The sequence below is a fragment of the Pinus tabuliformis genome, chromosome J (assembly GCF_031772625.1).
Source record: "Pinus tabuliformis cultivar Carrire ecotype Pingquan chromosome J, CPIR1, whole genome shotgun sequence".
In the NCBI taxonomy this organism is placed as follows: Eukaryota; Viridiplantae; Streptophyta; class Pinopsida; order Pinales; family Pinaceae; genus Pinus; species Pinus tabuliformis.
Genome location: NC_142295.1, coordinates 1,474,884,501 through 1,475,172,858, shown reverse-complemented (window position 1 = coordinate 1,475,172,858; position 288,358 = coordinate 1,474,884,501).

Genomic DNA, 288,358 nt, shown 5'->3' with positions numbered 1-288,358 from the left:
ATCCAAGAGGGACTTTCCGTGAAAGTAAAAAGGGTACTTAGTTACTATGAGTACTATTGTTCAATCTGAGCCATGTACATTCGAAGGCGCCATAAATCACCAAGTTTGGAAGGATGCGATGAATGAGGAGTAGAAATCTATCATGAAGAATGATGTCTAGCATGTGGTTCCTAGATCCCTTGGTCACTTCTAAATGGCTTTACAAAATCAAACATGGAGCTGATGGGAGTGCTGAAAAATACAAGGCCAGGTTCATTGCTCGAGGCTTCTCTCAAAAGGAAGGAGTGGACTATGATGAGATATTTGCACCGGTTGCGCGATATACCACTATCTGATCCATTATTTCCCTTGCTACCTCTCAAGGATAGAGCCTACACCAAATGGATGTTACGATTTCTTTCTTGCATGGCTTGCTTAAGGAGGAAGTGTAAATGGAACAAATGAGGGGTTTGAAGTTCAAGATCTACGGACACACGTGTGTAGGTTGAAGGAATCCATCTATGGGTTGAAGCAAGCCCCTAGGGCTTGGTTTGAGAGGATTGATAGCTATGTTATGAAGCTGGGATTTACAAGGAGTGATGTTGATCTTAACCTATACTTCAAGTTTGAAAATGACATGCCTCTCATTTTGGTTCTTTATGTGGATGATCTCTTTCTAACAGGTGCAAACCCTCTCATGTATCAATGCAAGAGGGAGTTGGGTTCCGAGTTCGAGATGAAAAACCTAGGTATGATGCTCTACTTCCTAGGCTTGGAGGTCTGGCAAAAGGCAGGTAAGATTTTCCTTTTTAAAGGAAAATACATTGTGAAGTTGTTTGAGAGATGTGGGATGGTGGATTGCAAGTCTATGTTTACTACGATGGAACTCAACTTGAAGAAGCTATGTGAAAGCGCTGCTGGGCCTGAATTGGCAAATCCTTTCGAATATAGACAACTTGTCAGGGCCCTGATGTTCTTGGTAAACTCCCGTATTGACATATGCTTCGCTGTGAATATGTTGAGTCAATTTATGGTCGAGCCTCATCAAATACATTGGGTTGCTGCTAAGAATCTCTTGATATATCTCTGTGGCACAATCCACTATGGACTGAGATACAATGACGAGAATTTGAGGCTACATGATACACTAATGCTTACTAGGCTGACGATGTGGTGGATCGTAAGAGCACATCTAGATGTTGCTTCTCATTAGGGTCTACTTCAATTTCTTGGATGACCAAGAAGAAGAAATCGGTTGCTCTAAGCACTACCGAGGCCGAATACATTGCAGCTAGTATGGCCTATTGTGACGCTGTTTGGTTGAGGAAGCTCTTTAGTGAGCTATTTGAGCATGTGTTGGATATCACTGTGATCTTCTGTGACAACCAAAGTGGGATTTTCCTTTTAGAGAATCCCGTGTTCCACGTATGCTTCAAGCACATTGATATCGGGTACAAATTTATCTGGGATATGGTACAACAGGGAGCAATAAGGCTCCAACACATAAGGACTGATGAGCAGGGTGCATACATCTTCATGAAGCCCTTAGGGAAGGTCAAATTATTAGCATTCCGAGAGAGACTTGGAGTCGTGGAAAGACCCTTCTATGAGGGTCTCGTTTGAGTTAGACACTGAGATTTGGGAGCTCTTGGGGGCTTGGGGTTCTTCTTGGAGCTATGAGCAACCATAGGGTGAGTGGTTCACCTTCCCCTATTGGTGCGTTGTGTACAGAGTGAGTGGTTCACCTCTCCCTGTGATACCCCATGATGGTAGACGTGTGTAGGGTGAGTGGTTCACCTTCCCCTACGATTACAGACACATGTATGTAGGGTGATTGGTTCACCTTCTCCTATGATTGACACATGCATAGGATGAGTGGTTCACCTTCTCCTGCTAATGCTCGAACATACATCCTACCCATGTAGTCCGTGACTGATGGGAAGTACCTCTCATCTAGCCAATGAGTTGGGAAACATGGATAGAGACCATAGAACTATCGATGGATGCATCGTGTACTCTCGTACTCCCGATGCTAGGATGCATGGTGTTCAACAACTTGATCTAGGATCAATTGAGGTTCTACCTCTAGACTGACTTTTGTTAGTGGAAAGTGGTAAGGTCTTGTGACTCACTCTCGATCAATTCTTCTTCGTTATTATATCATGGTTCAACAAAGAAGATATGAGATGACATGGATAGTACATGACGACAAGATGGCATGATGGTCGATGATGATGATAGATGGATTGGCAGGTGGAATTCTCCCTAGTTGACAAGGAGTGTTAAAATTGGCAACTAGGGCAAAATTCCACCTTAGGACAACTCATTTGATGAGGATGATGATCGCATTAAATTCCTCTTTTCGAGAAGACCAAAATTGATATAAAAATCATCTTATTTGGATAAGCAGAAGTGTGATTTTGAATTTATGCCCACATGTGTACAAATTGTCAAGGTTGGCCACATCATCATGTAAGCTCTAAAAGCCCAATGGATGTGCCATTTCACCCTCAACGACTTGTTGACCCGAGAGACTCATTTTACAACCCAATATGATGTGTAACGCTGTTCGTCTGTAATCAAAGTTGAAATTTTGGTTATGTGGGCAAAAATAAAAATTTAAAAAAATCTAAAAATTAAAAAATTAAATAACTATACAAAACATTTAAATAATGTTGGGCTCATAAAAAAAATTTGCACATGAAGAAATTGGATCCCTCTCGGCTCATGTTAGATCCATATTTAAGATGGATCTATGCTGGTATAAATACAAGTGATCTTTCACCTCATTTGGCATCTTCTTCACTCACACATTCTCTCCCTTTCTCTCATTGGTTCGTACTACATTGGGCATTCTTCTCTCTCACACGTGTGGATCAAGAAGGACGAATTTCAGAGGCTGAATTATAGGGCCGAAATTATAGAGTTCACTGCAGTTTAACCAACACCTTCTGGGCATTATTTGACTTCAATCCTTTGGGGATATTTTTGTCTCAGCAGGCCACAACTTTTGGCACAAAAACCAAGGTTTTTTGAGCACTTTGACCACATACCAAGTTGCAGGTTGACCGCAAATTTGAAGACAACAATTTGACTGAGTTTGATTATTGACTTTGTCATTTTTTTGGGTTGACTTTGACCTCTTGATTAGGCCGAGTTTGACTGGGGAAGACTGAGCTTTTTTGAGGACATTCTATTGTTGCTTTGACCAGCGTTGACTTTCTGATTAGGGTTGATGTTTCACTGCAAAAATTGACAAGGCTATTTTGACTTTGAATTGGGCAAGTCAATTTGACTTTTGTACTCTCTCTCTATGTTGAACATTTTGATATAATAATAAGAAGAATTGATCAAAGGGTTTTCCCCATCTTGGTGTTTTTCTTTGGCATCTGCCAAATCTGGTGTTCTCTTGTCTTGATTTGTTTTCTGCATTTTGTTTTATGTTCTATATAATTTTACTGTTAATGTGATTAATGATTAATATGATTGCTATTAGAAATCTAAATTGGAAATTGCTATTGGGCTACTTAAGGAACATTGAAGTAATTGTGCTAAGCATGGAACATACCATTGTTAACTAAATTTAACATTACCAGTGAGAGTAGTTTATAGACATGGTTTGTAAACATAGAAAGCAAAGTGCCACCATAAGTGTAGAAGGAAAATGATTGCATTTAACCAAAAGACTAAGCCAAATAGGATTGCATAACAAACATAAAAAATGAAAGTGACACACAGAGGTTGCAGAGAGAAAAGGGTTAGACTCCACCAAAGAGAAAGTTGAAAACATAGTATAGAAATGGCTTGCAAACACAGAGGTAAAAGTCACAGACGAAAGTGCATAGAGTGACTTGCAAATCTGAAAAACAAAGCAACACAGAGATTGCAAAAGCAAAATGGTGGAACTCCTCGAAAGATAAAATTATAGGATAGGGTAGAAATGACTAGCAAACATGGAAAGAAAAGTAGCGACAAAGAGTTGCAGACGTAGAATACTTGAACTTTACCAAAGGGTTAGCCAAAGAGAGGAACTAGTGGAAATGACTTGCAACCATCGAAAGAAAAGTGACAATTTGTAGGTGCAGAATGTTAGCTCCAAAAGTAAACCGATAGAGAGAAATGGCAGGTTGTAGAAGCAGAATGATTGAACTCCATCAAAGGGTTAAAGCAAAGAGAAAAGTTCATAAAAATGGTTTACAGACACGAAAAGGGAATGACACAGAGGGTGTGTAGGCAGAATGGACCCCAATCAAAGAGTAAACTGAAGAGGATGGTGCTTATAAATGGCCTGTAGGGACAAAAAGCAAAGTAGCACAGAGCTAAAATGATATGGCTCCCACTAGAATGTAAACTCAATAGAGTAAATCATAGACAATTGTAAGCACAAAAAGTAAAGCAACACATAGGTCAAAAAATCAGATTGATCGAACTACCAAAAGTGGTAACAATACGCGTGTTAGACTTTCTGAACCCAACACTTTGTATCTGTTTTTTAGTAGTGATTAACGAAACAAATACATGGCCATATTCGTAACACGAAAATATAATGAAAGTAAAAAAAATTATTTGATCTGAATCACACACACTTCAACATATTTATGTTCAATCAACAATTCTTCATTAATAAATTAATGAGAGAACCTACTTGGGTTCCCGTGGCAAGATAATGGTCCAGAGGAGAAAATACAATATTGATCACCAGCCTCACTGCACTCTCTCAGACCGAACACACAATAATTAAGAAGTGTTGGGTCCCTATAATACTAGTGATTACCCCATTACTATTGTAGTTATACCCCTTATTTATATTGTTGTGCCCCTATTACCCCCATATTGTTATTTCTGTGCCCCATAGAATCCCTCTATTGTTATTTTTGTGGCTTTATATTATTATTGTTAGGTCGGCTGGATTATATTGTGACTCCCTAGACTCCTATATATAGAAAGGAGGTTTTGTCATTTGTATCATCCAAGAATTGTTCATTTATGTAATGTAAAGGAGGTTGCCCCCTCGAAGAGGCTGAATTCTAAGGCGTTGATCTATCTTTTCTATCTTTTCTTGAGCTGGTTTCATAACATTTGGTATCAGAGCTTTGGATTCTAGGGTTTCGCTGCTCCAAACAGGTCATCGTGGCATTTTCGCTATAAATTTTTTTCTATGACGTTTCAGAAGTCGCAAAAAAAACCCATTTGAAAAGAAATCGCGTTGAACCTTGGGTCCGAATTTCAGAGATTTTCGCACGATATTTTCGGAGATATGATCTGAGGAAGTTGGTCTTTTTGCAGACTCCTGAATTACATTCAAAACAGGTGACCTGGGGAAAATTGTCATAACTTTCTCTCTGGGAATTAGATTGAAATTTCGTAAGAAGGTACAGAAAGAGGACGGACTGTAGTTTTTTGTATATCATTTTCAGAACCAAATATCGAAAATTGTACACGTGGCACTTCATACAACTTCGCTCTTCTGAAAAGGTCTATAATCAGGTCATCTTGAAAGATTGTGCATAACTCTTTCTTGGAGAATCCAATTTGGATCAGACTGGTGGCATTGGAAAGAGGACACAGAGAGCTACTACAAATCACAAATTCAGAACTAGATGATTGGAAAGTACAGAGATACATCAGAGGCAATATCGAGCTTCTACAAAGTGAAAAAAGGTGTGTAGATTTTTTAAATTTTTGCTTAAGCTTGGTTTGAAAATTTATTTTGAAGGAATTCAAAGGGCATAGTAGAGCATTATTATCGGTAACTGATGCCCCGAGGAAAGAAAATGCAAACACCTAGTAAGGAACCTGAAAGCTCTAGCATGACTCATGAAGAAGAGGAAGAAATGCTACATGATATATCAAAATTACAAGAACAAGTGCAACAAATGTCACGCTCACAAAAGCTAACAGAAGCTAAGATAAGTGGCGTGGAATCTAAGGTAAATGGCGTGGAATCTAAGATAAAGGGCATGGAAGCTAAGATGGATGATTCGAAGACAGATTTGAAGAGAGACATGGCAGATTTGAAGATAGATATGAAGACAGACATGGAAGAATTGAAGAAGTTGCTACAAGAAAGGGTCACTAATGGTGAAAAGGTAGTAAAGGAAACTCATGATGAGAACAAAAGAAATGTTAATCATGATTCCATAGATGCTAATGTTGGATCGAAGAATCACCATATTCCAAAAATCGATATGAGGAAGTTTGATGGCAAGGATCCCGCCACATGGATATTACAGATGGAGCAATTCTTCGATCTCAATAATGTGCAAAATGCACAAAAGGTACGTATGGCAACTGTTTATTTGGAACCAAATCAGTTTGTATGGTATCAATGGCTTTGCTCTCGTAAACAATTTATCACTTGGGCAATTTTTACGGAAGAATTGATAGCACATTATGAAGATACAAAAAGCAACACTTTTTTTAGCCAATTGATAAGTCTCAAACAAAAGGGTTCAGTAATGGAGCACATTGAGGAGTTCCAAAAATTGAACATAAGGGTAAAAGATATTCCAGAGGAGCATAGGATTGATGTGTTCATAGGGTCTTTAAAGGATAATATCCAACATGATGTTCGCCTTTGGGAACCTGATTCATTAGAGAAGGCATTCAGGTTAGCAAGAAAAATGGAAAGCAAAATTATGGCAACCAGGAAGCATACCACTCACAACTATAAAGACGGAAGTGTTGTTGCCCCTAGTCTTCCACAACCTATAAGGTTGACACCACAACAATTGGAAGAAAAAAGAGCAAAAGGGCTTTGTTACAATTGTGATAGCAAATACACAAAAGGTCATAAGTGTGCTGAGAAGAAATTATTCTACATAGATTGTGAAGAGGAAGAAGAAAAGGAGCAAGAAAGGTCAAAAGAAGAAGATATACTTCAGGAACAAAGCCTAGATGAAGAACAAATAAATCCAACCATATCTTGTAATGCATTGGCGGGAATTACCACTCCTCAAACCATCAAGATAGAAGGACAAATCAAGAAGAAAAAGGTAATAGTGTTGATTGATTCAGGAAGCACCCACAATTTTATTCATTGTAGGGTAGCAAAAGAATTGAATTGCTTCCTATATCCAGCACCAGAGTGTCAAGTGATGATTGCAAATGGAGGAACAATAAATTGCTCTGGAAAGTGCCATAATATCAAGCTATCCATGGGAGAATATGTATTGACTAGCCCAATGCTTTCCATTCCAATGGGAGGTGCTGATGTTGTACTAGGAGTCCAATGGCTACAATCCTTGGGTACAATAGCTTTTAATTTTCAAGAACTTTTCATCAAATTTTCTACGGAAGGAAAGGAAGTTGAATTAAGGGGTATTGCAGGGAAACCAGGAAAGATAATCAGCTCTAATGGTATGACAAAGCTTCTAAAAAAGGAGCAAAGAGGTGTAATTGCACAATTATGTTCGCTAGATGTTTCCACATTGGAATCATCTATTTCTCCAGATCTCCAAAAAGTCCTGGACAATCATTCCAAGGTATTTGAGACTCCCAAGGGTCTCCCACCTATGCGTGATCATGATCATGCTATTCATCTGATTCCAGGAAGTGTTCCTCCAAACATCAGGCCGTACAGATATCCCTATGTCCAAAAAAGTGAAATTGAACGTATGGTTGCAGAAATGCTAGAGGCTGGTATAATTCAACCGAGTCAAAGTTCTTTCTCAGCTCCAGTAGTATTGGTGCACAAGAAGGATGGATCATGGCGCATGTGTCCGGATTATAGGGAGCTCAACAAGCTCACTATTAAAGATAAGTTCCCCATTCCTGTTATTGATGAATTACTGGATGAATTGCATGGATCAATTTACTTCACCAAGTTGGATCTTCGTTCGGGATATCATCAAATCAGAATGAAGATTGAAGACATTCCGAAAACGGCATTTAGAACTCATGAGGGTCATTATGAATTTTTGGTCATGCCTTTTGGCCTTACCAATGCACCTTCAACATTTCAAGGTTTGATGAATTCAATTTTCAAACCATTCCTTAGAAAATTTGTGTTAGTATTTTTTGATGATATACTAATCTACAACAAGTCTTGGAAGGATCATGTTGAACATGTTGACAGGGTGCTACAACTATTGGAGGAGAAACAATTATATGCAAAAAGATCCAAATGTTTCTTTGGAGTCCAGGAGGTGGAATATTTGGGTCATATTGTATCTCATGAAGGAGTTAAGGTAGACCCTAGCAAAATTAAAGCCATTAAGGAATGGAAAATCCCCACATCCATAAAGCATCTGCGAGGATTTCTTGGGTTGACAGGGTATTATCGCAAGTTTGTTAAGAATTATGGGAGAATAGCAGCACCTCTAACAACATTATTGAAGAAAGATTCATTTTCATGGACTCCGGAAGCAACAAAGGCCTTTGAACATCTTAAAGAGGCAATGTGCCAAGCACCGGTCTTAGCTACACCAGACTTCACAAAAACCTTTATTGTGGAATGTGATGCTTCAGGAAATGGAATTGGTGCTGTTCTAATGCAAGATGAAAGACCCATTGCTTTTGAAAGTCGTCCAATCAAGGGAAAGTTTTTAAGCAAAGCTATTTATGAGAAGGAAATGTTGGCAATACTCCATGCACTTAAGAAATGGCGACCCTACCTAATGGGAAGACACTTCAAGGTAAAAACAGATCATGATAGCCTTAAATACTTTTTAGAACAAAGATTATCCTCTGAAGAGCAACAAAAGTGGGTCACAAAGATGTTGGGTTATGACTTTGAAATCATCTACAAAAAAGGGAAGCAAAATGTGGTGGCAGATGCACTCTCAAGAAAGGATGAGGATGTGGAAGCATTGTTGTGTGCCATTTCTATTATCCAACCAGATTGGATAAACGAAGCAAGGGAGGAATGGAAGAATGACGAAGAAGTGTGGGCACTTATTCGAAAGCTACAACAAGATTCCAGTACTTCTGATACATTTAGCTGGAAAATTGATTCGTTATGGTACAAAGATCGCTTATACCTCTGTAAGAATTCCCAGCTAAAACAAAAGATTCTTATGGAATTGCACACTTCTCCCTTAGGAGGGCACTCAGGATTTTTAAAAACTTACCACAGGGTTAAGAAGGAATTTTTTTGGGATGGCCTTAAATCAGATATTCAAAAGTTTGTGGCAAAATGTTTGGTTTGCCAGCAAAATAAAGTTGAAACAATTAAGACACCGGGTCTATTACAACCTTTATCCATTCCAAGCCAACGTTGGGAGGAGGTTTCAATGGATTTTATCACAGGTTTACCCAAGTCTGAGGGAAAGAGTGTCATCATGGTGGTAGTTGACAGACTTACCAAGTATGCACACTTTTGTGCATTATCACATCCATTTAAAGCCAGTACAGTTTCTACTGCATTTATGGAAACAGTTCAAAAGCTACATGGAAACCCAAAGATTATTGTAAGTGACAGAGATCCCATTTTCACTGGAAATTTTTGGACATAATTATTTTCTTGTCTTGGTACTCAGTTAGCTCATAGCTCATCTTATCATCCTCAATCTGATGGGCAAACTGAGATAGTAAACAAATGTTTGGAAGGATATCTTCGTTGCTTTGTATCTGATAAACAGACACAATGGGTCAAATGGTTGCCTCTGGCTGAATGGTGGTATAACACTTCCTTCCATACAACAACAAAAATGACCCCATTTATGGCACTTTATGGGTATCAACCACCATCCATCACATCATATTTAAGAGAAAATTCTAAGGTTCAGGCAGTGGAACATCACATCGAACATCAACAACAAGTCCTCCAACTCTTAAAGGATAACCTCGTGTTGGCACAAAATAGAATGAAACAACAGGCAGATCAACATCGCAGTGAAAGAAGTTTTGATGTAGGTGATTGGGTATTCTTACGGCTACAACCATATAAGCAAATGTCCCTAAAGCAAGCTAAGAAGGATAATAAATTATCACCAAAGTATTATGGTCCGTACAAGGTGTTGCAAAAGATTGGTACTATGGCATACAAATTGGAGCTTCCTGCAGCTTCTCGATTGCACCCAGTTTTCCATGTTTCATGTTTAAAGAAGGTTATAGGTGACAAGCTCCCAATTCAAACAATATTGCCAGAACTTGACGAGGAAGGAAAAATTATATTGGAACCGGAAGCAGTCACCTAAACAAGAACTCGACAGCTACGAAATCGATCAATTTCAGAGTATCTTATCAAGTGGAAGAACTTATCCGCTGAAGATTCCACATGGGAGGATGAGAATTTTATGCAGAAGTATCCAGAACTACTCAAGCGTTGAGGACAACACTTTTTTGAAGGAGAGGGGCATGTTGGGTCCCTATAATACTAGTGATTACCCCATTACTATTGTAGTTATACCCCTTATTTATATTGTTGTGCCCCTATTACCCCCATATTGTTATTTCTGTGCCCCATAGAATCCCTCTATTGTTATTTTTGTGGCTTTATCTTATTATTGTTAGGTCGGCTGGATTATATTGTGACTCCCTAAACTCCTATATATAGAAAGGAGGTTTTGTCATTTGTATCATCCAAGAATTGTTCATTTATGTAATGTAAAGGAGGTTGCCCCCTCGAAGAGGCTGAATTCTAAGGCGTTGATCTATCTTTTCTTGAACTGGTTTCATAACAAGAAGTCTTTCTCAAACTTGTGTTGTTGTTATGTCTTAGCGTCGCCTGCCTCACTGCACTCTCTTAGACTGAACAAACACTCACTGAGAAGTCTTTATCAAACTTGTGTTGTTGTTATGTCTTCGGCTCGCCTTTATAACTTTACATTGATCCAAAACCCTAATTTTAACCCTAACCCTATTTTCAAAGTGATGGACGACCTCACTTGACTCTCAAACTTGTGTTGCTATTATGTCTTAGCCTCGCCTTTATAACATTACATTGAGCCAAAACTCTAATTTTAACCCTAACCCTATTTTCAAAGTGATGGATGGCCTCACTTGAGATTGAGCGAAGCCGCTTGTCCCTCCGGGGGCAAGGTTGCGTTGAAGAAGCAAATTCTACAATTTATCAAAACCTTATCATTTGCCATTTCAACGTGTTATATTGCCACTTATAGTCCACCCGTGACTTGTACCCTACGGTTCACCCTCTAGCTTATTTTCAATAAAGAAAAGAATTGCTCTTTAGGTCTCAACCTATTTTAACCCTAACCCTATTTTCAAAGTGATGGACGACCTCACTTGAGATTGACCACTAAAATTAAAACTTAATCATTAAAATAAATAATTTACTTTATCTATTCTGCTTAATAAGCCAATATGCAATTATATGTTTTTTCTTAAATTAAACTTAAGCTAAATTACATCACCAAATATTTTAAGGTGATATGTGAACCACGAAATGCGGATTTCTCATGATGGATGCAACTGTACATTTTCATAAGAGATTCCCATCACATAGCATTGATTAACAACGACACCATCATTATTAAAGGCTCGTTTAATATCATTACTTTAAACTATATGTAAAATTTTACTATCATTGACAGAATCTTCTATAAATCCAGAGTGAGTACAATTTTATCCCAGAGAGGCCTAGCCTTGTTGTTCATGCTCTTGTGTCTCCAACACAAAGGTTAACTAGGTGGTTTAATTATTTTGATGGAGCATAAAGTTGATGCTGTCAAAAAAAAAGTTAGATCGAGAAAGGTTATGAAGTCCCTCGAAGTGAACATCTCATGCTTATTATTTAAATTTTTAACAAACTATTAACTACGCGATTTATTTTAATGCAGCGTGAAGTTGATATTCTCAAAAAAGTTTTTATATCATATTAAGAAAGGTGGTTAAGTTTTTATACTATACTAAGAAAGGTGGTTGTTAGTTTAGAGGAGATGTGGGATGGAGTATAGTTTAAAAGGGTATATGTAGTAACTCATAATCTATATAAAATTTATATTGAGTAGGTGTATTTTTTTATTATTTAAATTTAGGAACACATTAAATTGAGTAGGTAATTTAATTGTGTTAGAGGTATTTTATAATAGTAATTATAAATTAAGATTTATTTTACCATACAAATTAAAATAAGTGGTGCAAGTATTGTTTTGGAAGGAGCTAATAAATTGATACGTGAAGTGGATAAATTAATTGATTGTTGAAGCATAAAGACTTGCGTAAATTTTGGTGACAGTAGCCACTAGTAAGTCTACACTTTTACATTTTTACTCCTACAAAAGTGCTTTGGAAAATATAAATAATGGCGGGAAGTGTTAGTCTCACTCTCTTAAAAATCAATAATAATTCCAATTATTAAATTAAATAAATAAAATCACGAGAATTTCTCAAACTAAGGAATCTAGTTTGGATGAGAGATTCTCTCCAACTAGCTCTCCTAAATTAGTGTGTAAGTTGATAAATTGTCTCAACCAAGTGAGTCTAAGATAGACGCACTATCTTAAGACCACTTACTCATGTATTTAAATGTATTATTAAATTTTTTGAATAATGTGAATTACATGAGCATGAGAGACCACATGATGGCTCTCTGCTTTTTCCGCTAGTTTAATTTTTGTGTGTTAATTTGCTGTGCATATGGTTATATGGCTTTGTGATTCTTCTTCATGTGGTATCAGAGCAAGGGAATAAAATGTGTCTGCTTGTGGAGCTGTACTTTCAGTAGTCACATTATCATCCTTAATATTTCCAGCAGATGTAGAACCTCGATTTTGTTGTTTGGCTTCAGGGTCATAAAAAAAACCAGCAGGAAGAGTTGATGACAACCGAGTCCCAGAAGCGAGGGAGGGTATTGGCTAAGTCTCAACGCATTCCTACTTTGGGCATCCATTGTTTGGTCTTTGGCCACCAAACACCTTCAATTGAAAACTTGGCACGCTGTCATTCACTTTCAAAAATATCGCACTCAACCTTCAAAAATCTATCTCGCATGAGCGTCTTTTGCTTTTATATTTTTCAATAAACAACTGATGTGTCATGCACCAGACTGGAGGGCATTGGGATGGTTTTGCAGATGGAGAGGGCACACAAAGAGGATCAGCAAGGACTCAGGCAAGCACAAAGGACTTAGCGAATCACATCAGCTATGGCTCTTGGATATCAGCGCCAGTTGTTTTGTCAGATATCCCTCAAATTCTTCATCAGGAACCAAGTGCACACCAAAAGGATTTTGCAACTCCAGCCAACGAAACATCTGAATGAATAGGTCTAAAGCCGCCAAAGATAAACACCATGTCACTAACTTGAATTTGTTGTACTCCTGCTTTCAGGTACATGAATGCTTCCAATTGAAGTATATCCTTGATCATAAAGCGTGCAATATGGAACTTTGCATGCAAGAATAAAAGCCCATACATCTCTGTATGACCAATCCAAGATGGGATTCACTCTCATGAACGGTGGCCATCCTTCTGAGCTTGGGAAAATTTTTTCTTGACCAACCACATTAGGGTCGCCTATACGAGTACCAAGGAAGATTTATTTGGCAGACTTTTCCTTTAGCAATGCCTCTAGACCAGACTTAAAATCAAGCCCAATAATCTCCATCTGCAAGTCATAGGTTTTTGCCATCTCGTATGTGAATGCATTGATTTCTTGGAATGCCCCCGGATTCTCAAAATAGATTGTCCTTATTGGATGCTTCAATTTAGAGCATACATGTTCCCTACCTTCATGTTCTCCCATTTCAACAGAAGCATATCCTGCCCATAGAAGATGTAACGTTGGTTTTGTTTTTGAGATGGTACGATGAGATAATCGCCATAGATGAGTGAGTAGGAAATCACTCTTTACGTAGCAGATCAAGGAGGATATCCACATCAAATTCCTGCCATCAATTCCACTCGAAATAGGAATAAGGACATGTTTTAATATTTTGGAGTGATAAGTTTTGGAGAGATAAAGAGTATTTGTATTTTTTTGTGTAATGGATTCATAAGTGATTTTTTTGTTTTTGGAGTGATAAGGTAAATTTATTTTTGTATTTGGAGAGATAAGTGAATATTTTTATTTCTAGATGGTTGAGTCAGTTTTTTGAAGACAATTTACCTCCAAGGAGTTCTCAGTTTCTGCTTGAGACGCCTCACTGAAGACATTGTCATGATGATGTATCCTGAAGGTTAATAAAGCATATCTTTTGTGGTGATCGTCTCCTAGATCCGCCTTGAATAAGGGGATCATAGGTACACTCTGTGTCGTGAATGTGCTTGCATGATTTGAGTCGAAATTGTAAAACACTCTCTTTATTATGCTTAAACAAAACAACTACACGCACATAAGAAAGTTTACATGTACAAGTCATCGATCAAGCTCCTAAAATCAAAGCTCCCATAATCAATTAAGTTCATAAGCACAAAGCGTCACATCATCGACTTGATAAAAGTAATATTCTGCAACAACATTTCACAACAGCCAATTCACGCCATCAAGTTAAGGACGCTACAAAAATCAAGCATTTCAAGCCAAGACAACATTTCTCCATCAACATCCAATCAAGTTGTCATCTACATCAACAAATTTTTTGCAGCAATTCAGCAACAATTTTTTGGCAATTGCATTTGCACCATTTTTTTAATAAGCTCAATACAAAATTATAACTTGCAAATCATAATTTGTAAGTTGGATTGTAATAAAAAACAAATTGAGTTGTAAGGGTGCATTCTTGGTTGTAACCGACACCCTAATTTGACTTGTTAAGGTGAATACATTAAGTCAAGTAAGTCTTCAACTGAGTCATCAAGATTGAACTTGTCATTTTTATCTTGGGTGCATTTTCGACAGTGTTCGACATCTTTTCCTTTTCTTACAAATAATCACATTTAGTGAGTACATTCAAGAAATTACAAGTGTCAGTAATCAATCAAGCAAGTTCAAGTGAGCATCAAATCAAGCCAGTGTTTAAAGCGAGTGTCATTCAAACAATCTAAGATCAAGCGAGCGTGTCAAGTAGCCACATCAAGTATAACAGTTCAACGCACAACAAGCGAGCCTGTGTAAAGTTCATTAAAGCATTCATAACGTTTCATTCAAGCAAAGCGATCGTCATCAAGCGAGCGTACAATCAGCGGTTCAAGCAAGTGTTTAAAAGCATCAACGCTCAACAACTAGTACAAGCGAGCGTGTCATTTCAGTAATCGATTCAAGTGAGCAATTTTTTCAAGAACAACTTCTAGGACAAGTGAGCCTGACTTCAATGTAAGCAAGGCAATATGGCGACACACATTCAGTTGACCCAAATTATTACCAATTTGATTTTATCATCAGTTGGCGACATGGTGCACATCAACAGAACCACTCTTGCTGACATTCAAGTGCATATTCAACATGCACATGAAACGATTGAGTTCCTTCAACTGGAGTCGCAACTGCAGAGAAATGAGTTGCAAGAGAAGCGTGTTGCTTCCAAGTCTTTGACCAATTCAAAGACAACTGATCATTCGACTTCATTCATCCAACCAGCTTCAAGTGTTGAAGTTGTTCTAGTTCAACTTTTTTCCAAACCCATCATCAAGCCATGGGAAGAACTTCAAAGTAATCGAAATCGACGCGGCTTAGGATATGTCAAAGATAACAACAACTTACATATCCTTGATTATTCAAAGCCCATTCAGTTCATCAGTGTCGGATTACTTGAACAAATCACCTTAGCAAGTTCTCAAAAACTTGCAGACCAATATCAATGCACACAAACTGAAGTTACAGACAAACAAAAATTCACACAAACTCAAGTTGCAAACAAACCGAAATGTTCTCATTGTCAAATAACCAGTCATCTGGAAAATCAATGTTTTGATCTCCATCCTTGTAGCCATTGCGGCAAGTGAAATCATACATTAGAGAAATGCTGCAACCAAAGACAGTGAGCGAAATTGAAGATAATTTTTCATGGATTGATCCATGGGAATGGTGATCCACAACTAGAAGATTGTACAAGTTTTACAATCGGATTCACTCACACATATTACAGCCAACAGTCAAACGAAGATAGTACTCTCGTGTAGTTGAACGGAGGAGTACACTAGTGAAATACTCCTCCACCTACGGGGGGGAGTTCAGATATAATTTGGAGAAGATTGCCTCTCCTTTCAGCTGACAAAGTGGGGAAATGTCAATAAAATTGACAAGTGGTTGTCAGACTGAAAGTCTCGACAACATCAGCGAAGCAACCAGTGGGCATCTCCATCAGCGAGTGGGTGATCATCATCAGCAAATACGCTAGTGGGCATTCATCAAATTGTGTTAGTGGACACTGGATGTTGTTTTCAAGCAAAGGACAGTTGGAGCATTTTGTGGCTTGGCACATGATGGAGTTGTCAAGCGACATTCAAAGATGAATCAGTCATGTAGCTGATTCATGTTCTCTTCAGATTTGAGTTTTTTCAGCATCCAGCTTTGGCGGTTTTTCAGGCAAATTTTTTTTGAGGATCAACTTGAGAACTTGGAAGATGGTTCCTTGTTCGTTTTGGATTTATCATTGGGGGGGGGGAATGTTAGCCTCACTCTCTTAAAAATTAATAATAAATTCAATTATTAAATTAAAGAAATAAAATCATGAGAATTCCCCAAACTAAGGAATCTAGTTTGGATGAGAGATTCTCTCCAACTAGCTCTCCTAAATTAGTGTGTAAGTTGAGAAATTGTCTCAACCAAGTGAGTTTAAGATAGACGCACTATCTTAAGACCACTTACTCATGTATTTAAATGTATTATTAATTTTTTTGAACAATGTGAATTACATGAGCATGAGAGACCACATGATGGCTCTCTGCCTTTTCTGCCAGTTTAATTTTTGTGTGTTAATTTGCCATGCATATGGTTATATGGATTTGTGATTCTTTTTCAGGAAGTGACTCTTGATAAGTATATTTATTTATATCTTATTTTTCTCCATTTTTTATCGTGGGAAATAAATTTTGGTAAATATGTTATTTATATCAGTATGAACTATTTTTCGATTAAAAGATCACCACACAAATATCTACAAATCATGCATGAATATTGGAACCATATCCATAAATTATGGCATATAATATGTCATGCAGTTATCCACATGACATTATATTATGCAAAGGTTATGCAAAAACTACAATATGACCTTCAAGTTGTCGTTCAATCAAATATTTGAAAATGTTTTTTAGTAATATTGAAAAATAAATATTTATTTTTAAAGTTAAACATTATAAGTTTTATTGGTCAATGCTAAATTAATAATGGTTAAATGGGAAAATATATTATTAGAGTCCTCCCTTGGAAGGGACTATTAATGATTTGTAACCATATTTAAATTTAATTAATAAGCACATAAAAACTTAATACATACAATAAGTTTACAATATAACAAGATTCTTAATCATGGATATCATGGATAAACTTTATGGTAAATAAGCTTTGTTACAATGACATTGCTTACCAATATGACATGCCCAAAAACTATAACCCATTTCACAATATTACACTCAATTAATCAATAATAAAAGGTTAAAAATAATGTAGAGCAAAATATGGGGAGATAGTGTTTGTAAAAGGTCAAAAGTAAAAAAATAAAATAAAATTCAATTTGTTTTTTTTGTAAGCAAACATTTCTATATTATATTAATTGAATAAAATTTACATAGTGTACATTCATGAGATCTGTCTCTTCCTCAGAGCGAGGAAACCAAAGTGTTGTAAAAAATTCTCTGGTCCTAGGTGGGGAGACCAGAGTTTACATTTTTCAGAGAGTTTAGCATATGGAAAATAGTGTTATTCAAGTCATAAAGGACTGAGCCTCGTGGTGCCTTGACAGAAGACTAAAGGACAAGGGCAGTGGCAAACTGCTTCGCAACTATAAGCTTGTCAGTGTCAAACTGGGCACACTTAGGTTGAGCATAAAAGGTGTGGTCACACTAGTGTTCATTAGCCAAAACAAGGTCGCTTTGATAGCTGTTAACCAAAATGAGAGCATAGTTACCAACCTTTTTCTCGTCATGTTGTCGGTGGATAGTGTGCGCTGCAATGGAGCCACATCGTTGTTGAGTTGGAGCCTCCCCGAGCCTGGGTGTTTCCTTGTACCTGAACTGTGCTGGGGTCCTTAGGTGCCTCATCCAAAATGTAACACCCGAATGGGCTGCGCTAAGGGAGGAGGAGGATCTCTGCAAGGGGACGGAAGGGACGAGATGACAGGAGGGGAGCACGAGGGAGATATAACAAGGGATGGGAGGTTTGGGGGGTAGGGAATGCTGATATCTCTAGCCAGTTTTTTTAAGCGAGGAGGAAGAATGAGTGAAATGCGTGGAGAGCTCCGCAAACCAATTGGTTGCCTTGGCCTTTCTTGCTCTTTATTCTTTCACTATCGAGCCATGATATTGCGGAGAGCCCAAAGGAACGTGCACCCTCTGCGAGTCTCCTCTTCCTCTATTGTGACAACTTTCCTTCAGATGCGTTCAGGGATGTTATGGTCGAAGGAGGTGGCGATGGAGGCATCGTCTAGAGTGGTTGGGGGTAGCTCGTGCTCTTTGCCTTGGCTAGGGTGGTATCCCCTACTTCTGTCACTACTCATGATTGAAATACCGAGGTTAGGTGTCACAAAATTGAGGTAAGAAGGAGCAACGTGGAGCGCAGAGGAAGGAAACTAGGGGAGAAATAACCGAGAGGCCAGGCTATTGCAGAATATAATGCCGAAGTTGACAAGTTCAGTTGTGCATTCCAAGGTAGAGGGATGAATGGAGATGTGTGATTAGAGGTCTACCATTCGTTGAGGGTCAGTCTCCACATGATGGACGTCGTTGAGAGGACAAGTTGATTTTCCTTTGGGCACCCGGATCTGGGGGAATAAAATTCAATTTGTTTTTTTTTCTGGGTAAAAGTAACTTCTATATTAAGCAAGAAAAATATTTACATAATTTACAGCAACCAAGGGGGACGAGGCCACCCTCTAATAGAGACAACTGGGACAGACTAGTAGACCTCTGAGACAACATTACAATGATTGTCCAAATGAGCCCCTTGGACAACATGACAGTTCTGGATGGCCAAAAAAACAGACTCTATTACCTTGCTGACTCGAACTTTTAACAAGCTGCCACTATAGGGCTGAGAACAGGAACTGAGCGAGATTGAGGATTTGACCAACAAAGACATGAGCAAAAATACAAAAATGCAAAAACCTGGAGAAACGCCTTCGAACATATTCAGGTAGGGTGACTTGGCGAAGTTGGCGGTTGCCTTTGCATCGGGCTGGGCGGATCAAGCCATATGACAGACTCCTCACCCACCTGAAGATGCCCCTCCGAACCCGGATGAGCTGAATTCTGTTCCGCATTCCTATTCTGGACACAGTTTATTAATGGCTGAATTTCTTGCATTGATTCATCACAAATTGAGTTCGCCTGGTTCTGAGCCTGCTGAGGCTGGTCGACTTGTTCTATGGGTGCCCGCGGACGGGGCATCCTATGCACTCTTCCTTGCATATCCCCCAGAAGAATTTCGCTGCTCTGGAGACTGTCGGAAGCAGGGGAGGACCATGAGGGGTTAATTGGAGGCGCTTCTGAAAGATACACAGAGAAATTGACCATAACATCCGACTGAAGGATCCCTCTGGGAATGCGGAGGCGGAAAGACTGATAGGAATCCGGCAATAGCAAAAATTCCTCCTCAGAGCTGGATGATGAGGGGGAAATGGCTGCGATAGGTGCTATTGGGTGCGGTTCCTCCCCTTCAATCCCATAATGAACCCCTGAACGACCACCGCGGTGAGGCACGCCCCTTCGACGCATAACTGTTTCCAACCTGAGCGCCTTGAGACTCTGCTCAGTTTCCTTGAGACAATATTGCAGAGCAATATTTTGCCCGCCTCCCACTTCAAACAACATTCCCTGAACATTGCAGGTCTGAGCGGTGTTGGTATATAACCAGGACTTCGCCCTCACCAAATGCCGCGTACCAGACTCCATTACACCAGATCTCCTCGAGACCGGAGCAGGCTTGCTCGACTTAAATGCAACCTCGACCGTGCTCTGCCATTCCTTAATGTCGTTTGCCTGAAGCATTGAATAGTTTTTTATCGTCATCGCTGTCTCGTACCTGCTCGCTGCCTCGCCTTGAGACAGGTATAGAGGCGCGGGAAAGCCTTAATGGCCACCTGCCATTCATGCATGATGGACACCCGCATCCGGGGAATAAAATTCAATTTGTTATATTGTATTTTTTTATTAATAAAATGATGAATAACTTTTTAGATTAAAGAAAATTAGAATATACATATCACAGTGAAATATGTTATATATAACATATAAGTACCTATAAGTTAAGATCCATTTTACTTTATAAATTAATAATGATTCTGTAACCATATTTAAATTTTAATTAATAAGAATATAAAAGCTTTAATACTTACAATAAAACAATATTTTTAACCATGGATATTCAAGTCCACTTTATTATAGATATTATTAATTTGTAAATAAGTTTTGTTACAATACCATGGCCAATATCATGGCTCAACAATACCACTTGTTCAAAAACCATCTCTCATTCACAATCAAAATATTTTATAAATATTTTATTTGAATTTAATTTTATAACAAATTTTTAATTAAATAATAAAAAAAATATTATAATAACTTTGGAGAGATATCTAAACCTTGTATCACATTAAATATATACTAGCAATTGCCTCGAAAGGTAAATATTTTATTTGAATTTAATTTTATAAGAATTTTTTTAATTAAATAATAAAAAATTTATTATAATAACTTTTGAGAGATATAAACCTTGTATCACATTAAATATATATCCTAGCAATTGCTCTGAAAGGTGCAAAAATACACCGAAGGAATAGAAGATTTGAGAAAATCATCTTTAGTTTAAAATATCCAACTATAAAAATTCATGACTTGTGTTTTGCTATCATGTTAGCTTTACAATTAAATCTATTTTTAAGTATGCTGGATGTAGATTTTTACTTGTAGATTCAACAACTTATGTGATATGCTAAGACATAAAACAAGAATCTACTCTATGCATCAGCGGAAACAAAAATTGATCGATGAAAACACTAAATAGAAAAGGAAGAATTTCAACCGCACATAACCCAATATCTTTATGGGGAAAACAACTGCTCAAAACCCCGACTATCTGTATTGCATTAACTAGAAGATCTGAGAAGAAAATACAAAGTTTTTTCAACCCAAACAATTCTCGCACAAGTACAATCTATCTTTCTGCTTCACAAACCAGCTCAAGCTAACACTTAGCCAATTTTGCTGCCTGCCAAGCCCCTACTTCCTTGCGCTATTTGTCAAAGAATCTGGATGAATACAATATGCTCTGCTCAACCTTGTTCAACCTACACAAGTACTTTCTATCCTCTGCTTGATTGACTTCCTTTAGCCCATACTTAGCCAAATAGCTAAGCATCCAAGCTCCTAATTCCTTGCACACTCCCTAAGGGAATTAACCTATATTTAATTGGGAAAATCCCTCACCAAAACTGTGCAATCCATCATAGGCCTTCTACTGATTGCATGCAACATCTGTACAAATCAAAAAATTATACAACTAATAGCTGTCCCTGAACTCTAATCTCAACTAGGTTTTCCTCATAACTGACATGCATGCGTTATTTATGAGTGAATCTTCAATTAACTAGTGGAGTAGTGACGCTGCAAAGGTGCTTGTCCCCACTACTAGACCTCCTACTAGTTCTTCCAACTGTTTGAACTAGTTTAACTCACTTTAACTCAGTTAGATTGAGTTAATTAATTACAAATCAAAAGAACTCAACCTGGACCCCTAAAATTTAGGAATCACTCTACATGACTTTAGATAGACTTCCAACTCGAATTTACTGAGCCAACTAAGTCAAATTAACTTAGTTAACTATTACAAATTATTATGAGAATATAATTTCGATTTAATTCAAAAACAAATTAAATTAGGATTTTTTTAGATGCTATTTTTAACATTTCTTGTTGCAATTTTCAAAAATAGATAATAAAGCATTGAAGCTTTTAGAGGTATCTTCTCTCACAATCTTTCTTCCCATGTCACTCTGAAATTTATGGCGAGTCCATTTGACGTGAAAAATAGTAAAATACCTTTATTTAATTGGTTTTAAATTATAAATTTAGTAAAGACGCCATGCTTTTTTTTTTTTGTTTCTTTTCTATTGTGTATATACTGAGGAGTCTTCAGAGGTTAGAGTTCTAGGATAGGACGAGGAGGAGACGGTGAGCAACGGGGCTGAGTACAGAGAGCTTTTTCTACCCGTATGTTGCATGCAAAATGGTCGAAGGTCTCGTTAACTAGAATGATCAGTATAATGTGTGAAATGCAACCAGAGAAGACCCAGGTTGAGGAGTTTCTGAATAAAGTTTTTAGCCGTTTGAAGGGAGCAGACCCTCAAGATCTTCCATCGCTTTTTTACCAGCTTCTGCTTTTTGCCTCCAAGGGTTTTCACAAGAAGGTCATTGTGGAAGGGATTGTTAAATTATTTGAAGTTTTGTCTAGAGTTTTAGATGAAAACGGGGTTAGACAGAGGTTTGGCACTAAGAATTATGTAGAGATAATGATGTCGGTGAAAATTATAAAGGGAGATGAAAATGGTAGACAAATGTTTCTAGTGACAAATTTTAAAAAGAGACATTTTCAGTGTAAAGATACAATTAGTAGCTATAAATTAAGATCTATTTTAGTTTATAAATTAAAATATTAATTTTGTAGTTATATTTAAATTTCATTAATAAGAACATAAAAATTTAATACTTTTTTTTTTCAGAAGAAAAAAGCGATATATGATATATTGAGAAAATATAATGGTCAGAAATACATGAAGGCATGAACCATAGCCGCATGTCCAGAACAGGGACTGCAATAAGGCATAAAGTGGCAAGCAGAGCCACAAACCAAAGAGCCTAAAAAAAGCCGTAGATGGAGGAGAGGCCAGAAGGAGGCCGCGGTGATGACTGTATTACATGTACAGGAATTACAATGAGACAAAAAGAGTCTTGTTCTGAATAGTTAGAGGCAAAGAAGCCGCAAACAGAAAACCATATAGCCGCGTATCAGTAAGGATTAAATGAAGGAAAGTTGCCAGGTGTGTCCAGAAGGGACAGCAGAAGAATCTGTAGCCGCTGGAAACGTCGAACCAGGAAGAAACATTCTTTGAGAATGAGATGGAAAGCCCATCAAGAAGAGCACAGAAAGAAAAGTATTTAATACTTACAATATAACAAGATTTTTAACTATGAATATTCACCCCACTTTACTATATATATTATTAACTTGGAAATATGTTTTGTTACAATAACATGGGCTAATATCATGGCTTATCAATACCACATGCCTATAAACCATCTCTCATTTCATAATCAAAATATTTTATAAACATTATTTTTAATTTAATCTTATTACATTTTTATGGCTAAAGACACACTCCAGCTAATGTTATGTTATCCGATCTAAACATTTTGACTTGGTCAAACTATATAAAAGTAAAAATAAATAAAATGATCAATTATATTGTATTGGTCAATTTACATATATATTTTTTTGATAATTATAATCATTAATCATTAATAATTAAACCATTGCAGATCTATTTTAACTCCAAATTTATCGACCTCCAAGAGAGATCAAATCTCTCAGTTAAGATGGATCTAGGTCTGTTTTAACTTATTTTTAATTAAATCTAAATGAAAAAAGTTATACTTTTGAGATATATGTAAACCCTCTAACTTTACTACTAATTCCATACAGATTAAATCAAGATTTTAATTAAATAGGTTATAGATAAGGTTTATTTAACATTTTAGATATTTTCAAAAGTGAACTTAGAGATTTGCTTATAGTTATGAACATAAAGCTAACAAAAATTCAAATGGGTAATTATAAAGAGTGTAACACCCCATTTGATATTATGGTGTTATCAATTGATCAACTAACTTTTGAACTAATTTTTGTTTTGTTTACTTTAGAATTTGTATGTGAATATCTATATTCTTCCTAATTTTATGTTTATGATTTTTCCTAACAATGTAATTTGATCTAAAATTTGATTTATAATTTATTTATTTGAATAATAAATTCAATCATTTAGGTGAAGCAATTTAGTTAATACGGAAAACCAATTAGTAAAATACTAGCAACGTTGTCTAATGTAGTATTCTAGCCTTAAAGTGGTTCTCAAGCAATTCAACTCCTTAGCTCCTTAGTAATGTTGAATTTTTGTAGTTATGGTTGATATTCATAATCGTTATTTTAGCCCTCAAAATAAATGTATTAATATATTCAAGGCATGTTCTTCATGTTGAAAATATCATTAAGAAAAATCGTGATTTAATTTTGCCTTTGAATTAAATTAGGAATTAAATTGTAATTCTAATTTTCATAGCGACTTGTAATAGCTAACTAAGTTAATTTGACTTAGTTGGCTCAGTTAATTCGAGTTGGGAGTCTATCTAGATTCATGTAGAGTGGTTCCTCAATTTTAGGGGCCTAGGTTGAGTTCTTTTGAGTTGTAATTATTTAATTCAATTTAACTGAGTTAAATTCAGTTAAACTAGTTTCCACTGATGGAGGAATTAGTGAGAGATCCAGTAGTGGGGTGTAACTAGCACTGCTCAACTTGTAAACTGAAGATTCACTCATAATTAACTCATACATGTCAGATCAGAGAAAGACCTAGTTGAGATTGGAGTTCAGGGACAGTGTACTATCAATTGTAAAATCATCTAAATTAAATAGATGGTGCATGTAATTAGAAGAAGGCCTAAAATAAATCATTCATTAATTATAAAACTCACTAATTTTAGCCATTCAATTTTCCTTTAAAAGGAGGAATGAAGGCACAAGTTTAATCATTGTTTTGATGAGCACGAGTTGGTGAGACCAAGAAATAGGAAGCACAAGTTAACGCAGATTTGAATACATAAGAAAACGCTCAGGTCGGAGCTGAAAAACGACACAGTGGGGGGATAATGGAGAATGAGAATGCATGTCATAGATTACAGGGGAGCGGTTGGGTGAGTGGAAAAATGCAAACCTTGAATGAATTCTCCCCAAGGAGGTAGGCGAGTTCAGGTAGTCATCCCCTAAGCCCCATTCGATGTCTCTTAAACAACGGGAAGGACTGGCTCTCATCACATTGCTCTCACTGTAAGGGAAGGCATCTGCTCAAGGTGCTTCACAACTGGAATAAATATATGGAATTTTAGGAATGCGCGTGGAGATTATGAGTGCAAGGAATAAGGAGATTGGAGGCTTGGAAATTTGGCTAAGTATTGGCCAAAGGAAGTCAGTTAGGCAAATGATAGAACATACTTGTGCAGGTTGAGCAGAGTATATTGTATTCATCCAGATTCTTTGACTAATGCAATATACAGATAGCAGGGGTTTTTCGCTGTGGCTTTCCCCAGAAAATCATTGTGTTATGTGTGATTGAATTCTTTCTCTTATATGTTTCGTGATTTCATCGATAATTTATTATTTCCGTTGATGAGTAGAGTACATTCAAGTCAATTGTTTTAACACATTACAATATGCAGTTTGAATCTACAAGGAATCTCTACGCTTCATGTCTGCTTCAGAAAGAGGGAAATTTGAATTTTCAAATTATGTTTTTTTGCCTCCAAAAGTAAGTTCAACTTCAAGTCAGCCCAACCTTAGAGTCATGTTTATTCGGGTTCATTTAAATTCTATATAAAGATCATTCGACCTCCTTCAAAGGGAAATTTAGATCATTTCTTGTTGTTGACGGGGCTGGACCCGCCAACATGTTAAGGGATCTCCCCAATAAGAAGTACCAACTAGACCTCAGACCATTTGGAGTAGGAGTCCAGTAGTGGATAGTACAATATCGACTTGACTGCGGTTACGCGCAGAGATAAGTAAGATGTCCTTGTTGGTAGCAAGGGTGTGACCTTGCAACAAGTCAATGAAGGTGCATGAAAGGGTCTAACACATGGAAGGGAAGAAGAGTGCGCCCCTTAGAATCTTGTGATAGCAAGAAGCTTGAAAGGGAACACACGAGCATAAAGACATCAAGATATGGAAAGAAGGATAACCGACGATCCAAAGTGATGGGTTATACCAACAACACCCTTCTATAAGATTCATACAAACACATATGGAATAGTCCATACATACATGTGTAAATTACAACTACATACATCATTAGAGTACCAGGATAACCGAACTACAATAACAACATATGCATGAAACATTCTGGCTCTTCTATATTAAAAGAGTGAAAGATCCAATCATACATACAACCATGAAAACCACTAGCCTCGATAGCGGAACATTACAGTCACTGCCGCCTGCTCCTCCAAAGAGATGTACTAGCTCTGCACTGTGGAGAAGCCAAGGCTCGTTACAATACACTCCAAGATTTCTCTAAGTTATACCTATAGGAAGATTGGCTCCCAAAATCTTGTACAATGAGTTATGAGGTTCTATAAATAGCAAAGGGTGGGGTGACTCTTGACATTCCCCTTTGTGACTCTTCAACTTACACATGGCTGTTATATTCTACTATAGACACTTGGTCTTCACTTTACAACATTACAATACAATTTGCACATGTACCCATGTGAGACAAAAATGGGCTTGAGTAAGCCATACAAGACATCACTAAGACTCAGACAGCTGTGGGAAGACTAACTCTTTGACATCCTCTCGATGATCAACGGTGGCGAATTGATGCCAAGCTTGGTAGTTTGTTACGGTCTTTGCATACTCTGTGGTGACATCCTTCTAAAAGCGAACTCTTGCCTCCATTGCATCTGGGTACATTGATTTGGCACCTCTTTCCAACTCGTTCGATAGAATGCGCATCATGGTCTTGAGTGCAGCCAGACGAGCGACATGCTGATACATAGTGTCTATGCTCATCTGCAAGTTTGTGCTGGTGGCTATGTGCATCAACTGATCAAAGTACATGTCCAACTCCAGTCAGAGTTAGTTCTTTCTCTTTGCCTTGGTGAGTGTGCCAATGGATGGGATCGCATGCGTGTGCACAATGACATCCATGCTCCTGAACAGTCGTGCATGTGAAGCCTGCAAGGTGGTGATGAGTTGCAGGAGTTCCTCATAGTTCCAGATTTGACTCTGGATGCATGCCTTCAACTCCACTTCCTTTGGCTTCATCATCTTTGGCAAGTGAAATGGGGCTCCCTTGTACCTAATTTTCCATATCTACATGTGATTGACAACAGTGTGTTTGTCTGAAAATATGCGTGCTCTCCTAGCACAACGCTTCTGCCAACCGTCAAGATAGAAAACTGACTTATGCACGGTGACGAACCTGAAGTATAGCTTCCACATGACTGTCTCGAGAGACGAGACTTCATCAAGTATCGCTTTCTTCAAATTTGCTCTAGTGGATGCTGTAACTTTCTCTTCTCCCTGCTTGGACGCTTGTAACTCCTTAGCCATATGTTCGTTCTTAGCTATCAAGAATCTAACACTCGAGATGGTGGCTTCGACATATGCCTTGGTAGAATTAGCCAATGCAGTTGGATGTCTGCGCACATCAGACATGATCACTCGTTCTTCAAACTGCACAGGAGATACGTGAACACTCGGGGTGAGCACTTTGTGCAATTGCACACCTTTGTGTTGTGATTTGTCGAAAGATATGTTGTGCACATCCGCTTTCAGATTGTCCTCAAGGATTTAAGTGTCTCCTTGATCGCTTGGGAATTTCTCTGTTCTCGGATCTGGTGAAGCCGATGGAGAGACCTCTTGGTTCTAAGGCATGAGGTCAATTTCCTAATATAACTCTGGCTGAACCACATCTGTATCCATCTGCTCTAGCATCCATTCAATTTCCTGAGCAAAGTCATGCTCCTGCGACTGCTCACCCTGTTTGCTACATGCCAGCTGCTCAGACGAACCAATAACCTGTATGGGAACAGTTTCATCAATATGTTCATACTGTGCCTCCTGCTGTTCTTGTTCTTGCTGCGCTTCCTTCTCTCTTATGCGCAACTCTTGTTCTTCCCTGAGTTTTTGCTTCAACTCCTGCAACTCCTTTTCTGCTTCCCCCAGTTTCTGCTTTTCCCTCTGCCTTTGCATGTTCCTCCTGTCGCGTTTCCACCTCTTCGCCTCAATATCCAAAGCTACTCTTAATACAAGTGGATCTTCTTTGAACTTGCAACTTTGCTCTACCTCTGTGCTGTCCACAACCTTCCTCTTGCCTTCGTCAAGCACAAGTCTGCTGCCATATGCTGTTGCTGATATTGCTGCTCTCTGAGATGCTGTTGCCTTCTGCACTGCTAAACAATCTACAACTATTCTGACTGGTTCATTGAGCCTTCAAGAGCTATATCAGTATCTCCATGGGTCTTCCTTAGGCCAATGACACGCCCCGTGGATCCAAGGATGACACACTCTCACACAGTGTTCCTTCACTAAGAAATGTAGGCCATATGGATTGAAACTTCTAGTGCCGAAGTTGAACCACTTGAATTCCTCTATCTCGGCCTCAACATGCTTGAGATTTTGGATCTCATACAACCCAATCCGCAAAGGAAGTGCAAGCCAAGGTGCCTTCTTCTTCCTATGCAGTCTCGCTGACAAACTTATTGAGATGTGATGTGCAACCTCTTGCATGACCAACTTGTCCATGGCAAACTTCGGTAAAACATGCTGAGCCTTCTTCATGCTGTACATTCGGATGAAGGTGCCAAGGGGTGAGGCATACTAATCTTCTATGTCGATCAATGCCTACATCACTGCCTGTGACATGCAAGGTGGATCCTACTTAAAGATCATCGTGTACCCCAGAGTGACGAAATGGTTTGATATCTGTATTATAACTCCATGAAAACTGCATTAGGAGAACAACCTACAATAAGTGTGCACAAAAGTTTTTGAAGGTGTCCATGCCCAACCCAAGCATGAGAACTGCTGACGGGCATAGATTGCATCAAGTATGTAAGAGGACATGAAAATATTTGCTTGCTGACCCTTGGGCAGATGTCGAGCTTCTGTTACTTGTTCCTTCAACTTGAGAGCTAACATGTTAGGCCAATTGAAAGGTCTTCCTTTGTTCGCCAGCTGATCCAACACAATCACCTAACTCTTCAGGAATGTTTCTGTGCTCTCTTAGCCGTATAAGCGGTATGAAAAGATGACCAAGAGTTGATACGCCTTCCGCAATATCCTCGTCTTGTAAAATTGGTTGGGTGTTGTCCTGAACTTAGATGGATCTCTCACCCAGCTCTTCAAGAGTCTCTTGAGTTTTTAGTGTTGCTGGGCCTAGTGAAGGGCACAGCCATTGTGACCACGTGCTGCGGAAAGTGATACATCTCCTGAAAGTCCTTTTACCTGAAGGTAGCAAGTTTTGTTCCACTGGCACTTCTCAACACCATTGCCTCTGGATTAGTATGCGAGACAATCTAGTGGCTCATGTCCATGCATGGAAATGCGGGATACCTGCATGCAATCTGGTACAATCCAAAGTTGTGTATGTTGACATAGACTCTGCGATCCTCCAGATTCTCTTTGAAGGTGCGTGAAAAGATGTCATTGATGTCTTACCATTTCATCTTGATCTCTTGGTCTATGAACAACTTTGTGTCTTCATAGATGGACAAGCTCATAGACACTTGCTCGACCACATCTCCAGTTGCACTCTCAACGGTGTCCTTTGACCCTGCTCTCTTGGAAGCCATTGTACCTGCACTGCTAAGAGATGTATGAACAACTGTGATACTTGGAGACAGAGAAACACTCATGGAAATCACAATGTCAGTTGAAAATGAATACAACTTGAGGACTGACATGCAACACACTTGGGTGATTCATAGGAAGATTTGCGCACTTTTCACTGGGAGGTTGGGAGACTGACTGCCAGATTTGTTGTTATGCTCTTAACCTGCAAAATGATACCCAAATACAGAATATGCGAAGAAAAGATACCCAAAACACAGAATAGCAATGATTTTATTATTCAGGAGTAATGTTCACTTGCCTCTTCAAGGGGGCAACCTCCAATAGAGCAGAGCTCGACTACAAAATAAGACACAATCCTCCTCACAGGGAGTCTCTATCCTTTATATATGACTCATACATGCAATACCACGGGCCAATACCGTGGGTTTTATTAATACCATCTATCTAATACTACGGCCCATTTGCAACTAACTGTGGTCCCGTCATTAATTGCGGGTTAACCACTTACAAATATATATGGGCTTTATTGACTCTTGACTATGACGTGATCCCATGACATAAATAAGGGAGTTAGGGTGGGACCCTAAGATGCCCTCCCCCTTAAGAATAGCCTTGTCCTCAAGGCTGAAGCTGCGGAAACTGCTGAAGAATAGTGGTTGGTTCCCAAGTTGCATCTTCCGGAGAGGTGTCTTTCCATTTGACGAGAACTTCCTTAATCATGCGGCCGCGCAGGTGCTTGTCTCGTGTGTCTAGAACCTGTTCGGGTTGAAGCCAGATTGACCCTTCTTCGTCCAATTCAGGTAGACTGGTTTGAACTCGGCAATTGTTCCCAATCACTTTCTTGAGGCACGATACATGGAAAACTGGATGGATTTTTGCCGTAGGTGGCAAAGCCAACTTGTAAGCCACTTCTCCAATGCGCTAAAGTACTTGGTATGGTCCGTAGAATTTTGGAGAGAGCTTTTGACAACCCTTGTCTTTGAGTGATGTTTGCTTATATGGTTGCAGCCTCAAAAAGACCTGATCCCCTTCTTGAAATTGGCGCTCTGAGCGATGTTGGTCGACCTGTTGCTTCATGCGGTTCTAAGCTTGATGAAGATTCTCTCTAAGATGGGCGAGCATGGTTGCGCGGTGTTGTAGGAGTTGATCCACTGCTTGTACTTTGGAGCACCCCTTGAGATAAGAAGTAGGGGAAGGCGAAAGTTGACCATATACTGCTTCATAGGGAGTCATTTTGGTGGTGGCATGATAGTTGGTGTTATACCACCATTCAGCGAGAGGTAACCACTGTACCCAAAGGTGTTGCTTTTCTGAAGTGAAGCACCTAAGGTAGGTTTCTAGACATTTGTTGACGGCTTCGTTTTGACCATCTGTTTTCGGATGATATGAAGTACTGAGTTTGAGTTGAGTGCCTTGTATTCTAAAGAGTTCCTGCCAAAAATTACTGGTGAAGATCGGGTCGTGGTCAGACACAATAGAAGTGGGCATGCCATCCAATTTGAAGATCTGATCCATGAAAGATTGAGCAACCAAAGTTGGTGTAAACGGGTGGGGTAGGGCGCAGAAATGAGCATACTTCGACAGTCGGTCCACAACCACCATGATGACTGACTTGTTCCCTGACTTTGGAAGACCTGTAATGAAATCCATAGAAACCTCCGTCCAAATTGATGCTGGAATGGGCAATGGTTGTAATGTGCCTGGTGTGTTGACATCACATTCTGCTACGAAGGTAAGGATGTCCTTTTTCATGCCTGTCCAAAAAAATGATCTTCTGGTGCGAGCATACGTCTTCTGAAAGCCCAAATGTCCTGCAATGGGAGATGAGTGCAATTCTGCCAGAATGCGACTTTTGAGGGTGGATGTTGGTGAGATTACGACTCTGTCCTTGTAGCGAAGAATATCATTCTGCCACGAGTAGCCCTTGGTGGAATTAGGATCTACCTGCAATTGAGAAATGAGTTGGGAGAGCCCGGGGTGTGAAAACCATTCCTTGTGAGGCTCTTCAATCCAGTCTGGAATGGGGATGGAAATTGCGAGCAGAGTACTTTCCTCCTCAAATTGGCGAGATAATGCATCTGCTACACTATTGTCTTTCCCTTTCTTGTAAATGATCTCATAATCATATCCCAACATTTTGGCTAACCATTTATTTTGTTGTGGGGAGGATAGGCGTTGCTCCAAAAAATATTTAAGACTGTGATGATCTGTGCGGATTTGGAAATGTCGCCCCAATAAGTAAGGTCGCCAGGTCTTGACTGCATGTAAGATGGCCATCATTTCCTTCTCGTAGGTAGATTGGCCCAGATTCCTCCCACTGAGTTGTTGGCTTGTGAAGGCCAACGGTCGCCCTTCCTGCATTAAGACCGCCCCAATACCTGTACCCGAAGCATCACATTCAATGACAAAGGATTTGGTGAAGTCAGGTAGTGCTAAGACTGGAGTGGAACACATGACGTTTTTGAGAGCGGTAAATGCCTGTTGTGCTTCCTCGTTCCAGAAGAAGGAATTTTTCTTTAGGAGTTGAGTGAGGGGCTTCGCTATGCGGCCATAATTGCAGACAAATTTACGATAATAGCCTGTGAGACCCAAAAATCCTCTCAAGCTCTTCAAGGTCTTAGGTTGAGGCCATTCTTGCATTGCCTGGATCTTTTTGGGGTCCACCTTGACACCTTCACGCCCCACAATGTGTCCCAAATACTCAACTTCTTCCATGCCAAACGAACACTTGGACATCTTGACAAATAATTTATGCTTGCGGAGCAGTTGCAAGAGTAGATCTACATGCTGAAGATGTGCAGCCCAAGTGCCACTATAGATGAGGATGTCATCGAAGAAGACAAGGACAAATTTTCTGAGATATGGTTTGAGAATGTGATTCATAAGGCTCTGAAAAGTAGAGGGGGCATTACAAAGACCAAATGGCATGACCAGGAACTCATAATGGCCTTCATGAGTTCTAAAAGCTGTCTTGGGAATGTTGACTTCCTTCATGCGAATTTGGTGGTAGCCTGAGCGAAGATCCAACTTAGTGAAGAATTGAGCCCCATTGAGTTCGTCCAGCAAATCGTCAACCACCGGGATGGGAAATTTATCTTTGACTGTCAACTTATTGAGGGCCCTGAAGTCGGGACACATCCGCCACTCCCCATTTTTCTTGAGCACCATGACCACTGGGGATGAATAAGGACTAATGCTGGGACGAATGACACCTGCTTCCAAGAGTTCCTTGATGATTTTTTCTATTTCATTCTTTTGGGGGAACGGATATCTGTATGGCCGCACATTTGGGGGTTGGGCCCCTGGAACCAAGGTGATGCTATGATCATGTTCCCCTCGCGAGGGTGGAAGCTCATGAGGCTTGTCAAAGACCGTCCAATGGTTAGTTAAAATCTGTTGCATCTCATGATGAATTGGCAGAGACATGGTTTCGACTACCTGGATGGCATTAAATTGAGCTACTACTCCATGATGGCCCTTTTTTAACAATTTTTCCATCCTATGCGAGCTGATGATAGAGGGGGCTCCTGCCTGGAGTCCACGGAGGGTATGTGTGGAGTTGTTCTGCTTAAAACTCATATATAACTCCTGGAAATCCATTGTGATTGGCCCAAGAGTGCGGAGCCATTCAGCGCTGAGGACAATGTCGCAACCCCCCATGTGTATGGCAAACATGTGGGTTTTCAACTGATAATCCCCCATTTGAAGTTTGACATTCTCACTGCGGCCTTCACATTTCATTGTGCCCCCATCCGCAATTTGGACTTGGAAGTTGGAAACTGCTCGTACAAAACAATGCGCTGCTTCTGCGATTTTTTGATGGATGAAATTATGGGTACTTCCACTATCAATCAAGACTACTACTGGGCGATGTTTAAGGAAACCCTGGATTTTGAGAGTTTAAGGGGAAGAAATCCTTGCCAACGCATGCAGCGAAATAACTGGTTCATCAAAGACATTCTCCTTTGGGTTGTCTTCTTCTAGCGCCTCATGTTCCTCAAGTGGTGGATCTTCCTCTGTTGAGCTGTAGTCAGTGGCATCTATTTGAAAAAATTTGGGCTCCTTGCATTTATGACCTGGGGAGTATTTTTCATCACAGTAGTAACATAGTCCTTGCTTCCTTCTTTCGGCCATTTCTGCAGGTGACACCTTTTGGACCCTAAGTGTTTGAGTCGTGTTGTGAGCCTGTGGGGGAAGACCTTTAGCGGGGAAATTTGGGCGACTGTATTGGGCTGCTAAGTCACGTTCCACCTTACGAGCTACCTGGCAAGCCTTCGTCCACGTGGGAGGGTGGTGAAGTAGAACTTGAGCTTTGATGGATTCTTTAAGACCACTGATAAAACATTCCGTGTAGAACTCATTTGTGAGACCCCTAGTGCAGAAGGTTAAGGCTTCAAAAGCGGTAATATATTCATCCACTGTACCAGTCTGTCGGAGCTTAGTGAGACGACCCAAAAAAGAGTCTTCCTGTTCAAAGCGATCTCGAAGAGCTTTGGTAAATTGAGTCCAAGTCCTAAAAGGTCCATTGCAACGCTGATGCCATAACCACCATTGCCACCGTTCATTGTCCAAGTACATGCTCCCCAACATAAGCTTAGTCGCATCATCTGGGATATGATTCAATTTGAAATACTGCTCCATTTGTGCTAGCAATGCGGACGGGTGAGAACCGTCAAATTTATGCGCATCCAACTTGGGAGGTCGCTGACTGGGTGGTGGATGGGTGTGCCAGACGTGAGGAGAGTGGCTAGACTCACCCTCATTGTATTCATTTCCATTATACGCCTCCTCGTGGGCTTGCTCCTTGCCCTTCGGAAGTAATTGCTGCATCTGGATACTTAGTCTGTGAAGCTCATGTTTGAGGGATTGCACGGAGTCTTCCAGTTTGTCCATCCTTTCATTTGCCATCGCTTGAGCTCTAGTCTCTACCATACACCAACCTGATGAAAAATTAGGACCGCCGAAAAAATTTGACTAATAAATTGAATGGTACCACCTTCCTCAGCTCGTCGTCCTGATTCTGATGGGCTAGATCACCAATAAGCGCCCTGGAAGATCTCAGACTCTTTTTTTTTTGAAAACTCCTAACGGAGTTTTACTCCTTCTTGATCAATACTGCAGTCGCCAAATCCTCAAAATGTCAATGCTGCCAAAAGTCCTGCGAAAAGTATACCTCGGTATAGGAACCCTTCACAACAACTCCGATTTGGTGGGTCTGAGAGATCTGAATGGCGGAACAACTGCTGCGGCGGATCTGATGGATCTGCGGGACTGATGTCTGCTGCTGCTGCACTTCTTTGCACACGCGGATCGGGAATAGATGATGTGTGATCCCCCGATAGAAAAGGAAACTATGGTTGTGAGGAGTGTCAGGTGCTATAGATAGCAATATACATAAGGGTCTAGCAGTAGTACTCGGCCCAATGTTTCAGGGCTCTAACTAAGGAGGATCGACCGTACCCTTAGCCGTACAACCCGACTTCCCTATCGTACGGGCGAGTAATCTCTCCGAGTGCTGTTCTCGGTGTACTGTAGCCACAAGACGACCGACGGTTTATCTATGGCGAGGTTTCAAGGGAGCCTAGGGGGCTTCCGATATACCCAGAGGGTACGTGGAAGACAGTCCGTGCGCGGTTCTGTCTAATGCGCTACTACTCGAAGGGGTACCCACAGGGGTTACAAGGGAGTCCAACAGACGTAACCACCTCTTGTATTTCCTGTGTGCATGTCTCCCCAAATCCGTAGGTTTATGCGCTCAACGACAGATCCCGTGGTTTAAAGACGCCAGAACACGTCTCTAGCCAAATTTTTTTTTTGCTAAGAATTGGAGATCCCACCGGCCCTGGAAAGTGCTCTGATACCACTTGTTATGCTCTTAACCTGCAAAATGATACCCAAATACAGAATATGCGAAGAAAAGATACCTAGAACACAAAATAGCAATGATTTTATTATTCAGGAGTAATGTTCACTTGCCTCTTCGAGGGGGCAACCTCCAATAGAGCAGAGCTCGACTACAAAATAAGACACAATCCTCCTTGCAGGGAGTCTCTATCCTTTATATATGACTCATACATGCAATACCACGGGCCAATACCATGGGTTTTATTAATACCATCTATCTAATACTACGGCCCATTTGCAACTAACTGTGGTCCCGTCATTAATTGCGGGTTAACCACTTACAAATATTAATATGGGCTTTATTGACTCTTGACTATGACGTGATCCCATGACATAAATAAGGGGGTTAGGGTGGGACCCTAACATCTGTGCAAAACACAGTCTACATTGTCAGTGAGGTGACTGACTGCTGAAACTGCGTAGAGCGCAATCCAGCTTGGCCTGCTGGGGACTGAAACCACATAATGTGTAGTTTAAGTCTGCTTGAATACAACCCGGTCAAACTGCATCTGCACAATTACGGGGGCCAACAGGGCACTACCTCTCAGAATTGCATAGATAAATCCTAGGAGGCTAGTGTGGGGCAAGCTCTATGAAATTACTGGGAGGATGATCCTAGGAGGCTAGTGTGGGGCAAGCTCTATGCAATTACTAGGAGGGTGGCATGGCCTTCCATCCCAAGAATGCGCAGTGAAAGCCGGGTAGGGCAAGGTCTGTGCCAAGGCAGCCCAGTCCCGCCGACGGGTGACTAAAAACATGTAAAGGCTAAATGCATGTGCGAAGACGAGTGCAAACATGATTGAATGAACATGCATGCAAACAATGAGTGTAAGATTTAGTAAAGGAGAAAACATGTAAGTGTGTGAAGTGAGTCGCTGCAACGGTGGCCGTCAGTGCAGAAACATTGTCATGCATGAGAAATAAGGAGATGCAATGGAAAACTTGAAACATTGCTTCTACAAGCTAACATGCATTAAAATGATAGCAAGCATTCAATGAAACCAAGAAAACAACACTCACACAAATCGAAATACAAAAAGCGACAGAAAAGCAACAAAAGACATGAAAAGCAGACTTACCCGGAAAAAGCTGAGCTGAGTGTGCCGAATGCTCCTAGATGCGATGGGGAATGCCAGAGCTCCAAGATCGAAGTGAAGAATGAGCTCTGAAGTGTCGAATAAATAGTTTTGATAAGATCGAGGCTTATGACGTGCATGCCACAAATCTAAGAAAAATTACACTTGGTGGGATGTTTCTAAAACAACTTTTGCATGTAACCCCAGCTGCTAAAAATGGATCCCTAAAATCTAGGGATGATTTTTTCTTTTTTTGCTTTTTTCTTTTTCGAGAAAAAACAACCCATGCATGCAAATCAAGATTTCTTAGTCCCGAAGGGAACATGTCAACTTGGGAGCACATGTGACAGACTACAAGCCTCTCGATGAATTCTACGTAGTTTCTGGGTTGAGTGGCTCTCGTTGCCCATCAAGCTCTAGCAATTTTTGGACTGAAGCCAAGGTTGTCAGTGAGATCTGCGCAAATTCTGAGAGAAAGCCCAATGATGGGTTGCTTTGCGCAATTTTCAGATGGAAGGAAGCCTGCTTTCTCTGTGCATTTCTGGAGAGCAACTGGCTGACTTGATGCTCTGCGCAATTATGGAAAGCAAGGCTAGTTTCCCTCCAGTTATATGCAATTTTCCAAGTGAGCACAAGATCTAGTTAATGAACAAGTCACGAAATGTCAGCTTGTGGGTGAAAGGAAAACAAGCTAGAAAACACAAGCTCATAAGTCACAGAAACTCAACTGAAGCATAAGTATATGTCAGTGCAAGACATGCTGCTAAGGATGGCTGGTAGGGAAGCTCCAAAACGAAGGTAAGACAAAATTTTGGAGGATGGTTGTAGCCGCTACAACATTGGCGTCACACTGGTAGAACTCCAGCTCTCAGAATGGATCTTGTTTTGTGGGAAGCAAGTCTAACTCCTTCGAAAGTATTGTTCGGTTCTTTTATCGTTTTGGTTTCCACACTAGCTTAATTGAAAGATGTAGCACCTGACATGCTCTTGATCGGTCAACACACATTTCAAGCCAATTCAACTCAGTTGTTTCGATTGGGGATGAGGGGTATATTGGTGCATAAGTAGTATGGCTGTCAGAGTTTAAGTTTCATCTTTAGTGTTTCTCCGTTGCCAGCAGGCCTGGACAGTACCCTGACGAAGTTACTTGCATCACCTCTCTGCATAGTGTTGAAATATGGCAACAAGAATATTCCAATTCAATTTTTCCTTGAATTAAATTGTGAATTAAAATTGAATTTAGTCTTAACAACTACTTGGAATTAATTAATTAATTAATTTTAAATTAATTAGTTGGAGAAATTCAAGTTAGAAGTCTTTCTGAAGTCATGCAAGAGTTATCCCTTAAATTAAGGAGATAAGATTGAGTTATATTTGAGTTGTAATCAGTTAACTTAGCTTACTGAGTTAAGTCCAGTTAAATTAGTTCCAAACTGTTTAAGGAACTAATAATAAGTTAACAGTCAATTGATGCATGCATGCACTCAACTAGTGCTACTCCAATTAACCGAAGATTCCCTCATCAAAAACTCATGCATGTCTATTCTGAGAAAGACCCAGTTGAGATTAAAGTCAAGGACAATGTACTATCATCTGCATGTGTTTTCTTCATGGAGAAAACTCATGCATGCAGTCAAGGATTTAATCCTTGAGGATTGCGAAGGTTTGGAAAGAGATCATCCACTTGGTAAAGAGGTTTTCCACTTGGTTGAAGGAGAATCATCCACAAGGAACAACACAAGGAAATAGGAGCTTGGAGGGCAGAGAGGAAGGCTGGAGAGAAGCCAAGATTTCCTGTGAGCATCTGTGAGGATTGTACTGAGAGCTGGCTAGCTGTGAGAGCTAAGGCTTTGTATAATTCCTATGTATTTCCACCATGTATGATAATACAGATAGTGGGGTTTTTAGCTGAGGCTTTCCCCAAAGTATTTTCATGTGTATTGTGTGATTGATTCTTCTTCTTCTGGTTATATTGTTTAGCTCGATCTTTAAGCTTCCGCAAATTGATAATAGAAGTAGGTTATAGTATTCTGCTTTGATTTATATTGCATTATCGGGTTAACCTACATCATATTTTCTACATGGTATCAGAGTTGTGAACAGTATACTGAGAAGGTAATTTGAAGTTTGAAGTTCGGGGTTGCAGGTGCAAATTGAATTCATATCATACTTCAAGGCTGGCCAATGGCGTTCTATGTCTTGAGACTCGAGTATGCCTTGGAAGGTAGCTCGAATTACATAGCATGGAAAGATAAAATAGAGGTTGTATTAGAAGACAATGGATTGAAGGAATTCATTGATCAAGAAATCCCAAAGCCAACTTCAACTAATGCACAATAATTGACTGAGTGGAAGAAGTGTGTGGTGAAGGTGAGATGGATCATCCTCGAGGGAGTTCGAGATCATATTATCTCGAGTCTCCATGGGAAGGATTCTCCATTTTCAATGTGGAAGACATTGAAGGACCTCTACCAAATAGTAGCGACCAAAGGAAATTGGTGCTCAAGGATAAGCTTCGAAGAATCAAGATGGAGAAGGGTGATACTATTTCCACATATCTGAACAAGCTCACCACCTGCAGAGATGAGCTTGGCAGTGTGGGAATAACTACTGCCGATGATGATATTGTGAGCCTCGCTCTCCTTGGCCTTCCAAAGAGTTGGAATAACTACCAAGACTCTGTGAATGGAAGGGAGAAAATACTAGATTGGGAACGAATGTGGTCAGATCTTATGCAGGAGGAGATTAGGAGGAGCACACGAGATGGTTCTTCATCCAAGAATGATGATGAATAAAATCTGGTCTTAGCAAGTAAGGCAAGGAAAGGGAAGGGGAAGGCTTCCCAATTCAAATTGAATTCTTCTCATGGAGGGAAGAAGGGTGACATGTAGAAAGTAAGATGCTTTAATTGTCACAAGATGGGACATTATGTGACTAATTGCCCATCGAAGAAGTCCAAGAAGGGATCCTCAGAAGGATTGGAAGGTGAGGCATTAGCCTCTCAGTTCGAAATGGACTTTACCCTCATCGTATGCATGGTGTCATCGATGATGGGTTGTGTCTGGTATCTTGACAGTGGAGCCTCATTCCACATGACCAGTGATAAAAATTTATTCAGTGCCTTCAAGGAGAAAGACCTCAAGATGTGCATAGAGATGGGTGACGACGAAAGGTATAGTGTTTTAGGAGTGGGAATGGTTGCTTTTTAGAGGAAGCATGGAGTTCCTCTCACCTTAACAGATGTGATGTATGTGCTTGGACTGAAGAAGAACTTGGTATCGGTCACGATGTTGGAGGACAAAGGCTACGATGTTGTCTTCAGTAAAGGAAAGGCGTTCCTAAGACACATAGCCACGGGTCAGACCAAGAGGATAGGGATTTGGGTGAAGAATATTTATAAACTAGAGGTAGATAATTGTGCAACATTGAGTACGAAAGAATAATTGATGCAAAGCCAAGACATTGGTGAGTTGTGGCATGGGCGGTTGGTCCATTTGCATCATGGGGCTTTGAAGATAATGTAGCAGATATCTACATGACTTCCTAAAGGTAAACTTGAGCAAGTTGACACATGCAAAGGTTGTACCTTGGGAAAGTACACCAAGTCTTCCTTTCATGATCGAGACAGTCGAGCAAAGGCTATCTTAGAGAGAGTTCATATTGATGTGTGTGGACCATTCTCAATGACATCCACAAAGAAATAAAGGTATTATGCGATTTTCATTGATGACTATTCTCGTAAATGCTGGATTTATTTCATGCAGAAGAAGGACTAAACTTTCACAAAGTTTTGTGAGTTCAAAGCTTTGGTCGAGAAAGAGTCAGGGAAGAAAATCAAGGCCTTGAGAAGCGACAACGGTGGAGAATATGTCTCTCAAGAGTTTAAGGTCTTCTGTGTAGCGGAAGGAATTAAACAAGAGTTGGCGACACCTCATAACCCACAGCAGAATGGGGTGGCCGAGAGGAAGAACAGAATTGTAGGGACAACACGGGCAATGATGCATGACCAAGGCCTACCAATTCACTTGTGGGTTGAGGCATGCAACACAACAGTCTATTTGCAGAATAGAAGCTCACATTGCATACTTGGGATGAAGACATCAGAGGAAGCTTTCTCTGGTAAGAGACCAAATGTGGGTCACTTCAGGATCTTTGGCTCATAGGTATATTTCCATGTGACAAAGGATGCACGGAAGAAGGTTGAGCCGACAATAGAGTTGGGTATACTTGTGGGGTACACTAATACACCTCACAACTATCATGTGTACTTTCCTACCAGTCGGAGGACAGTGGTTCGCATAGATCTCAAGTTTGATGAGCAAAAGGCCATGCAAGTTTCCCTTGAGGGGAGCTCCAACTACAGGCTCTGGAGGAAATGTTGGTTCCTAAGGAGGAGGAGCCTCAGACTAATGCAGAGCAGCCACATGCAGAGGTTCCAAGAGTGGAGACATCCACTCAAGCAGAGTCTTCCAGAGATGGACAGAAGCGCACAAGAGAAGCTGACAGATTGTTGGAGGATGCGAGAGAGAATGTGGGAGCACCATCTTCTCAGTGCAGACAGAGGAGGTCACCTAAGAGGTACACTGGATACATGGCCCTTGCTGGGGAATGTGTTGAGACCGAGCCATCTTCCTTTGAGGAAGTAGTGCAGCAGCCAATTTGGGTTGATGCTATGGTGGAGGAGTATCAATCCATAGTTCGTAACAGTGTTTGGGACGTGGTTCCGAGGCCAGAAAACAAGTCAGTTGTGAGTTCCCGTTGGCTTTACAAGGTAAAGCAAGCTGCTGATGGTAGTGTGGAGAAGCATAAGGCAAGATTTGTTGCCCGTGGCTTTTCACAGGTCGAGAGGATCATGTTGCTGCAGTATATTTCGATAGAGGAGCAAGATGCTGACATTTTGACAAAGGCATTGTCAAAGTGTAAATTCAAGTTCCATAGAGACAGGATCGGGGTGGCAGATAATCCATTTCTTGTTGAGAGGGAGTGTTGAAATATGGCAACAAGAATATTCCAATTTAATTTGTCCTTGAATTAAATTGTGAATTAAAATCGAATTTAGTCTTAACAGCTACTTGGAAATAGTTAATTAATTAATTTTAAATAAATTAGTTGGAGAAATTCAAGTTAGAAGTCTTTCTGAAGTCATGCAAGAGTTATCCCTTAAATTAACGAGATAAGATTGAGTTATATTTGAGTTGTAATTAGTTAACTCAGTTTACTGAGTTAAGTCCAGTTAAATTAGTTCCAAACTGTTTGAGGAACTAATAATGAGTTAACAGTCAGTTGATGCATGCATGCACTCAACTAGTGCTACTACAGTTAACTGAATATTCTCTCATGAGAAACTCTTGCATGTCTATTCTGAGAAAGACCCATTGGAAATTAAAGTCAAGGACAATGTACTATCAGTTGCATGTGTTTTTTCATGGAGAAAACTCATGCATGCAGTCAAGGATTTAATCCTTGAGGATTGCGCAGTTTTGGAAAGAGATCATCCACTTGGTAAAGAGGTTTTCCACTTGGTTGAAGGAGAATCATCCACAAGGAACAATGCAAGGAAACAGGAGCTTGGAGGGTAGAGAGGAAGGATGGAGAGAAACCAAGATTTCCTGTGAGCATCTGTGAGGATTGTACTGAGAGCTGGCTAGCTGTGAGAGATAAGGCTTTGTATAATTCCTATGTATTTCCACTGTGTATGATAATACAGATAGTGGGGTTTTTAGCTGAGGCTTTCCCCAAAGTATTTTAATGTGTATTGTGCGATTGATTCTTCTTCTTCTGGTTATATTGTTCAGCTCGATCTTTAAGCTTCCGCAAATTAATAGTATAAGTAGGTTATAATATTCTACTTTGATTTATATTGCATTATTGGGTTAACCTACATTTAGATTTTCTACACATAGGAAACCTTTCTCTCATTTCTCCTTATTCAATTTTTCAAAATTTTCATATCTTCATTTTTCAAAGAACTGTGCCTAGGGACTTATTTATTTCAGAGGTGGAAGAGGGATCCCAACTTATTGAGAGCAGAAGAGGTTGTTCCTTCAGAGATGCATTTTATATATACCATTGACATACTTTTTAAGGTTTTCCCCCTCACCTTACTCTACTTGACTGAGATGACAAGGGTTAACCCAAAAAAAATCGTCTAGAGTAGGTGGTACTAGTTAGAGCACAAGCGTTGTGTTTTCACCAAGATTCACTTCGAACAAAATGTATTTTCCATTGGTTTATCATTGACTGAAGACAAGTTTTGCATAAAGAGAGAGGACAACAAATAACCAAGTGTTGGTAGTTGTACAAGTCCTCTTGTACTTTACCCTACTTGTTTTAAGAGTCGCACACGGTTTCATTCAAAACTAACCTACGGGCATAAACAAATATTTTTTTTTATAGCAAAGAGCAGAAGCAAATGTGAAAGCAAAGCAAGCAAGCAAAGTAGTTAAGAAATCAAGCAAACAAACAACGCAACAAAGAAAATATGCATGCAAGCAAACAAGACACAAAGAAAACACTACTCCTACTCCTAAGCTAACGGTGCATGGGCTGTTGGAAATACTGAGAGGGGGGGCGAATCAGTGTTTCTTTTCAATTATTAATTTTATCAGTTAAAATTTTCATATTTGGAACACAGAAGTAGATAACAGAAATAGATGCTTTTATTAATGTGGTATTTGAAATAAATCAAATACAATATATATACATATATATGGTTTCAATTAGTTGCCAAGCACCAACTTGGACTCTTTGTGAGGCTCCAACTTCCAGAGCACCAACTCTGTCTTGTCAAGGCACCAACCTTGAATTTAAGAGCACCAACTCCCAGGACACCAATCCTTTTAGTTCTAAGGCACCAACCTCAAGGGCTCCAACCCTCTGCTGTAGACTGTCTGGATATGTTTGGTTGTAATTCTCCTCTCCTAACCCTGCTGGACCTGTGACTACTTCTGCCTTCCTGCTTCTTCCTCCTCTGCCAGTTTTTCGGCTTCCTCTATTTCTTACGGTTTTTCTAGTCATCCTCATCATTCCTTTTTCTCTGTTTTATATTCCTGACACCCCTGTCCTTTGGCTTCCTTTCTCTTCTGGCTCTTCGTCTTCCTCAACATTCGCTTGACCTTTTAGCTTCCTCTGCACTCACTCTTCGACTTCCTCTGTCTCTTCAAGTCCATCAATACATATAAGACACGTTAATGTGGAAAAGAGGCCGAGTAATAATAATGTTTCATATTAAAGAAATGACTATATTAGAGAAGCCCCCTTTTTTTTTTCAATATACAATAGTAATCCCACAATCGCAATCGCAACAGTTCAGGCCCACTAAACTATCAGAAGCATTTATTTATGCATTTGGCCTTAGAAAACCCCGGGAAACACATTTATTTGAATACACAGAAAAAACTTGACCGAACGCTTAAGACCGGACTTCAAATGCATTACGCCCGCATCTATAACTTCATCAGGTCCGCTCCTCCACAACTTTATCGTAATCGGAAGATTTTCACATAACATAGACAATTCCCTGATACCTGGATGTGATATTATTATAAGCTTTTTTTATTAACTCCGTCGGGTCCATATATATATATATATATAATAATCGGTGGTTCAGAGGCGACATCCATTTATACATTGCGATTACTGTGGATGTGACATTTGATTAAGCCATGCTATAATGGTGTAGTCGGGTTCGCAATTATATCGCAATCGGTATTTTAATGTGGCAAGGCTTTAAAGAGGCTTGCGATATTGCGACGGACGCAATATTATATTACATCATATTGTAATGGTCCGATGGGGCCATATATATATATATATATATATATATATATATATATATCACAATCACATTTTTTAATGTGGCAAGGCTTAAAGTTGGAATACAAGGATACACATGAAATACACCGAAATCCCCGCTTCAAAACACTTAGCCAGATTTCAACTATTTATACACCCGGACATATATATTGTCGGGTCCGCACATGCACATTTTCCAATGTTTGCCTTTTTTGGATCAATCCTCCATCGTAGATCTTACCTTCCCATCTGACGGTTGATATTACACCCGACCAACAAAGCTGCTCGGTGATCTTGCACCGTAGATCAAAATGCATTTGATCCAACGCTTGACAATGATATCAGGTGAGTTACATGCATGAGGATTACCCACCCAATAAGGTGGTTTCCTCTCTCCTCTTGCCACACGTCTTGGATGAATGGTATCAGGTGAGTTCGCCCGAAAACCACTTACAGCCTTGCGTCCACCCGAAAACCACTGTCACTATTTCAAACCTGCTTTTTATGCTTCTCTGCTATGTGTTCCTCTTTGTTTCTTCCATTGAACTTCTTCCTCTGGCTTTTCTTTGACTGCTCCTGTTCTGATATTCTGCATTGTCTTTATTTCTGCCGCTCCTTTGTTAACTCCTATGTTAGCTCCTCTGATGTTCTGTTGCTCTTTGTTCTTCCGATAGCGATTTCCCTTGGACATATCTCTCCGTGATTCCCGAAGACTCTGTTTATGTACCTTCGCCGCTGCGATCCTCTTTCCACTGGCTTTGCTCCTGTTCTTCACAAGTCTGCTCTGCTTCTCCTTGGCTTCATATTGACATTAATGACAATCTAGATCAACAATCTCCCCCTTTGTCATTGATGGCAATATTATTCTTCTCTCCCCCTTTGACATCAGTGGAAAAGGAGTGCACAAGGACTCCCCCTGTCGAACTGCTCCCCCTCTCTTGCAACCACTTTATGAATAAACTTAAGTGATGCTAAAGAGGTAACCCCCATCTTTTGACGAAGATGTTCAAATGCTTCTCGAGGAAGAGGTTTTGTGAAAATATCAACTATCTGCTCCTTAGTATTGATATATTCCAAGATGATGTTTTGTTCAGCTACTTGTTCACAAAGGAAATGCTACTTGATTGGTATATGTTTGGTATTTGAGTGCATCAATGGATTTTTGCTGAGACTAATCGCACTTGTGTTATCACAATAGATGGTAATTGGTTGATTTGTACCTATGTTGACATATTTTAGAGCTTCCTTCATCCATAGTATTTGAGTACAACAATCTGCGGTGGCTATATACTCGGCTTCAACTGTAGATAGTGATATGGATGTCTATTTTTTGCTGAGCCAAGATACTAAACAGTCTCCCAAGAATAATGCATTTCCACTAGTACTTTCCTGATCATCGACACTTCTGGCCCAATCAACATCAGTGTATGCAGTCAAAGTAAGAGTTGAGCTCTTAGGGTACTAAAGACCGAAATCAGGAGTTCCTTTCAGGTATCTGAGAATTCTTTTTACAGCCAACAAATGGGATTGTTTAGGAGCTGATTGAAATCTTCCCACCATTCCTACTGCTTGCATAATGTCAGGTCTTGTAGCAGTTAAGTACAGAAGGGCTCCAATTATTAACCTGTAATGAGCTGCATCTACCGGAAGGGAGTCATCTTTTTGCTCAATTTGAAATTTGTGGTCATAGGTGTGCTCATGGGTGCATAGTCTTCCATTCCATATCTTTGTAGCATGTCTTTAAGATATTTGGCTTGAGATATAAACAGGCCTGCCATGGTTTGAGATACTTGTAGTCCAAGGAAGTGAGATAACTCTCCTATCATCGACATCTCGAACTCTTTTGACATGTTTTGAGAAAATTCATGGCTCATCTCATCATTATTACTAGAAAAAATCAGATCATCAACATAAACAAGTGTGACTCATAACTTATCCTCATCTGTATTTTTGTAGAGATTACTTCCTGCCACCCCCTTATTGAAGCCTTGTTGTTGTATATAGTGATCCAATCTTGTGTACCAAGCTCTAGAAGCTTGTTTCAACCCATATAATGTCTTTTTCAACTTACAGACAAAGTCTTTTCCTTCTGTTAGATTAAACCCTTCTGGTTGTTGCACATAGACTTCTTCCTTGAGTTCCCCATTCAGAAATGCTGATTTTACGTCCATTTGATATATTTTGAATCCTTTTGAGCAAGAAAATTCCAAGAACACCCTGATAGCTTCCATACGAGCTACTGGTGCAAATGTTTCTTCAAAGTCAATTCCTTCAACTTGTGAATATCCTTTACAGACAAGCCTTGCCTTGTTTGTGATGATTTTTCCATCTTCATTCATTTTGTTTTTGAATACCCACTTGGTTCTTATTATGTTTTTGTCCTTTGGACGAGGTACCAACTCCCATGTCTCATTATTCTCAATTTGAGACATTTCTTCTTCCGTGGCTTTTACCCAATGAGGATCCTTACTTGCTTGAGTAAATGTTTATGGTACTATCATGGATAGAAGAGCAACATCATTTTTCCTTGGTGTGTTTGTCATTCTTCTTCGTGTCTGAATACCTTCATCTATATTGCCAATAGTCTTCTCTTCTGGGTGATATTTTTGGAGAAAATTCATCTTTTAAGGGGTTTGAGATGGTTCTTTTTCCCTGGGTTTTTCTTGATCTATTTCTTCTTTTTCAGGTTCTTCTTCTTCAATGAGAGGATCAGCTTCATGTTCTTCAATTTCGTTTTCTAGAAGGTCTTCGTCAATCTTTACGTCAATGCTTTCCACTATTTTCCGTAGTTGATTATTATAGCACTTGTAGGCTTTGCTTCTTATAGAATATCCAAGAAAGATCCCTTCGTCAACTCGAGAATCAAACTTTCCTAGTGAGCCATCATTGATTTTAATGAAGCACTTGCTTCCAAAAATCTTGAAGTATTTTACTAAAGTAGGTCTTCCTTTCCATGATACATAAGGAGTATTTTCACTATTTTGTCTTAATTGAGTTCAATTCAACGTATAGACAACTGTCCCGACTGCTTATTTCCAGAATTTTGTCTGCAAGTTAGCTGCTATTAACATTGTTCTTGCCATTTCTTGAACTGTTTGGTTTCTTCTTTCGACTACCCCATTTTTCTTTGGTGTTCTGGAAGCAAATAGTTCTCTTTTGATTCCATGTATTTTACAGAATTCATCAAATTCTTTTGATGTGAATTCTCCCCCTCTATCTGTTCTGAGACACTTAATCTTAGAGTCCTTTTCGTTTTCCACAAGAGATTTAAGATTCTTAAAACACTCAAATGCTTCAGATTTATATTTTGTAAAATATACCCACATCATTCTAATATAATCATCAACAAATAAAGCAAAGTACCTTTCTCCTTGGAGTGCTGGAGTTCTAGTTGGTCCACATAAATCAACATGAATGATCTCCAAAGGCTTTGATGTAGAAAACTCCTTAGTCTTGTGACTTGTTCTAGTTTTCTTTCCATGTTGACATGGGCTACATACTACTTGATTTGGTTTGAATAACTTTGGGATGTCTCGTACTGCATTTATCTTGCTGATATTGATCAAATTACTGAAGCTTGTATGTCCAAGTTGCTTGTGCCACAACCAAATTTCATCTGTTTCACTTAAGTAGCACTTGTCTTCTTGAATCTTGTTTAGAATGTAGATGTTGTCTTGTGTTCTAACCCCTTTCGCCACAAGTTCCCCTGAGGAAGAGTTCCTTATTTCACGGTCTTTGGTGCTAAAGACAACATTATGTCCTTGATCACAGATTTGGCTAACACTCAGGAGGTTGTGTTTGAACCCGTCTACCAGAAAATCATTTTGAGCTTTTACTTTTCCATTAATAAGAGTAACAGTTCCTTTTCCAACAATTTTGGCAGATCCACTTCCAAAGGATACATTTCCTTCCTTTTTGTTCAATGAAACAAACTTCCTTCTGTCCCCTATCATGTGTCTGGAGCACCCACTATCCACAAACCAATGATTTTCATTATTTTGAGCACATAGAGCTAGGTCACATTTATCCGTGTTTGGATTCTCACTTCTTGCTTTTCCTCTTTTGAGTGGGTAATTTTGTTCATTGTGTCCATTATTATTACATACTAAGCAAATCAGATCAAATTTGGCCAAGGGATCAAAAGAATTGTAGGTCTTGATTTGTCCTTGCCCTTTGGGGCCATATAGTTTGTTTATTTGATCCTTCAGTTTTGGTGTGTCATTCTGACGAGCCATGCAATGTCTAGCTTGATGACCAAATTTTTTACAATGGAAACAATGCCCAAGAAAGATAGTTTTGTACCTATTGTAATAGCCACAATTTGAATCAACATTCTTCCTTGGAGTTACTCCCGCTTCATTCTTTGCATTTGAGATGGGCCTTTGATGAAACACTGTTTTGTATCTGTTGTAGCATCCATGATTCGAATCAACATTCTTCCTTGGAGTTATTCTCTCTTCATTCTTTGGATCTGTTATGAGACTTTGATGAAATAATCTTTCTTCCTTTGGGTTGCTGGAAAGTTACGTCAGCATAGCTTTCGCATTATTCTTAGTGCTTGATGATTCTCCTTTAAAACCTATTCCAGATTTATCATATTGAGGTTTTTGATTATTTAGGATAGTTTCAAGTATTTGAGAGCTTTTCCAACCCTTTTTAGCTTGCTCCAATTCCTTCCTCAGAGATAATATTTCGGCTTCACGTTCTTCGCGAGCTTCTTCTTTTTCTTTTAGCTTGTTTTTCAAGAGATCTTCCCTTCTTTTTGTTTCCTCGTTTTATACCTTGAGAGAAATGATTTTATTCCGTAATTTCTCATTTTCTTCAATGGCACTTATTAATAATTCATCTACATTTCCTTCTAGCCCTGAGTCATCATCACTTGTGAATGCCATGAATAATACTTCTTGGCTTCCAGCATGGTCATTTTCTTCATCTGTTTCTTCATTACTTCCTTTGTTGTGAGGGAACTGGTTGGTTGATTTATTTTGAATGACTACAAATTCATTTTCATTAGACTCATCTTTCTTAGAGAGGAAATTCTTCTTATTGAACCCTTTCCTTTTGCATACCATCCTTTTAGAATTTTCTTCATCATCACTATCATGCTTATGAGGACATTTTGCAGCATAATGACCTATTTTTCCACATTTGAAACAAATAAGAGGGTATTTACCTTTTAGCTTAGATCATTTCTTCAGCCTTCGTACAAATTGCGCCAATTCGGATTCAACATCGGAGTCATCACTACTGACATTCCTTTCTTTCCCCTTTTTTGATTTTGAGGCCTTGAATGTTGCATATTTGGAACTTTGGCAACCTTTTCTCATCTCATAGGAAATGAGGATTCCATGGAGTTCATCCATCTTGAGAGTATCTGGATCCTTCACTTCTTCTATGGCACTTACTTTGGAGTCAAATCTGTCTGGGAGAGATCTTAAGACCTTTTGAACAATGGTGCTTTCTGCAATGTCTTTGTCCAATCCTTTAAGAGAGTTGACCACTTCAGCTACTCAGAGAAAGTATGATGCAATATCTTCTTCATCATCCATTTTCAGACTTTCAAATTTCCTTCTATGTGTTTGAAGCTTTGCCTTCTTGACTTTGGAGTCCCCGTCGTATAGGCTAATTAGCTTATCCCATACTCCTTTGGTAGAGTTACAAACCATGACTTTTGTAAATTCAGAATCAATGATTGCATTAGTGATGGAGTTTCAGGCTTTTGCATTTGCAACATAGACTTTCCTCTCGTCGTGATCTGTTGGAAGAGTGAAAGGAGTTATGTACTCAATTAAGACCGAATGCCAAACCTCAGGTCCAAGGGACATTAAGTAATAGGACATTCTCTTTTTCCACAAACCAAAATTTGTGCCATCGAAAAGAGGAGGTCTTCCTGACACTTCTTGATTTCTCGTCATGACTAAGAATCCTTCTTCAAGCTGTTAGGCTGTGTTGAGGCCTCGAAAATCGCTGCAACAACATTGGGGATAACCACCCGGTCCGGACCTTAGTACAACTCCTTTTCCGTTTGGAATAGTGGCTCCGACTGGGGATAATGGGACCAGTTTCCCAAAAGTGGATAAACGGGATGAATGGATGATTTATAAACTAAACTAGCGGTGAGCGAATAACTAAAACTATTAACAAGAATACAATAACTATGACCTATCCCGAGAACTTATTAAACTTTAAAGTGCAGCGCTTGATGATCCGTGTCTATAAACAGGCATATAGATGACTCTATTTAACAGACATGGACATTATTTCATTCATGATTACTATGCTTAAATAGTTAAGCAAAGCGATTAAAACGATATTACCACACTTATCATTTATATCATTGACATATACATGATTAAAAAGAAAGGCACATCATAAAACATCCAATAGTGGAATGAATATAGATTTGCTGTTACAGCGCATGCATATAATCAATAATAGTAAGAATAATCACATAACAATTCATATGAAAGGAATGAATTCAGACATAGATAGAAATACCATATGAGCTGCTTGACACTCCCAATATCAATCGCTACTTGTAATTCTTCCTTCAACGCAGAAACATTCTCAACAAAGACAATAGTGCACAATTGCATAAAAACTTCCTTGTTGAATTAAGAACAACTGGTCCAGTTTCATAAAAGAATATTGACTGAAGCACAATAGTGCAAACTTCAGTCTTTAAGTATGGTAAAAAACTTTACGACCCTTTCCAAAACAATGAAAGGGTCTATAAATACTAAATTAATCTAAATATCTAATAAACTGAAATCCTACTAAATTGGTATCAAAAAATTTTGATCCTATTTTTCTCAGCGATCTGGCACTCGGTGGCATGATTCATCAAGTAGGTTGCTTGCATTTATATCTGAGATGACTTATCGCAAGCATTGGCTCTACTTCAGGAGGTTTGTTGAGGCGCGAACTGAGCTGGGCGACATAGGTGGCATCCTGAATATCGGGAATCATATACCCGATTGCATCTGTTAGGCACTTAAGGGCAGCTCTCTGTGTATGCGGCTTTACCAGGAAGAACCAATATGTGTCCCAGGTTAAACTGTTAATCCCAGCGATTAATCTCCCCTTTTCCTCTAAATCAGGATAACATGATTGCTCCAATGTGTTCGTTGTTGTCAACTTTCCTGGTGTGCATTGGGAGATCATGTTTGATAAATAGAGAGTGTTATTAACCAGTTCAACTAGATTGCTGGAAGTTGATTTACATCTTGAAGCTGCCCTCTCTGCTTTCATTAACTGGGACTACCATTCCGTAAAGAGTATATCTTTATGTGTCTCTAGGATCCTGGGCAAATTCGCCGCTTGTCCTTGATCAGAATCTTGCCAGTCAAGAAATGCAGCTATGGTTTCTTCGGCTTGATCCAATTCAGTTCTGGCCTTCTCTACCTGCTTATTAATGGATGCCGTTAATTCACACAGTGGCTCTGCCTGGGCGATTTGTTGACACAGAAGCTTAATTTGGGATATTAATGCAGTGTTTATTTGTAATGCTTCTGCTCTAAATTCAGCCACTTGTGGAACGCCCTTTATTTTCTCGAGCTGTGATGATAATTGAGCGATTTGCTCATCTTTTGTATTCACCATTTGCTCGTTCGCTGCCTTCAATTGTGCCAATGCCTCTGCTAATTCTTTTTGTTTCTGGATCGCGTTTTGGTCGATCCTTTGCTTTTCTACCTGCAATTGTTGAGTTAGTTGATTGTTCACTTGCTGTTGTGTCAACAATTGCTGCTCTGCCTGCTCTGCCTTCTGCTTTGTCTCAGCTAACTCTGCCTGTAATGAAAAAATCTCTTGATCCTTGGTTTTCAGTAGAAGACTTACCTCCGATGCCTTATCAATTGTCGCTGCTGAATAGGCTCCCGCATACTGCGACAGTTTTGTTAGGTCGTCAGAGCGGTCAAATTCCTCCTTCCAAACCACATTGCCCGTAACAGTTTGCTCTGGGAAAAGGGAAGGTTGATCAGTCCTTCTTCTTTTCCTTTTTCGTTTCAGCACTGCTTTATGCCTCGGGCTGTAGAAAACATCCAGGGGAGGAATATATTCTACCTGGAGAATGATTTGGTCGGAGGGGTCCTTTGGTATTATCTCAACGTCTTTAGAAATGGGTGGGCCGCTGGTTCCACTCAGAACCTGTGATGAAGTGATTTCCGGTGTGTCCGTTGTCTTGGAAGTGTCTGTATCTTTTGAACATTCCAACCCACTGATGATGGAATCAAATTGCTTCCATTCCTGGAGCAATTTAGGGTCAATACGAGTATCTATATTGACATCAATGGTGGTTTGTTTTTGCTTTTCGTCTTGGGACTCCTTCCGCACTTTTTCCTGTTCTCTCTTCTGCTGTTCCTCTTGTTCTTTCTTTTGTCTTTCCTCTTTCTCTCTTCTCTGTTTTTCCTCCTGCGCTCTCTTCTGCTTTTCTTCTTTTTCTTTTCTCTGCCTTTCTTCTTGTTCTCTCCTCTGCTTTTCCTCCTGTTCTTTCTTATGATCCTTTGTTATAACCGGAGGTTCCTTTGACTGTTGCCGACCAGGCTCGCTTGATGATGTCGCTGGGGTTGTCGCTAGTAAATCTAGAGGCAGAGTTTGCAACCTCTGTTCTCTAAGTTTATTAAATTCAGTCAACCCTTCATCATTATATTTCACTTTGGCGAATGCTTTAACCTGATTTATTGTCTCAGCTGAAGAGAACAGGTCGTCAAACATATCTTCTTTATGGTCAAATCTTGTCAATTTGGCCTGTTCTAGTGCATTACAGGCAACTTTATTTGGATCAAACTGCCTATTTGGGAGAGTCGCCAGAGTTAAGGATTGAATCTTTGTGGCTTCCTTTTCTGCATGTTTGAGATCATGTAGAGTATAGACACCACACCTCAAGGGAAAAGAGGGCCAGCCCTTCTTCTTTTCCTTCTTGAGAGTCTGTGTAACACTCTCAGCCATAATCTGGTAAGCGATTTCCCTTGCCAGCAGTTTATCAGGTATGTATAAAGGGAGGACATGGGGGTCAGCTTGGCTACCGAAAACTCTTATGTAGGTAAATCTCTCCTCTCCAAACCATCTACCTATTGCGGTTAAATCAAATCCGGCTTGATAGGAAATCTTGGGAGCAGGTTTATCGAAAATGGAATAATAAATAGGCAACATAAAGCCATTATAGACTTGGTATAGATGATGTTTATAAGAAGATTTCCACAATTTCTGATGATATATATGAATAGGCGTGGGGTCTTGTGCAGTCCACCTCCAGCCGAGTACGGGGAATTCAGAGTTAAAACACAGGGTATCTAGAATATAGGCACTGTAGTAGAATGGGGGAATTACCCTTTCAGAAATACGGGTCTTGCTTCTAAACTCAAGCACAGCTGTTGCTAATTTGTCTAAGAGGATAGTGGCCCAATCCATAATTACACTGTTGCATGCTGCTTCCATTAGGGGAACCATTTCTATGGTAAAATTAGCAGAGTCATGCAATCCCCATAATCTACACATCATTATTCCAGCATAGCAATAAGGAGAAGCCAGAGAATCAACCGAGTACTTACCGGAAGATTCATGTTTGTGCTTTGCCGAATTTTGTCTCCAATCCCTGATGGGTTCGGATTTAACTTCATTTTCGTTTGCGAATTTCTCCAGGAACGCCTTATTATATATCTTCTCTGGCTCGGGTAAATGATACATTTGCCTTAGATCATCCGCCCTGAATGACCCAAAAATTCTCCCGTCTCTGGTGCTGAAGGTTCTATCCAGGATTGAGATTTCTTCAATCGCCCACCGCACTACGTCTGTGTATGGGAGAATTTTCTCCCTGGCTGCTATCCTGTGAAGGAAAGAGTCGGCTAAGTCCTTGAGAGTACCCTCAGATTTCCGAGTTAAATCCACAGTAGCTTCTACTGTTGTCACTGCTGGTTCTTCGGCTTCAATCAAGTTGTAGGTACCTTGCCAAGTAACTCTGACGAGACCCGTACATGTAGTATCATATATCAATCCCTTCTTTTTGTCCACGACAGCTTGTCCTGCAGCTGGTGTAGCGGAAGCGCCTGTGGTCTTCTTGGATTTCTTCCCCATTTTGCTTGAGCTTTCTCCTTTGGATGAATTCTGCACAGAGGCGAAAATAAACGTAACACAGAGATATGCCAATGAAAATCCAATATGGGAAAGATATATTGATCAAAGCGTGCTGAGAGATTAACTTTAAAAATGGCCGCGGATACAATCCATGGGAAGATCTTACAATTACATTAAATGGCCGTTTAAGACCTGCCACCCCTTAAATGCCCATTATACCATTATTCGGCCGAATGACCTGTTTAAGCGTGCTATGGATGTTTTGGCGGTTGGGCGCAGGTGCATCATTGCTTAGCAGATTAAGCTTTAAATATGATTTGATCATAATATCCCTCCATTTAACGGCTTTTTTGAAATCCGCGCTATATCATAATCGGGCGTCGGGAACACTTAAATCCTTATGTTGACAATTTTGAAACACCGATCGCCGATAGCGAAATCGCATCGCATCGGGGTGAATGGGCATAACAATGTGCATAGATAGTGTATCGCTGATTGCCGATTGCGATATCGCATCGCATCGGGGGTATGACCTGGGCGCCTTATTATTGTGCATAGGATATTGCCGATTGCCGATTGCGATATCCCATCGCATCGGGGTGAAAGGCTTGGGGTGCTTTTAAGACTGCGTATAGAGTATCGCCGATAATCGATAGCGATATCGCATCGGCGGGAACCCATATGTCACTTATTTGTGTTTTCTATGTCATTGCGATATGCGATCTTGCGATCGCTTTATCGCAATGATAACAGATTGTTTTATTTGATCAAAAATGGGTTTTTCAAAAGGTTTTATATAATGTCTTCATTTGGTTTGCGGACCTTTTTCAAATAATGCAATATTGATACCAATTAACTTCTAAAGGGACCCATTTCATATGATAATTTTTTAAATATAAATGATATGAAATGGGGGGTTGTTGTAGGGCACAACAATTGGCGATTCGCTGGAAGAACCAGTTATCTCTGAAAAGCATAGAAATACTTAAACTTTTGCAAAATAGAGTTCTAATCAAAGGGGAAAATTCTAATATAACTAGGTATGTATGCATTCCAAGTAAAATGAATCTATTTTTGCTAATTTCCTCTCTTTTTTAAGAAAATAGATACATTCTAAGTTTTAAATAGGCCTCTATTGGTTTATAATGATAAAACATAAAACTTTTCCAAATAAGCTTTTGTAGTGAACTCTTCTGTCATAGGTAGAGCCTCTGCTGCCAGCAAACGTTTATGGTTTCGACAGGGATACCTTTTAACCATGCTATTGTCCATTGTTCCATCCAATTAAGAGTGTGATTAACAGAATGAATTCAAAACATGTTTTCATATTTTGTATTTCATTTCCTTTTTCTGTTATTGATAAGATAAAAAGCCATTGTCCTGGTTTGGTGGCCAGCTATTGACAATGCCATTCACTGGTAGTAATCTAACCGAACAAGCTGGCTCGTGATGAGACCCCTTGTCTTATAATTTTAAGCCATTACCCTGTTTTGGTATGTAGTATTGGTAATGTCGGTTAAACTATTTCCCTATGAACATGGTAAGCAGGCTTGTAATAAGACCCCTTATCTTTAATATCAGATATTTTAGAATTACACTCTGAGTAATCATAAACTTTAATGAATGGGATGAACAATCTTCTCCTTAAGAGTAAATGGATGACAGGGTAAGAGTTGAAGATGCTGAAATTGGATTAGCTTCTATCTTGATATTGATAACCTTTTGAGACCAATTCGAAAACAGAAAATGATTTACAATACTTTTAATCTTTGAGAGGAGTTCACAAAACTTGAAATGTGGTTTCAGAATACAATGATACCTAATTTCCTAGAAATTATCCCTTTTTGGTTAAGAGTTCTATTATTTTAAAAGCAAATATCACACTACTTCTGTAGATCAAATTTTCAAACACAACAAAGGTCAATAGAAGATACCTTACAACATTATTTTCCAAACAGAATCCTACAAACTACAAAAATCTATCAAACTAAAAGGAGAAGGGGTTACCTCCTCAATTAAAGAATTTCTTCAAGATAAGGCCATTAACAGGGAGAGAATCTCTCAACCCTGATAAGTCTTGCAAAATAAAGGCCACATCTTCTGGAACTTGGTGTGTTTTCCCTTGTCCTCATGGGCTTTGTCCCATTTCAGAACTAAATCACCGACTTGAAATTGTTTTGAACCGGATGAGACTGAATCAAAAGCTGCCTTGATGACTTGCTGATGTTTGGCATGAATAACCTTGGCTTTTTCCCTTTCCTCTTCTAATTTTAGAATTTGATCATGTCTAAGCTGAATAGAAGAAGAAGGAGCTTCCTCAATGAACTGTACTAGGGCTAAAGAAGGAAGAACAAGATTTGTGGGCAGTACTGCTTCTTTTCCATACACGAGATTGAATGGGGAAGATCCTATAGAAGCTTTCTGTGTTATCCTATCAGCCCATAATGCAAACATTAAGGATTTGTGCCAGTTTTTATGATTTTGTTCTATAGTTTGCTTAATGATCTTGATCAGATTTTTATTAGTAGACTCTGCTAAACCATTACCCTGGGGATAGTAATTAGCAGAATACTTTAATTTAAATCCTCTTTTAATAGCGAAATCAAACATAGCATTGCCTGAGAAATAAGATGCATTATCAAAAACAAGAGCATTTGGGACACCAAACCTGGTAATGATGAATTGATCTATGAATTCAATGATTGCTTCAGAATTTGCTGTCTTCAAAGGGATTGCCTCAACCCACTTAGTAAAATAATCGGTAGCAGTAAGGATATACTTATGCTGTTTGGAAGAAGGTGGAGTAATCTCCCCAATGATGTCCAATCCCCATTGCTCAAATGGTTGTTCAATGTTGACTGGTTGCAGAGGGAAAGCTGATTTGCGTTGTCTTCCACTAGAAGTTTGACAATTGAGGCATTTCCTTACATACTCGTGGGCATCTTTAAACAGAGTGGGCCAATAATATCCAGCATGAATAATTTTGTGAGCTGTTGTGTCAGCTCCAAAATGTCCTCCTGCTGGTCCATCATGTAACTCCTGCAAAACCTTTTGTGCTTCAGGTTTCTCAAGACATCTTAATAAAATAGAATCATAATTCTGCTTAAAAAGCACATCATCAATAATTGTAAAATTATTTGCTTTTAGCCTAATGGCCCTTTTGTTCTTGTAAGACAGGTTTGGAGGTGCATAACCATTCTTTAAATAAAAGATTAAATCTGCATATTGAGATTCAGAATCAGTAACACTTATCTGATTGATTTCTTCAGTTTGATCTGTATCGATTGATTCTGGAATGTCGGATGCTCCTGCCAATATCCTGCAAAAACCTTGGCCCCTAACAATCTTTGCTGGCCTAATTTCTAAGTCATACTCTTGAAGCGCTGTGACCCAATTTTCCCTTTTTTCACCCAGTTCTGTTTGGATTAATAGTTTCCTAACTGCAGGGAAAGGAACTATAACTTTTGTGTGGGTTTTCAAAAGGAAGGGTCTATAATGCTTGACTGCTTTAAATACAGCAAAGGCTTGTTTTTCTACATCGGAGTAATTCAATTCAGCACCCTGAAGATTTGAGCTAAAAAATGAAATGGGTGCTTCCAGATTGTGATCATTTTGTTGCGTGAGTACTGCAACATACGACGAGTTGGATGCGATGGTATACAATGTAAAATGATCAGAAAAATTTGGAGTATTTAAGGCTGTGGCATTGATTATTGATTGCTTGATTAGATCAAAAGCTTCTTTTTCTGCTGATCCCCACTTAAAGACTGAATTTTTCTTAATCATTGTTTGAAGTGGCAAAATAATTTGAGGAAAATCTGGAACAAATCTTTTAACAAAATTGATCTGGCCTAAAAATGACTGCATCGATTTTTTATTGTGCGGGAAAGGGATTTCAGAGATTTCTTTGATCCGATCAGGATCAATATAAATGCCATCTTTAGACACAATAAAGCCTAAGAGCTTTCCTTGATCAAGAGCAAAGAAAGACTTTTTAGGGTTAAGGGAAATACCATATCTTTTGCAACGTTGAAAAATTTGATTTAGATCATGCAAATGATTATACCTCTCCTTAGAGAATACAGTAATATCGTCTAGATAGACGACTACTGTTCTATTAATCAACCCTCTAAAAGCTATATCCATAGCTCTTTGGAATGTCGCTCCTGCATTTATAAGTCCGAAAGGCATTTTCTGATATGCATATGTTCCCCATTTTGTTCTGAATGTAGTTTTAAGCTGGTCATCAAGATGAACCAGGACTTGGTTATATCCTGAGAAACCATCTAGAAAGGACATCAATTCAGAGCCTGCTACTGATTGAAGTATTTGCTCCATAGTAGGTAATGGGAAATTGTCTTTCAAGCTCGCTTTGTTCAAATTTCTGAAATCAATACAAATCCGAATGTCGCCATTTTTCTTTCTGACTGACACCATATTAGAGACCCAGTTTGAGTGTCGGACAGGAAAAATAATCTTGGCTTTCAAGAGTTTGTTAAGTTCCGATTTTATCTGGCTCTCTAAGTTTGGATGTATTTTTCTTAACTTCTGCTGAATGGGTTTCTGATCGAGAAGTACCGGAATGGTATGCTGGATAATAGATGTATCATATGTCTTCAAATCATCATATTTCCAAGCAAAAACCTGTTTATTTTTCCTTAACAGTTTAATGAATGCCTCTTTCTCTTCAAAGGAAAGTCCTAATCCTAAATTAATATTTTGAGGAGCTTGCTCAGTACCTAGATTTATCAATTCAAACCTTAGGGTAGAGCTTTGGAGCTTTGCATTAGTCACAGGTTTAAACCTGTCTTTAATATCATAAAGATCCTCCAGCTTTACGACAACCTTAGGAATTGCATTTTCCTGAGGTGTTTCTCTCATTTGGGAGTCATGCTCATTTTCCTCAATAATTTGATTATCATAGGACTTTTCAGAAGTTAAGAATTGTAAAATATCCTCATCATGGTTGAATACTCTCCAATTAGTGACATTGTCAGGAACTGAAGGCCTAAAAAGCAATTCTACAGAAAATCTATCTGGGCTGTAGTCTTCAGAAGGTAGGAGCTTGGAAGCTACATTAGCTAGGAGATCGGCTGCCAAGTTTTGAGACCTAGGGATGGAGGAAATGTTGAATGCGGAGAAGTGCGAGGTAAGTTCTTGTACTAGCGATTGATAATGCTTGAGGTGATTTGAAAGACAATGGATTGCATTCCTCACCTGTTTAACAATAATTTCAGAATCACCGAATACTTTTAGATATTGCACTTTAAGGCCGATTGCTTTATATAATCCCTGGACTAAGGCTTCATATTCGGCTGTATTGTTAGTGCATTCAAATTCTAGCCTACAGGTCAGCATTGTCTTTTCTCCTTGTGGGATAACCAAAATACATCCTGCTCCTGAGCCCTCGCTAGACTTGGACCCATCGAAATATAATGACCAAAATAAAGAAGTATTAACAATTGTATTTACAGTTTTCTCAGTATCATTGAAACATCTAGACCTATCTGTTTGTGAAAAATTCTCAATCTGAGATGTAAAATGATTGACTGAGAAAGGGGATGGTTGGGCAACAAAGTTGCCAAAGAATGACTCTGATGAATAATTCCCCAAAATGTTTTTGTTGAACGCTATGGTTTGGTTTTCTTGCTCAAATTCAGTAACTGTATGGGTCATATGTTTCTCTCGATCGATCCTTATTTGATTTGGCTTTCCCTTATAGGGAAGCCACATATGTGACCAATCAGTGGAAATATACCCATGCAATTTTTCGGACCAATCCCTACTCAAAATTAAACCGTAAAATTCAGGTATATCGGCTATTAGGATGTCAATCCTTTGTACTACTCTGGGATCTGCAGACAACTTGATAGTTACGGAATTAATCTCTCCCAGAACCTGTACTTTGGTCCTGTCCAACTGTACAATATGAATAGCAGACTTCTGGGGTTCAATGTTCAGTTTAGAACAAACTGAAGCTGGCATTATGTTAGACGATGCCCCTGAGTCAATTAAACAGTTGTGCAGGTTTCTGTTATAGATCTCATAGGTTAGAAGGAAGGGTGGAGTATGAGAATTTGATCTATCTCCAATCAGAACTGAATCGGTAGCTTCAACCATACCTGGAGGAGGTTGGCCTGAATCATTAGCAGCTTTTGCACTGGGAAGGGGTGTAGAAGGAACAACATTCAATTCTTTAAGAAGTAATTTCTGCTGATGCTTTAATTTACTAAGTTCAAACATAGTAATGTTTGCTTTAGTTTTCTTCATGTCATCAACAATGTTATACTCCATTGAATCGGATACCACTAATGTTTTAGATGTTGAAGGAGCATTAGAAGTTGAAGGCTGGTTTTGAGGAACTGCTGCAGGTGGTTTCTTTGCAGGTATTTTTTCTTTGGTTGTAGCGGCACCAGCACTCCTTTTCTTCGATGTTACCTGAACAAGTTCGGAAGTACCTTTACTCCTTGTAGTGACCGGGAATGCTTCCTCTTCATTATCGGTATCAGAGTTGGGGAGTATAAAATCCCACATTCCATGACATTCCACTATTTCTTCTTCATCATCAGTTGGTAAGATTGTTTCTTCTTCCTCTTCTTCTTCTTGCTCTGAATCTGCATTAGATATGACATTTGGTGGCTTTGATTCATTTCTCTTATAAGTCCTAAAGGGTCTCTTGGTTGAGGTTTCGGCTACCTGTTTCTTTATCTCAACCATTTCATTTGATAAAGTTTTTAGGACTTTTTGCAAACCTTCCATGTCATATGGGTCTTTTGGGGTCTTCTTTCTTGAGTCATCTTTAAAAGAGACTTTTTTGGCTTTTCTGTCTTCCAGAGCAGCTTTCTTCTCTAGAGCATTGATGCGTTTTTCCACAGCAAGTGCTTCTCTCATGTTTTCAGCTAAGGTAGGTTTCCCAGCCCTGTCTACAAAAATGGCTATATTGGCAGGTAGGGCGGTGATATACCATTCGCTTCGAATTTGTTCACTTGGTTTGGAGGCTGTAGGGATTTTATTCAGGAGTTTATTGAAGCGAGCATTAAATTCCTTAATTGGTTCCCTATGCTCTATTCTCAGATTGGAGAGATCGTTTATTAGGGTAGCCAAAGACCTATCATCTCCATATTTGGTAAGAAACTGCTCTTGGCAAGTGTTCCAACTGGTAATGGAACCAGAGGGTAAAGAGAAATACCAAGATCCTGCTGATCCTTGCAAGGTGTAAGGGAAAAGTCTAACAACAACATCTTGTTCTGTTACTCCTTTCAAGTTGACTGCTAACATGAAATTATTAATGTGTTCCTCAGCCTGGGTCCCATCATCTGGATTAAACTTGGGTATCCATTTTTTAGGATAATCTGGTAATGGATGCAATGGTGTAGGCATATTGACTGCACCAGGTCTGGTCCATGGATCTGCCATTATAATAGCAGTAGTGGTTGATACTACTACTGGAACTCCAGATGTCTGGGAAGGAAATAATGTTGAGGAATGAGCAGGTTGGGATGCTGAAGCTTCTAATCCCTGGTGAACAACAATATGTAATGGGGGAGTGGATGGTTGACTTTGCAGATGAGAAGTTGAAATGGAGGATGTGGATGAAAGCTCTTCACTGTCAGATCCTTCAGTATTTTTCTTCGCCTTTTTCCTTTTGGGTAAAGGGAACTCAGTGGGTTCAATACCGAGCTTTTCGCTCTGAAGTCTGGTGAGAGGGTGAGGTAAATTGAACTGCGAAGTCGCACTGCTTTGTGATACCTCAGATTTCTGTGGTGAAATCGAGAAGCTCTGAAGTTTGTGGATAAGAGACTGGACTTCAGGTGATTCAAGACTTAATTGTTCTGGAGTATGATGGGTTTGAGCAGTGGTAGTTGATTCCTCTTCTTCTTGTTTGGATACTGGAGAACCAGCATGCGAATGAGAAGTTCGAGGGGATTCGGAGGGAGAATTACTCTTAGAATGGCTTGCAGATTTGGGTTTGTTTGCCATTCACAGTCAGGCCCTCCTTCTAGTGCCAAAAATGTTGAGGCCTCGAAAATCGCTGCAACAACATTGGGGATAACCACCCGGTCCGGACCTTAGTACAACTCCTTTTCCGTTTGGAATAGTGGCTCCGACTGGGGATAATGGGACCAGTTTCCCAAAAGTGGATAAACGGGGTGAATGGATGATTTATAAACTAAACTAGCGGTGAGCGAATAACTAAAACTATTAACAAGAATACAATAACTATGACCTATCCCGAGAACTTATTAAACTTTAAAGTGCAGCGCTTGATGATCCGTGTCTATAAACAGGCATATAGATGACTCTATTTAACAGACATGGACATTATTTCATTCATGATTACTATGCTTAAATAGTTAAGAAAAGCGATTAAATCGATATTACCACACTTATCATTTATATCATTGACATATACATGATTAAAAAGAAAGGCACATCATAAAACATCCAATAGTGGAATGAATATAGATCTGCTGTTACAGCGCATGCATATAATCAATAATAGCAAGAATAATCACATAACAATTCATATGAAAGGAATGAATTCAGACATAGATAGAAATACCATATGAGCTGCTTTACACTCCCAATATCAATCGCTACTTGTAATTCTTCCTTCAACACAGAAACATTCTCAACAAAGACAATAGTGCACAATTGCATAAAAACTTCCTTGTTGAATTAAGAACAACTGGTCCAGTTTCATAAAATAATATTGACTGAAGCACAATAGTGCAAACTTCAGTCTTTAAGTCTGGTACAAAACTTTACGACCCTTTCCAAAACAATGAAAGGGTCTATAAATACTAAATTAATCTAAATATCTAATAAACTGAAATCCTACTAAATTGGTATCAATAAATTTTGATCCTATTTTTCTCAGCGATCTGGCACTCGGCGGCATGATTCATCAAGTAGGTTGCTTGCCTTTATATCTGAGCTGACTTATCGCAAGCATTGGCTCTACTTCAGGAGGTTTGTTGAGGCGCGAACTGAGCTGGGCGGCATAGGTGGCATCCTGAATATCGGGAATCATATACCCGATTGCATCTGTTAGGCACTTAAGGGCGGCTCTCTGTGTATGCGGCTTTACCAGGAAGAACCAATATGTGTCCCAGGTTAAACTGTTAATCCCAGCGATTAATCTCCCCTTTTCCTCTAAATCAGGATAACATGATTGCTCCAATGTGTTCGTTGTTGCCAACTTTCCTAGTGTGCATTGGGAGATCATGTTTGATAAATAGAGAGTGTTATTAACCAGTTCAACTAGATTGCTGGAAGTTGATTTACATCTTGAAGCTGCCCTCTCTGCTTTCATTAACTGGGACTGCCATTCCGTAAAGAGTATATCTTTATGTGTATCTAGGATCCTGGGCAAATTCGCCGCTTGTCCTTGATCAGAATCTTGCCAGTCAAGAAATGCAGCTATGGTTTCTTCGGCTTGATCCAATTCAGTTCTAGCCTTCTCTACCTGCTTATTAATGGATGCCGTTAATTCACACAGTGGCTCTGCCTGGGCGATTTGTTGACACAGAAGCTTAATTTGGGATATTAATGTAGTGTTTATTTGTAATGCTTCTGCTCTAAATTCAGCCACTTGTGGAACGCCCTTTATTTTCTCGAGCTGTGATGATAATTGAGCGATTTGCTCATCTTTTGTCTTCACCATTTGCTCGTTCGCTGCCTTCAATTGTGCCAATGCCTCTGCTAATTCTTTTTGTTTCTGGATCGCGTTTTGGTCGATCCTTTGCTTTTCTGCCTGTAATTGTTGAGTTAGTTGACTGTTCACTTGCTGTTGTGTCAACAATTGTTTCTCTGCCTGCTCTGCCTTCTGCTTTGTCTCAGCTAACTCTGCCTGTAATGAGAAAATCTCTTGATCCTTGGTTTTCAGTAGAAGACTTACCTCCGATGCCTTATCAATTGTCGCTGCCGAATAGGCTCCCGCATACTGCGACAGTTTTGTTAGGTCGTCGGAGCGGTCAAATTCCTCCTTCCAAACCACATTGCCCGTAACAGTTTGCTCTGGGAAAAGGGAAGGTTGATCAATCCTTCTTCTTTTCCTTTGTCGTTTCACCACTGCTTTATGCCTCGGGCTTTAGAAAACATCTAGGGGAGGAATATCTTCTACCTGGAGAATTATTTGGTCGGAGGGGTCCTTTGGTATTATCTCAACGTCTTTAGAAATGGGTGGGCCGCTGGTTCCACTCAGAACCTGTGATGAAGTGATTTCCGGTGTGTCCGTTGTCTTGGAAGTGTCTGTATCTTTTGAACATTCCAACCCGCTGATGATGGAATCAAATTGCTTCCATTCCTGGAGCAATTTAGGGTCAATACGAGTATCTATATTGACATCAATGGTGGTTTGTTTTTGCTTTTCGGCTTGGGACTCCTTCCGCACTTTTTCCTGTTCTCTCTTCTGCTGTTCCTCTTGTTCTTTCTTTTGCCTTTCCTCTTTCTCTCTTCTCTGTTTTTCCTCCTGCGCTCTCTTCTGCTTTTCTTCTTTTTCTTTTCTTTGCCTTTCTTCTTGTTCTCTCCTCTGCTTTTCCTCCTGTTCTTTCTTATGATCCTTTGTTATAACCGGAGGTTCCTTTGACTGTTGCCGACCAGGCTCGCTTGATGATGTCGCTGGGGTTGTCGCTAGTAAATCTAGAGGCAGAGTTTGCAACCTCTGTTCTCTAAGTTTATTAAATTCAGTCAACCCTTCATCATTATATTTCGCTTTGGCGAATGCTTTAACCTGATTTATTGTCTCAGCTGAAGAGAACAGGTCGTCAAACATATCTTCTTTATGGTCAAATCTTGTCAATTTGGCCTGTTCTAGTGCATTATAGGCAACTTTATTTGGATCAAACTGCCTATTTGGGAGAGTCGCCAGAGTTAAGGATTGAATCTTTGTGGCTTCCTTTTCTGCATGTTTGAGATCATGCAGAGTATAGACACCACACCTCAAGGGAAAAGAGGGCCATCCATTCTTCTTTTCCTTCTTGAGAGTCTGTGTAACACTCTCAGCCATAATCTGGTAAGCGATTTCCCTTGCCAGCAGTTTATCAGGTATGTATAAAGGGAGGACATGGGGGTCGGCTTGGCTACCGAAAACTCTTATGTAGGTAAATCTCTCCTCTCCAAACCATCTACCTATTGCGGTTAAATCAAATCCGGCTTGATGGGAAATCTTGGGAGCAGGTTTATCGAAAATGGAATAATAAATAGGCAACATAAAGCCATTACAGACTTGGTATAGATGATGTTTATAAGAAGATTTCCACAATTTCTGATGATATATATGAATAGGCGTGGGGTCTTGTGCAGTCCACCTCCAGCCGAGTACGGGGAATTCAGAGTTAAAACACAGGGTATCTAGAATATAGGCACTGTAGTAGAATGGGGGAATTACCCTTTCAGAAATACGGGTCTTGCTTCTAAACTCAAGCACAGCTGTTGCTAATTTGTCTGAGAGGATAGTGGCCCAATCCATAATTACACTGTTGCATGCTGCTTCCATTAGGGGAACCATTTCTATGGTAAAATTAGCAGAGTCATGCAATCCCCATAATCTACACATCATTATTCCAGCATAGCAATAAGGAGAAGCCAGAGAATCAACCGAGTACTTACCAAAAGATTCATGTTTGTGCTTTGCCGGATTTTGTCTCCAATCCCGGATGGGTTCGGATTCAACTTCATTTTCGTTTGCGAATTTCTCCAGGAACGCCTTATTATATATCTTCTCTGGCTCGGGCAAATGATACATTTGCCTTAGATCATCCGCCCTGAATGACCCGAAAATTCTCCCGTCTCTGGTGCTGAAGGTTCTATCCAGGATTGGGATTTCTTCAATCGCCCACCGCACTACGTCTGTGTATGGGAGAATTTGCTCCCTGGCTGCTATCCTGTGAAGGAAAGAGTCGGCTAAGTCCTTGAGAGTACCCTTAGATTTCCGAGTTAAATCCACAATAGCTTCTACTGTTGTCACTGGTTCTTCGGCTTCAATCAGGTTGTAGGTACCTTGCCAAGTAACTTTGACGAGACCCGTACATGTAGTATCAGATATCAATCCCTTCTTTTTGTCCACGACAGCTTGTCCTGCAGCTGGTGTAGCGGAAGCGCCTGTGGTCTTCTTGGATTTCTTCCCCATTTTGCTTGAGCTTTCTCCTTTGGATGAATTCTGCACAGAGGCGAAAATAAATGTAACATAGAGATATGCCAATGAAAATCCAATATGGGAAAGATATATTGATCAAAGCGTGCTGAGAGATTAACTCTAAAAATGGCCGCGGATACAATCCATGGGAAGATCTTACAATTACATTAAATGGCCGTTTAAGACCTCCCACCCCTTAAATGCCCATTATACCATTATTCGGCCGAATGACCTGTTTAAGCGTGCTATGGATGTTTTGGTGGTTGGGCGCAGGTGCATCATTGCTTAGCAGATTAAGCTTTAAATATGATTTGATCATAATATCCCTCCATTTAACGGCTTTTTTGAAATCCGCGCTATATCATAATCGGGCATTGGGAACACTTAAATCCTTATGTTGACAATTTTGAAACACCGATCGCCGATAGCGAAATCGCATCGCATCGGGGTGAATGGGCATAACAATGTGCATAGATAGTGTATCGCCGATTGCCGATTGCGATATCGCATCGCATCGGGGGTATGACCTGGGCGCCTTATTATTGTGCATAGGATATTGCCGATTGCCGATTGCGATATCCCATCGCATTGGGGTGAAAGGCTTGGGGTGCTTTTAAGACTGCGTATAGAGTATCGCCGATAGCCGATAGCGATATCGCATCGGCGGGAACCCATATGTCACTTATTTGTGTTTTCTATGTCATTGCGATATGCGATCTTGCGATCGCTTTATCGCAATGATAAAAGATTGTTTTATTTGATCAAAAATGGGTTTTTCAAAAGGTTTTATATAATGTCTTCATTTGGTTTGCGGACCTTTTTCAAATAATGCAATATTGATACCAATTAACTTCTAAAGGGACCCATTTCATATGATAATTTTGTAAATATAAATGATATGAAATGGGGGGTTGTTGTAGGGCACAACAGGCTGATATGAAGAAGCCCGCTCTGGTACCAATTGTTGGAAATACTGAGAGGGGGGGGGGGTGAATCAATATTTCTTTTCAATTATTAATTTTATCAATTAAAACATTCATATTTGGAACATACAAGTAGATAACAGAAATAGATGCTTTTATTAATGTGGTCTTTGCAATAAACAAAATACAATTTATATACATATATATGGTTTCAATCAGTTGCCAAGCACCAACTTGGACTCTTTGTGAGGCTCCAACCTCCAGAGCACCAACTCTGTCTTGTCAAGGCACCAACCTTGAATTTAGGAGCACCAACTCCCAGGACACCAATTCTTTTAGTTTTGAGGCACCAACCTCAAGGGCTCCAACCCTCTGCTGTAGACTGTCTGGATATGTTTGGTTGTAATTCTCCACTCCCAACCCTGCTGGACCTGTGACTACTTCTGTCTTCCTGCTTCTTCCTCCTCTGCCAAAACTTCAACTTCCTCTGTTTCTTACGGTTTTGCCAGTCACCCTCATCATTCCTTGTTCTCTATTTTATATTCCTGACACCCCTAGCCTTTGGCTTCCTTTCTCCGCTGGCTCTTCGGCTTCCTCAATGCTCGCTTGACCTTTCAGCTTCCTCTGCGCTCACTTTTTGGCTTCCTCTGTCTCTTCAAATCCATCAATACATACAGGACACGTTAATGTGGAAAAGAGGTCGAGTAATAATAATGTTGCATATTAAAGAAATGACTATATCAGAGAAGCCCCCCTTTTTTAAATATACAATAGTAATCCTGCAATTGCAATCGCAACGGTTTAGGCCCACTAAACTATCAGAAGCATTTATTTATGCATTTGGCCTTAAAAAACCCCGGGCAACACATTTATTTGAATACACAGGAATACACAGAAAAAACCCGACCGAACGCTTGAGACCTGTTATAGACATTTTTGTGCCTTACAGCTCCAAGCATGAAATGTCCATAAACCAAGGGCTCCTAAGTCCCTAAAAGTGTTGTTCCAACCCCTAAAGGAACAAGGTCAACAAATTATAGCTTCTCCCAGAAGTTCTCCACTAGAAACTGCTCAGAATAAGTCAAAACAGGATCATTTCAGCTGCTCCACTGGCTAGCTGCGTTGCATAGCACCTAAACACACTAGCTAGGTGCATTGCAACGCACCTAAATGCACTATGAGGGTGCGTTGAGCGGGAAATGACAAATGGCAGTGCCATTCTGCGAGATGGAAAGACAATGGAAGCTTCCAGAATCTTCTCCTATGACACTTGCCTCACTGAATTCAACCAAGGATGAGTAAGAGGCTTTCAGTCTCCAAGTGGAAGCAAGAACTGACAGAGAGAAGACACTAATCAAATCACAAGCTGACTCATCCTCCTTGCATACATCTATATATGGATCCATCATCCCAGAGATCCAGAGGCTGAAATTTTGCACATTGTAAGGAATTGCTGTTGATTTTGAGATAGATATCAGAGTATTGGGTGATTTATGCTTTGTTGGAGGTGAAGAGGGGTTTCTTTGCTGGGAGGTTGATGCTGGGTCAGGAATCATCGGTTGTAACTCCTCCTGGATCTTCTTGTATATCAATAAAAACTATTTGAGTTTCTCCTCCATGCTTTTGTATCATTGATGCTTGTTACATTTGTATGGTTAGCTTAAATCTGATCCTAAGTTGTTTATGAATATAGATCCATGTCTTTGTATAGTTTTCTTCTTCTGTGATCTTACAGGTACTTGGTGAAGCTGGGCAAGTAAGGGAGCAAGTAGTTAGAAGCTGTAAAAGAAGAGAGGGATTGGATCAAAGGACTAGCGCAAGACACAGGTCGGTTCTTTCTATCCCCCTCTATCTTTAATTCATAAAGGAAATACAAAAGTAGTTTTTCTCTGTTTGTTTCTAAGGCCGCTGTCACACCTTAGTGGGATAGAGCAGTTCTAAATAGACACTTTTCCCGGTAACAAAATGGCGACTCCGCTGGGGACGATTGTCTAATTAGTTTGTTTGTGTATCTCTTTGTTGTTTGTTTCATAAACTTATAAGTAGCATTCGAACTGCATTTTCCATAACAAATGCAAAGTAGACATCTGCTGCTTCAATCCATTCACTGGATCTGTTTATGATTTGAACAACTGATCCACAAATGATCTGATTGCCCTTGTGATAGCTCTTAGACCCTCCTTAGATCTACCCCTGATTGTGCATTACTGATTGCTTTTACTCAACCAAAAACCAAAGACTAAACTGCAAACCGTGACCCAGAACCTGGACAGATTCTCGTTTCTGGCCCAGCGCAGGTACTGTTAAGAGTTCCTGCATTTCAGCGCACTTCCCGAAAGGGCAACCTGCGCTGCAATCCAGTTTCTCTGTTCTACAGGTGCGCTGATCAGACTAGCCCTGTGCAGCTGAGGTTCTTGTGCTTCATTCTTTCCAGTTTTGTCTCTGAATTTTGCAGCCTGTGATCAGTATATGTCTATTTAAAAACCCCTTTTCCTTGCTGTTATTCCGCCTCCTTTGTACAAAAGAACTGTAGATGTTTTTGTGTGTTTTTTGATTCGTTTACAGTTTTCCATTGCAAAAGTAGAATAGTCGTGCTGTCGTCCTTTGATTTAGATCTGTCGCAAGTGTCGATTTCGATCATAGGAGAAAGTTTGATTACTGTTGATAGTCGATTATACTTTTACTATTGCCTTTGGTCTGAATTTGTGTTTTTCTAGTGTCAAAAACGAGTGTTCATTTCAAATTCGTAAAGTGTCGTAATCGTCTTTATCTTTTGATTTCGAAAAGAAGCTTGTTTGTGTTTGTCGCTTGAAAGAAAATTCAGATTTGTACATCAACTTTATTTTTAGCATCAATACTAAGAAAGTCGAAAACAAATACATGCATGTGCATTTGCATATTGACAGTCTGTTTGGCTTGATTTAGGAAAGTGCATTTACAGTGTGCTCTTTGCTCTTTGTGAAAATATTGTGTCTTTCTTTTCCCCTAGTAGCTAGGATTTTCATTGCAGAAAAGAGATAAAAGTTTGTTTATCATCTTTAGATTGCATTTTAGGAATTACATCTACATCTCGTGGTGAACCCAAAAGGCAAACTTCATAAGAAAGATCAACTTAAAATAAATTCAATAAATCTAACAACGCTTTGGAACTTAACGCACAACATTTAGAGGTCTAGGCTAGAGACGTATTCTGGCGTCGTAAAGCCTGGTAACTGTTGTCCTCACTGATGGTTGGGTGATTCCTCCACTTTGAGACGATAAGTGCCAGTACGAACTTGTGCTCCCACGTACCGTCGAGTATATTTTGGGAGACCCCTATAGGCTTAAATCCTTTATCCATAGGAAGCCGTGTCTGCCGCCCTATCGATCGCAATGCACTGAACACAGCATTCGGGAAGATTGACTGCCGTACCGTAAAAAGTATTCTGCAGTTTTGCGATTGGTTTGGTACTCCCTCTACCTAGATCTCCAGAGCAGTCCCTTTCGTTCCTTTTCAGACTCCTTAACGGAAAAGGTCCATCTGAGCACTTGTCACTTCAGGCTCATTAAAAATCGAAGGAGACTAGAGTCATCTTTTGTTTTTTCTCGACTCTTAAAAACTGAAAAAACAAGTTGTGTCAAAGCGTGTTAAAATTTATTTTAAACGGAATATTCATTACCCCTTTCCTACGTTGATCTTGGGTTGAGAAAATGGAGTCCACCAACCAAGGAATTTCCCTTGGAGGAAATCCTAGTCCCTTCTCCTCTTGGGGAGATGTTGGTGCACCTCATATGGCCACATTGTCGCTTCCAGGACTGACAATTGGTTTGCCTGTATGGCTCTTCTCAACCTCTGTCGTTCAGAACACCAATATTCCTGAACAATCGAATCAACAATTAGACGAGTCCAGAGTTGCCCACCAGCCCTCTACTTCCTCTAATTCTTCCTCTCCTCCTTCCTCTTTGCTTGATGGGGCTGGTAAAGCCAAAAGTCAAGTTCCTAAGGAGAAGAAGGAAAAGAAGAAGAAAGAGAAGAAGAAGAAGGAGCCAAAGGTGAATGGGGGAAAACGAGTGTCGTCTAACGAAAATCCACACACTACACCGGCCAGGCCTAAATCGCCATGTGTCATTTGCAAAGGAGACCACTTTCACAGAGATTGTCCTTGCATCCCTCAGATATTAAGGGATTGGTCTCCTAGATTACACAACCCGGTGTCGTCAACCTCTAATGATCATGTTGAAAGCACACCGTCGACTAGTGAAAGTGAAGTCCCAGGACAAAAAGGAAAATATAGATTTCCTTGTAAACTGTGTGAAGGTGATCATGCCGTTCACCGTTGTCCCTTCTTAGACGAAGCTAAAAGAGTTTTGGATGATCGTCCGGTTTCACCGTTACGACTTCCTCCTGGATATAAAAAACTCTTTCCGAGTCCGTCACTAGTTGATAATCCGGCTGGCCCGCTCAGGTGGTCGGCTGAAGCACCTATCATTGAAGATAAACCATCTGGATCCATACCAGACGAAAGTCAAAAGGTCGAGGCGGCAGTTGACCCGGTCTTGCCTCCAGAGGTTTCATCTTCAGATGATACAATCACTGAAGAGAACAAGGATGACACCATCCAAATTCTTTTCATAAGCACAGACTTCGACGAACATGGGGGCAATATACCCATTCCTTTACCGCAGGAAGGAAGTTCGTCAGAGTCATACCCGGCCGTCTATTCGGTCCCACCTCCAAGCAACCTAGTTGTCTCCTTCGACTGGAATCAACTAGGCAGACCCCGTTTACCAGCAAGCATACCATTCCGAATTATCGTCCAAATATATAGAATGGTTATGGCTGGTACCATCATAGATGAGGGGGCTTCTGTGAGTATCCTTTCCTCAACTGCTTGGAAAGTGCTTGGTTCGCCATCGCTTCTGCCTGAGATGAGAAATCTGACAGGCTTTGATAAAGGAACCAGTTGACCTTTAGGGATCCTTCCCGATGTGCCCATAACATTGAGAGGGAAAACCGTTCACCTGAACGTAATGGTAGTTCAAGGACCCCTAGATTACAATCTACTCCTTGGACGAGACTATATTTATTGCATGGGAGCCATTGTCTCCTCACTCTTTAGAGTAATGTGTTTTCCGCACGAAGGAAGAGTGGTCAAGCTCGTGGACTAGCTTTCATTCCCCGGATCATACAGAGCAAATAGTCATATACCATCCCTGAATGGACTTTTCACGCAAGAAATGTCTCAATCTCCAGTCCGTCCTCCCGATGAGCGCGAGTGATTCGGAGGGATATGACTGAAACCCAGGGGGCATGCATCCTGGTCTGCTTCGGCAGGACAACTTCAGGTATAGAGTAGGTTTCCGCGGGAGAATATGCCTAGTCTGTACCCCCGTCCGTGAGTGGAAGAGGGGGTTATTCTAGTACAGGATTCTCTTGTCAAATTTGTGTGAGTTGGCGAGCGCCGCCACTCACCTTTGTTTATCTCGGTAGACATCGCCGAAGAAGTGTTTTGTTTGCGCCGCGAATAGAACAATATTTGGGTAACCTGTAAGAGGTAGGCCTCTCTCGGTAAAACAAATGTTTTGGCGGATAGAAGTAGAGGTAACCTTGAAACTCTGTTTTATACCTGGGGGAATGCAAGCCTTTTGGCATGCAAGCGAAGAACGACTATTTATTTTTTTAAATTTTTAGGACCTCTAACCCTTTAAACCCATAGGATTAGTCGTTTCCTAACTTGCATAAAGAAAGGATGTGGGGCAAAACTCTAAAAATTGCCGTTTTATATGAGACATTCTTATCATACGACTGGATTAATCGAGCAGTGTTACCGCAAGGTTCAAGCTCGTTAAAAAATAAACTCGCACCGAGCAAATGTTTCCACCCGCGTTTAAGCTCGTTAAAAAATGAACTATTCCCCGGTAAATAACCACCGTGAATGTAGTACTTCAGCCATTAAAGCCTTGGTCGTGTTTGCACCATCACCTCCACTTTTTCATTGGCCGATCATTCACCTCCATTTGATTGTTTACCCATTTTGAGGAACAGCTGCGAAGAGTGATTTCACTAGCCATCCTTGTGACACTGCCGTGATTGGAGAATTCCAAACCTTACCTGGAATCAGCTGCTACCCGTTTTATCACTCGTTCCTCAAAAGACGAGTCTCCTTTAAGCTCTTTTCAACTGACTCGTAAAATATGAAAAGATTGCCGAGCCATTGGCCTCTCCAGCTCGTTAAAGGGACAGGAAGTGCTATCCCTCCTCTAGATTTTAATCTTTTTGGACCTGAGGGATTATTACACAAAAAGATCGAGCGCTTGTTTTGTTCGGCTCGTTAAAACTATCGAAAATTCATCCCTTCTGTATTATTTTATACTTTTTCGGACTTAAGGGATTAGATGACGAAAAAAGAATCTTGGAGTTACCTTTACGTACCTTTTCAGACTCTCTAAAAATGAAAAGGACCGAGTTATCTTTGTCGTTAAACTCGTTAAAAAGATTAATAGCGACAAACTTGTCTTTAGACGAGAACGAGTTTCACTATCGCTAGGCTCGTTAAAACATAGCGATGGGTTTGCCCGAAGGGAAAATTATAGAACAAGCATATGTTATCCTCCTCAAGCTTGACAAAAATAAAGAGGTACTGGTCAGCAATGACTGGGGAAAAATTGGGAAGAAAACTCAAAGAATCTTTATTGGTAGCAAGTCGCTCTTGAACATGACACTTCCACTCCGTGTCCGAGTCGGGTTGGGTTGTTTCATTCACCGGTAACATCGCCATGGTCACGTCATACCATCCACATTTGGGGTTAATGCTACCAATCCATCACATAAGTGTCGCCGACATGTTCAAGAGAAGTCATCCAGAGAAGTCACCTGTGTCCCACCCACTACCATACATTATACTCCATTTTTCATGACCGCCACCCTGAACCGTATATCATCAGATCGTTTTCACCTCCATCAAAATCATTTGCTCCGTTCCGTGTCATTGATGTGGGATTCATTAAGGCCCTCCTGTGACGGATCACTTCTTGTCGACATTAGCTCATTATCCAAGAAGTTGGTCTAGGAACACCCCATTCAGTACTTTGAAGCTTGCATGCCTCAATGGCAAGTTTCTCACTTCCGGCGACAGGTTTACATCAATGACCTTCGACCGAAAGATTTTGCGTGGTGTTCGACACCAAGTCTTTTATTCACACCATGTGAATTGTACTGCAGTACCTTGAGGGTCATTATCATTATCGATGATTCCTCTCACGCTTGTTAACAGTTTACATCATTGACTGGTAATCAAGCGATGTCTTTCCATGTTCGACTTCAGGACATTTCTCACATGGATCGACTTGTACTTCGAGTGAAGATCGGACGAGATTGAAGACCCCAGATCTAGTTTCATCCATCCGGGCTGCGATATATATTCAGGGAAATAAAGACATTAAATGTACAGCATTGCAGCACAGATAATCATCCTACCAAAAGGATGATGGCTCTATCAGAATCATCAGTCTACAATCAGACGATTGTCTGTCCTATGTACATGAAAATGAATTTATAAAGCTGAGCATGGGAATGCCCGCCTCAGCTAGATCATGAAAAACAGTATGAAGATAATGTATTGTATTGTATCTCATTACAGGTCTCCTCCCACATTGAAAGAACTTCGGATCCTCATAATAAAGCATTTCACCCGATCAATGGCCTCATACTTTAGGGGGCAACTGTTATAGACATTTTTGTGCCTTACAACTCCAAGCATGAAATGTCCATAAACCAAGGGCTCCTAAGTCCCTAAAAGTGTTGTTCCAACCCCTAAAGGAACAAGGTCAACAAATTACAGCTTCTCCCAGAAGTTCTCCACCAGAAACTGCTCAGAATAAGTCAAAACAGGATCATTTCGGCTGCTCCACTGGCTAGCTTCGTTGCATAGCACCTAAACACACTAGCTAGGTGCGTTGCAACGCACCTAAATGCACTATGAGGGTGCGTTGAGCGGGAAATGACAAATGGCAGTGCCATTCCGCGAGGTGGAAAGACAATGGAAGCTTCCAGAATCTTCTCCTATGACACTTGCCTCACTGAATTCGACCAAGGATGAGTAAGAGGCTTTCAGTCTCCAAGTGGAAGCAAGAACTGACAGAGAGAAGACACTAATCAAATCACAAGCTGACTCATCCTCCTTGCATATATCTATATATGGATCCCTCATCCCAGAGAGCCAGAGGCTGGAATTTTGCACATTGTAAGGAATTGCTGTTGATTTTGAGATAGATATCAGAGTATTGGGTGATTTATGCTTTGTTGGAGGTGAAGAGGGGCTTCTTTGCTGGGAGGTTGATGCTGGGTCAGGAATCATCAATTGTAACTCCTCCTGGATCTTCTTGTATATCAATAAAAACTATCTGAGTTTCTCCTCCATGCTTTTGTATCATTGATGCTTGTTACATTTGTATGGTTAGCTTAAATCTGATCCTAAGTTGTTTATGAATATAGATCCATGTCTTTGTATAGTTTTCTTCTTCTGTGATCTTACAGGTACTTGGTGAAGCTGGGCAAGTAAGGGAGCAAGTAGCTGGAAGCTGTCAAAGAAGAGAGGGATTGGATCAAAGGACTAGCGCAAGACACAGGTCGGTTCTTTCTATCCCCCTCTATCTTTAATTCATAAAGGAAATACAAAAGTAGTTTTTCTCTGTTTGTTTCTAAGGCAGCTGTCACACCTTAGTGGGATAGAGCAGTTCTAAATAGACACTTTTCTCGGTAACAAGGCCGGACTTCAAATGCATTACGCCCGCATCTATAACTTCATCGGGTCTCCTTGACAACTTTATCACAATCGACCAATTTGCACATAACATAGCCAATTCCCCGATACCTGGACGCGATATTATTATAAGCTGTTTTTAATAACTCCATCGGGTCCATATATATATATCGCAATCGGTGGTTCGGGGGCGACAACCCTTTATACATTGCGATTATCGCGGATGCGAAATTTGATTAAGCCATGCTATAATGGTGTAGTCGGGTCTGCAATTATATTGCAATTGGAATTTTAATGTGGCAAGGCTTTAAAGAGGCTTGCGATATTGCGACGGACGCGATATTATATTACATCATATTGTAATGGTCCCGTGGGTCCATATATATATATATATATATATATATATATATCGCAATCACATTTTTTAATGTGGCAAGGCTTAAAGCTGGAATACAATGATACATATGAAATACACTGAAAACCCCGCTCCGAAACACTTAGCCGAACTTCAACTATTTATACACCCAGACATATATATTGTCGGGTCTGCACATGCACATTTTCTGATGTTTTCTTTTTTCGGATCAATCCTCCACCATAGATCTTACCTTCCCATCTGACAGTTGATATTACATCCGACCAACAAAGCTACTTGGTCGTCTTGCACCGTACATCAAAATGAATTTGATCCAACGCTCGACAATGATATCGAGTGAGTTACATGCACGAGGATTACCCGCCCGATAAGGCGGTTTCCTCTCTCCTTCTCCTACCACGCGTCAGTCGATGAATGGTATCGGGTGAGTCCGCCCGAAAACCACTGTCACTATTTCAAACCTGCTTTTTATTCTTCTTTGCTACGTGTTCCTCTTTGTTTCTTCCCTTGAACTTCTTCCTCTGGATTTTCTTTGACTGCTCCTGTTCTGATATTCTGCATTGTCTTGATTTCTGCCACTCCTTTGTTAACTCCTATGTTAGCTCCTCTGATGCTCTGTTGCTCTTTTTTCTTCCGTTAGCGATTTCCCTTGGACATAACTCTCTATGATTTCCGATGCCTCCGTTTATGTACCTTCGCTGATGTGATCCTCATTCTAGTGGCTTTGCTCCTGTTCTTCACAAGTCTGCTCTGCTTCTCCTTGGCTTCATATTGACATTAATGACAATCTAGATCAACATGGGCTTGATCATGTGAAGTGATATTTCCAATGCAGCCACCGGCGCATTGGTTGATCCATGTTGGTGAAGGCATGGTTCACGAAAAGCATAGTCACGCAAACGAGAAAACATTAAATATATAACAATAAAGACAAGCACACTCTGAGTTTAAATGCGTCCATAACAAAGAAAAAAGTGAAAGTACATGGAAAACACTTTGTGGACTTACCATGGTGCTGTGATACACTGCGTGTAGATGATAAGCATATGCACTCCCTTGACTGTGACAGGCAAGCAAAAACGAGCAAGAGAGATAAATTACGTCTTGCAAGTTTGCTTGCTGTGTAATATTCCTCCATTTCATGAGCGATGGGATCATGTGATTCAAGTGGAGGAAGAAAAATCTGTGTGTTGGATTGATCTTCAATGCATGCAGATGAGTGATGAGGAGCCTTGGGCGTTCCAAAATTTTATGATCGGAAGTGAAGCTAACCTTAGGATAGCGAGGGCCTCGGCATCCTGTGGGGTGTCGACTTCATTGATAGATAGATCATCATAAATAGGTGGCTTTGAAATATCAACAATGATAGAATCAACCTCGTGATCGAATACAAGGGTAAATAGATCACGATAACTACAATAAGAAAAATCAATAAGTTCATCAACATCCTCATGATCTAATGAATCAAACAGAGGGGTAGATGAGAAGCAAGAATGTTCTCGCTTAGTGTTTATGGAAAAAGTAGATGAAAAATAAAGTGAATTTTCAATGAAGAGTTTGTCCTTTCCACTGTTAAATGATGAACTGACATCGGATGTGTTCTGTGAATGATCGGAAGTAGATGCATCCGGGGATGGATTTACACAAGGAAATCCAGAGATAGAAGAATCGCCAAAGATGTTAGGAAAAAGTGAAGGAGGTAATCCTTCATCGTGGGTTGATTCTTAGATCGCGATTCATACTCATCATAAATGACAACGCATGTTGGTTGTGAAACATCAACTCCGTTGGTAGCTTGATCCTCATTCACAATAGGTGTAGAGTCCGGAATGGAAGAAGACAAGACAGTGCAATCCGGAGGATCAGAAGAATGCGGAGACGAAGGTTGAGGCAACAAATGCTTATGAAATCCCATGGGATTCCCAAACAAATCTGCGCAAAAATTAAGAGTAGTGAGGGTGGAAGCATATACCGGCTGAATAAACGTATGTGCATGCTCTCACACATCACTCTGCGGGGGTGGAGCTGTTTGATGAGGGGAAGGCGTACATTCACTTGTGACAACAACTGTGTCCGCTTGTGATTGCACAACTCCATCACCGAAGTATGCTGAGCAGGGTTTGAAATTTTTCTTCACTTTGGGACATATTGATTTATGACAACAATATTCAAATCTGTCAATAAGATATTGGAATTTCATCTGAATTTTTAGAGCTTCAAACATGACTAGATAGAAGTGCTTCCAAAACTCCATAGGCGATTCATGCGGGGCCTTCCATTGCTTTAACATTTTTTTTCAAGAGCTTCAAGATCAAAATGTAGGAATTTACAGGGTAAGTTCCTCAGAAAGAACACCAAAAGGACACCGCTCACAACCAGATCACAGATCAATACACCAGTATTTTTGATGTGGTTAAAACCCTCAAAGAGGGAAACAGTCCACGGCCTGCGCCAACGTGGCTACTACAGGCAATTTATTAATCAAAGAAAGAAAATTTACATAAGCTTCTCTCATGCACGGATTACCCGAACAATGACCCTCCATGCGCTTTAAATAGAACTCATGGACCAATCGAGTGTCAAGCCACGGATCAAGTGTCGGTAATACCGAGGAGAGAGTGAACCGTCGGATCACTACATATCGTGACCGTCGGATTGTAAGTTACAAAATGTACAACGGTAAAGAAACACACTTTACCTAACTCTATACCTAACTCTATACTAGACCAAGTTGAACTTAACTATTTCCTATGTGTCAGAATATCCTAACATCCCCCCTTAAGAACAACTTGGGATAGGATTGAAGGATTTACAAATATGACACAATAGGAGAAGGAAGGAGGCACTAGAGCCTATCCCCCCTTAGTGACAACTTCCTGAACTCCAAGCATATATCGAAGTTTAGTGAACTTTGCCTCTGTGAGAGCCTTTGTGAAGATGTCTGCAACCTGATCATCTGTTGAACAATATTGCACTTCAAGAACATGGTCATGAATGAGCTTTCTGATGAAGTGCATGTGTAGTTCAATGTGTTTGCTGCGCTGATGCTGGACTGGATCTTTGCATAGCTGAATGGCACTTTGATTATCACACCAAAGTGTGGTTGGATGCTGCTGCTCAAAGCCAAACTCTGATAGGATCTGACGAAGCCACAAGGCTTCCTTACTAGCTTCTACGGCACCACGATACTCTGCTTCTGCTGACAAAAGAGAAATGGTAGCCTGTTTCTTACAAGCCCATGTAATAGGTCCTGAACCAAGAGTGAAGACATAACCGGCAGTAGACTTCCGATCATCAGGGTCACCAGCCCAATCAGAATCAGTGAAACCAACTAATAGAGGAGCTGCTTTGGCACTGTAATGAATCCCAAACTGTACTGTACCTCGAACATAACGAAGTATTCTTTTGGCTGCTTTCCAATGACTTTCACGGGGGTTTTGCATAAAACGAGCAACAAGGCCAACAACAAAGGAAAGGTCAGGACGAGTATGGGTTAAATACAAGAGTTTTCCTACAAGTTGACGGTATAAGGTAGCATCAACTTCAGGAGAAGTACAAGTGACTGAAAGTTTGACTCTAGACTGAAAGGGAGAAGGGGCTGGCTTACAGTCTTCCATGTGAAAATGACGAAGAATATCACAAGCATACTTGGACTGGGAAAGGGAAATACCCTCCTTGGATTGCAAGACTTGAAGACCGAGAAAATAGTGTAAGTGTCCTAAGTCTGTCATTTCAAATTTCTTTTTAAGGCTGGACTTCACATGGTTTATAAGGTTGGGATCACTACCAGTAAGAATAAGATCATCAACATAAAGAACAAGGATGATAAGAGAGTTGCCCACTTTCTTGGTGTAGATAGTATTGTCAGAATAACACCTAGAAAAGCCAGATTCTAAAAGAAAGCTATCCATTTTGGCATACCAAGCCCGAGGAACTTGCTTGAGACCATAAAGAGATTTCTTAAGTCGACATACAAGGCTGGAGTCTGTTTGGATGAAGCCAATGGGTTGTTCCATATAGATTTCTTCATGCAAGTCCCCATGCAAGAAGGCAGATTTAACATCCATCTGATGGACTTCCCATTTTAAAGAGGCAGCAAGGGAAAGAACAAGGCGGATAGAGTTCATTTTGGCAACAGGGGAGAAGGTTTCAGTGTAGTCAATGCCTTCAACCTGTGAAAAGCCCTTAGCAACAAGACGAGCTTTATGTTTATCAACTTTCCCATCTGGTCCATACTTGGTTCTGTAAACCCATTTACATCTAACAAGTTTGCGTCCCTTTGGTAGAGGAACAAGATCCCATGTATCATTTTCCAACAATGAATGATATTCTTCATTCATAGCTGCTTCCCAATGTGGATGGCCTGAAGCTTCTGCAAAAGTGTCAGGATCATGATTTACTGGAGCTTGAGCCAGTAAAGAAGAGGCTCTTTCAAACTGAGAACGTGTACGTCGCTGATCTGTAGGATCACCGGCAAGATCACCTGCTGCATCCCGAGTAGCACGGACCCATCTTGGAAGTTGAGGATCCTGAGAAGGTGGGGGAGGATTGTCATCCTCACTTTCATCATCTGAAGAAGAAATGTTTTCAAAAGTAGAAGAGATAGGAAGAGGTGGCACATCCGCCGGACTAGGCTCGCAGGCCGATTTATTTTCATCAAATTTTACATCTCTTCTAATGATAACATTTTTGGACTTAAATAGAATAAGTCTATAACCTTTTACATCTTCAGAATATCCAACAAAAGTACATTTCTCACTCTTAGGTTCTAAAGCTTTATGCTTTTCATCTGGAATATGGGCCCATGCTTCATTTCCAAAAACACGAAAGTGACTTACATCTGGTTTAATGGAACTCCAAGCTTCTTCTGGAGTGATATTCTTTAGAACCTTAGTAGGAGTGCGATTGATTATATAATTTGCACAATTAATTGCTTCGGCCCAAAAACTAAGACTGAGTCCTTTAGATTGCAGCATACAATTAGCCATTTCCTTTAAGGTGCGATTTTTCCTTTCAGCTACACCATTTTGTTGTGGAGTGTATGGAACAGTATGTTGCATTTGAATTCCATTTTCGGTGCAAAAGTTGATGAATGTGTTTTTAACATATTCTCCACCATTATCAGTTCTTAGCTTAAGAATTTGATGTCCAGATTGTTTTTCAACAAAGGCTTTGAAGGCCAAAAAAGTGTTAAATACTTCGCTCTTGAGTTTTAAGAAGTATACCCAAGTGCGTCTGGAGAAATCATCAATGAAAGTTAAGAAATACTTGCAGCCAGAGAATGAAGCAACAGGAAGTGGACCACATAAATCACTGTGCACAAGCTGTAAAGGGGCTGAGGCGTGCCAAGAGGCACGTTTTTCAAAACTGTCCCGATGATGTTTTCTGAGTACACATCCGGAACAAACACCATCTCTGCAAGATACCATAGGAAGACCTGTCACCATATTTTCTTTACATAGATGCTGAAGGGAGCGATAGTTTAAGTGACCAAATCGCTCATGCCAAATTTTGCTCACTTCATCATTATGAGCAACAAATACCGAGGGAAGATTTGATGACCCAAAGTTGTGAAACTTATACAACCTTGTGGAATCATCAGCAATACCAGTAGCTAGAATCTGTTTAGGATCTCTCAGATCCTTGATTACAACATCATGAGGTGAAAATTCAACAATTTTACCTTCACCTGAATGAGTTATCTGATATACAGATAGAAGGTTGCAGGATAAGGTTGGAACACATAATACATCATTAAACTGACCATTGTCTAGATGAACAGTTCCAGTCCCTACAACATTAAGAGATCTATCATCACCAACATATATATTTTTGGTGTTACAATCATTTAAAGAAGAAAACATAGCTTGGTTTTTGGCCATGTGATAAGAGGCTCCAGAATCAATGAGCCACTCATGAGAATGAGAAGAAGAAGATACATTTAATGCATAACCAGACTGAGATGATTGACAGCGACATGCAGAAAGTGCCATTCCTGAAGATGAAGTTGAAGAATGCTCCACATGGATGTTATGTTTCTTCATTGCGGCTTCCAAGGCTTCCATCTTCTTAAAGCATTTAGATTCTAAGTGGCCATCTCGATTACAAAAGTTACAATGTCTATCAGTCTTCTTCCATTTGTTTTTATTGGTCTTATCATTTTGCTGAAATGATCTTTCATTTTGAGGCTGAGTTTGCTTAGGACCCTTGTTTGGTTTAAGACCATTCTTTTTAGGATATGACTTCTTAGGATTCTTTGAATTTGGTTGCTGCTGGGCGGCTAACGCTTTCTTGGAGAGTTTCCAAGATTAAGAAGACCAAGGTGTAAGAGTTTTTCTTGTTCTCTTATTAAAGAATCACAAAAAGAGTCAAAGGAAGGGGCCTTGTAGTCTTTTCCTTGACAAATGAAAGCTTCCCTTGTAGAATGGAAGGTGGAAACAAATACAGAGTAGGCTGGTCCCAACTTAGTAAGGATGGAATAAATAAGGTTACTATCTTCTTTCTTAACCTTAACACCTTCCAAGAGATATCTAAGGGTCTTGAATTTGGACAATAAATCTTCAATGCAAGAAAAATTATTAGGATCCAATGTAAGCAACTCATTTTCAAGTTGATGGGCTCTAATTTCATTTTTAATCCCAAAAACTTTAGTGATTTGTTCCAATGCTTCATGAGGAGTTTCAAGTTCTGCAATATGGAATCTAAGATCAGGAGAAATAGACATCCCTATCAAACCACGTGCTTGATCTTGTCTATTTTCCCATTTTGCAGCCTTGTCTTCATCTTTTGGTTTCTTCTCTTGGCCTGTGGCTATTCTGTATAGACCTTTACTTCTAAGTAAATCTTCCATGTAGGATATCCATTGGAAGTAGTTAGTGCTGTCAAGAATGACTTGGCATGGACTTTCCATTTAAAAAAAAACTGAAGCTGAAGATGCTGAAAGTAAGTGTTCCAATGGATAGATCTCGAAAAATTAGGCTGTTTTAAAAAAAACGGCTCTGAAAAAGGCTTCCGGATGAAGAAGTTATGGCTTTTTGAAAAAAAATTGTTGAAGTTGCCGGCAAAGTGCGCGAATGTGCGGGAATGAAATAATCCGCCCCCACAAATTGGAGACTTGAACCCAAGACCTATACTCTCTTAAAATAGCTTTGAACCAATTGATCTATACAAAAAATTTGAGAGAGAGAGAGAGAGAGAGGGAGGGGGGCGGGGCCTTGGTTTGCGTGCTTGCCTTGAGAAAGCTCTTTTTCCCTACAAAACACAAAACACAAAACCCAACACGGACATGCAAAGAAAACGAACCTTATGGCTCGAAGTTAGCTTTAGCCAAAAAACTAGATATTTTCAAAAATGAACCTTGCGGCTCAAAGTTAGCTTTAGCCAAAAAACTAAATATTTTTCTCAATGTTTCTGATTTTCCGAGATCACACTAAGGTGCAGGGAAAAGAGCATACGCATGAGAAAAATCCTTCCTTTTTGTTTCTGATTTGCCCAGATCGCACAGAGTCGCAGGGCAAAGAGCATACGCAGAAATGAAAGGTATAGATCCAGTTAAAAAAAAGCTAAATAAACCGAAACCGAAATAAGCAGAGAGAAAATAACAGTAAACTGCAAATAAAGACTGTATACCTCCAGATCTTAAAAATGACGCAGCTAGGGCTACCGGAAGCCTTTTCGCGTGAAAGAAAGGGGTTCCTCACTGGAACAGATGCTCTGAACACAACAGAGCAGTCCTCTCGGCCCGAAAGCAGTCAGAAACAACAGATCTAGGAAACGGCAGTCGGATGCAGTTCTACCGGCTTCAGATTTGGATCACCAACGGACGCGGCCCTCAAATAGCTCTGATACCATGTAGGAATTTACAAGGTAAGTTCCTCAGAAAGAACACCAAAAGGACACCGCTCACAACCAGATCACAGATCAATACACCAGTATTTTTGACGTGGTTAAAATCCTCAAAGAGGGAAACAGTCCACGGCCTGCGCCAACGTGGCTACTACAGGCAATTTATTAATCAAAGAATGAAAATTTACATAAGCTTCTCTCATGCACGGATTACCCGAACAATGACCCTCCATGCGCTTTAAATAGAACTCATGGACCAATCGGGTGTCAAGCCACGGATCAAGTGTCGGTAATACCGAGGAGAGAGTGAACCGTCAGATCACTACATATCGTGACCGTCGGATTGTAAGTTACAAAATGTACAACGGTAAAGAAACACACTTTACCTAACTCTATACTAGACCAAGTTGAACTTAACTATTTCCTATGTGTCGGAATATCCTAACACAAAATGATGGAAAATAGATTTGATTATATCACTGAACTTCTTAAATGAGTGCACATGATTGGGAGGCAGGTTGCGACACTATCATTCCAGGAATTTGCGAAGTGTGTATGAAAGTATTATGTTGACCTCTACTTCAACAAAATCTTCCTCATTCCCCAAGAATGCAAGGAACTCATGTAATTTCTCAGGCCAGGCCACTTCACCCTCACCATCATACGTGAGTTCCAATAAGTGATCAAAAAACTCCTTCGACTTCAAAGGAATGTGCATTGGACAATCATCGCGGGGGTTAACTACAACAATATCCATGATAGATGTGCGAAGATTCAAAACACGATGTGAGGACTCAGCTTGTCATCTAGCCCTCCTTCTAGCGCCTAAAATGTTGACGATGCTGAACCCGCCAACATGTCAGGGGATCTTCCCGGTAAGAAGTCCCAACTAGACCTCATACCGTTTGGAGTAGGAGCCGCAAGAGTGGGTAGTATGGTATTGCCTTGAATGTGTTTGTGCGTAGAGATAAGTATGATGTCCCTGTTGGTAGTAAGGGTGTGACCTTGCAGCAAGTCAAGGAAGGTGCATGAAAGGGCCTAACACACGGAAGGGAAGAAGAGTGCACCCCTTAGAAGCCTGTGATAGCATGCAGCTTGAAAGGGAACACACGAGAAGAAAAACATTACGAGATGGAAAACGGGATAGCCGACGATCCAAAGTGATGGGTTATACCAACAAAATTCTTCGATAAGGTTCATACAAACACATATGGAATACTCCATACATACATGCATAAATTACAGCTACATACATCATTAGAGTAACCAGGACAGCCGAACTACAATAACAAAATATGCATGAAACGTGTTGGCTTTGTTATATTAAAAGAGTGAAAGATCCAATCATACATACAACCATGACAACTGCTAGCCCTGATAGCGGAATATTACTGGTATTGCTGCCTGCTCCTTCAAAGAGATGTACTAGCTCTGCACTGTGAAGAAGCCAAGGCTCGTTACAATACACTCCAAGCTTTCTCTAAGTTGTACCTATAGGAAGTTTGGCTTCCAAAAGCATGTTCAATGCGTTATGAGGTTCTATAAATAGCAAAGGGTGGGGTTACCCTTGACATTCCCCTTTGTGACTCTTCAACTACTCTCATGACTCTTCAACTTACACATGATTGTTACATTCTACTATTGACACTTGGTTTTTCATTTTGCAACATGTTTACAATACAATTTTCACATGTACCCTTGTGACACAAAAATGGGCTTGAATAAGCCATACAAGACATCACTAAGAATTAGACAACTGTGGGAAGACTAACTCTTCGACATCTTCTTGATGATCGATGGTGGAAAAATGATGCCAAGCTTGGTAGTCTGTTATGGTTTCTGTGTACTCTGTGGTGACATCCTTATGAAAGCAAACTCTTGCCTCCGTTGTATCCGGGTACACTGATTTGGCACCTTTTCCCATCTCGTCAAATAGCATGTGCATCATGGTATTGAGTGCAACTGGCCAACGACATGCTGATGCATAGTGTCTGTGCTCATCTGCAAGTCTGCGCTGGTGGCTATGCGCATCAACTAATCAAAGTACATGTCTAGCCCCAGTTAGACTTGGTTCTTTGTCTTCGCCTCAGTGAGTGTGCCAATGGATGGGATCACATGTGTGTGCATAATGAAATCCATGCTATTGAAAACTCGTGCATGTGAAGCCCGCAAGATGGTGATGAGATGCAGGAGTTCCTCATAGTTCCAGATATGACTCTGGATGTGTGCCTTCAACTCCCCTACCTTTGGCTTCATCATCTTTGGCAAGTGCAATGGGGCTCCCTTGTACCTCATTGTCCATATATGCATGTGATCGACAACAGTGTGTATGTCTGAAAACATGTGTGCTCTCCTAGCACAACGTTTCTGCCAAACGTTAAGATGGACAAATGACTTATGCATGGTGACGAACCTGAAGTACAACTTTCAAATGACTGTGTCGAGAGACGATATTTCATCAAGTGTTTCTTTCTTCAAATCTGCTTTGGTGGATGCTATAACTTTCTCTTCTCCCTGCTTGGCCACTTATAACTCCTTTTCCATGCGCTCGTTCTTAGCTATTAAGAATATAAAACTCGAGTTGGTGGCTTTGGCATATGCCTTAGTAGCATCAACCAATGCAGCTGGATGTCTGCGCCCATCAGACACAATCACTCGTTCTTCAAACTACGAAGGAGATACATGAACATCCAGGGTGGGCACTCTGCGTGACTGCACAACTCTGTGTTGTGATTCTTCAAAATATATGTTGTGCACATTCGCTTTCGGATTGTCCTCAAGGATTTTAGTGTCTCCTTGATCGCTTGGGACTTTCTCTGCTCCCGGATCTGGTAAAGCTGATGGAGTGACCTCTTGGTTCTGACGCATGAGGTCAATGTCCTAATCTGACTCTGGATGAACCACATCCATAACCATTTGCTCTAGCACCTGTTCAATTTCTTGAGCAAAGTCCTACTCCTGCGACTGCTCACCCTGTCTGCTATGTACCAGCTGCTCGAATTAATCAATAACCTGTATTGGTGCGGTTTCATCAATGTGTGCATGCTACACCTCCTGCTATTCCTGTTCCTGCTGTGTTTCCTTCTCTCTTATGCACAACTCTTGTTCTTCCCTGAGTTGCTACTTCAACTCCTGTAACTCCTTTTCTGCTTCCTCCAGCTTTTGATTCTCCCTCTACCTTTGCACGATCCTCCTGTTGCGCTGACACCTCTTCGACTTTGATTTGAACTTGCATCTTTTCTCTGCCTCTGTGTTGTCAACAACCTTCCTCTTGCCTTTGTCAAGCACAGGTATTCTACCCTCTGCTGCAGCTGATGTTGCTACTCTTTGAGATGCTGCTGCCTTCTGCACTGCTAACCACTCTACAACTATTCTGACCAGTTCATTGAGCCTTGAGGATCTATAGCAGTATCTCCATGGGTCTTCCTTAGGCCAATGACACACCCCATGGATCCAAGGATGATACACTCTCGCATAATTTTCATTCACTAAGCAATGCAGGTCATATGGATTGAAACTTCTAGTGCTGAAGGTGAACTACTTGAATTCCTTTGTCTCGGCCTCAACATGCTTGAGATTCTGGATCTCATACAACCTGATCCACAAAGGAAAAGTGGGAGAAGGTGCTTTCTTCTTCTTGTGAAGTCTCGCTGACAACCCTGCAGAGATGTGATATGAAACCCCTTGCATGACCAGCTTGTCCATGGAAAACTTTGGTAAAACAGGCGGAGCCTTCTCCGCACTGTACATCCATATGAAGGTGCCAAGGGGTGAGGCATACTAATCTACTATATCGATCAATGCCTCCATCGTTTCCTACAACATGAAAGGCTGATCCTGCTCAAAGACCATCCTATACATCAGGGTGACGAAATGGTCTGTTAGCTATATTATAACTCCATGGAAACTGCATTTGGAGAACAACCTGCAATAAGTGTGCACAAAGGTTCCTGAAGGTGTCCATGCCCAACACAAGTTTGGGAACTATTGACAGGCATAGATTGCATCAAGTATGTAAGCGGACATGAAAAGCTTTGTTTGCTGACCCTTGGGAAGATACCAATCTGCTGTTACTTGTTCCTTGAACTGGAGAGTTAACATGTCAGACCAATTGAAAGGTCTTCCTTCGTTTGCCACTTGATCCAACACAATCACCCAACTCTGCGGGAATGTTTTTGTGCTCTCTTGGCCATATAAGCAGCATGAAAAGATGACCAAGAGTTGATACACCTTCTGTAGTATACTTGTATTGTAAACTTGGTTGGGTGTTGTCCTAAACTTAGATGGATCTCTCACCCAACTCTTCAAGATGTCTCTTGAGTTTGCACTGCTGCTGGGCCTAGTGAAGGGCGCATCCATTGTGACCACCGGTTGCGGCAAGTGATGCATCTCCTGAAAGTCCTTTGCCTTGAAGGTAGCAAGTTTTTTTCCATTAACACTACTCAACACCATTGTCTCTAGATTAGTATGTGAGACAATCTTGTGGATCATGTTCGTGCATGGAAATGCTAGATACCTGCATGCAATCCGGTACAAGCGAACCTTGTGTATGTTGACTTAGACTCTACGATCCTCCAGATTCTCCTCGAAGGTGCATTAAAATATGTCTTGATGTACTTCCGTTTCATCTTGATCTCCTTGTCTATGAACAATGTAGTGTCTTAATAGATGGGAAAGCTCATAGACACTCGCTTAACCACATCTCTAGTTGCACTTTCAACGGTGTCCTTTGACCCTGCTCTCTTGGAAGCCATTGTACCTATATTGCTGAGAGACGAATGAACACATGTGATACCTGGAGACAAAGCAACACTCATGGCAAGCACAATATCATTTGAAAACCAAAACAACTTGAGGACTGACATGCAACACACATTGGGCGACTCACTGGAAGATTTGTGCAATTTTCACTGGGAGGCTAGGAGACTGACTGCCAGATCTCTGCAGAACACTGTGTGGACTGTTAGTGAGCTGATTGAATGCTGAAACTGTGCAGAGCACAATCCAGTTTGGCCTGCTGGGGACTGAAACTGCGCAATGTGCAGTTTCAGTCAGCTTGGCTACAACTCGGTCAAACTGCATCTATGCAATTATGGGGGCCAATGGGGCACTGCCTCTTAGAATTGTGCAGAGAAAGCCTGGGAGGCCAGTGTCAGGCAATCTCTGCACAGTTCTTGGGAGGAAGGAATGGCCTTCCATCCCAAGGATGCGTAGTGCAAGCCGGGCAGGGAAAAGTCCGGGCCAACGCAGCCTAGACCCATTGAGGGGCGAGTGAAAACATGTAAACACTGAATGCATGTGCGAAGCTGAGTGCATACATGAGTGAATGAACATGCATGAAAACAATGAGTGCAGGATTTGGTAAACGAGAAAACAAGTAAGTGTGTGAAGCGATTCGCCGGAACGACGTCCGTAGAAACAATGTCATGCATGCGACAACTAGGAGATGCAATGGAAAACTTGAAACAATGCTTTTACAAGCTAACATGCATTAAAACGACAACCAATCTTCAATGAAACCAAGCAAACAATACTCACACAAACTAAAATGCAAAAAGTGAGAGGAAAGCAGCAAAAGACATGAAAATCAAGCTTACTAGGAAATAGTTGAGATGAGTGTGCCGAGTGCTCCTAGATGCGATGGAGATTGCCAAATCTCCAAGATCGAAGTTAGGAATGAGCTCTGAAGCATCAAATAAATAGGTTTGATAAGATTGAGGCTTATGACGCGCATGCCACAAATATAGGAAAAAGTGACACTTGGCGAGAGGTTTCTAAAACGACTTTTGCATGTAACCCATAGCTGCTAAAAATGGATCCCTAAAATCTAGGGATGCTTTTTTCTTTTTTCTTTTGCTTTTTCAGGAGAAAGCAACCCATGCATGCAAATCAAGACTGCTCAGTCTTGGAGGGAACCATTCAACTTGGGAGCACATGCGATGGATTGCAAACCTCTGGATGACTTCATCACAGTTTCTGGGTTGAGTGGCTCTAGATGCCCCTCAAGCTCTGTGCAATTTCTGGACTGAAGCCAAGGATATTAGCCAAATCTGCACAAATTCTGAGAGAAATCCTAGTGATGGGATGCTCTATGCTATTTTCAGAGGGAAGGCAGCCTGCTTTCTCTATGCATTTCTGGAGAGCAGCAGGCTGCCTTGATGCTCTGCGCAATTCTGGAGAGCAAGGATGGTTGCCCTCCAGTTCTGCGCAATTTTCCAAGTGAGCATAAGAACCAATTAATGACCAAGTCACAAAATGTCAGCTTGCGGGTGAAAGGTAAACAAGCTAGCAAACATAAGCTGGTAAGCCACATAAACTCAACTGAAGCATAAGTACCTGTCAGCGCAAGACATGCTTCTAAGGATGGTTTGTAGGGAGGCTTCAAAACAAAGCTAAGAAAAATTTTTAGAGGATGGTTGTAGCTGCTACAACACCTGTTAAAGGCAATTCACACTACTTCTGATCAAGCGAAAGTAGAAAGGGAAGGGCAGATTTAAGTGAGGAAGCAAGTCAAGTTTGTGAATAGAACTAATCTCTGTAAGAATATCGGATTCATGAACTAGGAAAAAGGCCGAATTCTGTTCAAAGATATTTCTTGGGAAAAAAACCTAATCATTGAGGCACAACATACCACATTTATGAGGTTACCTATTTTTCTTGACCATGTTTGATCTAGTTTTTTTTATTGTTAGTCTAACCTCTGATTTTATTGGAAAGATAATGTTGTATCTCTTATTGAATTCACTAACTTCTCTAAGGAAAATGTTGCGGGGTTTTTCCTCCATGTGGGTTTTCCTAGGGTAAAATTCTTATGTTTCTTGTTTTGGTTTCCCTTAATGATCCTACTAGCATTTTGTTTCTACTATTGATGTTTTCTGTGTAATTACTTTATGATGAGTGCGAATGAAAGAAATATTAAATTAAGAAATCATGAGTAGTAGTTATTAGTTTAGAAGACCTATGGAAACTCAACATGGTATTAGAGCGTGGGTGAAAGAGCAACCTTGGTAAGTTAGCTCGAAGGAAAAAGAATCCTCAGTTATCTAATCTATATGTTGAAGGAATATTCCCTAGAAGCAATCGAAGTTACCTATATTTATCCTGGTCACATGATGCCCTAGTCCAAAATCCTATAAGAAGAAGGACAATTTTATTTGAGGAGGTTCGAAGGGCCTTAGGTTTGTCCCGATACGACCAAAAACCATAGATGAAAGATACAGAAGGCCAATAGACCTTAGGGTTGGTTGAGGGCTATATTTTACAAGACAAAACCCTATATCAAGGTTGTAGGCGTCAGGAGGCTGAGAGACCTAATGAGTGGTGATGAAGAGAAGCGAGATGCTTGAAATGCCCCAGTCAATAGAAAAAATAACGAAAAAATTGTTTCTTGTAACTTGCTTATAATCCTTAGATTGTGGAGGGAAATGTACATCGAAAATTGAATTGAATGATGTTGATTGGTAATGGACTATTGAAATGGGTAATGATTTTATTGTGGATCATTGAATAAGTTGTTTCATTAGATCAAGTTCATAAAGGACTAGGTCAAAGCTTTAGAACCATTGCCTTACTAAGATATACATTATATGAGTAAGTGAGCTAATTTTTGTAAGATACGAATCATCATGAGCTAGAAGGTCAAGAGTTATTGCATATAATGCAAGCATAAGAAATAGTAAGTATGAATGAACACTTATTAGGTTCATCTCAATGGATGTGATAAGTAAGCTGTATATCTCAAGAAGAATACTTTGATATATATTCAAAAGCTAACATATTATTGTAGAGATATAAGCCTCTATGAATAAGGCCGAGGAGTCTCAGGAAGTAATCAAAATAAGTTAAAAAATATCTCTGCTATGTTTTGTGCATGAAGTCTACTTTTATTCCTTAAATTGTGGAAGGGATTGGACTAATGTTTAATGACATGTTTTGAAGTGTTCTCCTTGAAGATTTGTTCTGACTACCAAACCTATAAAGATACCAACGAAGCTATAAATATTTGGTTTGATATTAGAATGAAAGGTATGTATTATCGTTTAAGTTACCTATAGTGATTTCGATCAAGATCAAAAGTTTCACTTTGGAAATATTCTTGTAAACTTCAACTAGAAGAAATGATCACCAAATATCTTTGTCAATGAATATGCTTGGAGTTGTATCAAATTTGTTTTCATGAGAAATTAGATAGGGCTATGATCTGTTCCTTAGTCAGATCATAGGACTAGGTCTGATCTGTTGCCTTACAACTAAGGATCCTTGAAGAATACATTAAGGACAATTATGATGACTACTAAAGGAGTCCCTTCACCCTACAATTTCATTGACGAGTCTAACAAATGATCTTTGATCATGCTTGTGCAAATATAAGAAAATATTTCTAGATACACTACTAATCTATAGCATGAAATTCATCTTGTTATTTCAAGAAGAAATGATAGTACCACAACGTGGATTGTTGCTCAAAGCAAGAGGAAAGCCATGATAAGGGAAATATGTGATCCATAGACATGTTGAACAACAAAATTGTGTTTTTCTTTAAAGATTTTGAATTAAAATGATTTGATGCTATGTTAGGGTCCAACCATAACCCCCTTATTTATGTAATAGGGTCGAGTCATAGTTATAGTTAGTTAAAGAGTGAATAAAGCCCATATTAATAATTGTAAGTGGTTGACCCACATTTAAAAAAAGGGACCACAATTAGTTGCAAACGGGCCATGGTATGGTATTAAGAGAACCATGGTACTGACCTATGGTATTGCATGTATGAATCCTATATAAAGGATAGATACTCCCCATTGAGGAGTGTCATGTCTTATTTTGTAATCAAGCCCTGCTCTATTGGAGGTTTCCCCCTCGAAAAGGCAAGTGAACACTGGTTTCATTTTTGAATAATAAAATACATGCTATTATTTCTCATTTTGTTCTGTGTTCTAGGTTGTGTTTCTTTGTATATTTGGTATTCTGGCATCTTCTCACAGGTCAAGAGTATAACAAGTGGTATCAGAGCGCTTTCCAGGGTTGGTAATATCTCCATTTTTAGCAGAATTTTTTTTTGGCTAGAGACGTGTTCCAGCGTCTTTAAACCACGGTATTTGTTGTTGAGCGCATAAACCTGTGGATTTTGGGAGGCATGCACGCAGGAAATAGAAGAGGTGGTCACGCTTGTTGGACTCCCTTGTAACTCATGTGGGTACCCCTTCGAGTAGTAGCACATTAGACAGAATCGTGCATAGACTGTCTTCCACGTACCCTATGGGTATATCGGAAGCCCCCTAGGCTCACTTGAAACCTCACTGTAGATAAACCATCAGCCGTCTTGCTGCTACAGTACACCAAGAACAACACTCGGGGAGATTACTCGCGCGTACGATAGGGTAGTCGGGTAGTATGGCTAAGTGTACGGTTGATCCTCCTTAGTTAGTGGCTTGAAAGATTGGGCCAAGTACTACTGTTGGACCCTTATGTATATTGCGATCTGTAGCACTTGACACTCCTTGAGACCATAGTTCCCTCGTTTCTCTGAAGATCGCCCATTATCTTCTTTGCTAGATCAGATCTAGCAGTTGGGGTTCTGTCACCACTGCAACAATCAAATCAACTATTTCAGGGTCTACCGCCACAGTACCATTCAGATCTAGCAGCTGGGGTTCTGTCACCACCAAATTCCAACTCACATTCAGCAGTTGAGGGTTTCAAAGACAGATCTGACCATTTGTGCAGGGAGGCTTGTGGCTCCTATACCCTGGGGAAATTCTCGCAGGACATTGGGCAGGATTAAATTTTCTGGAAATTGGCCACTGTAGTATTGATAAGAGACTTAGTCCATAAGAATTAGGATGACGTGCTGAGCGAGGTGGTACCTTTTCACTTGTCAGCGTCAATTTTCGGGTGGTCCCAAATTTTTTCAAAGTGATGACAAGTGACCCGGATCTGTGTATGGTAGAAACTAGAGCTCAAGCCATGGCCAATGAGAAGATCGAGAACATTGAAAAAAATTTGGCTTCTTTAATGGACCAGATAAAGACATTAACAGACACAGTCACAAAGGGAAAGTCAGCGTTACAATCGGAGGCATATGGTTTTAATGAAGACCTTGAAGGAGAATCTAGCCATCATCTTCACTTCCATGGAAATCACCAACATTCCCACCCTCGACCACCCAAGCTGGACATGTATAAATTTGATGGCTCTAATACGGAAATATGGGTAGCACAAATGGGCCAATATTTCACTCTGAATAACATCATAGATGATGACACTAAACTACGTGTGGGAGGCCTTTAATTGGACCATGAAAGATGGCAATGGTGGCAGTGGCATTAGAAATGCTATCCAAGGAAAATTACTTGGCAGGTGTTCGCAAAATCCATTTGTGACTGCTTTGACCGTGAATCTAATTTTTTGGGTCATCTTACTAAGCTCAGATAGACAGGCACAGTAAACGACTATATTATAGCCTTTGAGACATTGGCCTTCCGTACAACAGGTCTGGGAGATGAATTCTACTTGGAATGTCTTATAAGTGGTCTCAAAGAAGCCATCCAAGCCCACGTCCGGATGCACCACCCATCCACATGGATGGAAGCTTGCACAAAGGGTATCGAAGTGGAACGTGCTTTAGCGGCCCAGTCGCCTCGTCCACATTTCATAGCCAAGGGACGCTCCACCCAGGCTCAGGGCACTACCCAAACACTTAAGGTTCAAAAGGTGTCCCCCATAGAAATGGCTGAAAGAAGAAATCAAGGATTGTGTTACTACTGTGATGAAAAATACTCTCTGGGGCATAAATGCAAGGAACCCAAATTCTTTCAAATTGATGCTATTGATCACAGTTCATCTGAGGAAGCCCCACCCTTTGAGGGACCAAAGGAGGAAGATGAGGACAACCAATAGGACAATGAGCTCCCAGCTACGCCAGAAGAACCAGTTATCTCGCTCCATGCTTTGGCAGGCATTTCGTCTCCCCAAACTCTTAAAATCATAGGTTTTATTAAACATCGCCCTCTAGTAGTATTAATTGATAGTGGCAACACACATAACTTTATCCATTAGCGAGTCGCCGAAGCTGTTCATTGTTTTGTCAGAGCAATCTCTAATTTCCAAGTCCAGATTGCTGATGGGGGGACAATGAAATGTGAAGCCTGCTGTGAAAATATCAAACTTCAGATGGGAGATTACCACCTAAATACCCACATGTTTGCCATCAACATGGGTGGTTGTGACATTGTCTTGGGTGCTGAATGGCTTTGCATACTAGGCCCAATCATAATGGATTTCCAGGAGTTATATATGAGCTTTAAACATAATGACCACATGCATACCCTTCGCGGACTCCAGGCAGGGACTCCTTCTATCATCAGCTCGCATCAAATGGAAAAGTTGTTAAAAAAGGGCCATCATGGAGTTATCAACCAATTTAATGCCATCCAGGCCATAGAGCCCACTACTCTCCATATTCAACCTGAGATGCAATAGGTCTTAAACAGCCATCTGTAGGTATTTGACAAACCTAACGAGCTTCCATCCTCTAGATGGGAACATGATCATAGCATCACTTTGGTCCCAGGGGCACAACCATCGAATGTGCACCCATATGTATACCCTTTCACCCAAAAGAATGAAATTGAAAAAGTCATCAAGGAACTCTTGGAAGTCGGTGTCATTCGTCCTAGCATCAGTCCTTATTCATCACTTGTTGTCATGGTACTCAAGAAAGATGGGGAATGATGCATGTGTCCAAACTTCAGGGCCCTCAACAAGCTCACGGTCAAAGATAAATTCCCTATCCTAGTTGTTGATAATTTGCTTGATGAACTAAATGGTGCTCAATTATTTACCAAGCTAGATCTTCGCTCAGGCTATCACCGAATACACATGAAAGAAGTAGACATTCCCAAGACCGCTTTCCAAACTCATGAAGGCCATTATGAATTCCTGGTCATGCCATTTGGTCTCTGTAATGCCCCATCCACTTTTCAGAGCCTCATGAATCACCTGCTCAAACCATATCTCAGAAAATTTGTCCTCGTTTTCTTTGATGACATTCTCATCTACAGCCTCACCTGGGAAAAACATCTTCAGCATGTAGACCTGCTCTTACAACTACTCCGGAAGCATAAATTATTTGTCAAATTTTCCAAGTGCTCTTTTGGCATGGAAGAAGTTGAGTATTTGGGCCACATTGTGGGGCATGAAGGTGTCAGGGTGGATCCCAAAAAGATCCAGGCAATGCAGGATTGGCCCCAACCAAAGACCTTGAAGAGTTTGAGAGGATTCTTGGGTCTCACTGGATACGATCACAAATTTGTCCGCCATTATGGTCGCATTGCTAGAACCCTCACTCACCTTCTCAAGAAAAATTCATTCCTTTGGATTGATGAAGCACAAAAGGCGTTTATGGCTCTCAAATAGGCCATGTGTTCCACTCCCATATTGGCACTACCCGACTTCACCAAATCTTTTGTGATTGAATGTGATGCTTTAGGTACAAGTATTGGGGCTGTCTTAATGCAGGAAGGTCGACCCTTGGCTTTCACCACCCAACAACTATGTGGGAAACATCTGGGACAATCTACCTATGAGAAGGAGATGATGGCCATCTTGCATGTAGTAGATACTTAACGACCATACTTATTGGGGTGACGTTTCCAAATCTGCACAGACCATCAAAGCCTCAAATATTTTTTGGAGCAACGACTATCCTCGCCACAACAAAATAAATGGCTAGCCAAAATGATGGGATATGATTATGAGATAATTTACAAGAAAGGGCGCGAAAATGTCATAGCAGATGCTTTATCACGCCAATTTGAGGAGGACAACACCCTGCTAGCAATCTCTCTTCCAATTCCAGATTGGATTGAAGAAGCTCGCAAGGAGTGGTTTTCACATCCTTAGCTCTCCCAACTCATTAATAACTTGCGAGCAGATCCTAATTCCACATCGGGCTACTCTTGGAAGGATGAGATTCTTCACTACAAGGATAGAGTAGTGATATCACTGACATCCAGCCTCAAAACACGCATTTTGGCAGAGTTGCACTCTTCTCCCACTGCAGGTCATGCAGGCTTTCAGAAGACTTATGCTTGCACTCGTTGTTCCTTCTTTTGGACAAGCATGAAAACTGACATTCTTACTTTTGTAGCTGAATGTGATGTGTGTCAATGCCACAAAGGAGAAACAGTCAAGTCCCCAGGCACTCTACAACCATTGCCCATCCATGCCTCAATCTGGACAGATGCTTCTATGGATTTCATTACTGGTCTTCTGAAGTCAGGCAACAAGTCAGTCATCATGGCTGTTGTGGAAATATTTCTAAGTATGCTCATTTTTGTGCCCTACCCCACCCATTTACCCCCACTTTGGTGGCTCAATATTTCATGGAAAAAATCTTCAAATTGCATGGCATGCCCACTTCCATTGTGTCTGATCAGGACCCAATCATCACTAGTAACTTTTGGCAGGAACTTTTCAAATTACAAGGCACCCAACTCCAACTAAGTACTTCCTATCATCCCCAAACTGATGGTCAAATTGAAGCAATCAACAAATGTCTGGAGACCTACCTCAGGTGCTTCACTTCAGAAAAGCAAAATCAATGGGTACAATGGTTACCTCTAGCTGAATGGTGGTATAATACTAACTATCATGCCGCCACCAAGATGACTCCATATGAAGCAGTGTATGGTCAAATCCCCCCTTCACCTACTTCTTATATCCCTGAATGCTCTAAGGTGCAAGGAGTGGATCAACTCCTACAGAACTGTGCAACCATGCTAGCCCATCTCAAAGATAATCTCCATTAAGCTCAGAATCACATGAAGCAACAGGCAGACCAACATCATTTGGAGCGCACATTTCAAGAAGGGGATAAGGTATTCTTGAGGCTGCAACCATACAAGCAAACATCACTCAAATACAAGGGCTGTCAGAAATTATCTCCAAAATTCTAAGAACCTTATCCAATACTTCAGCGGATTGGAGAAGTAACCTACAAGCTAGCCTTGCCACCCACTGCAAAAATCCATCCCATCTTCCATTTATCGTGCCTGAAGAAAGTGGTGGGGAACAATTGCAGAATTAAAACCAGTCTACCTGAATTGGATGAAGAAGGTTCAATTTGGCTCCAACCTGAACAGGTCCTTGACAAACGAGAACAACATCTGTGGGGCTGCACGATCAAGGAAGTCCTCGTCAAGTGGAAAGACACATCTCCAAAAGATGCAACCTAGGAACTAGCCACTATTCTTCAGCAGTTTCCGCAGCTTCATCCTTGAGGAAAAGGATGTTTTTATGGGGGAGGGCATGTTAGGGTCCAATCCTAACCCCTTTATTTATGTAATAGGGTCGAGTCATAATTATAGTTAGTTAAAGAGTCAATAAAGCCCATATTAATAATTGTAAGTGGTTGACCCACATTTAAAGAAAGGGACCACAGTTAGTTGTAAACGGGCCATGGTATTAAGAGAACCATGGTACTGACCCATGGTATTGCATATATGAATCCTATATAAAGGATAGATACTCCCCATTGAGGAGTGTCGTGTCTTATTTTGTAATCGAGCCCTGCTGTATTGGAGGTTTCCCCCTCGAAGAGGCAAGTGAACATTGCTTTCATCTATGAATAATAAAATACATGCTGTTATTTCTCATTTTGTTCTGTGTTCTGGGTTTTGTTTCTTTATATATTTGGTATTCTAGCATCTTCTCGCAGGTCAAGAGCATAACATGCTACAATCTCTTAAAAGTACTGATGACATTTGTTGTCATAGGCCTTGCATTGTTAAGTAAAGGCCCTAAAAGATGCATTGAATTTGATACCAATATTAATTGTTGATACCAAGAGTATTTGGGTACTAAAGGATGGAACCTATTTTGAAAAAGGATATATGTCTTAACAAAGCAAGTTCATTTTTAACATGACAAACCTACAATGAAGTAGAGGCCAAGTTCCCTTTCAAAATTGGAGACTAAAGTTCTCTCAAGAAAGATGAGTCATTTGCAGAACTTGATGTGTCCTTATTATGACTATTGCTTATTCTATGATGGAATATCCTTGATTGTTTCCTAAGGCATGGGGATTCTACATAATTTTAGATATTTGGATATGGAAAGGAGAATTTTCACATTACAAAGTTTGTTGGACCTTCAAAAGGTGAAGCGATTTTTGAAAATATAGGTTTGTAAATAATAGAAGATTAGAAGTCTTGGATGTGAAAATACTAGGGTTTGCGGATAAAACCCTAGATTTGGAACTAGATTAATGTTTCTGTTGAAAGAAGAAATCCTAGCTCATGCAAGGAAGAAATGACATCACATTGATGATGGGGACAAGGTTTATAAATTTGATGCAAGAAGGCTAATATCAAGAGGGAGCTTCCATTTCCCTATAATCCTCAAAAGATAAATAACCTATATCTCTCTTCCTTAATTATCGTTGTTAATGTTTTACTATTAGCCTCTTGTCTTTATATCTTTGTTTGGTTATAATTTTTCTTCCTTGGCTTCCTAGTGAGGATTGCAGGTACATAACGAAGGCGTCCAAGGCTCAAGTAGTGGGAGAATGAAACAAACCTTGTGATAAGAGGACTCTCCCAGAATTAGTGATTTGTGTTGTGAGATATTGTACTAGATGAGATTCGAGCTTAAAGAGAGTAGGAAGATTAAAAAATTTGAAGTATACCTTGATTGTGTCGAAGGGAAGTCAGTGGTGACTTATAAATGGATCTACAATATTTAGCATGCAACATATGGCAACATGAACAAGTAAAAATTGAGACTTAAGACTAGAAGGTTCTCCCAAAAAGAGGGAGATGATCAATTTCCAGGTTCATTTCTATTGTAATTATTGTTTCCTATGTTATAGATTTACATCAGATAGATGTAGAGGTTGTTTTTCTCCATGAAGAATTTAAGGAAGAAGTGTACATGGAACTACCTCAAGAATTTGATGGTCATGAAGAAGTATTATGCTTGAAAATGTGATATTTCACCTAATATTTGTACTGATGGATCAAGGTTGGTCCTATATGATTTGTTTCTGACAAAAGAAGGACACCTGTGTAAGAGGGAGCAACTATGGTAGAAAGGTTTACTTTTGTGTTAGAGGGAGCAGTCAAGGAGCCTTGTTTTAGATTCAAAGGGAGTTGACCTCTTAGTTCGAGATGATAGACTATTATTGAGATTGTAGTAGTTGATATGATAGAAAACAATAGTAGCAGAGGAAGCAACTAGGATTGCCATAACATAAGTTGTTTCATAAAGAGCACCTAGTTAGGGTAATGAATAAAATAGTCGATCAACCTATGGTTGAGCCAAGGCATGTGGCTCAACATGTGTTGAAGTACATGAGGATATTAATTTAGTTTGGGCTCCGTGATGATTTCTTGGATGAGCCTGAAGCAAATATTTGTTGCACTAAGTACTACAAAAGTCGAGTATATTACAACTTAGTTGGTGAGTTGTGAAGTAGTATGGATTTAGGAACTACTTGTAGGATTGTCTTGAAAAGTTGTAGGTGATGACCATGATGGCAGGTCGAATCACAGTGGGATCTATTACGAGACATGGTACAAGAGGAAGCAATATGGCTTCAATACTATTATCTAGTTAAGAAGATTGCTGACAAAGCCTCTGTTCCAAGGTGATGTTTGAATACTTCGAGGACAAGCTTGGAGTGATTGAGCATGTCTCTCTCAACAAGAGGGAGCCATGAAATTGCAACATCAAGGAAAATCATTCTCAGTACGTTAGGTTGACCAAGATTAGCGATAATGGTCTATAGTGTTAATTTGATAACATCAAGGACATACATTGTCCCTGTGTCAAGTGCATTGACCAAAATTAGAGAGAATGGTTTGGAAAAGGACAATCATTCTTCCTTTGTCAAGTGTGTTGACTAGAATTAGGAAGAATGGTCCTAGAAGCAAAGGATCACTCAGTTGAGTGGGTGCCTTTTAGAATTACGCCCAGACTCCCTAGATAAGTTGACTGAGCACATTTAGAATCAAGCACATACATTAGATGATATTTCAGTCTAAAAGTGGCTTCCTAAGGAAAAATAATAAAGTAAGAAAATAATAGTTAAAATAATAAAATAAGAGTTATGAATTCTGGAGGGAAAAGAATAAAACTACCTTTTTATTGTATTTTTGGCTTATCTCCTTATAGGCTTACTCAAATTTCAATTGTAGACACTTGTTGGATGAAGGATTAAATTTCACATCCAATGAGTACCCATTATGCATACTTCTGAGAAGACCCACATTGATAAAAATTGAAGATACATAAAAAAAAGTGTGTTGAACATGTTTTTTAATGTATCTTGAATTTTTTTATCAATGTGGGGTCTTCTTAGAAGTATGCATAATGGGTACTCGATGGATGTGGAATTTAATTCTGTATCCAACTAGTGTTTACACTTGAAATTTGAGTAAACTTATAAGGAGATAATCTAAAAATACAATTAAAAACATAGTTTTCTTTTACTTTCCCTCCAAGATATTTACATGTACCTACTTTTAAATTTAAAGGTTTTGATTGGTTTACATATTATGTATATGAAAATTTCATGGGCTATTTTAGGCTGAAATTTCCTCTAATGATTACTCATGAAGAGTGAGGCCTTTGGAGATTAAACATGTGTTAGATGGACCATAATGATGGTGACTAGTTGATGCTAATGATGTACCATGTGTTAGGAGTACCGACCAGTATAATAGTGCACCATAGGTTAGAGGTATGGACCAAAATTATGGTAACTGATTAATGTTGTTGAATTACCATGTGTCAAAGTTCATGACCATAATTATGGTAATCAAATGATTTTGATACTATGATGAATTGTTATAACCTTTTCTTAGATAAATTTGTCAACAAGAAAACATATGGACAATCATTTTGAATACCTCCCTAGATAAGAGGGAGTTTAAATTTTTGTAGCTATGATTTGTCTTTATAATTGTTATTTTATCCCTCAAAATAAATGTAATAATATATTCAAGACACATTCTTCATGTTGATTTCAAAAAGAGGGAAGTTTGTATTTTTAAATTATGTATATTTGCCTCCAAAAGTAAGGTCGGCTTCAAATTGGCCCAACCCTTTATGCCTTATCTATGCCATCATCTTCCTCTCTTATCAAGAAGGCTTGGGAAGGTCCAAATACAATAAAATATTCCCTCCTACATCTATAGATTTGACATGATATCAAATCAATTAAATTAAATTAGATTTTGGGTATGTTAAAAAATCCTAAGAAAAATATGACTAAATGTGGAAATGAAAGGTAAGAAATCCAAATGAAGGTTATAATCATATAATTTTATATTTTATTCTATCGAGGCATCAATCATTAATAATATTATTTTAATATATATTATATACAAATCGATACTAATACACACAAACAAGGTATGCATACAAACTTGTTGGTGCATACTAACTTGCGATTGTACTAAAGGAAACAATTACCAACTTTAATGCCTAGTTCTTTTATGCAGTCATCCACACATAAAATATAGTAATCATTTAAATACAACATCTAATACTTTTATTAATTAAGTCACAATAATCCAATATGAATTGAACATTACACCAAGATCATCATAAATGAATTAATCAAACAATTAAAACACAAAAAGGAACCAAGGAACTAAGTTGATGTTTCTAATTCCTAACAATGTTCTTAACAAATGCAATCATCTTTCCTCCCTAACCTACTTTTAACTTCAACATTCTATCCATTCCTCTATTGGAATATGTTGGAGCTTCAACTATATTTACTTACCCATATAACTTCTAAGTGAGTGTTGACTATATCGACCAAACTTCCCTAGTGAGCAATCAAAACTTGCTATCACATGCATAAGGGGGAGTGGATTAAACAAAACTCTTCCACAAATCCAAGTTTTAGAGTAAAAATTATAAGTAACACCTCCACCATTCTTAATAGAACTAGAGTCAACACCTTCAATACCATATTGAATTTCTATTATGGATAGTAGATCTATGTCATTGAATGACTAGTTTGAGCAATTGAGCTTCCTGTAAAACTTGCACTTGTCCACACATCATAACATTAGATTGAACCAATAATTAAATAACAAATTAATTATTTGTAGCATACCATTTATCTTTAAATTTCCACGACATCTACATCACTACAAAATCACACTTACCTTACTATGATTTAACCCATTGAACCTAATATGTTAGTATACCAAAATACAAAATCATGCATAATCGTATATGTACTTATATGTGATTGCCATGCTACTCACCGATGAACAATGTAAAAAAGCTAGTTTATTTATCACATGCATGATACCTATTGATTCATTTCAACATATAATTTAAACCGATAATCAAACACCACAATTTTTTCATTTAAATTTGCATGCCGGAAGTAAATCGCACAACAATAATCACTAATAACATAACTAAACCATACATAAATTTCACATATAAGTAGGTCCACATATCTATATAGGAATTTATCAAGATAGTTCTGCATATAATTAGCAAAGAAACACAAAATAGGTCATAATGTTGTTTATCTATGAAATTTGAAATTAGGTGTTACACTAAACAATTTTTAGGGCTATCAGTTTGTGGGTATCAATGTTAAAAGGACATATGTAGTGTTCCGTGAGAACATTGCACATGAAAACTCAATACCCTGACTAAATAAAAATAGTGAATCTCAAACTCATAACTAGACCTCCCATGACCAACAATATATCGTAACATATTAGGAAATTGTATAAGTGTCATCATCAACTGTGATGAAACACTATGGGGTGCTTCTGGAAAGAACACTAGTTTCTCCTCTATTACTATGTATCCATGACCTTAGGCTACACTTTGAGAATGTAGTACAAGTATTTAGGCCACATGTTTTTTCTAGAGGGAGTCATACTTATCATCCAACAATTGGAGGATATCTAGAGTATACTCCTAGAGGGGGATTTCTTGCTCAATGTTGTTATCCACACTATAGTGAATCATCTCCCCAATGTGTAAGTATGAGTTCACTATTCCGTTATAATGTGTAATTCTACTATGAGAGATACAAGTGATTGGTTCCAACTAGTCTATATCTCCATCCATAGCCTAATTCTTCGATGATACATATTTACCAACAAACCTTCTCTTCAAGCTCATCCAATTGTTGTATGATTGTTGGTGTGTGTCTAGAATCATTTTCCTTTATTAAATCCTTAGTATCCATGTGTTATCTGTGAGCTTGTAAGTGCCAAGGATTTTCCCTTTCTGCATTTGGCCTTTCAAATAGGTCTTCCCTTGTCTATTATTCTATGTGGCTCGACATTCTCCATCCTCTCCCTTTGGTCACTAGGGCCACTAGGGTCATATTTTTGAGTAAGAAAGGAAGAGTTTAGGGTAGCAATAACCATATTTATCCTACCAGAGTGATAAAAATGTCTCAAATGGTAGGAAACAACATCTTTTGCCTCCATTCAAAATCTCATTTGAAATATCCCAACTATTTGGCCTAAGGCACGAATAAGTAATAGCCATTATGCCTTCTATATTCAAGAGTGAGTTTTAGGGTCCCTTGGCTTAGGTATAAGGACATCATGGAGACCTCCCTATTGTCTAGTCCCATAAAGAAACCCAAGGGAGAGGCTTAATTGTCATCTTACATTTATCATTCATTTTCACACCATTTCATATTTCCTTTCCATGTGACACTCATCCTTGTGACTCCATCTAGGTGGAGAGACAATAGCCTCACTATGATTAGTGCACAAGAAATATGTTTCCTTATGGTTGGTAACTTATATTATAGATAAGATGCAAACACATAATATTTGAAAATTAAAGTAGATGGATGGTACTTAGTTGCATCTTATTATCAATGGGAAGAATTTTAGACATTTCTCCCATTGAGACGGGTTACATATTTCTTGTACATAACACACATATTTTCTAGTTTTATAATTTTTACTAAAATTTTATTAGTAGAGTTTTAGGATTTTATGTTCAAGTTTTTATTTTATTTGTTTCTTTAAGTTTCAAGTCTCAATCAAGCATATATGACTTCACGCTTACCCAATGATATAATTTTTCCATAATCATGTTAATTTTATAAGGGAATATTTTTTCATAGTTAGCCTTTGTTTCAACACCTTTTATGGGTTACCCCTTTAATTTTTTTGGGTAATATTGTGAATAGATAAGATGGTTATTCTATTGTAGTCTATTGACACTTATGAGTAAAACTTTAAAATGTGTAAATGTATGCTAAGAAAAATTATTCATTGTTGTTTTTTGTTTTGTTTTAGAAGTCATAGTCTAATGGCCATCACCTTTTATGCTAAATCGATGTTATCTAACCATTAATAGCATCATTAATCCATTGTCTCATTTGTGAAGCCTATGAATTCATTGGAATTTCACTATGTATTAGATGGTTAATCATTTTTGGTTATTTGGGTTATTTTGAGTTTGTTAAGTTGTCCATTGTACTTTGATCCTTGATTAATCGTAATTAGGTCCTTTTTTCGTGTTTAAAAATTTAATAAGTATGAGTCTTATTGGGTCAATTTTTTTTGAATAAATACCCTTACATGATCTCAATTACTTTAGCCTTCTTGATAAATTGACTTCCCCAATGGTTCACTGGTTCAATTTCATTAATATTCAAAGTTGGCTTAAATGTGGGGTTAATGTATTAGGTAAAACTATCAACCCATTTAAGGCATACATCCAAAACCTTCCCTCATATCTTAACGCCTAGACTAGGGTGTGGATTAACTAAGTTGTGTTAGATGGACCAACTAGGAAATTTCACATGGAATAATCAAATCATGCTACATGGAAACTCAACATATCAATTACAAAGGAATAATAATTGTAGATGTGGCATTCACAAGAAAATATATGTGCCACATAACAACATGTCACAAATAATTTGTACTAACTAGATATATTGGTGTGCCAATTAGAGATAGACACATGGAATACCAACCAATAAGTGCCATATATAAGCCTAGCAAAATGAGTTGATTCATCAAGGAAATATTAAGTGTTGGTAGAATGATGCAAAAGTATCCTTGGTGCATAGTAATCATGCACAATCAAAACTAATTTCAAGTTTTACTTTGATTTTCGATTTCTAGTTTTCAAAATCCTTGTTCATTATTGGTACATTTATGAGATTCTAACCATAACTCCTAATCACCATGCGATTGAATGAAGATCAATAACTAGGCTTTATGGAACTTTAACAGGATTTTGGAGGTATAAGAGGATGCTTTGCCATCAACCACATCAATAAATAATTTTAGATCGAATTAACAATAGTTAAGTGGTCATCATGTGGAATTAATATCATACCCGATTTATACATATAAGTAGAATACAAAGTTGTATAGCATTATCTGATATACTTGTAGTCACTTGGATAACAAATTCATGAGTTCTGAGATAAATTTTATGATGAGAATATGTAACAATTTTTTTCTCCTTTGTATTTTTTTTTTGTAATAAATGAATTCAAACCCTATTTTTAATTCCCTAAGAGATCAAGAATGAGCCCTACAATTATAAATGTTGTGTATTGATGAAATATAAGCATTCTTTGTTTTTTGAATTGAATTTTTTTATCATGGTTTATGAGAAATTTAAATATAAATCGTGCTTTCATTATTAATTTTCATTGTTTCCAATAAGATGTGTCCCTATTCTTGTGAAAAGTATTTCCAAAGCAAGTCGAACATGCGAGAAGTTGTGTGACAGACTTTGTAGAGAGATTTTATGATGGAATTTCAAAAAAGAAGAGAATTTGCATTGTAAGTTGCCTCATGGTAGGAAGAAGAATCCCTATTAAGAAAGATTGAGGCAAACAAGGAAGACTAGGGGGATTGTTCTGAATCTTAATGGGGATTATACTCTAAGTACTTCACATGTATAAGTCATAAAGTCACATTTTTATGTAAAATGGAACTTGATATATATATGACTGATGGAGTCAAACATAATAAATGTTAACTTCATTAGTAAGAGACCTTATAAGAAGGTAATAAGAAGAAAGTGAATTTTGAGAAGGAGAGGTATCAAAATTGGCCTCATTGCATGTAATGGTATTTTTAATGGAATCATTTTTCTCCAACTCTCTCTCTATCTCACATATTTTCATGGTGTATTCAATTCATGCATTTTCGACAATATTTTTGTGATTAGTTTCATGGTATATTTGTGTTAGATTTTACAAAATGAATTAACATATGATAATTATATACACATTCTGATATCCTATGAAAACACATTTCTAAGATAGAGGCTAGACCTAAGGTTGTCTCCTCAAATATCATCACTATTCTTGGGTTTCCTTCAACTACTTACAAACCCCATTTATTGCTTTAAGAGTCTTGAAAGCTCAAGGGAGTTATTAAGATATCCCAATTCATCTTGGGCCTTCATTTATTATCAGCCTCGACACTAGGACTCCCTCTCGACACTAGGACTCCTTCCATGGCATTCTCAAGCATAAATACAGGTAGACCTCCAAGTCTTCCTCAACACTGTATAGGGTTAAGTTCCAGTTTCTCAACTACATGGTTGTCCAAAAAAGTATTAAAACTTACATTCATTCTAAATTCCATATAACACCAACTAATACTTTCAACATATTTCCCACTAGTTCACAAGTTCATCAATGAAATTTCTAACATGCTATATTAGATGTTTTATGAAGAACACTTCTTTTGAGTCTTCACCCTAAGATAAAAGCTTGTACTCTTATACTAAAATTAATATTTTAGATATTATTTTAAACCCATAATAATTTATTAACTAATACTTGGTAAAATAAATTCTTGTTCACATATTAAAGGTTTTTTTTTCTTTTTGAAAAACTAGTACAACATTAAGGGTATAAGACCCACTAAGGCCCTCTAACATTTTTGTTATGAAAACCCATTACAAAAGGAATTACACATCCATGATATAAAAAAATAATATTTCTAAATACAAAGCTCATCCTTATTGGAAGACACAAGGATTTAGTTTAGCAATACATTCACACTCAACCACTCATCTTTTTTTAATGTGGTTCATAGACACTGAGTGACTACTACATCCACGGAAAAATATAGGTTGATCAAATTGAAGGGATCTAACTTCCAACCAAACTAGCAGGGCCTAACTCCAAAGGCGTCGAGGAGATTTGACCCTGTGACCTCCCGATTGGCGAGGTACTTAGCAACGCGAACTCGACCAACTGAGAGAGAGAGAGAGAGAGAGAGAGATTGGAAGTCCAATGAGCAGGGAATAATTGCTAAAAAATGAACATATATATGACCAATGAGGCATCTGGGGTATGTTAAATGTGGGAAGCTAGAGTTTGCATATTTGAGAGAGAGAGACATTGGAAGTCCAATGAGCAGGGAATAATTGCTAAAAAATGACCATATATATGACCAATGAGGCATCTGGGGTATGTGAAATGTGGGAAGCTAGAGTTTTCATATTTGAGAGAGAGAGAGAGAGAGAGAGAGAGAAGCTAGAGTTTTCATATTTGAGAGAGAGAGAGAGAAGCTAGCTGGGGTATGTTAAATGTGGGAAGCTAGAGTTTGCATATGAGAGAGAGAGAGAGAGAGAGAGAGAGAGAGAGAGAGAGAAGCTAGTAAATGTGGGAAGAGAGAGAGAGCATGAGAGAGAGAGAGAGAGAGAGAGAGAAGCTAGTAAACGTGAGAAGCTAGAGTTTGCATATTTGAGAGAGAGAGAGAGAAGCTAGTAAATGTGGGAAGCTAGAGTTTGCATGAGAGAGAGAGAGAGAGAGAGAAGCTAGTAAACGTGAGAAGCTAGAGTTTGCATATTTTAGAGAGAGAGAGAGAGAAGCTAGTAAATGTGGGAATCTAGAGTTTGCATGTGTGTGTGTGTGAGAGAGAGAGAGAGAGAGAGAGAGAGAGAGAGAGAGAGAGAGAGAGAAGCTAGAGTTTGCATATTTGAGAGAGAGAGAGAAGCTAGTAAATGTGGGAAGCTAGAGTTTGCATGAGAGAGAGAGAGAGAGAGAGAGAGAGAGAGAGGGCAGGCGAGAGAGAGAGAGAGAGAGAGAGAGAGAGAGAGAGGGCAGGCGAGAGAGAGAGAGAGAGTGCAGAGAGGGAGAGAGGGCGAGAGAGAGAGAGAGAGAGACAGAGAGAGAGAGAGAGGGTGAGAGAGAGGGAGAGAGAGAGGGGGAGAGTGGGAGAGAGAGGGTAGAGAGAGAGAGAGAGAGAGAGAGAGAGAGAGAGCGGGTGAGAGAGAGGGCGAGAGAGCGGGAGAGGGCAATAGAGAGAGAGAGAGGGAGAGAGAGGGGAAAGCGGGAGAGAGGGGGAGAGAGAGAGAGGGAGGGAGGGAGAGAGAGAGAGAGAGAGAGAGAGAGAGGGCGAGAGAGAGGGAGGGCGAGGAGAGAGAGAGAGAGGGAGGGAGGGAGAGAGAGAGAGGGAGAGAGAGAGAGAGAGATGAGAGAGAGAGAGGGCGAGAGAGAGAGAGAGAGAGAGAGAGAGAGAGAGAGAGAGAGAGGGCAGGTGAGAGAGAGGGGGAGAGAGAGAGGGGGGAGATGGGGAGAGTGGGAGAGGGGGGGGAGAGAGAGGGGGGGGGGAGATAGAGTTTTCATATTTGAGAGAGAGGGAGAGAGAGGGAGAGGGGGAAGCTAGAGTTTGCATATTTGAGAGAGAGGGAGAGAGGGAGGAGAGAGAGAAGCTAGAGTTTGCATATTAGAGAGAGAGAGAGAGATAGAGAGAGAGAGATTGCATATTTGAGAGAGAGGGAGAGAGGGAGGAGAGAGAGAAGCTAGAGTTTGCATATGAGAGAGAGAGAGAGAGAAGCTAGAGTTTGCATATTTGAGAGAGAGGGAGAGAGGGAGGAGAGAGAGAAGCTAGAGTTCGCATATTAGAGATAGAGTGGGGGGGGCAAGCTAGAGTTTGCATATTTGAGAGAGAGTTTAGAGAGAGTGAGAGAGGGAGGAGAGAGAGAAGCTAGAGTTTGCATATTTGAGAGAGAGGGAGAGAGGGAGGAGAGAGAGAAGCTAGAGTTTTCATATTAGAGAGAGAGAGAGAGAGAAAGAGAGTTTGCATATTTGAAAGAGGGGGAGATAGAGAGAGAGAGAACCTAGAGTTTGCATATTTGAGAGAGAGAGAGAGAGATGGAGGAGAGAGAGAAGCTAGAGTTTTCATATGTGAGAGAGAGAGAGAGAGAGAGAGAGAGAGTTTGTGAGAGAGAGAGAGAGAGAGAGAGAGAGTTTGCATATTAGAGAGAGAGGGAGGGAGGGAGCGAGCTAAAGTTTGCCTATTAGAGAGAGAGAGAGAGAGAGAGAGAGAGAGTTTGAATATTTGAGAGAGGGAGAGAGGGAGAGAGAGAGAGGGAGAGAGAGAGAGAGAGAGTGAGAGAGAGAGAGAGAGTGAGAGAGAGAAGCTAGAGTTTGCATATTTGAGAGAGAGAGAGAGAGAGGGAGAGAGAGAGCGCGAGAGAGAGAGAGAGAGAGAGAGAGAGAGAGAGAGAGAGAGAGAGAGAGAGTTTCCATATTTGAGAGAGGGAGAGAGGGAGAGAGAGAGAGAGACTAGGGTACATTGGAAGTCCAATGAGCAGGGAATAATTGCTAAAAAATGACCATATATATGACCAATGAGGCATCTGGGGCATGTTAAATGTGGGAAGCTAGAGTTTGCATGTGATTTATTTGACAAACCATGTAAGAGAGACACTGCCACCTAAAATACCATGATTGAAACATATGTAAGGCATGTACTTGCTAAGGCACTAAGATTATTTCAATTAATGAAATGGACATGCCTCTAGCCTAATCAATTCAATTTTATAAAAACTATGGCCAATGTTACAACAATGTAATCAATGCGTGTTGCAACATTGTAACACTAAGGGGTGTTACAACAACTATAAAAACACTCATGATAGCTCTTGTAGCAACTCCGGTGCGTACGATAGTACCTAGAGTGGCTTATTTGGAATAATATCTCAGAAGTCCTTTCGTTAGCAAGCATAAAAGGATAGTTATTCCCTAAACACACTCATAGAAAAATATACATTGCAAATAAATGTGTCATTATAGGTAAAGGTAGGTTTTAGGATACAATATAATGAATAAAAGTGGTCAAATAGGTGGTAAATATGTATGGAAAATGTGGTGTTTTAGGTGCCCATCATCTCCCCCATTTGAATTTCATATTTTTGAACAACCTTAGCTATAATTTCATATGTCTAAATAAATACAATTTGTAGTTCATGCCTCTCCTCATTCTTGTAAACCCCTTCCGCCCTCTACATGGATTTATTTTATTTGTTTCCATCTATCACATCTCTCTACATCCTTTGTTTTAGGGAAAGCAAATGATGGTTTCAATATGAAGATGGAGAATACATAGACCAAAATTTTTGTGATTGGAATGAAGACTTAGTAGAATTATTGGAAGATGAATGTGTTAACTATGGTTACTTTGATAGTAGAGGTGTGGATGAAATTGGTGCTTATGATGAGATGGTTTCAATGTCACTTAAAGATGAGAGGAAATGTAAATAGGAGGATCCTATAGATACTAGAAATATTGAACATGAAATTAATTGGATAATTCACAACAGATGGAAAGGAGTGAAAACCACATTGATAACTATCAAGCATTGCAAGATATGAAATTTGTAGAAGCTATCCAGGTGAGCTGACACAAACAAGGAAATAATAAAACTAACATTGTAGCTTTGGATAGATAAGAAATAGAAGTTGTGCAATGCTTTGGATATGATGATCTTGGCATGTGAAAAAACTAATCCAAAGGAATTTTATGGCGAGCATTGGCAACTACAACGATGTTTTAGGAATTTCTTGGAGAAAATAAATAAGGGTAGAATGATTGACTAAAGATCATAGTGCATCCATGGAGGATATTCCAAAATAGCTTCAAGCACTCCATCCATATGATCAAAGTATAGTGGTTTCCAAGGACAACCCTTAGTTGCTTAAATGCACAACATAGGTTTTCATGGCAATTGATTTTTTATAGTCGAGTAAAATGTGGCTTAATAAATATTGGATTTGATATATGAACAATGCAAAGAGAACCTTTTTGTGATTTGATCCCTTAGAAAACAAAAAATTAAAAACTACGAGGCTACATCCCGAGAGGAAGGGAATCGATTTTTTAGTGGAATGTACCAAGTTTGACCATACCAAGTACAATTATTTCCAATAGTATAACTGGGGATGAATCATCATTGAAATTAGTTTTACACCAATGTTTCCATAAAAAACTAATTGTAGTTAACCAAATTGTGTACCATAAATATTTGCAACTTTTCATAACAACCAAAATGTCCCCTATAAGAGGCCCAATATGCAAGAGTATTATAGTAAAGAGGAAGACAATTTCAGTATGGAACCATGCCCAAAATTTCCTTGTATATTTTCATTTCCAAAAAAGATGTTCAATGGTTTTATCCATGCCAAATAGGGTGCAAGCAACATTTGCAACACCAAGTTTATGAAGCTTAGTCTTAATAACCAACCCTTGATTAAGCAAAATCCATCCCATTAGTTGTGTTTGAAAGAATATCAAGATCTGCAAATGCGTTGGCACTTCCTTAATTGACACACTTCATGCTCCCATGATGCCCACCTTTTGTTCAAAGAAAAGGTGATAATACAAAAAATGCCATCATAAACAATTTTGTCTAAATGATTTAACTTTTGGGCTTGATTATTTTGTGTTAGACATATTTCTCTTGATTTTGTGAACCCTTATACAAAATAGACTTATTTTGGATAATCTAGTGGTTCAACGTGAAACAATGAATTCATTAGTAATACAAATTATGTGACAAAGTTGAAAAGGCATTAAATACCCTAGATGAGAAGGACCAACTGCTAGATTTGGTATTAAACTAGGGGTTTCCAAGGTGTTAGATACCTAGGGGGGATAATGTGGGGTACAAAGGGAGGTACCCAAGGGAATAATGTAATAATGAGATGGGCCATAGTAATAAATAAGGTGGTTAACCCGTATCATGTAAGGGACCACAAATAGTTAGTAATAATGTAATGGGCCCATGGTATTAGATAGATGTTATTGAGGGAACCATGGTAATGACCCATGGTATTGTATGTATGAGGCCTATATAGAGGCTAGAGACTCCACTTTGAGAGGTGTGAAGGATTATTGTATGAATAGGCATATGGCTTGTGGAGTGTTCTCCTTCCTTAAAGAGTGAATATATGGTGTTACCCTACCTTAAGGGTTTGATATCAATAAAGAAGCATTTCTATCTATATTCAGATCTTGTTATTTTTGGTGATTATTTGTAGTTATTGGGTCTATAGGTATTATTTTCATATATTTTTAGATCAGAGCTATAAAAAGTGGTATCAAAGCTATAACAAGTGGTATCGGAGCACTTTCTTGGGCAAAAGTGGAGAATTTTTTTATTATTTATTTATTTATTTATTTATTTATTTTTTTTGCAGGAAATTTCTGGGGTGGTGAGTTTTCAGATCATATCTGTACATTTTGGGGTAAAATATGCAAAATCTAATTGTATATCTGGATTCTTTGTGCAAAAATACCCGATTTCAAAAAAAAAATCGACCGAATCAGAGTCCGGATGAAGGAGATATCGCTGATCTAAAAATCAGTGGTGTTGCAGATATTTTTCGGGGTAGCGAGTTTGCGGTGCAGATCTGGATGTCCTGGTGCAAGATCTGCAAAATCTAATTGCAGATCTAGAATCTTTGTGAAAAAATACCCAATTTCAAAAAACAAATCAGTGGAATCGGAGTCCGGATGAGGGAGATATCGCTGATTTAAAATCAGCTCTTTTTTTCAGAATTTTTTTGTGACAACGGGAGAGTTGTAGCGCAGATCTGAAATTTCAGTGCCTGGATCGAGATTTCTATCACATGAGAAGATGCAGAATGGTTGTTCCATTTCCGAAAACAGGTCATAATAGGGATTCTGAGCAATATTGACAGAATTGTGGCCATTTCAAATTTTCGCCAATTTTTTTTTTGTGATGGCGGGCCTAAATCAGAATTTGAGGGACTTGTATAAATTTGATGGCTCTCATCCAACCAAATGGCTAGCACAAATGGAGAAATATTTCAAATTGAATTACATCATGGATGATGTGACTCAGTTGAGTGTGGGAAAAATGTACTTGGACCACGAAAGATGGCAATGGTGGCAATGTCATCAAAAATGCCATCCAAGGACAACTACTTGGCAGATGTTCGCAAAATCTATTTGTGACCACTTTGACCATAAATCTAATTTTGTGGGTCCTCTTACTAAGCTCACACAGATCGGCACATAAACTAGCAAAGATTTTGTTTTTGCAGGAAAGAAGGAAACCAAGAAACCTAAAGGGTTATTTTCTACTGGTATCTCCTTATTGCAGGTTCATGGATTGATTCAGAAGGAGAAGATCATTGTGTCTATAAATCCTAATTGCAAGCATAATTTTATCAATGTTAATTTGGCAAAAAAATTGCAAGTTCCAGCCAAACACATTGAAAACACACAGGTTGATGATGAGGATGTTCAAGTTTATAAGGATTTGAAGTTGTCTATGGATAAGTATGTGTTGCATGGTGATTTTTATACTTTAGATATGAATAACATAGATGTTGTTTTGGGATACCCTTGGATGGAATCAGTGGGTACTATCAATATTAATGTGCAGAAGAAATTCCTGAAGCTCTGGTATAAAAAGAAGAAAATTACATTACAGGATATTTCCATCAATGAACAGGTAGAGTCCACAGAGGCTGACGCAGAAGATGTTCCAGGGACTAACATATCAGATGATGAGTCATTGATGATCGACAATCAAACACAAACAGAAGCTGAAGTAGAAAAGGATACAAGTGTTGATATATTAGATGAGGGCTCAGTGGTTGAAGTAATATTGGAAGATAAGACACCACAGTAGGCACCACAACATGCACCAGATATCAGTCAGGCTCCAGTAAGGGGTGAACTAAAGAAAAAGACACCGTGGGTTAAAACTTCAACATATCATCACCCACATCACCCCGCAAGACAACAACCAATAAGAGGGCAACCAATTAGCCACAAGGACAACAACCCCCGCATGACAGATAGAGAGGAGCGAAGATCCACCTACTACACATCAACACAGAAGAGTTGCCACGGTCAACTTCCATCTCAAGCGAGCGAGGCACCAGCGAGATCAAGGGTTCACCTTTCTATTGGATGGCTAGATGCACGTGCATGGCACCAGTGGACTACTCTTTTTGAGTAGATCTTATTATTTGTGTTCTTCCCATGTTTCAGGGACGAAACATGTTAAGGGGGGGTGGAATTTTATATACCTAGGGGGGATAATATGGGGTACAAAGGGAGGTACCCAAGGGAATAATGTAATAATGGGATGGGCCATAGTAATAAATAAGGTGGTTAACCCGTATCATGTAAGAGACCACAAGTAGTTAGTAATAATGTAATGGGCCCATGGTATTAGATAGATGGTATTGAAGGAACCATGGTAATGACCCATGGTACTGTATGTATGAGGCCTATATAGAGGCTAGAGACTCCACATTGAGAGTGTCAAGGATTATTGTATAAACAGGCATATGGCTTGTAGAGTGTTCTCATTCCTTAAGGAGTGAATGTATGGTGTTGCCCTACTTTAAGGGTTTTATCAATAAGAAGCATTTATATATATTCAGATCTTGTTATTCTTGGGTTTATTTCTATTATCATATATTTTCATATCAGATCTACAACAAGTGGTATCAGAGCTATAACAAGTGGTATCAGAGCACTTTCTTGGGCAAAAAATATAAGATGATGCTCTGATACCACTTGTTATAGATTTAACATGCAAATATATGACATTGCAAATAACCCAAGAAATAACAAGATCAGAATATAGATAGAAATGCTTCTTTATTGATATCAAACCTTTAAGGTAGGGTAACACCATACATTCACTCCTTAAGGAAGGAGAACACTCCACAAGCCATATGCCTGTTCATACAATAATCCTTGACACTCTCAATGTGGAGTCTCTAGCCTCTATATAGGCCTCATACATACAATACCATGAGTCATTACCATGGTTCCCTCAATACCATCTATCTAATACCATGGGCCCATTACATTATTACTAACTACTTGTGGTCCCTTACATGATACGGGTTAACCACCTTATTTATTACTATGGCCCATCCCATTATTATATTATTCCCTTGGGTACCTTCCTTTGTACCCCATATTATCCCCCCTAGGTATATAACATAAGGAGCATTGACTTCTAGTGCATGTACTACCTATTTTCTAGAGAGAAAAAATCCTTGCGAAATTATATCAGGAACACTAATCACTTTTGATTTATTAACAATGTTCAAAAATTCCAAGCCACCAAAGTAATCCACTTCTTAATTAATTAAACACGACACATTAGTCCATTTAGAAACCTTTGCATGAATGATACATGGAGTCATCCATGCAATTAGAAGTGGATAGTTTTAAGGGGATGAAGGGAATTGGTAAGGGGGATATTTATTATTGTCTAAATCAATTGGTTCGTGTTTGTGTTCGAATTCGACTACAATTTAATTCGATAATTTTTTTTCTAGGCACAAGGAAGTTTGATAATGTTCGTCATTAAATTTGACAATGCATATTTTTTCCAAAGGTTTTGTCCAAAGGTGTTTAACATTTAAAATGACATCTTTGAATATTCCTAAGCAAATAGATTGAGCCTTTTCAAAACTTCACGATGGAATTTTTGGGACAAATTACTTAGTAACCATGCATTCATTTAGTACACACCATCTCTCCTTGTACACACCACCTCTAATTCCATTTCCAATACTTGTATAAATAATTAGAGGATAAAGTATTATATGACTAAATGATAATTAATTAAATAAATAGATATATCAACATGTATGAAAATCTAGAAAGACTAATTTGGAATAATTTAATAAGTTTCTCAATTTTGAGAATAATATTTACTTTACCAAATAGGGCCAACCACATGAAAGTGGAAGCTCATCCAACCTTTCCACCTCACATTCTCACATCACTCTCAATTCCCAATACCCAATCCATCTACTGGAAAATAATTGAAAGTATGCATAGAAAGAATCAAAACAAAAATTTAAGGAAACTAAACAAAGCATGTGTGTCTCTAAATGTGTGTTTTCAAACATATCAAGTATGTAATATTATAGTAAAAAATGATTTTCATTAAAGTATGTTTCCATTATACATTCATCTCATAATATATAAAATTACTACCTTTTTGGTTTCTTTTTTTTTTTTGTATATATTTTATGATTGGCTCATCATGACTTGATCCCCTTAAGCGGTTGGGAACTTATGCATTTGACATATAGTCTTGGACTTTGCATGATGTGCAAGTTGTTGCAAAGGCGCATAAACTACCATAGTCAAAAAGGTTTGATTACTATAATTATTTATTTTCATAGATGTAGTTCATCAATACAAATATAATTAGAATTTTCTCTACCTGATGGACTAGTCGAAACCATTGTTTCAATTGCTACATGCCCCTATTCTCTCCAAGCATCCTCATTTACACGCTTTTCCATTGAAACAAGAAAACATATAAGTACATTTCCAATAAATATTAATACAAATATGATTGCAATTCTTCTTTATCTGGTGGACTAGTTGAATCCATTAGTTCAATTGTGGTATGTCCCTCTTCTCACTAAGCATCCTCATCTACATGTTCTACTATTGAAATAAGAAAATTTATAGGTACACCATTTGCAAGTAAATATTAATAAAAATATCATTACAATGTGTCTTTACCTAGTGGACTAGATGAATCCCATTGGTTGGGTTGACTTTTGTTCCTCTTCTATCTAAGCATTTTCATGTACATACTCTGCCATTGAAACAAAAAAATATAAGTACACCATTTTTAGAAAATATCAATAATTGCAATACATAGTTTTTTATTTTATAACTGTAATACCATCATGGCTAGGCTACCCTCCATTGTCATGGGATGCTTTTGACTATTGGTCTCACTAGTATTGTTACTGTCATGATTAAAATAAATGTGCACATTAATTTATAGGAAAAACCAATTGTGAATTACAGGGGCTTCACTAAGGGAGAAATACAATACCATGTGGGTTCATATTGGGGAATATATAATGAGGAAAAAATGACATAATATATTGAGCATATATTAAGGGGTAAAGGGTTTTTATATTGTTAGGTATAAAAAATGGAACTCAAAGTTAATGAAAAAATATAATGGGGTATAAAAAATGTTAATGAAAAAATGGATACCTACATTATCCTGTGAAAGTAGGGGTTTTTTAAATTGGGAAGGTGTATTGGGTTCATATTGGTAAGGGGTTAAATAATGTAATTTTTAGAGGTATTTTCTAATATGTAGTCAAATTAGGGGTATTTTTTAGTATGCCACGAATGCATGTGATATGTCATAGGTTCATTGAGTGAATCCCCTGTGTTGTGAATACATTTTACAAGTAATAAAAAATTAAAGTATGTTGATTTTATTTACCATGTTGTTGATAGGGGCAGATGTGTTTACCCCATTCTTTGTCAATGTTCAACCATGAGTTGAAAACCAAGCTTGAAACCAACCTAAAGGTCGTCTTCAGTGGTTTCAATGTTCAATTTACCCCCCCACATTACATAAGATCACAAAATTTGGTTATTAGACGTAATTAAATAATAATTGGATTATGATAGGAATGATGTGGCTTAATGTTTGGGTACTTACAATCCATGCTTTTAGTTTCATGTAACCTCCCTGACCAATTTTATGTTTCCCATTTTTTACGAATCTTTCATTGGTTGCTTGAGAAGTGTTTGGGGGCCTACAAAATGTTTGAAATAGGTTAGCTATCAAAATTTTTAGGTAGAATTAAAGAAAAGTCAACAATTAGTTAAATTCAAAATATCATATACCCTCCTGGAATAGGTGGCATCTTTCCCTCTTTTCTCATTCTATTCTCCTTTGAATCCTCCATTATATTTTTCCACTCCCACTTTGGAATCATTGGAGGATGCTCATATTTAGGGTTTTTTTGCAAATGAACCCTATATTGGTCCATTATAATTTTAAATAAGTTCTAACTAATGATGTGACCCTACTTTTTTTGAAGCAATAAACAAATAGATCTTCCAAATAGTCCATAAGATGTTTCTTCAAATTTGCATTTTGAGCATTCACCATGTGTATGGTGGACCAAAAAATTGCTATGACCTTTTCATTAAGATACCTATAAAAATGTTGTTTTTTGTGGAATAATTTTATCACTAATTTAAAATAAATGAAGATATGTAGATTCCAATTAGATAATATAAAACAATGAAGGAATTCATAATTACCTTGGATATTTGGTATCTTGGTCGTAACAAGGTTCTCATCCACCAAAAATGTAATGGGTGTTGTTCCCTTCCTGGTTACATGTGTTGATCTAGGAAAGAAATATATATAATCACCTAAATAGTCATCTCTAACATCATGTGCACTTTCTAGCGTCTCTATCTAGGAGGGCATGTCATGGGCCCCATGAGAAGGTGGAATTGTCTGAGTCACGGGGGTGTGACCCTTAGGAAGAGAGGAAAACAACCTTGTGGTTATGTGGCTGACTAGGACACTGTCACATGCTAGTGTTGCATCACTACAACTAACACTAGTATCATGAGTAGAGGCATGTGCATGTGCCAAATAATCCTATATGAGCAAAGAAAGAAATTTGTTAGATTATATAAAATTATCAAACAAAAATTCTTAAATGAATATGTCTAATAAAAATTATTTTTAGATAATTACACATAAACCAAAACCTCGTATCTATTGCATCAAAACTATACACCTTTCTCGATTCTCCTCAATGGGTTCACACATAAGAAATTCAATAAGTTCCCTTTTTTCAGATCCTTGTTTACTATGTCCATCAGGTTGAGGCATTTAGATAATTCCTCTAACGTCAACATTGCAACAACATGTGTGGGCTACATTTATCAACAAAAAGAAAGAAAAATCAATTTTAAAAACAATAATAAAATTCACATTAAATGGATATGGATATTTTTTTGTCCTTTACTTGCTGCAAGGCTAGTGCCTTTCCATGATCACCCTTACTCAATGCAAAAATCATGGTATATTACAACTTCAATAATTAAAAGATAACAAGAAAGATGGTGATGGTGGATATGTTCTAAATCTACAATATAATATGGAAGATATTTTAGCTGTAACTTAAGACCATGGAAACATCATTGATTTTGAAAAAGATCGGTTTGATGGATAGTAAAATGGAGGACATGATGGTATAAATGGTTGTGTTTTCTAGGATGATGATGGAATAATCAAATAGAGCATATCAAATCATCCCTCTGATGAGTAACCTCGATTAAAAAATGACCACATAATAGGACTAATATAGTATAATTCAATGAAAATTAAAGTTAGGAACATGATACATGTTCTTATATTTACAACAAGGATTTCCCATCTTGTGATATTGTGTTTCTAGATGATTTGCTAGTAATAAGCCATAGGTGATTTGAGTATCTTCTCGCGATGATTTTTACCACTAGATGGTGAAGAATTTCAAGCTTCCTATAGTTAACCACTATACCTCAATGTATAGTAGCCAAGGGGAGTTATTTGGATGCCTATCCCAATGGTTCTAACCTACTAATATATTGTTTGTGATGCCCAAGTGGGATTAAATATGTGTGTTATATTATGGTTGATTTTAGGGGATCATCTTTGGGTCTTGAACCAAGCATTAACTTTAGTGTTGTTCACATGGGTGCAAGTGAGTTGTTTTATAACATGAAAAATAGATGACTTTTAATAAAATTAAATATTATATAAACTAAAAAGCAGTACAAAACAAAAAAATAAATGATATGTAAATGATCTTCACCACTCAAAAGGATTTTGTCCCTCAAATTATGAATCTTGTTATTTGAATTGACACCATCCACAAAATCAATTTATCGCATCCTATATCATTCATCAATATGAAATTCCACGAATTTGCCCAAAAATTACCTAGATATAGGAACATGAAAAAGAAGGTAGCATTGAGGATAAATTAGATAGATTTATTTGTTCATTGAATGTGAACATTGTAAGAATTCATTTACACACAATGGTGCTATAAGCCATAAACTTATTCAATGCTGGTATTGAGGATCTAATGGGGCATTTTTATTTTTATTTTTTAATTTTTTAATTATTATGTTTTTTTGTTGATACATGGATGACATGATTCCAAGCTAACTATATGTAACCCAATTTCTAAGGGGAATACAACAACACATCAACCTGGAATATCTTTCCAGATAATGTTATAATATTAGACACCCTAGTCCGATACCTATCATGTGAAAAATAATTAGAGTTTGTTTGGTTTTCAATTGATATAAATAGTTCTACTATGTAAATATAAATTTTCATGTGTTGAAGGTTCAAATATTAGAAGGGAGGAGGTGTAATTGAGCTACTTGTCTATTTGCGTCTTCTCCATCACCATGAATCTTAAAATTTTCAACTATGAAGAGGAAAAAAAACAAGTAGTATGAGAAATCAGACAAAAATATGGAGGTTAATAAGGAAAACAGACTAAATTAGGTATTGGAAAATTTAGAATTGTCAAAGGATGAAATCCAAAGAAAAAGAATCAAGTAGAGAAGCACGTGTCTAGGTGACAAGAAAGAAGGAAATAGTTCAATTATAAAGCAATCGAATAAAGACTTTCTCAAGTATTTGTACCACGTCGACCTCCTCTAGTTCAAAGGAAGCTAGATGATTGATAATTGAGGGTATACTCAATAAGTGAAGAAAGGATGAGCTTAGGGGGGATGATCTTGGTTCTCTCCAAAGCATGCTTATAACACTTGCACCAAAATAAATATTTTGAACACCACAATATATTTAGATTGGTATGTGGAGGATTTTATGGCTATGTATAAATGATGGAAGACCTAACCGGTAACATGCTAGAGGTTAAAAAACAAGTTCAAGATTTGTTTTAGGTGTACAAAAATAAGAATAAAATATGAGCTAAAGAGGTTCCATCCTAGTTCTCTCCCCATGTATGCTCATGAAACTTGTACTAGAAACATTTTGAAGGCTACAATGTTCTTAAGGTGGTCTATGAATGACTTGGAAATATATGCAATTATGATAGATGAGATAACTAGTAACATGCTAGATATTAAAAAACAAGTTCAAGCTTTGTCTAAGGCCTACAACAATGAAGTTTTTAAACCCATTACCCCACAAAAGGAAAACTAATAGGTCCTAAATGAGCATCACCTTTTTCGGAACATATGGAAACATATAAAAGCATGACTAATACATTATACATAAGATGGGTATGGATTGTGCTGCAGGTAAAGGAACAAGTCCAATATTTAGCTTAGGATAATGCTTGAAGGACATAGAACTTGAACCCACTACCCTAAAGTAGAAAAAAGATCACATGTCCTCAAAAAATTCAAGCTTTGGAGGAACATATATTAGCACAAACACTTGTGATCAAATATCTTCTACATAAGGGTGTGACACACCTCAGAGGAATCAACAATAATAAAGCTAGTTTTGAACATTTCATGAGTCAAATTTTCAAAGCTCCAAAAGTTTACAACTAGCATGGTGAGGGAGATATAAATGCTATTTATGTAGTCCTTTTCTGTTACATTTTATTTAAACTATACTAAATTTGGTAAGAATAGGGAAACATATAAATGTACAAGGAAATTTCTTTTTGGATCTTGTTGGTGTCTGCACACTATATGTACACATTTGAATAGGAATATTTTGAAAATGGATTCATTTGAAAATTGTCCACAAACTAAAAATTTTGCCTGGAATACAAATTATATGATTTTTTTTTTTCATAATTATCTTTGATGAAATATCTCAAAGTTAATTCCATTGAAGAAACAAGTTTATTGGATAAAATTTAGGAGAATGGTTAATCAATATACATAAGGTCTAGCAAAATTTTATGTGAAAACCATCTTTAATATTACTTCCGAATATCAATACAAAATTTTATTTTTCTTTATAAAGAACAAAAACCAAGTGGGAGCTATAAAAAGGTGCAAAATTAGGGTAATGTTCTTAGAAGGGTATTGAATTTGAAAAATTTCAAAGGGTATACCAAGCTCATTAGGGAACCTAAGAATATTTTTAACATGGAAATAACATCCTAGAAAATGGTGGTAGTTTGTGCACAAGGATATTGAAGGAATCAATGAAATCATATTTGAGAACCTGACCTAATAATGAATGAGACAATGAAGTCATATTCGGGGCAATAAAGGATTAGAAAAAACTATTGACTAGACATATTTGACAAACCTCCTTTAACAATCACAAAAATAGAACCGCAATCAACATCAATTTTGAGAATGAAGTTCTATCCTAGGATAATGGTTTATAGAAGAATAAAATAGTAAATAAAAATTCATTGAAGCCTACAAATATCAACATGAACATTTACAAATTAGCAAAACCCCACCTGTATTTGACCTAAAATATGCCACGACCAGAGAAATCTACTACTAAATTTCCAAGAAAAACCATAAATTTGCAAAAGTTAACCATAGCTCACAAATTAAACCTTAATAGAAAAATCCTATACGGATTAAACAAAAAATGCAGCTAACATACTGAAGACATGTCATTTATTGGTGTGACTCCTCCAAACTACAAGACTCTTTTGAGTGGTTAGGTTCAAGGAGTGTGCAAGGTCTATACCCCAATGGGAGTTCCTTCCAACAAGAAAAATTACAAGCATTCCTTTCAATAAATACCCCTAGAATTAGACAGAATTCTAGAGTAGGAGGTGGGAAGCTTTGATTATGATTTAGGGGCCAAGGGTTGTGGAAGTTCTTTGTAACAATGGTTATAAAGATTAAAGGATTATAAGTATTACATGGGATAGGGGTAAGGTTTTGCAAACTTGGGCATGCACTATTCACATTTTATAGGGCTTAGTGGTTGAGGTTTATGATGATTAGAGGGATTTTTGGGGTTAATTAATACAAGATTTTAGGTTGGATATATTGGTTAAGCATGATTGGATTAGGGTTGATAGTGCTTAAGTAGGGGTGCTAGGCATTATAAATGTTACATTAATAATGGGTTAGGGTTTAAAGGAGTTAGATATTGTAGGGGGTTACAAGTTATGGGTGTAGGGGATATATAAGTATGAGTTGTAGTTATAGGGGTTAGGATTAACACATTGTAAGATTTAATATTTATGAAAGATATAGGGATTACAGATTGGGAATGATATGGGTTATCAAGGTTAATGTCCAGGGATGGTAAAGGTTATGTTTTACTGATTATATCCATTGTGGTTTGATGTTTTAGAATTGTTATACAAAATATAAGGGTTATAGGTTTTATATATATTAGAGGATGGAATTATTAAGGTGGGGAATCCACTAATTTTTTTTGGAATCTATTTATAGTTATTTTTGGTATATCATGTCAACATGAAACAAAGAGAAAGTCACACCCTTAAACAATTATATTAAATGATATACGAAATGAACAAGGCCCTTCTTCTACTCTTTATTAAACCACTTCCCTTCATGATTAAATTGATATATCTATAGAAGTGATTAGTTACTTAACTTCTTTTCCCTACCTTATTTTTGGTAGTGTTTATTTATTGAGTCATTTATATAAATTTACCTAGAATATGATTAAATTAGACCTAAAAGATGTGACAAAGTATTGAATACCAAGTTTTTTGAATTATTACCATTTCTTATATTTTTGTTATCCTTTAGCATTAAAATGGTCTCTACAATAATACTTTATCCACCATGTCATTCACTAGATTAATATTTTTCATAATAAAATGGTGTGTAGTTATATCATTTCTAGGTATTTAGGTTTACCATTGTTAGTGGTTTTTGAAGCAAGAATAGGTAAGCGTAGGGGTGATTTCGGTGACTGGACTTATAGATTAAGGGTGATAATGATTAATATAATTAGAGTGGTTACGGTTTATTTTTCCTAGTTGTTAGGATTAGGTGTTAATGTTATAATAGTTATAGAGGTTTGTAATTATTATAGTTAAGGGTTATAGTCTATATGACTTAGTCATTATTGGGTTTAAAGGTCAAGGGATATACATGTTAATATTTGGATGCAATAATGTTTACATGGGTTATAGTTCAAATGAATTAGGGGTTAAATTCCTGAAGGGTTATCGAGACTAGGGTTTATATAATTATAGATTGTAAATTATAAGGGCTAGTAATTACATGGATAAGGAATTAGAGAGGTTAAGAGTTATATTTGTTAGGGGTGATAATGATTATAAGTTATATGCACTAAAGAGGTCAGGGGTTAGTGCTTATAAGTTTTAGGACTTAAGGGTTTATGGACTATACTCATTAAGGCTATGTGTTAGAGATTATAGGGGTTGATTATAGGTGTTAGGATTATGGGTTATTTTGATGATTAATTTGAATATTAATGTGTCCAATTAATTCATTCACGTGTCACTTATTTCATTTTCAAAAATCCCTCATGCTTGCATGAAGTTATAAAAATAAAATTAAATCTACCAAAACACCACCTTGGTTTGAGACTTAATTTTGTTACAAATTTGTTATCATTTCTTTTGTAATTACCAACTATTATCATCCATGGAATTTCGCACTTGGAAGATTCAAATCTTCCTCCATGTTGGCCGATACAATTTCTTATGCTTACTTCACAACAATAGGTAAAATACAACCATAATAGATATACACAACTATGTAGCATAATACACAAATTATATTGATTAGTTTCATTATACACATTTAATCTAATTACATAGCAAGCCATTTGATAGTTGTACAAGAAATCATTTTAATTCACTTTCATAATCATCCTTTCTACTTTTACGAACTTTGTTTCAAGTACATACCTATTGTTTTAACACTCCCTGATGAGTTGCAGTAACACTTGTTACTGCAACACCCCAAATGTTGATGTTGCACCACCTCTAAGGAGATGATAAGATTGAAGTTGTGACACCTCTAGTGCTACTCCTGATATTGGTACTATTGTAACACCTTCGATAATGCTAATGATGAAACACCTATGGTTCTACTAATGTTGTAACACATTTTGTGCTTCCTAAGCTCCAACACCCCTGTAGTAGTGGTATAGATGATGTTGTAACACTGTGACCACTGAATCAAATCCAAAAAGCATCAACTCCACACACAGATAAAATTTAAAGGTAAAGTCCTTTCCTTACACATGATGTATAGTTGTTTTTAATTGACATAATTAAAAATTTGACCCAACTGTCACCTCATCACCCCCTACATTCATTGGAAATTAAATTTGATGGGAAAATGTTGTAATTATATCACCACCTTACTACTACCACAAGCTATCCAAAATATTTCCATGATCACCTTGCAACATATGGCATTAATTCCATTCGTAATCAATTGACATGTTCTTTCTATTTTCAAAAGATGGCAAGTCTTGAGATTTACACTATTTTTCTTCTACAAAGGGTTTACATACACTCGTCGTTACTTAGATAGTCCAACAATTGAATTTTTATCATGGTACCTTACTAAGAACCATGGGAGGATATTTATATTCCATGATACCATTGATGTCATTCTCTTGAAGCATTTGATGATGTTGATCCGTAAACTGCAGTGGATATTCCATTGGACAGTTCATCACAACAGGTTTAATAATATTATACTAAAACTCTAAAAATTCTACATTATTACAATTTATTAAACTTTAAGATCTCTGGATTTAACTATAATTAGTGCATGCATGTGAATGGAAATTATGCAGAAAAATAGAGAACGAAAAAATAAGCACACACACACACACAAGACACAAGATATGCTCTCTAGGAAACCCTTTCGGGAGAAAACCCAGTTGGACGGTGAGGCCGCTTCGCTGCGTTTCTCTGTCTAGAAAGATGGCTGTGGGTACAAAGAAGTAATTCCTATGTCCCGCGGGCTACTATAGTGCATAAATCCTCTCTGTTTTCTCTACCTCCTATCTCTCATAGATACCTTTTATAAACTATGGAACAAAATGCTCTCGAAAGAATGGAATGCCTCTTCCTCCTAGTGGCCCGGTTATAACACAACCCAATATCCTACTAGTGGTTATGTTTGACTACATAAACTCTTAACTAGAGTTACAAAATAGACTCTTCTAGAGTCATTTACATCCCAAACACGTGGCTAGACCATTTTACATGAATAATGGGGGCTTATGTGGCATCCTCCCAAACTATAGGTGTGAAAATAGGAAGGTCAACTTTTGAGTGGCATAAATTTTGCATACGGACTTCGTTTGACGCGCTTCTTGTGCTCTTGGAAAGGTCTCCACGTGTAGAATATAATGAAAAGGTGATGTGCTAAAGGAGTAAAATTTTACCCCCAAAAAATTTCATTTGATGCCTCAAAACAGTCCCGAAATGTTTCAGAACCTGTTTTGCCAAACTGGGTCCCACCGGTAAAAACATTATTGTGAGTTGATTCCTCCACTTTTTCCACTGCAAATTCATGAAGATGGATGATAAATAATATAATGATCCAATTCGGATCATTATGTCCATCTATCACATATTTATATCTTCTTTGTTTCACGAACTATTTTATCAATTTTTTATTCCTTATTCTTCAAATATTCTAGCAATGATCCACACTGCTTGGGCAAGGCAGTCTGAGCCCTCCCAGGTTTGGCCAGTTTGCAGCTTGGCTTCCAAGTTTCTCAATATTTTATATTGATTCTCATTAATTTTCCTTAATGCAGTATTAAGTTGAAAAATAGCTGAAAACAATGGCCTTGAAGAAGAATTATCTATGGATGGTTGCTTCTTTTTGTGTTTGTCAAGTCTTCCCTTGATTGGCTTAGCAGTGTCAATCTCCATGGGTTGTGTTGCAACAAGTTTCTATACTACATATCCTTGTTATCCTACTAAATTTGGTGTTACAACAAGGATGCTTCTTATGTCTCAGGAGGGGTCTTCCCTTCTTCTTCTTTGTTTTTTTCCCCTACCAGCTCTTGTGTAAAAACATAGGATTTTCCCTCAATTTCATTATCTTATTCTCATGTTGATTCAAGTATTATAGCAAGGGTCTTTCTCTAATATTTCTTATATTTCTTTCCTTACTCCCTTGCTCATTCTTGTGTTACATAGGGGTTATACTTTCCCCCATTGGCACAGGCTCTATAGTCTTGGTTGTAGTTTCCCATTTGTTTAGAATGTTGTCCTCTTTTCTTTGTGGATTGTTATGTGAGATAACCCTTCAATCCCTCATTTTCTCATGTAATAAACTATAATTTTTAGTTGGGATATACTATTATCCTACTTCTTCCATAGGTTATCATGTCTCTATTCTTAGTGTTATAGCTTGCATTGTTGCAACTTATTCTACAATTTATGTTACCGTTGTAGCCTACATTACAATATGAGTTTTAGCCTCATGTTTTTTTGTTGCAACAATTGGTTCTTTTGGTCTCACACCCTCTCCCCTAGCTTCCAACTTCGGCAAAGCTAGAGGAAGGCCTATAAGGTCACCCCAGATGTGACCCACCTATTCTAGTGCATGCATGATGAGAAATATTGATAATATTGTGATTCGAGAGGAAACCCATTGGTCATTTGGATTGTTAGACTCTTATTGCCATCTGCTGCAATATTTTCTAGAAAAAGAAGGGAACTTTAACCAACCTTTGGATTCATAACTAGTTCAAAATATTTAGGTATACAAAAAGATAATGTCATGGAACCCTTGAAAAGTGAAATAATCTTAAAGTAAGTATGCTACTTTAGCCCATGGAAAAGGTAGGGAATTTTGGTCAAAATCCATTTATTTTCATCATTGACACCTCCCCTTCCTATAAAAGCTTGTATTTTACCTTAGGTAGTGACACTTTCCAAGATAACCAACACTCTCTCTTGTGTGACAGTATAACCATTGTGGCTACTATGTCTTCATCAACTATGATCAATAATCCTTTAACCATCATCTGTTATCCTATACATTCAAGTTGAATTCCAAGGTAACCTCATCATTGAACCCATACAACCTCTTTGCATAAATTAAAGATATTGATATTTTGAATATCCTCTATACCTATGATTTGAATTGGATCATTATATTATTTGTCATACATCTCGATGTTGGAAATACTGAGAGGGGGGTGAATCAATATTCCTTATAAATTAACACTTTTAAATCTTTTCAGAGCATTAGTTAATCTTCAATTATTATTGATGTTTATGCAGTAATAACAGTAAATAAAAGAATATAGTAGGCACAAGAATTTTAGTTGGAAAACCCCCTCCAGGTAAAAAACCATTGAACGCTTTTCTAATAAATTCTTTAATCTTCAACCTCAACTAAAATGAAAGAAACAAATTCCTAGAATTCTAGAAAAGCATTCTTCTCTAGCTCCCACTAGAAGGACACCCAAACACCTTGGTTTCTTCAGTAATCAACTAAATGGATGCCCCAACACCCTAGCGAGCCATAAATCGCCCTAGCACCACCCTACCACCCTGAAGTGTTCACAGGCCCCAACCTGCAGGCGACTTCATACACCTGCCTAGCACCTCCCTGCCACCCTATAATGACTGAAATAAAACAATGATGTGGATTCCCAAACTAGGGACAACAATCCATGATAGCATAATATGTACAATGATTTTCATGTACTTGACCAAATACCCAATCACTCTATTACCTGCAACCTAATCATGACACCATCCCAACAGTGGCTCCTATACCTCCCAACACTACCTCTTCAACTCTAGGCATAATGACTCTTTCACAAATGACTCTTTTACAACCTTTACAATGATGACTCTTTTAAAAATTTACAATGACGACTCTTTTACAATTATGAGTCTTGGCCTTAAAAATACTTCACGATATTTGGATGGTTGTCATGGCTTCAAGGATGTCCCACTGCAATGCTTCCTTTGATTTGATACTTTTGCTCTTGAATTCTTGTACTTGAATCTTCTTCTACCTGCATGCAAAATTTTCTCGAAACCAATCCCAAAACAAAACAAAATACCATTCAACTTACCTCTACCTGCAAAACACATGTAAGTTCATAATAATGAATAAATACAAATTATAATTACAATGCATACCTGAAGTGTGCTTGTCACTTTTGTTGTTTACTTGTTGCAGCAGTAGACAAAGACTCCCACTCTTGATATAGGCCTGGACTCCATGCAATACTATATCCAAAACTGGCCTAAAGATATATACAATAAAAATTGATGACAGGCCCTAGACTTGTGATGGACCAAGTTCTAAGTACAATAATAGAGACTATTCTATAAAATATGACAAGACAAGTAACACGAACTTAAAACATCATATAGATTTAGCAGACTTGGTGTAGCATCAAATGTGTAGTATCAAGAATAGGACATCCGAAATGTGGTATCAAAACTAACTGTGACATATAGAGATATATAGATATAACCGAGACCCTGTATATACTTACGTTGTCCTGTAAAAACATATGTCAGACATGATACAAAAAATTCAAATGTAAACACTAATAATACATACCTTGCTGTAGGAGACTTACCCTTGACTGTTGATGTGTGATTCTTATTGTTGTGATACTTGAATTCTTGCTTTTTCTTGCCTTCTAGGAGCTTGATATTGAATACATTGTGTCTATGTAATTTCAGATCTCCAGGGTATGAAATTTCGTCATGTGGTACCCCTATGAGTCCTATTTCCAACCCCATTGGTTTGATCAATATTGGATTCTTCAAGAAATAGTTATGCCCAATCTCCCACGATGACCTGATTATAGACCAGTTCAGTAGAGCGAACTTGTACGAAGTGCCACATGTCACTGTTGCGACCTTCGGACTTGAAAATGATATCCAACAAACTAAAGTCCATTATTTTTTTGTCACTATTTACAAAATTTGAAACCAATGATCAGAGAGAAAGTTATGACAATTTTCCCAACGTCACCTGTTTGACATGGAACTCAGGAGCCTACAAAAACCTTAACTTCCTCAGATCATATCTTCGAAAATATAGCGAACAAAGATTTGAAATTTGGTCACGAGGTTCATCAAAATTTCAGATAAAATGGGTTTTAATTGTATTTTTTGAAGCTTCACAGTAAAAACAAAATGTTATGGCAAAAATTCCACAATGACCTGTTTGAAGCCACAAAATCCCTACTAGAGGAGGATGTGAGGGTCACTATTTATATGAATGTCTTGAGTTGAGAGGGTCCTAAACAAGTGAATTCTAGAGGGATTTTAGGAGAAAAAATAACATTTAATTATTGATTATTCAATGACCACAACCAATTATGAGTTCCATGCCATTTAGCCCACTAACTAGGGTTACTAACTTCAAACACGAATATCTCTCGAACCGTGAAGAATTGCATGGCGTGCCATATATCAACAGAAACATCTCGACGAGTAGAATCCATCTAGAATATCCTTGACTCATAATATAGTAAGTTGTCAAGTCAAAATTCCTATGCAAGATCAGGGTTGCCCCTAATGCTACTTGGGTTGAAATCAATGACAACCACTAATAAAAAATACCTCCCCTTTGGCATTGATGGCAACACAAGTACTCCCCTTGCGATCATGACACCTCTTCCTAGCAAAAATGCCACCATGACCTATTTGAAGCCACAAAATCCCTACTAGAGGAGGATGTGAGGGTCACTATTTATATGAATGTATTGAGTTGAGAGGGTCCTCAACAAGTGGACGTTAGAGGGATTTTAGGAGGAAAAAAACATTATTAATTATTGACTATTGAATGACTACAACCAATTATGTGTGCCATGCCACAACCCCATAGGGTTTTAGCCCACTAACTAGGGTTACTAACTTCAAACATGAATATCTCTCAAATCGTGAAGAATTACGTGGCATACCATATATCAACAGAAACATGTCGACAAGTAGAATCCATTTAGAAGATCCTTGACTCAGAATAGAGTAAGTTGTCCAGTCAAAATTCATATGAAAGATTGGGGTAGCCCCTAGTGCTGCTTGGGTTAACATCAATGACAACCAATGATAAACAATCCCCCCCTTTGGAATTGATGGAAACATAAGTACTCCCCTTGCGATCATGACACCTCTTCCTAATGTATTCTCTCCCCCTTTGTCATCAATGGCAAAGGGTAACTCTCCCTAACAAACTGTCATCCTGCGGACCTGTACACACTTTCACTCCCCCTTTCTACTTAGATAAGATACATATTCTAATGAGAACTTGGGAGAATCCCAAGCTTTTGGTGAAGATACTCCATTTCTTCACGAGGTAATGGTTTGGTAAAGATGTCAGCAATCTGTTCCTTTGTGCCAACATATTCAAGCTTGATATTGTTTTCGGCGACCTACTCTCTAAAGAAATGATATTTGATTGGAATGTGACTTTTTTTGGAATGCATCATAGAATTTTTGGAGATACTGATGGCACTGGTGTTATCACAAAATATGGGAATAGGCTCATCAAACTTAACTTGAATATCTTGCAAGGTTTGCTTCATCCAGAGAACTTGAGTACAAGAAGTAGTTGCCGCAATGTATTCTGCTTCCGTTGTGGATAATGAGATTGAAGACTGATTTTTACTTAACCATGAGACAAGGCAACCACCTAGATAGAATGCTGCTCCACTGGTACTCTTACAATCATCAACACTTCCTGCCCAATCTGCATAAGTATAAGCTTGGATAGCCGGATCATTTCCTTTGGGATACCATAGACCATATTCCACTATACTCTTAAGGTATCGAATAATTCTTTTGATGCCAATAATATGAGATTCTTTTGGTGCTGCTTGGAATCGTGTTACTTGTGCAACTGCTTGCATCACATTTGGCAGGGAGACTGTCACATATAGGAGACTACCAATCATAGATCTATACAACCTTTGGTCCATATCTGTTGACGAATCTTCTAGTAACCTGTTACCATGGTGGTAAGGATAGGCTTGCAATCTTACATATTGAATTTCTTGAGCATTTCCTTGATGTACTTGATTTGATATATGAATATTCCTTTATCCTGTTCAGATATCTCGATAATCATTAGATTGTCTTGATCCACTTTCGCATAGATATTTCTTGTCAGTGCTTCCTTTATTTAATCTGTAACACTTCAACTATTATATTCCCCCTGAACATGTAATTAAACTACCATCTTTCTCAAACTACCTGTCTGTCAATCGTAGACTTGTGTCATATACTATTGCATATACTCCTTATCTTCAAATTTCTAGGAGTTGATAAGCTAAATTGTTCAGAATAGTGTGTCATTTAACAGACCGTCTTGACTCGAGTCATTAACCGAAGCAGCTGTTGATTCCTCACAATCCGTTATGAATCGTGAAAGCATAACTGTTGGGACCTTATTTCCTTCTTTCTTTTCTTTCTCATCTTGTACTTGTTCATCCTGTACATGTTTTCCTTTCCAAACCTTATTATTCTTATCGTCAAGCTTTTAATTCATGGTTGATTCCATCTTGTACCTGCATATATAAGCTATGTGTCCATAGTTATGACATTTGTAACTGTTGTGGGGAAAAATGCCTATTTAGGACGATCCTATCCACCTAAGGTGTGACAGCGCCTTAGCAACAAACGAATACAGCTACTATGATTTCTTCCTTTATGAAATGTGAAAGAGGAGAGATCGGCAGACTTACCGTTGTCTTGTGGTTGTCCCTCGAACTAGATCCTCTTCTCTTTGTGTATCCACAGCTACTTGCCTCCTCGCTTGATCAAGAGAACAGCTACTTGAATCCCACGAGATCACAAGAGAACAGCTACCTGTGACAAGAGAACAGCTACTTGCGACAAGAGAAGAACACAATACAAAGGCAAATATACATATTCATAAATGATTCAAGATTAGAAGTAAATCAAATATACTAATGCAATCATACAAAATACACCAGCATATAGGAAAGAATCAAGATAGCTTTATTGAAAGTAACAAGATTCAGGAAGAGATACAACCCATAGGGCTCCAACCCAGCATCTCCTTCCCAGCAGAATGGAATTCCTTCTTCAGCTCCTTTCAAAGCATAACACACCCAATGTTTCTAGCCACAAACCAACAACGATTCTTTGCAAATACCAAATTCCAGCCTTCCCTGACCTCATGGAGAGAGATCTATATATAGGGATATTGGAGAGAGGATGAGTCAGCTTGAGACTGGTCTGAGACTGACTAGTGTCCTCTCCCACTTCAGTTCTTGAGTCCACTTGGAGGTTCTTGCTTCCACTTGGAGATTTGGAACCTCTTACTCATCACCAGTCGAATTCCCTGATCCAAGTGTCATTTTGGAAGCTTCCTGGGCATTGACACCTTGAGGAATGACTCTGCCACTTGTCCAAACTCGCTCAGCGCAGGTAGCCTTCTTTGCAGTTGACATTCAACGCAGGTAGACAGTGGAGCAGTTGACATGATCCAGAATTGCCTTGTTTTTGAGTGTTTTTAGGTGGAGAACTTTTGTGAATTGCTGTGGTTACTTGGACTTGTTCCTCTAGGGGTAGGAACAACATGTTTAGGGACTTTGGATCCCTTGATTATTGACATTTCATGCTCAGTGATGCCAGGCACAAAAATGTCTATAACAGTTGCCCCCTAAAGTATGAGGCCGTTTATCGGGTGAAATGCTTTATCCAGGAGGGTCCGAAGTTCATCCATCTGCTGGGAGGAGACCTGTAATAAAATACAATACAATACATTATGATTCATACTGCTTTCATGATCTAGCTGAGGCGGGCATTCCCATGCTCAGCTTTATAAATTCATTTTTGTACATAGAACAGACGATCGTCTGATGGTAGACTGATAATTTTGGTGAAAATTATCATCCTTTGAGTAGGATGATCATCTGCTGCAATGATGTACATGTCAAATGTCTTTATTTTTCCTGAATATATATCGCAGCCCGGATGGATGAAACTAGATCCGGGGTCTTCAAACTCGTTCGATCTTCACTCTAAGTACAAGTCGATCCATGTGAGAATTGCGCTGAAGTCGAACATGGAAAGACATCGCTTGATTACCGGTCAATGATGTAAACCGTTAACAAGCGCGAGAGGAATCATCGATAATGATAATGACCCTCAAGGTACTGCAGCACAATTCACGTGGTGTGAATAAAGGACTTGGCGTCGAACACCACGCAAAATCTTCTGGTCGAAGGTCATTGATGTATACCTGTCGCCGGAAGTGAGAAACTTGCCATTGAGGCATGCAAGCTTCAAAGTACTGAAGGGGTTGTCCCTAGATCAACTCCTTGGATAATGAGCTGATGTTGACAAGGAGCGATCCGTCAAAGGAGGGCCTTAATGAATCCCACATCAGTGACACGGAACGGAGCTAATGATTTTAATGGAGGTGAAAACAATCTGTGACATATGATTCAGGGTGGCGGTCATGAATGGATGAAGGATAATGTATGGCAGTGGATGGGACCCGGTTGACTCTTTCTGAACCACTTCTCTTGAACATATGGCGACACTGATGCGATGGATTGGTAGCATTACCCCAAATATGGATGGTATGGCAAGACCATGGTGATGTGACCGGTGAATGAAACAACCCAACCCGATTGTGGTACGGAGGAAAAGTGTCATGTTCAAGAGCGACCTGCTACCATCAAAGTTTTCTTGATTTTTCCCAATTTTTCCCCAGTCATTGCTGACCAGTACCTCTTTATTTTTTTCAAGCTTGAGGAGGATAACATATGCTTGTTCTATAACCTGCCCTTCGGGCAAGCCCATCGCTATGTTTTAACGAGCCTAGCGATAGGGAAACTCGTTCTCGTCTAAAGACAAGTTTGTCGCTATTTAATCATTTTAACGAGTCTAACGACAAGGATAACTCGGTCCTTTTCATTTTTAGAGAGTCTGAAAAGGTACATAAAGTTAACTCCAAAATTCCTTTTTCGTCATCTAATCCCTTACGTCCGAAAAAGTATAAAATAATACAAAAGGGATGAGTTTTCGATAACTTTAACGAGCCGAATAAAACAAGCGCTCGACCTTTTTGTGCAATAATCCCTCAGGTCCAAAAAGATTAAAATCTAGAGGAGGGATAGCTCTTCCTGTCCTTTAACGAGCTGGAAGGCCAAAACTCGGCAATCTTTTCATATTTTACGAGTCAGTTGAAAAGAGCTTAAAGAAGACTCGTCTTTTGAGGAACGAGTGATAAACAGGGATAGCAACTGATTCCAGGTACAGGTTGGAATTTTCCAATCACGGCAGTGTCACAAGGATGGCTAGGTGAAATCACTCTTCACAGCTGTTCCTCAAAATGGGTAAACAATCATATGGAGGTGAACGATCGGCCAAATGGAAAGTGGAGGTGGAAGGTGCAAACACGACCAAGGTTTTTATGGCTGATAAATTTACGATCACAGTGGTTATTTACCGAGGTAGGTTCATTTTTTAGATAAAAATGAGCTTAAACTCTGGAGGAAACATTGCTCACTGCTTATATTTATTTTTTAACGAGCATGAAGACCGCGTTAAAACTGCTCGGATCTTGCGTTTATTTTTTAACGAGCATGAACTTTATGCTAAAACTGCTCGATTTACCCAGTCTTTTGATAAGAGTGTCTCATCAAGATTCTATTTTTTATGGAGCTTCATCTCACTAAGCTTTGCTCCCCATCCTTTCTTTATACAAGTTAGGAAACGGCTAACCCAAAAAACAGATAAATAACCGCTCTTTGCTTGCACTCCAAAAGGTTTGCATGCCCCCAGGTATAAAACAGAGTTTCAAGGTTACCTCTACTTACCCTCCGCCAAAACATTTGTTTTAAATCGAGAGAGGCTTACCTCTTTCAGGTTACCCAAAGATTGTCTCGTTAATCTTTCAAACAAAACACTTCCTCGGCAATGTCTACCGAAGCAGACAAGGGTGAATGACTGGTGCCAAACACGTAACTTTGACAAAAGAATCCTATTCTAGAACAACCCCTCTTCCATCCACGGACGGGGTACGGACTAGTCATATTCTCCCGCGGAAACCTATTCTATACCCAAAGTTTCCCTGCCGAAGCAGGCCAGGATGCATGCCCCCTGGGTTCCAGTCATATCCTCCCGGATTACTCGCGCTCATCAGGAGGACGGACCGTGGGTTGAGACACTTCTTGCATGAATAGACCATTTAGGGATGGCACATGACTATTTGCGATGTGTGATCCGGGAAACGAAAGTTGGTCCACGAGCTTGACCATTCTTCCTTCATGCGGAAAACACATTACTCTAAAGAGTGAGGAGACTACATCTCCCATGCAATATATATAGTCTCGTCCAAGGAGTAGGTTATAATCCAAGGGTCCTTGAACGACCATCACGTTCATTTGAACGGTCTTCCCTTTCAATGTTATAGGCACATTGGGGAGGATCCCTAAAGGTCGACTGGTTCCTTTATCAAAACCTGATAGATTTCTCATCTCAGGTAAAAGCGCCGGCGAACCAAGCGCTTTCCAAGCAATAGAGGAAAGGATACTCACAGATGCCCCCTCATCAATGATAGTGCCAGCCATTACCATTCTGTATATTTGACAAATAATTTTGAATGGCACACTGGCTGGCAACCGGGGTCTGCCTAGTTGGTTCCAATCAAAGGACACAACCAGGTTGCTTGGTGGTGGGACCGAATATACGGCCGGATAGCGCTCTGATGAACTTCCTTCCTGCGACAAAGGAATGGTGGCATTGCCCCCTTGATTATCAGAGTCAGTGCTGATGAAGAGAACCTGGACGGTGTCGTCTGTATTCTCCTCTGTGATGGTGTCATTCGAAGATGGAGCCTCTGAAGGCAAAACCGGGTCAACTGCCGTATCAACCTTTTGACTTTCGTCAGGCATGGATCCAGACGGTTCTTCTTCAATGACAGGTGCTTCGGCTGACCATCTAAGTGGCTCAGCCGGATTCTCAACTAGTGAGGGACTTGGCAGGAGTCTTTGATATCCAGGAGGAAGATTCGCTCGTAAAATCGGGCGCTCTTCCAGAACTCTTTTTTCCTCGTCTAAGAAGGGACAACGGTGGATGGCATGATCGCCTTCACACAGTCTGCAAGGAAATTTAACTCTCCCATTCTGTCCTGGAGCTTCACTCCCACTAGTTGATGGTGAGCAATCGACATGGCTATCAGAGGTCGATGCTCCTGAATTGTGCAAACGGGGGGACCAGTCTCTTAGTATCCGTGGGATACAGGGAAAATCTCTATGGAAATGGTCTCCCCTGCATATGACGCATGGCGATTTAGGCCTTACGAGTGCGGTGTGTGGATTTTTGCTAGATGACACTTGTTTGCCCCCAGTCGCCTTAGGCTCCTTCTTCTTCTTTTCTTTCTTCTTCTTCTCCTTCTTCTCCTTAGGAACCCGATTTTTTGATCGATCAATTCTGTCAAGCGAAGAGGAAGGAGGGGAGGAAGATGAAGTGGAAGGCTGGGAGGCAACTCTTGTCTGATCTAACTGTTGACTCGACTGTTCAGGAGTGGTGGTATTCTGAACGACATTGGTCGAAAAGAGCCAAACTGGTAGGCCAATTGTCAGTCCTGGAAGCGACAATGTGGCCATGTGGGGCGCACCAACATCTCCCCAAGAGGAGAAGGGACTAGGATTTCCACCCAAGGGAACTCCTTGGTTGGTGTGCTCCATCTTTTCAACCTAAAGATCAACGCAGGATTAAAGGGTGATTGTTCCGTTTAAAATAAATTGTTAACGACGCTTTTTAGACACAACTTGCTTTTTCAGTTTTAAAGAGTCGAGAAAAAGCTAAAGATGACTCTAGTCTCCTTCGATGTTTTAACGAGCCCGGAATGACAAATGCTCGGATGGACTTTTTCTGTTATAGAGTCTGAAAAAGGCCAAAAGAAACTACTCTGGAGATCTAGGCAGAGGGTGTGCCAAACTTTTCGCAAAACCACAGAATACGTTTTACGGTACAGGTGGTCGATCTTCGTGAATGCTGTGTTCACTGCATTGCGATCAGTAGGGCGGCCGACACGGTTTCCTAAGGATAAAAGATATATGCCTATAGGGGTCTCCCAATACATACGCGACGGTACGTGGGAGCACAAATCCGTACTAGCGCTACCGTCTCTCAGGAGGAATCACCCACCTTCTTAGAGATCGACAGTCACTAGGCCTAACGACGCCGGAACATCTCTAGCCTACACCTCTATGTTGTGCGTTATGTTACAAAGCGTTGTTAGGTTCATTCAGTTTATTTTAGGTTGATCTTTTTAAAGTTTGCCTTTCAAGGTTCACCACGAGATGTATGATACAAATTCCTAAATGCAGTCTAAGATGATAAGCAAGCTTTACAATCTTTCAACTTTGAAAATCCTAGCTACTAAGGGAAAAGAGAGCGACTATCTTTTCTCAAAGAGCAATCAGCACACTCTAATGCACTTTCCCTAAATCCAACATGCAAACTATCAAATGCAAAATGCACAATGCAGGTGTTTGTTTTCACTTTCTTAGTATAAATGCCTACAAAGAAAGCTTTTTGCACAACTTTGAATTTGCTTTTACAATGATCAAAATAAACAAGTTCACTTTCTTCGAAATCAACAAGGGTAGAAGAGATTACAATCACTTTGCGATTTTCGAAATAAAGACTTGTTTTGATAATTTGAAAGAGACAAATTCAAACCAATAAGCAAAAGTAAAACTATAATCAATCTGAACAAACAGCCAATGAACTCTCTTCTAAGATCACTCTCAATCAGATCTGAATCAAAGGCTACAGAAAGATTACTTTACTCATGCAAAGGAAGACTTTAAATGACACCACAAACACATAAAAAACATTCACAATCTTTTTGTACAAAAATGGGGCGGAATTCAGGCAAAGAAAGGGTTATCAGGCTAGTACCTATGCTAGTTAAAGGCTGCAAAAAACAGAGATCAAAACAGGGCAACAAAGGACAAAGAACCCCAGCTGCTCAAGGCCACACTGGTTCAGCGCAGGTCCAACACTGTCAGTTTGACATTCAGCGCAGGTAGCCCCTTCGGGACCTGCGTTGAAATGCAGACTGCCTTCACAGTGCCTGCGCTGAAGAGAGAAACTCTCGTTTCTCTTGGTTTCTGGGTCACAAAATGCTCAAAAATCAACTGTTTCAGGCCAAATCAGAAACACAAGCAAGGTATAAACAGAGGGATGCTTTGATAGGGTACTAAAGACTATCACAAGGATCAATCAAATCATTTGTGGATCTAGTTTAGATCATAGACAAGTCCAACATACTGGATCAAAGCAGCAACTTTTACTTTGCATCTGGGAAAGATGCAGTTCAAGAATTGCTGTCAAGTCTATGAAGTAAACAAATGACGGAAACACAAATGAAATGAATAAACAAGTTCTTCCCCAGTGGAGTCGCCAATTTGTTGTGGGGAAAAATTCCTATTTAGGACGATCCTATCCACCTAAGGTGTGACAGTGCCTTAGCAACAAACGAATACAGCTACTATGATTTCTTCCTTTATGAAATGTGAAAGAGGAGAGATCAGCAGACTTACCGTTGTCTTGCGGTTGTCCCTCGAACTAGATCCTCTTCTCTTTGTGTATCCACAGCTACTTGCCTCCTCGCTTGATCAAGAGAACAACTACTTGAATCCCACGAGATCACAAGAGAACAGCTACTTGTGACAAGAGAACAGCTACTTGCGACAAGAGAAGAACACAATACAAAGGCAAATATACATATTCATAAATGATTCAGCATTAGAAGTAAATCAAATATACTAATGCAATCATACAAAATACACCAGCATATAGGAAAGAATCAAGATAGCTTTATTGAAAGTAACAGGATTCAGAAAGAGATACAACCCATAGGGCTCCAACCCAGCATCTCCTTCCCAGCAGAATGGAATTCCTTCTTCAGCTCCTTTCAAAGCATAACACACCCAATGTTTCTAGCCACAAACCAACAACAATTCTTTGCAAATACCAAATTCCAGCCTTCCCTGACCTCATGGAGAGAGATCTATATATAGGGATATTGGAGAGAGGATGAGTCAGCTTGAGACTGGTCTGAGACTGACTAGTGTCCTCTCCCACTTCAGTTCTTGAGTCCACTTGGAGGTTCTTGCTTCCACTTGGAGATTTGGAACCTCTTACTCATCACCAGTCGAATTCCCTGATCCAAGTGTCATTTTGGAAGCTTCCTGGGCATTGACACCTTGAGGAATGACTCTGCCACTTGTCCAAACTCGCTCAGCGCAGGTAGCCTTCTTTGCAGTTGACATTCAACGCAGGTAGACAGTGGAGCAGTTGACATTCAGCGCAGATGCTCAGTGGAGCAGTTGACATGATCCAGAATTGCCTTGTTTTTGAGTGTTTTCAGGTGGAGAACTTTTGTGAATTGCTGTGGTTACTTGGCCTTGTTCCTCTAGGGGTAGGAACAACATGTTTAGGGACTTTGGATCCCTTGATTATTGACATTTCATGCTCAGTGATGCCAGGCACAAAAATGTCTATAACAGTTGCCCCCTAAAGTATGAGGCCGTTTATCGGGTGAAATTCTTTATCCAGGAGGGTCCGAAGTTCATCCATTTGCTGGGAGGAGACCTGTAATAAAATACAATACAATACATTATGATTCATACTGTTTTCATGATCTAGCTGAGGCGGGCATTCCCATGCTCAGCTTTATAAATTCATTTTTGTACATAGAACAGACGATCGTCTGATGGTAGACTGATAATTTTGGTGAAAATAGGAATCCACTCATATAGGAATCCACATTCTTATATGGAATTAAAACTGCAACTGATGTTTAATTTAGTTTCAAATCAGAGACCATTCACAAGTTAACCATGAAACTGAATCACTTCAATTTAACAAGACTAATAATGAACTGTAAGTCATCAATATGCATAAATATAAATCACATTTACATTCGTGCCGGTAACAACACTCTAATAAAAAACAATACAATGAGTCTGAAACTAATGGTTGCTTCTTCCCTAAAAAACAGTCCTCCTCATTCACAATAAAGAAACACTATTCTTCTCAAAAATCAAAAGCCCCTTCTCCTCTTTGGAGGTAATACTTATGTGACCCTGAACGAACCTTGGCCTTCCATGACCTTTCCATTCCCCTTGTCATTACACAGATCAGTATGTACAGATGCGACAGGTTGGTGAAACTGCCGACAAGCTGAGGTCACCCTGCCTCTTCATCTTCCCACTGTTTCAAATATGCCAATCGAGTACGTAGAGATAGGATCATTAGCGTGGCCGTTGGCACGTAGAAGGCATAATGTCCAGGCCGATTCCTTTCCTGAGGAGGAGGAAAGATGCTAGTGAAAAGGGTGACTGTATGTTGCCTTCCCACTATGGAGATCGGGATAACTTTGCTTGCGGAATGTATAGGAAATGCGTGGTGTTGTGGCCAGACTCTTAAACGCAACGCTTCTACATTCATGGCCCTTCGAATCCCCTCCTACATCCTTTGATTCTCACCTGCAAGGATAGCTATCATTAGCTTGATGATTGTGAACGATAGAACAAAATTTGCTTCAATCAAACGTAACACTGCCTTCATTCATTTTATAAAACTACGAAGCAAGTATGAAAAGGATTTATGCTTGATACACAGTGAATCATACAATTTCTCGCTCAACCCATAGGCTTGGCACAGTTTCCGAGGGCTTCCATTCATCGCAATCGGGTATCGACCCCCTCTCATGTCATAAGACCATGACTTCCACCGCCCCGATGCGCAATTGCACTATTGGGACTCCAGAGGCCTGCTTTTTTCATTGAAAACTTGATCCTTTGTAATTTCAAAAAATTTGGAAAATATACAAAAACACAGGAAATCCTGCCCCGGTTGCCCAAGCCGGACCTCAAATGATATATATCGGCACTTATAAATATCGCTGGGTCCAGCATATCGCATATCGCAATATGCATAAACCTAGGGCTCCGCCGATATGCGATATGTGATACGGCCCCGGACCCAAAAACACGCACACACACACACACACACATATATATATATATACGTTAATACTGCTGGCGGGTCTGCAATATAGGCTTGCCTTTGAAAACTGAGATTTCAATATTTTTTGAGAAACAAAGGAATATGCAGGGAAAACCATGTCCAGCCATAAGGTCGGACTTGAAATGTTATACGCTTGAGTTCATAGAAATCGGCGGATCTGCCACATCACCACGCACACTGTGTATAAGGCCCGTCCTCTGCTAATATGCGATATGCGATGGGGCCCTGGACACGAAAATGTATACAATGCGGTTAATGATGCCGTCGGGTCTGGAGGCCAGTGGCGTGCCATATATATGCATAAACCTTGGACTCAGGCCGGTTGCGATATGCGACAGGCTTTCGGACCCGACATATATATATATTGTGTTTTATAATGCCGTTGGGTCCAGCCCTTATGGCGTGCATTATGCGCCCATATGGAGTGCGATAAGAAAAAGAGGGATGGTTTATGTGTTTTGCGAAGGGTTTCCTTTGTAAAGGGATTATAACGTGACAATGATGCGATGAAGGGTTTTGCCAGTCAAACCAACAAACGATTATGATAAGGGTGGGGGTTATGGTTTGTACGGGCGCCAATGCACCATGAACATCTGTGAGGGTCGAAAGATCCCGATGAAGGGAGGGGATAAAGGGATAGGCTGTGTCATGAATGATCCATGCAGCAGAGGTATATTTAATGGCTTAGCCATCAGGCCTTGAAAATTTGACTTGGAAAGAAGTTGACATCCATGTGATATAACAGATCATTCCAAAAGATGAAAAATCAAACTTCTAGGGGACCCATTGGAAATTTGCTGTAAGGGCATGTTTCAATAGGGTGGTAGTTGTGGCCACAACAAATGGCGAACTGTTGGGCGAACCAGTTATCTCTGCTTTCAAATAACCTTCAGATCAATAGAACATTAGGACGTTAAAATAAACTTGAAATGCAAACTATATAGATGGACAAGCATGGGTTCCACTTAAACATTATTGCTTCAGAGGGGATAGAGACAAATAGCTTCTACTTGCTAATATGATTTTGACAGGCATTCTCCAATGGTAGTATTATGGGGTTTATTTACCTTCCTTCACTTGTTTCCCACTTTCAAAAATCCCTTTGGGGCCGTCATTGGTCTGTCCATACCGGTTTAGGTGTGTACCTCAGCTCTTTATTGCTCATCAAGCTTGATGTAGACATGTTTTCCTTGCACTTTATATGAGAATTTCAGTGCTATATTTATTGATTGAATGGGGCATAGTCATGGATCATGCCATATTTTTAAACCACTCAAGCAAGGTTGGGCTTGCTGTGTCAACCGGTTTCAGAGCCTAGCAACAATCCTTACTCTAACCAGCTTCCCAAACAACCTGTCCTTCCAAATTGGCACAAGGAATTGACATTTCATTTCTTTTTAGATAAGTCCTTCTAGTTTCAAGCATAAGGACTAGAACACAGTTAGAATTTCCACAGGGTATGAGACAGTGAGATTATCCCATGAAAGGAGGTTTACTCATGAGTAACAGGTATTGGACCATTTAGTGTAGTGGATGGGACCAATGGAGAATGACTGTAAATCTTACAAGCAAGCATAGGCTAGGTCTGAGCGAGATTTATTCAAATGTAGTGTTCCTCCATGCCAGTCCAGCTGTAGTTACACATTTTGTTTTGTAAAGATGCCCCTACATGCTCCAGATATCCAAGTTATCAACAGATCTCACATAGTTCCCAACAGATGCCAATGAGGGGTTTCAGTTTGCATTCCACTGCTGATTCTCAAGTGCTCATGGGCTCATAGAAAGTTTGTTTGATTTGCTGGGAAATGATGGATTAAGGAACAACAGAATCATCAGCAAGTTAATGAGGAAGGGGAAGTCCGAGAATGGTGAATGAGGGCAAATCTGAAAGGTAGAATGAGACTGGAGGACTACAATCAGTTGGCTGAAAAGGAATGTAATTCAAAACAACAAGAGAATAGACTTGGCAGAAAACAAAAAGAAAGGTCAGGAATACAACTACACTAACAACAAAATGAAATGAACTCTAACCTACTCAGGAGGTAACCACCATGTGGTGGCTACTGGAAGTATCTCTTCAAATGCTGGCCATTAACAGGGAGCTTGTCAGTCTCTCCCTGCAATGTTCTCAACCTGTAAGTCCCTTGACCAATTTTTTCAACAACTTGGAATGGGCCCAACCATAGGTGTTGGAATTTTGTGTGTTTACCCTTTGGTTCACTCAGCTAGTCCCATTTCAAGACTAGCTCCCCCACTTGGAAATATTTATCTCGTGCCAGATGATGATCAAACCATTTTTTTACAATTATTTGGTGATTTTTGAATTTAATTCTGGCTCTATCCCTTAATTCCTCCAGCTTCATCAGTTAGTCGATCCTTTCTTGAAGCGAGGCTGAAGGGGTTCCTCTTGAAGCTTGGGATAGCTGTAAGGATGGAAGGGCAACATTTGGGGGCAAGATGGCTTCCTGTCCATAGACTAGGAAGTATGGAGAGTTTCACAAGGCCAATTTATGGGTGACCCTATTGGCCCAAAGGGAATTTGTCAAGGCGTTGTGCCAATTCCTTTGGTTATTAGCAATTGTCTTGCAGATTATGCGGATAAGGTTCTTATTGGAAGACTCTGCAACTCCGTTTCCCTAGGGGTAATAGTTTGCTGCATACTTTATGTGGATTGACTTATCAATGGTGAACTCAGCCAGTCTCAGAGATGAAAAATAAGAAGCATTATCAAAGATGAGAGCGTCAAAGATGCCATACCTGTTGATAATGAATTTCTCAATGAATGATATTACCTCATCTTCGTTCACCTTCCAGAGTGGGATGGCTTCGGTCCATCTGGTGAAGTAATCAGTCGCTGTGATTATATACTTGTGCAGTTGTGAGGAGTTTGGAGTGATCTTGCCTATGACGTCCCTGCCCCATTGCTGGAATAGTCGGTAAATCATGACAGGCTTGAGGGGAATAACAGGCTTTCTTTCTTGTCTTGCGACGGTTTGGCACGCTTTTCATTTGAAAACATAGGCATGCGAGTCTCTGAACACTGTGGGCCAATAATATCCAGCTCTCAATATTTTGTGGCAGTGGTCTCTCCGCCATAGTGACCACCTGATGCGCCGTCGTGCATTTCTTTCAATACATGGTTGGCATCATCTTTCTCCAAACACGTCAGCCAGATTCCATCATGATTTTTTCTGTACAAGATGCTGTTGGCCAAATGATATAGATTGGATTTCAATCTGAGAGCTCTCCTCTATGATGTATCCATGTGTTCAAGACACGAACCCCGCACTAAATAGAATCGTATGTCGTGGTACCACGATTCAGGGTCCAAAAAAGTTTCCGATGCTTCTCGCTCATACATCAACGCTTTGTTACTCCATAAGAGCTCCTCCCTGAGTTCCCTTATTGCATATTGCAAGCTCAACGTTCTTGATTTTTCAGATGCCTCCTTTTGGTCCGATAAGGCTTCTGCCACTAGCCTGCAAAGTCCATTCCCTCGAACTATTTGTGCTGGCTTTATCTCCAGGTCAAACTCTTGAAGGGCAGTTATCCAGTTCCCTCTTCGTTCGCCCATTTATTTCTGGATGAAGAGGGCTCTTACAATAAGATGGGGCACGATGACTTTGCTCTTGGCCTTTAGTAAGTGAGGGCGGAAATGTTTAATGGCCTTGAAAACTGCATAGCCCCGTTTCTCCACGTTTGGGCAATTCAGTTCCGCTCCTTGGAGATTCGAACTCATGTAGGAAATGGGGACTTCATTGCCATCATCACTATTTTGAGTGAGAATTACGGCATATGAAAGGTCAGAAGCAAAGGTGTATAAGAAGAATCCTTTGCCAAAATCAGGGTTGACTAGTGCAGGAGCTTGAGCAATGGCTTCCTTGATTCGCCGAAATGCTTCCTTGGCTTCATCACTCCATTTATACACAACGTCTTTCTTCATCATCAGCTGCAAGGGGCATACTATTTCGGTGAAGCTTGAGACAAATTTTCTAATGAAATTAATCCTCCCGAAGAAAGATTGCATGGCTTTTTTATTGGTAGGGGGTTGTATTCTCATGATGGTTTGTATTCTTTCAGGATCAATCACAATTCCGTCTTTAGAAAGGATATGACCCAGTAGTTTCCCCTCTGTGGCTGCAAAGATGCTCTTCTTGGGATTCAAAGAAATTCCATACCTTCGACATCTTTCGAAAATCTGCCTCAGGTGATAAATGTGATCCCTCCTGCAATATGAATACACAGTGATGTCATCCATGTACACCACTACCGATCTGTTCATCAACCCTCGGAAGGCTATGTCCATAGCTCTCTGGAATGTGGCACCCGCGTTAATGAGCCCAAAAGGCATTTTACGGTATGCGTAGGTGCCCCATTTGGTGTTGAAAGCTGTCTTAAGCTGATCCCCATGAGATACTAGTACCTAATTATATCCTAAAAACCCATCTAATAGGGACAAAATTTCAGACCCAGAAACACACTGAAGGATGTGTTCCATGGAAGGGACAAGATAGTTATCCTTTTGAGACGCTCTGTTCAGGTTTCTAAAATCAATACACAGCTTGATGTCTCCATTTTTCTTTCTCACTCGCATGAGATTGGCTACCCAGTGGGTGTGTGTGATCGGGAATATGATTTTATCATCCAGCATCTTGTTCAGTTCTTTCTTCACCAATGGTTCTAGGCTTGGATGCATCTTACGCAGCTTTTGTTGGTAGGGCTTGGCCTCCTTTTCTAAAGGGATCACATGCTGCATAATACTGGTATCAAAGGTCTTTAGGTCTTCATATGTACATGCAAAGACATCCTTATATTCTATAAATAGTTTGACAAATGCAGATCTTTCCTGTGGAGAGCACCCCAGGCCAAGATTGACATTTTTTGGGTCTTTGTTGGTCCCAAGGTTGACCGTTTCATACTTCATGGACGAGCTGTGTGTTTTTCAGTTAGTAGGTTTCTTGAATTTATCATTCAAGTCATATAAATGATCCATCCTAACAACTGATTTTGGAATCACATTGGGTTGATCCTTTTCCTCATCTTCCCTTTCACTCATAAGCTTGTCATGCTCCTTTTCATCAATGACTGCATTCTTGAATGTCTTCTCACAGTGTAGGAACTCAAGGATTTGCTCATCATCTTCGAAAACCTACCAATTCGAGATGTTGTCGGGCACAGATGGTCTGAAAATCAATTCAACAGAGCATTTATTTTTCTTCAATCTAAAATCAGGTAAAAGTTTAGCAGCCATATTAGCCATCAGATCAGCATCTTGGTTTTGGCCTCGAGGTATGTATGTAATATTAAAGGAATTAAAACTATCAATTAAATCCCATACCTCATGCTAGTATCTCATCAGGTGTGGAGAATTGCAATGTATCCTTTTCCTTATCTGATCTAAGATTATCTGTGAGTCACCCAAAACTTTAAGATCTTTCACATTCATACCAATGGCTTTATTCAGGCCCTGCAGCAAGCCTTCATATTTTAGCCCCTTTGTTATCATTTCCATTATTCTTCTTGGATGTCTGAGAGACTTTCTTTTCTCCAGTTGTAGGGTGGCATGCTGTGAGGCTGATAATTTCATTTTCAACTTTCACCGCTTCATCGATAGCACCTTGTAAGGTCTGCATATTACTCCTTTTAACCCACATCGTTATAGGGACAGGGAGAGGAGAGACACATAACTCCATGAGCACTTCCTCAGTAGGTCTAGTGATGGCTGGGATTCTATTGAATAAGGTGTTGAATCGGATATTAAAATCCTTAACCTTCTCCTTGGTTTCCATTTTTAGACGGGATAATTCTAAAACTAAGGCCACAGGTGTTTTGTCATCACCAAATTTGTTTAAAAAGACCTGCTAAAAAGCATCCAAAGAGGTGATTGACCCTATTCTCAAGCTGAAATACCATGTGGAGGCCGCACCAGTCAAAGTAAAAGAGAACAGGCGGCACACCACATCTTCATCGGTGACCCCCAACCTGCGCAAGGCTAGGAAGAAAGAGCAAATATGGTTATCAACGGTATCTCCCCGCTCAAGGTCGAAATTGGGTAACACTCTTTCTGTATTTTTGGGTAAGGGATGCTGCTGCCCAGGTACCGCTACAACATCCTGTGCAAGCTAGGGAGGGAGTGCTCCTAGAGGAGGTGGAGGTTGATTCCCACCCGGAGGAGGAGGTGGAGGCTGATTCCCACCTGGAGGAGGGACGTTGGCCATATTATGGACAGGGAAGTTTTGGTTGGAGGTTTCTCCATTAGGATTCTAAAAATTAAGTGAGGAGTTACCTTTAGAAGGGGAATCCTTAGGAATTTCTTCCCAAGGGGTGTCAATACTTTGCAAGAATTCTAGCACAATATCTTTGAGAGAAGTAGCTGCAGATGTATCCTCGCTCAGGGTAAAAATCCTTGGCTTTCTCTTAGTTGTCAGAGGTAAAGAGTGAAATATGGGAAACTGAGAGAGGGAACGAGTGTAAGCTCGAGTAAGCGCTCTGACTGGTTGTTCTTGAGTGACAGGATACTCCCACAGTCTCTCTTCCTTGGGTGACCCGGAAACAGGACTTATAGGTGTCTCTGTTTCTTCAAAATGAGGCTCTTTCAAATGTGTGGCAGGATCTCTCTGACCTTTATGATCCATACATTAGTCCTTTTGAATCCATGCGTGGCACTTATAGATGAAATCTTGAAAAGCTGGAGATGGCGGTTCAGGCCCTCCTTCTAGGGCCAATTTTTTGAAATGGCTAATGTGCACTATGCCAACAAGGGGAACTAACCTGATCGCAAGCCCCAATTAGACCTGCTTTCGTTTGGATTGGATAGCTCGGACGGGTTTTATGGGACCCCGTAAACCGCTTGAACATGTCGAAAGATTGCTTCCAGGAGGAAGATTTCAATTAAATCAACAAAATAAAATAACTAACCTCTATGCATTAAATCCTATCTATACTACTTCTAACTACTCTAATCTAGTTCTAGCTACTCTAATCTATCCTGCAAGAGCATGATACAGAGGTTTAAACATCATATATATGTTCAGCAAGAGCATGATAAAGAAGGTTAAACATCATGCATAGATTCAAGTCCAAATGAATCAATCAATGAATTCAGAATTGGACAAGACTGTATTAAAGCTAAATCGCAATCCAATCACTCATATAGGAATCCACATTCTTCTATGGAATTAAAACTGCAACTCATGTTTAATTTAGTTTCAAATCAGAGACCATTCACAAGTTAACCATGAAACTGAATCACATTCAATTTAACAAGACTAATAGTGAACTGTAAGTCATCAATATGCATAAATATAAATCACATTTACATTTGTGCCAATAACAACACTGATCCAAAACAATACAATGAGTCTGAAACTAATGGCTCCTTCTTCCCTAAAAAACAGTCCTCCTCATTCACAATAAAGCAACATTGTTCTTCTCGAAAATCAAAAGCCCCTTCTCCTCTTCGGAGGTAATACTTATGTGGCCCTGAACGACCCTTGGCCTTCCATGACCTTTCCATTTACCTTGTCGTTACATAGATTAGTATGTACAAATGCGACAGGTTGGTGAAACTGCTGACAAGCTGAGGTCATCCAACCTCTTCATCTTCCCACTGTTTCAGATATGCCAATCGAGTACACAGAGATAGGATCATTAGAGTGGCCGCTGGCACGTAGAAGGCATAACGATCGGGTCAATTCCTTTCCTGAGGAGGAGGACAAACGCTGGTGAAAAGGGTAACTTTATGTTGCCTTCCCACAATGGAGATCGAGATAGCTTTGCTTGCAGAATGTACAAGCAATGCGTGGTGTTGCGGCCAGACTCTTAAACACAACACTTCTGCATTCATGACCCTTCGAATCCCCTCTTGCATCCTTCTCACCTGCAAGGATAGCTATCATTAGCTTGATGATTGTGAGCGACAGAACAAAATTTGCATCAATCAAACGTAACGTTGCCTTCATTCATTTTATAAAACTACGAAGCAAGTATGAAAAGGATTTATGCCTAATACACAGTCAATCATATAGTTTCCTGCTCAACCCATAGGCTTGACACAGTTTCCGAGGGCTTCCTTTCATCGCAATCGGGTATTGACCCCCTCTCATGTCACAGAACCCATGACTTCCACCACCCCGATGTGTAATTGCACTATCAGAACTCCACAGGCCCGCTTTTTTCATTGAAAACCCGATCCATTGTAATTTCAAAAAATTTGGAAAATATACGGAAACACAGGAAATCCTGCCCCAGTCGCCCAAGCCGGACCTCAAATGATATATATCGGCACTTATAAATATCGCTGGGTTCGGCATATCGCATATCGCAATATGCATAAGCCTGGGGCTCCACCAATATGCGATATGCGATACGGCCCTGGACCTGAAAACACACACACACACACACACATATATATACGTTAATACTGTGGGCGGGTCTACAATACAGGCTTGCCTTTGAAAATTGAGATTTCAATATTTTTTGAGAGACAAAGGAATATGTGGGGAAAACCATGTCCAACCATAATGCTAGACTTGAAATGTTATACGCTTGAGTTCATAGAAATCGGCGGATCTGCCACATCGCTGAGGACATTGTGTATAAGGCCCGTGCTCCACTGATATGCGATATGCGATGGGGCCCCGGACCCGACAATGTATACAATGCGGTTAATGATGCCGTTGGGTCCGGAGGCCAGTGGCGCGCCATATATATGCATAAACCTTGGACTTAGGCTGATTGCAATATGCGACGGGCTTTCAGACCCGACATATATATATATTGTGGTTTATAATGCCGTCGGGTCCGGCCCTTATGGCATGTATTATGTGCCCATATGGAGTGCGATAAGCGAAAGAGGGATGGTTTATGTGTTTTACGAAGGGTTTCCTTTGTAAAGGGATTATAACGTGACAATGATGCGATGAAGGGTTTTGCGAGTTAAACCAACAAACGATTATGATAAGGGTAGGGGTGATGGTTTGTGCGGGTGCCAACACACCATGCATGTCTGTGAGGATCGAAAGATCCCGATGAAGGGAGAGGATAAAGGGACAGGTTGTGTCATGAATGATCCATGCAACAAAGGTATATTTAATGGCTTATCCATCAGGCCTTGAAAATTTTACTTGACAAGAAGTTGACATCCATGTGATATAACAGATCATTCCAAAAGATGAAAAATCAAACTTCGAGGGGACCCATTGAAAATTTGCTGAAAGGGCATGTTTCAATAGGGTGGTAGTTGTGGCCACAAAAAAATCCTCGATAATTTCTTTGTCATTTCCAACCAGCAACATATCATCCACATACAAGACCAAATAAATAACATGGTCACCAATTAATTTAAAATACACACAATAATCTGCTTTGCTTCTGGTGAAGCCAAGTCCCCGTATAAATGTATCAAACTTTTGATACCACATCCTTGGTGACTATTTTAACCCATACAGAGACGTCTTTAACTTGCATACCACTTCTTTCTTACCCTTCACTGCAAAGCCTTCAGGTTGCTTCATGTAGATCTCCTCTTCCAGATCCCCATGAAGAAATGATGTCTTCACATCCATCTATTCTACCTCAAAATCAAAAGCAGTAGCAACAGATAAAAGTAATCTAATAGAAGTCACCTTGGCAACAGGAGAAAAAATATCACCAAAATAAATTCTCAGCACATGGGAATAACCTTTTTCTACCAACCAAGATTTGTATTTCTCCACCTTTCCTTCTGCAGTTGTCTTCTTCTTGAACACCCATTTGCTACCAATGGATTTCCTTCCAGCCGTCAACTCCACTAGATCCCAAGCATCATTTTTGTGAAAAGATGTCATTTCATCAACCGTGGCCTCTTTCCAGAGTTTTCCATCCTCTGAATTTACTCCTTCCTTCACAGTTATGGGATCATCATCAATAACATATAAAGAAAAATTTGAAAAGAAAGCATATGGACTATACCTTTCTGGTTGCCTTTTTTCTCGAACTGATCTTCTCACACCCGAAGTTTGTGGCTCTTCACCTTCTGATTCCTCCTCTGCTGTAGAGTCTGATTCTTCCTCCTTAAGCTCAAACTCTATCTTCTCATGTTCCTTTGGTTGGACTTCATGTTTAATAACATCTTTCACCCCTATGAACACCACATATCAGCTGTACACAACCTTCCTTGTTACTGGGTTCCAAAGTTTATAACCCTTTAAACCATCCTCATACCCAATAAAGATGCACTTTTCAGATTTACTATCCAAATTGGTTCTTTTCTCCTTTGGAACATGTACATATGCATCACATCTAAATACCTTCAGATGTGAAAGAGAGGGTTTCTTACCAATCCATACCTCTTGTGGAGTCTTATCCTCCAACACTGATGAAGGTGATCTGTTGACCAGGTAACATGCTGTCTCCACCGCCTCTGCCCAAAATTCTTGTCATAACCCGGCACCACTGAGCATTCTTCTTGTCCTTTCCATCAACGTCTTGTTCATTATTTCTGCAACTCCATTTTGCTCAGGTGTGTATGGAGTAGTCTTCTACCATGCTATACCACACTTCTTATAGAATTCTTCAAATTCCTTTCTGTAAAACTCTCCACTGTTATCTGTCCTCAACACCTTTATCTTCTTCTCTGTTTGGTTTTCCACCAGAGCCTTAAATTATTTAAACTTGTCAAAGACTTTAGATTTCTTTTTAAGGAAATATATCCATGTATTCCTTTAGAAGTCATCTATAAATGATACATAGTACACAGAATTACCCAGTGATGGAACCTTCACAGGTCCAAACACATAACTGTGCACAAGTTCTAATATATGTTTCACCCTCTTATCACTAGAGGGGAAACTCACCCGATTCTGCTTCCCATATACACAATTTTCACAGAAATCAAAATCCAGAGAGTTGTTACTCATACCTTCTACCATACCTTTACCATGAAGTATTCGAAGGCCCTTCTCTCTAATATGTACAAGCCTTTGATGCCACAACATGGTCTTCACTCGAGAGACCGCTATATTTTTTGCTCCACTTTCAGGAACTACAAAACTGTTGCACCCATCAACAACAGTGCTACCTTGCAGCTTGTATAGAGTTCCAATTCTAACTTCCCACATCAATACCAGTGCTCCCTGAACCATCTTGCAGGTATCCTTCTCGAACACTATTTTTACACCTGCATCATCCAGCTTGCTTACAGAAATCAGATTTCTGGCTAATGCAAGAATATGCAGAACACCCGAAAGTGTTCTAACCCTTCCACCTTGCAACTTCAATTTTATTTTTCTGCGACCAACAATTCTAGCCTTCCTATCATCCCCCAAGAAGACATCACCACCATCATATTTCTCATACTCACAGAACCACTCTCTATGGGGAATGAAGTGAAAGGATGCACCTGAGTCAATCAACCATGCCTCATGATCTACATGTATACTTGAAGAAGCTAAGTACACGTCCCCACCTTCATCTGAGGTGGTTTTCGCCTTTGCAGGAGGAGCATCATCAGATCCCTTTCCTTTGTCAGGATCTTTAGATTACAATCCCTTTTGTAGTGCCCTTCCTTTCCGCATTTCCAAGACACCACCTTTACAAGCTTTCCTGGAGATTTAGATCTCCCACTCGATGACTTATTTTTTTTATGTTCTGGGATTGTCCTCGTACAGACAAGGCATCATCATTCTGGCTCTCCATATCTTTCTGTCTCATCTCCTCCGTCAGCAAGGATGAGACTATTTCATCAAACTGCAAGGAAGTTGCATTGCTACCTATTACAATAACCAGACTATCCCACGAATCTAATAGAGAACACAACAAAATGATGCACTTATCTTCATCTAAAATTTCAATATCAATAGATAATAACTAACTTACCACAGTATTAAATGCGTTCAAATGTTCTATCACCGAGTCTCCATCTTTCATCCTCAGGTTATACATCTTTTTCTATAGGAACAGTTTCTTCACCAGAGACTTAGATTGGTACAAAGTCCCTAACTTGTCCCACAAATCCTTCATCGTAGTTTCCCCTAATGAATTCAGCAATACTGAATTTGAGACACAAAATCGTATTGTGCTCTTAGCCTTTTGATCCAACTTCTTCCATTCTTCATCGGACACTCTCGTTGGTTTATTACCTGGATCTACCGCAACTCACTAATATTTATCCACCAACAGATCCTCCATCTTGAGTTTCCATAACTCAAAACTCTAACCATTAAATTTCTCGATCTCTATCTTTCCACTGCTCGCCATCTTCTTTCACCACCAGAATCGATCTCGCAGATCTCCCACTGAATAGGGTCTACCATAGGCCCGAGCGAAACCCCTCAACAACAAAGGCATCCCCTTGAAGCCAAAACAACTCTGATACCAAATATATGTTTTAACCTCGTACAAAAAATTACCTGCATACGAATTCTTAAACACAGAAAATAAACAATGCGAGAGCATAACACATAAAACACATATACACAGAGATTTTCCCCTGGATCCTAAAACCGGGACTGCCAGCTTAATTTTTCATTATGTTCCTTTCAATGTTACAATACATATTTATACATGCTGAAGCATCCAATACAATGGACCAAAAACCATCGCATCCAAAACCATGGACCGTAAACCATTGTGTCCAAAACCATGTGCGAAAAACATGCACAAAACCATAGGTAGGTCTGCCTAACCTAATATAGGGTCCAAAAACAAAATTTTCCGGGGTGTTACCTGCACCCCTCAAAACCCTTGTGACCCCCCCTCTAACCCCCCGGTTAACTTCGTAGGCTAGTCGTGGAAAGAATATAACACAACCCAACAGTGTCTATCTCGTGATCCTGGAAATTTGCTTCTAGGGTTTTGCCGATAATAGTTGTACATGTCTGGAACTTCACAATCCCTAGCCATATGTCCAAAATGGTTACATTTGTAACATTCAACATCATCTCTCGAATGATCAAATATGTTGGCATTATGCTGAGTTCTGGAATATCCATTTCTGAAGGATCTCTTGGAATTATATTCATTCCAAACATACATGCGACATTTTGCAACTCTATGTCCAAACCTTCCTCACAAATAGCAATGACCATAGAATATAGGTTTTTACCTAGGAGGAAATATTCTTCGAGGAATTGTCTTCCAAGGTTCTTCCTGCGAGTCTTGATCTCTTGATTTAGCTGTGAGATCTATTTGATTAGTAGATTTTTCATATCCATCTTCTTTAATTGTCATAGAAGGACTCGACTTCTTTTCAAATTTTTCTTTGCAACCAAGACCAGTCTTGTCGCTATATGATCATTGGTTGTTGATGAGTTCATTCAAAGTCTTTGAACTGTTTGCGTAGTTTTGAAAAGTTTTTCCATTTTTTATTTCCTTTCATAGAGCAACTATTTTAGCTTCCAATGCTTCCCTTTCCTTGGTTTTTCCCTTTAATTCTTTCCTAAGACATTCTTCAATTCGCTTGTATTCTTCAACCTTGATTTTAAGATTGAGAACCTGTTCCCTTTCTGTCTTCAATTCGTCTTCAAGAGTGTTAACATGCTTCTTTCCAGCCTTGAGCTCTTTGATAACCCTAATTACTTCATTCTGAAATTCGAGTTCAGTCATGTCTTCTTCTTCATCTCCTTCTTCACCAAGTGCCTCTTGCTTATTGTGCTTGTCCATAAAAAATAATCTTCCGTTGAATTATTCTTCATTATCATTGTCTTCTTCGGATGAGGAACTATATTATTTGGTGGAGAAACTTTTCTTGAACCATTTCTTCTTGCCTTGTTTGTTGAACTTCCTACGACCTTTCTTTCCATTCATAACAACCTCATTTTTGTGAGGACATTTGGCTGCAAAATTCCCAACCTCACCAGAGTCAAAGCATATTAATGGAAGTTTACCTTTGAATTTTCTCATACCTATTCTCATTTTCCACGTGAATTAGGTGAATTCTTTATCTAAGAGTTCTTCTTCTTTTTCTTCATCCTTACAACTGTAAGTTTTTGCTTTTTGAGTCTGCTTACCATTCTTCTTGGATGTGGCAAATGTTGTTTCTAAGTGAGATTTTCCATCCTCTTCTTCAATCCTCATTTCATATGTCGTAATAATTCCATCCAATTCATTTATGATGAGATTGGTAAGATTCTATCTATCTTCCAAGATAGATACCTTAGGTTTAAATCTTGCTGGCAAGATTTTGAGGATATTTCGGACAACAATTTGCGTTTCAGTAGGTTCTCCCAAACCTTCCAATGTGTTTTTTGTTTCATCAACACTTTGAAAGTATGCATCAATATCTTTATCTTCCCTCATTTTGAGTTGCTCAAATTTTTCCCTGAAAATTTGAAGCTTTGCTTCTTTCACCTTTGAGTCACCCGCATATATATTTTCAAGCTTGCCCCATACCTCTTTAGAAGTTTTACAACTCAATACCTTAAGATAAACATATTCAATAAGCCCACTGATAATAAGATCTTTAGCCTTTGGATCATATACCATATTTTTCTTACGTTGTTCATCCTGGGTTGGTGTGAAACCCTTGTCAACGATTTCCCATACTTCTTATCCTTGCCCCAACAAATGAACCTGAATTATTCCACTCCAAAGTGCATAGTTATTTCCATTGAACAAAGGAACTCTATTCTTAGTATAGTCCATGATCTCCTTCTAGTTGTTAGACTACTATTGAAAGAACCAAGATCTGATTCAAATTGTTGGAAATATTGAGGGGCGGGGGTGAATCAATATTCCTTAGCAATTAGCACTTTTAAATCTTTTCAGAGCATTAGTTAATCTTCAATTATTATTAATGTTTATATAATAATAGTAGTAAATAAAAGAACACAGTAGGCACAAGAATTTTAGGTGGAAAACCCCCTCCAGGTCAAAAACCACTGAATGCTTTTCTAGTAAATTCTTTAATTTTCAACCCAAACTGAAATGAAAGCAAGAAATTCCTAGAATTCTAGAAAATCATTCTTCTCCAACTCCCACTGGAAGGACGCCCCAACACCCTGGTTTCTTCAGTAATCAACTGAATGTATGCCCTAACACCCTAGCGAGCCACAACTCGCCCTAGCACCACCCTACCACTTTGAAGTGTTCACAGTCCCAAACCTGTAGGTGACTTCATACACCTGCCTAGCACGTCCCTGCCACCCTATAATGACTGAAATAAGACAATACTGTGGATTCCAAAACCAGGGAAAATGATCCATGATACAATAAGATGTACAATGATTTTCGTGTACTTGACCAAATACCCAATCACTCTATGAACTGCAACCCAACCATGACATCATCCCAACAGTGAATCCTATACCTCCCAACACTGCCTCTTCGACTCTAGGCATAATGACTCTTTCACAAATGACCCTTTTACAATCTTTACAATGATGACTCTTTTACAACTTTACAATGATGACTCTTTTACAAATGACTCTTTTACAATTATGACTCTTTTACAACTTTACAATGATGACTCTTGGCCTTAACAATACTTCATGATATCTAGATGGCTGTCATGTCTTTAAGGATGTCCCGCTGCAATGCTTCATTTGATTTGATACTTCTTCTCTTGAATTCTTGCTTGATGTTGTACTTGAATCTTCTTCTATCTGCATGCAAAATTTTCCCGGTGAGACCAATCCCAAAGCAAAACAAAGTACCCTTCAACTTACCTCTGCCTGCAAAACACATGTAATTGCATAATAATGAATAAATACAAATAAAATTACAATGTGTACCTAAAGTGTGCTTGTCACTTTTGTTGTTGACCTGTTGAAATAGTAGACAAAGAATCCCACTCTTGATATAGGCCTGGACTCCATACAAACCTATATCCAAAACTGATCTAAATAAATATACAATAAAAACTGATGACATACCCTAGACTTGTGATGGACCAAGTTCTAAGTACAATAATAGAGACTATTCTATAAAATATGACAAGACAAGTAACATGAACTTAAAACATCATATAGATTTAGCAGACTTGGTGTAGCATCAAATGTGTAGTATCAAGAATAGGACATCCGAAATGTGGTATCAAAACTAACTGTGACATATAGAGACATAGAGATATGACCGAGACCCTGCATATACTTACATTGTCCTGCAAAAACATATGTCAGAGATGATACTCAAAATTCAAATGTAAAAACTAATCATACATACCTTTTTGTAGGAGACTTACCCTTGACTATTGATGTGTGGTTCTTACTGTAGTGATCCTTGAATGCATGCTTTTTGTTGCCTTCTAGGATCTCGATATTGAATCTATTGTATCTATGTAATTTTGGATATCCACGGTCTGGAATTTTGTCGTGTGGTAGTGCTCTGAGTCCTATTTACAACCCCATATATATGATCAATATTGGATTCTTCAAGAAAGAGTTATACCCAATCTCCCTCGATGAGCTGATTATAGAATGGTTCAATAGAGAAAAATTGTATGAAGTTCCACGTGTCACTGTTGCGACCTTCGGCCCTGAAAACTATGTCCAACAAACTACTATCCGTCCTCTTTCTGTCACTATTTACGAAATTCTAATCCAATGCTTAGAGAGAAATTTATGATGATTTTTCCAACGTCACTTGTTTGACATGGAATTCGGGAGCTTGCAAAAACAATAACTTCCTCAGATCATATCTCCGAACATTTAGTGAACCAAGATCTGAAATTCGGTCACGAGGTTCATCAAGATTTCAGCTCAAATGGATTTAATTGTTAGCTTCTGAAGCTTTGTAGAAAAAAAGTTATAGAAAAAATTCCACGATGACCTGCTTGAAGCCATAAAATCCCTCCTAGAGGATGATGTGAGGGTCACTATTTATATGAATGTCTTGAGTTGAGAGGGTCCTACATAAGTGAACGTTGGAGGGATTTTAGGAGCAAAAAAAACATTATTAGTTATTGACTATTCAATGACCACAACCAATTATGAGTGCCATGCCACAACCCATAGGGTTTTAGCCCACTAACTCGGGTTACTAACTTCAAACACGGATATTTCTCAAACCATGAAGAATTACATGGCGTGTCATATATCAACATAAACATCTCAACGAGTAGAATCCATCTAGAAGATCCTTGACTCAAAATAGAGTAATTTGTGAAGTCAAAATTCCCAAGCAAGATCGGGGTAGCCCTTGGTGCTTCTTGGGTTGACATCAATGACAACCACTAATCAACAATTGATGCATTTGGAGTGGAAAAAGTGGAACAACCAGCTCGCTAGACCAGTTTAACCGACGGGACCTAGTTTGGCGAAATGGGGTATAAAACCTTCCAGGAGTATTTTTTGGCGTCAAAGGACATTTTTTGGGGTTGAAAATTTGTCACTTTAGCGGTACACCTTTTCTTACTATTCTACACACATATACCTTTCTAACGAAGCAAGAAATGTGTCAATCAAAGTCTGTATGAAAAAATTATTCCACTCAGAAGTTGACCTACCTATTTTCACACCTATAGTTCAGGAGGATGCTGCGTTAGCCCCCATTATTCATGGAAAAGGGGCTAGCCACGTGTTTGTGATGTAAAATACTCTAGAAGATTCTATTTTGTAACTCTAGTTAAGAGTTTATGTAGTCAAACTTAACCACTATTAGGCTATCGGGTTGTGTTATAACTGGGCCACTAGGAGGAAGATTCATTCCATTCTTTCGAGAGCATTTTATTCCACAATTGAGAAAATATAGCTAGGAGAGATAGGTGGAAGAGCACACATAGAGTATTTGTGCACTGTAGTAGCCCGTGGGCCACATGCATTACTTCTTTGTACTTGCAACCATATTTCCAGACAAAGAAAGAGAGCGAAGCGACCTCACCTTCCATACTTCCTTTCGCATGCATGCATTGATTACAGTTAAGTACACAAATCTTAAAGTTTAATAAACTATAATAGTGTAGAATTTTTAGAGTTTTAATATAATATTATTAGATCTGTTGTGATGAACTGTCCAATGGAATATCCATGGAAGTTTACAGATCACATAAAAAGGTAAATCTCTACATAGGAAAAATGTATTCAAAAGAATGAGGAGAAACATAAAATTCAGGCTGTGACTATCAAAAAATATAATATTTTGATAGAGGAATAAGGGGGTGACACTTTGAAAGAATACCAAGTGTCCAAAGGGAGACTTGTGGCTACATCCTATAGGGAAGAAGTAGTATCCCCAAATGAACATCACCAAGCTATAAAAATCCTTAAGGAGAGATGGGAAAAACATTTGGAGATCCATAAGACCAAATGGGACTAGTGGAAAGAAGGGATAAAGAAGCAAAAAATACCTCTACACTACAAAACCAAGTGAAAATATTGAAGGTAGAAAAGAAATAACTTGGCTTATTTATGGAATCTATCCTTAGTTACAGGGTTCCTTCCCTTGTATATGCCATGTTCTTGTATGAGAAGTATATGATGTTTCAATTTAAGGTAGTTGTTGAGAGGAAACCCTTCAAGGTAACCTCTCCAAAAAGCTTTTGGGATGCCTATTATGAGTGTAATGGTGAGGATAAAAACTTATTGTGTGATTTGTATCAACATAGTACATTTTTGCACCATGTTATAGAGTGTAACCCAACCATTTTTTGAATGATATCCAACTTATAGCTTTAAGTTCCTTCCTAAATAATCATGTTTTGTGGAATATTTCAGTATTAAATATTTCTTAGAGAAACCATGTTCTATGGAATATTTCCCTATTCATTGAACTATTAGTTGGTTAATTCTTCATCACATGCAACATTCATACCCCATATAAGAAGGGAGACCATTGCGCAATGCATGGGGAAATGAATCCTTTGAGGATAAAGCCTTGGAAGGATGTTAGTAAAGATGGGAGAAGGCTACAAAGGATAAGTTAATATGGGATGAAATTAATTTTATGAACCTCCACGTAGAGCTCACAAGGGTATAAAAGTATTTTTAGTGCATAAGAGTATGTGGGAATCAATGGATTGGGCCTAGTTTTCATTTTCCCTTAATCTGGCATCCCTCACCATAGTACTATAGTGATTACAATATTGCTTCTAGATGGGAGGCTATCTATTGGTAGGGGATTGTGTCTACAAGAGGATTCTACACATCCATTGAACATGGTAAACCTAACAATAGCATAAAATACATCCATGCTAGGTAGTCCTAATTAAATTTATATTTAGATTGATTGCTTGTTTGCATGAGGAAATGCAACGATTTTAGATGGGTGGAGATGATAAATGCCTAAAACACCATATTTTCCACATTTATTTATCACCTTTTTTACCTCTGTTTCTCATTACATTATTATCCTAAAGCTTGTCTTTACCAATGATGGCACATTTTTTCCCAAGGTATATTTTCCCATTATACTAATGATGCCATTTTGAGCTATTATACTAATGTGTTCATGGAAGAACTAGCCATTTTATGGTTTCTAATGTAAATAATTGTGAGATATTTATTTATATAGGATACTTCATAATATAAGTGGATATTATTGGCCACCCACTTCTTCCACTAACTTCATCATTGTATATCTTCTCGGTAACTTTTCTATGATTTTTTGTGTCGCAAATTTCTGGGGCCATTTTGAGGCCATAAACAATTTTTTTTGGCGATTATGGGGGCCAAGGGTTGCCTTGGCATTCCCTAGCCCTATTCAAAATTTACAATCCTCAAATAGTTCTTTCCATTGAGATATTTTCCATGCAAATAGAGATTGTATGCAAAATTTGTGCCCTTGAGAAGTTGATGTACCAACTAAGCACCTTGGGGTACAAGCCTTTTGGCACTTTATGTTCTAGGTTTAGGGTTTTATACCTCTATGGTTATTTCTCTATGTTAAAATGAAATTATTTTTAACTCTTGTAATATATTTTGTGAATGTGTGTAACAACCATCTCTCTCTCTTTGGAGGTAGCTATCACCATTCTAACTAGTTTGTGTTCTATAGTATTGTGTTATTTTATTTATTAATAGAAGTTGGGTTTTCACCAAATATTATATTTATTCGTGTATTAATTTCCTTTCATTCTTTCCTTTCATTTCATTCCCTGTACAACCCATATTAGTGGTATCAGAGCAATCTACTTCTTCTTATTTCTTGATGCATGTCCCTGACGAGGTCAAGGTAAAAGACTTAGGTCTTAAGTTGGTTTCACTTGGGAATGATCGTTGTTGCCAACGTAAGTAGCCTCCCATGGTAGAAGAAAATATGTATTATTGAACAAAAGATATTGTAAATTTGTTTCTTAAGGAATAACTCACATGCCAAAAGAATAAGATGATGGACAATTTTCCCATATCCTTTGACAACTTCCAACAATAGCTGAGGCACCTTCAACAAGCGACAATTTTGGAGGTGAAACACCCTTCAATTTACAAGTTAAATTTGGTACACCTTTATTTGAAGGACAAATAAATTCAAATGATTTGGAGAAATGGTTAAATCTATTAGAGGAATTTCACTTAGTTCAAAATTTTTCGACAATGTGAATGTTACCTTCGAGCTCCTCAAATCCATTCCCCATGTCAAAGATTTGTGGAAAGCTTAATAAGGGAGTCACAACGAATATGATTATATGATATTCAAGGTATGACCCACTTGGGAAGCTTTTATTAGTTCCCTTAAGGAGGAATTCTACCTTCTAGGGAACTGTGATGAGCAATACATGAGATGGAAAACTCTACAACATGAGAGAGATTGTACAATGTTGGAGTACACCAATATTTTAAATACATTGAGCCCAAAGTTGGGTATCATAGAATTAGAGTCACTATTGGTTCTAAAGTACAATTTAATGGTATACATATATACAACCAAACAAAGATGTATTTCTTGGACATCTCCTTTCTAGGATTTTCTTTTTCACATGCTATAAAAAATGATCAGAAATTGAAGCAAAGGAATAACTAGGTGTGCAAGTTTGCAAATACATTGTAATGGAAGCCTAGAATGGTGGTCCAAACTCATAAAATAAGGGATAGAGCACATAAATCCAACCTCAAGACAACCACCCCATGTCACAGGTAAAGAAGGGTAATGGGGAGCCAAAAAAGGACATCAGAAGTGGTGTGAGTTTCATAAAATCCCTTGGTGAAACATTAATGAATTTCACTCAAAAAAATCATTGTTAGTGGAGCTTAAAGAAAAATAAATAGAATATGTCTTTTATTATGATTGAAAATGATATAAAGAAAACTAGAGCATTGATGTAGAACCCAATGCTACCATTGCAACTGCAAAGATCCAACCAAAATTCCTAGAGGAGCCTAAAGAGGGGGGGGGGGGTGGGGGTGTCTCTTCCATTCATAGATGTGGGTGAAGGGGACCCCACTACATTTCACTGTTTATAGTGGTATCCAAAATAATTTGATATCTATTGAGTTCAAAAAGAGATTAAATTTTCCAATAGTGCCACATTCCCAACCATACACCATTGGTTGGTTGAGCCATGGATAAGATATCCATGTTAGCAATCATGGTTTCCTATCCTACATCATCAAGCCATACACAGTGTGATGTTCCCCATTAATATTTTATGAAATTATTTTAGGAAAAACTTATATGTGGAAACGTCATGTTGTATGAATCTCATCCCTGTAATGAAATTGTTATTCTGGGAGGTCAACTTTATGGAGTACCAAAGGTAATTATGACTATTGCGATTTCATTTATCTCAATAAAACCGTGTCAAAATGTAATCTCTCAAACCAAAAAGTTTTTCCTCCTTATGGTTTGGTTATAAGGTGAAAGGAAGGTCATTATAACTACCATAGCCTCATCATAGGGCCTCTCTACACAATAGAAGCAGGTGGACAAGATTGTAGAGACATACAAAGATATATTTGTTCCACCTATCGGGGTGTATCTGCACTGCCATGTCAAACACTTAATTAACATGATATATAGTGCTCCTTTGACTAGTTGTCTCTTGGATAATGAGGAAATAAAAAATCAAATTCATGTGTTCATCCAAAAGGGCGAAATTGACAAAGCTCCTCACTTTGTGGGATTCCAATTGGGTTGGTGTTGAAGAAGGATGGGACATGGACACTCTGTATTGATTATAAAGCCCTGAATAAAAGCATTGTTAAGAATAGATACATGATCCCATGAATTGATGATCTTCTTAATTAGATTAAGGGTGACAAGTTCTCTAGTATGATTTATTTGAGGCCAACCTATGATCCAAGAGGATCTAAGATGCCTCAAAATTCAGTAGTCCCAAATTTCAATGGAAGTGTTCCATGACTAAGAGCTCAATGAGACCTTTCCAACGCAACTTGAACAAGTAAAAACAAAATATGTGTGAGAAATTTATCACATTCTAAAGTATTGTAAAAAAATGCACAAAGGAAAGACATAGGTGACACATGGAAATCCTAGAGGGTCACACATGGTAGGTCGTACAAAGGACACGTGGCATGACCATAGAAATGATGTTGTAAGCCATGCAATTGACACATGGAAAGGTCGTACATGTGATGTGGAATGAATTTACAACTGAAATGACATTCGAGCTAGCAGGGTAGTTGGAAGGCACATGGAAGACTCTGGAAGAGTCACATGGCATAAGTGCTAACTAGGTGGATGATATGGCAAACTGACTCAGCCATCGACATGGAAAGGCTAAAAGGGCATGGCACTGATTGTTTCACAGGTGGACCAATCATACAATGATATATGGACCAATATCATGGTGCCATGTGCCACTCTCATTAGATAAAAATGGGCTTAGTGACCATGGAATGACCAGATGGGGAATCAAACCCCTGGCCTTGTGGAAGCAGGCGCAGAGACTTAACCAACAGACGAACAAATGACCATTGGAATGGAATCAGGATACACTATATTGAAACTTTAGTTATAACGTGATGCAATCTAAATTTAGTTATATTTATACTTTATTTATTCGACCCCACCGCCTCCTGTATCCAACGAATTGCATTACCTCTACCAACCAATACATCTATAAAATGTTATAAAATTGTAACCAATGTAGAACATGTGCCGAAGTTGATTGGGCCATGTAACATTTTTGGTTTTTTATATATTCAAACTGGTTGATCTAGGCTACAACCTCTGCGGGTTTGAGGGACTAGGGTTGTAATATCTGCGAGTTTTAGGGACTAGGGCGGCGGACCCCAAAATGTTATATGTACAAAAATATGTTCCATTGCACTACATGTTGTGGTTGTGAAAGAAAAGGTCGGGCCCTTGATTATATGTGCTTGTTTATCATTGTGTATGTGAAAATACACTTTTTTTATGCCCTTTTGGAGATCAAAGAAAGGAGGGAGTGTTGTGTAGGGTTCTTAGAGGATTTTGTAAAATTGTAGAATAGAGATCTTACTTTTGAGATTGAGTACTTTGATGTAATTTTTGCTATTTTTCATCATAATTAAAGAGGCCACTCCATTGGAAGTATAATTATGTATCATACATTGGGTGAACTCCATTATCAATATCGTTGGTTCCTTTTCTTTATTTGCATTTATTTCTTTTTATTCATATTTCTTCATTGCACTTTATTGAGTTTTGTATTTCACATGCTGTTTAAGAAGACAAATCACAAGTTCATAAATCAAGTATCTTGATCAAGTTTGGTATCAGAGCATAGCGAGAAAGTTTGATTTGGTTTTTGAGTGTGGATGATTACAAGGTCTAAGCTTGAGAAGGGAGAATGTGAACTTGAAGCTTGCAATACCAAAGTTGGTTCAAGGAGCTTCACTCAAATAGGAGAGATGACTTCTACAAGATGAGAGAATCCTTTTAACTTTGAGTCAGATTTCTTGGAGGCATTCAATTTGATGCAAGGAAGGATGGAAGAGCTCTACCATGAAATATGAATTCAAAGAGGAGAATGCACAAATTGAGTTAAGAAGGAGGGTGATCATCCCCCTCTTCCTCCTTCTCCTCCTCCTCCTTCAAGACCTCCCTATTCTCCTCATTCTTCACATCCTTCTTCTCCTTCTCATTCTTTGTCTCCATCTCTTTATAAGAAGATTGCTTCAAAGAAGCATTGTTAAAGTTGGATGCCAAGTTTGATTTGCCAATGTATAATGGCGAGCTTAATGCAAAAAGATTAGATAACTGGATTCAGAAAATAGAAGTTTATTATTGTGTTTAGCAAATTGTTGTAGAAGAGGTAAAGATTCAGTTGGCCTATCTTCAACGTGAAGGTAAAACACTAGTTTGGTGGAAAGTAAACATTGAGAAGGTAGTAGAAAGAATGGCAAGCTCCTTTCTTCATGGTTAGAATTCACTAATGCATTAAAGAAAAACATTTATCCTTTAGCATACACTTAGAAAGTAATCATGAAATGGAAAATTTTGATAAAAGGAAAAGGACAAAGCGTGCAAAGGTTTACCAAAGAATTTAGGTAGAAGGCATTGGCTTTAAATATTCCATTACTTTCTCTAGAAATGATTTTAAAATACATAAGTACATTGTGCAGTTTCATTTTCCATACTATTCTCGCATTTAATCTTGATAATTTGGATGAAGTATGTGTCCAAGCTACTCATCTTGAGTCCAGAGGAAAGAATGTGCAAAGTGGTTTTTGAAAAAAAGTAACCATCCAAGTTATTAGAAGGAAAATTAAAAGGAAAATGGAAAGGCAAGAAGGATACTATAGTGAAGAAAGAAGAGGCAAAGCCTACATGCTCTCATTGTCAAAAGGAAGGGCATGATGATGCTCATTGTTTGAAGCTACATCCTAAATTAAGGCCTAAAATATTTGGAGGCAAAGGAAAGAAAAAGGCGTTTTCCACAGTGCAACAAGATTTGGGATATGATTCAGGGGATGAAACTCAGGTCACAACTATAGGAGTGAAAGGCTAAACATATTCTCATGCTAGTTCTAGTTCTTCTATTCCATCTCCTAGTATTGAAAGAATACGAAGTGAGATTTTTCACGTAAGGCTGATAGTTAAGCATATGAAAGTTGATACTCTTTTTTATATTGGTTCCTAAGTGAATTTAATATCTGATGTCAAGAAAATTGGGATTAGAAGCAACACCTCATAAGAAATATTATCCTTTCGATTGGGTATGGGATATTACAAAGCTACAAGTAACAAAGTAGTGAAAACTTAAATTTTCTATCACTTCAAAATTTGTTGACGAGGTTGAATTATATGTGATTCATCTTTATATTTGTGGAATTGTATTTGGAATCCCTGACTTATATGATAGGAAAGCCATATTATTAAGAGAACAAATATCACATCATCAAAGATGGGGTTGAGTATATTGTAGGAGAACATAGGGTGAAGACTAACTTATCACTTGTTATTTGAGGGCAAATGAAGAGGCTCATAAATGTTAGCAAGAACTTTGTACTATTGGTTGTGAAAGAAAAGATTTCAAAAAATCTGATGATTTTAGGGGTTATGATATTTCTCATGAGGATGAATTAGTTAAATTCATTTCTAACTATGATGAGATCTTCTAAGAAACTAAACGATTTCCTCCGAGGAGGGAGATTCAAAATGAAATTTACCTGCAATAAATTTCTCCTCATCCTAATGTTGGTATGTATAGGATGTATGTGATTGCAAATGTAGAGATTAAGAAGAAAGTTCAAGAATTTCTTGAAAAAGGAATCATGCCTATTTATTCTTCATGTGGATATCCTATTGTGATGGTACCGAAGAAGTATGGTATGTGGAGAATGTGTGTTGAATTTTGTGCACTAAACAAAATCACGATAAAGAATTGATCCCATATTCCTCATATCGATGATTTTTTAGATCACTTAAAAGATACAACTAATTTTACTAAGTTATACTTGCGAAGTGGTTATGATTAGATTCAAATTGTAGAAGGCGATGTTTGGAAAACCACTTTTAAAACAAAGTAGGGTTTATTTGTATGGTTATTGAAAACTTTTAGTCTTTGCAATGCCTCATGTTTATTTAATTAATAAATCAAATATCTATGAATATGTTTAAACAACATGTAAGAGGTCAACAAATTTGCATTGATTGGTACATTTCTCCTTGTGAAACATACGAAAACTATGTAAAAATGTGTTTGGGGCCTTACCCCGTTTTTGTTTCAAAAGCTAGTGCTTGTTGGCATTAAGGTACCCTGCCCCTATTACTAGCCAATACTAAGAAATTTGAAGTTTTCGGGCCCCCGAGCCCTTTTTCCATAACGTACAAATTGGCATTTAGGGGAGTCACCCCTTTGTTTTGGATAACCACAAATTTGGTGTTCTTATGCATGTGATGATTGACATTTTTTGACCATTCATTTATGACTTTGTGATTGTATACTTAGATGATATTATTGTATTTAATTAAACTTGCGATGAGCATGTCAAGCATGTCAAACATGTATTTGATAATTTGAACAAGGATAATTTGTAGTTAAAATTGTCGAAGTGCGAATTTGGAAAGACATCATTGGTGTACTTGGGTTACATAATAGGGGGGTGGTGAATTGAGAATAAATCCCTTTAAAGTTTAAGTGAAACTAGCCCAAGCCTACATTAGTAACAAAAGTTAGAAGCTTCTTAGGAGCAGTCCAATATTGGAGAAAATTTATTGCTAACTTATTGTTTATTGCATCTACTTTAAATGCTTTGAATAGCATGAAACAAGTATTTTAGTGGGGAGGCAAGCAACATAAAGCCTTTGATACATTAAAAGAAAATATCAACACAATGCTGGTATTAACATTTTCAAATTTACAACAACCATTTGAGATAGATATTTATGCAAGTGGATATTCCATGGGAGTAGATTTGATGCAACAATGTAAGCCAATCTGTTATCACTCTGAGACCTTTTCTAAAGATGTTTTTAGATATCCTACATATGATAAAGAGTTGTATGTAATAGTACAAAGTGTTAAAAGGTGGAAGAATTACTTAATGGGAAAGAAAACAATAATACATATAGATCATTAACCATTATTGTATTTTCAATCACGAACAAAGATACAACAAACAAGGCATTTTAAGTGGATTGGTTTTCTACAATCATTTCATTTGGTCATCAAATATAAGAAGGGTGTAAGTAACAAAGTGGCTGACATGCTATCTAAACCTCTGCTAAATGCATCTATTATCTTCTATAATGATTCTTTAGCACTTGATAGTTATGTTGAGAAATATTCTAGGCATGATGACTTCAAAGATGTAGGTAAGAGGTTAATTCATGGTTCACAAGTGAAAGAATGCATGTAATCATAAAATATCATACTTCTCATATTTAAAGGCTTTTTGGTTTGGAAAAAATCTAGTTCATTTACAAACATTTTGTTTTTGGCCTCGAATGAGGGAAATTGTATCCAAGTATGTAAAAGGGTGTGTATTGTTTTCCACTAGTAAACCCACTAATAGAAAATTAGGTAAGTATACATCTTTTCCAATTCCTTCATCTATGGGAGAGAATTTCTATGAATTTCATAGGAGGTTTTCCTATGTCCAAAGGAGGTAATGATTACTTGTATGTAGTTGTAGATAGGTTTAGGAAAATGTTTCTTTTGATGCCTTGTAAGAAGAAAGTGATAGCTGAACGTACCACACATTCTTTCAGCATGTTTGGGTTCACTTTGGATTTCCAACTTCCATTATTTCTAATCGAGATTCCCACTTTATGGGAGAATTTTGGTCCATCTTGTGGAGATTGATGGACACCTAGTTGAAGAGAATGATTGTTTTTCATCCACATACTGATGGAAAGACAAAGGTAGTTAACGATACCGTGGTACATTTACTCTGACGATACTGCAGTAAACATCCTAAGCTTTGGGATGAACAACTACATTATGTGAAACATTCCCACAACAGAGCATTTCATTCTTCTACATAAATATCTCCATTCGAAAATTGCTCTGTGTACCTACCAAATATCCATTGGATTTGATTTTTAGGAAATATGTTGATTTCAATGAGCATAGGGATGAAGACAGAGTCTAAAAATTCATTCAGAAGATCCAATTATTGCATGATACAGTACAAGAAATTTTAGAGAAGATCCAAGCCTAGTATAAGGCTAGGCATGATAAAAATCATAGGGATCATCACTTTCAATTTGGCCAATCTTATATGGCCCATTTACTATTTTGGAGAAAATTGGCACTAATTCTTTCGACTTAGATCTATTTCCTTACATGCATATTTAGTTAGTTGTAAATGTGGAGAAATTGAAACTGTATGAGTTGTCAATGTAACAACCCTGCACAAAAATCCATGTAATAAAGTTAATAAAGGAAAATAATAACCAAGGTCATGAGACACATATTCCAAGATGAATGTAGGAAAAAAACATAGTGACAGGGATCACTTTGTTAGAAAATTATATATTACAGAGCAATGGAACACATGAAATATTGCAGAAATATAAACACAGAAAACGCATAAAACAAGAGAGACATAGATATACGTGGTTCACCCAGTTTGGGCTACATCCATGGAGAAACAACCAGTCCTTCTTTTATTATATTATCCAACAAATTGAAGAGATACAACCTACAGCAGATCCGTTGTAAAGCCCTCTTCACTCTCAATCTCCTCTCTCTTTCTCACTCAGAATACGGATCTACATAGATGTAGTACAATTCCCTCATTTATAGTGAGGGGTTGCCTTCTAGGGAAAAAAAAACCCTAAATTAAACATAACTTCTACCGTCAGATCATCACCCCCCCACCCTCCCGCGTGGAGGGGTGTACAGTCTCCCTGGGGTATACATCTGGTTGAAACCTTTGAATACAAAAGATAATTAGGCTCCACACCCAACACACTTGTGATTAATTAATAGCTATGGAAATTGGCAAAGGAAATGACAAAGGCTTTGGAAATGCATGAGGCATTTATTGGCATCTTATTTATGAAAAAAATGGAAAATAGGAGAAAAGGAAGGTGAAAGGTCGCAAGTTGCATGTGAGGAGGAAAATGAAGGAAAATAATGGAAAAATGAAGAAAATAGAGGCCTCAATTATAAAAAAGGATTATGAGGATCAGTTCACAACATTCTTTAGCGTGATAGCTTTTTGTGAGTTTTAGCTTGGATCTCTCTCTCTATTATCTCTATCTCATACTCTTGGACACAAATTTTTCTTGGAGCACTCTTGGAGGAGTGTGGCATACTTGGGATTTGGAGAAAGAAGGCAAGGACAAGCAGGAAAGCATAAGGGGACATCAGAATCAACAACTACAATAGGCTTTTCTTGTAGGCACCGAGTTGCATGTATGATTTCCTTGAAAATTTTGGCATGCATGTGGTTTGATGGTTATGATATGTCATTGCCATGGAGGATTGCCCAGATTGACAGTGGTTCTACCTAGCCTTAGCATTTCTTGGATAGCCATAGTGTTGTGGGTTTCTTTCCTTTTTTTTTTGGGTTGGTTCTCATGTTCCTTATGGTTGTGGGTTGAGTTACTAGTTCCTAGAACCTTGGTTGGACAAATGCTCTAGAAGCCCTATAATAACATGGGTTGAATTACTAGTCCTGGAATCCCTAGTTTGACAAACACTCTAGAGCCCGACAACAGCTATTGGTTGAGTTACTAGTCCTGGAAGCCTTGGTTTGAACAAACGCTCTGGAACCCTAGACAACTCAGGTAGATATCAATCTAGTGATGGTTAGTTGTGTACAACCGTGAGGTAGAATCATTGGTTGAGGATTGAGGTGGTTTGGATTTTGGAAGCCCTAGTTTGGTTTTATTTGAGTTGTTTCATGAGATTCCACATTCATGCTTGGGATATGGCACGAGGGTTATTGGCTGAAAGAGAGATTTGTTTCAGTCCAATCTATGGTTGGATGGTACGTGGAAGTCCCTGACTTGGTTGGATTTACATATGTTAATAAGAGCCCCTTTCCTTTGGTATTTCATGAGTAAATGTGCTTTTCATTATGTGGCTTTAATAGTTGTTTCATCATTTTTATATCTTTGGTTATTTGTTGGTTATGGGAACGTTTTATGATAATCTTGATGTATGGACATCATCATGTTTTGGTTAGTAGATGAAATAATAATTTATGAGTGACCTAATAGATAACAATGAAACTATTGGGAGGAGATACAATTCCTCCTTGGTGATTCTCAGATAAGTATCAGACCCCTATGCTTAGATATGTTGTTATGACCTGTAGATTTCATGTTCATGATATATTTGACGAAATTCTTGTTATGGCTGGTAGGGGTCAGGTTAAGTCCTTGACCAAATTTTTTGCATTAGTAGCATTGCTTCAATGTTATTTATCATTTTTGGAAGTTTCATGAAGTGCTGGGCAGTGGCTTGAGTCCTAGCCCTAAAAAAGTTACATAAAATCCAGCGTCGCTGGCATAGAAATGCCTGAAAAAGGCCACAGTCACAGTCATATCTTGTTGTGGAAGTGACTAGAGGGTCTCAATCGCATGCATGGCTTGTCGTGGGAGTGACTGCGGGTCTAGATCAACAAAAAATCAAGTTGTCTCAGGGCTTGGGTACCTGGAAGGGTTGGTTGTCTCCTTAGGGTTTTGTAGCTCCTGAGGAAGGTTAGATTGGTCTTGTCTCGTTAGTTCCACTTCCTTAACTATAATTGGGGAGTTGAATCATATGATAGTAACTCTTTGTCACATGTTTACCTGGTGGACTGGTTAGCTTGGGTAAATGTGGGAGGAGGGTGGTTATATAGTAGTATCAAAGCATGGTTCCGTTCTCCTTGGGTGATGTTTGGTTTCATTTCTCCTTGGATGAATGTGTTGTCATGTGTACATGTCAGTTGCATATGTGTCCTTATGCTTATGGTCTATGTAATTGTTATGTGTGCATGGTACCGATCATTGTTTTCATTGTGATGTTATGCAAAAGTTGATGGTTTTATTGTCGGAATGTGTTCGTCATGAGTGCATGTTAGTGTTTATATGTATTGTTTATGCATGTGTGTCGTACACATGTTTGTTATGCATAGCACTTAATCAGTGTTGTAGTTGTTGCATTATACATGGTAACTGGAATGATGATTAAGATGATGTCTATATACTGTGATGATTATGATTATACGTATATTGTGCTAATCTGGTTGATCTTGTAGACGAGATATCCTCCCCTGAACTCCACTCAGGTACATGGGTTTGTTCATTATTTAGTTTAGCTGACATGATATAACTTGTAGGAAGAGAAGATCAAAGATGACTAGAAATATGGTATACTATAGCTCATGAGATTCTCCTTATAGATCAGATGAGCAGCGTAGTGAGGGATATTCTCCTGACATAACATATACTTTGAGAAGTTTGAAAGAAAAAATAAGGAGTTACAAATAATATAATGACCTAATCATTTAGTCACAAGAGAGACTTGCTAAGGCACAAGAGAAACAAGCAAAGGTCGATGCAATGATTCTTCAAAGCTTGTTAGACTTGTAGAGACAAGGACCGCTTAGAATCAATCATGGACATGACGATAGAACTAACAGGGCATATGGAAGTAGGTCGCATGGTGGGAACATGTTGGATAGAGATGACACTATCAGAGATGGAAGATTCTTGGATACACTTGATAGATGAGGTAGTGGAAATGTGATTTAATAGAGTTATAGTTCAGAGTGGTATCATGGTCATCATCACTATCATCCTTATAGGAGGAGTGACAGTGGATATTTTTCGGATGATTTCAAGAAATAAAAACCATCTACATTTGATGGGGAAATAAAGAAGTCACTAGATGCAGAAGCGTTGTTGCTTGGGATGAATAATTTCTTCAGATTGCACGATTACTCAGATAACATGAAGGCCATAATAGCTACATTCTCTCTTAAAGGTAATACAAAAATCTGGTGGGAAGATGTAAAGAATTTCAGAGATATTCATGAAGAGGAGTTGAAATGGATTGAGTTTGAGAGACTTTTCAAAAATAAGTATCTATTTGGAGAGATACTATGATGACAGGGCAAAGGCGTTCTATGAGATGAAGATGGGATATATGACCGATGAGGAGTGCACTAGCATATTCTTGGAGTTGTTGAGCTATGTGCCTTATCTAAAGGAGGAGAAAGTGAAGATTCAAAGATTCATCAGTGGGTTTTTGGTAGCATTCAAGGACATGATTGAGTTTGATGAGCCTAGATCATTGGAGGAAGCCATTAGGAAGCTAAATCATTGTTATGAGCAATAAAAGTGTAGATCTGAGACTAAGAAGATTTGGAAGTGTAATGAGAAGAATAATTGAAAATGGGATAAGAAGTGAACAAGACCCGAGGACACAAGTAAAAAAAAGAATGCAACACCACCTAAGAAGCTCAATGCATTGGATAGAGGACAAGGTTTTCGGTCTAAGGAGAAGAACAAGGGTGATGATAGGAAACATTTACAATGTTGGACTTGTTGATGAGAGCATCACAGAAGAGATTGCCCACAACATCAGGGTGGTATACTGCAAATCTATAGTGCTCAGGAGGCACAAACAGTGGGGGATGTTAGATAGAGTATTCCTCATATTTGTGTAGTTCTGGATAACAGGTAGGAAGATCACCAAGTGTCTATTATCAAGATAGATGGTAAGATTTGTGATCAAGTTGTTTCTATTTTGATTGAAACTGGATCTAATTATAGTTATGTTAATCTTGACCCGATGGATAAGTGTGGTTTGAATAAAGAAGTGCATGCATAGTATTGGTTAGTGGAGTTGGATATAGGTACTAAGAAGAGAGTTCATCATTGGGTAACAACTTGTATGCCTACATCAACACATCTGAACGTACTTCCGTTGTTATCATATAGTATGATTTTTCATATGGATTAGCTATATCTTCACAGAACTAAGCTGGATTGTTATGAGAAGGCTATTGAGTGCTTAGATGACAATGGGGAACAAAGAATATTACAGGGTAAGAAGAAGGCAACATCAGTTAAAATGATGATAGTTATGCAGGAAAAGTGCAGTCGTAGGAAAGGGTGTGAGTTATTTGCAGTGCATATTTTTAGTGATAAAGATAAGGAAGTTGGGGATGTGGATATTTTGAGGAGGTATCCGGTTTTACAATGGTTTCAGGATGTGTTCCCCACAAAGATTTCAGATTTTCCGCCAGATAGAGAAGTGGAATTGTTGGATTGATGGGGTCTGACCCACGTTCAACGTTATCTACGCCAACCAACAAAACCCTAACTGTTGGCCCTTTATGCAACAACCTGTGTAGTGTAGGTTGCATTCTCACTCGAAGCAGTATTGGGGGATGCTAGAACCAAGTTTCTGCATCCAGAGCCTGTGTGTTGTGTTCTTCCAGTCCTTATGGCTTATATCTACCTTCACGCACCTTTAACCCTTATGAACAAATAACTACTACAAATCTATCTAAACAACTTCCAAAATTCATGAAGGTTCCTAAGTATACTTATCATGCATAAATATTACAGATCTATTACTTTTGTGCCGTAAACAAGCATTAATTCATGTAAATAATAACAATGAGCGAAGATATATAAACTCCGCAGAAGTAAATAATAAGACGCAGATGAACCAGATTCATCTCAAAATAGTCTTTATTAAGTATAATCGTTCAATTTCAAACTTATTTTCCCTGCGCACACAGCTGCAGGGGCCTACATACTCAGCCTGCAAACTTACCAAGGTCTCCCCACACTCAGCTATAGGAGCCTTCCCCTTTCACCTAAGTACAGGAAACATACCTTTCTTTCCTTAGTACCTTTCCCTAACAATGATTCTTCACTATCTTGTTACCTTTATAGACTCGCTATGACTCATCTATATATAGCATTTTATTTATAATACCATGGTTTGTAGACCATGGGCGGGTCTCAAAACTACTCTATCACCTACCCACCTAAGGGACTAAAGTCCCTTTGACTCGTAGTAGCTTCACGCTCTGTTTCCACATTTAGCGGATACTTTACATTCATGACAAAAAGATATTCCAAAATTAACCCAAAACTTGACCAAAATGACCCCAGGGACCTTATCCCAACAGGCCCCCAACACAAATTGGGTGACTCGCCCTCGAGTCACTCAACTGGCGCAACAATATTGGCTTGGATTTTGTAGAACTCCACCTTCAACACGTGCAAGTTAGCAGTCCCTTACACTACAACCTACTACACTTCCTCGGCTAGCTTCTATGTTGTAGGGCCTTCCACCGCGAGGCCCATTGTCTATTGTGTTTGTTGGATGGTCTTCAACTTATCTTGTACTGAAAGAGTAAGATGGATTGCTTCCTCTTTCCACGACTGTGTCTTGGCATTCAAGATGGCCTCTTTTCTCTACAGCTCCTTGCTCTTTGTTTTCAGTTGTTTCCCTTTTGTCAAGAGAGCGAAGTGCTGGACTGGTGCCAAAGTACGTGCAGTCACCTTGAGTTCATCAAATTGTTGCTGCTTATCCTGGATATCTGTTCCAATTTTCTGCAGAGTGGGGTCTTCTTGCAGAGTCATCCATAATTCCATGGCTTGCTCGAATAGCTCTGTGCATCCATTGACCACTGCATATAACGTGTCCATTCCTTCTTTGATGGCTGCTCCGTGCTGCTCCCAAAATTTTGGCAGAGTGGTTGGCTATAACTTCAACTGCATCTCTGAGATTTGCATCTGTAACACAAATCAAACTCAGTCAACTTCCTCCTTTGGTTCTCTAATTGCGGTAGCCAATTTTCAAATCTTCGTTGTTGATGCTACATCTTCAGGAATATTAAGTTTTGGCAGCGCATTATATGCTTGAGTAATGGCTCCTCCAATTTCTGGCTACGTGTGGCTAGTTATTCCTTTTCCTTTAGTTCTTGTGCCTTCTCTACAAATATTTTCTTGTTTTTCATCTTTACTTCACTCATGACTAACATCGCACACTACTCCTTGACCCTGAGCTCGTCTAATACCCCCTGATGCAATTCGTGGAGGGTCTGAATAAGAAGCGCGACTAGGTTGACACCCACATCCTTGCCTTGTGCGAGTTGGGTGTTTTCCTCTTTTGCCTATGTGCGTAGTGATCCCTGTGGTAATGGTATAATTCTGAGGTCCAAAGTCCTATATGTCTCTAGCACAATTGTGCTTGCTTGCTGCAAGCTCGCTTGAATCTCGCTTGCTTGTCCCATGCTCGCTTGTAGCCGTCCAATTTGAATTTGCAACTCGTGTAGATCCTTCTGCATGTTCCCCAGCATCTGTAGGTACTGTTGTTCGAATTGTTTCCACAGTTCGATCGTTGTATCGTGGACCTTATCTCCGATCTCATCCAAATCCCCCTCAATGAGGACCATTGGATCCACATATGCATTCTTATCATATTTTTGTTTCTTTCTGGGTTTGGAAGTCGTCTCCTTGGTCCACTTTTGTAGTTTAAAGGGGGTGCTTTGCTCCTCACCCCCACCTCCTTCAACATTAGTCTTTTATTTGTCTGCAGAGTGCTGAGAAGCTGACTCCTCAAACTCCACCTTGGTTTCATTCGCGACGCGCTCCTTTTCAGCAGTTGCCTTAGCAGAATTTGCCTTGGCAGCAACTTCCTTCTTTTTTTGTGAAGCTTTCTCTCGGGTTGCAGCCTGCTCAGCTTCCTTCTACTTCTACGCTACTGTCGTTTTTGCATAGGAACTCTGTTTGCCTTTTCTTGTGCCCACGCTAATATTTGTGGGTTGCAGCCACTCCCCTGACCATTTCCCCACAATTTCCTATACATCTACGTCGGTGATGAGGTACGGTAATTTGTACCATACCTTCTTAGGATCTCATGGCGTGTTGATAGTCACATTGTGAAAATTTGCCTTGAACTCCATGTATGCCTCCAACTGCTTAAACAGGGTTGGTGACAACCTCAACGTATGGCTGATCACCATGCAGAGCTCCATCTCTACCAGCACCCAGAACATCTTCATCTCCATGACCCTCTCAGGATCCTTTATAGCCTATAACGAAGCGAACTTCACAGCCTTTGGTAAGTCATCATCCTGTGGAGGGAACTGATTGTCTTTTGGTAGTCTCCATGCAACTAGAGAAATTAACAACAACAACCAGGCATAGTGGAATGCCTTGCCATCATCCTATGATTCACGACAATTCATCAAAAACTGATTGTAGAGGTACTGTTCCCCCTTCATGCATTGGGAATCAAGTGAAATTATTGGCGCTGGAACCTCGTCCGCGCGACACTTTCTCATGACCTTGTAGGCCAAAATCTGTGCAGCAAACTGTACCGCCTTATTTTTGATTGAGCGAATGGAGTATCCGCACAACTTCTTTACTAAGCCAAACTCACTCTTCATTTAGCTGCGAGTTTCTTTGCTTGGTCTTACCCCCAAATTCCTCATTTGGATCCACCCCTTGGTAGGGAAACCTTGTACGGTTGATTAGCATATCTGTAGTGGGGATGGGTTCTTCCAACGAGAGACACCCATCATGAACCAATGTGAGAAATTGTCGCACACAGACCATATTGATAGTCATTCTGATGAAATGCGGTACCCATAGCGTATTCAGTAATCCATCCTTCTCAACCCCCGCAACCCACTTCATAGGCTCTAGTCGCGTGACTCTGGTCTCCTCATAATAGATCTTTTCCAAGTACTTGTTTTGCGCCAACTGCGAGAATTTTTCATAGTCGGCTAGATCTCAGTCTTCCATCTTTAGCGCGGTAATGCGCCCTAAGAGCGCGCCTTCAAATACTAACTTCTTTGGTAGCAGTGGTGTAGAAACCATAAACTTGCTTGTATCTGGAACTTTTGGTACCTTCGCTTTTCCTTTCCGTGGCACAAAATACTTCGGGAGCCTAGTGAGATGCTCACCGTCCTCAATGTCCAACTCTTAAAAACCTTTGCGAAGCTCTTCTTTGTCGAGACCCAAGGGTTCATGTGGTTGTTTTGACTTGTCCATCTTCCCTTTCTGCTGAATCTCAGTAGGGTTCTTTGTCGGTGACTGCCTCACCAGAATAGACTGTGGTTTGTTCTATTTGTCCTTAGCAGCAGATGATTTAGGCCTAGGCGACCTCGGTTCCATAGGCATAGATTGTGTATCTTCCACCGCCAACGTGATTTCAGGGGCTGTGGCTTCAAATCTTGCAGCTTCTGCGGGGTCAGTGGCCGTCATTCCATCCAAGAAGGCTTTGTGAAAGGTTTTAGACACGTTATCTAGCCTTGGATGCTTAAAAAGATCTTCCCAATCTTCCCGATTCATAAGCTGAAGGCAAGAGGGCTCACAAGAAATTTTCAGGAGGCAAAGTGTTCTACTGCACGCTGGCATGCCAAATTTATAGGTGAGTTCAAATTCAAATATGATAGTTCCATCCAAATTCCTATCATAAATGCATCTTTGGCGGGAGATTACCAAATATTTGTGCCATAAATGTAGCCTACCCGCTTCTCCTAACGGGAATTTCACCATCCAATCAGCTACAGTTCCTTCAACGATTATTTTTGGACCTTGATGTGAGGCACCAACCTTCATGGCGCATCTCTTCTGGCGTAGCTCCTTCTGGTGCTCTTTGATTCCATCGCGCAGCCCCCTCACTTCGATTTTCCATTTTTTGGGCAGTGTAGTTTATAGTCTTGCACTTCCTTGCAGCTGCCTGGAGTGCTAAGACTATCCTTCCATCATGTAGTCATTGCGTAGGGGAAGGATCCCCTTTATATAACTTCAATCGACCTCCATTTACTTTTCCCAAGAATAATTCCCCATTCAACTTCGCGTGCTGAATTACGCCACTATCTGTAATTTCCTTGACTACATAGGGTTCCAACCAATGCATTTGAAACTTCCCAGGGAATTTCATGAATTTTATATCATAAAGTAGGACTAAATCATTTACCTTGAAGGTGAGCAGCTTAATATGTCGATTGTGCCAGACCTTCTCGCGCTCTTTTTTCACCTGTTGGTGAAATCCTGCTAGAAATCAGTCTTCTTCTAATTCCAATGACTGTGTGAGGCGTTCATCCATAGTTTCATGATCCACCATATCATTCAATGTTGCAATTCACAAACTCAGCACAATATACTCCATGGGCATCACAACCTCTATCCCATAGACCAATCCAAACAAATTTTTGCCTATCAATGTTTTACACATCATCCTATATACCCATAGGACTGTTGGTATGTGCATATCCCAGTCGTTCCTCTACGCATTGCAGATCTTAGTCAATGCATTCTCCAGGATTTTATTGAATGCTTCAACCGTACCTTTAGCTTGAGGATGATAGGTTGTACTCTTTTGATGATAAACTTGGAATTATTCAAGCATTGCAACAATTGTTTCATTTAAGAAATGTGTACCCCTATTGCTCATCAGTATCTTAGGACATCCAAACCGAGTCAAGACATATTCAAACATGAACTTCACAATTGTAGCAGTGCTATAGTGTTTGACTCATTGTGCTTCCTCCCATATCGTCATATACTTTGTCGCAGTAATAATGTACGCGCTCTCGTCTTCTTCCCTAGTGGTTGTATGGGACCCACAAAATCAATCGCCCATTTTTCAAATACTTGCAACGATATTTGCGGGTTCAAGGGCAGTTCGTCCCTTCATGATGGCTTCCCCATCCTATGACAAGAATCGCATGCCCTACAATATGCCTTAGAATCCTCATGCACCATTGGCCACCACAATCCTGCGCGCAAAATCTTCTACGCGGTTTCTCTGCCTGAATAATGTCCTCCCGCTACTCCTCTATGTGCTTCGGCGAGGATGCTAGATCGTTCAAACTCTGGAACATATCAGTGTAGTATTTCATCAGTGCCCATTTTATACAAGTGTCCTGCGATCACTGAAAAATCAGTAGTGCAGACCACCAACTCCTTTTTCTGCTGAGTAGAATATCCCTCCGGGGCCATGCCATTTGTAAAAAAATGGATTATATCAGTGAAATGATCATCTATGATGTGCACAGCAAAGAGATGCGCATCTGGAAACCCTTCTTCTAGACTAGTAGGTTCTTCGCCTGTCTCGATCCTGGATAGATGATCTGGTCCAGCGTTTAATCGTCTAGGCTTCACGATTACCTCAAAATCATATTCCTAAAAAAACAACAACCACCTATAGATATTCCCCCCCAACACAGGCTTGTTGACCAGGTACTTGAGAGCGGAGTGATCTGTGTACATTTTGAAATGTGCACCTAACACGTAATGTCAGAATTTTTGTAGTACGTAGACCATTGCCAGTCCTTCGCGCTCTATAGTTGAATAGTTCTTCTCAGCCTTTGACAATTTTCTGCTTGCGAAGGCTATAGGATGATCAATTTCACCTTCACCTAGCTAGGTCAATACTGTACCCAATGCAATACATGAGTCATCACATGTACATGAAACTCTTTCTTCCAGTTTGGAAACACCAAATGGGTGCCGTCACCATATTTTCTTTTAACGCATCCAATTGTGTTGACACTCCTCGTCCCAGTAGAAAGTCGCATCCTTCTTCAGTGATTTCTCCATCGGCGTAGTTATCTTCGCATAAGATTTGATAAACTTCCTATAGTAGTCAGTGTAGCCCAACGTTGTGCACAATTGCTTCACATTCTTTAAAGCTTCTAAATTAACAATCACAACTATCTTCGTAGGGTCTACCATTAATTCCTGTTTGCAGGCTACATGGCCTAACAATATCCCATTAGACACACAAAAGAAACATTTCTTCAAATTCGAGGCAATCTATTATTTGCGATAAGTATCCAACATAAGACACAGACTTGCAACGTGGCGCTTTACCAATCCAAACATAGTCCAGTCATCAAAATACACTTCTAAAAATTTATGGATAAACTCCTTAAAAGTGATAATTACAACCCTTGAGAAGATCGCAAATGCATTCTTTAGCATGAATGGAATTACTGTGTACTAGAAGCACCCCCACTATGTCGCGAAGTTTTTCTTGTTGCGATCCTCTGGCGTGATCTTAATCTGATGGTACCCTAAGAACCCATCAGTGAACAAATAAGTTTCCTGTCCTCCAACATTCTCCAAAACTTCATCTGTAAACGGAGTTGGAAATGGGTCATGAACGCACACATCATTAAGCTTTCTCAGATCTACACATATCCTGATTTTTCCTTGCTGCTTCTTTTCCTGGACAACCATAGGGCTTACCCAATCAGACTCTTCTACATGCTCAATGATTCCAGCTTCCAACCTTTTGTCCAGCTCTTTTCACGCCTTCTCCTTATACTTAGGATTTAGGCGGTAACGTCTCTGTGTCATGGGCTTCACATCGGGCTTTAAGGTGATATTCATCACTCCCAGATCTCCTACTATTCCGTTCAGGTCCGAGAACTCGGTAGGAAAAAAGTCCTGGTATTTGCGCAACAGTTTCGCCACTTTATCAATTGTATCTTCATCCCAATAATCACCTATCTTTGTAAACTTAAGCTGCGTGTCAGACCCAATGTTTAGTTGCCTAGTCTTCAACGGTTCTGTTATATTAGGGTTCGCTCCTCTAGTTCCTTCAACCTCACGTTTCCCCTCGGCCTCTGGAATGTTGATCTTCCATGGATCCTCTTCTTCTTCTTCTACAGTCACATTGTAGCATTCCAGCGCATGGCATAGCTGTGTATTCCAGTTCGGTTGAACCCATTCTACCGACTCTTCAGGTGTTCTAAAGATAACGGCCTTAATTTCCTGGAGCACTTCATCAATGCATGCAAATCCATCCTCAAAGTTGAAAGTTAACAAGAAACTTTTCCTCAAGATATTCCACTTAGCTGTTCCATGGTGTAGCTTTATTTCTAAGTACCAATTCATTGGAATAGTATCTAAGGTGTGACAGAAGATATGCACCCATTCTGGTTGTGGCTCTTCTCCTCAAGATTTAGTCCATCACGCCAAATTCTCGCGCGGATCATCCTTTCCACTGTATTTTTCAGTCATATGGGTATTAGCATATCCAAACCTTAGCTTCATCATTCGCCTGTATTCCTTCCAGTCGGTGAAGTTGTCCTTATGCATACCCCACCAATGGGCAGGCATAACACACAGTGCCAAATCGAGTGACTGGAAATGATGTTATTGTGGTACCTCCCTTTCAAACTTATCAAAAATAAACTAACATCATCTAAGCCATCATAATGCAGAAGATTTCTTACCTCCATGGATACAAACCACAACAATTTTTTGTCATGATATTGCAATGTAGCATGGAAAATTCGTGCAATCTATTCTTCCAGTGCTTGAGTTCTTTATCCGAATCTGAGGTACAAGAACTATCTCTATCCCACATGATTCACCCATATGCAATGGGATTGATCCAATCTTCATCGCGTGCAGTTATATTGTATATCTGATCCAAGTCATCATCCTCCACATAGTCACGGACGGGTTCAGTGTAGTGCACTTCTTTAGCAGGGTCCAATGGTACAATAACTCAGAGTTCCTTCTTCTCAAATTTCATCCTTCACTTCTTTAAGTTTCTTATGACATCCATGTCAAAGGCCCAATCAATTCCCAATAGTACAGGGTAAGGATTGTTGTCATCCACTATTTCAATTACTTCAAAATCAACCAGAGTGCTTTCTCCTTCAATGTCTACTGTTACCCCATACAGATGCCCCATAGGAATAATCTTTTGTTGACTGGCCATGTGTAGCTTTATAGGAGATCACTATAGCACAGGCCTCCCCATCAATTCCCATGTTTGCTTAGGTAGGATGTTCCCATGAGAACCCAGATCTAAGATGACTTGATCCATTTCATATTCTCCAATCTACGCGAACAACCTCATTTCGCGCCTTGTCCACTTCTTATGTTTACCCAATTTCCTGACAGCGCGTTGTTCTAAAGGAATCTTAATTTTTCTGTGAAATTGTCAATTAGCTCTTGGAGCCCTTCCACTGCCTTCTTATCCCACAACATCTTCATACAAGTTTTCAGAAAGGTAGCCAATAGCGAGGGATCCACGTCTTTCACTTCACTATTTTCAGTCGATTTCTCTTGACTCCCTGACGTATAAGCTTCAGTAAAATTATTTTTGGCCTCCATAAAAATTTCTCTAGCCCTGTTGAGATCAAAGCTGACCTCCTTCTTGGTAGCCTTGCGCACCCATCCTTCGGTTTCTGGCTACTTTCCTTTATCTTCTCCTATGGCCATACCACTTCTGTGGAGTAGGAGTATCCTCTCTGCGGACAAAGATGATCCCTCTAGCCCAAGAGAGTGGGTCTAGCCACAAACAAGACAATATAATGTAAATTTCCTTAGATTAGAATCAAATAAGAGGGCCTACCGCTTATAGCGCTAATCCACTTGATGATGATATTGCTTCCTTGCTCCAGCTTCCTTTCATTCAAATCCCTGAAATAAACATGCAAGAAACATAGAAAACGTGATAGCCTAAAATAAAAGTCAATCTACTTAAAAGGTCAAGTTGTTTTAAGCTATCAAATGTAATATTACACACGATATAGGAAATAAACCATTAGTTGTATTAATATAAACTTCAAAGAGAAATACAACCGGAGCCTTGACGTTGCAGGTTCCCTTTGGCATGTCTGGGTTCCAACACCACTATAAGCATCTCATGATTCACCCTCAAAACAATGGAAGTTCAAGGCCTATTTCCTTTTACTCCAAACCAAACAACATAAGCTAATTCTCCCTTCACACACAATCTAGAAGGCTAAGGTTCTCAAGAAGGATATCAAGATTTGCAAATAATTTCTGCCCTTTCATTAGCTAGATGAGGTTGTAAAATGAAGAGTTTATATAGATTTGATAAAGGGGAAATGGATCCTCTTATGGTGGGAGAAGCCTTATCCTTTTTGGTTTGTTCCATTTTAATAGGGGAAAGGAGCCCCAACAGTCTCTCTCGGCTCTATCTTGCTCAACCATTTACTAGACTTCCATTCACGAAGCTTCGACTCCATTTTTAAAAACTTGCCAAAAGAGGGTCGGCGCGGGCGATGAATGGCTCACTTGCACTGTTCAGCGCTAGGCCTAGTTTTAAACTCTGCAAATCGGCACAGGGAAGGAACTAAGCACTAGCTCCGGTCTTGAAAATTGACTTTGAAGGAATATTCTTGGGAAATGATGTAAGAGGGAAATGTTCTGCAGATGAAGAGAGATGTAGGGACATGTTCTTCATGGCAGGGAAACATATGAGGGTCATTGTAGAGGTCCTCCATTATCAAGGAACGGGGAGTACAGGGATAGTGACAAAATGCTATGTAATAGATGCCCCATAAAGCATGAAGGACGAACAAGAGTGAGGGGTGAAATGCTTTAAAAGTAGGTGCATGGAACCAGAGATCGCCGTTGAAAAACCTGCAAGCAAGCATAGATACAAATACATCACTGAAATCTTTGATACATGAATTGTTGTATGGACGTAACCATCCAAAAAAATATCATGTAAATGGATCCAAGGTATGGGTGCAACCATACAATAAGAAGGATCATATCAAACCCAAGGTATAGTCGCATCCATCCAATAATGAGAAGGAACACATATAACAGACTCATGGTATGGTCGCAACCATCCATCTGAAAGAGACATGTATGTAAGCATGATCATGTCACATTTATCTAGAACCTGGACTTGTGTAATTTGAGCCCAGGGTCTGCGCTCCAACACAACCCGATCAAAGTACAAATTCTATCATGCGAATAGATGTGTTGACGTTGAACATGCTAGAAAATAACTTGATTACCAGTCAATGATGTGAGCTGTTAACAAGTGCGAGAGAAACCACTAATAATGAAAATGGCTCTCAAGGTACTAGCAACACAATTAACGGAGTGTGAACAAGGAACTGAAGTCGAATAACCATGAATTCACTCGATCGAAAGCCAATAATGAAAACTTATCATCAAGTGCGAAGAACTTGCCATTAGGGCATGCAAGCTCTAAGGTACTGGAAGGGAGTCTCTCGGCCAACTTCCTGGATAATGAGTTGAAGTCAACAGGAAGTGACCTAGTTGAAGGAGGGCCATGATGTATCCCACACCATTGACATGAGACAAAGGATGCAATGATTATGAGACGATACAGAGAATCAGGAATGAGTGTAAACTATAGAAGGATTAACTCTTGAACATATCGGCAACATGACTCCGGAGTTTTGCAGCTTTTGGATCCATAGGATAAGAGGTCATGGTGATCTGTTATAGATCAAATGGAAAGGAAAAAAATGGAAACCAGAACCTAGGAAGGTCAATGATGAAGCAGGGGTATCCCAACCCGACACAAAGTAGAAGAGTGCCATGTTCAAGAGTGACAAGTTGCTGACACAACTGGTAAAAATTTCCCATTTTCCCCCACCATTTCTGGTAGGTACCCCAATTATTTTTTATCACAAGCTTGAAGGGGATAACATATGTTTGCATTATAAGTCCATCCTTCAGATAGATCCGAACTAGTAAGATTAACGAGCCCTAGGAAGGAGGAGATCGTGTTCATCATGGTGATGAATCTGATGTCATTGAAATTTTAACGAGTTCGACAAAGGGAAAAATCGACATCTTTTTCATGTTTAGAGAGTTTGAAAAAGACACGGAAAAGAAAACTTCAAAAAGTCCCTTTTCGTAAAGTTGTCTCTCGATCTCGAAAAGGTAAGAAAAAATACTCGAGAACCTCTTAACCATGTCAGCCAAGGAGTACCTTTTTCGTAAATAGTTTATTCCAGCCCGAAAGAGGGGTAAACGTATACTGGGTAAACGATGTTTCGGAACCATTTTACGAGGTCAAAACGACAAGAACTCGGCAATATTTTCATGTTTTAAGAGTCGGAAAAGAGCTTAAAGCAGAATCCCCTTTTTTATTTTCTTTAACGAGTCAGAAAGGAAAAAATACTCAACGATCTTTTCATTTCAATTTTTTATGAGTCGGGAAAAGAGCTTAAACACGACTCTAGTTTCGCAGCACCAACAACAACCATCATCTGTTGCTGCATAAGAAGCAAACGTATAATCCATTTCTAAGGTAAAATGGAAAAAAAATGCTTTTAAAACCCTAAAACACGATGAAAAGTATAAAAAGGGAAAAATTAAAACATTTTCCACCATTTACCTTTCTTACCTCAATTGGAGCAATTTTTACCCACTTGTGCCCTAAATATTTAGGAGCAGATTGCAGCAGATCCAGGAGGCCGATCAACGAACTATTTGTTGCAGGTAAGAGTTGAGGCCCTAATCTTTGCATTCATACCTGTTTTTTTTTATGCATTTAACCATTTTTTCAAGTTTTTGATGGATTTTTTGCAAAACAAATTTTCCCTCGGTTGGCGCGGGATCCAGGTACGGGATCATGCCGATCGAGGGTTTATAACTCGGGCACTCTCACCGTCGACGCTGCTATTTTTAAAACAGTTGTGCCGGTGCAGAGAATGAAGAATTTTCAATTTTCGCCCAATCCTTTTACTTTGAATCCGAAATTTCTCTTGAAAAAACTGATGTTAAGTTGAATGCATGGTGTTTGCAGGCAAACCATAGCACGGAAGATGTTGATCGAGTGGATAGAATGCGAGAATAAAGGAATTAATTCATTAGCATTGGAAGATCCAAACTGTCTAGATGCACTGAAGAACTGTAGGCTCCTCAAATTATTTCTTACATTGGGCCTTCGGGCTCAACCTGAGCTACTACAATACTTGATCAGTTTGTGGGACATTGGATGGGCAGTGTTTGTGATCCATGACCAACAGCTGGAGCTACAGAATTCAGACATTTACTTCATTATCGGACTATCCTACAGAGGGGAACCAGTCCAATTACATGGAGGCATGCCCATTGGGGTGAGTGTGACCACGCTCCTTGCGGAACATTGTCTGGAAGCTCTGAAATCTAAAACCGGAAAGGTTGACATCATGACCATGCGCGACCTTGTACTGAAGGTTTTTCTCTTGACCATTAACAGGGTAGTTGAGGCTTAGGCATTACGCGAGTCCACAAATCTAAGTTCTAGTATGCCATAGACTGCACGACGACCACTGTCTTCAACTGGGTGAAAGTCGTGAAAGTGAACATGAAACGCCAATTATCCAAATGCAAGGCAGGCAACCTGAGGCAATTTGGATATGGATCTATTCTAGTGACTTCTTGGAATGGATCCCATTGTTCCACTATCAGTTGGCAGAGGTAAATCCCCCAATGCCATGAGATCCATGTATGGTCTGATGGAGTGAATTGATGCCCAAAACTAGAGGGGTCCAGCACATGGCATACAAGCCTGCTTTCTTTGCATGGCTGGGGCGTTAGCTGATTTTTGTGCAGGGTTGGCCATATAGTGGGACTAACATCCGTGGTGATCCTAACATGCCGCTCCAAGAGGGGGATGATTTTGATGATGTAGGTGAGCAAAACAATTTTTTGATTTTGATTTGTTATTGTTTTTGAAATATATGCATTCGTGAAACTTTGATTTTGTAATTGTAGATATGGGACCAGAGTGACCAGTCGGGATGTCCCCGATAGCTAGACGCATTTCTTGATAATTTGAGATCGCTCTTTATCAGGAAGGAGTCGACAATGAGGAGGAGATTGCACGAAATCTTGATAATCTGACCAGAGGCATCCTAGAGTATGCCCGGATGGAGGACATTACACGTCGTTATCATCGACACACAGTGGGAGTGTCAGATCTGATCCGCTGATTACTAAGTCACGTAGTACGAGCAATAACATGCTATCATGAGCACAATGTCAAGTAGTCCGTAGTTTTAGCATTTATAGTTTTGAGTCCTGCGAGCCACGGATGTACTTGGAACACATATATTATTTTTTTGGGTTTTGATGTATGATAGTGAAACATTACCGACATATATATATTCTACATTTCATGTTTACTATGATATAATGTTTTTTTTCACATATTGCGTAAATTTCTGTCTAACACACAGTTAGCTAATGCATCTGTTAATGTATTCATATGCCTAGAAATGTGATGATATGTGATATAATCAAAATTTATTTCCAATAGACGAATACACAAATACATTCTCAATATTTGAGGGTTCCTGACAAAATATTTCCCATTGAGTTGAAGAATAAGAAGTTGTGAATCAAGGTTAACAACCATTTCCCAAATGTCAAGAGAAATGGCTTCTGAAAAGAGTTCGATAAATGCACTATATTCAACAATTTTTTTAGTTGTTTGACCCAAACAAATACCTTGAAGATAAATCAACTCATCATGAGGGTCATAAATAGCCCATGTCGCAGATGATAGATTCTAGGTACTACGGCAAGCACCATCAGAAAAACCGACGTAAGGAGTCACATACCTCTGCAAAGCAGGTGAAGACATAATAAGCATGAAAGCTTCTTGAAAAGCACACCAAACCAATCTTGAATAAAAATGAATAACACACTTATGTACAAAAGTAACCATACGAGATGACTCACACATAATAATTTTTAAGATACATCCCATTGTGGGGCTTGTCCAAGGGGTTTCCCTCATAATCAATCAGCTCATAGGCCCCTTTTTGTAACACACGCTTGACAATATAGGGCCCATGCCACATGGGTTCAAATTTTCCTTCCCCCATCTTATCCTTAGTTTGGTCATATAGAAAGACCAAATCACCCTCAGAAAAAGCACGAGGAGAAACCGACTGACCAAAATGGGACTTAACCCACTTTTTTTATGCTTCAATGACTAAAGCAGTGAGATGGCGGGTTTCATCTAGTCATTCCAAATATAAGAGATGCTCTTCTTGAGGCGAGGTATCGTGGAGTAATTCGACAACCAGTTTGAGTGATGGAATTTCACATTCAATCGGTAAGGTAGCTTCCAGACTATAGAATAGCTGGAAATGTGTGAATCCAGTTGCATCTTTGGTCAAGGTTCAGTAGGCACATAGAGTTGAAAAAAGCATTTGATGCCAATTGGATTTGTGCATCCCAATTGTGTGTTGAAGCATAGTAACTAAAACTTTGTTTACAACTTCAACTTAGTTGTTGGCCTAAGGGTAATATGGATTTGAGACTTCGTGACGCAAGCCCAACATCGAAGTCAGCTCATCCATCATATAATCATGAAAATGGGAGCCATGGTTAGTGACAATGGCTTGAGGCACTCCAAACCTCGAAATCACATGATTGAATAGAAATTACGCTACCGTTTTACCATCAGCCTAATATGTAGGCATCTCTTTAGCCCATTTGGTGAAGTAATCCATGGCAACGATAATACAACCATGCCCCCCGGTCGAACGAGGGTTACATGTCATAAAATCAATGCCCCATTTGGCAAAGGGACCAATGGTAATAACAGGGTGAAGGTGAGTGGGTGGGGCGCACATTTTTCACTGATAAATCTGGCACTCGTGGCATTTGCGAACAACAAGAATGAAATCCTTAAAGATAGAAGGCCAGAAATAGCCAGCGCGGAGTATCTTTTGAGCAGTGGCGTAGCCAGACAGATGACCACCACATGTTCCAGAATGGCAGTCAATCAAGACTCTTTCAACCTCATTGAGATTTAAAAATCGACGGAGAATTGAATTAACACCAACGCGGTATAAAGTATTCCCAATGATGCGGTAAGGTTGGGATTGATGTTGAATGCATCGGTGATCATCCTTGGACAATGCAGACCAGAAGGTAGAATTTTGGAGATACACGAGGATATCATCGTACCAAGGATCAAGAGTTCTAATTAGAAACATAGTCTCATCATGTAACTGCTCATCAACACCAATAGGAAGAGAAGCAGAGGGAAGAGAGAAAATCAACTCAGCAAATACAAGTGATTTTTTGGATTTGGCAGTAGTGAACACCAAATCAAATTCCTGGAGGATGAAAATCCACTTGGAATACTTGCCCCCAAGTAACTGACAGGTCAGAATGTAAGTCATGGGGTTACACTCAGAGATCACGGTTGTAGTGCGAAGGATAATATAATGCCGAAAGCGCTGAAGGGCCTGAACAACAGCCAAAGCCAACTTATCGACATGACCATAATGGGTCTCAGTATTGAGGGGGTTGCAACTAAGGTAATAAACGACATGTTCATGACCTTCGTCGTCGTCTTCCACTAGTACCATGGCAATAGTGCTAGAAGCTGCAGCTAGATAGAGGAAATAATCGCGATGATAGTTCGGAGGGTGCAACAAAGGAGCATTAATGAGGAAATCTTTCAAGTCATCAAAAGACTTTTTGGTAGCCTCATCCCAAATGAATGGAGTTCCTTTCTTAAGAAATGTGAACCCTAAAGCTAGCTCAGCATAGTTAGCCACAAAGCGATGAAGGGATTTTGCTTTCCCTTGCAAACTCTGTAACTGATGCAACGAAGAGGGAGGGGGTAGATTAACAATAGCCTTAACTTTGAGAGGATCAGGACGAATTCCATCTTTCGAAACAATAAAATCATGGAGTCATCCTGATTTGACTCAGAAGACACACTTATGTGGATTCTACTGAATGTTATAGTGTCTACAATGAAGAAATATTTGTTGAAGATGATCGGGATGGTCATGGCGCTTACATGAATGAGCAGGAAGATCATCCAAATAAGGTTGAGCGATGTTTTTAATTTCATGGAAAGCATAGGACATCTCTCTTTGAAAAGTAACCCAAACATTCTTAAGGCCAAAAGGGAGCTTTTTATATGCAAAAGTTCCCCATGGACAGATAAAGGTGGTCTTATCTTGATCAGTCGGTGCAATGTTTATTTGGTTATAACCAGAAAAACCATCCATAAAGGAAAATATCTCACTCCTAGCACATTCATCAATGATCTGGTCTATAAAAGGAGTGGGATAATTATCCTTTGGATAGGCACGATTAAGGTCATGGTAATCAACACAGACTCGAATGGTGCCTTGTTTCTTAGTCACTAGTATGATATTGGACACCTAATCTATCAGAGGGATAGGATAAATAAATCCAACTTTAAGAAGTTTTTCAACTTCCCCTTTAATGGCGACCGCTTTTCTAGGGTGCATTGGATGAAGCCGTTGACGAACGGGCTTCGCGTTAGGATAAGTTGGAATTTCGTGCATGACTATACTTGGGTCAATGTCAGGAATTTCTTCATATGACCATGCAAAAACATCTCGAAACTCTTGAAAAAGACGAGTATAGAGCTTGATCTCATCAGGAGAACAAGTCACCCCAATATGAATGTTTTCAACGATACTCGGTTTAACAAAAATGTCAATAGGCATCGTTTGGGTAATATTACCCATGTTCCCTTCCAACCAAACTTCATGGGTCATGATAGGCATCTGAAGTGGTTGGGTTGGGAAACAAGAAGAGAACTTCTCAAGACAGGTAGACATGACCATCGGGCTAGGTAAGAATGAGGAACGATGATGAGTATCATTCCATGGTGCTTCCTCAAGAGACATAATTTCCATGATACTTTCGTCAGAAGGAAAAGTCTCGGTTAAGGGATCGGGAGAATCCAAATAATCAAGCCATGAGGATTGAGAATATGCATCAATAGATGTACTCGAAGCAGTGTGATCAGTATGTATAGAAGCTGAAGCTGAAACAATCTCCACATAATTGATCTTGGCAGGGCTTAACGGTATGACATCACCCATGTGTCAACAATATCAAGAGAGGGAATGACCCAAGGATCAGAATTAACTGAGATCATGTTGACTGAGGCAACATGCGAAGGTGGGAGAGGAAAATACCCATCAAGGCAGGATCTTTGAAAAGTCCAGCCCCCACACTCTCATAAGGAGCACTGGTATGCTTCACGTAAGGAACATTGACATCCGAGGAAGAAGAGGAAAAGAAAGACAAATGGTCGACTGTGATGATTTTCCCTTAATGAGTAAATCAGAGCACACGGAATAGAGAGGAGGCTATAGCATGCAAGGCATGGGTCCAACTCTGCCCGAGTAGAAGATTATAGTTAAGATTTGCTTCAACAGTTTCTACCTCAACATTGATTGTCTTGCCTTCCAAGGTAATGGAAAGATTAGGAAGGACACTGAATGGTTGAGAATCATGTCCATCAAAGGCTTCCAATGTGTTAGGTGATTCGTTCAGGGTAGGAGAACCAATTTCCTTCCAACAAGACACAGGCATGACACAGGTGGAGGCAGCTTCATCAATGACGGTCCTGTGAATTGTCTTCTCATTAATGATCACCTGAATGAGAAAGGAAATTTGATGAGGTAAGCGCAAAACATGGTTTTCCATATAAAAACAAATGATATTGGAATCAGAGGGATCAATACCTCCAATAGCTGACAACAACGCTTTCCATTGAGAAGGACAACTTTGAAGGACCTCGAGAGCAGACATAACTGATGGTGCTTGAGCCAAATCCTCAACAATGTTATAATGCTGAGTCGCTCGAGCATTTGGATTATACGAGAAATTTTGTAGCACACCCTGAGAGGGTGGTCAAATAGAAGAATCAGGATTAGGTCACTCTATATAGAGAGGACCGGAGGTAGACGGGATAGAGGAGGAAGGGGTACTTTTTTTCTCTTTCCCTGTCATCAGAGTAGGTGTTTGATAATATTTTGATCTGCCAGCCACATTTATAGGCGTATTCATCATTAACACTTAGGAACCTATGGAAGCGAAAGACTTAGGTTGGTCTACCATTGGGGTTTGCTGGGATGGAAAGGGCTCTTTCAAGATAGTCGAGGTCCCTTTGAGCAAGCGACTAACTTAAGATTGTCAGGGACAATATTTAGTGTAATTATGCTCCTCACAGATGAGGCATGGATACTTGGGATTTCTTTGAGAAGCATCACTAGCAGAAGACTTAGGAGGGACCTGTTTTGGGGCATCAGATTTGGCCTTGCCTTTGCCCTTATTTTTACCCTTAGAGGATTTGTCCACTGTGGTAGACTGGACAACGTGAACCTTAGAGGTTTTACTAGGACCAAGTGAATTTCGAGAGGGATCATTGGAACCAGTGTTGGAGACTGGTTTCTGCTTGGAAGAATATTTCACAGGGGTCTAAGACATGGAACCAATCACTCTATCAACAGGTGGGGTAGCCTGGAGACTACGATGATGTAAGGCCAAATGATGGTCTCGGAGCATCGAGTAACATCTCATATAATGTGCCGGATTGCAAGTAGACTAGGTGCAAATACTGGGCACGAGCGATGGCTTGCTCCTCTGTAACACACGCACCCATAGCTATGTCTCTAGAAATTGGGCCGATGAATGATTTGGTGAACTGTTCTATCAGGGACTGATCAGAAAAATCAAACTTGATCAGTCGATGCTGATGTCTCCATTCATGGATGTAATCAGAGACATGGGTCGCAGTGTCTTGCTTAAGTGACGTAAGAAGATAGGTGACATTTTCATAGTAAACCGGCGGCTAGAAATGAGTGAGGAAAGCCATAGAGAGAGTGTTGAAGTCAATATAAGTACCTCGAGGAAATTCAATGTACCATTTCGCGGCAGCCCCTGCAAGAGTTCTTTGAAAAAACTGTAAACGGATGGAATCATCAATGTACGAATTGGAGGAGCACCAGAGGTGATATGTCACCACGTGGGCTTGTGGATCTTCCTTCGCTTTTCCCTCAAATTTTGGGCAATAGCTTAGAACTTTTGCTGGAACTGGAGGCCAGTAAGGGGAATGAAGGATAGGATCATTGGTAAGCCTTAACACATCTGGGAGTTCCAACGTGGCCAAGAACAACAATTGCGTATTAATTTGGGGCCTCTGAGTAGGCCTGGATTACGGAACCCATCCTTGTTGGTAAGGATTTTGCCCCCACATTGGAGGATTTTGTCCATATGGCTTCTGGTTTTGCCCCCACTATAGGTTACCTTGCCCATATGGAGGGTTCTATCCTGGGTAGCCTTGATACTATCCTGCCATAGGCTGTTGATAAGCAACATACAGGTTAAAAGGTTGTTCATCCTATTGACTTTGGACATAAGGATTTTTCACCTGCTGCCCCTAGACATAAGTATTTTGAACCTGTTGCTCCTAGACATAAAGATTTTGAGCCTGATGCTACACGACTTGTCCTTGACCTTGCAAAGGTTGACCTTGCTGATATGAATACAAGGTCTGTTGTTTCTCGGGTTGACCTTGTTGTTGCAAAGGCTAGCTTTGTTGTTGTAAAGGTTTTTCCCACGGCTGTAGAGGTTGAACTTGCGAGGACATAGGTTGGGAGGACTGACGAACAATCTGCATCTGCGACTGCAAAGTTTGTTGCAACTATTGCAAGGGTTGTCCCTGCGGTTGTTGTAGTCGTCCTTGCTACTGCACTACCTACCCTTGCTGCTGCGAAGGTTGCCCCTACTGCTGCAAGGGTACTTGGACAATTCCTGGGATGACACCCTGAGGGTATTGAAAGTTCCTGAATTAGATATGGCCATATCCATCAGGCACAACGAATGAACCAGGATGAACATAGGGCCCAACTTGACGGATGTAAGGCGAATTTACCATCACTTGGGAACCATATGGAACATAAGGAGGTTGGAATGGAACCTGAGCCACATATGGCTACTGGTATTGGACATTACTTGACCTAGAAAGACCATTAGGGTTTGACTACTGGTATTGGACATTACTTGACCCAGATGGACCAGCAGGGTTCAGAATAGCACCTTAAGAGGGTTGATTCATTCAAAAGATGTGAGTTTGTGAGCCACTCACATTGGTTGCACCAGACATCATGGATATATTCAGGTCTTTCTCCCTAGGTGGTGGCACAGTCTGTCCACTCACCGAAGGTGTAGAATAAATTACCGAGACTTGACTTGAGACTTTCAGTCGAACTGGAAGAGTTGGTTGAAACGGTGAAACAAGTGGAGTTGTAATGGTAGGTTGCACAAGAACTGAAGTGACTTTAGTTTTCACAATCAGCCGAGAGGTCGGGTTCTGAACGAATGGAATTGAGGTAGGCATTGCACTGGAAGACCAGATAGGGTTGTGATATAACGACGAGGCACTAGGAATGCCCGAAACCAATAAAGCTAGAGATGTATAACCGTGCGGTAATAAAGGCTAGCTATGCTCAGGGTAGACGCTAGTCAGAATGCTTCTTATATAAGGGAAACCTTCTGGAGGGAATGAATATCCCTGTTGATCAACTACGTGAGGAGTGTGTGTAGCAGAAACCTCCGAGTGACCCGGAGAGGAGACTGGGATCTCGCCTTCTGATTCCATGGGTGGAAACAAATGACGATGAGCAACCAAAGATGTTCGAGGAGATAATTTGAACAGAACACCAGGTCGATTGTACGAACTGTACAGACGTTGCGGTGATATCACAACAGGATCGAACAAAGGGTTCAGAGGGTAAGAAACTAGTCCATGTTGACCTTAAGGAGTCGACGGACTCTCGGGAATCTAGATAGGATTATTCAAAGATTCTGGGCTAGATTCTTAAGGTGACCTGGTATCTGAGGAGGAGGATGAGATGAAAAAGGTTGAATACTCAGAACAATTCCAAGTTCAAAACCTTGATCCTCGAGTGACTACGAGAGTTTAGGGAGAGGCTCCTCAGATGATCTTTCAGATGAAGGAGTGGAAGTGGATCTAGGCAAACCTGATGGTTCTGCCACGATGACTTTGTCTCAAACAAAAAGAGAATAGATATTAATTTCAGGGATTATTTAAAATATATTAAAGGTATACTCACGATATGGTCTAGAAAAAAACTATCAGGAATGTGATGTGATCGTGGGCAATTTTTTTTTTTTTAAGACGCTGAAACAGATTGATGCCTTTTCATGTTTTAAGAGTCAAGAAAAAGGAAAAGATGACTCTAGTCACTTTCGGTTTGAATGAGCTCGAAAGGACAAGTGCTCGATGATATTTTAAATTTAAAGAATCAAAAATACCAAAATGACTGTTCAGGATAATCTAGGCAAAAGGATTACCAAGTAACCGTGAACCGCATAATACCTCCCGACGAACTGAGATGTATGGGCAGGCAATCTCCCTGAATGTTGTGTTCAATGTATCACGTTTACAAGGTGGAAGACTCAGCTTCCTATGGATAAAGGATTGCAAACCTAGTGTGGTCTCCCTTTATATATGCGACAGTATAGGGAGCACAAGTCTGTACTAACGTTGTCTTGTGCCGAAGCGAATGGCAGCTGATAGGTTTAAAGACGTCAGAACACGTCTCTAGCCTAGACCTCTAAATGTGAGTGTTTAGTTTCCAATGTGCCTTACGTACGTTAATTGAATACATTTTAAAGGTTTATCTTGAAATTAAGTCTCAGTTTTTAGGCCCTATCGATGTGACTTGAAAAACTCCTATGTGTAGCTATATGAGACAAAACCCTTTCAATTCGATGAATGTTTACACTAATTGAGAGTAGAGAAAGCAATCAATGCAACAAACAAGCAACTGACAGCAAGATGACCGTTCACTACTTCGCTTTTCAAAACAAAATAATGAAAATTCTTACCACTTCCTATCCTTCTTATGAAATTCACTTCAACTAGTCCTTTCAACAGTAAAAGAAGTTCATTTCATTTCAAATGCTCATGACGATGTAATTATAGCTTTCAATGATGCTACTTAATGCAAGATATCTATTTAAGAAACTAGAATTCTGTATCTTTTCAATGAATGATAAAATGAATCATTCACATAAACATTTCAATGAAAATTTTCAAACAACCAACATCAATCATATGCCGAGGATGATAAGAAGAAATCCTCTCAAACCAAGCATGAAAAGACTTCAATTGAAACAAAATGAGAAATGTGATCTATGCTCAAAAAGAGACATTCAATCAAGAGAAGAGCAAACGAAAATTTTTCACTTGTTCAATTGAAAACAAAGCAATACAAGGACTAAAACATGAAATGCATGGGGCATCTAACCAACAACTTGACTTGATGAGCAAAAAAATGGTTGAATGGACAATGACCTAGATGCCCTAGGGACACAAACCATCCAAAACTCAAAAAATAAAGTAAGGAAAACTCAAACCAATCAAGCTAACGAAGTTTTCTAACCATGGATAATAAAGGCAAACAAGCCAAGAAACAGAACCTATGAGGTTAAGACACACTGGCAATGATTAAGGAGAAACCTTGATTTCGACTTACAAGAATCGACGCAACTGTCTAACTGACAACAAGCGCCACAAGGGGCTACGGCGCAACTGTTCAAGGGTAAATTGCGATGGTCGGTACGAATGTCAAAAAATAAACAGTGTTGATCAAGGGATTCAAAGATTAAAAAAATTCAGAAATCAAAACCAGACCTGTCACTCTAAATTCAAGAATCTAGGCAGAAGATAGTGTGAAGCACAGAAAACCAAAAAGAAAGAGTGATACGACAAAAGTAAACACAAATCATGAAATGAAAACAATCTAAAGAGAGGGATCCCCCATATGGTCGCCTATTTTTGGAGTAAGAGTAACCTCTCTGCGGACAAAGACGATCCCTCTAGCCCAAGAGAGTGGGTCTAGCCGCAAACAACACAATCTAATGTAAATTTACTTAGATTAGAATCGAATAAGAGGGCCTACCTCTTATAGCGTTAATCCACTTGATGATGATCTTGCTTCCTTGCTCCAGCTTCCTTTTGTTCCTTTCATTCAAATACCTGAAACAAACATGAAAGAAACAATAGAAAACATGATAGCCTAAAATCGAATCCAATCTACTTAAAAGGTCAAGGAGTTTTAAACTATCAAATGTAATATTACACACAATATAAGAAATAAACTATAGTTGTATTAATATCAACTTCAAAGAGAAATAGAACTAGAGCCTTGATGTTGCAAGTTCCGTTTGGCATGTTTGGTTTCCAGCACCACTATAAGCATCTCATGATTCGCCCTCAAAACAATGGAAGTTCAAGGCCTCTTTTCTTTTACTCCAAAACAAACACCATAAGCTAATTCTCCCTTCACACACAAGCTATAAGGCTAAGGTTCTCAATATGGCTATCAAGATTTGTAGAGAATTTTCGCCCTTTAATTAGCTAGCTGAGGTTGTAAAATGAGGAGTTTATATAGCTTTGATAGAGGGGAAATGGATCCTCTTATGGCGGGAGAAGCCTTATCCCTTTTGGTTTGTTCCATTTGAATAGGGTAAGGGAGCCCAAACAGTCTCTCTCGACTCTATCTTGCTCAACCATTTACCAAACTTCTATTCATGAAGCTTCTAGACGTGGAAGCTTCGACTCCATTTTTAAAAACTTGCCAAAAGAGGATCGGTGTGGGTGATGAATGTCTCACTTGCGCCATTCGGCATTAGGCCTAGTTTTAAATTCTGTAAATCGGCGCAGGAAGGAACTGAGCATTAGCATCGGTCTTGAAAACTAAGTTTGAAGGAATATTCTTGGGAAATGATGTAAGAGGGAAATGTTCTGTAGATGAAGAGGGATGTAGCAACATGTTCTTCATGGCAAGTAAACATATGAGGGTCACTGTAGAGTGTTAGGACTCCACTATGTACCATTTTTGCTATATATTTTGACATCACTTTACTCTTAAAACCATGAACCTCAATGTCTTTTTCATTCACTTTATCCCAAGGTATATAGAAACCTCTTCTTTATTATATGGTTAATCTGTCTTACATTTAATTCCACAATACTCTTATATTTTATCATTTATTGAAGTGCATTGTTGCTAACATAAGCCAAAGATCGCAGATATGTATATGCCTTGGTGGGAACGAGCGACCGTTGCTGAAACAGCTGACTCCGTTGCTGAAACAGCTGACTCCGTTGCTGAAACAGCTAACTCAGTTGCTGAAACAGCCGTCAAGCACGCAAATCCCGTTATGCGTAATTTGCGATTCTGGAAGAACTTTTTGTGCAATAGTAGCAACAGCCTGAAGATACGGTTACCTGGATCATCCTGAAGATAGCACTTCTGTTGTCTCGGTTGTAACAGTATCTCTTTTTAAGAACAGAATAGCCCTGTTTTGGAAACAGAATCGAGATACTCGCTCTCATGTAAATTGTAAATGATGTCTCCTCTTTAAAAAGAGGAGACATCATCATTAGAGGGGGATTGAATTGTGAGTCACAGAACAGTATTGTGTGAGAACAGGAGCTAGTCTCCTTTTGTAATGTATCAGTTACTTTGACAGATGAATAAAAACTTCTTTTGAGCGTTCCAATTTAATTCTTTCTCCTGGGGAATCTTGTGAGAAGGAAAGGGCCCGCCTTCCTCACAAGATTCACCCTTTTGATTCCTGTAGTTTGTTTATTTCTTTATGTGTTTGCACTTCTCTTAATTCTGTTGTTGAAACACTAGTTACATGGTTTGCAATACTCTGTTTCTTAGCGCTACACGTATTGAATGCACGAGTGAATGATGTTGAGAGCATGTGCTGAAGATCCCTGCATAAAGGGATAGGGTCTTGCTCCCATTGATTGCTTTCCTTTGCCTGCAGTGTGATTAGAAACAAGAGGACAAGTGCTGAAGGTTCCTGTTCCTGGGAATAGGGTCTTGATCTCTTGAAGTACTTTTCTTACAGTGTGATTAGTGCCAGGCAGCAGGTGCTGAAGTTCCTCACCAGGGAATAGGGTCCTGTTCCTGCTATGGTTGAATGATTTCCTTTCTTGTAGATTGATTTTCCTTTACTGTAACAGAGAAATCGTTTCTGCTATAATTTGATTGACTTCAGCTTTAATTCAGTAGAGTATGAATTAGTAGATTAATGAAATTAACAGGTGTGTGTCTTTCTTTCACTACAACATTGATCCCGCTTTTGAAATTGAGCATATCCAGTGCGCCATTACCTTTGAAATAAAAAGACCTTCTCGGGTTGACAATTTATGTGGAGCTCGAATTGTGAAAACAATTAGAGCGACCAACATTTTGGCGCCGTTGCCGGGGAAGGTAATTATAGATTTCAAAAGCATTCATTTTTTTTCCTTTTAATGTGCAGATTGTATGAGAGGACGAGGAAACCAGAAGAAAAATAACCGCACAGGTGGCAAGGGCTGGGGAGGACGAAAAACGTTTATTGACGAGATTGTGTCGAAGGCTGAATCATCACAAAGATTAAGTTCTCGGAAATCAAAATTTCAGCGTTCTCCTCAGTCAGATTACAGAACAGAGGAAGTTGTGGGTCCTGAAAATACAGAAGAACCAGCAGCCAGCGCTGAAGAGTCAGAGGGAAGTATTAGCAGATCAGTAGAACACATTGAGGAAATAGTAGAAAGCGTTGGACGACCGGTAGAAAACATTGAAGAACCAATAGAGGATTCTGACGATCGAGAAAGTGCAGTAGGAGGACCAACAATGGAAGATAACAATGATGCATTCCTCTTTGGAGGAGGACGTGCAGGTCCTGAAGAAGAAAGAAAGGATGAAAATTCCCTTTCTACCTTGGGATTTCCCATCAGTGATCTTCCTGCAGGAACAATGAAAAATATCCCATTGTCTGCCCTACCTAACTTTCATGGTTTATCCACTGAGGATCCTGACGAATTTCTTTTTGAATTTGATATTTTATGCAGAAGTTATGATTATGTTACTAATGCTCAAAAGTTGAAACTGTTTCCAGCCACCTTAAAAGGGAATGCTTTAAGGTGGTTCATGAGCCTTGGAAGTCAGGTAATCACAACATGGGAGCAAATGAAACAAAAATTTCTGCTTAAATATCAAGACTACTGCCGGACGAGAGAGAAGAAGGATGAACTATTCAATATGGCACAAAAATCGGATGAAAGTCTGGAGGATTACATAGAAAGGCTGCAATACAACATACAGAGATCCGATCACCCGGACATAAGTAAGGAAATTCGTAAAACAATATTACTTAGAGGTTTAAGGGATGATTGTTTAAATATGTTAAATATGCTTGCTAAGGGAGATATATCCAAAGAATCATATGATGAGATTTGTGAACTTGCTAAAAGGTGCTCTAGGGGAGCTGCAAGAAACAGAATAAGGGATTCCACCTATTCAAGGGTACAGAAATCAGCCAATGGAGGAGCAACAAGAGCAGAAATAGGTAATCTACTTGAAGAATTTAAAACCGAAATGTTAAGTTCTTTTGCTTCGCAGATTGACACTTTGCAGGTTAAGAAGAAGCAGGCCGAAGCAGAAGCAACTCTGGCTGTCTTCTGCCCGAAATGTAGAGACAAGCATCCACTAAGGGAATGCCCAAGAGATAAAGTACCAGTTTGCACCCTTTGTGAGAAAGATCATGAGACAGAACAGTGTCCATCTCTACCAGGAATAAAAGCAGCGTTGCAGCCAACGGAAGAAGAAGCTGAGGCAGTTTACCTGCTAACTCAAAGAAGACAATGGCAACCTAAAGGGCAAGGTACGAACTCTGGTATGCCATTTAATCGTTGGAACAATTATTCTGCTTTTGGCCAAACAAGTTACCCCCCCTTCAACCAAATGCAATACCCACTTTTCAATCAAATGAATTTCCCACCCATGCAAATGCAAAACCCTCCCTTTGTTGACCCTTCAATGTGGACTCCTTGGCCTCCACAGCAACCACCTCCTTTCAATCCTTGGAACCCAAATTGGAATAGTCAATCACTCCCGTACCCAAATCAAATGCCTCAATTCCAACAATCACTCTCTCTGCCATCAAATGCTCCACCAAACAACCAAATGAGACCCCAACTACCTGCGCAACCAAATCCTAACCCCAATAATAAAGTTGTGCAAGTCATTGATATTCAGAATCAGTCTATATTTCCTACTATGCAATGTAATGATATTCATCTGAGATCTGGAAGAATAGTAGAGCCTATTATTGATGACATAACTGATTCAGATAAGAATGAAACCGAAAAACAAAAAGAAGCTCAACTACCTCCTAACAAAAATGTTGAATTAACAGAACCGCCATTCCCCGAGCGTTTGGTTTTAACCAAAACAGCTGAAACACCTGCTTTCAATTTTATGGGGGAATTGCAAAATTTGTATATTAAAATTCCACTTTTACAAGCATTAAGAGATGTACCAATTTATGCCAAAACATTAAGGGATATTTGTGTTAAGAAACCTGGTAGGAAAACCAAGGATCCCCTTACAGTACATGTGATGGGAGACTTGTCTGCATTAATGTTCGGAAAAGCCCCTCCTATAAAATATGGTGATCCTGGCCATCCTACTGTCACAGTTCAGATTGGTAAAGCAGTGATTCCCCGAGTTCTGGTAGACTTAGGTGCAGCAATTAATATAATGACTCTGGAAACTTCACAATTGTTACAGCTGAATAATACAATCAGAGATACACCCACCATCTTAGAGTTAGCTGACCGTTCCACAATTAAGCCAGAAGGGATTGTTGAAGACCTGCTCATTTCAGTTGAATCCTGGAAATATCCAGCTGATTTTGTTGTATTGCAAACTAAAACAAAGCTGGGGGGACATCCCTTAATTCTAGGGAGGCCATGGTTGGCCACAGCTGATGCATTTATTAGTTGCAGATCTGGTTCAATGACAATTTCTAATGGTTATGAAACAAAACAATTAACTCTTCATCCTCACGCTACGCCAGTAGTCAATAATGAAGATTCTATATGGATGGATTATGATGATAATGCTGTTCAACCGATTCTAACTATAGGACAAGCTTTAACTCTTAAAGACAATACAGAGGATGAAATAATCAATAATTTCATTTGTGAGCCTTCTTCTGTCATTGCTGAAACACACAACCAATTAACTGCAATTTTTGAAACTGATGCAAAAGAGAAGATTGAACCTGAAGATTCATCTCAAACTTTAACCACGACCTCATCCAAAAGCATAACAGTCGAAATTGAACCCGGTAAGACATTAAACATAAATCCTGATCTAACAGATGCTGAAACACAACAACTAATGAAGTTATTACACGAATATAAGGAGGCATTTGCCTGGGATTACACGGACATGAAAGGTATTTCTTCTGAATTATGTACTCACAGAATTTACATTAAAGAGGGATGCCGACCTGTTTGTCAACCCCAAAGACGAATGAATCCTAATTTACGAGAAATTTTTAAAGAAGAACTTCAAAAACTGCTTAACGCAGGATTTATATACCCCATATCTGACAGTGAATGGGTTTCCCCGTTAGTAATTGTTCCTAAGAAAAACGGGAAATGGAGGGTATGTGTCGACTATAGAGCTTTAAACAAAGCTACTCAAAAGGATCACTTTCCCTTACCTTTCATTGATCAGGTGTTGGACAGTCTTGCAGGGAAGAAATTCTTTTCTTTTCTAGATGGATTCAGTGGGTATAATCAGATAAAAATTGCACCCCAGGATCAAGACAAGACCACTTTCACCAGCCCCTGGGGAACTTTCGCTTATAGAGTTCTTCCATTTGGGTTGTGCAATGCACCAGCAACCTTTCAAAGAGCTGTTATAGGAATATTTTCTGATATGCTGAATGATTGTATGGAAATATTTATGGATGATTTTACCCCCTATGGTGTGTCTTTTGAAGAGGCATTACAAAACCTTGAGAAAGTACTTAAAAGATGTATTCAAGCTCACCTCTCCTTAAGTACCGAAAAATGCCATATGATGATGAGTGAGGGAATAGTGCTTGGACATTTCATTTCATCTCAAGGTATTCAGGTAGATCCATCTAAAATATTGGTCATTCAGAATCTTTCTGTTCCTAAAACTCAAACTGATGTGAGAAGTTTTCTAGGACATGCTGGTTATTACAGGAGATTTATTAAAGATTTCTCTAAAATAGCTTCTCCATTATTTGTATTGCTTATGAAAAATGCTGAATTCAAGTGGACTAATTCTTGTCAGAAAGCTTTTGAAGAACTGAAGCATCAGCTGTCTACTGCTCCTATTTTGAGGGGGCCTGACTGGAATCTTCCATTTCACATATCTTCTGATGCTTCAGACATTGCTATTGGAGCGGTTTTGGGACAAGAGGAAAATCATCTTCCTTATGCTATATACTTTATCAGTAAGAATATGACCTCTGCTGAGCTGAACTATACAGTTACCGAGAAAGAGTTCCTTGCAGTAATCTATGCCATTAATAAATTCCGACACTATATTACGGGTTATCCTACTTTTGTGCACACTGATCATTCAGCTATTAAATACTTAATGAACAAATCTGTCACAAATGCTAGAGTTACCAGATGGCTATTACTATTGCAGGAATTTGATATTACAATTGTGGATCGGCCTGGTAAAGAAAATGTGGTGGCTGATTTTCTTTCACGGTTAAAAACTGACAATGATATTCCAGTAGATGATAGTTTTCCTGACGAATATTTGTTTGCAGTTTCTGCTCATTCTCCATGGTATGCAGATATTGCTAATTACTTGGTTGCAGGAAAACTACCAGCACACCTGTCATATAGAGAAAAGAGAAGAATTGTTCAACAAAGTGCCAGGTATAGCTGGATAAGCGGGTGTCTCTTCTATACTGGGATTGATCAGGAGATCCGAAGATGCATTAGAGAAGATGAGGTGTATGACATATTGAAAGCTTGTCATGATGGCCCTTGTGGAGGCCATTTTGCTGATAAAAGAACAGCACATAAAATTCTGAGGATGGGTTACTATTGGCCCTCATTATTTAAGGATGCAAAGAAGTATGTAAGGGCTTGTGACAGCTGCCAGAGAATGGGTCAACCCAATCATAGAGACCAAATGCCATTAAACCCACAGGTAGTTTCTGAACCATTTGAAAGATGGGCCTTGGACTTCATAGGACCCATTAACCCTCCATCCAATCAAAGAACCTATATATTAGTCTGCACAGACTATATGACTAAGTGGGTGGAGGCCAAAGCACTTATTAGAGCCAATGAAGAGGCTGTTCTGGCCTTCTTGTTTGAAGACATTTTCACTAGATTTGGAATTCCCAGAGAGCTAGTTACTGATGGAGGACCTCCATTCAATTCTCATGGTTTTAAATCTACCCTTCACAAATATCATATTCAACATAGAATGACTACACCATACCACCCCCAGGCCAATGGGCAGGTGGAAAGCACAAACAAAGTTTTAGAGGCCATTCTAACTAAAACAGTGAAGGACAACCGAAAGGATTGGTCCCAGAGGCTCCCTGAGGCATTATGGGCTTACAGGACTACTTGGAGAAACACTACAGGTTTTTCTCCCTATGAATTGGTTTATGGTAAAAATGTTGTTTTTCCTGTGGAATTTGAAATTAAAACTTTAAGGACTGCTTTAGCTGTTAATCTTGATTTGAATGATGTGCAGACAGCTAGATTGCAGCAGCTTTTGGAGTTGGATGAAAAGAGATTAGATGCCATTCACCAAACAAACATGATTCAGCAACAAAGGATGAAGTGGCATGACAAAATTATCAAACACAAGCAGTTCCAAAAAGGTAATTGGGCCTTGTTGTATGACTCTCGGTTTGAAAATTTTCAGGGAAAGCTACGTACACGTTGGCTTGGACCATATGAAGTAGATGATGTCTTTCCAAACGGAACGGTAAGGCTTGTAACAATTGATGATGCTAAAACACCTCTACTAGTCAATGGCCATAGGCTCCGTTTATATAAGCGCCCTGTTTCTAAAGAGGATTTCAAGACTGCCTGCATGACTGATATTCATTATCTTTTTCTAGGGGAGTCTTCTGCTCCTCACAGCACTTAATTTTCTGCACTATATTTTTAGTACTAGATTAGATTTAGCACTAATAATCCCTGTCAAGGATTGGCATATTACAATTGAATTTTGCAGATTCTGGAAAAGCAATAAGGAGGACAGATTCATCATGAGAAGATCTGAAGCTTTAAATCAAGAAGCTTCTTCCCATCATTTTACCCTCTTTCCTAAAGCAATATCCCTCCATACCCACATCACTTCTATCATTCCCACCACTCCTGAAATATCCTCCTTCAGTTAGTATTTCCCACCCCTTACTGCTGAAATAATCCCTTACCATTCACAGACCTAAGTCAGTTATCCCAGTTCTCTGATTTTTCCCGTTGCTGAAACACCTGTTTCAGCAACGTAACGCCAGCTTTTTCCGTTGCTGAAACACCTGTTTCAGCAACATATCATTGATTTCCCCCGTTGCTGAAACACCTGTTTCAGCAATGTATTATTAATTTCCCCCGTTGCTGAAACACCTGCTTCAGCAATGTATCGTTCATTTTTCAGTTGCTTAAACACCAGTCTCAGCAACTGGTTATCATCAAAGCAATATCTCTCTTTGCTGTCATATGAGCTTTCTGGTTCTTCACGATTATACTTCAGATCCTTTTGGTGAAAACTATTCAGCGTGTACCAGATTCAATTACACTCTGTTCTAAAAATCAACAAATTCTTCCATGTATATTAGAGCTATTTTGAAGCAACCGACACTTCGAATTATTAAATCAAAGGTAAAATGTAAGGTATAAGGTTTTAATGTAATTCGGTTAAATCATATTAAAGAGAGGATTTCATTTCATAATGATTGCATATCTTTACACGTCCAATCATTATTACACCATACGTAGGGGGGGGAATTCCGAAAATTGAGTAATTATTTCGCATGAACCAAGCAGCCGCCCGTTGTCATATCCATTTCTGCCGTCATTTAGACTATGCAGCCTCTGTTGCAACAACTAGTGCGATCAGGGTCTGAGTTTACTGTATTGGTGCCTCTGCGGAAAACTCAAAGCTACAGCCATGGGAGGGTCGGCCATTAGAAATGAGCCCGGCTCCATAAGTCTTCTTCAGTTGTTTCCTGAAGTTTATCAGATCTTCCAACAAGCGGGATGGACAGTATATTTTGAAAGGTTGGGGGAATTTAACCCGGAACAAGTATTAGAGTTTGCACAAAACCTTGAAGACAATTTCTCAGTGGTCCAAGGGGTTCGCATTTCAGTGACAGAGGATGACATAGTTCAGGTATCAGGGTTGCCAGCTGAGGGCACTCGCTGGTTTAGCAGGAAGCAGGTCGTTCTTAACGCACAGCAAGAATTTCTGCGCCCGGACGAGCAAGTGGAACCCAGAGGCCGCGGGGTTAGTCTGCACTCACTTCCTCAACCATGGCCATCAGTGGCAGAGTTCATCAAACACTACTTAACATGTGAGGGGCGTTATCAGGTAGTGTACAATCATGATTTTGTTTTGATGAATCACTTGAGGAATGGACGATTGATTAATATCCCCTATTATCTGCTTGGTTGTATTAAAAACATGTCTTATTATTGTAAACGAGCCAAATCTCCAATGTCATCCCTTACCCATCACCGTTTATGCCAGTTGCTAATACAGAGGGGTTTTGCTCAGCAAAATCCCCCTCTGCAAGCCCCACCTGGAATTCCCCAACCACCCGAAATTCCGCTGCAAGCACCTGAAAATCCCCAGCCGGCCGAAATTCCGCTGCAAGCACCTGAAAATCCCCAGCCGGCCGAAATTCCGCTGCAAGCACCTGAAAATCCCCAGCCGGCCGAAATTCCTCTGCAAGCACCCGAAATTCCCCAGCCGGCCGAAATCCCTCAACAAACCCCAGTACCCCAACCACCCGAAAATTCTCAGGATATTCCGGAAATTCCTCAGCAGGACCAAATGCCTCAACCATCTGAAAGTCCTCATGACATTCCAGAGATTCCTCATGAAGAACAACAGGAAGAAATTCCGCATTCTCCAGTTGGCCCAACCCCGAACTCGCCTCATTTAGCAGAGCCAACTGCCTCCACTATTCCTGTCCCTAGTGACGATTCTCTAACACCCCCTTCTTCACCCGTTAAGAAAAAGAAGAAAACCTCAGCAGTCGCAGGCTCCAGACCACGGACAAGGTCCACATCTCAAATCCTTACCCCTCGGAAAACCCTGTCCCCAGAAAAAAGCCCTCCCTTTCAAAGAAAAGGAAGGGCAGCAATTTTGCTGCCTTCTTATCAAAAAGAAAAAGGAAAACGACTGTTGAGACGAAATCCACCTCCATTTTCCCTGACCCTACCACTATTCTATTAAAATCTTTATCCCCATTCCAAACTTCCCAACCCGGCTCGTCCGAAGGCACTGCCACACAAGAACCAGCGCCCCGGGATAATATGACATTGTTTATAGGTCAAGAAGTGACTGCTCCACAAGAACCAGTCACTAGCCCAGTGACTGAAACACAAGAACCAGTCACTAAGGCACAAGAACACACCAAGCAGGATGATAGTGGGAAATGCCCAGTGACTGAAACACAAGAACCAGTCACCAGCCCAGTGACTGAAACACAAGAACCAGCCATTGGAGCAAAAGAATCCATTCCTAGCCCGGTGGATGAAACACAAGAACCACCCACTGTGGTGCAAGAACCAGCTACTACCGAGCATCAACAAAATATTCCAACAGAGCCAATCAGCACACAAGGTCCACATACTATGACATCTCTACTGGAGGAAAATGAGTTCATGAAGTCTGAATTAGAAGCTTACAAATCTGAATTAACCATGGCTCGGGAGGCTTTTGAAAGAGAACTCAATCTCCATACATTAGCACACGTAGCCTCAATGCAAAATAAGGAGCCATGTATGGAATATATGTGCAAGGAGTGTGGCAGCATTTATCAGGATGCAGGCTACAAAGTAGTTAAGATTCAGCCCCCTGAAACATCTACGACAGGTGGAATAAAAGAGGAATGCCCTACTGCTCCACAAGAACCAGTAGGACCCTCTATAAAGCAAGAAGAAGAAGTCAAACCACAGATATCCCATCCTTTGCAGGCGGATGCAGCCATCCCGACAGAAGAAACGATGCCACAACACATTCCTTCTGATGCAGCCATCCCAACAGAAGAAACGATGCCCCAACACATTCCTTCTGATGCAGCCATCCCGACAGAAGAAACAATGCCCCAACGCATTACCTCTGAGGCAGCCATCCAGACAGAGGAAACAGTGCCCCAACCCACTACTTCTGCCAAAAAGACACAGACTCTGCCATGGGACCCATTGGAACAAATGAACAGATGGAAGAAGCAATATGCTGAAGAACAAGATATAATATTACGACAGCATAAGTTGCAATGGCAGAACCATGCATATGCTAACTGGGATAGCTGGGAACAAATACTGCAAGAGCACAGGGAATATAAGAAGGAAGCCAGACAGTCTAAGGCACGGATAGCCTTGATGTTTTCATTAGTGCGGAAATTGATGGTTACACGTAAACCCTCTGTAAATTACTCTCTCTTTCTTACTGAACGATTAGTTTATTTTCAATTAAAAGCAATAGCAAATGGCAGACCACATGAGTTAATGACTTCAGAGAAATTTGTTGAGACCTTTAAGGAGGCCCCTGAAAGTGACCAGCATCTGCTGTGCGAACTCTACCTTCATAATGAGGCCATTCCTGAAGATAGGAGAGTTAATCTCATTCCAATTGCAGGCGATATACAAATTAGGGCATTTTCTTCATTTTTGTCTAATCAGCTCACTTGGCAAACTGCGTTCACTGCAAGCAGTCATAATGAGGAGAATAAACTCCTGTGGATTAGACCAGAGCCTGTAGGCCCGGCCATGTTTATAGCACAGTATTATGAATTCTTGCAGAAGCCAGGAATGAACGAGCACATACAGCAATTACAGGCTTCAATCCTTTTTAAGTGTCAAGAGCACATTAGAATGAAGGGTCCTACTGCATTGAAGGCCAATGATATCTTTTGGCAGCAGTCATGTAAGGAAAGACAGGATTATCATCCTTTTAACCCGCTCAATCTTCAAGCTGCATTATCCAGGGTCCCTAAGTACATTGATTGCATTCAACATTGTGGAGCAAATTGGATTGGGTATCATTTCCGTTTTCCAATTTTATGGCTGCCTTCAGACAAATATCAATGTCATTATCAGTTGACTGACAGAGAGGAAGCCTCGGCATGGCAACAGTTGCAGACCAACAGCGGATTCCGAGCTCCTACAGATGCCACCTTCTCCAGCTACTGCTTGAGTAATTTGCATGCTCAGTCCCAGTACTCAGACTCTGATTCAGACGAGGGGTTGCCTGAGGACATGCAACATTTTTAGCTGGGGGGGATGTTAGGACTCCACTATGTACCATTTTTGCTATATATTTTGACATCACTTTACTCTTAAAACCATGAACCTCAATGTCTTTTTCATTCACTTTATCCCAAGGTATATAGAAACCTCTTCTTTATTATATGGTTAATCTGTCTTACATTTAATTCCACAATACTCTTATATTTTATCATTTATTGAAGTGCATTGTTGCTAACATAAGCCAAAGATCGCAGATATGTATAGGCCTTGGTGGGAACGAGCGACCATTGCTGAAACAGCTGACTCCGTTGCTGAAACAGCTGACTCCGTTGCTGAAACAGCTGACTCCGTTGCTGAAATAGCTAACTCAGTTGCTGAAACAGCCGTCAAGCACGCAAATCCCGTTATGCGTAATTTGCGATTCTGGAAGAACTTTTTGTGTAATAGTAGCAACAGCCTGAAGATACGGTTACCTGGATCATCCTGAAGATAGCACTTCTGTTGTCTCGGTTGTAACAGTATCTCTTTTTAAGAACAGAATAGCCCTGTTTTGGAAGCAGAATCGAGATACTCGCTCTCATGTAAATTGTAAATGATGTCTCCTCTTTAAAAAGAGGAGACATCATCATTAGAGGGGGATTGAATTGTGAGTCACAGAACAGTATTGTGTGAGAACAGGAGCTAGTCTCCTTTTGTAATGTATCAGTTACTTTGACAGATGAATAAAAACTTCTTTTGAGCGTTCCAATTTAATTCTTTCTCCTGGGGAATCTTGTGAGAAGGAAAGGGCCCGCCTTCCTCACAAGATTCACCCTTTTGATTCCTGTAGTTTGTTTATTTCTTTATGTGTTTGCACTTCTCTTAATTCTGTTGTTGAAACACTAGTTACATGGTTTGCAATACTCTGTTTCTTAGCGCTACACGTATTGAATGCACGAGTGAATGATGTTGAGAGCATGTGCTGAAGATCCCTGCATAAAGGGATAGGGTCTTGCTCCCATTGATTGCTTTCCTTTGCCTGCAGTGTGATTAGAAACAAGAGGACAAGTGCTGAAGGTTCCTGTTCCTAGGAATAGGGTCTTGATCTCTTGAAGTACTTTTCTTACAGTGTGATTAGTGCCAGGCAGCAGGTGCTGAAGTTCCTCACCAGGGAATAGGGTCCTGTTCCTGCTATGGTTGAATGATTTCCTTTCTTGTAGATTGATTTTCCTTTACTGTAACAGAGAAATCGTTTCTGCTATAATTTGATTGACTTCAGCTTTAATTCAGTAGAGTATGAATTAGTAGATTAATGAAATTAACAAGTGTGTGTCTTTCTTTCACTACAACATTGATCCCGCTTTTGAAATTGAGCATATCCAGTGCGCCATTACCTTTGAAATAAAAAGACCTTCTCGGGTTGACAATTTATGTGGAGCTCGAATTGTGAAAACAATTAGAGCGACCAACATAGAGGTCCTCCAAGATCGAGGAACGGGGAGTACAGGGATAGTGACAAAATGTTGTGTAACAACTTCGTGTTACGATATTGATGCTATGGTCCTCTTCGCAAGGCTCTACCCTCATCATCTGTATGTTTTGCATAGGTTGTTATGGATTTATATCCTGCATTTTGGCTATCAGCACCAGGCAGTCTTCTATCACATGATCAAATTTTCTGCAATAATGGCAAGATGGATGCGTAGGGTTCTGACAGTCACGTGCAAAATTTCCTACTTTGCCACAGTTATAACAGATGATTTGTCCATGACCTTTGCTAGCACCTCCTCCTCTTCCTCGTCCTCGGCCTTGAAATCCTTCGCGCGCTGCATTTGTGCCCTAATCCTAAGGCCAATTTTCCACTTGCATTCGATACGTAGGGGTCCTCTCCATCATCAGTTCATAGCTTCGACAATTTTGCTCATCATAACCAACCCATTTATAGAAGGTGAAAAACAATTGTTGCAGAGTCTGAACAAACTTTTGCTAAAGGTGACAATGGTCAGTTGCATGCTTCCCATCTATCTAGAAGACAACGCACCATAAGGGTACTCCTGCACTTGGTCCCCAATATTCTCAAGTTTCAAAGGAACATGACCTCCTCCAGTAGTAATTCTGATAATCAAGGCAGTGATCCTTAGCATGTCCCTTGTCTTTGCATTTTATACACCAGACTTCAATGTCAACTTTTGGCTGGGGTTCCTTTCCTGTCTTCAGGCTCTACAATTCCATGTGCATACTTTCCAGATGCGACTGAATCTGTTGCACTCCAACATTCATATCCTGCACTGGTGAGGCTTCCAACCTCATCGTGATCTCCACAACCTCTGCTTGCGTTACTATCTTTTGTTGCGATAATGGAAATCTTAGGTGTGGAAGGAGGGACGTGATGTACCAGTCCCTATGCTCAGAATCCGTGATCGAAATGTTAGCCTGTCGGATCAGTGACTTCAATCTCTGATCAAAGTCCCATGCAGAATCATTTACGCTTTGTTGTGTCTCCTTAAATTCCATTATAGACTGTGCCTGAGACTTAGGCTTCCTAAACTCATTGTTCAATACCTGCTAAGTCTCTACCATTGTCACGCCATGTATATCTTGACATAACTTGATATACCAAGTCAGTGCCTTATCCTGTAGCATTATGACAAGCTGCGATTTATTTATATTATCATTATTATTTTGTTGTTTTATCCACACAGCATCTGCAATGGACCAGAATTGTTCGGGGTATTTGCTTCCTACCCCTTTAAAGATTGGCATCTTCATTGTGCTCATCATGTTGAATGGTTGTTGCAGAGGTGGAGGTGGAGGTGAAGGTGTAGGTGTATGCAGTGGAGGTGGAAGTTGAGGTGGAGTGGATGGATGAGGTATCCTTGGGATACATGGACTTATTTTCTGCAATGCACTTCATGGTGTACTCAGAATTGTTCCTTCGTTGTCATTAGAAGAGGATCCTAACATCGGACTGTATTCAGAAGCCGATTCTTCGTTTCTCCTGAAGGGTTTTCCACTTCACGTAGTCCCAAACATCAAGGTAATGTCATAACTCGTTTTTCACACAAAAACATCTTAATCCAAATCTTCAAGGATTTAAGTACTTACCTCGCGGTCCCTTGAAGAACTTTTGCTCTGCTTCACTATAGTTGATAGTTTTATCGATCACGAGCTCAGTGACAAATCCTCCTAAGATATGAGCAATCCAGTGATCGACAACTCACACGATGTTATTTTCTGAAGCTTCCAAGAACTTCACCAGTTCTCAAGTCCACACAATAGGGCCATCAAGCCTCCAAGTACCCTGACTATCGCTAGTCTGGACAACCACTTGTGCAATTCGCAAGGAAAGAAACAGAAAAAGGCTTATGTATCGTTTGTGTATAGGTATCTATTCATCCACTATTTCTTGAATAATCATGGGCTTTTGCTCTCCTGAGCTACAAACGCGTGCAACTTTCGATCGATGCACTTCTCGATTTCATTCTTAGTAGGAAACCACTTATTTGACATCACACATTCCTCAAATAGATCTCGTCCCAATAACAAAACCATTTGTTGGCTTGATGGGGCCTGACCCAGGTTCAACGTTATCTGCGCCAACCAACAAAACCCTAATTGCTGGCCCTTTCAGCAACAACCTGCGTAGCGCAGGTTGTAGTCTCACCCGAAGTAGTATTGGGGGATGCTAGAACTAGGTTTCTGCATCCAGAGGCCTGTGTGATGTGTTCTTCCTGTCCTTATGGCTTAGATCTACCTTCGCGCACCTTTAACCCTTTCGAATAGATAACTACTACAAATCTATCTAAACAGCTTCCAAATCTTCGTGAAGGTTCCTAATTATACTTATCATGCATAAATATTATAGATCTACTACTTTTGTGCAGTAAACAAGCATTAATTCATGTAAATTATAACATAGAGAGAAGATATATAAACTCTGCAGAAGTAAATAATAAGACGCAGATGCACTAGATTCATCTCAAAGCAGTCTTTATTAAGTATAATCATTCAATTTCAGACTTCTTTTCCCTACGCACTCAGCTGCAGGGGCCCATGCACTCAGCTTGTGGACTTACCAAGGTCTCGACGCACTCAGCTGCAGCAGCGTTCCCCTTTCACCTAAGTATAGGAAACATACTTTTCCTTCCTTAGTACCTTTCCCTTACAATGACTCTTCAGTATATTGTTTCCTTTCTAGACTCACTATGACTCATCTATATATAGCATTTTCTTTACAATACCATGGTCCGCGGACCATGGGCGGGTCTCAAAACTACTCTATTGTTGAGAATGAAACAAGATGATGGAGCTTAGTGGAAAGAAGTTGCCTTCACTAAGTGGGCCCGCAGGCTATTTTTGGCGCAAAGTCTATTTTTAGACATATGGATCATGGTATATGAGTTGCAGGATGCTATTTTTGGATGATTCGTCATGTTGGTAAAAATAGATGGACTTCTATTTTTAGACATATGGGCAGGTTTCTATTTTTAGACTACCAGGCTAAAAATAGAACAGTCGAATATTATTGTCTCATAATAATATTTGGACTATAAACATTATCTTATCCTCTTGGAGCACTTCAGTTTGAGCTACAGAAGTGGCACATGTAGCTGTCAGAAGGAAATATGCTTTTCTTGTGAGTCAGTTGAGCTATTTCATGTAGGACTTCAGTTAGAACTCATGTGGTTGAGTTTCGGTGGAGTTGATGGAGTTGTGTTCAGTTTGACTTGGTTGAACTAGTTGTATTTAGTCTAACTGCAAATAGACTAGTGATGAGTGATGTGAATTAATTTTTAAACTAATTCACTAATTATTAACTCATAAAAGCAAATGAAGAATACCTCAGTTAACTCAGTGCATGTACAATTCAGTGGAGACAGGTGTTAGAGGTTGAGATTGCTATCAGTTGTGACTATAGATGTGACTATAGTTGTGCATGAGATTTGCACATGCATGGATGGAGATTTTCCATGAGGCTTGCGTAGTATAACCAAAGGAATTCGATTTCACAGAGTGATTGATTCCCTTGTAGGATTGCGCAGTGGAGGTAGGCAAAGCAGTGGAGGAGATTTGAGCTGTGATTGATCAGATCTGAGCTAGTTTTGTGTGTAACAGGTGGAGATAGTACTGAGTAATTGTGAGGAGTATTGTACTATGTATTGCTACATGTTCTCTATCATTATAATATACAGATAGTGTGGGGTTTTCGGCTGTATGCTTTCCCTGGGTTACATACTGTGTTAATGTGTGCATGCGATTGATGTTTCATTGTTTTTAATGCTTCTAAATTGATGATCAACGTAGAGGAGATTATGTATTGTGCATGTATTCCACAATAGTGTATAATCGAGATAATCTCTGTGAATAAGTGTCATATTATTCAGAATTTCTACATGGTATCAGAGCTGTTGATCATCAAATCTATTATTCAGAAAGTGTTTACATCTTATTTCTTCAGGCAGAGTCTGTAATCGGGCCAGGTAGCCCCTGGATTCATCCTTCCTTTGGAAGGTGAGATATCTGGTAAAAGTCCATATAGTCTATCTCTGTATGAGAAATACTTTGTTCTCACGAATTCTAGATCAGAGGCAGTTGAGTTTGGAGCTGGTGGAATTCGAATTTGCAGCAGTGTTTTCTTGGTATCAACGTGGCAATGTCTTTCAACGGATTGCGATTGGAGTATGCTCTTGAGGGCAGCTCGAACTATATTGCATGGAAGGACATGATGGAGGTGGTGTTAGATGATAATGGGCTAAAGGAGTTCATAGAGGCTAAGGTCCCAAAGCCTACTGATACTGCGCAAGTTGATGCTTGGCAAAAGAAGACAACAAAGTGTCGAAGGATTCTGTTGGAGGGCGTGAAGGATCACATTGTGTCCAGCCTACATGGAAAGGCTTCTCCATACTTGATGTGGAAAGCGTTAACAGATCTATTCCAAAGCAAGAGTGATCAAAGGAAGTTGGTTCTCAAGGATGAACTCAGAAACATCAAATGCGAGAAGGGAGACAGTATGCCCAAGTATCTCACGAAGTTCACTCAGTGCAGGGATGAGCTGGGAAGTGTGGGGGTGACTACCGATGATGAGGACTTGGTGAGGTTGGCTCTCCTTGGTCTTCTGAAGAGTTGGCATTCCTATCAGGACTTTGTCAATGGTCGGGAAAAACTGCCATGATGGGAGAGACTTTGGTCAAATCTTGTGTAGGAGGAGATCAGGCGGAATACCAGGGACGGATCTTCATCAAAGGGAACTGATGAAGAAAATTGCGCTTTGGCTACCAAAGCAAAGAAAGGGAAGAACAAGAAAGCTTCTCAGTCTGGTGTGAAAGGAAAGAAGCAGGACATGTCCAAGGTGAAGTGTTTTCACTGTCACCAGCACGGACACTATGCCACAAATTTTCCGCAAAAGAAGAAGAACAAGCAAGTTGCTAGATTTGTAGCGGGAGAGGCTCTAGCCTCGTAGTTTGAGCTTGATCTTTCATTGATCACATGCTTGGTATCAAGTGTGATGGGATCGGTATGGTTCTTGGATAGTGGTGCGTCTTTTCACATGACAGAAGATCGAGATTTGTTTTCTGATCTGGAGGAGAAAGATCTTGGAGTGCACATCGAGATGGGCGATGATGGTAGATACAGTGCGACCGGTATCGGTACCATTTCCTTTGAGAGGGAGTCTGGTAAACCCTTCGTATTGAAGGAAGTGATGCATGTTCCAGGATTGAAGAAGACTCTTATCTCTGTGGCAATGTTAGAAGACAAGGGATATGATGTTGTTTTCAGCGAGGGAAAGGCTTTCCTACGTAGTAAGACAACTGGAGAAACCCGGAAGATAGGGGTTCGAGTGAGGAACCTTTATCAGTTGCATGTAGATGGTTGCGCAACAATGGCATGCAAGGCAGAAGGATTGGTGAGCCGGGATGATGGCGAGCTGTGGCACAGGAGATTGGGTCACCTTCACCATGGAGCCTTGAAGATACTACAGCAGATCACTACAAGGCTTCCTAAAGGCACTCTTGCGTAGTCAGATCAGTGCAAGGGGTGTACTTTGGGAAAGTTTGTGAAAGCCACCTTTCACGAGAAGGATAGTCACGCCATGACGATCCTTGAGAGAATTCACACAGACGATCCTTGAGAGAATTCACACAGACGTGTGTGGACCTTTCTCAGTAGCTTTGACAGCAAAACACAGGTATTATGTGATCTTTGTTGATGATTTCTCTCGTAAGTGTTGGATCTTCTTCATGCAGAAGAAGAGCGAGACATACTCAAAGTTTTGTGAGTTCAAAGCACTGGTCGAGAAGGAGTCGCGGAAGAAGGTGAAGGTTGTTAGGAGTGATAATGGTGGTGAATACATCTTTGGCGAGTTCAAGGATTTCTGCAGCGCAGAAGGGATTCGAAGAGAGCTCATAGCTCCCCATAACCCACATCCGAACGGGGTTGCTGAGCTGAAGAACAGAGCGATTGTGGGTGTTGCACGGGTGATGTTGCATGATCAGGGCCTACCCCTTCACTTTTGGGCGGAAGCATGCAATACAACAGTATATGTGCAGAATCGTTGTCCTCACAGGATACTTGGCATGAGTACACCCGAGGAGGCTTATTCTGGTAAGAAGCCTGATCTTTATCATTTGAGGATTTTTGGTGCTAACGTTTACATGCATGTGATGAAGGATGCCAGGAAGAAGTTGGAGCCGACCACAGAGGTTGGGATATTTGTGGGGTACACTGATACGCCCCACAACTATCGTGTTTATTTGCCAGACAGTGGCAAGAATGTTGTGTGACGGGATATAAAATTTTAGGAGGAGAAAGCCATGAAGTGTTCACTTGAGAGGGAGCCACACTTGCATGCAGATGAGGAGCTATTAGTTCCTAAGGATGAGCTTCGGGATGTGGATCAGCCACAGGACAAGGTTCATGGAGTGGAAGAGACCACTCATGCAGCGCCAACCATCAGAGGGCGAAATCGCTTGACATAAGCTAAGCGACTGGCTCAAGATGCAGAGAAAGTTGTAGGACCACCTACAGCTCAATGCAGGCAGAGACAGTCACCTGATCGGTACACTGGATACATGGCTCTTGTGAGAAAATGTGTTGTGACTGAGCCATCCTTTTTCGAGGAAGCTGTGGAGGATCCCGCATGGGTAGATGCCATGGTGGAAGAGTATGATTCGATTTTCAGAAACAGTGCATGGGAGATTGTTCCTAGACTGGAAGGGAAATTAGTGGTGGGTTCGAGATGGATCTATAAAGTTAAGCGGGCAGCTGACGGGAGTGTGGAGAAGTATAAGGCAAGATTTGTTTCCTAAGGCTTTTCACAGATAGAGGGAGTCGATTATGAGGAGACATTTGCACCTGTCGCAAGGTATTCTTCCATACGGACGAGCGCAGATGGGGTGGCACATTCATCAGATGGATGTGAAGACTGCGTTCCTCAACGGAGTCATTGAGGAGGAGGTGTACATAGAACAACCCGAAGGTTTTGAGATCTTCAGCAGCGAGTCGCATGTGTGCAGGCTCAAGAGAGCGCTGTATGGGTTGAAACAAGCACCACGTTCTTGGTACACATGGATAGACAGTTATTTCACCGGACTTGGATTCTCCAAGAGTGAGGCGTATCCTAACCTATACCAGATTGTGGTGGAGGGTAAGTTGCTTATCATTGTACTTTATGTAGATGATTTGATTCTAACAGGTGATGATCTGTTGATACTTTCATGCAAGGATGATCTTGCTAAGGAGTTTGAGATGAAGGACTTGGGCCTCCTTCATTATTTCTTGGGATTGGAAATCTGGCAGCGCAGTGATGGACTATTTGTTTCTCAGGGTAAGTATGCTCGGGAGATACTGGAGAAGTTCAACATGCATGGCTGCAAGCCTGTTGATACTCCTCTTCCTAGAGGTTGGAGGAAGGAGGATGCCACTTCAGCAGAAGAAGTGGATGCCACTGTTTATCGATAGTTGGTGGGGTCGCTTATGTATCTGGTCAATACACGACCCGATATATGCTATGCTGTTAACCAGCTTTCACAAGTTATGGTTAAGCCAACCAAGCTCTTCTAGAAGGCAGACAAGCATGTATTGTGTTATCTTAGAGGCACATCGGGATATGGATTGTGGTATAGACAGGAGGATGAGGTGAAGCTATGTGGCTTCACGGATGAAGATTGGGCAGGGAGCCCAACGGATAGAAAGAGCACATCAGGAGGGGTCTTCAGTATAGGGTCGACATCATTTTATTGGTACAGCAGGAAGTAGAGATCCGTGGCACTCAGTTCAGCAGAGGCCGAGTATATGGCAGCAAGTTTGGCTGCATGCGAGGCTATATGGATGAGGAAGATTCTGTTTGGGTTGTTCGGTTCTTACTTGGAGCCTACTGTGATTTACTGTGATAACCAAAGTTGCATTAAACTCTCGGCTAATCCTGTATTTCATGATAGATCTAAGCACATTGACATCAGGTACCATCATATCAGAGATTGTGTGCAGCGGAGAATCATGTTACTTTCATACATTCCAACGGAGGATCAGGATGCTGATATCTTGACGAAGGCGCTCACCAGGAGAAAATTTGAATACCACCGAGGCAGGATAGGGGTTGCTGATAATCCATATCTTGTTGAGAGGGAGTGTTGAGAATGCAACAAGATGATGGAGCTTAGTGGAAAGAAGTTGCCTTCACTAAGTGGGCCTGCAGGCTATTTTTGGCGCAAAGTCTATTTTTAGACTATGTTTATTTTTAGACATATGGATCATGGTCTATGAGTTGCAGGATGCTATTTGTGGATGATTGGTCATGTTGGTAAAAATAGATGGACTTCTATTTTTAGACATATGGGCAGGTTTCTATTTTTAGACTGCCAAGCTAAAAATAGAATAGTCGAATATTATTGTCTCATAATAATATTTGGACTATAAACATTATCTTATCCTCTTGGAGCACTTCAGTTTGAGCTACAGATGTGGCACATGCAGCTGTTAGAAGGAAATACACTTTTCTTGTGAGTCAGTTGAGCTATTGCATGCAGGACTTCAGTTAGAACTCATGTGGCTGAGTTTCGGTGGAGTTGATTGTGGAGTTGATGGAGTTGTGTTCAGTTTGACTTGGTTGAACTAGTTGTATTTAGTCTAACTGCAAATAGACTAGTGATGAGTTATGTGAATTAATTTTTAAACTAATTCACTAATTATTAACTCATAAAAGCAACTGAAGAATACATCAGTTAACTCAGTGCATGTACAATTCAGTGGAGACAGGTGTTAGAGGTTGAGATTGCTATCAGTTGTGACTATAGATGTGACTATAGTTGTGCATGAGATTTGCACATGCATGTATGGAGATTTCCCATGAGGCTTGCGTAGTATAACCAAAGGAATTCGATTTCACAGAGTGATTGATTCCCTTGCAGGATTGTGCAGTGGAGGCAGGCAAAGCAGTGGAGGAGATTTGAGCTGTGATTGATCAGATCTAAGCTAGTTTTGTGTGTAACAGGTGGAGATAGTATTGAGTAATTGTGAGGAGTATTGTACTATGTATTTTTACATGTTCTCTATCATTATAATATACAGATAGTGTGGGATTTTCGGTTGTATTCTTTCCCCGGGTTACATACTGTGTTAATGTGTGCATGCGATTGATGTTTCATTGTTTTTAGTGCTGCTAAATTGATGATCAACGTAGAGGAGATTATGTATTGTGCATGTATTCCGCAATAGTGTATAATCGGGATAATCTCTGTGAATAAGTGTGATATTATTCAAAATTTCTACATCTATCACCTACCCACCTAAGGGACTAATACCCCTTTCACTTTTACTAGCTTTGCGCTGTTCTTCCACATTTCGTAGTTACATTCGTTACAAAAATACATTCCAAAATTGACCCAAAACTTGACCAAAATGACCCCAAGGACCCTATCCCAACAATATTTTTCTATTGAGTTGGTACCGAGGGCAACACCAACATCAAAGGCATCATACATGATGAGTACGCCAAATTTAGTAGAATTAAAGTTGTAGATGAAGGAAATTATTTACAAAGGATACACTAGACCAATTTTATCGCTTTGGGGTGCACTAGTGTTGTTTGTGAAAAAGGATGGTACTCTTAGGTTATGCATTAATTACAAGTTGTTGACAAAGTGACCATCAAGAATATGTATCTATTACTGAGGATTGATGATTTATTTGACCAGTTGAAGGGAGCAATAATGTTATTGAAGATTGATTTATGATCAAGATACCATCAGATATGCATTAAGGAAGAAGACATCTACATGATTACTTTCCAAACCAAGTATGGGAATTATGAGATTGTTGTAGTTCCATTTGGTTTGACTAGTGATGCAACTACTTTTATGTGCTTAATGAATAGTGTGTTGCGTCCTTATCTAGAAAATTTGGTATTGTATTCATTGATGATACATTGGTATATTCTAAGAGTGAGGAAGAACACGCTGAACATTTAGCAACAATGTTGAGATTGTTGAGGGAGCATCAGTTGTATGCTAAGCTCACAAAATGAAATTTATTTTAGACAGAGGTACATGTTGAAGCCTAGAAAATCGTTGCAACAACATGGGATAAAACCACTCGGTCGGGGACTTGAATACCGTCCCTTATCCGTCTGGATTAGTGGCTAAGATTGGATATAATGGGACCAGTTTCCCAATAAAACTGTGATAGGATGGATAGGGTGTTTATGACCAGGCCATCAAGCCCACTACTCTTCATATTCATCCTGAGATGCAATAGGTCTTAAACCACCACCAACAGGTCTTTGACTGGTAGGGTCCACCTTAATCCATTTATTTATGTAATTGGGTCGAGTCATAGTTATAGTTAGTTAAAGAGTCAATAAAGCCCATATTAATAAGTGTAAGTGGTTGACCTGCATTTAAAGAAGGGACCACAATTAGTTGCAAATGGGCCATGGTATTAGATAGATGGTATTAATAAGAACCATGGTACTGACCCATGGTATTTCATGTATGAATCCTATATAAAGGATAGAGACTCCCCTCAAGGAGCGTTGCGTCTTATTTTGTAATTGAGCCCAGCTCTATTGGAGGTTGCCCCCTCGAAGAGGCAAGTGAACATTGCTTTCCTTTCTAAATAATCAAATACATGTTGTTATCTCTTATTGTTTTGTGTTCTGGGTATATTTATTCGCATATTTGGTATTTTGGTATCTTCTCGCAGGTCAAGAGCATAACAAGTGGTATCAAAGCACTTTCCAGGGCTGGTGGGATATCCATTTTTAGCAGAATTTTTTTTGGCTAGAGACGTGTTCCGCGTCTTTAAATCACAGGATCTGTCGTTGAGCGCATAAACCTGCGGATTTGGGGAGGCATGCACACAGGACATACAAGAGGTGGTCACGCTTGTTGGACTCCCTTGTAACCCTTGTGGGTACCCCTTCGAGTAGTAGCGCATTAGACAAAACCGTGCATGGACTATCTTCCAAGTACCCTCTGGGTATATTGGAAGCCCCCTAGGCTCTCTTGAAACCTTGCCATAGATAAACTATCAGTCATCTTGCTGCTACAGTACATCGAGAACAACACTCAGGGAGATTACTCGCGTGTACGATAGGCTAGTCGAGTTGTATGGCTAAGAGTACGGTTGATCCTCCTTGGTTAGTGCCCTGAAAGATTGGGCTGAGTACTACTGTCAGACCCTTATGTATATTGCGATCTGTAGCACCTGACACTCCTTGAGACCATAGTTCCCTTATCTCTCCCTCGATCATGCATCATCTTTGCCAGATCAGATCTAATAGATTAGGGTCGGTCGCAGTTGCAACAATTAGTTCCGCCATTCAGATCCCGCAGTTTGGGTTCTATAGCAGTCACAACAATCAGATCCGCCATTCAGATCTAGCAGCAGGGGTTCGATCACTGCCACATTTCTACTCGTACTCTGTAGTTGAGGGTTTCACCTACATATCTGACTATTTGTGTGGCTCCTATACCTGGGCGTGATTCTCAGGACATTGGACAGAATTAACTTTTCTGGGAATCGACTACTACAATATTCCTAAGCGAGGAGTAAAACTCCCAGGATGCTTATAGGAGACTTAGCCCATAAGAATTAGGTCGATGGGCTGAGCAAGGTGGTACCATTCACTTCTAAGCGTCAAAATTTTGGGTGGTCCCAAATTTTTATTTTTATTTTTATTTTATTTTATTTTATTTTTATTTTTATTTTTATTTTATTTTTTATTTTATTTTATTTTATTTTTATTTTATTATTATTATTTTAGATATCATTTTGGGATTCAACTGAGTTAAGTAAGTCATTCACGTATGACCATTTCCATGAGAGGTAGTTGTAACTGACTAATTTCTCATGATTTTTGAATAGTTCACTTAGCACTCATTGCATCGGGTGATGCTCACAGGGGTGAAGAAGTGGGATTGAAACTAGTGAAATCAATCACATAGCATCAATCATCACTTCCGGGGCTTGCACCCGGTAACCAGGACTTCCCAGGAGGTCACCCATCCCAGAACTCCTCTGGCTCAAGCGCGCTTAACTGTGGAGTTTTCCCCACAATCAAGCCCACTTAGCTTGCTACCCCATTTGCAAAACCTTAGCAAGTATTGTGCCTCATGAACCATTCAAGTAGAGATCCCTTGACTCTTTTTGAATTTAAGTATAGGGGTTTTACGCAATGCATTATATTAGATATCATTTTGGGATTCAACTGCATTAAGTAAGTCATTCACGTATGACCATTTCCATGAGAGGTAGTCGTAACTGACTAATTTCTCAGGTTTGTTTGTTTGTTTGTTTGTTTGTTTTTTTTTTTTTTTTTTTTTTTTTTTTTTTTTCAGTAACGACAAGTGCACCGGATCTATGCGTTGTACAAACCAGAGCTCAAGCTATGGCCAATGAGAAGATAGACACCCTTGAACACAAATTGGAGGCATTAACAAAGCAGATCCAGACCTTACAAGATACAATCACAAAGGGCAAGTCAGGGGAACAATCAGAGGCATATGATTTTAATGAAAACCTTGAGGGCTAGTCTAGTCATTCTCTTCACTTCTATGGAAACCACCAACAGTCCTAGCCTCGACCACCCAAGCTAGACATGTATAAATTTGATGGCTCTCATCTAGCCACATGGCTAGCACAAATGGAGCAATATTTCACATTGAATCACATCAGAGATGATGCAACTAAGCTAAGTGTGGGAAGCCTGTACTTGGACCAAGAAAGATGGCAATGGTGGCAGTGGCATCAACGCTGCTATGGAAGGCCAGTGACTTGGTCAATATTCTCAAAAGCCCTTTCTAATCGCTTTGACCATGAATCTGAATTTTTGGGTCATCTTACTAAGCTCTGACAGACAGGCACAGTGCAAGAATATATTAAAGCCTTTGAAGCATTAGCCTTTCGTACAGGAGGTCTAGGAGATGAATTCTACTTTGAATGTTTTGTCAGTGGCCTTAAAGACGCCATACAATCCCACGTCTGACTGCAACACCCAATCTCATGGCTGGCAGCTTGCATGATACCTCGTGAAGTAGAACGTACGTTAGCGGCCTAGTCGAATCGTCCAAATTTCATAGCCAAGGGTCACCCCACCTAGGCTTTGAGCACTATCCAAACACTTAAGGTTCAAAAGGTGTCACCAGTGGGAATGGCAGAAAGAAGAAAGCAAGGATTGTGTTACTACTGTGATGAGAAATACTCCCCAGGGCATAAATGCAAGGAACCCAAATTCTTTCAAATTGATGCTACTAATCACAGTTCATCTGAGGAAGCCCCACCATTTGAGGGACCAGAGGAGGAAGATGAGGACAACCAGTCGGACAATGAGCTCCCAGCCACACTTGAAGAACCAGTTATCTCGCTTCATGCTTTGGCAGGGATTTCTTCTCCCCAAACTCTCAAAATTAGAGGTTTTATTAAGCATCGCCCTGTAGTAGTCTTGATTGATAGTGGCAGTACGCATAACTTTATCCATCAAAGAGTCGCTGAAGTAGTGCATTGTTTTGTCAAAGCAGTCTCTAATTTCTAGGTCCAAATTGCTGATGGGGGGGCAATGAAATGTGAAGGCTGCTATGAAAATGTCAAACTTCAAATGAGGGATTATCACCTAAAGATCTACATGTTTGCCATCAACATGGGTGGGTGTGACATTGTCTTGGGTGTTGAATGGCTCTGCACACTCGACCCAATCACAATGAATTTCCAGGAGTTATATATGAGCTTTAAGCAGAATAACCACACACATACCCTCCGTGGACTCCAGGCAGATGCTCCCTCTATCATCAGCTCGCATAGAATGGAAAAATTGTCAAAAAAGGGCCACCATGGAGTTATAGCCAAATTTAATGCCATCTAGGCCTTCGAACCCACTTCTCTTCATATTCATCCTGAGATGCAACAGGTCTTAAACAACCATCTTCTAGTCTTTGACAAGCCTCATGAGCTTCCACCCTCGAGGGGGGAACATGATCATAGCATTACTTTGGTCCCAGGGGCACAACCACCAAATGTGTGCCCATATAGATATCCTTTTTCCCAAAAGAATGAAATTGAAAAAATCATCAAGGAACTCCTGGAAGCAGGTGTCATTCATCCTAGCATTAGTCCTTATTCATCGCTTGTGGTCATGGTGCTCAAGAAATATGGGGAATGGCGTATGTGTCCAGACTTTAGGGCCCTCAACAAGCTGATAGTCAAAGATAAATTTCCCATCCCGGTTGTTGATGATTTGCTGGATGAACTAAATGGGGCTCAATTCTTTACTAAGCTCGACCTTCGCTCGGGCTATCACCAAATTCGCATGAAAGAAGTAGACATTCCAAAGATTGCTTTTTGAACTCATGAAGGCCATTATGAATTCCTGGTCATGCCATTTGGTCTCTGTAATGCCCCATCCACTTTTCAGAGCCTCATGAATCACCTGCTCAAACCATATCTCAGAAAATTTGTCCTTGTTTTCTTTGATGACATCCTCATCTACAGCCTCACCTGGGAAAAACATCTTCAGCATGTAGATCTACTCTTGCAACTGCTCCGGAAGCATAAATTATTTGTCAAGATGTCTAAGTGCTCTTTTGGCATGGAAGAAGTTGAGTATTTGGGCCACATTGTGGGGCGTGAAGGTGTCAGGGTGGACCCCAAAAAGATCCAGACAATGTAGGATTGGCCTCAACCAAAGACCTTGAAGAGCTTGAGAGGATTTTTGGGTCTCACAGGCTGCTATCGAAAATTTGTCTGCAATTATGGTCGCACTGCTAGACCCCTCACTCACCTTCTCAAGGAAAATTAATTCCTCTGGAATGATGAAGCACAATAGGCATTTATAGCTCTCAAACATGCCATGTGTTCCACTCCAGTGTTGGCACTACCCGACTTCACCAAATCTTTTGTGATTGAATGTGATGCTTCAGGTATGGGTATTGGAGCTATCTTAATGCAGGAAGGTCGACCCTTGGCCTTCACTAGCCAACAACTAAGTGGGACAAATCTGGGACAATCTACCTATGAGAAGGAGATGATGGCCATCTTACATGCAGTGGATACCTAGCGACCATACTTATTGGGGCGGTGTTTCCAAATCCCCACAGACCATCAAAGCCTTAAATATTTTTTGGAACAATGCCCATCCTCGCCACAACAAATAAATGGCTAGCCAAAATGTTGGGATATGATTATGAGATAATTTACAAGAAAGGGTGCGAAAATGTCATAGCGGATGCTTTATCACGCCAATTTGAGGAGGAAAGCACCCTGCTAGTAATCTCTCTTCCCATTCCAGAGTGGATTGAAGAGGCTCGCAAGGAATGGTTTTCACATCCTGTGCTCTCCCAACTCATTAATAAATTGCAGATGGATCCAAATTCCACAGCGGGCTACTCTTGGCAGGATGGGATTCTTCGCTACAAGGACAAAGTAGTGATATCACCAACATCCACCCTCAAAAGTCATATTTTGGCGGAGTTGCACTCATCTCCCACTGCAGGCCATTCCGGCTTTCAGAAGACTTATGCTCGCACTTAACGTTCATTTTTTTGGACAGGCATGAAAAATATCATTCTTAATTTTGTAGCTGAGTGTGATGTGTGTCAGCACCACAAAGGAGAAACAGTCAAATCCCTAGGCACATTATAGCCATTGCCCATCCTGGCCTCAATCTGGACAGAGGTTTCTATGGATTTCATTACGAGTCTTCCAAAGTTAGGCAACAAGTCAGTCATCATGGTGGTTGTGGATAGACTTTCTAAGTATGCTCATTTTTGCACCCTACCCCACCCTTTTACACTAGCTTTGGTGGCTCAATCTTTCATGGACCAGATCTTCAAATTGCATGGCATGCCCACTTCCATTATATCTGATCATGACCCGATCTTCACCAGTAACTTTTGGTAGGAACTCTTCAGGTTACAAGGTACCCAACTACAAATTAGTACTTCCTATCATCCCCAAACTGATGGTCAAACTGAAGCAGTCAACAAATGTCTGGAGACCTACCTCAGGTGTTTCACTTCAGAAAAGCAACATCTATGGGTATAGTGGTGACCTCTATTCGAATGGTGGTATAATACTAACTATCATGCCACCACCAAAATGACTCCATATGAAGCAGTTTATGGTCAACTCCCTCTTTCACCTACTAATTATATGTAGGGATGCTCGAAGGTACAAGCAGTGGATCAACTCCTACAAAACCGTGCAACCATGCTAGCCCACCTCAAAGAGAATATCCATCAATCTCAAAATCGCATGAAGCAACAAGCAGACCAACATCATTCAGAGCGCAAATTTCAAGAAGGGGATCAGGTATTCTTGAGGCTGCAACCATATAAGCAAACATCACTCAAAGACAAGGGTTGTCAGAAATTATCTCCAAAATTTTATGGACCATATCAAATACTTCAGTGCATCGGAGAAGTAGCCTACAAGCTAGCCTTGCCACCCACTGCAAAAATCCATTGCGTCTTCCATGTCTCATGCCTCAAGAAAGTGGTGGGGAACCATTGTAGAATTCAAACCAGTCTACCAGAATTGGATGAAGAAGGTTCAATCTAGCTCTAATTAGAACAGGTTCTTGACACGCGAGTAAGGCACTTGCTTGGCCACATGATCAAGGAAGTCCTCGTCAAGTGGAAAGACACCTCTCTAGAAGATGCGACCTGGGAACCAGCCACTGTTCTTCAGCAGTTTTAGCAGCTTCAGCCTTGAGGACAAGGCTATTTTTATGGGGGAGGGCATGTTAGGGTCCAACCCTAACCCCCTTATTTATTTAATAGGGTCAAGTCATAGTTATAGTTAGTTAAAGAGTCAATAAAGCCCATATTAATAATTGTAAGTGGTTGAACCACATTTAAAGAAGGGACCATAGTTAGTTGCAAATGGGCCATGGTATTAGATAGATGGTATTAATAAGAACCATGGTATTGACCCATGGTATTGCATGTACAAATCCTATATAAAGGATAGAGACTCCCCTTGAGGAGCGTTGTGTCTTATTTTGTAATTTAGCCCAACTCTATTGGAGGTTCCCCCCTTGAAGAGGCAAGTGAACATTGCTTTCCTTTCTGAATAATCAAATACATGTTGTTATCTCTTATTGTTCTATGTTCTGGGTATATTTCTTTGCATATTTGGTATTCTGGTATCTTCTCGCAGGTCAACAGCATAACATTGACAAACCTAAAGAGCTTCCACCCTCTAGAGGGGAACATGATCATAGGGGAACATGATCATAGCATCACTTTGGTCCCAGGGGCACAACTGCTGAATGTGCACCCATATAGATATCCTTTCGCCCAAAAGAATGAAATTGAAAAAATCATCAAGGATCTCCTGGAAGCCGGTGTCATTCATCCTAGCATCAATCCTTATTCATCACCAGTGTTCATGGTGCTCAAGAAAGATGGGGAATGGTGGATGTGTCCAGACTTCAGGGCCCTCAACAAGCTCACGGTTAAAGATAAATTCCCTATCCCGGTTGTTGATGATTTTATGGATGAACTAAATGGTGTTCAATTATTTACTAAGCTAGATCTTCGCTCGGGCTATCACCAAATATGCATGAAAGAAGTAGACATTCCCAAGACTGCTTTCCGAACTCATGAAGGCCATTATGAATTCTTGGTCATGCCATTTGGTCTCTATAATGCCCCATCCACATTTCAGAGCCTCATGAATCACCTGCTTAAACCATATCTCAAAAAATTTATCCTCGTTTTCTTTGATGACATGCTCATCTACAACCTCACCTGGTAAAAACATCTTCAGCATGTAGACCTGCTCTTGCAACTACTCCGGAAGCATAAATTATTTGTCAAATTGTCCGAGTGCTCTTTTGGCATGGAAGAAGTCGAGTATTTGGGCCACATTTTGGGCCGTGAAGGTGTCAGGGTGGATCCAAAAAATATCCAGGCAATGCAGGATTGGCCCCAACCAAAGACCTTGAAGAGTTTGAGGGGATTCTTGGGTCTCACAAGATACTATCACAAATTTGTCCACAATTATGGTCGCATTGCTAGACCCCTCACTAACCTTCTCAAGAAAAATTCATTCCTCTGGACTAATGAAGCACAATAGGAGTTTATTGCTCTCAAACAGGCCATGTTTTCCACTCTTGTATTACCACTACTTGACTTCACCAAATCTTTTGTGATTGAATGTGGTGCTTCAGGTAATGGTATTGGGGTTGTCTTAATGTAGGAAGGTCGACCCTTGGCTTTAACCAGCCAACACTAAGTGGGAAACATCTGGGACAATTTGCCTATGAGAAGGAGATGATGGCCATATTACATGTAGTAAACACCTGGCGACCATACTTATTGGGGTGGCATTTCCAAATCCACACAGACCATCAAAGCTTCAAATATTTTTTGGAGCAACGTCTATCCTCACCCCAACAAAATAAATGGCTGGCCAAAATGCTGGGATATTATTATGAGATAATCTACAAGAAAGGGCACGAAAATGTAGTAGCGGATGCTTTATCATGCCAATTTGAGGATGACAGCACCCTGCTATCAATCTCTCTTCCCATTCCAGATTGGATTGAAGAAGCCCGCAAGGAATGGTTTTCACATCCCTCTCTCTCCCAACTCATTAATAACTTGAGAGTAGATCCTAGTTCCACAGTGGGCTACTCGTGGAAGGATGATATTCTTCGCTACAAGGATATAGTAGTGATATCGCCGACATCCACCCTCAAAACATGCATTTTGGCAAAGTTGCACTCATCTCCCACTACAGGCCATGAAGGTTTTCAGAAAACTTATGCTCGCACTCGTCGTTCCTTCTTTTGGACAGGAATGAAAACTGACATTCTTACTTTTGTAGCTGAATGTGATGTGTGTCAATGCCACAAAGGAGAAACAGTCAAGCCCCCAGGCACCTTACAACCATTGCCCATCCCTGCCTCAATCTGGACGGATGTTTCTATGGATTTCATTACTGGTCTTCCGAAGTCAGGAAACAAGTCAATCATCATGGTGGTTGTGGACAGAATTTCTAAATATGCTCATTTTTGTGCCCTACCCACCCCATTTACCCCCACTTTGGTGGCTCAAGATTTCATGGACCAGATCTTCAAACTGCCTGGCATGCCCACTTCCTTTGTGTTTGATCGTGACCCGACCTTCACTACTAACTTTTGGCAAGAACTTTTCAAACTGCAAGGCACCAAACTCCAACTAAGTACTTCCTATCATCCCCAAACTGATGGTCAAACTAAAGCAGTCAACAAATGTTTGGAGACCTACCTAAGGTGCTTCACTTCAGAAAAGCGACATCAATGGGTATAGTGGTTACCTCTAGCTGAACGGTGGTATAATACTAACCATCATTCCACCACCAAGATGACTCCATATGAAGCAGTGTATGGTCAACTCCCACCTTCACCTAGTTCTTATATCCCTGGATGCTCTAAGGTGCAAGCAGTGGATCAACTCCTATAGAATCGTGCAACCATTCTAGCCTATCTCAAAGATAATCTCCATCAAGCTCAGAATCGCATGAAGCAACAGGAAAACCAACATCGTTTAGAGCGTACATTTCAAGAAGGGGATAATCTATTCTTGAGGTTGCAACTGTACATGCAAACATCACTCAAAGACAAGGGTTGTTTTAAATTAGCTCCAAAATTCTACGAACCTTATCAAATACTTCAGCGCACTGGAGAAGAAACCTACAAGCTAGCCTTGCCACCAACTGCAAAAATCCATCCTGTCTTCCATGTATCATGCCTCAAGAAAGTGGTGGGGAACAATTGTAGAATTCAAACCAGTCTACCTGAATTGGATGAAGAAGATTCACTCTGGCTCCAACCTGAATAGGTCCTCGACACGCGAGAATGACATTTGTGCGGCCACATGATCAAGGAAGTCCTCGTCAAGTGGAAGGACACCTCTCCAGAAGATGCGACATGGGAACCAACCACTATTCTTCAACAATTCCCGCAGCTTTAGCCTTGAGGACAAGACTGTTTTCTATGGGGGAGGGCATGTTAGGGGCCAACCCTAACCCCTTTATTTATGTAATAGGGTCGAATCTTAGTTATAGTTAGTTAAAGAGTCAATAAAGCCCATATTAATAATTGTAAGTGGTTGACCCGCATTTAAAGAAAGGGACCACAATTACTTGCAAATGGGCCATGGTATTAGATAGATGGTATTGAGAGAACCATGGTACTGACCCATGTTATTGCATGTATGAATCCTATATAAAGGATAGAGACTCCCCATTGAGGAGCGTCATGTCTTATTTTTTAATCTAGATCTGCTCTGTTGTTGTTTTTTCTCATTTTGTTCTGGTTCTGGGTTGTATTTCTTCGTATATTTGGTATTCTGGAATCTTCTCGCAGGTCAAGATAATAACTTGAAGTAAATAGCTCTAGTCCAGTATTTTTCATTAAGTTGTTTTTAGAAGTACAAAAGTGAAAGCTTTTAAAGCATTTCTTTAAAAATTGGGGACCCTTTATTCATAGACATTAAATGGTTCATACAATAGAAATAAAGTACAAAAATAACTCTTATATTAAAGTTATGAGGAGGTTTAAACAAATCTCCTTAAAATAAGTGACAGAAATAAAGAAATAGAATATGTTGTAATGACGAGCTTCAAAATGCAATGGCATCTACTCTTTCATTCATTGTCTGAGCTTGTAGACATCTGTCATCGGCTTGACTTCAGGAGGCTAGCCCATCCTCATGTGCAATTGTCCAATATACACTGCATCTGAAAGAGTAGGAAGCATGTGGGTGGATGAGTCAGTGGGGTAGTGTAACATTAGCCATTGACTGTGTGGATTTACTAGATATCTCCAATATACTTCCGAGTCTAGTTTGGTCAGTTGTTTAATCGCCTCTTCCCTTGCTTTTGAGGTTTCTTTCCATCGTCTTTCCAGGACTTTGATATTGAGGAGACTCCCAGGTGGGCATTCTTGTATCAAATTAGTATTGATGGTTTCAATGATATCATTTGTAGCATCGACCGCTCTGGAAACTGCTCTTTTTTCCCGCTTATTTGAATGTCCCAAACGCTGAAGAGGATTTCGTTATGAGATTCCTCTATCTTGGGAAGATTTGTTGCTTTGCCCTCTCGAGTATCCTGCCATATTATATATCCTGAGATATTATCATCAATCTCATTATAAGTCACCCTCAAATCGAATGCTTGATTCATCAGTGAAACACTTGTCTTGCACATTGAATTGATGATAGACAACTTTTGACAGCATGTTGCTTGTTGCCTTGATAATAAAGAGTTGAGTTCTAATGCTTCCTTTGTAAAATCCTCAACTTTAGGATTATCCTTCCATTGTTCTAGTGAAAACTGTAGCTGATGTATCTGGATATCCTTAGCACCTGTTTCTGCTTGATACTGGAGATTCAATTGGTCAAATCTCTAATGTAATTGGGACATTTGACTCTTCATTTGATGATCAACATTTTGTCTCTCTTCTGCCAAATGTTTCTCTAGTTGTTGGATTCTCTCTTCTTTCTCTCTTACCAATTGTCTAACTTCGGTTGCCTTATCAACAGTAGCAGATGCATAAGCACCTGCAAACTGTGATAATTTTGTCAAATTTTCTGAAGGATCCATGGGAGTATCCTTCCATACTACATCCATAGGTTCATTGTGTGGGATTATTGCTGATGATTTTTCTATTCTCATCCTTTTCCTCTACTACAATCCGATGCTTGGGACTGTAAAAGACATTAAGAGGAGGGAGTTCTCCCCCCCAAGAACAATTTCAGATGAAGGGAAGGCTGGGATGATCTCAACTTCTTCTGTAGTGACAAATTTTTCAATAGCCCTTCCAGTAAGTGAGCTTTTTCCAGTATTTTGGGGTGTGTTGAATGTTGTTTCCATTTCAACATCTTTTTCCCCTTGTTGTCCTCTAAGATTCTGGTCAAATTGTTTCCATTCCTCATCCAACTAATTTTTTAAAGGATATTCATCTGTATTTAATTCTATAGATACATCTTCCATTTCTATCTCCTTTGAGACTTTTTCTGATTCCTTCTCAGTATCCTTTCCTGGACTCTTCTCTGGCCTCTTCTTTGGGCTCTTCTCTGTGTTGTGCTCTGAGTCATGCTCTGAACTATGTTCTAAACTATGTTCTGAGCCTTGTCTTGATTTATTCCCTAAAGTTTTCTTGGAACCTTTTTCCAATTTCTTCTCTGTTCCGAGCCTTTTCCTGAATCTTGGTTTGAGCTCTGTTCCTCTTGAACAATTGGATGAGGGATCTTTAACAGATCTAAAGGGACATTTTGTAGACTTTTCCTCCTATACTGGTGGAATTGAGTTAGCCTTTGTGGATCCAGTCTCAAAGTAGCCAAATGTTGCACTTGTGAAAACAGCTCAGCAGACTCAAACAAGTCATCATAATCATCATCCTCATGGGTGATTTGTCTAATTTTCACTTGAGCAGTAAATTTTTGTGCAACTTTATTAGGGTCAAAATATCTGCCAGGAATGGTAGCAAGTTTTAAACATGTAATGTGATTGATTTCAAGTGCATCATGCTTGAAATAGTGTAATGCATAAACACCACATTGGAGGGGAAAGGAAGGCTAAAGAGACTTCTTATATTCTTTTAGGGTCTTAGTTAACCCATCCCCTACAGTTTGGTAGGCAATCTCCCTAGAAAGAAGTTTGTATGGGACATACAGTGGGAGAACATGGGGAGGTGCTAGGCTTCCATAGACTAGGACATAAGTAAACAATTCTTCTCCAAACGACCTACCTATTGGTAAAAAATCAATTTTGGCCTCATCAAACAAGCTTGAGGCCCTTTTGTAAAAAACGGCTTGGTGGATGAGTAGCATAACTCCTTGAAAAATATTATAGAAATGGGTGTGGAAATTGGATTCCCACAAGATTTTATGGTATATATGGATGGGAGTGGGATCTCGAATAGTCCATTTCCATCCCATGGTTTGGAAATTGGTAGTGAAACAAACTTCATCCATAATGTAGGCACTCATGAAAAATGTTGGGACTGTTCTAGTGGTGACATATTGGTGTTGTATAAACTCTAGGGTTTGGGAAGCAATATTATTAGACAAGATAGTGCCCTAATTCATTATAAAATAATTTACTGCAACATCAATTAGAGTAACCCACTCAACAAATAATTTAGTTGTATCGACATGCCCAAACAATTTATACATCATAGTTGCGATATAAGAGTATGGAGCAACGAGAGACAATATAGAATACATACCTGGTTTCTCATGCTTGTGTTTGTTCAAATTGGACCTCCATTGTTTAATTGGGTCTGATGGCACATCATTTTCGCTTGCAAATTTCTCAAGAAAGGCTTTGTCATATACCTTATGTGGGTCCAGTACATGATACATACTCTCCAAGTCTTCTGTTGTGAATGACCCTATAACCATTTTCCTTGAAGTCTGAAATGTCTGATCGGTAATGTTAATATTCTCAATTATCCATTTTACCATATTGATGTAAGGTATAATTTTGGGCCTAGCAACAATTCTATGGAGAAAAGAGCTCTCATCTTCAAAGTGGGAGGCTTCAAAAGAGGTAGTAGCGTTGGTTGTTGCTACTCTTTCTCCAACAACTGGTACATGGTCTCCCATGAGGAAGTACTGATGTCGATTGTGCATGTCATATTTGATAACAGTGGGGGAATTTTTGTTACATCTGAAGAAGAAGATTGTGAAGCCTCCACAATTTTCTTTCCCTTCTTCGACTTAGTCATGTTGTTGCACAGTTCTTTCTCGGGCTAAACCTGTGAATTGAGAACACAAAGAAATGAAGAGTAATAGCTGTGAAATGTGGAAACATACAAACACACAAGGCTTGAAATGACAGGAAGGAAAGTTTAAATGCGAATCAATCTATACATGCCATCAAATCACCTTGGGCTTTGAAATCATAAATACCATTAGAATTCTTTAAATAATTGAAATCATGGCTTCGCGTGGTTATTTATATCCATTAATGTATCACATCACAAAAAGCGTTTCAAACAGTAAATAAAAAATATTTCCATGTATTATGCTGATATGCGATAACGATATCACTATATTGGTTTGTTGGTTATGAAATATGTGCGATTGCGATAATCGTAATATCACAATCAGAGGTTTTGGGAGTAGCAGAGAATGGATATGGCCAAGGGTTTTGTGCGATTGCGAAATCAAAAGACATGACGTGGTGTTATGGAAGGCCCTAATATATTATTAACAAGCACGGAGTTTGGTATTAATTATTTAATTTTATGATTTTCTTTAGGCGTTCCTTGTAAGAAATAGCTTTATCGCAATCAGAGGAATCAAAAGTGAAACAAGCGGGGAGATTTTGTTATAATCTGTGATTTAACCAAATGCGATATGTTTATATATTGTGTTTATTGTTTTATTGGGTCTGGTTCACTTATCGCATTTCGCAATGGGAATGTTCCTCTGCCTTTTCATATATCGTTTTTGTTATAAGTTTGCGATGTGAGCAAGTTCTGTCATGAAGTGATTTTGTTAATACTTAAGCCTTTGAAGGAATAGACATGCTAGGTTCTTGGGGGCTATCTTTTATCGCATCGTAAGTTTCAAAAGGGTAAAAACAAAGTGTTGTTTCTTTGAGACATTGCGATATGCGATATCGTCGAGATTTTCCTTAAGGCAGGCTTTATTCAAGTTGTTTGGGGCTGATTGGACATGTTTATTCAAAAATCAAATTTATTCATTCAAAAACTCTTAAACTATGTTATTTTCTTATGTTTTTAAATTTTTTAAGGGTCCCCATTTATTTATACAATAATTTCCTAAGACATTTATATATAAATAAATGGGGGGGGGGGGTGTTGTTGCATAGCACAACAATTGGCGATTCACTGGAAGAACCAGTTATCTTTGATTCATTATAATGAACTTTCTAAAACTTTCCTAAGTAAAAATAATTCAGGAAAGGAAAAGTATTTTTGAAATATTTAGATAAGTAACATTACTTTGAACATAAAAACTCACTTAATTATAATTATTTTTATATCCTCTTATAGATGAAAATATTTTTTGTCTATATCAGTATTTAATTAGTTGTAAAGATAAATTAGGGGGCTTTTTACAACTTAGTGTTTTTAATATACTCATTAGCCATAAGTAGAGGCACTCCTGCAAGTAAGCATTCATAGCCTCGACACGGTTACCTTTTAATCATCAATGATTCAGAATCCCATCCATTTAAGAGTGCAGTCTTTAGAAATAATTTTAAAAGTATATGTGTGTGTGTGTGTGTATTTATTTTTTCTTTTTTATTTATTTACTTTTATTTTAACAAAGTTTTATTACCTAAAAGCCATTGTCTTGGTTTGGTGACCAGAACGTGACAATTCCATTCACTGGTTGTAATTGAATTGAACAAGTTGGCTCATGATGAGACCCTTTGTCTTAAGATTAAAATAATCATAAGCCATTACCCTGGTTTGGTATTCAGTGTTGGTAATGTCAGTCTTTTACTTCCCTATGAACATGGTAAGCAGGCTTGTGATGATACCCCTTATATTTTAAGGTTAATATATTTTTGAATTACAATGTAAAAAAATTAAAGTTAATGGATGGGGAGAATCATTGACTCCTTAAGAGTTTTGGATGAAAATTTTAGAGTTGGAGATGCTTAGATGTAAATAGTCTTTACTTTGTTAAAGATAACCTTTCTTGACTGATAATAGAGTAAAAGGATTTTATAAAGTTGAGGTTTTCAAAGAATTTACAACTTCAATGGAAAATAAAATTTCAAAGTTTTATGATATTTAGCTAATTTTCGAATGTTGTGATCATTTCCTTAAGAATTCCTACTTTCAAAACGAAAGATCATAAAATGTTTTTTAGATATTTTATTGCAAAGCCAAAAGTAATCTATTTAACACTATTTTTCTAAAAGAACTAAAAAATAAAATGCAATAATGTTACAGTGGAAGATATAATCTTCTAAGAAAATAATTCAAAATAAGCCCATTGATAGGAAGAGAATCTCTCTTTCCTGATAAATCTTGCAATATGAATGTTGATGGGCCTACTTGTTCAGAAATTTGTAATGGTCCAAGCCACATTTTATGAAATTTAGTATGATTTCTTTTTTCCTCATGTGCCTTGTCCCATTTAAGGATGAGATCTCCAATTTGAAAAGATTTTGTGGAAATAGAACTTGCATCAAAGGAAGGTTTGACTAGTTTTTGATGGCGAGCATGTGTAAGCTTATCTTTCTCTCTCTGTTCTTCTACTTTAAGAATTTGAGACTGTCTTAATTGTAAAGAAGAATAAGGTGTTTTTCAATAAATTGGACTAGGGTTAATGAGGGAAGAGCTAGATTTGAAAGGATGATAGCTTCTTTCCCATATACTAGATTGAATGGAGAAGTGACTATTGAGGCATTCTGAGTTATTCGATCTGCCCATAGAGAAAATGTCAGAGATTTATGCCAATTCTTTTTGCTCTAATCAACGGTTCTTTTAATAATTCTTATGAGGTTCTTGTTGATTGATCCTGCTAAACTATTTCCTTGAGGGTAGTAGTTAGCACAGTACTTAAGTTAAAAACCCCTCTTAAGAGAAAATTCAGTCATATTATTTCCTGAAAAGTAAGATGAATTATCAAACATAAGTGCAGTGGGTAAGCCAAATCTAGTAATAATGAATTGATCAATGAATTCAATGATAGCATCATAATTGGCTACCTTTAGTGTAATTGCTTCCACCCACTTAGTAAATAGTCTGTAGTTGTAAGGATATACTTATGTTGTTTTGCAGAATGAGGAACAATCTCACTTATGATATCCAATCCCCATTTTTCAAAAGGTTGTTCAATTTTGACCAGTTGTAGAGGTAAGGTTAGTTTTTGTTGTCTTCCTATAGCAGTTTGACATATTTTTCATTTCCTCACGTATTCATGGGTATCCTCGAACAAAGTTGGCCAATAGTACCCAGCATGTAGGATCTTATGTGCAGTAGTATCTCCTCCAAAATTTCCACTAGCTGGTCCATTGTGGAGTTCCTGCAAAACATTTTGTGCTTCAGACTTTTCAAGTCATATTAATAATACATAATCATAATTTCTCCTGAATAACACATCATTAATGATTTCATATTGATTTTCTTTTAACCTTAAGGCCCTTTTCCTTTTGTGATTGAGTTCATGGGGGGCATATCCATTTTTCAAATAGAAAAAGAGATCAGCATATTGGGACTCCAAATCGTTTAGGCTTACCTCATATATGTGTACATTATTCCCTGAGTCCTCATCTGCTGGTAGGTTAGAAGCTCCTGTAAGAAATTTGCAAAAACCCTGTCCTTTGACAATTTAGGCTGGTTTAATGTCAATATCATATTCTTGCAGAGTTTTTACCCAATTTTCCCTTTTTTCTCCTACTTCCCTTTGCATAAGTAATTGTCTTATTGCTGAGAACGAGACTATTATTTTAGTGTTCGTTTTTAGGAGAAAATGCCTGAAGTGCTTTACGGATTTGAAATCAACAAAAGCTTGCTTTTCCACCTCTGAATAATTTAGTTTAGCACCTTGAAAATTAGAACTAAAGAAAGATATATGTGTGCTTCAATTTGATGATCATTAAGTTGCGTTAGAACAACAAGCTTGTTTGAATAAATCAAAAGCTTCTCTTTCGTTATGTCCCCACGTAAAGATTAAATTTTTCCTAATCATGGTTTGTAATGGTAAAACAATTTGGGAAAAGTCAGGGACAAATCTTTTAACAAAATTTATTTGACCTAGAAATGACTGCATAGAATTTTTATTGTGGGCAAAGGAATTTCAACAATTTCTTTTACTCTCTCTGTATCAATACAAATGCCCTTTTTGGATACAATAAACCTCAAAAGATTACCTTCATCTAAAGCGAAATAAGATTTCTTTGGATTTAATGAAATTTGTACTTTTTGCAACATTCAAAGATCTTCTTCAAGTCATGTAAATGGTTATTTCTCTTCTTGGAATAAACAATTATATCATCCAAATAAATGACAACAATTTTGTTTATCGGAACTTTGAAAGCTATATCCATAGCTCTTTGGAAGGTTTCCCCTGCATTAATTAAACCAAAAGGAATTTTCTGGTAGGCATAGGTTCCCCATTTAATTCTGAACGTAGTCTTTAATCTATTATCTGGATGGAACAGGATTTGGTTATATCCTGAAAATCCATCAAGAAAAGACATTAGTTTTGAACCAGTGATTGATTGCAGTATTTGCTCCATAGTCGGTATTGGGAAATTGTCCTTCTGACAAGCTTTGTTGAGATTTTTAAAGTCTATACAAATTCGAATGCCACCATTCTTCTTCCTTACAGGTACTAAGTTTGAAACCCATTTTGAATGCCTAACAGGAAAGATAATCTTGCTTTAAGGAGTTTATTCAACTCAGACTTGATTTAACTTTCTAGATTGGGGTGAATTTTCCTTAATTTTTGTTGTACTCGTTTGTCATTGGATATCATAGGAATAGTGTGTTGTATGATGGAGGTATCATATGTTTTAAGATCATCGTAACTCCAATAAAAGATACCTTTATACTTTTTCAAAAGATGAATAAAGGTTGATCTCTCATTAAGTGAGAGACCAAGTCCTAGATTGATGTTTTGCGGTTTGATATCAGTTCCAAGGTTTACTAGTTCAAACCTTAAGGTTGAACGTTGGAGTTTAGAATTAGTAACCTTCTTAAATTTGTCTTTTATATCATAAAGATCTTCAAGTTTTACAACAGATTTAGGTATGGGATTCTCATCAGACTTTTGTTTCAACTGATTATCATGCTCACTTTCATCAATTATTTGATCATCATATGATCCTTCAAATGTTAAAAGCCTTATGGTATCTTTATCATCATTAAACACTTGCTAATTGGTGACATTATCGAGAATGGATGGTTGAAAAATTAATTCTATGGAAAACTTATCTGGACTATAATCTTCTGATGGTATAAGCTTGGATGCTATGTTAGCGATAAGGTCAACACTTGCATTTTGATGTCTAGGAATAGGATAGATGTTGAATGCTAAAAAATGTGAAGTAAGATCCTGGACTAATGATTGGTAATGTTTTAAATGTCCAGAGAGACAATGAATGGTGTTTCTTGTTTGATAAATATTTTTGAATCTCCAAACACTTGAATATATTTGATATCAAGGCCTATTGCTTTATACAAACCTTGGATCGGTGCCTCATATTCAGTGGTATTATTTGTGCATTCAAATTCTAACCTACATGTTAGCATTGTTTTTTCTCCTTTGGAATGATTAATATACAACCGACTCCTGCACAATCATTGGATTTAGATCCATCAAAATATAATTTCCAAAACAATGTTTTAACTAATGGTTTATCTACAAGATTTATACATCTGGAAGAATCTGTTTGAGAAAATTTCTCAATCTGGGAAGTGACAGAGTTATCAAAAAAGGTGACTTATGTGCATTAAAATTTCCTAAAAATGACTCAGCAAGGTAATTTCCAATGATATTATTATTAAAAGCTACTGGATCATTTTCATCTTCAAAATCAGTTATTATTTGCTTCAGATGCTTTTCTCGGTCAACTATGATTTGATTTGGCTTTCAGTTGTAAGGGAGCCACATGTGAGACCAATATTTTGCAAAATGGTCATGAAGCTTCTCAAACCAGTCTCTACTAAGAATTAAACCGTAAACTTTTGGAATATTAGCAACTAGTATGTCAATTACTTGACAAAATTTTGGATTAGAAGAAAGTCTAATGGTGTTTGAGTTCATTTCCCCTAAGAATTCAACCTTTGTTATATCACGTTGCACAATGTGAACAACAGAGTTTTGGGGTGAAACATTTAATTTAGTACAGATTGTTCTTGGCATTATGTTTGAAGAGACCCCTAAGTCTATTAAGCAGTTGTGAAGTTTTGAAGATTTCATAAGTCAAGAGGAAAGGGGGAGTATGTGATTTATATCTATCACCAATTAAGATAACAACATTGGGATCAACCTTATTTGATGAATCATTGGGAGGCTTACCCACTCCTCTGGAAGTTTGGGATATCACAGCAGCAGGAAGAGGAGAAGAAGGAACTGTATTCAATTCTTTCAGCAATAACTTATGCTGATCTTTAAACTTACTGAGCTCATGAAGAGAGATATTTTCTCTATCTTTCTTCATGTCCTCCACTATATTATTTTCCATGGTATCAACAACTACCAAGGTTTCATATGAAGATGGAGGATTATATGAGGATGGAGTTGGTTGAGGAGATTTAGGAGAAGAGTTTTTACTAGCCACTTTATCTTTGGTAGCAGAAGTTGAGGGATTTTTCTTTTGAGTTGATTGTGTTAAATCAGTAGGACCCTTACTCCTAGTGCTAATAGGTAGAACTTCTTTCTCATCTTCATCATCATAAGTAGGTAAGATAAAATCCTACATTCCATGTACTTCAACCAATTCTTCATCTTCAGTCTCATCATTAGATAATGCAGTTTCTTCTTCATCTTCATCTAAATCAGATTCAACATTGGATATTGTGTTTGGTGGTTGAGGATTAGATGTCTTATTTCTCTTGAAGGATCTGAAAGGTTTCTTAGAAGAGGATTCAACTACCTGTTTCTTAATCTCTACCATATCTTTTGACATGGTTTTAAGGACTTTTTGTAGGCCTTCAAGATCAAAATGATGCTTAGGGGATTTCTTCTTTGATTCATCCTTAAATGTAACCTTTTTCATTTTCCTATCTTCCTCTATTGTCTTCTTTTCCAATGCAACTATTCTCTTTTCTACATACGGGGCTTCTTTCATGTTTTCTACTAAAGTATCCTTATTGGCTCTATCTACAAAAATTGCTATATTGGAAGGAAGAGAAAAAATATATCATTTGATCTGGACATCAACACCAAGGCTTGATGTGGTTGGGATTTTGTTTAGCAATTTATTGAATCTGGAATTGAAATCTTTGATCTTTTCACTCGACTTGGCTTTTAAATTAGAAATATAGTTAATAAGGGATGCAATTGTGTGGTCATCACCAAATTTAGCTAAGAATTTATATTCAAACATGTCCCAATTAGTAATAGACCCTGGTGGTAATGAGAAATACCATGAACCTGTTGATCCTTGGAGGGTGTAGGGAAATAATCTTACTACACAGTCTTCTTCAACTACTCCATTCAGATTAATGGCTAACATATAATTATGGAGATGCTCTTCAATAGGTAATCCATCATCAGGATTAAATTTTGGTAGCCATATTTTAGGATGCTTAGGTAGATCAATGAATAGGTGCTACCATATGCATAGCTGCAATATTGGCCCATGTTCTAACTAGTGGTGGTTGTTGCGGTTGTTGTTATTTTCTTCTTTCCATTATTCGATTTTGGGAGGAAGTAGATATTGAAGGTGATTGTGTGGAAGAAGAGGTAGATTGGGTACTTGGGTTGGATGAACTAGCACCAGTACCTTGAGAAGAAGAAGTATGAACAGGAATGAATGGAGGAAATGAAGGTGTTTGTGGAGGGGAATTTGATAAAACCTCACTAGTTGATGTCTACAACTCAAATTTATTAGTCTTCTTTTAGAAAGAAGGAAGAGGAAATTCAAATGGAGGAACTCCAAGCTTTTCACTTTACGAATGAGTTAGAATTTGAGTAGGCTGCAACATAGAAGTTATACTTCCTTCAGAAGCTTAAGATGGCACAAACTTTTCTGCTGAAATCGAGTTTTCTCCCAATTTCTTTATTAAAGTCTGGACCTTAGGTGATTCAAGATTATAATTTGAAGAAGGTACTTTAGGAAATGTACTAGGAGATTCCGGAGGTGATTTCTCAACTTCTGATCTAGAAATAGGAGTTTTATATGAGGATCTAGAAGTTGGAGGTGCTATTGAGGGGGAGTGACTCTCAGAATGGCTTGATAATTTAGATTGAGTTCTCTTTTCCATTCATAGTCGGTGGCCCTCCTTCTAGCACCAAAATGTTGAAGCCTCGAAAATCGCTCCAACAACATGGGGGAAAACCACCCGGTCGGGGACTTGAATATCGTCCCTTATCCGTTTGGATTAGTGGCTCTGACTGGATATAATGGGACAAGTTTCCCAATAAAAATGTGATAGGATGGATAGGGTGTTGATGACAAAAACTAAGTGATAGATGGGTGGCTTTAAATTGCAATACATGTATATTTAACCTATCTATTTATTTACCCAAGATTTTACTTATACTTATGCGATCTACAATGATTATCTTTAGTGTAAACATAATGAAGATTGATCAAACACTAACAAAAATGAAAAGATTTTAAAATAATTATTTTGATTAAATAGTTAATCAAAATAATTGATTAAACATATATTGCATCAAATATTGCTCAAACATTTGCTCATCTATGTATTAAGGGTAATAGTCCAAGCATGTTCAGAAATGAATGAATACATAATTGCATTAAAAGTGATACATGTAAAAAACAATACAAAGAGAAATGGCTATCAATTCATAAACAAATAAATATACATGGATAGAAGTACCTGATGCATATGACTCTTCTCATGAAGTAACTAGCTCTAGTCTAGTCTTTTTCATCAAGATGGTTTCAAAATTACAAAAGTGCAAGCTTCCAAAGCTTTCTTCAAAAAACTTCAGGACTTTGATCCAGTCATTCTACTAAGATAAACTTTAAAAGTACAAAAGTGAAAGCTTTTAAAGCATTTATTTATAAAATTGGGGACCCTTTCTTCATAGGCATGTAAGGGTTTATATAATAAAAATAAAGTACAAAAATAACAATTACATTAAAGTTCTGAGGAGGTTTAAACAACTCTCCTTCAAATAAGTGACAGAAATACAGAAATAGAATTTGTTGTAATGACAAGCTTCAAAATGCAATGGTGTCTACTCTTTCATTCATTATCTGAGCTTGTAGATATCCATCATCGACTTGACTTCAGGAGGCTAACCTATCCTCATGTGCAATTGTCATGTATACAATGCATCTGAAAACGTAGGAAGCATGTGGGTGGATGAGTCAGCGAGGTAGCGTAACATTAGCCACTGATTGTGTGGCTTTACCAGATATCTCCAAGATACTTCCCAATCTAGTTTGGCCAGTTTTTTAATCGCCTCTTCCCTTGCTTTTGAGGTTTCTTGCCATTGTGTTTCCACGACTGATATCGGGGAGACTCCCAAGTGGGCATTCCTGTATCAAATTAGCATTATGAAAATTATCATTGATGGTTTCAATGATATTATTTGCAGCATCAGTCACTTTGGAAACTACTATTTCTTCCTGCTTCAGTTGAATGTCCCAATCGGTGAAGAGGATTTCTTTATGAGATTTTTCTATACTGGGAAGATTTGTTTCTCTTCCCTTTGGAGTATCATGCCATGTTATATATCTCGAGATCGTATCATCAATATCATTATAATTCATCCTGAGATCGGATGCTTGATTCATTAGTGAATCACTTGTCTTGCACATTGGATTGATGATAGACAACTTTTGACAGAATGTTGCTCGTTGCCTTGATAATAAAGAGTTGAGTTCTAATGCTTCCTTTATAAAATCCTCAACTTTAGGATTATCCTTCCACTGATCTAGTGAAAACTGTAGCTGTTGTATCTGGATATCCTTAGCACTTGTTTCTGCTTGATACTGGAGCTTCAATTGGTCAAAGCTCTACTGTAATTGGTACATTTGACTCTTCATTTGATGATGAACATTCTATCTCTCTTCTTCCAATTGTTGCTCTAGCTGCTAGATTCTCTCTTCTTTCTCTCTTACCAGTTGTCTGACTTCGGCTGCCTTGTCAATAGTAGCAGATGCCTAAGAACTTGCAAACTGTGATAGTTTTGTCAATTTTTCTGAAGGATCCATGGGAGTATCCTTCCATACTACATCCATAGGTTCATTGTTTTGGATTATTGTTGATGATTGTTCTATTCTCCTCCTTTTCCTCTGTATTTTCACTACAACCCAATGCTTGGGACTGTAAAATACACTAATAGGAGGGATTTCTTCCACCCTGAGAACAATTTCAAATGAAGGGAAGGTCGAGATGATCTCAACTTCTTCTATAGTGACAAATTTGTCAGTAGCCCTTCCAGTAAGCGAGCTATGTCCAGTGTTTTGGGTTGTGTTGAACGTTGTTTCCATTTCAACATGTTTTTTTGTCCTCTAAGTTGTTGGTCAAATTTTTTCCATGCCTCATCCAGCTGATTTTTGAAAGGAGATTAATCTGTATGTCATTTTGTGGATACATCTTCCACTTCTATCTCCTTTGATACTTTTTCTAATTCCTTCTCAGTATCCTTTTCTAGACTCTTCTTTTGCCTCTTCTCTGGGCTCTTCTTTGAGTTGTGCTCTCATTCATGCTCTGAACTATGTTCTAAGGCTTGTGTCGATTTATGCCTTGAAGTCTACTCGGAACCTTGTTTCAATTTCTTCTCTGAATTATGCTCGGAACTATGTTTCGAGCCCTTTTCTGAATCTTGGCCTAAGCTCTGTTCCTCTTGAACAATTGTTGAGGGATATTTAATAGATCCAAAGGGACATTTTGTAGCATTTTCCTCCTGTACTCGTGGAATTGAGATAGCCTTTATGGATCCAGTCTCAAAGTAGCCAAATGTTGCACTTGTGAAAACACCTCAGTGGACTCAAACAAGTCATCATAATCATCATCCTCATGGCTAAACTGTCTAATTTTCACTTGAGGAGTAAAGTTCTCTGCAACTTTATTAGGTTCAAACTGTCTGCCAAGAATGGTGGCAATTTTTAAACATGTAATGTGATCGCTTTCAAGCACAGCATGCTTGAAATTGTTTAACACATAAACACTGGTTTTGGAGGGGAAAGGAAGGCCAAAGAGACTTCTTAGATTCTTTTAGGGTATGTTATCGCTCTGATAATTCCTTTGAAGTAATAAGAAGGAAAAAGCAAAGGTAACCACAGTCCACTTTTGGAGATGAGGACCTAGCCTTCCTAATGCTCATAGAGGGCTCTCTCTTTAAGTTTTAACTTTGTTTTAGTTAAGATGTTTTAGGCTAGCTATGATTGTTCAAGGGGTTTTGATTTTGTTTGAAATTGGGTGGTGGGATCTCTTAAACAGATGGATAAATCGATTCCTTTTGGACCATTGGGCTATGGAGTTAATTGATAAGGAAGCAAGGTTGGATAAACTCACTAAAGAGGATGTTCCAAGGGCAAGATAGCAGTGTGTATTTAAGAATGTTTGAGACAGAGGGGTGAAAGGGTTTCACTCAGAGTGAGAGAGCAGTTAAGGGTTGTCAGACCCGGATAATGAATGAGGAAGGAAGGGTAATCGAAATCAAAGGGCAGTTAAGAATACTTTAACCTGGATTATATATGAAATCAATCTAAACCAAAGAGAAATTAAGATTTATTTAATTTAAATATCAGAAGAAAACATTCAAATGCTTAACTGTTAAAATAGAGTGTGATTTAAACAAGTTCTGAAATATTATTCCAGTTATAGCATTTAGATTGAAACACATATAAGATTATGAATAACTTTGAGAAAATGACAAAGACACATGAAAATACTTGTCTGAAATTCGCTCAACACATGAATCCTTGGAATAGTCTGATCTTTATTAATCAATCCAGCTTGCTGGCTCATCAACTGATACAATAACCTTCTGGGTCTTCTTGATCAAAAAGTCTATAGAAATGTCTAATAGAATCCACACTACATACTTCGAATTGTGAAGTATTTATACAAAAGTTTATTACAAAATATCTCAAACTAATTTGAGATTTAATCTAGGAAATAAAAATATCTTCTTGCAAGAAGATAGAGACAGTTATTGAACTATTTCATGCTGACCCTTTTATTTTGGTACTGCTGGATTTTATGGTTTGATTTTAGCCCCTTATGCTGCTTTGTTGTTTGATCTTTCACACTGGAAGCTTCATTTACTTTAGGCTTTTATCCGATACACTTTGACACTGATACACTTTAACTATGTTGATCTGTCTTCATCCTTTTACCTGGTTGTTTTACTTTTACTGTACATTAACCTTTTACTGCATATTTCTTACAGTAAATCATTTGATTTCTCCCATGCTTCAGCATCAGGTAATTGGATTTTTAGCATCCTCCTATATATTTCATCTGCCTCGGTGTATTTGGCAAAATTAGGCTTATTGATAAACAAGTGTTTTACCTCATGCTGGAGGTAAAACAAGTTTTCAAATGTCTAGTAGAGTACTTTTCATGTTGGCAATGCTTTGATTGATGATGTATTGATCTGTTCTTTTGCTAAATCTCTGATTTTGATGTTGTAATCCTCCTGCTTCATGAGCTTGTCATTTATTTCTAAGGGACTGGGTAACCCTTTCTCTCTCAAGATTTGAAACTTAGCCATAAATCTGCCAATGGCTACCTGCATATTCTGACACTTGTCCTCCAAGTTTAGCATTAAGTTTATCTTGGAGATGACCTTTCTTACCTCCAAAATTGTTTCTGGTATGTCCTCTATTTCCAATTCCTGAAGCTCATACTTATTCTTACTGTTAAGGAATTGGATAATCCTGGTAGCTTCTTCTGGCATTTCTCCTAATGCTTCTTTTACTCTTTGGATGGCCTATGTAGCCATCTTTATTAAATCTATCTATTCAAAAATCACCCAAATAGATGGCCAAATATCATTGACAAAGTCAATGATATTGGCCCATATTAGTTCCTTAGCTTTCCCAAGGGGTTCTTTCAGTGTTAGGTCCTTCTCCATGGCTTTCAATCTCTCACTCATCCTGGCAGCTTTTTGCACTTCTTCTTTGTGCATGATTTTGGCAAGCTTGTAATTAGTTTCCAAGCTTGTCACCTTTTCTTTGAGCTTATTCATCTCTGTAGTTTGTATGGACATTTATTCCATAGCTCTACCTAACTTTGTTGCTTCTTCACCTAATGTACCTTCTGCTGACATAGACTCTATTAAAACCGGTTGTGTTGTGGCCATTTGAGCTATGGGAGCCAATGAGGCTGCCAATGTGGAAGGAATAGTGTGGTAACTATTGGGATGACATTCACTGATGTAGTGCCAAGATCACTTTGCTTCAATTGGACTAAGTTGTCCAATTCCTTTTATGTTTCCATCCACTGATCATTTAGTTTAAGGACTAAGTCCATCAACTCTTCATGTCTTGTTTGGCTTTCCAATACTTCCTGTGTTTGGGGACGCTACAGTTGAGGTATCTTCAATTGCTTTTTGAGTTCTGCAATGTCATCATTATTTTTCTTGATCATTTGTTCAGTAGCTTTGATGTCTTTGGGATCATGTCCCAATTCAATCAATGTCTTCCAAAGACTTGATTCTAGTGTCATTTGTCTATGAGGAGGCCTTCTCTAACTGATATTGGGTTGAAATGTTGTTCAATGAATTTTGAAACTGATGGGCAGCTATGGCTTTTCCTGTAAGGGTGGAGTAAATCATTTCTCCAGCCTGTTTGTGAAATTCAATTTGGTCAATGGGATGAATATCCCTTGCCAATACCTCAAAATCGATATTCTTGAAATCTGTTGATGTCCTTGGTTATTGTACATTTCGTTTTATGAAGACATTGCATCTTTGCTTCCTTGATGTCAAAAGCTGACATCAACCTGGTTTGATTGGTAGGTGTAAGCTTGAGATACTGTGCCTTTAGTTTCTCATTTCTCATTTTGATTTCTTTGAATATGTCCTTAATGTCCTTATCCCTATCAGTAGGCCTACTAAATGAGGAGACTTCTACACTGAGCTGCCTTTCCAACATTTTATTTTGTGAAGTAGATGGCTCCTGTGTTTCCCTAGATGGAGTTGTGCCCTTGCTCATGTTTAACTTAGTATCAATTATTTCTACTCACCCTTCTGTGTCTTCCTATTATGAAACAGGATTGAGTCTTGGCCTTTTGCTCTGGCTAGCTTCATATTGTACATTTGAAGTTTCCATACCTGAACTGGAGGCTCCCTCTCTGTTCCTCTTGGGATTATTTTCCTCATTCTGAGGAGTCTACAAAATAATTGGGGTACTCATGGTTCTTTCTTGCTCTGGTACCTATAGGAATGAGCATTCATCAAGTTGTCTCTCTAAATCAAACAAGGTATCTTCAACATCTACCTTTGTGCTATCCCTATCTATGAGTGTGTTTTCTAACCACTCGAATTGGTTTGCATATCTTTCAATTTCTGGTATGGGATGATGAATGTAAGGTCCCAATTTGACCTTTTGTCTTAGTTTGGTAATAAACCCTTAGGAGTCATACCTCCACTGAAACTGCTCTTAAACTTCATTTGTTGCAGAATTTGATCTGCTTCATGCCCTGCTCCTCTAGAATTGCAAATGAAAGGGCCTAACTTATTTTTGATGTTGAACTAAGTCCTTTTCTTGGTTGAGACAAAATTGACTTCATCAGAGTTCATTATCTACCTATAATACTCTAGAGCAAATAACCTCATGGGGAGGTATTTGGGGAGTTTGTATGGTGCAAGCTGGTAACCTAGATTCTTATTTCAGTGTGATTTTGGTAAAGGTACCAATCTCTCACCTTACTTTTCTTGGACAATTGGAGAGCTCTTTTGATCTCTTGACTTATTCTAGGTGGAGGGCTTCCTGTCAACATGGTCATGACTGGATGGAAAAAAGAGTCAATGAAGTCTGTATGAGTGTATGGCGATGAATACTTGTGGAAAAGTGGTGTCCAAAATATAACAAACCTAGGCTGGCCTTTGGCATCCAGTTTCTGGAGGGTGAAGGGAAATCTGTCTGACTAATAATACAAAAACGTATGGTAAAGTACAAATGATTATTTTAATACTCTCTCATTGTGCATTCTGGTAAACTGTTCATGCATCCTTTCAGCTATGAATTGGGCATAATTGTACAAAGTAGCAGGAGGCTTTCCTGGGGTGAAAATGGACATGAAGGCTAGGATGAGCTCATCAACAAATTCATCTGTGGTACAACCCAGAATACATGATATCATGGTTATAATTTGCTTGCCCCTTTCAGAGAAAATGGCAGAAACATATGGAGGGGCATCTTTAGGAATGTGCTGCTCTTCTACAATGAAAGTTTGGAATATTTGGGCCAGTCTAGATGGACTCAATTTGGTGTACAAGTCTAACAAATCCCCAATGGAGAGTGGGGTCAGGTTTGGACCTGGTTGGACTTGCAACATCTCATTGATTGACTCAGCTGTAATGGTAAACAAGACTTTTTGGTCAGGGGACATTATAGCTCTCTGGCTGGGAATGTAACAAGCATGGCACATATGGACAATCTCAGGAAAAATATGTACTTGTGGAAACTGGTATTTGGGAAAATTGGAGTCCCAAAGGCCAATGTCATTAGAATGGTTCAGATATTTGTCCTTACTCAAACAATGAATTTTGAGCAGGAGTTGATAGGCACTTGTGTCTCTGATTTGAAAATCCCTGTCAGCCAGGGGGAGGTGGTCAAGGTCCAAATGGGGAGTTGTGATAGGTCTGACATCCATGGCAATGGGGGCAGCCATAATTCAGTTCTTGTGGATTTGAATTAGGCAATACTGGTTTATTTAGAGGTTTTGAAGGAAACTCGGAAACTTTTAGAAGGGTTTGGGTGTGCGCTTTGAATTTAAAGTAATTTCAATTAATTTTACTTAATTAAAATACTTTTAAAGACTGAACGTTTTCAAATTTGAAAGGGTGTCTAGTAATTTGTCTTCAAATACCTGAAATTTGGGTGAAATGACTTCAAATTCGGTGTTCTCGGCAACTGCAGGATTTCGAATGGCTTTGGTATAGACTGAGAGGTTAACTAGGGTCTCTACAACTTCTTGAGGGGTGGAATTTGAGGTCAACTGGCGAATTCAACGTTTGCAGGTGTCGCAATGGTTTGCAGAGGTTCACAAAGAAACTAAGTGAAAAAAGACGAAATAGGGCTTCTCGACCTTTTTATTGAGCAACGGTCACTTTTTGGTGGGGAATTACAAATGAATAGTGGGCGGTTTTTCAGGTTTGGCGGGGAGGTGGTTTCCCAAGCCATCGCACTACTTTTATGGAGGAGGCAGTATTTCGGAGGGGTCACCCGATCTATGCCAGCGCTTGACACATAGCAGATGGGGGGCCGAGGAAAACCAATTTATCGAGCGGGTAAAGGTTGGCCATCAGGTGAAGTCGATATGGCTGTGGATCGTCGGATGTGGGCGCTGATGATCAGACGGCAGTCGGGTGAGGGATTTTCATAGATGATATGAGCATAGGTTTTGGGGGGGGCAGGAGTTTAATCCTTGGCGGTTTTGGATTAATTACAAGTTAATCATGGGTTTAAATGATTGGGCGGGGCTTAATGATGGGATTATCTCAGCTTTACCATGAAGTGGTGAATTAAGTGGGTTTTGTCGGGAATATGGGGTAAAAGTATAGTTTATAGCTAAACTAAGGGTTGGGATATTATATAGGGGATTTAGTTATATACGGGAAAAGGTATTTTTGGAACTATAGTATTATGTTAAAAAATTAATATGAAATGAGCGGGGTGATCATACCCTTAAGCATAAATGTAATATTTGCGCAATTTATTTACATACACTTCATACTTAGGATAAAATCCTTTTTGTGGGTATTTTGAATGAAATGGAATTCAACATGGATTTGTTTACTTTTCATAGGCAAATGAAGTTTAACCTTAGGAAAATGGGTTTTATTAGGGAAATGGAGGGAAATTAATTTTATGATGGGAATTCTAACACTTGATGTCCATAAGTCATTAAGTCGAGGATCCGATCCCACCAAAAGTCAGAGAAATGCTCTGAGCCTGGGGAGTTAATTAAATGAACTTGTAAACCATTGTTTTTGCTTTATTAACTGCTCATGCACTTTAAAATATATGGTTAAGCATGATAAATGTGCTTTTATCCAATCAACTTTATACTTCAGAAACCTTTCTTCTACTTACCCTAACATTTTTTCTTCATTTATTTGGGTGCATTTAGGCTAGCAGACCCTTATCATTTATTTTTATTTTGAAAATTAAACTATCTAATTCTAACCTTATATCATCGAAGGGCTCAGATTAAAATGATGAGCTCCTTTTATTTTCTCTACCTATCTAATGATCTACCAAGGTTAAATTGTTTGGTCAGATCTTATTCTCTAACTATAAACATCAAATTCAAAGCATGAAATAGTCAAGATTAAGCAGTTTGACTACCATGGGTTGTGGCATGTATGACAAGCTGCACAAAACCATTATTTAAGATAGTAAAGCATTAAAATAGTAGTGGCATTTAGACTTGCACACTTTCATGATCTATTTTTGTTTCTGGGGTTCATATATTTTCATTTTTGATCTCTTCTTATTCTTTTTGTCCTTTGATATTTCTTTTAGGACATACCCTCTTTACATTTTTTAAAATTTTTAATATGGAAAACATTTGTAGAAAGCAAAGATATGTAAAATATTACAAGGCCAATTCAAAATTATGAATCCTATCACTTTAGGACTCTAACAATGGCTCCATATGGGGATGGAATTTCCTAGTGAAATGTCAAGAACTCTAAATATCAGTATCCTTTGAATTGTGGCTCAAGTTACCTTGCAAAGTGTCCTTCTGTGAATCTGCATTATTGATACTTATGACAGTAAATCGTTTAAAGCTTAGGGCCTTCTCTCCGGGCTTCAACTTCAAAGGATTACCATCCAATCCAATCTACACTCTTGCACTACTATGTACAATGATGGAAATAAAGTGAACTACTGTAAGCCAGTGGAAAAGAAGTACTTCAGCATCCTACCATTAACAGGTCCTCCTGGTAGATCTAATCCATCTATGTTTCTCAAGAAAGAGGCATTGTTGCCTCTATAGCCAAAAATGACATAAGTCCCCCGCCATAGAAAATCAAATTTTCCATGCTTACCTTTATCTTCCCTCCTTGAATCCCACTTGAGGACTTTGTCTCCTATGTGAAAATCATCTACTTTAGTATTTTTATCAAAGACTTTCTTAATTTTTTCCTGGATTATCTATGATTTTACATAAACTTCTTCCCTGGTCTATTGTAGGTGTATAGTTTGGTTTATTCTTCTCTGAATGTCATTCGGTTCCATCTGTAGTTCCTGAAGGATTTTCATGACTGGCACTCCCAAGGATGATGGGAAAACAGCATCCATCCCATAAACCAACTGATAGGGTGATGTTCCAGTGGACTTCTTAGTAGTCAGTCTATATGCCCATAAGGCATTGACTAACTTCTTGTTCCATGTCTTTTTATTATCCTCTAGTAACTTTTTGATAATATTGATTAGGCTTTTGTTGGATGACTCTGCTAGTCCATTACCTTGAGGGTAATAGGTTGTGGAATGGCCAAGGGTGATATGGTATTAATTACATAAATATATCATTCTTTTGGACTTAAAAGTTGTTGCATTATCAGTAATGAGCTTCTGGGGATATCCAAATCTTGAAAGGATATTACTCTCTAGGAAGGTGATTATGATAGTGTCTGTGGCTTGCTTAGAAGGTATGGACTCTATCCATTTGGTAAAATAGTATGTGGCTATTAGAATCCACTTATGCTAAGTAGAGGATGGGGGGTGTATTTCTCCAATGAAGTCTAACCCCCATTGTTAAAATGGCATCTCAGTGGAAATTGGTTTGAGAGGCAAGGGTAACAGTTTCCTCTTTCCCTCAAAAATCTGGCATTTGTGATAGGATGTCACATGTTTTTTTACATCTGCAAAGAAAGCAGGCCAGTAGAAACCAGCCCTTAGAATCTTATCGGCGGTACTCTTCCAGTATAAGTGTCCTCCACAGTCCCCTGCGTGAAACTCTTGCAAAATCTTGTCAGCTTCATCTTTTAATAAACATCTTAAGAGAATACAACTGTTGTCTTTCCAAACAATGCATTATCTATAACACAATATCTTAATGACTTCATTTTAAGAATCTAGCTTTAGTTTTTGTTAGTCCAGGAGGAGCTTGTAAGTTTAGTAATACAAATGTAATATCTACATACCATGGTGATTCAGCAAAAGTTTCATTGATCTGTGGAGTCACCATCTCCTTCTGATCATCCAAAGCACTAATGAAGTTGATATCAAGGGCCTGACAGTTCGATTCAGCAATGAGTTTGGCTAAACCTTGGCCTTTGATGATCTTGGTGGGTTTTATCTCTATGTCATATTCCAATATTGTGGCAATCAACTTGCGTCTTTTTCCTTCAAACCCATTTTGAGTCAAAATGTCCTTAACTACAGAGTTCGAAACATAAGCAATGATGTGAGAGTACAGGATGTATACTCTGCAATCTTTGATTGCTTTAACCAAAGCTAATGCCTGTTTTTCCATGATATTGTATTTTAGTGTGGCATCTCTTAAGGATTTACTAAATAATGCTATTGGTTGTTCATATCCTTGATTGTTCTTTTGTAGCAAGACAGATGCAATGGTGTGTTATGAAGCGAACGAAAAAATAATAAAATATTTGCTAAAGTCGGGACTAATCAGGACTAGAGTCTTGGTTAATGCTTCCTTAATAGCTTCGAAGGATTGTTTGGCCTCCAATGTCCACTTGATTGATGGGTCCTTTCTTGGCATGTTATTTAATTCCCTAATTAATTCTGCTATATTTTAGATGAGTCTCCTAAGAAAATTAATCTTACCTAGAATGATTGTAACTCTTTTATGTTTCGGGGATGGGAAATGGTCAAAATGGCTTCTATTCTAGCAGGTCTATCCTAATCCCATCTTTAGATATGATGTGTCCTAACAGCTTTCCCTCTTCAAGACCGAAAAGTGTATTTTTAGGATTTAAAGAAATCCCAAATTTCTTTCATTTGATAAATACTCTTCTGAGGTGGTCTAAATGTTCATTATCAGATTTGGAGAAAACTGTGATGTCATCCTAGTATACTACTAAGAAATCATGGATTTCTTTGTCAAAAGCTATATCCATAGCTCTCTGAAATCTGGCACTTGCATTCATTAATCCAAAGGGCATCTTCAAATACATGAAGCTACCCCAAGGAGTAGTAAACGTAGTTTTGGGTTGGTCCTCAAGTTTGACTAATATCTGGTTATAGCCAGAGAATCCATCTAACAGTGAAATCCTAGATGAGCCCACTACCCTTTGCAATATATGGTCCATTTTCGGTAAGGAGTAGTTGTATTTTAAAGAAACCTTGTTCAAGTTTCTAAGAACTACACAAAGTCTAATTTCACCTGTCTTTTTCTTAGTTGTAACTAAGTTTGAAATCCAGTCTGAGTATCTAATGGGTGCTATTATTTGGGCATCAAACATCCTTCTAACTTCTTTTTCTATGGATGGCATAATAATTGGGTTTATCCTTCTAAGTTTCTGTTTGAAAGGTTTATGATCTTCTTTTAGAGGTATTTTGTGTTAGATTATGTTGGTGTCATAAGATTTTAAGTCTTCACAACTCCATGCAAATACATCCTGGAACTCTTTAAACAGATTTAAATATTTGACCTTTTCCTCTGGGGGTAAGGCTTTAGATATCTTAATGAGCTTTGGATTATCTTCGGTTCCTATATTAATTTCTTTTACATCAGCTCTTAGAGGTTCCATCTTGGGCTTTCAAGCTACATCATTAGAGTCAAACAAATCCTGTAAAGGTACTAATCCCTTAGGTAAAAAATTATCTTTCAATTTAAGAATCTCAGGATCATCATCCATTATTTCATCTATCTCTACATTCTCTAAACTATTTATTTCTATTTAGTAAATTTAGTTGGTTCATGTATATCAAAAATATTTACATCTAAGCTTCTTTCTACATTATTGTCTATTGTACAGTCAGTATCTATCTTACAGTTCCGAAATTCACCCTCATTGTTCGTGAAATCATAGATTTGAGAGTCCTAGGAAAAGATCTACCAATACTTAAGGTTGTCTGGTATAACAGGTCTGTGTCTGACTTCTGTAGTGTACTGGTGGTTTGGTTGAAATGGTAATTTTCAAGTACTATCAAATGTAGCCAAACTGTCGGCCTACATGTTTTTTTTTCTGGGAATGGCGACAAAGTTTTATTCCAGGAGGTCCTTGACCAAGTATAAAATAGTATCTCTATATCTACCAAGCCTAGGGTTGTTGACAGAATATTCACCACTGATCTGTTTCATAATCAACTCTGAGCCTCTCATAACAGAAACTCTTTTGGCTCCCAATTTCCTAACCAATTGTAACCCTAGAATCAGGGCTTCATATTCGGCCATGTTATTGGTACATTTTAAGTTTAATCTGAAATCATGTCCTTCAGCATGGTTATTTTCCATATTATGGATCCAGACTCCTGCACTGGCTAACAACCTATTTATAGACCCATCAAAGTCTAAATGCCAAAGTGACTCATGGAATATGTTCTCACTCTCAGTTGTTCTGTACTTAATGTTGAGAATGCAACAAGATGATGGAGCTTAGTGGAAAGGAGTTGCCTTCACTAAGTGGGCCTGCAAGCAAATTATGGCGCAAAGTCTATTTTTAGACTATGACTATTTTTAGACATATGGATCATGTCTATGAGTTGCAGGATGTTGTTTATGGATGATTGGTCATGTTGGGAAAAATGGATGGACTTCTATTTTTGGATCACATCAGGAGTGATCAAAGTCTATTTTTAGACTGCTAGTCAAAAATAGAAAAGTCAAATACTATTGTCTCATAATAATATTTAGACCATAAACTTTATCTTATTCTCTTGGAGCACTTTGTTTGAGCTACAGATGTGGCACATGCAGCTGTCAGAAGGAAATATGCTTTTCTTGTGAGTCAGTTGAGCTATTACATGCAGGACTTCAGTTAGAACTCAAGCACTTGAGTTTGGTGGAGTTGGATGTGGAGTTGATGGAGTTGTGTTCAGTTTGACTTGGTTGAACTAGTTGTAATTAGTCTAACTGCATAGACTAGTGATGAGTTATGTGAATTAATTATTAACTCATAAAGTAACTAAAGAATACATCAGTTAACTTAGTTTCATGTCAGTGCATGTACAATTCAGTGGAGACAGGTGTTAGAGGTTGAGATTGCTATCAGTTGTGACTATAGTTGTGCATGAGATCTTGCACAATCAAAGGATTGAGTATGCCCATGAGAATTGCATATGCCCAGTGATATAGCATGTGCTCACGTGATTTTCCAAGGTAAATAGAGCTTGGAACGAGTTTGGATTCATTCATTCTCTTGCAGGATTGTGCAGTGGAGGCAAGAAAGCAGCGGGGGAGATTTGGAGATTAGATCTTAGCTGTATTGTGTGTAACAAGTGGAGATAGTACTGAGTACTTGTGAGGAGTATTGTACTATGTAATGTTACATGTTCTCAATCATTAATATACAGATAGTGTGGGGTTTTCAGCTGTAAGCTTTCCCCGGGTTACATACTGTGTTAATGTGTGCATGCGATTGATGTTTCATTGTTTTTAATGCTGCTAAATTGATGATCAACGTAGAGGAGGTTATGTATTATGCATGTATTCCGCAATAGTGTATAATCAGGATAATCTCTGTGAATAAGTGTCATATTATTCAAAATTTCTACATGGTATCAGAGCTATTGATCATCAGATCTACTATTCAGGAAGTGTTTACATTCTATTTCTTCAGGCAGAGTCTGTAATCGGGCCAGGTAGCCTCTGGATTCATCCTTCCTTTGGAAGGTGAGATATCTGGTAAAAACCCATATAGTCAATCTCGATATGAGAAATACTTTTTTCTCACGAATCTTAGATCGGAGGCGGTTGAGTTTGGAGCTGGTGGAATTCGAATTTGCAGCAGTGTTTTCTTGGTATCAACATGGCAATGTCTTTCAACGGATTGCGATTGGAGTATGCTCTTGAGGGCAACTCGAACTATATTGCATGGAAGGACAGGATGGAGGTAGTGTTGGATGATAATGGGCTGAAGGATTTCATAGAGGCTAACGTCCCAAAGCCTACTAATGTTGTGCAGGTTGATGCTTGGCAAAAGAAGACAACAAAGTGTCGAAGGATTCTGTTGTAGGGCGTGAAGGATCACATTGTGTCCAACCTGCATGGAAAGGCTTCTCCATACTTGATGTGGAAAGCGTTGACAGATCTATTCCAAAGCAAGAGCGATCAGAGGAAGCTGGCACTCAAAGATAAACTCAGAAACATCAAATGTGAGAAGGGAGACAGTGTGCCCAAGTATCTCATGAAGTTCACTCAGTGTCGAGATGAGCTGGGAAGTGTGGGGGTAACTGTCGATGATGAGGACTTGGTGATCTTAGCTCTCCTTGGTCTTCCGAAGAGTTGGCATTCCTATCAGGACTCTGTCAATGGTCAGGAGAAATTTCCAGGATGGGAAAGACTTTGGTTAGATCTTGTGCAGGAGGAGATCAGGCGGAATACCAGGGATGGATCTTCATCAAAGGGAACTGATGAAGAAAATTGTGCTTTGGATGCCAAAGCAAAGAAGGGGAAGAACAAGAAAGCTTCTCAGTCTGGTGCGAAAGGCAAGAAGCAGGACATGTCTAAGGTGAAGTGTTTTCACTTTCACCAGCACGGACACTATGCCACTAATTGTCCGCAGAAGAAGAATAACAAGCAAGCTGCTGGATCTGCAGCGGGAGAGGCTCTAGCCTCGCAGTTTGAGCTTTATTTTTCATTAATCGCATGCTTGGTTTCAAGTGTGATGGGATCGGTGTGGTTCTTGGACAGTGGTCCGTCTTTTCACATGACAGGAGATCGAGATTTGTTTTCTGATCTGGAGGACAAAGACCTTGGAGTGCACATCGAGATGGGCGATGATGGTACATACAGTGCGACTGGTATCGGTACCATTTCCTTTGAGAGGGAGTCTGGTAAACCCTTCGTATTGAAGGAAGTGATGCATGTTTCGAGATTGAAGAAGAATCTTATCTCTGTGGTGATGTTAGAAGACAAGGGATATGATGTTGTTTTCAGTGAGGGAAAGGCTTTCCTGTGCAGCAAGACAACTGGAGAAACCCAGAAGATAGGGGCTCGAGTGAGGAACCTTTATCAGTTGCATGTAGATGGTTGCGCAGCAATGGCATGCAAGGCAGAAGGATTGGTGATCCGGGATGATGGCAAGTTGTGGCACAAGAGATTGGGCCACCTTCACCATGGAGCCTTGAAGATATTGCAATAGATCACTACAGGGCTTCCTAAAGGCACTCTTGCGCAGTCAGATCAGTGCAAGGGGTGTACTTTGGGAAATTTTGCGAAAGCCACCTTTCACGAGAAGGATAGTCGCGCCACGAAGGTCCTTGAGAGAATTCACATAGACGTGTGTGGACCTTTCTCAGTTGCTTCGACAACAAAACACAGGTATTATGTGATTTTTGTTGATGATTTCTCTCGTAAGTGTTGGATGTTCTTCATGCAGAAGAAGAGTGAGACATACTCAAAGTTCTGTGAGTTCAAAGCATTGGTTGAGAAGGAGTCGGGGAAGAAGGTGAAGGCTCTTAGGAGTGATAATGGTGGTGAATACATCTCTGGTGAGTTCAAGGATTTCTGCAGTGCAGAAGGGATTCGAAGAGAGCTCATAGCTCCCCATAACCCACAGCAGAACGGGGTTGCTGAGCGGAAGAACATAACAATTGCGGGTGCTGCATGGGCAATGTTGCATGATCATGGCCTACCCCTTCACTTGTAGGCGGAAGCATGTAATACAGTAGTTTATGTGCAGAACTATTGTCTTCACAGGATACTTGGCATGAGTACACCCGAGGAGGCTTATTCTGGTAAGAAGCCGGATCCTTCTCATTTGAGGATTTTTGGTGCTAACGTTTACATGCATGTGACAAAGCATGCCAGGAAGAAGTTGGAGCTGACCGTAGAGGTTGGGATATTTGTGGGGTACATTGATACGCCCCACAACTATCGTGTGTATTTTCCAGATAGTGGTAACATTGTTGTGCGACGGGATATAAAATTTCAGGAGGAGAAAGCCATGAAGTGTTTGCTTGAGAGGGAGCCACACGTGCATGTAGATGAGGAGCTATTAATTCCTAAAGATGAGCTTCAGGACGTGGTTCAACCACAGGACGAAGTTCATGGAGTGGAAGAGACCACTCATGCAGCGCCAACCATCAGAGGGCGAAAGCGCTTGACAAAATCTGAGCGACTGGCTCAAGATGCAGAGAAAGTTGTAGGACCACCTACAGCCCTAACGCAAGAAGAGACAGTCACCTGATCAGTACACTGGATACATGGCTCTTGTGAGAAAATGTGTTGTGACTGAGCCATCCTCTTTCGAGGAAGCTGTGGAGGATCCCGCATGGGTAGACGCCATGGTGGAAGAGTATGATTCAATTGTAAAAAACAATGCATGGGAGATTGTTCCTAGACCGGAAGGGAAATCAGTGGTGGGTTCGAGATGGATCTACAAAGTTAAGCAGGCAGCTGACGGGAGTGTGGAGAAGTACAAGGCAATATTTGTTGCCCGAGGCTTTTCATAGATAGAGGGGATCGATTATGAGGATACCTTTGCACCTGTCACCAGGTATTCTTCCATACGGATGATTCTTGCTCTCTCAGCGCAGATGGGGTGGCACATTCATCAAATGGATGTGAAGATTGTGTTCCTCAATGGAGTCATTGAGGAGGAAGTGTACATTGAGCAGCCCGAAGGTTTCTAGATCTTCAACAGTGAGTCGCATGTGTGCAGGCTCAAGAGAGTGTTGTATGGGTTGAAGCAAGCACCACGTGCTTGGTACACACGGATAGATAGCTATTTCATCGGACTTGGATTCTCCAAGAGCGAGGCGGATCCTAACCTATACCAGATTGTGGTGGAGGGTAAGTTGCTTATCATTGTCCTTTATGTAGATGATTTGATTCTAACGGGTGATGAGCTGTTGATACTTTCATGCAAGGATGATCTTGATAAGGAGTTTGAAATGAAGGACTTGGGCCTCCTTCATTATTTCCTAGGATTGGAAATCTGGCAGCGTAGTGATGGACTATTTGTTTCTCAGGGTAAGTATGCTCGGGAGATACTGGAGAAGTTCAACATGCATGGTTGCAAGCCTGTTGATGCTCCTCTTCCTGGAGGTTGGAGGAAGGAGGATTCCACTTCAGCAGAAGAAGTGGATGCCATTGTTTATCGACAGTAGGTGGGGTCGCTTATGTATCTGATCAATACACGACCCGATATATGCTATGCTATTAACCAGCTTTCACAAGCTATGGTTAAGCCAACCAAGCTCTTCTGGAAGGCAGGCAAACATGTATTGCTTTATTTGAGAGGCACATCGGGATATGGATCTTGGTACAGATAGGAGGATGCAGATTGGGCAGGGAGCTCAACGGATCATGATAGATCCAAGCACAGGTACCATCATATCAGAGATTGTGTGCAGCGGAGAATCATGTTACTTTCATACATTCCAACGAAGGATCGGGATGCTGATATCTTGACGAAGTCGTTCACTAGGAGCAAATTCGAATACCACCGAGGTAGGATAGGGGTTGCTGATAATCCATATCTTGTTGAGAGGGAGTGTTGAGAATGCAACAGGATGATGGAGCTTAGTGGAAAGGAGTCGCCTTCACTAAGTGGGCCCGCAGGCAAATTATGGCGCAAAGTCTATTTTTAGACATATGGATCATGTCTATGAGTTGTACTATGTTGTTTATGGATGATTGATCATGTTGGGAAAAATAGATGGACTTCTATTTTTAGATCACAGCGGGAGTGATCAGAGTCTATTTTTAGACTGCTAGTCAAAAATAGAAAAGTCAAATATTATTGTCTCATAATAATATTTAGACTATAAACTTTATCTTATTCTCTTGGAGCACTTCAGTTTGAGCTACAGATGTACACTTTTCTTATGAGTCAGTTGAGCTATTGCATGCAGGACTTCAGTTAGAACTCAAGCAGTTGAGTTTGGTGGAGTTGGATGTGGAGTTGATGGAGTTGTGTTCAGTTTGACTTGGTTGAACTAGTTGTAATTATTCTAACTGCAAATAGACTAGTGATGAGTTATGTGAATTAATTATTAACTCATAAAGCAACTAAATAATACATCAATTAACTCAGTTGCATGTCAGTGCATGTACAGTTCAGTGGAGACAGGTGTTAGAGGTTGAGATTGCTATCAGTTGTGACAATAGTTGTGCATGAGATCTTGCACAATCAAAGGATTGAGTATGCCCATGAGAATTGCATATGCCTAGTGATATAGCTTGTGCTCACGTGATTTCTAGTGTGAGTAATTTTCCAAGGTAAATAGAACTTGGAATGAGTTTGGATTCATTCATTCTCTTGCAGGATTGTGCAGTGGAGGCAAGCAAGCAACGGGGTAGATTTGGAGATCATATCTGAGTTGTATTGTGTGTAACAAGTGGAGATAGTACTGAGTACTTGTGAGGAGTATTGTACTATGTAATGTTACATGTTCTCAATCATTAATATATAGATAGTGTGGGGTTTTCAGCTGTAAGATTTCCCCGGGTTACATACTGTGTTAATGTGTGCATGCGATTGATGTTTCATTGTTTTTAATGCTGCTAAATTGATGATCAACGTAGAGGAGGTTATGTATTATTCATGTATTCCGCAATAGTGTATAATCGGGATAATCTCTGTGAATAAGTGTCATATTATTCAAAATTTCTACACTTAAGATCTTTGGCTGTGATTTCCCTTTTATCAATTTCTGCATTGTATAAGATGAAGGAGTCCATATCTGAGTGCATGGAGTATATGGGAAAGTTTTGGGGCTTCTCCTCACTACTAACCATGTACTTCATCAATGTCTCCCTATATAATTTTCTTGGTTGGACAAAAATAGATATAGTGGCATAAGACATATCCAACTACAAAGATCCCTGCAGTTTTGCTCCCCATGAGCGAGATAGTAGAATTCCATATTTTGGTGGGATATCTGCAACTACAATGTCCATTAGAATTCTCTTTGTAGGGCACTGGACAAGAGTCACACATAAGTGTTTGATTAAACCAAGGCATTTAACCTGGTTGGAGTCAAAAGAAAATAAATCCTTATAAGGCATGGTTATGTCTAGGTTCAATCTTTCCATTATTGCCTTTGGCATGAGATTGTCGGATGCTCCTGAGTCCAACATAGCATTATGCAAAACTTTATCATGAATATTTAGGCTAATGTAAAAAGGAGGAACTCCCCCTTGCTGATGAATTCAATTGGCCTCAGGGCCAAACAAAAATTCAGGCTGGTCATCTTCCAAATTAACAAAATCCTCTCCCTCTCCTATGTTCAATGTCTCAGTTATCTGCGACCTATAAGATTCATTCTTTACCAGTTCGGTCATAGGAACTGATATCTTTAACTTATCTATCTCATTTTTAATATTGAAAGGGAGCTGAAGTTTTTTTGTTTGATTTAGATCTTCCTTAATGTGTGCAGTTTGAGTGTCTTTATCCTATTTCTCAATGGTAGGCATTTTAGTCTGTGTTTCTACTGTTTTACCTTGTTTTCTTTTATCTTGATTGTTTTCATTGATTGGCTTCTGTTTTGGTTTCATTAGAGGTTATATCTACAATCCTAGGGGTTGAAGTTTCAGGTGTTCCCCTAGGGAGAATTTTCAATACTCTTTTAACTAGAGTTTCTTTTATTATCTTAGTCTAAGTTTGGATGGATCTTTTAATGGGAGTTTCATTTTTCTTCTTACTTCTCAAGCTATATTGTTTATACACCTCATATATAGCTGATTCATATCCCTACTTAAAATCAAAAGATTCACCAGATTCTAACTATAACTGCAGAAGCATATATAACTCATGTTCTTCTTGAGTAAGAAAAACAGTGTCTAGGTATCATCCTCTGCTTCTTGGTTTTGTGATTCCTCAACATAGTTTTCTTGGAAGGGTGGCCGAATTTGTTGGTCTAGTGTAGCATTTTTTGCAACATTAGGTTCTTCCTAAAATTTGGGTTTCTTATTGGGGGTTGTTGTTGTTGATTCTCCCATTGATTTTTCCTATCCATGATATCTAACCTATCCATAATTGTTTCTAAACTTTTAGCTAAAACATCTAGTTTTCCATCTAAATTTGAAGCTTCTTCTTTAAATACAAGTTTCTTTTCATTCCTCATTCGTGCTTTCCTAGCTAACAGGTTGGCTTCTACACTGACAACATTACTCTGGATTTGTTCAAGTGTTTTAGGATTTCTCTCCCTTAGCTGGTATGACATATCAGCATCAAAACCATCAGGAAACTTAATTAATGTTAGGTCAAGTGGGGGCTTAATGTTGGTTGGAATTGCATTATAGATATTATTAAACCTAGTGCAATAGTACTGAACTGACTCGTTGGGAGCTCTCCTAATATTGTCATATTCAGAAAGTATTTGCAATGCGTTCTTCTTTCTTTCCCATCTGTTAATGAATAACCTTTGAAAATTTGCTAGGTCTACAATGTAGTTGGTAGGAAAGGCTTTGAATCACTTCTTGACATCACCAGTTAAATTTTGGGCAAACAATCTCATCTGGACATCTGCCTCATCTATTTCATGCAATTCAAAAAAATCAGGGATCTTGTTTAAATGTTGTTGGGCAGTGTAACGACCAGTAGCATCAAATAGGAAAATATTACTCTGATAATATGCAGGCATGGGATGGAGTTGGGCAAGTAAAACAAGAGGAGCATATATGTTTACCATTGCTGTGATTCTGGTTTCACTGGGGGGTAAAGTTGAGGTGGTTGAAGAAGGGATTGAAACTGATGGAGGTGAAGTAGATGATGATGAAGATGATTGATTAATAAGTGATTTAGGTGATTGAACTGTGGTAGATACAATTGATGAAGTTGTGGTAAAGGAAGGTGGATTTACAGTGAGTGATGATTGTGAAGAAATTTGAGATGCAACAGCAGTAAGGGTAGCTAGCTCTACAGATTTCTGAAGATAAGCACTATCTATATTACTAATCAACGTAGAGGTCAAGGCTTCTAACTTATCAAAAGCATATAATACAAATTTATCCAAATCTGGATGAATAAACTCAGTAAACTCAGGGTCTAAAACTGTTTCATGGATATCATTCTCAGATTTGGTTCTAAATAGTGAGAGGTCGAATGAAAAATAAAAAGGGACTTCTTCTAAAGTTAAAAACTCCTCAGGGAGTGAATTGGCTCTGTCTGGCTGGCTACTACTAGCTTGAGCTTCTGTTGTCTAGGTTGCCTTAAAATCCTCTCTGGGTCATCCACTACAGTTGTAGGGCTTGGATCTAGGTTGGCCCTGGTATAGTGAATCTTTTTAGGAGATAGAATTTTAAGTTTTTAAGCTGTTTTTATGAAATTTTCTGAAAACTTACTTCGGGTAATGACCTTAAGGGGCTTAATATTTGATTGAAGGCTTCCTTAAAGTTTTTATGAGACTGAGGATCGAAGTCCCCAGTATCGTCGCCAGAAATGTTATCACTATGATAATTCCTTTGAAGTAATAAGAAGGAAAAACCAAAGGTAACCACTATCCACTTTTGGAGATGAGGACCTAGCCTTCCTGATGCTCAAAGAGGGCTCTCTCTTTAAGTTTTAACTTTGTTTCAGTTAAGATGTTTTAGGCTAGCTATGATTGTTCAAGGGGTTTTGATTTTGTTTGAAATTGGGTGGTGGGATCTCTTAAACAGATGGATAAATAAATGTGTTTTGGACCATTGGGCTATGGAGTCAACTGATAAGGAAGAAAGACTGAATAAACTCATTAAAGGGGATGTTCCAAGGGCAAGATAGAATAGTTTATTTCAGAATTTTTGAGACAAAGGGGTGAAAGGGTTTCACTCGGGGTGAGAGTGCAGTTAAGGGTTCTCAAACCCGGATAATGAATGAGTTAGGAAGGGTAATAGAAATCAAAGCGCAGTTAAGAATCCTTTAACTTGGATTATTTATGAAATCAATCTAAACCAAAGAGAAATTAAGAATTCTTTAATTTAAATATCAGAAGAAAACATTCAAATGCTTAACTGTTAAAACAGAGTGTGATTTAAACAAGTTCTGAAATATTATTCCAGTTATAGCATTTAGATTTGAAACACATATAAGATTATGAATAACTTCGATAAAATGACAAAGACACATAATAATACTAGTATGAAATTCGCTCAACACATGAATCCTTGGAATAGTCTGATATTTATTAATCAATCTAGCTTGCTGGCTCATCAACTGATACAATAACCTTCTAGATCTTCTTGATCAAAAAGTCTATAGCAATGTCTAATAGAATCCACACTACATACTTCGAATTGTGAAGTATTTATAGAAAAGTTTATTACAAAATATCTCAAACTAATTTTAGATTTAATCTAGGAAATAAAAATATCTTCTTGCAAGAAGATAGAGACATCTATTGAATTGTTTCATGTTTTCCCTTTTATTTTGGTATTGCTGGCTTGTATGGTTTGATTTTAGCCCCTTATGCTGCTTTGTTGTTTGATCTTTCACGCTGGAAGCTTAATTTACTTTAGGCTTTTATCTGATACACTTTAACTATGTTGATCTGTCTTCATCCTTTTACCTGGTTATTTTACTTTTATTGTACATTAACCTTCTTACTGCATATTTCTTACAGTAAATCAGTTAATTTCTCCCATGCTTCAACATCAGGTTATTGGATTTTTAGCATCCTCCTATATATTTCATTTGCCTCGATGTATTTGGAAAAGTTAGGCTTATTGATAAACGAGTGTTTTACCTCATGCTGTAGGTAAAACAAGTTTTCAAATGTCTAGTAGAGTACTTTTCCTATTGGCAATGCTTTGATTGATGATGTATTGACCTGTTCTTTTGCTAGCTCTCTGATTTTGCTAATGTAATCCTCCTATGTCATGAGCTTGTCATTTATCACTAAGGGACTGGGTAACCCTTTCTCTCTCAAAATTTGAAACTTAGCCATAAATCTGTCAATGACTACCTGCATATTCTGACACTTGTCCTCCAAGTTTAGCATAAAGTGTCTCTTGGAGAGGACCTTTCTTACCTCCAAAATTGTTTATGTTCTATCCTCTATTTCCAATTCCTAAAGCTCATACTTATTCTTACTGTTAAGTAACTGGATAATCCTGGTAGCTTCTTTTGGCATTTCTCCTAGTTCTTCTTTTACTCTTTGGATGGCCTCTGTAGCCATCTTTATTAAATGTATCTGTTAAAAAATCACCTTAATAGATGGCCAAATATCATTGATAGACTCAATGATATTGGCCCATAGTAGTTCCTTAGCCTGCCCAAGGGGTTCTTTCATTGTTAGGTCCTTCTCCATGGCTTTCAATTTCTCACTCATCCTGGCAGCTTTTTGCACTTCTTCTTTGTGCATGATTTTTGCAAGCTTGTAATCAATTTCCAAGCTTGTCACCTTTTCTTTGAGCTTATTCATCTCTGTAGTATGTATGAACATTTCTTCCATAGCTCTACCTAACTTTGTTGCTTCTTCACGTGATGTACCTGTTGCTAACGTAGACTCTGTTGAAATTGGTTGTGTTGTGGCCATTTGAGTTGTGGGAGCCAATGTGGAAGGAACAGCTGTGGTAACTGCTGGGATGACATTCACTGATGTAGTGCCAAGATCACTTTGCTTCAATTGGATTAAGTTGTCCAATTCCTTTTCTGTTTCCCTCAACTGATCATTTAGTTTAAGGACTAAGTCCATCAACTCTTCATGTCTTGTTTGGCTTTCCAATACTTCTTGTGTTTGGGGATGTTGCAGTTGAGGTATCTTCAATTGCTTTTTGAGTGTTGCAATGTCATCATTCTTTTTCTTGATCAGTTGTTCAGTAGCTTTGATGTCTTTGGGATCATGTCCCAATTCAATCACTAAGTCTTCCAAAGACTTGATTCTAGTGTCTTTTTCCTGTGAGGAGGCCTTCTCTAACTGATACTGGGCTGAAATGTTGTTCAATGAATTTTGCAACTGATGGGAAGCTATGGCTTTTCCTGTAAGGGTGGAGTAAATAATTTCTCCAGCATGTTTGTGAAATTCAATTTGGTCAATGGGATGAATATCCCTTACCAATACCTCAAAATTGATCTTCTTGAAATCTTTTGATTTCCTTGGTTGTTGTACATTTGGTTTTATGAAAGACATTTGTATCTTTCCTTCCTTGATGTCAAAAGCTGACATCAACCTAGTTTGATTGGTAGGTGTAAGCTTGAGATAATGTGCATAAGATTGTGCCTTTAGTTTCTCATTTCTCATTTTGATTTCTTTGAACATGTCCTTAATGTACTTATCCCTATCAGTAGGCCTACTAAATGAGACTTCTACACTGAGCTGCCTTTCCAACATTTGATTTTGTGAAGTAGATGTAGAAATTTTGAATAATAAACACTTATTCACAGAGATTATCTCGATCATACACTATTGCATAATACATGCACAATACATAATCTCCTCTATGTTGATCATCAATTTAGCAGCATTAAAAACAATGAAACATCAAGCGCATGCACGCATTAACACAGTATGTAACCCAGGGAAAGCATACAGCTGAAAACCCCACACTATATGTATATTATAATGATAGAGAACATGTAACAAAACATAGTACAATACTCCTCACAAGTACTCAGTACTATCTCCACTTGTTACACACAAAACTAGCTCAGATCTGATCAATCACAGCTCAAATCTCCTCCACTGCTTTGCCTGCCTCCACTGCGCAATCCTGAAAGGGAATCAATCACTCTGTGAAATTGAATTCCTTTGGTTATACTATGCAAGCCTCATGGGCAATCTCCATCCATGCATGTGCAAATGTCATGCACAACTATAGTCACATCTATAGTCACAACTAATAGCAATCTCAACCTCTAACACCTGTCTCCACTGAACTATACATGCACTGAGTTAACTGATGTATTCTTCAATTGCTTTTATGAGTTAATAATTAGTGAATTAGTTTAACAATTAATTCACATCACTCATCACTAGTCTAATTGCAGTTAGACTAAATACAACTAGTTCAACCAAGTCAAACTGAACACAACTCCATCAACTCCACCGATGTTGAAAATGCAACAAGATGATGGATCTTAGTGAAAAGGAGTCGCCTTCACTAAGTGGGCCCACAGGCTATTTTTGGCGCAAAGTCTATTTTTAGACTATGTCTATTTTTAGACATATGGATCATAGTCTATGAGTTGTAGTATGTTATTTGTGGATGATTGGCCATGTTGGTAAAAATAGATGGACTTCTATTTTTAGACATATGGGAAGGTTTCTATTTTTAGACTGCCAGGCTAAAAATAGAACAATCGAATATTATTGTCTCATAATAATATTTGGATTATAAACATTATCTTATCCTCTTGGAGCACTTCAGTTTGAGCTACAGATGTGGCACATGTAGCTGTCAGAAGGAAATACGCTTTCTTTGTGGGTCAGTTGAGCTATTACATGCATGACTTCAGTTAGAACTCATGTGGTTGAGTTTCAGTGGAGTTGTTGGAGTTGTGTTTAATTTGACTTGGTTAAACTAGTTGTATTTAGTCTAACTACAAATAGACTAGTGATGAGTGATGTGAATTAATTGTTTAACTAATTCACTAGTTATTAACTCATAAAGCAACTCAAGAAACATCAGTTAACTTAGTGCATGTCAGTGCATGGACAGTTCAGTGGAGACAAGTGTTAGAGGTTGAGATTGCTATCAGTTGTGACTATAGTTGTGCATGAGATTTTGCACATGCATGGATTGAGTAATGCCAATGAGGATTGTGTGGTTCAGCCAAGAAAAAGATGAGTTTGGTTCAGCTATTCATCATTATTCTCATGCAGGATTGTGTAGTGGAGGCAGGCAAAGCAGCGGAGGAGATTTGAGCTGTGATTGATCAGATCTGAGCTAGTTTTGTGTGTAACAGGTGGAGATAGTACTGAGTACCTGTGAGGAGTATTGTACTATGTATTGTTACATGTTCTCAATCATTATAATATACAGATAGTGTGGGGTTTTCAGCCGTATGCTTTCCCTGGGTTACATACTATGTTAATGTGCGCATGCGATTGATGTTTCATTGTTTTTAATTCCGCAAAATTGATGATCAACGTAGAGGAGATTATGTATTGTGCATGTATTCCGCAATAGTGTATAATCACGATAATCTCTGTGAATAAGTGTCATATTATTCAAAATTTTTACAACCGAAACTCAACCACATGAGTTCTAACTGAAGTCCTGCATGCAATAGCTCAACTGACTCATAAGAAAATCATATTTCCTTCTGACAGCTGCATGTGCCACATCTGTAGCTCAAACTGAAGTGCTCCAAGAGGATAAGTTAATGTTTATAGACCAAATATTACTATGAGACAATAATATTCGATTGTTCTATTTTTAACCTAGCAGTCTAAAAATAGAAACTTGCCCATATGTCTAAAAATAGAAGTCCATCTATTTTTACCAACATGACCAATCATCCACAAATAGCATCCTGCAACTCATAGACCATGATCCATATGTCTAAAAATATACTTTGCGCCAAAAATAGCCTGCGGGCCCACTTAGTGAAGGTGACTTCTTTCCACTAAGCTCCATCATTTTGTTGCATTCTCAACACTCCCTCTCAACAAGATATGGATTATCAGCAACCCCTATCCTGCCTCGATGGTATTCGAATTTGCTCCTGGTGAGTGCCTTCGTCAAGATATCAGCATCCTGATCCTTCATTGGAATGTATGAAAGTAACATGATTCTCTGCTACACACAATCTCTGATATGATGGTACCTGATGTCAATGTGCTTAGATCTATCATGAAATACAGGATTAGCCGAGAGTTTAATGCAACTCTGGTTATCACAGTAAATCACAGTAGGCTCCAAGTAAGAACCAAACAACCCGACCAAAATCTTCCTCATCCATATAGCCTCGCATGCAGCCAAACCTACTGCCATATACTCAGCCTCTGCTGAACTGAGTGCCATGAATCTCTGCTTCCTGTTGTACCAAGAAACTGTTGTCGACCCAATACTAAAGACCCCTCCTGATGTGCTCTTTTTGTCCGTTGGGCTCCCTGCCCAATCTGCATCCTTGAAGCCACATAGCTTCACCTCATCCTCCTGTCTGTACCACAATCCATATCCCGATGTGCCTCTGAGATAACGTAATACATGCTTGCCTGCCTTCCAGAAGAGCTTGGTTGGCTTAACCATAGCTTGTGAAAGCTGGTTAACAGCATAGCATATATCGGGTCGTGTATTGACCAGATACATAAGCAACCCCACCAACTGTCGATAAACAATGGCATCCACTACTTCCGCTGAAGCAGCATCCTCCTTCCTCCAACCTCCAGGAAGAGGAGTATCAACAGGCTTGCAGCCATGCATGTTGAACTTCTCCAGTATCTCCCGAGCATACTTACCCTGAGAAACAAATAGTCCATCACTGCACTGCCAAATTTCCAATCCCAGGAAATAATGAAGGAGGCCCAAGTCCTTCATCTCAAACTCCTTAGCAAGATCATCCTTGCATGAAAGTATCAATAGCTCATCACCTGTTAGAATCAAATCATCTACATAAAGTACAATGATAAGCAACTTACCCTCCACCAAAATCTGGTATAGGTTAGGATCCGCCTCACTCTTGGAGAATCCAAGTCCGGTGAAATAACTGTCTATCCATGTGTACCAAGCACGTGGTGCATGTTTCAACCCATACAGCGCTATCTTGATCCTGCACACATGCGACTCGCTGCTGAAGATCTTGAAACCTTCGGGTTGTTCTATGTACACCTCCTCCTCAATGACCCCGTTGAGGAATGCAGTCTTCACATCCATCTGATGAATGTGCCACCCCATCTGCGCTGAGAGAGCAATAATTTTCCGTATGGAAGAATACCTTGCGACAGGTGCAAAGGTCTCCTCATAATCGATCCCCTCTATCTGTGAAAAGCCTTGGGTAACAAATCTGCCTTGTACTTCTCCACACTCCCGTCAGCTGCCTACTTAACTTTGTAGATCCATCTCGAACCCACTACTAATTTCCCTTCCAGTCTTGGGACAATCTCCCATGCACTGTTTCTGACAATCGAATCATACTCTTCCACCATGGCATCTACCCATGCAGGATCCTCCACAGCTTCCTCGAAAGAGGATGGCTCAGTCACAACACATTTTCTCACAAGAGCCATGTATCCAGTGTACCGATCAGGTGACTGTCTTTGCCTGCGTTGAGCTGTAGGTGGTCCTACAACTTTCTCGGCATCTTGAGCCAGTCACTCAGCTTCTATCAAGCGCTTTCACCCTCTGATGGTTAGTGCTGCATGAGTGGTCCCTTCCACTCCATGAACCTTGTCCTGTGGCTGATCCACGTCCTGAAGCTCATCCTTAGGAACTAATAGCTCCTCATCTACATGCAAGTGTGGCTCCCTCTCAAGTGAACACTTCATGGCTTTCTCCTCCTGAAATTTTATATCCCGTCGCACAACAGTCTTGCCACTGTCTGGAAAATACACACGATAGTTGTGGGGCGTATCAGTGTACCCCACAAATATCCCAACCTTTACGGTCAGCTCCAACTTCTTCCTGGCATCCTTCGTCACATGCATGTAAACATTAGCACCAAAAATCCTCAAATGAGAAAGATCAAGCTCCTTACCAGAATAAGCCTCCTCGAGTGTACTCATGCCAAGTATCCTGTGAGGACAACGGTTCTGCACATATAGAGCAGTATTGCATGCTTCCGCCCACAAGTGAAGGGGTAGGCCTTGATTATACAACATCGCCTGTGCAGCACCCACGATCGTTCTGTTCTTCCGCTTAGAAACCTCGTTCTGTTGTGGGTTATGGGGAGCTATGAGCTCTCTTCGAATCCCTTCTGCGCTGCAGAAATCCTTAAACTCGCCAGAGATGTATTCACCACCATTATCGCTCCTAAGAGCCTTCACCTTCTTCCCCGATTCCTTCTCGACTAGTGCTTTGAACTCATAGAACTTTGAGTATGTCTCGCTCTTCTTCTGCATGAAGAAGATCCAGCACTTATGAGAGAAATCATCAACAAAGATCACATAATACCTGTGTTTTGCTGTCGAAGCTACTAAGAAAGGTCCACACACGTCTGTGTGAATTCTCTCAAGGATCGTCGTGGCGCAACTATCCTTCTCGTGAAAGGTGGCTTTCACAAACTTTCCCAAAGTACACCCCTTGCACTGATCTGACTACGCAATAGTGCCTTTAGGAAGCCCTGTAGTGATCTGTTGCAGTATCTTCAAGGCTCCATGGTGAAGATGACCCAATCTCCTGTGCCACAGCTCGCCATCATCCCAGCTCACCAATCCTTCTGCCTTGCATGCCATTTATGCGCAACCATCTACATGCAACTGATAAAGGTTCCTCACTCGCACCCCTATCTTTCGGGTTTCTCCAGTTGTCTTACTGCGCAGGAAAGCCTTTCCCTCGGTGAAAACAACATCATATCCCTTGTCTTCTAACATCACCACAGAGATAAGATTCTTCTTCAATCCTGGAACATGCATCACTTCTTTCAATACGAAGGGTTTACCAGACTCCCTCTCAAAGGAAATGGTATCGATATCGGTCACACTGTATCTACCATCATCGCCCATCTCGATGTGCACTCCAAGATCTTTCTCCTCTAGATCAGAAAACAAATGTCGATCTCCTATCATGTGAAAATACGCACCACTGTCCAAGAAACACATTGATCCCATCACACTTGAAACCAAGCATGCGATCAATGAAAAATCAAGCTCAAACTGCGAGGCTAGAGCCTCTCCTGCTGCAGATCCAGTAGCTTGCTTGTTCTTCTTCTTCTACGGACAATTAGTGGCATAGTGTCTGTGCTGGTGACAGTGAAAGCACTTCACCTTGGACATGTCCTGCTTCTTGCCTTTCGCACCAAATTGAGAAGCTTTCTTGTTCTTCCCCTTCTTTGCTTTGGCAGCCAAAGCGCAATTTTCTTCATCAGTTCCCTTTGATGAAGATCCGTCCCTGGTATTCCGCCTGATTTCCTCCTGCACAAGATCTGACCAAAGTCTCTCCCATCCTAGCAATTTCTCCCGACCATTGACAGAGTCCTGATAGGAATGCCAACTCTTCGAAAGAACAAGGAGAGTCAAGCTCACCAAGTCCTCATCATCAACAGTCACCCCCACACTTCCCAGCTCATCCCGACACTGAGTGAACTTTGTGAGATACTTGGGCATACTTTCTCCCTTCTCGCATTTGATGTTTCTGAGTTTATCCTTGAGCGCCAATTTCCTCTGATCGCTCTTGCTTTGGAATAGATCTATCAATGCTTTCCACATCAAGTATGGAGAATCCTTACCATGCAGGATGGACACAATGTGATCCTTCATGCCCTCCAACAAAATCCTTCGACACTTTGCTATCTTATTTTGCCAAGCATCAACCTGCGCAGTATCAGTAGGCTTTGGGACCTCAGCCTCTATGAACTCCTTCAGCCCATTATCATCTAACAATGCCTCCATCCTATCCTTCCATGCAATACAGTTTGAGCTGCCCTCAAGAGCATACTCCAATCGTAATTTGTTGAAAGACATTGCCACGTTGATACCAAGAAAACATTGCTGCAAATTCGAATTCCACCAGCTCAAACTCAACCGCCTCTGATCTAGAATTTGTGAGAACAAAGTATTTCTCGTACAGAGATTGACTGTATGGGCTTTTATCGGATATCTTACCTTCCAAAGAAGGATGAATCCAGAGGCTACCTAGCCCGTTTACAGACTCTGCCTGAAGAAATAAAATGTAAACGCTTTCTGAATAATAGATCTGATGATCAACAGCTCTGATACCATGTATAAATTTTGAATAATAAACACTTATTCACAGATATTATCCCGATCATACACTATTGCGGAATACATGCACAATACATAATCTCCTCTACGTTGATCATCAATTTAGCAGCATTAAAAACAATGAAACATCAATCGCATGCACACATTAACACAGTATGTAACCCGGGGAAAGCATACAGCTGAAAACCCCACACTATCTGTATATTATAATGATAGATAACATGTAACAATATATAGTACAATACTCCTCACAAGTACTCAGTACTATCTCCACCTGTTACACACAAAACTAGCTCAGATCTGATCAATCACAGCTCAAATCTCCTCCACTGCTTTGCCTGCCTCCACTGTGCAATCCTACAAGGGAATCAATCACTCTGTGAAATTGAATTCCTTTGGTTATACTACGCAAGCCTCATGGAAAATCTCCATCCATGCATGTGCAAATCTCATGCACAACTATAGTCACATCTATAGTCACAACTGATAGCAATCTCAACCTATAACACCTGTCTCCACTGAACTGTACATGCACTGAGTTAACTGATGTATTCTTCAGTTGCTTTTATGAGTTAATAATTAGTGAATTAGTTTAACAATTAATTCACATCACTCATCACTAGTCTATTTGCAGTTAGACTAAATACAACTAGTTCAACCAAGTCAAACTGAACAGAACTCCATCAACTCCACAATCAACTCCACCGAAACTCAACCACATGAGTTCTAACTGAATTCCTGCATGAAATAGCTCAACTAACTCACAAGAAAAGCGTATTTCCTTCTGACAGCTGCATGTGCCACATCTGTAGCTCAAACTGAAGTGCTCCAAGAGGATAAGATAATGTTTGTCCAAATATTATTATGAGACAATAATATTCGACTGTTCTATTTTTAGCCTAGCAGTCTAAAAATAGAAACCTGCCCATATGTCTAAAAATAGAAGTCTATTTATTTTTACCAACATGACCAATCATCCACAAATAGCATCTTGCAACTCATAGACCATGATCCATATGTCTAAAAATAAACATAGTCTGAAAATAGACTTTGCGCCAAAAATAGCCTGCGGGCCCACTTAGTGAAGGCGACTTATTTCCACTAAGCTCCATCATCTTGTTGCATTCTCAACAGTAGATGGCTCCTGTGTTTCCCCAGATGGAGTTGTGCCCTTGCTGATGTTTAACTTAGTATCAATTATTTCTACTGAGCCTTTTGTGTCTTCCTGTTCTGAAACAAGATTGAGTCTTGGCCTTTTGCTTTGGCTGGCTTCATATTTTACATTTGAAGTTTCCATACCTGAACCAGAGGCTCCCTCTCTATTCCTCTTGGGATTATTTTCCTCATTCTGATGATTCTACAAATTAGTTGGGGTACTCATGGTTCCTTCTTGCTCTGGTATCTGCAGGAATGAGCTTTCATCACGCTATCTCTCTAAATCAAACAAGGTATTTCAACATCTACCTTTGTGTTATCCCTGTTTATGAGAGTTTTTTCTAACCACTCGAATTGGTAGGCATATCTTTCAATTTGTGGTATGGGGTGATGAATGAAAGGTCCCAATTTAACCTTTTGTCTTAGTTTGGTAATAAACCCTTGGGGGTCATACCTCTACATGAAACTGCTCTTAAACTTCATTTCTTGTAGAATTTGATTTGCTTCATGCCCTGCTTCTCTAGAATTGCAAATGAAAGGGCCTAACTGATCTTTTACCTTGAACTGAGTTCTTTTCAGGTGTTCTTAATTCTGGCTTAAAACAGGCTGCTACAAGGTTTCATGTAGTACTAGAGGATGTCCTAGTTCTATTGCAGGATGCCTTGTTTTACTACAAGAAACATGCCAAAAGATTATAGGGAGGTAGGAAAGGTAGAATGAAGTGTGGGAAAGGTGTCTGATGTTGAAATAAGGCACAAAGGAGGTGCACTCTACCCAAGGCTCAGTCAAAGGCTTCAATATGGTTGGACTTACTCAAGGAAAATGTCCACTTTGCTACAAAACAAAAATTCAGATTAGGGTTTGGTGGACTTTGGCAGCGTAGGTGGAGAAGACTTAGATGAGTGAGGCTAGCGAGATGAGGTCTCCCTACAAATTAAAATCTCCTGCAACAATATACATTCTTTTCTTCATTTATGCACAACTTCATTTATATATGGAAAATATGAGTTGAATTTAGGAAAAAACAAAGTTATTAATAGCTAATGGCTAAGTTTATGAATGGAAGTAATTCTAAACCATAGAAAACTCAAGAGACCAAAATGACAATTGCAGGTAATTCTAAGAAACTTAGAAACAATGATCCATGCAACAAGAAATCCTAAGTTATGCAGAGATCAAACAATAGATATGTTTTTGGGTTGTGTGAAGGGAACCCTCAAACCATGATCCCATAAGGGAGATGAGGCAGAGGCCACTACCACAAGATTTTCAGAATTGTTTACTATCACTATTGTACCACTGATCTATATATCCACAAATGGAAGTAAGCTAAGTAATCATACAAATAATTTTAGATTAAAAAAAACCAAAATCACTTCAACAACTAACTATGGATGTAAGCTAAGCATACATGTACAGAAATAGGAACCTCTATTGCTAGGGTTGGGCCCTAAGCCAAGAGATTCAACCCTCTAAGCTAACTTAGTGTTGGATCAAGGGAATGCTTTTAATTTTTATCAAAATGTCAAATATACATAAGAGTTATCAGTCACAATTTCTTACCTCGAAAATACCTCTCGACTACAACAAAAAAAGTTGAACCCTAATGAGTCCCCAGACCTTCTTATTTATATAACTGAATCTATCAACAACTTCCTTAAAATTACGGATGCTTGGATCCTAACTTGAGATAAACTTGTCTTCAACTATCACTGGCTTGGCTACCAATGACCTTGGTGGGCTTGGTTGCTTGTAACTCCGAGCTGATGATGTCTGGTGGAGGAATCTTGGAGTGATTGAGGAGTTAAGGAGATAGATCCAATCTCCTAAAATCCCTCTTTCTTGTCTACTTTGAGTTCTTGCACTTAAAGTGGCATTAAGGTCCATATCGTTTACCTATTGATCCTCATCAGTTATTCTAGGAGGTTCATTAGGAACTTATCTTGGATTTCCTATCCCATTACATCAGTGCAGAGGAAAGGTAAGAAATTTGAATGGACAGAGGAATGTGCAATCAGTTTCAAGTAGTTGAAGAATTTGTTGACAAATTCTCCAGTTTTAAAGATTGCGGATCCAGGAAAATAATTTGTGGTATGTACAGATTCTTGCAAGAGAGGACTTTGTGGAGTCCTGATGCAAGAAGGGCGTGTAGTGTGTTATGAATCAAGGAAATTGAATGAGCATGAGCAGAATTATGTGATGCATGATCTTGAGCTGGTAGTGATCTTCCATGCATTGAATATGTGGAGGCACTATCTTCTTAGCATGAGGTTTGTATTGATGAGCGATCACAGTGGATTGAGATATCTATTTGACCAACCAAACTTGAATGCTAGACAAGCTAGATGGTTGGCCACAATCAGTGAGCTCGATTTTGAGATCAGGTACATTAAATGTAAAGAGAACATGGTTACAGATGCTCTTAGTAGGAGAATACAAGTAAATCACATAGAAGCTATGAGTTCATATGGGACAGATCTACAAGATCAGATCTTACAGTCAAGACAACAAGATGACAGGTATATGGAGCTTATGCACAGGATACGACAAGGTATAGGTGAACGGGATGTGGACTATCATTTCACGGAAGATGGTTTGATTAGATTTAGGGATAAGATCTATATACCAGACAATAGTGAGCTCAAGAAGCTTATCTTGAGGGAATTTGATGTCAAGCCATATTTTGGTCACCCAAGATATCAAAATACATTGAAAGTAGTGAAGAAGTTTTATTATTGGTCGAATTTGAAGAAGGAAGTGACATAGTTTTTGGCTAGATGCTTGGATTGTCAACAAGTAAAAGCATAGTGTAAGCATCCAAGTGGATTACTACAACTGATTTTGATTCCATAGTAAAATGGGAGGTCATTTCCATGGATTTCATTACATGCTTTTCGAGGACATTTGGACAATATGATTATATCATGGTTATGGTGTACATGTTGACAAAGGTATCACATTTCATTCAAGTGAAGTCTACTTATTTATCTAATGATGTAGCATAGGTCTTCATAAGAGATATAATGAGGTTGCATGGTGCACCAAAGAATATCAAATCAGACTGAGATGCCAAGTTCACTTCCAGGTTCTGGAAATAGTTATTTGCAGGTTTGGGTACATAGTCGGCTTTTAGTACAACTTATAATCTGCAAATAGATGGACAGAAAGAGATGGTCAACGAGATTTTGGAGGACATGTTGAGAATGTATGTTATGCATTAATAGCAAAAGTGGAAAGAGTATATACCTCTAGTTGAGTTCATTTACAACAGTGGGTATCAAGAGTCTCTAGGGATGAGTATGTTTGAGGCACTCTATATGTGGAGTTGTATTACTCCCATCAGTTGGAGTGATCTAGTGAATAGGGTGTTGATAGGACAAAACATGTTGGTATATATGGAATATGAAATGTAGGTAATCAAGAAGAATCTGAAGGAAGCATGGGATTGACAAAAGAGTTACGTAGATCAAAATAAGATGTTTAAGGAGTTTCAAATTGGGGAATAGGTGTACTTACACATCAATCCCAAGAATATATCCTTGAGGATTGGGTCATGTGCCAAGCTGGCACCTTAATATTATAGACCTTTCAATATTCTTGAGAGGATTGGACCAGTATCATATCGACTTGCACTAATTCTGATAGTGAAAGTCCATGATGTTTTCCATGTGTCATTGCTTAAGAAGTATCTTAAATATGTTGATCATATGATAACTGGTATGTATTGTAGGTGGATCTGGAAGGAGAATACCAATCGGAACCTCAGTGCATTTTTCAGAGAAAGATGCTCATGCTCCGGAACTGAGCAATCGATTAGGTTAAAGTTCAATGGAAGCACTTTGGGCCTGATGAATTGTTGGCTTGTTGGGGCCTGACCCAAGTTCAGAAGTAATTTAGCCAAACAAATCCTGAAACTACAGGCCCTTTCGGCAACAGTCCACGGTGCGCGGACTGAGGTCTCACCTGAGGTAGTATGGGAGGGTGCTGGAACCAGGTTTCCGCACCCTAGGGATGTCTTGATGAAGTCTGGGAAGTTCACGAACCGATCCTGCGTGCTCGCACTGCTCCGCGCAGTTGTCTGACCTTCGCGTAGCTCTTGTAAAGAGCGTGAAGAGGCATGGTCTAGATCCTTTATCCTTACTGTGTTATTATTATAGATTTTAACTTAATTTTGTGGGCCCAATATTCTTATCAATCATTCAACATTCATAACAAGTGCACACAATCATAAACTGTAAGGAGATGCATAAACATATAATAGAAGCATAAACATACAGATCTACGAATAGATGCACAATATTTCAAAACCATCTTAGCTTTTATTAAACTTCTATTCCATTACAATCCCAACTCCGCCCTACGCACTTAGTTGCAGGGGTCCGTGCACACAGTTGCAAAGCCTCTTCCTACTCCTACAACCCAAGACTCAGACTTACAGACTCAAAGCGAATATCACATTCAAAAACCCATATCACTTAAGATCAAGACTAACCAAAAACTGACTTCTACCCTTAGAGCCTCGCTCTATTTATACATTCCCATGGTCCACGGACCATGGGTAGGCCAACCCACTCTATATTAAATTACAATATTTTAGGGTGGACAACCCTAGACTCTCGCACTCTGCACCCACATTTTGTGGGGTCTTACATTACTTTTGACCAAAATTCAGGCTACAAGCCCCAAAAACCTACTATGGGGGGATCCGCTGCCCAACAGGCCCCCAACACAATCATCGTGACTTGTCCTGAGTCACTTGGCTGGTGCGGTGATCTTTGTGCGAAGTACATCCAGCAATCTCTGCACTTCGCTTACATCCACAACACATTCTTCTGTTGTCTGTTGTACCCGTTGTGCGTGTATCTCCGATGCTTTGTTGTCAAGTGCAATTCCTTGCCTGAGTGCATATATGCCCTACATTTGTGCCAGCTTTCCCTCGATCTTGGCGGTGACCGTGAATGCTTCCTCGAGCCAAGGCTAGATGCATTCTTTAAGCACTGCTTCTCTCTAATGGGTGACATCCACCTGTGCCTTTTGATATCGATTTGACGAGAACATCAAATAATTGAATCGTATCAGATGCGAAAGTGTTTTGCTCTAAGAGTATCAACAAAAGGTATTTTTTAGAGCCTGGGCCTCCCTCATCTTAGCTAGCCACTAAGTAAGGGAGACCATCTACGTAGTCCCCCGGACATTGTCATAGGCCTACTACAACTCTCGTGCTTCTATCTCTAACCATTGTAACGTTGGGTCTTCCTGCAGTGAAGTGAGGGTGACGAGTGACTAATCTAGCAAACCTATGTAATCCTGTATGACGCACTCTATTTCTTCCAACCCTGCTTGAATGGTGTGGTGCTGCTGCTCTCTGACCTCCGGCGGTGTAGAGGGTTATGCCTTCAACCTCAGCTCCGCATCCTGCAAGTTTAGGTCCAACTAGATCCTCGTTGCTTCCTCCTTCGCCTTGTGGAATCCACTAGCCAATTTGTGGATCTGTATTCCTACTGGTAAGTCTACTGCAATCTCTAGCTCGGGGACACGGCAACATGCTTCCTCAACAATTTTCTCCAACTGCTGAGTCTATGCTATTGCTTCATCACATTGGAGGCTCAACTACTTAATGTTGATTCGTTGTTCACTGAGCATCTGTACTGTGCGTCCTACCCTAGTGCGGAGCTCTATCATCGCGACATCCTGCAATTGGTATAATATCTCTCGTGGAAGGGTAGCCAATTTGAGTCCAAGTCCCTTGAGCCAGCCTACCGCGGCTCTGTCCTCCGGGTTGTCTATTGTCAGTGCTCCTTCTGGCAGCACGACGGTATTAGCAATTTTTGCCTGTAGAAACTGCTCGATTGCTGATGTACCCGTAGCCCCGTAGGCGGCTACCATTCCCTGTTGTGGGGGTCGCACCTGAAGTTCCTAGAGTTGCGTCCTGAGTGCCCCTAACACATTCTGCTACTCCGTCATTGCCTCCTAGAGCGCCTCCCAGGTGACTTCATGAGTTGTGTCACCGATGTCGTATAGGTCACCCTCGGTCAGTGTAATAGGCTCCCCATCCAACTTGGAAGCCTTGGCCTTCTTCCGTGGCCCAGTTCGTTCTATCGCGCACGGCCGTTTCAATTGTGTAGAGGTGGTGCTTGGTTTAGTGCCTTCCGTCATATCATCTGCTCTGTGCCCTGTGGTCAAGTTTAGGCCTCTTTCTTCCTGTGTCGTAGCTGCCCCTACTACTGCTGTCTTTTCCGCGGCGACCTTCGCTGCCTCCCAGGACACCTGTACTTCTTCAGCTAGCTGTTCGTTCCACTTCTGTTGTGCTAGCAACTTGGCGGCAGCCATCTATCTTTGAATCTCTGTCTCATCGTGCACCACCAGATTTGGTGCGCGCCTTTCTGGTGGACATGTGTCTAGCACCGTGAACATAGTGTCATCTATTGCGATGAAGGGAAGTTTGGTCCACCTTTGTTCTAGATCCTTCCATGCCCTGATATACAGATTGTGCATATCTGCTTTAAAGTCTGCAAAGCTCTTCAGACTGTCGTACACCAAGGCAGATAGGCATGGCCGTTTTTTGATCCACAGTCGTATGCTTGCCTCCATCAGTACCTAGAAAATCTTGGTTTCTCATATTCGCGTGGCATCCTTTGTCGCCCATAGCGATGTGTATTTTGCTGCCTCTGGCCAATCCTGGTTCAGGGAAGGAAACTGACTACCCTCAGGCAATTCACCTGCAACCAACAGGATGGATAAAAGAAACCACACCTAGTGGAAGGTCTTACCCTACTCTTGGGCCTCCCTACAGTTTTTCAGGAACTCGTCACAGAGGAACTGCACCTAGTTGAACCGTACTCCTTTTGTGCATTTCTTAGCTAGTGCGATGACTGTTGCTAGTACCTCATTGCCCTGACATTTTCTCATCACCTTTCCTGCCAACAACTGGGTAGCGACGCAGACCCCTTTGTTCTGAATACTAGTAATAACGTAACCCCTCTGCTTTTTCTCCAACTTATATTTCTTTTTCATGGCCTCCGCAATCGCCAAGTCTCCACTTGTGCCAGCTATTTCCACGGGGTCCCTTCCCGTATAGGGAAGCCGAGAAATCCTATGAATGAGCTCCGTCGTGATGGGAATGGGCTCCTCTAGCCACAAGTACCCATCGTGCACCAGGAAAAGTAGTTGCCTGATGACAAATATTGTGATTGGGGCCCGATGGAAGTGTGGAATCGATAGGAGGTGGAGTAGCCCAGCCTCCTCCACCCCACGCAGCCATGTTCGTGGCTGCAGTGTTGTAACCGCCCCCTTCGTGCTCTGTTCCATCAGCTGGCTAGTTTCCAAATGAGGGAACTTCTCGCTATCTGCGAGGTCCTAGTCTTCAAACTTCATAGTGGGTATGCGGCCCACAACCGACCCTTCAAACAGAACTCCCTCGGGGAGGAACAGGGTGTTGATTGTGTTTTTAGCGGCATCCAAATCTTTAGGTACCTTTACCCTCCCTCTTCGCGGAGGGACATACTTGGGCAGCTTTTCTGTGGCGCGTATTGGTTGGATGTCTTCTTCCATCTCTTCCTCTGGTTCCATCTCTTCCACAAAGGTCTGAGGATCCTCCTCCTCGTCATCGTTCTCAATATTAACCATTTTCCCTTTTCTTCCATCGACAGTTTGCCAAACCGCGGATTTCGCAGAGACATATGGACCGGTCTTGCTGCCTGTGGGTCATTCTTGGGCCTCGGCATCTGGGGTGATTTAGGGATTTCTGGTGCATCCCTACTGGTAGCATAGAATTCTACGCGGCTCCCTTGGTTTTTGACATTATTCTGATCAGGGACTCTTGTGTATCCTTTGGCAATGCTTCAAACCACGAACTTGCTCTTACAACCTCCAAATTCATCAGGTTCATGCCCGCTTGATAACGCAACAACTTAATTCGTAAAATTCCAAGGGTTGTTTGGTGGAGGGCCACCTGTGATTTATAGGCTCTTTTGAATTCAAATTTGACCATTCTTGTCGAATTCAACTCATTAATGTGAGACTGGCGGAAAATAGTCCCAAATCTAGTTCTGACTTTGTGTCTTAATTGCCCGTTGTCCGCTCCTCGTTGTCTTAAATTGGCCATCTTGTCATGAACAGTGACACCAACGGTCACTTTCCAGCCTGTCCGCGCAGCAGCGCAGTCCCTTGTGCGCGAACGTGACTTGTGTAGCATAGTGATCCTACACGCAACTTCTGTGTCACACAGCTCCCATACATACTTGTTTATAGTCCCGCACCCTCTTTCAACTGCTTGGAGGGCTGAGACTATGCTTCCTATGGATAGTCAGGTGGTCGCACGACTGGTGCGAGGCTTCAAGTCACCTTTCAATCCGGTCTGCGAGACTCCCTTAGCTACCCTCGCGCCTGTCAGCACCTCGCATTCTTCCTTATGTGATGCACTTCCTTGATAACTTTGTCTGACAAGGTGCGATCACAGCCATGGTAGTATAGCCAAAAACTCTCAGTGATAATCTTCTAGTGCAGTGGTAGGGTTGCTGAAATGTGGCCCCATCCTTCTGTCAACGTGTAATGCTTGCAAGATTTTGGTTTGTAGCTTTCTGATATCCTCGTCCATTAATATGCTTTCCTACTTTAGTTGTACCCGATCCTCCTTGAGTTTGCGAAGCTCAAGGTTCTCTGGTTGAATGGCTTCTTGAATCTGAATATGTCCATCCTCGCATGACTGCCTAATCTATTCACTCTGGTCCCTACACGCTGTCACAATTATAGGAGTGATTGTGTGGGGATTCTTTCCCACTGCTATGGCCTTGACTCTACTCGTCATCTTCGGAACCATTTCCACACTCAATTTCTTGCACATGGTCCTATAGTCCCATCAGATCGCTGGTACGCACAGGTCCCAATCGACTCGTCCCATCTGGTAGACTCTATTCATGATTTCGCATAGCTTTTTGAAGGCTTTGATGTGGAATGTTTGTTGCTTTTCCTGCTGCCGCGTCAAGTTCTGATTTTGGATCCTCAATCCAGGACGTGCTTGCACAGCACATGACTGCACCCATCGACACAGGTGGGTGCGCAGACTGCTTCATCCTGGCTGCCAGCTCACGTTCGACGCTGGGGACTTCCAAACCGTAAGCGCATCTGTCTTCTACATTCACGCCAGTTTCCAATATTCTTCTGGTGTGTATTCCACCATCGTGCGGGTGTCGCGCGTAATGCCCATTCCATCGCACCATATCATTGTTGTTCTAGTACTACACTTTCAAATTTGTCTAAGAATTCATCCACTCCTGTCACCCCATCATAGGTTGGCAGTTCTCTTGCTTCGGTCGTCACGCACCATAGTGATCTAATCATCATGTTACAATTTAGCATTGTCACTTCGTGCAACCAATTCCGCCAGCGTTCTATCTCTTCATCTGAATCCAAAGTACAGGAATTGTCGCACTCCCATGAGATTCTCCCATCTGCTGTTGGGTTCACCCGATCCTGGTATTGCATCGTTATCTGGTAAATGCAATCCAGCTCATTGTCGTGCACAGGTTCGGTGTAGCACGCACCTTCGGCTGAATCTAGTGGAACTACTACGCGAAGGGACTTTTTTTCAAATATCATCTTCTTCTTCTCCAGGTTGATGACTCCATTCATATCAGTGGCCCAGTCTATTCCTAGCAACGCGGGGTAAGGGTTGGTCTCATCAACAATATCTATTACTTCAAAGTCTATCTATGTGCTCGCGCCTTTGATGTCCACTATTAACCCTTGCAACCTTCCCATGGGCAAGATCTTTTGTTGGTTCGCCATCCGTAATTGAATAGGGGACCACTATAATGTGAGCCTGGCCATGCA